Source organism: Hetaerina americana, unplaced genomic scaffold (genome assembly GCF_022747635.1).
Source record: "Hetaerina americana unplaced genomic scaffold, ioHetAmer1.1.p SCAF_23, whole genome shotgun sequence".
NCBI classification, from domain to species: Eukaryota; Metazoa; Arthropoda; class Insecta; order Odonata; family Calopterygidae; genus Hetaerina; species Hetaerina americana.
The window spans coordinates 5,192,623-5,453,347 of record NW_027286797.1 but is presented as its reverse complement, the minus strand read 5'-3'; the positions used below and the strand labels follow the sequence as shown (position 1 = coordinate 5,453,347).

At 40.0% G+C, this 260,725-nt stretch overlaps 3 protein-coding genes across 9 annotated transcripts in view; 1 reads left to right on the top strand and 2 right to left on the bottom strand.

Annotated features, from left to right (window-relative positions):
• Positions 1-47,023, bottom strand: part of Hr78 (Hormone-receptor-like in 78) — a 65,131-nt gene extending 18,108 nt beyond the window's left edge. Inside the window, exons 1-8 of one of the 4 annotated variants that reach the window (XM_071586570.1) lie at positions 46,965-47,023; positions 41,203-41,244; positions 29,308-29,576; positions 28,476-28,679; positions 22,039-22,284; positions 12,735-12,913; positions 9,824-10,050; positions 2,088-2,256 (exon numbers count right to left, since the gene is read on the bottom strand). In XM_071586570.1, coding sequence (XP_071442671.1) covers positions 2,088-2,256; positions 9,824-10,050; positions 12,735-12,913; positions 22,039-22,284; positions 28,476-28,679; positions 29,308-29,542 — 1,260 coding nt within the window. In that variant the 5' untranslated portion in view covers positions 29,543-29,576; positions 41,203-41,244; positions 46,965-47,023. The remainder of the gene's footprint in view (positions 1-2,087; positions 2,257-9,823; positions 10,051-12,734; positions 12,914-22,038; positions 22,285-28,475; positions 28,680-29,307; positions 29,577-41,202; positions 41,245-46,964) is intronic. The other 3 variants (XM_071586571.1, XM_071586572.1, XM_071586573.1) reach the window with 3 other exon arrangements.
• A 13,709-nt stretch (positions 47,024-60,732) lies between these two features.
• LOC139689383 (serine/threonine/tyrosine-interacting-like protein 1) lies at positions 60,733-90,138 on the bottom strand. Its single transcript, XM_071586468.1, has 3 exons — positions 89,946-90,138; positions 62,929-63,516; positions 60,733-61,465 (listed from the first exon to the last, which is right to left on the bottom strand). The coding sequence occupies exons 1-3, from the start codon at positions 90,004-90,006 to the stop codon at positions 60,903-60,905; spliced, it is 1,212 nt and encodes a 403-aa protein (XP_071442569.1). The 5' UTR covers positions 90,007-90,138; the 3' UTR covers positions 60,733-60,902.
• On the top strand, positions 89,799-238,050 carry LOC139689382 (protein gustavus-like). 4 transcript variants are annotated; one of them, XM_071586466.1, is made up of 8 exons: positions 89,799-89,878; positions 199,376-199,515; positions 217,757-217,997; positions 226,181-226,374; positions 227,832-228,017; positions 231,123-231,267; positions 231,713-231,871; positions 236,577-238,050. In XM_071586466.1, exons 2-8 carry the CDS (start codon positions 199,420-199,422, stop codon positions 236,771-236,773), a joined length of 1,218 nt encoding a protein of 405 aa, XP_071442567.1. In that variant the 5' UTR covers positions 89,799-89,878; positions 199,376-199,419; the 3' UTR covers positions 236,774-238,050. The 4 variants fall into 4 exon arrangements, with proteins under 4 accessions (XP_071442567.1, XP_071442565.1, XP_071442564.1 ...); XM_071586464.1 differs by lacking the exon at positions 89,799-89,878 and adding an exon at positions 105,063-105,238; XM_071586463.1 differs by lacking the exon at positions 89,799-89,878 and adding an exon at positions 129,737-129,911.
• The last annotated feature ends 22,675 nt before the right edge of the window (positions 238,051-260,725 follow it).

Sequence of the window (260,725 nt, the reverse complement as noted above, 5' to 3'; positions counted from 1 at the left end):
AATGCACTGGGAGAACCCCAAAGTCATGTTTGTTTGGATCATGACAACACAATGTTGCATTGTTGCCAACCATAGTCATGCTAGTTGGGTAACTGAATGAAGGAAACAAGTGACATTGTTTTCGCTGTTGTCAATATATTTGAAGATAGCAAAAATAATAAATACTGCACCAACTGATCATAATACTTGGATTTCCTCTTTTTGTGCAATCAAAGAAACAAAAAGAATACAAAAAATGGTACATAGGAAAATTTCTGATAAGGATGCTTGCATTCCGATAGGTTCTTTGAGCCTACACTGCGCCCCAAAATCTGAATGTTAAAATCCCACCCAACCCCCTACACCCACTAACACAGTCCCATCCAAGGTTTTGAGAATCAAAGGCTCTTATAATTGTTGAAATATTGGCAACCAAAACTTCCCATTTTTTATCAGAAATGAAACGGGTTTAGAAGCAAATGACTAAATTTCTCGCAAACAAATGAAATGTACAAGATTGAAATGCTAGGGTCCTTCAAGATAGTAAAGAAAGTAATTTTCTGCACTCTTTATCAGGAGAGATATTGGAACAAATTTTTTTACAGCTTAAGTTAGTCATGAGATACTTTTCTGTGGAATGCCCATTCCAATTTGAACACATCATAGGGCTGTCAAGCTTTTGTATCCCTGCTTTGTATTTGGATCACAGCAAGTTTTTGAACCAGTTAGTAACAGCCATTTTCAGTGAGTCGTCATTTTCAAGGTGTCAGCCTAAAAACTCTTTCAGCATTGGACAAAGGTGGTGACCACCAGTTGCCAAGCCTGAGCTGTATGGTGCATGCTCAAAAATCTCCCAATTAAACTGCTGAAGCAAGTCTTGCGTCAATGCGGAGGAGTGCGGACATGCATTGCCATGAAGAAGGAAGACCCTGGTGGACAGTAGGGCATGCTGCTTGTTTCTTAAGGCATAGCAGAGCCGGTGAAGCACCTCAGGTAGCTTGCTGCATTTACGGTCTAACTTCTTGGCAAGTAGTCGATCAATAGGACACAACTTCTTCGGTGGCAAAAAATCTCGCTCCTATATCTAGCAGTGCTACTAGAAGTTCTACTAAAGTAGTGCACAGACAAAAATTCTCTGCTTCCTGAATGGCGTAGTGGAAATTTATACAATAAGACCACTTGACTCCAAGAAAAGATTTTATAAGAAAATATAGCCACCCAAAATTCAAAGTGCCTAACCACATTCACAACAAAAGCCAAATGACTCACAAAATTTTTCAGATTCACTCAAGGTTAGGGACATATTCTTCCCTTCATTTTGCACATTTTGTTATTTGAAATCATACAAATAATGACACTATTACCTTATGACTCCCTGATATCGCTGTAAATAATAGAATGAAATGAAAAATTGAAACACAACAAACTGCATTTACTTTTCCAATTGGTGCATCAAAAAGAAGTATTAAAATTGTTACATACGTACAACATAATAAAAAAGACAAATTAATCAGGAATAAATACATTCAAGCTTATAGGCTTAAATGATTAACATAGAGCTCCAATGCAATGATTGAATTTTCTTTACAATTTTGCCTTGAATCCTATCAACACTGTTTTATTTCTCATTTTCCTTGAAAAATTGTAACATTGTAATTACATGGACTTGAGGCATGTTTCAGAAATGATCTTCTCCAAGCCAGTCAATTTATTTGGAGTTATTTCTAAGAAAATATAAATAAATATTATCATTGTTTAGAGGAATGGGAATTTCAAATTTCAGGGTAAACATCCCCTCCTACAGAGAGACTGATATTGTGGAATTAAAGCGTTCCAGATCAGATTCTCAGCTACACGAGAAATAAATTCTGCCTTGTTAATAAATCTGATAGTGTTTTACATAAGACTGTGCTTTGCCAATTATGTTATTAGAAAAACAAAATTCAATAAAATAATATCAATGCACAAAAGCAAAAATTTCAAACGTTATTTCCAGCAGTAGGTAAGAGCTTGATCTCAATTTGTGTTTAACTGTATCTCAGATTTGAAGTGGAACATCAGAACCCCAAGCTTTAATGGAAGCATAAAATTAAGCATGGTATCTGTACCTGCTTCACCCTCAAAGCCGAAATCTTCTCCTGGGCAACCGATGCTTGGAGATGATTAATAATAGCCGACAATATGCATGTAAGTGAAAGAACTTGTGAACACTGGGCCATTCCAAGTGCAAAAAGTTCAGCCCAACAACTCCTTACGAGTCCAACTTGGGTCTCAGGGCTGTAAAAGAAACAGCAAAATTAGTGACCATCATAGATGCAATTTATTAAAACTACACTGCATATAGAAATCACTAAATGTAAAATGAACGTGTATAGTGGAATAAATGTGCCTAAAAATATCCAAAATTACGTGCTGACACCAGTAACATTAAGGCGAAACTGGTGATGTATTGCACAGACAAAGGAACACAATATGAAATACGACTTTCTATTTTCTCCAAAGATTTGACTTGTATGCGAATGGATCAAATAATTATTTCATAAAAAAGGAAAACAAAACAAATGGAAATGTCCTGCAAAATCATATCAAGTGTCCTGCAAAATCATACATGCTTTGCATTATATTTCCATCACTCTTCACTGATTAAGCGTCCACAATTCTCGGTAAGGCAATGTACACTTTGTTTTTGGCTTACTTAAAAATGTGCTCCTTTACTGAGAGAGTCAGATTTCCAAATTGAGGAATAAAATTGCAGTATCCTAATTAGGCAGAAAAGCATTATATTATGCATATGGTGAGAACTATGGCTTGGTTTCACTTTCGTATCTAACATTTATTCCATCATATTCTGCTAAGCCACTCAAGATATTTTTGACAAAGTTCAACAGTTGAAATTGCTCATATAATTTCATACAACTAGGTAGTTTTAAGATGATGGGTAGGAGAATTGCTTTAAGGCATATAACTTATTATATGCAGCTACTCATATGATATAATCAAGGTAAAAATATATTTTTAAAATAACTATTATTGCAGCCTATAATATGCAGCATATCCCTTCCAGCCCATCAACAAAGAATCACATGTGGCGTGCAGAGTAAAGCATCCAGTATATTCTACTTGATTGCATTTATATTCCTACCATAATCATGCAGAGATATGAATACCATTACTATCTTTCTTAGATAATCCACATTAAATGAGTGAATTATACCGAAATCCAATAGTTGGAACTCACAAGTAGTACATACAAGTTGTGGGTAAAAATTGCAACTACATTTCCCAAGCACTTTCCCAAACAGGACAAGAGCCACTAGCGGCTGGCGCTTCTCATTTACATCAGCATTTGTGATCAATAAGACTGTAAGACTTTTTTACTCAGCACCCTTCATGATATCGTCACCCTCTGAAGAACAGTGTTTTTGCTAATATCAAATTAAAATATAACCATGTCTTGTCAGCACGGAAAACATATTTAGGGTGAAAGCCTTCAAGAAATTAATTAAATTTTGACACCTTCCCCCAGAGTTGCATTCTCAACATTAAAACTTTTACTTTCACACAAACAGCCTTGCGTACAAGAGAGTACCTATTTTTAAACCTATGCCACCAACGGTTGGATGCTGGTAAATCTTCAACTCCCCATCTTGTAGCGATGTACAATACTTTTCCCCTTATGATGATGTACACACGGATATTTTAAGATTTGTCACTTAGAAACCACTCTTTCAGTAATTCTTCATGCTTGGAATTCTTGACATATTTTCTCTTTTTAGACAAATGTCCGCCCTGGTTTGTATGTTTCAGAATGGAATCGGAATTTTTACTATTGTATTTTATGTAGAGGCCTGCAACCTTTGATGTTCCACCAGATCAATACTGATTCCATCATGAGGATCAACTTGCTCCAAAATTTTTATTTTGGTCTCAATTGAAAATGGTCTTTTTCCACTTCATCTTTCCATTGCCAAGGGGCATACAATTTATGTTCCCGAGTAATTGAAGGAAAACTGAAAAAATGGGGATTTGAGCTACCTTGCCATTCGACTAGTGCCAGCAGTTGCCCAAGTTGCTGGAAGAAAATATAATTATCATTGATTCAGAGTGGTTCTGATGTGATGATGCAAATTTCAATATTTTTTATTATAGATTATCATTTAGTTTATAATTATTATAATTTTTTATATATTTATTCACATAGAGCCCTGCACTCCACTGCTAGTGTGAGTGGCACGGGGAGATTACACACCAGACTACTGACCCAAAATACTTTTCCCTCCTTGTGAGTTTGGACAACGTTAAATTCTGATCCTCTATCGCTCGTGGGGAAATTTAAAATTTTTCAAACAATCTCTTCTACACTTAATCCCTCCAATTTTATTTACATGATTTCTCATACCGTAGTACAATGGGGCTAATAACCCATTTTCACCGAGGAAAGGTCATAAGTGAGGGTTACGCTGAAGTATTTAATCTAGTCTCCAATTTCTATTTTGGTATTCCTCATCCAGGACAGCATGCCGTCTGTGGAACTCTCTCCCAGATGACATAAAAAACTCTTCATCAACAACAACATTTAGAAGAGCACTTCACAAGTTCATTTTCCTCAGGTACTTAACTTAACCAGTATACCCTCCGTCATTCCACTCAGCTGTTATACAGATCACTGTGTCTACTTTGTTTTTTACCCTGCTTTTTGTTTTGTCATCTCAAGCGGTAGGAGTTTGCATCATTATTTTTAGAAACATCACGCTTCTCATTACTCCGCATGTGTTGTCAATGTATTTAATTTCTCCAATTCAATTTCAGTAACTTAATAATATGTATACTCTGTAAAAATGATTGTTACAATGTACATGTATCTTTCCTCTAATTAATAGGGTTTTCGCAGGTTTTTCACACCCCCCTTCTCTTCGTGGGTGTTTTTCCTGCGTGGGTTTTTACTAGTTGAGCAATGCCACGCTCTCCCTAGCTTTTCCCACAAACCTCATTCTTTGCTTAGACTTTCCTCATTTTATTGTACTCTATCTTCACTGTCATTTAATTTGAGTATTTGAAGGAGTATTCTTAATTTATATATGTATATGTATGTATGTATGGGTGTGTATGTGCGTACTTATGTATGTATTTATGCATGTGTATGAATGCATGTATGTATGTTTTATGTGTGTATATGTATGTGTGTGTGGATATGTATGTATATGTGTATGTATGTGTATGCATATAGGTATACATGTGTGTGTATGTGTATGTGTGTGTATGTGTATGTATGTGTATGTGTCTGTCTATATATATGTATATACTTTTTTCTTTTCGATGTGCAAATTTGGATTAATGAATTTATGTCTATCTCTATGTGTTTATGTTTAGATTTGAATGTAACTGTAAGTTTAAATGGCTAATATAATATGTATATGACGATGGGTTAAATGGAAGAAGGGACCATTTGGTCTCAATTTCGCCCAAATAAAGACCACTATCTATCTATCTATCCAGGAGGCATTCAGGAAAGAATTGCTATTAATACCAAAATTTATCACTGGGCACTTTTTAAGTATAATTCTCACTGCAAATTGCTGCACCAATGATACATAGCATTTAGGTCATCTACTAAGGCTACTTAATTCTCAGGATAATGGACATCTCGGTAAACCAATGCGTCTTCAACAAATAAACGCACCTAACCACAACCACTGAGTTGATGTGATCAACGTAAAGAAGGAATAGAAGAGGTCAAATAACACTTCCCCACGGAACATTTCCTTGTTGTGTCAAGGCAGTGAAAATGATCCCAGCTGTTAGTCATCAGTTCTTGCATTTTTCACGCTTCAATGCGTTTGAGTCAACATAATTTTCATCTCTCTTAATTTCAACTATGTATGATATATAGCGAGAAAACTGAAAATGAAATCTTGTAAATATGGGGTGCAAATATATTCGAAATATAGGAAATTGAGTGGGATGTGATGAAAATGTTGTGAATTGGGGGAAATTTTGAATTTCTATAATGCAAACATGGGGTTTCACTGTATTTACATAATTTTGTCACATATTTATCCATCTTTCTACTTAGGATTAAGCATTAGAATATGACTAAAAAGAGGGCTCCTCCAAGGATTATTATATTACTATAATTGATGAATGTCATCACTACAATTACCACGGCAGTAATTGGGTATTTTGAGTTACTACAAGAGCTAAGATCATTTCACACCCGACCAGAATTTCATTGCAGGATAACTAAAAGGTCCATGACTGAGTCAGGACACAGCCTCACGAACTGCGAGGCAGCCAGCAAACATGCAATCCACTTGAGTAATGGGATCAACTTTCAAGCATCTTCATTGTGACAAGAAGAACATGATGCCAGACTCATAATACAACCATGTCCATAGAAGAACCAAAAGATAAAACCAATGCTGAATCCATATGATATGCCCAAAATTTATTTGCATTCTCAGGGATGCAGCTCTGAAATAACCCAATCCAAACATTAAATTTGAGTCATTTCATTCAAAAATTCTGGGCCAAGTTTAGATGTTCATCCAGAGTCTCCTCAGGCAACCATGAAAATACCAGCATGGAATGTTCTACATTGTGAGAAATACATTACCATTTGAATTTCCACCACACTAGTTCTTTTCTCCAAGATATTCCATTGATTAGATCAGTGGATTCGAACACATTTTAACTGAAATGCAATCTGTCATGGTTTAAAACCCCCATATATGTGACATTATTATTCGAATGCTCACGACTATGAGTTGCCTGAAATGTAATCAAAACTGTACACTCTCATTAACCCAAGTGCCCTGCATTCTGCATGATTTTATGCAAAAATTGCCAGGCTATTTTTTAAAAAATGCAGATTTCATGAAATATCTGTAAAAAATATTATTTATAATAATTTGGGAAAAGTTAATAAAACTTATATAATGAGGTACACAAGACAATAATGAAGCATAAATAAAGATTTTTTTAATTGTTATTTACACCCATAGCCATCAAGAAAATAGTTACCCGGAGTAATGCCAGTATTTTTTAAAAATATCATCAGCGTCGCCCACACCGACTTTGGCACTTAAATGGCAGTTAACCTACCACCGATTAGTCATGGAATAGGATGTACATCCACATTGGATTTGAACAGGCAATACGTACTGAACTAAGCACAATGAACTATTGAGATGCTAACTATTTCTCATTTCAACTTCCACTCACTTTTACAGGTTTTGACCAAAAACCATGTTCCTCGATACCTTCCCTAACAGTTTTACTTGAAAGTAAAACAATTGCACTGCATGAAAGTAAAAGTGACTTATGGATCATTATTTCAAGACAGAGGTAATTAACAGAAAGAATCCATAATGAACATTTTAAAATACCGCATTTTTCCACCAAATGAATGATTATTACAATGTGCACGAAGCCCATTGGGCCCTTTCAGGTAAAAGACTCTAAAAGGTCTTGGGGTCAGATTGAAGGACGGTCTGATGCATAAAGATGGCTCATTGAGCTGAAAAGGATATCAAGAAATCTTTTGATTCGTGAAAAAGTGCAATACTTTTACTTCATTCCAATCAATGTTCTACATACTTTTCCAGCATATTGCATGAATAGCAAAAACTAAATTAGACCAAATTTGTTCATATACATTTGGCTATATACATTTATTATTTGTAATGGTTAACACTAGGCTCCTTAGTGATTTATTTCTCTATGTCGTCTATAGGACAACCAATCCAGCATACGCTTACATGCAAGAAATCAGTCCATCCGTACAAATGAAATACATCCCTATACATTACGGTACCTTTGCTTCTTTTAACAAAGGAAAGAATAGGCACTAAATGATCTATTCAAAAGCAATTAGAACATATTCCAAACTTGAAACTATAAAGATAAAAGTTTTATTCCCAATGTTATGATATTATGGTGAAGACCCTGTAGTTTTCCATTCCTGATTACAACTCAATTAATGCAAGCTAATCTCTGTCATGATTTCATTAGAATTAAGTCGGATGAACTCCAAAATCTATTGGCCTGTCTTCGTCCGTTATATTTAAGACAAGCTTTTCAAACAAGATAAAAACATAAGAATCTAGAACAATTCTTCCAGGGTTCTTTTCTATAAATTCCTTGATTACTCCCAATATTCCGGACCAAAATAAAATTCCAAACACCCTCAATGGTATCAGACTTGATTACATGGAAATTCATCTTGAATGAAAGAATAATACTTGGTATTTTCCACACTTTTTTATTTGGTACTACTAGTTTCAATGCATAGGCATCATCCTCGGGTAGTTGAGAATGATGCCTATGAGCAGAAACTAGTAATACCAAATAAAATGTGCATGGAAAATACAGAGTATTCTTCTTTCATTAAAAAATCCCCAGTTCTCCGGATGGATTGCAGCTCTAGGAGTCTCTTGGGTCAGCCATAATTTAGTCTACTACACTGCAGTTATTTGTCACTAACACTTGCAATACTCAAATTAGGAACTGAGGTTATTTCATTTGTTTTTTCTTATTCTGGGTTCCAGTCAAAACAATGGTAACTTGTGCCAGGTACTAGGCTGATGAAACAATCATGAAATATGAAGAAAGCAGTGGGATCACATTTAAGTACTAAAGAAGAGAGTATGAATTCACTCAAATGTGAACCAACATTCTAAGTCATGTCTCTGGCACAGGGTCCAATTTGTAAAAGCATTACCAAAAATTAAAAAAAAATGTTCTCACATTTGGTTAAGGTGGACCTATATGCCATTGCAACTTGGATGAAAATAATTATGTGTTCCATTTAGCAATATCTGAAATATCTCCACAAAACAATGCAGGAAAAGAGCCAATCCGATAGTCACTACGACTGTATGCAGCTTCTTCAAAATTTACTTCTTTTAGAACAGAAATAACAAATTTCAAAACACAGAAAAGAATGTCCTCGATGTCATGGACATAACAGACATTAGATATCACCAGATGCCTCACAATTATCCTCTCCCACAGAATAATTTCCTTCACATCAACACCAGGCTCTTCATAAGCAATAAAATCGATATCAACTTACAATTCCATTAAATTTCTGGTTAGTGTAATTAATCTTGGGAAACAGTTTCTCAGGAGTGATTATTCCTCATGAAAGTATTCTTTGTACTTCAGATTTAAAATTTGGTCCATTTCATGGTTTGCTGGTTGAGTGAACCACAACCTCACCTCAAAATTCACAGCCGGCATGGTAAAAATATCAGAGGGGTCAGAGGGTTTGTCATCAGCACTCTAAAAATAAGGAAGATGATTATACGAGTGCGCTTATCTTTTTCCTCACCGTCAGTTGGTCTTCATTGGACTGAGAATGCAACTTAAGAATACGTCTCAACGTGGGGTACATTCTACCTAAGCCTTTCTGCTCTCCTGAGTTGATGACCTCTGACCTATTTACCTTGAGCAGAGAATGAACTTCTGGAGAGCCCTCATTCATTAGAAGAGTTTCTGTAACTCATACAGAACACTTGGCTTACTCCAGAGGGTAATCACAGCGAGCAGTAATGAGGAGCATTGATTTTTGGTTTGTGAAGCAGTGAACAAAAACATACAAGGGAACATTTTGAGTAACACAGAAATCGAAAGTAAAAACATATAATCATGCCTTCAAATATTCCTGATGCAATACCATGCACAAAATATTTATGTCGAAAATCAACCACTTCCATTCAGCGAAGATTTCGGCCTAATTTTTAAAATCATCTGCATTGATGACAGGCAGTTCCGTAGAGATATCTGCCAGATTTCTGAATGGAACTCTCAGATACTTATCCAGTCCTCAAAATATATTATTTACCTGAGAAGCTGAAAAGCTGGGATGCTCCGTGCCCAATGAACTGATAGAAACAGTAATCGTGAAGCACTCTCACAAATGTAGTGCACATTGAGGTAGGCTGGCATGGGGCTGGGTGTCTGAAGATTAAAGCTAACGTGCTGATCCATCAGGATTGGTCCTTCCAACTCAAAAATTGTCTCATTGTCATAGTCCACGCCTATACCTAATGATTCACCTCCATTGAGGTTCTGAAAGAGAGGGAAAAAATCTGTAGAGAGCTTAAATAATATAATCTTTAATTTAGCAATATCAGAAATTCATGGATGAATACTCCACAGCAAAACAAACCTTAACAATCGAAATCAGCTCCAATGAAAGGTCAAAGGTTGATTATCCTGAATCCCAGGATTATTTTTCCATTACTAACACATTTATTAATTAGCAAGGAAAAATGCTGCATACAAATTTGATTCCTTACGTTAACAAAACAGTTCACCAACTTCATGGCCCAAGAGGGCTCAATGAAGTTAAAGCCATGGAGAAGGAGGTTAGAGGTAAAATATAACACCCGAGTTATCTAAGCAACACTAACGCTGCCCACTGCAAAACATTACTTCTACCCACCATCAGTCACTCCCTTCCCAAGGTGCTCACTTCATGGTAATTCCACCCTTATATTCAATTCTATCTCAAAACATGTTTCAATTTGTATCAACATGTGTTGTAGAGAGTATTTCGAAGGGGTCAAGTCTTACTATTTCAGTAAAACCTCATCATTTAACAATTCAGGGACTGAAAAATTGGGCTCTGAAATTTCCAGATTCAAAGCAAAAGAACTTTTAAAAATGTTTCTAGTGCTGTTCATGGTACAAAGTGATTTCAACAGGCATTTACTTTCTAAAACTATTTTTTCTACCAATATTTTCCTGTCATCATGGGGTAAATTTAAGAAGAGCATAAATCAGCACCCTGCATCCACTCTCAGTTTTCTCACCCAGGGAGGACTTTTTGATAAATAATAGCTAATGCCAAGTCTTTTTATTCCCACTAAGACAAAAATTTATCCTGATTAGAACAACTATTACTTCATAGTCTACCATTTAAGGTATGTTTTGGATGGACACCCTTAACAACCCTACATGTCTTAGCATTGCCTTACAAGAAACACCCGATGCCTCACATTTCATTTACTTGTTCTTCAATTTGGAATACTTTTAGCTCCCTTAATTTAGTTCAATATCCTATCATTTTCCTACTCCTCTACACCTTGCCTATCCTTATTTCCTCTATCACAGTCTTCAACATTCCACTGCAAATGAGAATTGTCTGCACCCATCTTTCCTGCCTGCTTTTCATTTCTCTCAACGATTCCCTCCTCCCCCACCACACCCAGCACTTCCTCATTAGTTTTCCCCCGGCACTTCCTCATTTGTTTTCCCATTTGCCCACTTCACCTTCCCCAAACTTTTCCCACATCCACATTTCAAAAGCCTCCCATCAATGCCTATCATCCTGCTTCAATGATCATGTTTCTGCGCCAATCATAACCACGCTCCATATCTAAATTTTAACAAGCCTTTTCTTAACATCCCTATTCAACATCCTGACATCAGTTCTCTCCGCATTGTGAAAGCTTCTACACCCCATGCAATGTGTCTCTTCTACTTCGACCATTTTGATGAAAACACTTCAAGATACATAAACTCTTCCACCTGCTTTAGTTTTTACCCTCCTATTGTTAACATTTAACTTAGCCTTTTTCTTTCTGGAAAACCTCATAACCTTTCCATATAATAATAAACACGATTTTCCATAAAATTTTAAGTAAATCTTTTGATTATACATTAATTAATAGTTTTTAATGAATACAAGTCCCAGTTTCTATTAAGATTTCGATTGCTAATTTAGCAGATGTTTACTGTTAATTCAATGATGGATTTAACTGTTTTGAATTCTGATATTGTAAATATAGACCTTTTCTAAGAAATTATACCATCACTTAAAAACTGTGACACAACTGAAAAGACCAGAAAGACACTGGAAAATAATTGAGTATAAGAGAGGTGCTTGAACAATAATAATAAAACTGCTTTTGAATGAGCCGAGGGCTCATAACACACTTGTTTACAGAATCAAATTAACGCATAGGCTATGCTGATTATTGTAAGACATTGAAAACATTAGAATTACATGAGAACATGGAAAGAGGATGACATTAAGCTAGGCAAAGCTATGACATTAATTATTTTATTCATGCATTTATGCCATTACATGTGCCCTCAAAGATGAAATCGAATAATGTTTTCGGATTAAATGCAAGTTGGCAATGGTAAACTGCAGGGGTGGGCTTACATCTGGGGCTGCCCTCTATCAGGGCAGGACTATTCATACATTTAATTGCATCACCATGCAGGCAGTCCAACTCTCAAAGACCCAAGACTGCATAAATATCTCAATTTAAAAAAAACATGATAACAAAGGGTACATGAAATTATTTCAGATGTTGCTGAATAAGAATTTTGTTAGTTCATTATTCACCTTTCAAGAAAATGCCAATATGATGCTCAACTTCCAAAGAGTACAACCAATCAAGCCACTAAATACGTCAGAACTGTTCTTCTGACTGGACTACACTCGTGAGAAAATACCATGCAAACTGATGCTATACATTACAACACCAACAAATGTCATAGGGAACATATGAAAAGTTCTATCACAGCCAAACTTACTATGACATGCATTAGCCTTTATCATTAAAAATTGTTACAATTTATATGAAAAATACTAGAATTTATTAAGAAGGCATATGCAAATTATTCTATTACCATTAAATTTAGATTTCATGATAGATATTTGTTCATGTTGCTACAGCTTATAAAATGCAGGTAGAAAGCTTGCAAAAATAAACAAGATAACCTCTTGGGAAACTTACAACATCACCAACTACCTTAGCCATTGTATCCAAGGCACGAGAGATGAGGCTCTTATCACGAGCTAAGGTGAGAGCATCGCTGAGCTCTCCATTGGTGGGAAAACTGTCAGTGGATCCCTCTTCCTCAATACTTCCCTGGCTGGGGGAGGCATGTCGCTGTATCCCTGAATCCCCACCACCTGAAAACACACCAAAATCCATTCATTTCTCATGCAACTCATTTCTGATGAAAGAGATCAAACGACATTCTATATGTTTCGGCTATGGCATGGTGAGCCTTATCTGCATATGTGGTCAGTCAGCCAAGTTAGGCTAGGCTGCCAACCCAAGGGTCATGTGCTCGAGTCCTCCCTTGGTTGAGGGTGTTGCGAACTTGGGTGGTTCGGCCCTTGATGGTAAGCCAGGAGTTGCTCCTCCAAATCCAAGGCCAAATGGCCTAACAGACACATCCAGAGAGCAAAAGTAAATAATATTGTCAAAAATACCCTTTTCAGAATGGATATCTTGTTACTCTGTGAAAATATTCTGACAATGTTGAAGTGTCGGCTAACATTATCAGAGGTACATGACAGTAAACTGATCTTAACAAGAATATTATGTTTTCATTATTCTTCAGTTGACAGATATCAATGAAATTCAATTTAGCACTGGGCCACAAGGTGATACATCTTCTCCTTATTAACACCCAAGTAATCCACCCGCACATTAGTGTGATACGTGAGAGTAGAGCTCACCTTGTCCTATGGCCTGTATGATATGTGAAATTTACACATTCAAGGTATGCGGACTAGTTCCTATCCTTGTGTTGCCTGCGATTCCCCAGAAAAATGTACTTATTACAGTAGAATGCTTGTATAAGTCATTGAATATTTAACAATAATGTCTTGATTAAGATTTGCTAGAGGTTTCGTGGCTAGTAAATTGCTTGTGTGGCCACTTTCACTATTTCATAACAGTTGGAAAACAATCGAAACACAGTAAACCCTCAGAATTCAGAAAATGTCTACCTGCATGATGAGTGCTTTATCACAGTATTGCAAGAGGCGGCAATCCTGTACATTGCTGAAAAATACATTTTGCATGCAAGTTTCTGCGAATGCGGTTGAAAATAAATATAAAATTTCCACAATGAATTAATAATTGATATGTTAATCATTTTAAATTATAACTACATATTGCTCCATAGAAAATAAATTATACGCTCATCAAAATGCCACACTTCACAGATTCAACAACTATTTTATATAACAGGGTAATTCTTTCGAAGTAATTCGTGACTGGCCCCATACACATACTCAATGATTATGGGATCTCCCATCAGAAACACTACAGCTGCTTTTGACTATAGCCCCTAAAAAGCTGAGCAGTAAAGGAACACTTAACTTTGAGTATCAGACAAAGAATTTTCTTCAGTAACTGGATGTATAGGTTCCTGCTGGGAGATCAATACCACAAGGGCACACTATCTCATCAAAAAAAAAAGGCTAGGACCAATTAATCTATCACATTTAATTACCATTCAACTATTTCATTGGATTTATATTTAGAGAAAATGGCCAGGCAGGAAAATTATAAGGCATTGAAGGATGGAAGATATGAAGAAGCCATTCACTGTTGGCACATGCATAAACAAATACTTAGTGTAGGCATGGGTGCCAATGACATACACGACTCAACATAATAACTAGTCATTTACTATCATGAAGAATACTTCACTCCAAGTAATGAACAGTTATGACAGTTTGAGAGAAGGGATGATTAAAAGTAATATAATAAGTGCTGGAAGCATCTTGGGACTATTTAGGGAAATCCTGCAAGCACCGATAAATAGCACATGATGTTAGTTAGATCAGGTCTATAAGAAAGATAAAATAATGGACCCATTCTTAAGAGTTTTATGAGAAAATATGGAAGCTTCACGAAGTGTATCCAAGGTTCCTGGACAAATAATTGGAAATGATAAGGTGTTTATACTTACTGTACCTACATTAACCATGGGTAAAACTAGAAGATTGTTACCATGGGGTAACAGTGACCTCAAAAGTCTAAGATGGGTAACATATGATTTTGCTGAACCTTAGCATAATTTGACATAGACATGGTTTACTGGAGTTATCAAAATGAATTTGTTCAATAATCGTTTTGTTCTCTAAGTTAAGAAATTCCAAATCAATGTTCTGAGAATTCTAAAGAAAAAAATAACAGTTGTTTTGATTTTAGGCAATCTCCTAAGATTGAATAATTATGCAGCAGGGTACAGAAGATTTGGCACTTTGCCTCACCACTAAACAATGCTTTCACTATTTCAGCAGACAGAACAAGGAGTAATAATTGTTTGCAAATGATTATGTATGCGAAAGTTTTCTTATGAACCTTAAGTGCGAGAGATATGTGAAAATTACAAATCATTCATTTCCATTAAAAAATTATTCAAATTAAATTAAAAACAGCAAACAAATACTAAAACAGAATCATATATTTTTCAACAGCAGATTAACTATGCTTATTATGTTCTTCCATAGAAGCCTGTGGCCTTCACTAAAATCTCACAGAATTCAACTGCAACTAACCAACTCATGTAGCGAGATAAAAAAGTATCAACTTTATTATTCTTCAATATTTCAGCAATATTAACAAATTGCACATGTAGATGTACATTTTAACTTTTGATGGTATCATTAAAATAGAATAGAGAACTCCATCAGCCATGTACTGCATGATTGCAACTGAAAATTACAAAAGAAATCCAGCAGTTATTCAGCAGTTAGCTCTCATTTATTTATGCAAACATTAATTCATTCATTGTCTTAAGACGTGACAATAGATCTGATAAAAGGGATAATAATAGGAACTGTATGATTGGATCTGGCGGATATTTATAGATACTGACGAGCATGTAACCAAAACCGGACCCAGATAAAATTTTTCATTGAACCTTGGAGTTTTAATTTCAAATTCTAAGTGCAACAGCTTCAGAATAGCCTCATTTAGTGCAAGGCAAAACCAAACACTAAAAGAACAAAATGTTAAAGAATAAATTTATTCAAAATTACAATAAGCATTCATATTTAAAAGTTACATTTTATTTTTAATTATTTTATTCAGTATTTTATTTTTTTATTTATCTTTGCTGCCTTTTGGCCAACACCAAAAGGCAGCAAAACCAGTATGGCACATGGTAGAACTACGGTAAAATAAACAGGGCATGTCCTCATTTTTGACACACAGCGAAGTGAAATTGCCTCCTACCTCACTGCTTTTGAAGCATTTGTGCATTCTCCCCATTTAAGTCGTATTTTTTGACATTTTCACGTGCAGAGTCAACTATAAATGAATTCATATAGAGCAACTCTGAGCTACATTCAAGTCGACAGGGAATGAAACGGATAAAGTTGATTGCAGAAATGATATGCATCGATGGCCTTCTTTTTGTGCTATGGAAAATGAAGGGAGCAATAATTTGGTTGCATACCTTAAGCCCCCAAGCGCAATGACCTCAGCTGCCAGTCGCCTCCCCTAAATACTACTACTACTACCACCTTAAGCCCCTTTCCTCCAATTTGAGATTATAAGTCATTTGGAGGTAAAATTGTGCTAGAAATTTCTTTGAGAGTCCAGAAAAGAAATTACCAACTAAGAACACATAAATAATCCTTGACTGGGCGAAGTCGGGGTGACAACCAATATTAGGATAGATTCCCGTAGCCAATCATCATTATGTCATTCTAAGTGTACATTATCTGAACACTCCTCTGTGGTGAGTACCATTATCAGTCTCCATTTCCTGAAATTAGCACACGGCAGAAAACCTCTAGGAGCTTCTCATGAATATTTTAAATTACTGACAGCTAGCTGAAGAGGTTATGTCAATTTTAACTGATACAAGATGGCAACATTCCATCCAGAGCAGAGAGTATAGCAGAAGACTAGAGAGAGGGGACTAATCATTTGCAGAAATGGGGAATAATATTGAACTTCACACACGAAACACTATAACATTTATGAACAACGGATTGTCCTTTTTAATTGAAAGTAAAAAATTTCTTCATAACATAGTGTGCATGCAACATTGGCCTCCATAGGGCTTTTCCCTTCATCTCTGGTTTCCCCAAATGATTAGTATTCAATATGGAGTGGAATCTCAGTTTACAGAGAACTCAATTCCTAAAAATGACTTGCTATATCAACTTCTCAATACCATCAATGGTGATTTCAACAAAGTTATTAGCTGATTCCTATAACTCTCAAGATAGAAGTCATTAGAGGGGCTTTTTTTCGTAATAGGTACAACGACATCAACCAAGAAAAAATAATAGGATTAGTCTGATGCTGCATGATTTTTCATTATAATATGTAAAAAAAATTCAGGTGCCGATCTTGGTAATTACACTGGGTTTTTTTATCATGAAAATGTTATATCATTAGTGAGGATTAAGGTTATAGTCAAGGTTAAGCATCACATCTTGGAACAAGATGTGATGTGAAGACTTTGAAATGTATAACCTTTTCTTTCATAGCCTTATACTTGCATATTCAGAGCACAACTACTTCCTATTGAATTTACTTACTTACTTACTTACTTAATTTATTTATTTACTTACTTATGCACCAATAATAAAAACAAAACATTTTAATTAATATACTAAAATAAGGATAGAACTTATGGACCCCAACTAGAAAATTAGAAATATATACTTGTAGTGGTTCATCCACTCAGATCTTGCCCATTGCTGGATATTAAATCAATGCTACAATTTTGCTCCAAACATACATACTTCATCTAGAGCATGAGGGAAACCCAGGTCAGTGAAATGCCAACCCTTTCAGTCTCTCAATTAATTTGGAAGCATTTAGGTGGCTGTCACCGAAGGGTTTTGAAGTTACTTCATCCCTATGTTGTTGGTGAATATGACCTCCACCTACAATACCTGAAGAAATTCAAAGACAAAATCATTCAATCGTAAAAAATTCGCCTCTTTCAATGACAAAATTTGCCGATTCTGCCCACACCATTTACCATACCTCCAAGAGGCTCACTTCCTCTTGGAGGAACCATCTCTTATACCTACCTTATCCATTTGAACCCAATAGCATATATTCACCAGTTAGATCATCATCATATGATTGGCATAGGTCTGGCTATAAATTTTTCCCTCCTCAAGGGCCGAGCCTTGCATTAACTCCCTTAGAGCAGCCTTTTCTAAGTCACAATAAATGCCAAGGGTATTTAGATAAAATGTAGCTGAAATCGTATTCAAGAAAATATTGTGATGCCATTTTTGAAATATGAGCTCGCAGTTTTCTTATATTATCAAAAATGCTAGACTAGCTCTTTGTCAAATTCACTTGAACTATAAACCTAAATCCTGCAATATTATAATCATAAACAATATATTTAGTAAAAAAATATTTTTATTTAAATTTTCTATTCCTATTACTATTGTTACAATAAATTTTAACTCAAAGCAAATATGGACCCAAAAACAAGGGAATTATATGCATTTTGCGAGCCTCTGCATAATGTAGCCGCCAGGGAGAATCTTACCAGATGACCTCTTCATGACAGGGTGTCCAGTCTTTTGCCAGACAGATCTAGTGACAAACTACACTACAAACATAACAATTTTTCTTTCTGGCCTGGAAGTTTCAGCAATCCAGCTTTGTATCCTCCTGCCCACTGAGATTTGCCCCCCTCTTATTCCCAAGCCACTACAGACTCCGGAGCCTTGATAATACTGCGTATGAACTGAAGTCTCAACATAATTTTCATGGGATTATTCCCCTTGCACATGACAAATAAACTGAGCACCAAAAGAGAAATTGCGCAAATACAACCTCCTCCTAAAGTTTTATGCTATGCCTTTCATCCAAATATGAAAACACCATTGAGTCGATCACTACCACGGAGCTATCATAAAAATCAATTATTTGTGGCCTTACTATGTCTTTATTTCTACCATGCCTTTTTCTTTCTATGTTTATAGGGGTTACTGTTATGGAAAGCAGTAGAACAGTATTTCTTTGATAACTTTTTCCCTTGCCTTAAAAAAAATAAAATCCACCACTTATATAATATTTTATTTCCTCTACAATGAATTTTTCTTTCAGTTTGCTGCAAGTATTCCTTATACTTTGTCACAGTTCCGGGTAAATTTTCCCATAACTCATGTGTTAAAGAAAAACCAGTAAAAAAATTGTCCCTTCCCACATGGAACCCTTTCTGGAAATAACTATTGATTATTTTGACCAATTTGAAATGCGATCAACATTACACACCAAAAGCATAAATAAAAATTTACTGCAAATTTTAGTTTCAATGTTAAGATGCTGAAGCCATTTCATACGTGGGCCCTTTAATAAGTCATTAGAAAATTCAAGATATTGCACTCATAGTATCGGGAGAAGTTTGCTTTTAATAAGCCTCATCTCTCACTGGACTGCTGTTGAAGTTTCAGCTATAGCCATGATGTGGCTACATTTTCTTTGTCCCATGAAGCAACTAACTTTTGTTATTTACAAAAAAGGAAACATTGAAAACACCGAAAGAGTTCAAAGCAGAGTTGGTTGAAGTTGGTTGGCACATCTGCTCCTGTGTTTGTGACTGTTTGCAATTGAGTATATGGCTTTAAACGTGGATGTAAATCCACAAAAGACGAATATTGTTTAGGACATCCAGTAAGAGTGACTTCCTTCTAAATGATTGTGGCAAAATTCATGGTATGATTTTGAATAATAGATGAATCAAAGTTCGTAAAATAGTGGATGCCACAGGAAAATCACAAGGTATAGATTTGTCAATTTTGCATGAAAAGTTGGGTTGGACACAAATCCCAGCAAGATGAGAGCCATTAATGCTCTCAGTTGAGAATAACTGCAATCATGCAGACATTTCAGAGGCTGGTTTGATGATTTTCCATTGCAGTCCTGATGAGTTTCCGTTCCAATACATAACTGTGGACAAACATGGATACAATAATATTCTACAGAGAAAAGAATTATAAATCATTGGGTTTTTATTGGCAATCAGGCTCTGAAGAAGGTGAACACAGTGAAATCAGCTGAGAAGGTGATGGCCATGGTTTTTTGGGAAACCCGTGGAATCACCTACATCAATTAATTTTGCAAAGGACAAACGATTAATGGAGAGTATTATACGTCATCATTACATCGGTTGAGCAAAGAAATCAAGAACTATACGCCATCATTTGGCATTAAAAAAATTCTCTTCCATCAAGAAAATACCCAGGTGCACATCCGTGCAGTTTTAAATGGGAAAAGCAAGGAATTAAGAGTACCAATTATTACAGCATCCATTTTTCAAAAGATTTGTCTCTCTATGGCTTCTTTTATTTACCAACTTGAAAAAAATAGCTCAGCAGACAACGATTCACATCAAACAAGGTCATCATCAACACAGATACCAATTTTGAAGACCTTTCAAAATCAGACTTTTGGAATGGCTTAAAAAGGTAGGAGCAATGCTGGGAAAAAAGCACGAAGCTGAGAGGAGATTCTGTTGAAATAAAAAATGAAAACTAATTTGTTTTTCTATTATTTCCTAAGGATTCATTGAATGACCCACAATTATTTCATGTTGGCAGCTGACCAATCAAAATGAAGATGTGTTTGGCAAACGGAGGTTATATGCAAAATAATGAAGAGCAGAAAGGCGATGCCTTCATGAGGAGCAGCACAAACAGTCTTCATCGCTTGTAATTTCTCAGGGACCATTTCAAAACCAAAAATAGGCGAGCAAGTCGAGGAATGGCAACAAATATCATCATTTAGACTTCATTCTGATTGCACTAACACGCACACAAGTTTCACGCTTTTGGTCGGGGACTACTGCTAAATTTGAACCATGTGATATTTTGAATAGATCACAATCAGAGAATAATAAGGTTTCACTGAAATAAAATTATAAATAAAAAATGACAACTGAAGAGTCAGATCTAAAGGGATCATAGGAAGATATCTCAGCATTAATATCATTGCGAATGGAGGTTATTGACACTTCACAATTGACACAGAGTGGAGAAAAATTGAAAGAGAAACTTACACAAAGACAAGGTAAAAGAGCAAAATGCATTATGCAATTTACATTAGAATTTAAAAAAGTCACTACTGCTAATGATTTATACACTTATTTCAACCGAACACAAATATTACTTTAGCATAATTTGATCCCAGACCCTGGGGAAAGACTGAAGGCAGACCAAGAGAATTTCCACTTAGAATGAACACACAAACAAATAGTCTTCCAAGAGAAACTTGGAAAGAGGAAACAATTCCATTCCTTACTTTGATAAGTTAGCATCATTACAAAAAGATTTCCATAAGAGATTAAAATTCATACAGGAATCGTAATAGCAATGGGAATGGCTAGCTCAAGGCAATTTCTGAGGTCTTGAATAAAAAAAAGTCGATATAAATGTCAAAACTGAAAAATACAGTCAAAACTATAAAAAGACAAATAGAAGGATGCACAATAAAAGAAAATACAAAATACGCATAATATAAAAATGGCCATTCATTGGAAAAGGGGGTTGAGTTCATACGTAAATTTAAAATCATTGAAATCATGGAGACAATTTTTTCCCGTGCATTCCCACGTAAATAGCAATGAGCATATTGGTTATGGGTCAAACAGACCATGTGTTAAGTGGAAGTGATATTGAAATGTAATGAAATAATTGACTTTGCAATTCCACACACTTTATTTAAAAAAACGACCCAGGTTTCGACGTTGAACGTCATCTTCAGGTTACGCCTGAGACAACAAAGTAGAAGTGAGTTATAGTATCTACTGAATTTCAACACATTATGATATCCCATAATACATTCCAACAACCACAGAAACCTAAATTATAAAGAATTTGAAAAATATTTTATACTCGATCTTCATATGGATATCTATTAATATTGGCCTGCATACCATTCAATAGCAATAGGTTCTAATTTTAAAACAAAACAAGTCCCAATTACTGGGTATTCCCTCTCGATGGCCATTTTCACTAGTTTACTCCATAGCAAAATTTTCAACTTGCTAATTTACAGAGGTTCATTGTTAACCCCACCAGATTAGAATTCAAACTAATACTCAAGAGTCTAACAAAATGATGGAGACATGGCCACCTTGTCCAGCAGCACACTAAGTGCCCATTTTCATGATGTTCCCACTCGAGAAATATTTAAGTCAGCAAGCCAATAGATAAATACTCATCGAGTGGCTAGGTGAAAAATCAGAACTCTGCATCCAAGGTGGGTATCAGTGAAGGGTTAAAATTAAAAAATGAACACATACACCCAGATTTACCCAGAGCAGCATGTCCCATGAGTCCAAGATCTGCCAAAGTGAATGATGAAGGCCAGCCTTGAGAATGTGCTTCCACGCCCAGGTCCTTCCGGATGAAGATCTTGTTCCCTTGAGAGGGCGAATACACCGCTGCCGGACTGCCACTGCCATGGGTATTGCCACCCGTTGCCATCGAATAGTCCCTTTTTTCAGTGATTGGCTTCCGTTCATGTTGGACGGCTAGAACATGGGGAGCTTTGAATGTTTCTCGTGTCTGTTTCACATTCAGTCTCAGAGCACTAGGTACTAGTGTACATGGCTAAATAACCTGTATTCTACAACTCCTATAACAATTGTAGGCATTACTTATAGCATGATTGGTGTCATTTAATGGACATGGGCATCAATTTATACCATAATATCCTCCCATCAAAATACCAATGCACTAAAGCCATGAAGTTGAAATTACTGAACATGGTCCCCATTTTTTCTAAGCCATATTTAATAAAAGAACGATGATAAAAATACATAAAAGATAAGCTAATGAAAATATTTATATTTTTAAACATAAATCTGTAAAAACTGCACACCAATCGGCACACCCCAATCTAGAATATAGTATTAGAGAGTCATTCATGATAAGGAACCATACCAAAAAGAACAGAAAATTGTAACATTAAGACATCCTCCTGGTTGTGTCCGGCTGCTCAGCAGTCGGGAAAACCACAGGTCCATGGTCCACAACCTGATCCAGGAAACCTTTTAATACTTCAAGTCCACATCCTCGTACCTACTGACTAACTATTTGTTTGTCCCTTATGTCTGTCACCTATTTCCTTCTTCATGCCTACATTCTTTTGAATTATTTTCCCCACTTTTCAAGCTTTTGCATGGAGTACATATGCAATATAGGTGTGCGTGTCTGTGTATGTGTGCTTGTAGCAGTAGTGGTTTTTGTGGGAGGCGACCGACAGCTGAGGTCATTTGCGCCATTGGGGATGGACAGGAAAGGATGAAGGGTGGAGAGAAACCCTAAGTCACCATCAGCCTCCTCTTAATGAAAAAGGTGCCAAGGGGTCCACAGCTTAACGTCCCATCCGACGGACGGCGTATTCACAGAAAGTGCCCTCCACAAAGCACCTCAAGTAGGGATTTGGATACCACTCAAAATTACTGCCACCTCTGGGTTTTGAACCCGGGCCCTCTGAGTAGGAAGCCAGTACGTTAGCCACCGCACCATTCTGATCCCCCGTGTGTGTGCTTGTGCAAGGCCCCCGAACCCCACTCCAAGATGGTTGAGGAGTGGATAGCCAGACACTGAGTGTGTTTCATGTAACTTTTCTAAAGTGTTCCTCCTACATGTTTTGTCCTCAAGTTATAATTGGTATCACCTACCTTCCATAAGCTGTTTTTAAATGTACTTACATGTACGTGTGTGTATGCACCCATTTACAAGTGTATGCATGTGTGCGTATGTATCCCTTTATAAATGTATGTATGCTTGTATGCATGCATAAACACACGAATGCACACATTTAAAATACTTCAACATTAAGGGTAATACACACTAAACCTTCTGGGTCCACTACATAGATGGTATACTTTTAAACTGGAATCATAGACCTTTTTTTTATTAGGTAATCTACCGGTTAAGGTAGGTTTTTGGATGGACATAATTACTAATTAAATAATTTGTGACCCCTAGCAAAACACAACATCCTACTCTACATCAGACCCCTCTTCAACTCCCAGTACTTTCTTCCTCCCTTCATCCCGCCCAACATCCCGATCCTGTTCCTTCCCTTTCCTCGTTTGCCTAACATTCTCCCCTCCATCACACTCTTCAACATCCCGCTCCCGGTCAAAGCCCCCCTCATCCACTTTTCCTGCCTCCATAGGATTTCTCCCAACAAACCCCTCTCTTCACCCACCCTACCAAGTACTTCCTCATTTGGTTTCTTCTCTGTCCATTTCCCCTTCTCCATTCTTCTCCACACCCACATTTCAAAAGCCTCCAGTCTACGTCTATCCTCCTGCTTCAATGACCACGTTTCCGCGCCGTACATAGCTACGCTCCATATCAAAGTTTTTAAGAGTCTTTTCTTAATATCCTTACCCAACGTCCATCTCATCAACTCCCTCCTCCTTGTGAAAGCCTCTTTGCCTAGCGCAATTCTTCTCCTTACGCCCCTACTACTTTGACCGTGTTGGTCCAAAACACTTCCTAGATACGTCAACTGTTCTACCTGATCTAGCTTTGGCTCTCCTCTTTTAATGTTTAGCTTAGCCTTTTTCTATCTAGAAAATCGCATAACCTTTGTTTTATTAATTTTGATTCTCATCCCATACCTGTCGCACTAAATTTCCAATTTACTCAGCAATGCTTGCAACCCCTTGGCTGACTGAAAAACTAAAGCTTGGTCATCAGCGAACTTAACTGATTTCACTCATTCCCCGCCCACTTTCATTCCTACCTCCAGTTCATCCCATGCCTCTTTAATCATTTCCTCTACATACAGGTTGAACAGCAACGGTGATAATGGGCAACCCTGCCTTACACCTCTTCCTAACACTGCCATACCGGACTTCCCGTTCCCCACTCGCACCTGAGCAGTCTGAGACATTTACAGGTTGCGGATTAGCCTCCTTTCCCTCCAATCTATTCCTATTTTCTGCAATATGCTCATTAATTTTTCCCAATTCACTCTATCAAACGCTTTTTTGAAATCTACGATACCGGCAAATACCTCCTGGTTTTATTCTACATTCCTCTCGATTAATAATCTCATTACTGCAATGGCATCACGCTTACCTCTCCCCTTCCTAAACCCAAACTGATCATCCCCTAAGTAATCATTTGCTCTACTCATATAGCTCATATAGCCTCTTCCTCCCACGTTTTCCTAGACATTTCAATAGTTCCGCGGGAATGTTATCCACCCCCACGGCCTTATTTAGTTTCATCTCCCTTAATGCCCTTTCTATCTCATTGTCTAGTATGCCTGGACCTAAGCTACCTCCCACTACATCATGTTCCTTTTCTATGTCCAACTTTGTTGGTCTCAGTTCTTTACTATACAGTTCTACTATATATTCCTTCCATCTCTCTTGGATCTTTCCTTTGTCAACTTTTATCTTACCCGCCTTATCTCCAACTGTTAGCATAGATCTCCCTTTCTTACTTCTCCCCCTTCCTCTACAAACTTTCTATATCCTCACACTGCATCTTCCACCATACTTCTTTTGCTTTATTTGTCACCTGTCTCAATTCATTATTTAGCTCTTTATACTTCATTTTGCCTAACTCTGTGTTTACTTTCTTCCATGTTCCTCCCTCATACATCTTTGCAATCATCTCATCCATGATCCACAGTTTCCTGGCCCTTTTTCCGTTAACGGTTCCTATAATGTCTTTTACGGCTTGCGATATCCCTTTCTTGATGGATTCCCATTTTTCTTTGATAGTACATAGTACTCTTTACTCTTTACCGTCCTTCATGGTTTGCTCTACAGCCTGCTGTTCCTCCTTCCTTGTCAATCCATTTCACGCTTCTGCATTCCATTTCCTAAACCGCCACCCCTGCCTTATCTTTTTGAAACAGACGCTACATTTCATAACAACTAAATTGTGGTCAAGAGTCCGCATCCGCTCCCGGGTAGCTGTGCGAATTTATCACACTCTTCCTAAACCTGCACCTAACCAGGATATAATCTAGATGATACCTTTCTGAGTCACCTGGCATTTTCCATGGATACCTGCATCTTTTGTGGTGTCTAAACCAAGTGCTGGTGATGACTAGACCCTGTCTCCTGGAGAACTCAACTGCTTTCTCCCCGCAGTCATTCCACGTGCCTTATCCATAGTCCCCCACCTCATCACCATCTCTTCCTTAGCCTACCGTCGTATTCCAATCCTCCATCACTATCAAATGCTTCCCTGCAGGAACACAAGCGATTATGTCCTTCAATTAATTGATTGTACATCCTCTCGACCTCTTCCTCTGCATGGTATGTATACCTGAATAATAACCAAGTTCGTCGGTTCTGCTTTTATCTCTACTAGTAATATTCTATCCGTTACCTGTTCTAAGTTGACTATGCTTCTTCCTACCTCTTCATTTAATACTATTGCAACCCCTCGTTGGCTCTCGTCCCCGCCACTGTATATTATTCTATAATTATCACTCCAGTAATCCCCGCTATCCTTCCATCTCACCTTGCATAGACCTAAACTATCTATTTTTCCCCTTTCCATCTCTCGCTTAATATTCTCCAATTTCCCTACCCTCATCATTGTCCTAACATTCCACATTCTTATTCTAACTAATTTGGTCTTCTTCTCCTGCATCTTTTGCCCTGCTGCTTCTGGTTTTCCCATGCAAGGGTTTCGTGGGATGACGACCGTGGAAGCCTTGCCTCCCCCACTGTCAGGCATGACACACGGCCGATTGGGCCAAGCCCCGTGGTTGCCAGGACTCAAAATCTCTGTATTGTCCATCATTTAAATCTTGGGAATGATAATTGAGGTGGTTTCCCGTTGCCTTCCTCAATAGTGTTTTTAACGTGACACCATCACTTACCGGCCGCCTCACTGGGGTCATGCCATTGCAGCCGCCTCACTGAGGAACAGACACTGAGTGGACTACCTTTCATCTGGCTCCTAATCTTCAACCTATCTGGCATGGGTGACCCTACCAGGAGCAATTATCATTACTCCCGCCAGCACAGCTCTAGGGATTATTGGAACGCACAAGCCCTTCCACCACGTCAAGGTTGTAGTCCGGGGAGGGAGACCCTTTTATAATTATTTTAATTATAAGAGTTAGAATATACTTATGTGTTTTACATAATACTTCCTCACATTACACGAAGCCACTAGCACTTAATTAGCCACTAGTTAATAATTATTTTTCCATAAAATGAAACATAAGTTCAGTAGGCATTTGTTTACCAGAATGGAAGAGAAATAATCCAGAAAATGGAAATCCCTGCCATACCATTCTCAAAGAAAAAATGAAAGAATTATGCATAGCATTATGCTTTCACGGTTCTTTGTTGTCTCCCTCCCAGAAAAATAAATTCTTTCAAACAAAACCTAAATCACTATTAGGCCGCACAGTGCAGGTGTTACCTGGCTGGCACCCATTTTACTTGATGGATCCTTGCAGATACTAACATTTATCAAACATCTACCACACAATATTTTATGAAACAAACCCTGCTAGATTGGGGTTTATCAAGGGTGAACTTAGGAGCTTAAAATTTCATAAACCAGCTTTCAAGCCTAATTAAGTGTTCATGCAAGGTAACAACTGTTGGATAACTGTATGGTGGGCTTGGTGGCATCATTTTTTAATGGCCTTCTCTCATACCATACTATATGCCATCTATGAGCTGTTCTGATGCATGAAGCATACACAACATGAATAAGTACATGTCACACAGAGTAACAAAACTATAAATGAGAGAGTGGATCTTGTGTTGATAAATAATTCACTATCAAAGTTGAAAATAAATCAATTCTATTCCTTGCACAATGTTTGCTCATAACTGTTATAATTGAATGAGACTTTATAAGCAAACATGCCATTCTAAACAAAAACTTGCTTTTATAACTCAATTACAGAAATTATATTATTTTCTAGGCTATCAAGGAACAGAACCTCATCAACCAAGCAATACAACATGAGTTAAATGAGCTTCAAATACTTCTGTACAAATTTTTAAGTGAAATTAGCTAATATGTTACATAGTCACCCAAAGTAGTTATATAGTAGTCATAACTTTCATACCATTAAGAGAGAGATCTCAGCAGAGCCAGTGAAAAAGACACACAAGTCAGGGCAGAGCACACCAATTGCCTAACTCTCAACCGGGGCATGGGATACAATCAGGCTAACATTGAAATAGCATGAGATATAGGATACTAAGAAAATGCCGCTCTAAGTTAAATTTTGCATGGTATTTTATGCACACCACACAGTTCCTAAACCCTCTTACCTTAACACCTCATCTAACATGTTTTTATGCTTAAAAAATAGGTATGATGCTACTGGTATGAGACGAAAAGTCTCGAGGTAACGAGTCACAGAAATCAAAAATCATGCTGGTAAACTAAAGCACCAAGGGTTTATCAGATGCTGAAGAGTACTAAGTTAATCTTCTTCCAATCCCACTTCCCCACTGAAAATTTATATGATGCAATGTGCAACATACTGGAATCTCAAAGAAAAGGAGTAAATCTATGAGTATAATACACTTAATCCCTCCAATAATTTTCCAAGAATCAAAATGATATGAAGTTTAAATTTACTGCTAACAAAATTTCATTCCCTGCATTGAAAATTATTTTGATGATCGGCATTATAGGTGCAACAATTAATAAACGCCAAATTATTTCACTGTTATGTAAAAATAGAACAGATAAAATTATAAACACAAATCACCCAATGAACTTTTGAGATCCTTACAATCACTTCGCATGCCCATGGCAAGGCACTTCTTGAGGCGACAGTACTGACAACGGTTCCGATGGTGTTTTGTCACTTCACAGTTTTTGCTGCCACGGCACTGATATCCTAACTTTTTCCTAATGGACCTTTTAAAGAACCCCTTGCACCCTTCACAGCTGACAGCCCCATAATGCCTCCCTGAAACAAATGGACAGAATTTTAGAACGAAATGAAGAAAACTGAGAAGCAAACAACTACAGTTTTATGATGAATGAAAATGCAATATGGCCAGTGACAGAAACAAAAAACCCAATTAATCTCATCCTAAGTCACACAAGGGTCAGCAAATAATAGAACTTTTAAGATAATGATTTGAATCAATATATCATAGGCCTTATAAAACAGCATATCCAAACAGTGCATAACCTTACATAAGTTTAAGTGACATTCTCAACAGGAAAATGTTTCAAAGACACCTTATTCAACCATTGACACTACGAAAACAAACAAAATAATGAAATTTCATACTTTTACAAAAAGGTATAGTGATAGTGTTTGGGTGATATAGCAAAATAATAACCAAACATATGCAAAATAAAGAAGGGGATCCTGAAAACAATCCCACTGCTTCTCTCACTAGGCCAAAATATAATTCCGCTAGACAAAAACGAACAGAAGAAGTTCTCATTTAACAGTGAACCTAATAATAAAATTTAAAACTTAAGCCAATTATGTGCCAATGAGGAACACACTGAAAACATTTGAAATAGTTTAAAATATAAATAGGCAGTAACCACTCGAAAATAAATTAAAAATATCTCCTCACCAGATGCTCTGTCACCACAAACTACACACAATTCCACAGCCAAACAAATGGACCGAACTTTATCTGGCACATTGATACACGTTTTTACATCCAATTCATTACTGGGATGGGAACTTGGGATGGACCCATGCTGCATTTGCTGAGGACTTTCATCACCACTCTCCATCTTAAGGGTGTGTGGCAAGTCACCACTAACCCTGCTCTCAAAGTCCATGAAGTCTTCCATCCCATCCATCAGGTATGAGGCTCAACCCTTGCACTCGTCCGCTCTGGAACCACATGCAACACAATTTAACCATTACCACCACTACAGCAGGGGAAATATGTAACAGACCTAAAACAACACGAACCATTTGAAAATTTCCATAAAAAGCAAACCAATTAAAGTTTTAAATCAGTTTTCCCAAGAGTCTTAGCTTGCAGATTTCTTTACATTAAGGAACCCTACGAGGGTAAATGGCCCCCAGAAAATGAAAGAAAATTTCAAGCCAAAGTGATATGTTAAAATCAATATTCAGGAGGAGAAACAGGAATCTTCAGGAATTCTCCATTTCCTAAACCAATTCAAACATTCATTTCATTTTCACTTCTCAGCTCCATGGTAGTACCTGTATCTAAGGCTAATGGTCACTGGCACAACTCAGTGGGATCGCTTTTGCCCCTTTTGCTATTACTGCTATTTAGCCTCCTTTCATTTTATTTATTTAGGATACATTGCTGTTAGGCGATAAGCCGGGTGGCAATGACATGATATAACAAGAGCTATAAACTAATGCAGTAGTCAGTCTTAAAACATATCATAGTGTCATTTAGTCATATAGTAGACTTACAAAATAAAAAAAATAAGAAAAAACAATATATTGTGATACAGCCATACACCTTCTGCCGTATTGCATTGAACAATCCCATCATGTATACCTTTTACATTCACGCCTAAATGATTTAATGCTTTTGGGTAAGGTCTTAAAGAGTTCATCAGGCAGCTGGTTCCACTCTTTGATTCCCATATTTAGGAACGAAAACTTGGTGTGTGTTTGTCATTTTGGTCACATTCACACATGATCCTCTGCTCCTGAGACGATATCACTCGTCTTAAGACTTGAAACATACATAACTACATCATTATCTCTTCATCTGAAAATATTTTCCATGCTCTCATTAATACATTAGGTAGCTCAACCCTCATCCAATCTTACTTCAATTTCTCTATAGCATACATCTCCTCTACCTTTTATATTTTCTTATTTTTGCTTTATTTTCATTAAATTTTATCTTCTACTATTCAAACTTGATTCAGCATGGCTGAAATTCTTCACACTTCTGACCTTCGCCAAGACTGGGCCAACTGAAAAATCCTGACATATTTTACTGTTCTCCAACCTTTCATCATCCCCTTGTCTTACTTGCTTATAATCATGCCCAGGCATGCATTTCCTCGCAATGGATGCCATGAATTGTTGGAGGTGGACTGTGCCCCATCACCTCCACTTTTCAAACCATTCAACTATGATCTTGCCTTATCACATCAAAGCTTTCTGTTCCAGAGTCCTTAAGTATCCTTTCTCTCCTCAAATGACTCGATGCCCAGTCCATCTTAAATATTTTTAACCTTTTTGCAAAACTTTTATACATAAAATCTGCAAAATAATTAATAACAATCAAATGATTTACATTCACCAAGGAAATATTTGTTACATCCAGTTCTCTCCTCAATAACTCAACATGGCCAGTAGGACAAGACGGGCACATTCAGCTTCCGTCCACGCTTTAGTTTCATTATCTTGTGCTCATCATTGACTCCATCACTAATTCTTTCATAAAATGACAGTAATTGTTAACGTGTTGAAAAATATGATTGTTTAATATCAAATAACACAACTTAGCAACCACCAAATAGGGAATCACAGACAATGTATTCTCCGCGGAACCAGCAAATGAAGGAGGGCAATGAGCATACATCTCCAAATGTTTGATGCAATTCTATTTTCTAAACATGCAAAAATTTCAGATGAGCATATTATGTTTCAACAAATGCCTAAAGACATTTCTATTCTGGGAATTCAAAAACAATCAGTGGATCTGAATTAATTGCACCACAACAAAACATTACACACTCATTCGCTTCCCTGAATGTGTATCCTATGAGGCAAAGAAACCTTTGCATTGACAATGAAAATAAATTAGTAAATTGTTACACATGAAACTAAGGCTGCATTACAATTGGTAAAAAGACAATTTTCACTTTTTTCGTATAAAATGGGAATGCCACACACTGAGTAAATTGTGGTACACAAATTGGATGACATCCATTTGTAAAGAAAATATTTTACTATATGCCAAAATTATCTTCTGATAATACTGATAATTACTATGGGCATATATTTTGCATGAAACTATATAAAACATGAATAAAAAATATACCCCCCCGGGTATACATAAATTGTTTAACCTTTCATAAATTTCAAGTCACATTGCTCAGCTACACATACAATTCAAGTTATACACCAAAAAATGAGAGGCCATTACACTAACAGCACTATGCTCACACAATGTGGCCAAATAGATCCATCTAACCAATCTAAAAGAATATTACTGTAGCTCCCATGGATATAATGATAACTGGCACAATAGAGAGCTTGCGGATGTTCACGACATTTTACGATTAGCAGGATAATCATGGTATGGAAGATATAATGAGAGTGTGGGAATGGGAAAAGCCAGTGCTGGCGAAGGCCTAATGCGTTAATAATGCTGGTGTACCATGGGTTTCCGTGGATGGCATAATTTTCTGCAAGAACACTCCCTCAGAACAGATCCATCGCGATTAATTTCATAGCAAGAACACAGAAGCCATTCCCATTTTCAAAAGAAAATGAGTGTGTTACAAATTTCAATTATCACATTCTTCAAGGCTACTGGAAGCACTGTCAAATGCCAAAGGAGGGATTCTCTGCATTACCGAGTATCCCCAATGACCACGCCGGGGATGAGCTGTGAGGGGGGAGGGGGGAAAACGGCTAAAAACCGTCCAAGTCCACACTCAACCTGGGAACATACGACATTAATCATAAATTTACACGTTAAATGACTATCGCTGCGGTAATAAAACGCACCAACGGGCTTCACTGAACAAATATGAATACACTCACCTCGTAGACTTAAGAGAGAATGTCATCACAGCCAAAGGAATATAGCTTAGGACAAATAAAACGCCTTAGGATTAATTTCAAAACGCTCACAGTCGAAGTTCACGTTCTCCGCGAAGGACGGTCGCAGGTGTATAGGTTTCATCGAGAGACCACAGAAAGGTAGTCAAACAGACACGGACGGGGTCTCGCCGATAACGAGCGATAGCGAGGTGAGTTATACCAACATTCTAACCGGGATAAGAACAATCGGGAAACGAAACATGACCGCCCTCGACGCGCCTTTGAGCAAATACTAAGAGAGCAGTTACACACGATGTCACCTACCAGGGAAACAGTTCTTCGGCATGGAAATGTAATTGCTCTTAGAATAACAGCTGAGGTAATATCATACTGACTATGACAGAAGTAAAATAATCCCGAGATTCGACCGCATTTCAAATTCAGAAAGGACCGGCCGAAAAACGTATTATATGGAGTTCCGGTTGAACTGATATCAGCCATCCCTAAAAATTGCACCGTTCACGATATACTTCATCCCACGACGGAAAGTAAATTGAACTAGTCGCCACCGGAACTTACGTGTAATTGAGTTACTTGGCTTCTCAAGGTTATTCCGCACGAATCCAGCGGTGACCTGCTGGATAAGGCACCCGGGAATGCCCTTGTCCTTCCCTACCAAAAAGCCAATCTTCGAATGCTCATCTAAATTCGCATTGTTTCTCTGTCGAGTGTCGTATGTCAAGGTGTAACCTCGAGATTGCCGGACACGAGGTCTTTGCTAATCGGGAGTACACTCGCGAATGTCATACGCCGTAGAGTGAGACACAGTGAGCACCAAACAGTGTAGCCTGAAAAACTCCAGCATCGGACAGATTTAAGAGCGATAAAAATTATAAACGGACAAAGGTAAAAGTAAAAAGACAAAATGTAATGGGCAGGTAAAATAATAAGAAAATATTTTTATAGAAAAAGACACGGCTGAACGAGCAGGCTTTTTTCAAGCCTATATGTAATTGATACAAGGCGCTATCACTAACCTTTCGCTCAGAGATAAGGTCCATGTTATCAATCAACGCTTGCAACTCCTTGAGCTATTTATTGCCCTTCACGTTCCCAATGGAAATGCACTGTCACTACGGTTCATGCCTTAACCTTTACGAAATTATACATCAGAGCAGTAATTTTTACTCATTTACTTAAACCATACCAATTCTAAAATAATTAGCAACGTCATTTATTCGTTGATAATATTGTCAGCTGCTGTCATGGCGCTATGATCTACGATGATAAAGGTAATGACACGAAATGTGTGCCTGATTCTAGCGATCTCAACATATTAAGTGCCACAAATGAAGTCTCCAATGGAATCTGAAAATAGTATGCATGTATCTATGCTCGAGAAAATCGATCCACTTATCCTTACACCAATAGACCCAAGTGGGATAAAGAGAAGTGATAGCGAACCAAGTAAAATAGGGGAGTCATATTAGCTAGCATTGGACCTCATCTAAGGACAGCACGTTATAAACGTGTGCAGGCGGCAGCAACCAAGAAACTCGATTCATCGCACGAATAGTGGAGAAATATTCGAATGAAAAATGAAAGGAGTATTAACCATGGGCTAATACTCCTTTCAATTTTTTCACCACCTTGAATACGCGTCAAGAATTTGGTACCCCGCGAGGGACCTAATTTTGGCATTAAAATAAGCAGCTCGTTTCGCGAAACATCTCTATTAAAACGAAAAGCGCAGCATTATTAATTAGAAAAAGAAGACTGATAGAAGTTTAAAGCACCAATATTTCATACACGACTCAAACTATTTATATTAACATTTGCATTAAGTTTGACCCTATTACCCCGGTAGACGAAACGAAGACATGTTCATGGAAATGGACTGTCGCATGCGCACAACTCGTTTCTGCAACAGTGGGAAACCAGCTGTCATTTCCGCGAAAATTAAATGAAACTCAAATCTCATTGTCTCATTAACACAATGGCTAACACCCCCTGCCACAAGTCCCCGTGGCAGCTTGAAGTGGACGTGGATGGACATGATTGACGGAACAGAACAGATTGACAGTTGGTCACTAATAGAAAACTCAAATGTCTGAATAATCTTTTTCAACTTTTCAAATAAAATAGGTAGGTAGAAGGATAGCAAACAAAAGAGACATTGATTTACATTAGTAAAGTAAAAGCTGATACAAAAACTTGGTTATTGTTCAGGTCTACAGTGCACCAAGCAATCATAGGGAAGAAGAAGTAGACACGGTACACAATCAGCATAGGACAAAACCGGGACTGTTCCTGGAGGAAAACATTTGATAGTGATGGGGGATGGAATGCAGCAGTGTACAAAGAAAGAGTTGATAGTGAGGTGGAAGACTACTGTTCAGCAGCGAAGATTGATGAAGGGAGAGGAAGCATTTGAAATCTGCAGGTGACAGGGTTCAACCGTAATGAACTCTTGGTTTAAACACCAAAATAGACTTAGGTGTAAAGAATTGATCTGTGAATTTCACATGCCATCGGGCTTGGTGACCTCAACCATCACCTGTTATACTCTATTAAGGCACCATTTTATATCGTCTATGGTGTGTGTGCGTGTATATGTACATATATATATATATATATATATATATATATATATATATATATATATATATATATACACATATATACATATATATACATATATATACATATATATATATAATTATATATGTATATATATACATATATATACATATATATATACATATATATATATATACATATATATAGATATATATATACACATATATACATATACATACATTTTATATATACATATATATATATACATATATATATACATACATATATAAACCATAAACACAGTAATCAACCTGAGGGTCGGTTTGGTAGGTGATGGTAGAGTTCACCCAGTACTTAGCCCGACGGCGTGTGAAATTCACACATCAGGGTAGGGGGGCCAGTTCCTTTCCCTGTGCCGGCTATGGTTTCCCAGGAAGATCTGATGTACATACTACCTTGATCAAAAATTTCCCGGAATTTATTCAGAAAATTAAAAATACAAGTTTATTCATCTAAATCTATATTGTCCCCTTCAAAGTAATCCCCATCGACTGCAACACACTTATGCCAGCGCTTGATCCAATCCTCGAAACATTTTTTATATTCGGTTTTCGGTATGTCCATCAGTGCTTCCTGCGATTTTTCCATTACTTCCTCTCGGCTGCTAAAACGCGTTCCCTGTAATGGTTTTTTAACTCGATTGAACAGAAAGAAGTCACAGGGAGCCAAATCAGGTGAATTCGGTGGCTGTTGGATGGTATTTGTTGCATTTTTCGTCAAAAAATTACGAATAATGATAGCACTGTGCGACGGTGCGTTATCATGGTGCAAAATCCACGAGTTTTCTGCCCACATTTCTGGTCTCTTTTGGCGAATTGCTTCACGCAAACGTCTCATAACGCCCAAATAATACTCTTTGTTTACTGTCTGGCAAAAATTCATGATGCACTACACCGTTGTAATCCATGAAAACCGTCAGCATTGCCTTCTTTTTTGACTGAAAACGACGTGGTTTTTTTGGTCTCGGCTCATTTGGTGAACGCCATTCACTTGCCTGATGTCTGGATTGCGTGTCGTACTCATAAACCCACGTCTCGTCTCCAGTAATGATCCTTTTGATGAATGTGGGATCGGATTCAGCCTCGCAAATCATGTCTTTTGCGACGTCAACACGGTCTCTTTTTTGCATGAAATTGAGGTCTTTTGGCACCAACTTTGCTGCTACACGACGGAAACCCAAATCATTAACCACAATGTCTTGGGCGGATCCATAGGCAATGTTCAAGTCCTCCGCTATTTCTCTGATGGTTAATTTGCGGTTATTGACCAACATTTCTTTTACTTTACCAATTTTTTCACCGACTTTCGATGTCGATGGTCTGCCACTGCGTTCATCATCTTCGATTGACTCACGACCACTTCTGAACCGCTCGTGCCACTGGTAAACGACCGTTTTTTTTAGAGAATCGTTGCCGAAACACTTTTCCAACATTTCCAACGTCCGTGCGCCACTAAATCCGTTTTTTACGCAAAATTTAATACAAGTTCGTTGTTGCAAATTTAAATCCATTTCTGCAATTGTAAAAAATCGCCAACACACACAGAGATAGATGTACTCTTGGCCACGAAACTTTTGCAAATGTCAAGTTATTACACTAAGATTTAAAGGGAATATCAACAACAGATGTACCAATTTAACAAAAAAAACAGAACTCAAATCGGAACGATGGGAGCGCCACACGGTGGTTATTCCGGGAACTTTTTGATCAAGGTAGTATATATGTGTGTGGGTGAGTGGGTGTGTGTGTGTTTTTATCTTGCACAAAAGTCTCACGGATGTGAATACTAATTCCAAACGAAGTTGTGAGAAGGCATTCGGCAACAAAAATATCAAAAAACATAAAGAAGGGCACTCACAGGCATTCAGACATTTTTGGTGGCAAGACCACCTGCCTCTGCAGAAAGAAGGAACTGCGCCCCGGACTACAGCCATCTCTTATTTTCCTTTAACATAATTTTCCTAATCCACCTTCTCACTTTGTGGATATTTAACTCAAACTGAAGAGCAAATACAATCAATTAATCTTATTATTCTTTTTACGTCTGACATTTAGACAAGCAATGCCTAACTCCCAACAGAGACCTCAACAACCAACTTCCCAAGAAACTTCACTCTGCTAAATGCCCTCAGTGATTTTGTGGTAATAAGGTTATTAGGTGCTTCAACAACTGAATTACATTTTATTTCCCTGAAACTCTTCTGGGTGCTATTGTCAATTGTTTCTTAAGCTTTGTTCCAATTGATTATTCATAATTTATATCATGCATCTAGAATATTTTAATTATTTTCTTTCATCTATTTCGGCACACACATTTGGCGTAGTAAGCACTAATGCCTCTCGTGGCCCCTCAACAAGCCACCCGCAGTATACGTAGGGACAAACTGAATTATGCAAGCGTCGAGAACAGCGACTGATTACTGTGTACATGCGCTACCTTGTCGCTGCCCTCGGCCCTAACAGTCCCACGCCCAATTTCAACTTTATTACACATCAATTGTACTTTGAAAAGCGTCGTATAACCATTACAATGTAACCAGAGCCTCTCGTTTCACCTCGTGGTGAAACGAAAGGCTCTGGTTAACCAAGTGAAACTTCTAATCCTCTTTCCCGCCGCATCGTCAACCGAAGGGCATCCTCATCGCAGCGTCTGGTCCCCATACATGCCCTCGGCCACAACATTACCATTGATAATTGTTTTTCCGTTTCTATCCTACATGTTCAACCCCGCGTCGCATCTAGTACTCAGTTCAAAGACGCTGAATTATTAATTATCTGGTCGTTAAAGTCATTCTACCCACCTAGACTCAAATCATTTTCTTTTAACTGCACAGCCTCCACTTCCCTAAGCATCGGCCTAATCCATTGTTAGATAATCATTCCTTCCTCATAACCAAATTAAATCCAGCTCCAGCCATTGCATTGCATCCTACCGCCTCATTTTCCCTCGCCTAACCCCCACTATGCCATTCCCGGCACCATCCACAATAGAAATGCACACTTTCAATCCATTCTTCTTCAGCTGAGAAGGGGCCACCTCCAGGAAATGAAATGCCCATTGAGTTTCAAGAAAATCTTTAGAGTACTTTCAGTGACTGTCTATGTGAACTGATTTACGCAGTATTTGGAGTAATTCACTCACTATTAGTGCATGCATGCATGTACACAACTGTGTGTATCTGTGTATAGTTAGATGTATTCACAGATGGAAACATATACAGGTATAGATATGGGGGAAAGGGATAGAAAAACAAATAAGACGGGAAATTAGGCCAGTGCAGAAAGTTAATCGGTGTGTACTCGGGGCAAAAAAGCTTCCTTGACGGGAGCTTGAATCTCAGACCTTCGACTTACCACAATGATGTACTAATTAAGGTATCCACAAGTGAGTTTTGGGGGGGGGGGGGGTGCGCAGGGTTAATGCAACCAACTGCCATGAATCTTTGGCCAGGAGATAGCGTTTGGGAGCCATTACAACCACCAAGAGAAAAATAAATACATGAGGATGGATACCAGAGGAAAGGATAGCAGGGAAAGTAATCACATAATGCCATAGAGGATAGGAACGTTTCGTGGCACGCACACAACTAGAAAAAGGAAATGAGCCACATTTCCGAATACACATTCAAACACTAGCATCCACCAAACAGCGAACGTGCATTCATTCACATGGACATAGATATATCAGAGAAAGGGATGGGAACATACATTAAAGACCAAGACAGTTAGAGCATCAGCTCAAAGCAAGTCGAAGATCTGTGGTAAGAGTCGCGGTCAAGGACACTTTGTGCAGAAGAAAAATTATTCCCAAGGAAATCAATTCACAAGTGGCAAACATTTGCATTTACATCACCAAGACACTAAAAATAGCTTGGTCTCCCGATGATTCCACCCATTTGCACACTTAGGAATCAGAAATAAATTTTACAAAAGAGAGCAACGCAACATCAATAAATTTCAAATTTCAATTTCAAACCATAAAACTATGTAAGAATTTATTGCTGAAAAATTCTTGCACCCTATAGCCCAAAATATTGGGTTTTTGAAAACCCAGAGAAATATTTGATGCCCAAAGACCAAAGCAAAATCAAGTAATTGCCTGAAATAAGAGAGCATTTGCTGGCCACATCTTTTTCATGTGACTGACATTTTCCATCAAATAATTATTTAGCTCTTCACTATCATTGGCTACCAATACTCTGGGATCATCAGTTGAGCGAGTCTCATCTGCCCACACAACAATGAGACAAGGACATCAATCTAAAATAGTGGGCTACTTGGTAAACTTGTAAAATACACAGTAGAGTTAGGTCTTTACCATTTGGAAAAATATTTTATGACCTGAAAACTTTTCTTAACCAAGCCCTTTCCACCACAATAATATTCCAAAATATTCAACACTATAGTAATCCATTCAAGAGAACATTTTGTTGAAATTGAGATGCAGAAATAAAGCTAGATTCTTGTGCACACCATACAGCCTTGAATTCACCATTCCAAACCCCCACAGAAAAACAGGTGATATAAATTTTAGCTGTTAATTTCAACAATGAATCTAACAGAGCTCATTATGCATGGAATTAGCTTTATACCAGGGCTTCACTTAAAATCTACCAAAAACAAGCTGATTTTAGCATTAGTGAATGAAACATATGAAGTTGAGAAAACAAAGACATTTAATGTTATGCTGATTTTTTTGGATTCTACTTAGCAGCAGAGCATTTCAGAATGATCGATGAGTTAAATACTACTTGAGAAAGCATAGAACTGGAATTTCTTTCTGGGTGTTCTCAATTTTTAATAATATTACAGAGATATTAAAATACTAAAAGAAATAGCATTTTGATTTGATGCACAAAACCTTATTTATTAGGGATAAGCTGGAAAATAATTTATCAAAATCCTCAGTATGAGCACAATTCTTGGTCAGAACTTTCTCCATTGTGTTTCTATTACTGAAGACAGAATAAGATAAGCTAATGCATACTGTTACTAATAAAAAGTCGAGTCACATGACAAATATAAAGAAGAGCCCATTAAAAGCCATTAAGAGAGAGATAAACGGGTGTTGGACAGCATAATAAATTTTAGAGCATTCCAGGGAAAGTGTTCAGTAAAGTAGTGAGGGCACCAAGCCGAATTCTTCAGCCAAATACTTGAGGAATGATTGAACAGACAGTCGAGTGCATTTGTCAATGTATACAAGTCACATGGCATATAAAATTTAGGAAAAGTGAGCATAATTTTGAGAGAATGTGGGGTGAATAATTAGTAATTACTCACTAAAAAAGCAATCCATGAAAATGGCAAGGCTTGAGTAAAAAAATGAATTGGACCTTGAATGACTAAACTGAATTTAAAGCAGTGTGTGAATGATGATTTGACATTCACCATGGCCACCCCACATTTTATGGGTAAATCTGTGAGAGATGGGAATAATTTGAGTATAACACTGGCACACAAGGAATAATCCTAGTGCCGCATTATTGACATGCAAGGCCACAGGGAGACGTTAGGGACATTAAATGCAGGGCCAATTAATATATGGAATCATTTTTCCCCAAGGCAAATCAAGGCCATGACAGAAGTAAACATAATTTACAAAAAATCAATCACTAATACGAGGCCCCGTCAAATGAAAACCGCTACAACCGCACACCAACAAGGACATAACCCCAAAACTGCATGCGCCTGTGAGTTGTCACCATGCAGTTCTACCACAGCGATGGCAGCATCGATACGTAAAAAGCTAGCTTCTAGCAGACTGTGTTTTATGGCAGGGGTTCGGTTTTCGGATGCTTTCACTCATTAAATGACCAAGACAACTAAACCATTAAAGTAAGGAATATTTAAGAAGGCAGTGTGCCGAATTATTTTGAAAAGTCTTTAAGGGAGAATTCACAGCAAGAATTAAAAATGATATAATTCATTCTCGCGAAAAAAGAGGGGATAAAGCAAATTGGCCATTCACATGCACACACAATCTTCATTTACTTCAACTATTATATAAGCCAGCATTGATATAACCTGATTGACTGGATCTCTAAAGTTAGGCAATGCAATTACAACCAATTCATTCAGCTGGAAATGTCATAAAATTCACTAACCTCCATGCCATCTTAGAAGGAAGCAGGAAATTACAGCCATTGCTATAAAAAAAATAAACCATTATTAGTTTGCTTTGTAATATGTCTATTTCCATTGGATCAAGTGCCCCCAAGTACAAATGACCACCAAATTATACGCAAAAAATAACACAACCAAATAGTCTGATGGAAAATAGGGTTAATGAGTTTGTAAAAAGAGACACTCTTGGTTGTTTAAAAGTTACCACAATAGAGGTTACTTCTGTCTGTATATTTTAATTTATGGCTACACACACCACTTAATGGTATTAACCCCCAAGATGGAACTCTAATCCAAGTTCAAAATATTCTCCAAGTATTCAAGAGATATTTTAACTGGAGTAGTAGTAGTAGTAGTTTTGAGGGGAGGCGACCGACAGCTGAGGTCATTTGCGCCATAGGGAAAGGAAAGGATTAAGGGTGGAGAGAAACCCGGCGTCGGCATTAGCCTACTCTTTACGAAAGGCGCCAAGGGGTCCGCAGCTTAACGTCCCATCCAACGGACGGCGTACTCACTCAAAGTGCCCTCCACAAAGCCTCCACCTCAAGTAGGGATCGAGATACCTCTGAAAAATATTCAACACCGTCGGGATTTCAACCCGGGCCCTCAGGGTGGGAAGCCAGTACGGTAGCCCCCGCACCATCTCGATCCCCCATTTTATTTGGAAAAATGGTTGATAGACGAAGTAAATCATATCTATAGGCGGAGGAAGTCTATGTATTACAGCTCTCCCATCCAGTGCAGTCATCTTTTGATATTTATCCAAATACTTGAGCATTATTTTAGTAAATATTGGCTACAGTTGGTTCTAAGGTGGTGTTTCAATACAATAAGCTGCTTGGCTTTCAGGATTTTCCTCACTGCTACATCAATCAGAGAGCACACAAGATAGAGGAAAACCAAGGAGTTGGCACACCTAGTACATACTTGGGCCAGCTTCCTGAGCATGCATGACACAAATATTTCCTAATCTAATAATCCCTTGGGCCACATGTTTATGTTCTTAACCTCCTGGGCTACTCTGTTAATTGAAATTCAACTTATTTAATAACATCCAACGTCAAACCACACCACTAAAACTTTCAATGGTTTTCACTAGTGTCACAGTAATATATAGCTCAATAAATGTCATACAAATGCAGAGTGCAACTCATTAATTAAGAGCTATTATAAAAATGTATCAATTTCAAATCATGGTCACATTACATAACTTCGGACAGGGTACTCATGCAGACTAGAAAATAAGCAACTTGATGCACATAAATGACAGCACACGTTTAACAAAGAGTAAACAACAATTATATTTTACAAGCACCAAAAACTATTATCAGATTATGAATTTCCTTCCCCTTGCATCTTAATTTTTAAAAACAAATTTGGAGAGAGCATAATACATCATCACAAGAAAATTAATCACAAGACATTTAAATGTGCTCCAACAACAGAACTAGATCATGGAAGGCCAATCAATGTACTGTATATATTCATGAAAATATTTTATACTTGCATCACTAAACAGACTATTTAACTTTTTAAGGAGATATTAAAATTAAATCAAAAGTTCCGCATGAGAACATTGTGATGCATTTGCCACAAGGCTGCAGGCACTTCTTTGATGGCAAGAAATGAAGTGATGGAGAAGCCCAAAAAACATGTGATCAGTTCAACACATATAGAGTAAATGAATACAACCAAAAATTAGAGAGCTATGACAGCCAGAAGGGCTACAGACAATGAAAATTTAATTCTTTTACACAATGAAGATTGAGGGAATTGTTAACATTATACAGGGAAGGTATGGGTATTTTTAAATGAAATTATGTAAGCATTTCTTTGGGCAATTTAAGGCATTCCTCCACTGGTTATCTTTAAACATGAAAAATGAAGTGAAGGAATGGATTTGATTTTAAGAATTCATCAAGTATAATTCACCTAAGTAATATTTTGTCAAAGATGCATGTGTATATTATTAGTTGCATTGTGTCTTATATAAAAATTACTTCATTTCTTTTATTTTCTTAAGGCTATTTATTGATAACAGTGGGTCACGGTAGCCCAGTGGGTGGAGCACTGGGCTACTGACAAAAGGGTCTGAGTGAAGGGAGAGAGATAGGCTTCCTCAGCTTCACCCAAACTGAGAGATTTTTCAGGCACCAGATTCTCCCAGTAAACCATTGGAGGCACAGGGAAACGAATTGACACCCCGACCCTGTGTGAATTTGACATGCCATTGGATACCTTCACCAACCAAACTGACCTTCAGGAACATTAACTGTAGTTGGTTTATTGATAAAAGCTATTATTAGAGGTATTCAATCATTTAAGATAGATTTTCAATGGACACAAGACCATAAATTTTTAGAATGATACATTTTCCTGCTTCTCCAAACAAAACAATCCTGAAACTCCACACTACAATTAGCCCTTAGTCCATCCAGCAGGCATTCTACCTTCCTTCATTATATCCAACATGCCTATCCTATCCCTGCCCCTTCCTCCCTGGCTTAACATTCTAACCTATAGAGTCTTCAACATTATATTGCCAATCAAATTGCTTAGAATCCAAATTTCCTGCCTCCACATGCTTTCTCCCAACAATCTCCCCTTCCCCCCTCCCTTACCCAGCACTTCCTTCTTCGTTTGCCTCTCTGTCCATTTCACCTTTTCTATCCTTCTCTACATCCAAATTCAAAAGCCTCTAATCTATGCCTAACATCCTGCTTAAGTGACCATGTTCCTGCACCAAAAGCGCATCATTTTTAAGTTTTAAAAAGCCAACTTCTTCACCTACTTAGTCAACATATATGTCATCAATTCCCTCCTCATGAAAGCTTCTTTGCCTAATGCAATACTTCATCTTATGTCCTAACCACTTTGATCATTCCAGTCTGAAACACAAACCAGATAAGCAAACTGTTCCAGCTCATGAACTCCTATTTCACTACTTAACTTAGCTTTCCTCTTTTTCAAAAACCACAATCTTTTCTCTAATTCACATTGATTCTCATCTAATACCTATCACACTGGCATTGCAATGCACTCAGCAATGCTAGCAACCAATTGGCTGACTAAACTAAAGCATGGTCATCCACAAACCTGATGTCATGAGTTGTCAACAAACTTTCATTCCTCTCTCCAGTTCTTCCCACGCCACTTTTACCATTTCCTCACAAACAATATGTTGAAAAGCAAAGGTGATGATGGAACCGTCTTACTCCTCTTCCTAACTCTGCCCATTCAGATCCCTCAGACATCCCTTGTTGCTGAGCAGTCAATGAAATTGAAATGTTGCGGACAGGGCACCTATCCACCAATCTACTCCTATTTTCTGCAATACATTTATTAAATCACCCAAATTACTCAATCAAATGCTTCCTCAAAGTCTACCAAAGACACAAATACATAATGATTATTCAATAGCCGTATTTAAGTTATGGCTGCACTGTACCATTCAGCGATGTATACATTACATGGACCTGATTGCTGCAATAGTTCTCCTCACAATTTAACTCACACTATCTATGCATATGAGATTTTATTCTCACTCTTTTCACACACTAAATTGGATTACCTTGGCTGCTCTCATCATTAGGAATTACAGGAATAGCATAAAATGTTATGGCATCTCATCCTCAAGGGATGTGAATCCCTTTACTGAAATTATTTCCCAGATGAATTTATTTTCCCAGCCTAACACCCCCATTAATTATCTTCGGCTACTTATCAATAACTCTGTTCACCTTTAGCCGGTAGTTAACTCTGCCTGATTTAAGGAATGATGGCAAATGGGGTCCACCCATTAATTCCAAATCGGAAGCAGAATTCCACTCATGTCTACACCATTACAGGAAATCACTTCTGCCTCAGTTTCAGATGGTACTACAACTGCAACTATCATGTGTTGAAGAGTATTGCCAAAACCCCAAAATATTTAGATTCATGTATAACTACTTGCAGGCCATTTCACTATGGTGGTGTTCGTCTTCAAATAGCTAAATGGACAGACACTTGTAGTGATTGAATAACCTTGCTAAAATTGCAAGGCAACTGACAATCTGCACCAGACCCTGGTAGTTGGCCGATTCAAAAGTAATGCACTATAGAGGAAATGGTAGATCGAGAATAGGAGTCAGCACCAACCTAATCACAACATAGTCTCCTGAAATACCATTACCCCTGCAATGGATGTTTATACTATTCACGTTAACGCAAAATCGCTTTTCAGGCATAGATTTCAGTTAGGTCATGACCAATCGGCTAAACAAAACTTATACAAGCATTCACAGCATTAAAGATTTTTCAAAAACTGATCAAAACGCATGCCATTTCCATCATACACACAAAATTAAGACCAACAGGATACATCCACAAACCAATGCCGCAAAATTCATTTTCACTAAATCATCCAAATCAGAGCACTGTGCCACGGAGTACTTATTACCTTTGAACTGTCTCATGAACTGTGTGGTTTCATGAACAAAGCGTGGGAAATGTGGCGAATCAAAATTCTTCCCAATAAGAACTTCACCAAAAACCCACATATATAAATGGACACGCTATTAATCTAGAACCGAAAACATGAGCGTTTTTGGCGATATAAAACTAAGAAAATGATGTCACGCCAACCACAATTTGGCTTCGTCTAATGATGGCGATAATAATAATTTTTGAAGGATTTATATAAAAAATCGGACGCATCAAATCCCTTATTTACAGAAGGGGAGATTGTGAGGTACCCCAGCGAACCAAATTCACAGTGCCTCGAGGGATGCGGTGCCTCGGGGCTCCCAAAACTACGGATTTCTCGTGTTTGTTTTGACGTATTTCGACGAAAATCTTTGGCGAATTAGAGGCAGATTTGAAAGAAGAGGATACCTTTCATATTTATTCAATGTAATTTGTGCTTCACCGTCTAAAATGGATTCCTATTCCGTTACTCAATGAACTGAATTACATGCTTCCTGAAATTTTAAACAATGAGAATTTTACCACGAGGGCCAAAAGCTACCTGGAAATTTGCGGCTTTGCCAAGTATAAAAAACAAAAACGTTATGCATTATACGATGAATAAACACTTTCTACCCACGCTCCTTTTTGTTTTGTTTGGAATGTGATTAGCAGAGGATGTTAAGGGAGTTCATGAACTTCATTTAAAGAAGAGGACATTGATTACTCCATCATTCTCAAAACTGCTAATGACACAAGTACATCAAAGTTGGACAAATTAGCCAAATAATCAAAGGGAAGTTGCATGGTAAACCGCAAGATTCAAACTTCAACTTCTAAAATATTTAAGGGAAGGATTACAAAAAACAAGGCTATATTACTTTCTGTAAAAATTAAAATTATTTTTCATGGGAAATAAATTTCCCAATTCATAAAATATGCAAAGGAAGGTGACTTGTTTACACGTCAATTCAATCACTATGGTGTAAGATAGCAGGCATGTTATAAACACGAAGTTCCCAACAAAGCTCAGAAATGTAATGACTTTCCCGCTATGATTACATCACTTGACATAAAATCATAACAAATAAACCTAAAGGTAACAGATGCTTGAACAGAGAAAGGGCGAACTTATAGTGTCAAGATATGCATGGCTGCCCACACTCATCACTGTTTTCATGAATTATTCCTCAATTATGCGAACAGTAACTGACTACGTATTATGTTCTGTGCATTATTAATACCTTCTATAAAATTTTAAATAGTTTTATTTACCATCCACGCTCACATTACGTACCTGTTTTCCCAAGTAGTGTTAAGTTAAGGTTGAGGGTTCATGACCTAGCCAGCCGTGACGTCAAACTTACAAGGAAAATACCCACAATGCATATAGGTATTTTGCCTTGAATATTTACGAGCGCAAGGGATTCCGATACCTTTTAAATGATGATGAAGTGGTGCACGTAAAATCACTGCAGTATTTGAAGCTGAATGCTCCTGTTTTGAGATGTAAAAATGTGATTTATAAGGCTAGAGTCATCCTTTCTTTTCAGAAGCAAAATACTTGATTCACCTGTTGTTCCATTTCATCAATTTGAGGACTTATTATTAAATGAAATTACATGGATGTTTTCCATGCTGAAATTCTATGTAGATAATATGGGCTAGACTGTGTTAACTATTTCTACCTCAGATTATGTGAGATTTATTTTCGTTCATATTTTCGCTCTTCGTCAATATTATACAATAAATATGCAATGCGGTTCTCATAATGCACCGTCACATAACGAATACCTATTCAAAATTTATGGACAAATTGTGTTTAGGTGAAATGTAAAGTAGCAATGGCTCTAAAACCTGAAGCCAAAGAATGCAACGAGTTGTCATTGATTCTTTGCCGAATGAACTAGTTGTCCACAGTTGTTTCTGTTCTCTATTTTTTATCGTTTTTAATGCAATTAAGTGACTTGGCACCATTAATTCCTTTTGATTTGCCGTCAAGTGTAAGCATCATGTATTTGCACTAATTCTGAACTTATATTAATTGAAATCTAGCCTCGATATCCCTGAATTTTAGCTTTATTTTGAGTAATTGGCCCATAATAAACTTATCCCTTGGCTTTTGAATGATTCTCGTCAATCATCAGTTATTCCTGTATAAACTGAAATGCTATGGTATATTAGGCACACCCTACAAATGAATTGAATCTTACCTAAGTGAACGGCATCAGTATGTTGAGCTCTCAAGAAATGGCTCCAAATTTGTTTCTCCTGGTAGAGAAGTAACACGGGGTGTTCCCCAGGGTTCTGTACTTGGTCCTATTTTATTTTTAATTTATATCAATTATCTCTCAGATAAGGTTAAGTTCATTAAGGGGATAGACTCAATACTGTATGCTGATGATACAAATATCATTGTGTCCGCCTCCTCAGTAGACAGTTTGACAGAAAAAGCAGCTGAAGTAGCTCAGATTTTTAATGAATGTTGTCTTCATAACTTCCTAAAGCCCAATATAAACAAGTCCAGCCTGATTTATTTTACTAATAAAAACAAAGTTTCCACTGCAATCTCAGTAGATGTAGAAAGTGTGAGCATTCCCCAAAATTCCAATACCCAATTCCTGGGAGTAATCCTGCATAGAAACATGTCTTGGGAGGAACACATTTTCAAATTACGTAGAAAGTTAAGTTCACTATGCTTCCTCATTAGAAATATTAGATATTCTGTAAATTTAGAGGTCCTTCTATCAATTTACTACAGTGAACTTTATTCTCGTGTTACTTTTAGTATCCTCTTCTGGGGTTCCTCTCCCCATGTGGGCATAATCTTCAAAATCCAAACAAGGATTATACATATTCTGAGCAATGCTCCTGGCAATGCACCATGTAAACCTCTCTTCAAAAGACTTGGTTTATTACCAGTACCTTGCATATATATATATATATATATATATATATATATATATATATATATATATATATATATATATATATATATATATATATATATATATAATATGTATATATATATATATATATGTATATATATTTAATGTCATCTTACATGCAAAGGGTAATATTTCTCAGTCCTAGTCCAACCACAATTATCATAGTCACTATACAAGGACCTGCAATGACCTGCACCAACCATTAGTCAGAACACACAATACTGCTGATGGGCCCAAAGGAATGGGCTTAAGGTTATTCAATAAACTTCCCCATGAAATCAAATATGAAACAAAAGTACCTGTTTTCAAGAAAAAGCTGTTTAACCTTTTAAAAAATAATATGTTCTATTCTGTAAATGAATACCTGGAATTGTCGCTATGCATCAATTCTGGTTAACCAATTAATATGTAATTATACTAGTGTATTGGTATATGCATATACATACACATATATATATATATATATAATGTATCCCTTCTAAAATTGTGAAATTTATATCTGACATGTCCTACATTTGTATATGTATGAATATGCAACAAATCTCCGGCAAATAAATGTATTATTATTATTAGCAGCCCTTTGACCTGATTCTCAAAATAATCTCTAAAAATTATCTCTGCTATAACGATGATAGTTGCTTACTCATCACAAAATAGGTCCACCATAGTATTTTTTTAGAGAGGCAATCAAGCAATGAACTAATTAATCAATTGTTTTCCAAGTCAGTAACTTTGTTTTACCAGTAAACAACTACTTTTAAATATTCATGATACCTTTGATGACGGCTTAAAGATTTTTTAATACTTTATTTGCCTCTTGAATGAGACCGAATCAAACCATTCAAAATTAGCTGTGAAGGTCGTTTTTTTGCGCGTATCAACTTAGACAAATGTGAAATTTTTATTTAAGTTGAATCAAAGATTAAATTTCTGGTAGAACTTGGAAGATGTTGAAAATTAATTATTAGCCCCATCATACTACGTCATGAGAGATTATGTAAATAAAATTGAAGATATTAATTATAGAGCATATAGAGTTAAAATAATATTTTTCACAATAGCGACAAAAGACCGGGATAATGTTGTCCGATCGCGCTAGGGGGGACAAGTATTGTGTATAAAAAATACTCGAGTTATAATCACCCCCTGTACATACAGGGAGCACATCCCAGGGAGCGCCCAAGAGCCCATTAAGATAGCAGTACAATGTTAATAAATTTTGTTTATTTTTCAACCGAAATTTATTTTATGAAAGTTACTGTCCTCATAATTTTAGCTTTTTATGCTAATTAGCCTAGGGCTTGCAGGGCACCATGACTGTATATGTAATACACCCGTTGCACCTTTAGATTTGTAATTACCTTTTCTGAGCCAATCAAGAGCTTTTTGCAAATTGAGTAGAATAAAGTATTTATGAATAAATATTTCTTTAAATGTATTGGTCTATAAGTTTATTTAAAACTTATATGCATAGTCAGTAAATCCGTTGGAGGTTTCTTCTGGTTCTTTCTTCTAGGTTATCAAGCTGAAAGTTACTCACTCCTACACAAAATAATTCAGGCAAAATTCACTTAGCCTATCTATTAGCCTGCTATACTGGGTTATGTGAGCAGTTAAATGAAAACCAAACATCCGCTACAACAACCAGTTGGTGCACCAAGGACATAAGCCAAAAATAGCATGCACCCGTGAGTTTTCACAATGCAGTTCTTTTACTACAGGGATGGCAGTGCCGATATGTAAAAAGCTAGTATCTAGCTTTTAGGGGACTGTTCCTCGTTGAGGAGGCTGCAGAGGCATCTGACCCCAGAGGGGTGGGCATTGAGCGATGGTGTCAAGTTAAAAACACTCTTGGGGAGGGTAACAGAAAACCACCTCAATTATTAATCCCTAAGTTTTTTATGATGGACCTTATAGAGAAAATGAGTCCTGGCAGCTATGGGACTCAGCCATGTGCCATCCCCAGCAGCGGGGGAGGTAAGGCTTCTGCAATAGTCATCTTACAAAACCCTTGCAAAGCAAAATCAATAGGAGCAACACAAGTTGCAGAAGAAGGAATAAGTTAGAATAGGAATTTGGACTGTTCAGACAATTTTGAGGACAGAAAATTAAAGGTAGGGGACGAAGGCGGAGACGAGAGCCAGTGAGGGGTTACCATGATATTGAATGAAAAGGTTAGAAAAAGCATAGTCAACACAAGCAGGCAACGGATGAAATAATACTAGGAGAGGTAGAGCCAAAAAACTTGGTCATTGTTCAGGTAAATATGCCATCAAACAATCATAGGGAGGAAGGAGTCAACAGGGTATGCAATCAGTTAGAGGACATAATCGCATGTATGCCTGCAGGGAAACATTTGATATTGACTGGGGATTGGAAGGTGGCAAAGGAAGAGATGGTGATGAGGCTGGTCATCAAGGTTGAGGTACAAAGAATGACCTGGGGGAGAAAACAATTGAATTCTGCAGGCAACAGGGGATAATCATTACCAGAACTTGGTTTAGACACTACTAAAGACATAGGTATACATTGAAAATACCAGGTGACTCAGGAAGGTGTCATTTAGATTAAATTATGGTTAGGTAAAGCTTAAGGAAGAGCATGATCAATTTGCAGTTTCCCAGGAGCGAATGAGGAATCTGATCACAATTTAGAAGTCATGAAGTGTACCACCAGATTCTAAAAGATAAGACAGGGGAGGCAGGTTAGGAAATGGTATGTAGAAGTAATAACTGCATTGACCCAGGAAGGCGGATCAGTAGACTGTAAGGAAAATTATGAGCATGTGAAAGGAGCTATCATTGTGTAAAAATGAGAATATATGAAAAAAAAGGGATACTGAAAGCTGTAAAAGGAATTATTGAAAATGTTAATATGAAAAGGACAAGGAAATCATGGAATACATATGAGATGACTTGAAAGATATATGAGTGGTAGAAATGGAAGAATGTAAATGCAGAGTTAGGTAAAAGGAAGTTCAAAGATTAAAATAATTAATTGAGAAGGGTAAGAAACAGAGAAAAAGAAGTCTCATAGAAGATTTACAACAAGGATATGGAACGTTTGCAAAGGATGGGTGAAATTGATGCACTATTTAAAAAGGAGCTCTATATCAGGTGGTAAGAAGGGAAAATCTGTGTTAACAATTAGAGATAATTTGGATAAAATACTAATAGGAAAGATCCCAAAGAGAGATGGAAAAAATATATAGAATAACTGTATTTTGAAAAGCTTAGACCATCATGGTTAGGCATAGAAAAATAGTATAACGTAAATTAAGATAGGTTAGGCCAAGGTTTACTCAATGGTGAGTTAGAAAGGTCATTAAGGGAGTTGAATTCAAATAAGGCCATGGAGGTAGACAACATTCCTGCAGAACTACGTAAAGGTTTAGGAAAATATGGGAGGAAGCATCTATATGGACTAATTCGAAGCATCTATGAGGAAGAAATCTGCCTAGATGACTTCGTGAGATCAGTGTTGGTTCCTATTCCAAAAAGGTAAAGGCTACATTATGTGTGGATTACCGAACAATAAGTTTGATTTCACATGCAGATAAAGTGGTTTTCAGGATCACCAACAAAAGAATGGAGAGCAGGGCAAATGATTATTAGGGGATGAGCAGTTTGGGCTGAGGAAGAGGAGAGGCACGTGCGATGACGTTGTAGCAATGAGATCACTAGCAGAGAGGAATAAAGAATACAATCTGGATGCATTTGCCTTATTCATAAATTTCTAAAAGGTATTTGATGGAGTGAATTGGGAAGAACTAATGGATATGTTGCAGGAAATAGGAATAGATTGGAGGGATAGGAGACTAATCCACATCCTGCATCTCTCTCAGACTGCTCATGTGTGAGTGTGGCCTGGAAAGTCCCGATGGGCAATGTTAGGAAGAGGAGTATGGCTTGGTTGCCCCTTATCACTCATGCTGCTCAACATATATATGGATATATATATATATATATATATATATATATATATATATATATATATATATATATATATATATATATATATATATATATATATATATATATATATATATACATACATACATACATACGAGGGTCATCCGGAAAGTAGTACCCGTTCGTGAAATAAAGACACAAAAGTAAATATTAACAAACATAAAAAATTTTATTTGAAAGAGGATACTTTAAACTACTTCTCAACATAATCTCCAAGCAAATTAAGGCATTTGTCATAACGTGTGACAAGTTTCTGTATTCCTGCTGCATAGTCCTTCGCCGCCAGCTCATTGAGATACGCGAGGGACCCATCTTGCACAAATTTTTGCATAATGCAGATGGTGTTTAACAATTTCATGAACAATTGTTCGAGAAACATTGGGAAAATGCTCACAGATGTCATCAATTGTGACGCGCCGATCGTTCCTCACGAATTCGTCAACTGAGCTCACCAGTTGGTCTGTAATGACAGACGGTCTCCCCGAACGCTCATCGTCGTGTGTGTTCCCCCTCCCCATGTTGAAGTTGCGACACCACCGCCGAACAGACGACTCGTCCATTACATTGTCTCCATACACCTCCTTTAATTGGCGATGAATATCACATGGGCGAACCTTTCTTGCATTGAGGAATTTAATCACTGCCCTCACTTCACAACTGGCGGCGTTCTCAATTTTTTTAAACATTGTAAACAATCACAGAAACAACACAGGCAATGCTAGCGTCACGCAACTTGGCTCAGAGAAGGCAGACAAGCCACTGAAGCTATCTGACCTCGTCCAGCGGCTACTCGCGTCGTCAGCACTTCATGCGGCACGAACGGGTACTACTTTCCGGATGACCCTCGTGTGTGTATATATATATATACACATATTAACCATAACACAGTAATCAACCCGAAGGTCGGTTTGGTAGGTGATGGTAGAGTTCACCCAGTACTAAGCCCGATGGCATGTGAAATTCACACATCAAGGTAGGGGGGCCAGTTCCTTTCCCTGTGCCGGTTTTGGTTTTCCAGGAAGATCTGGTACCCGAAAAATCACTTAGCTTGGGTATATGCACACATATATAATATTATATATGTGTATATATATAATAATATATATATATATATATATATATATATATATATATATATATATATATATATATATATATATATATATATACACATACATACATACACACACACACACACACACACATATATATGTATATTTTTTTTTGGCAGAGTGATTTGAACAAGGCAAAGCAGTTTATAAATTAAATTGGAAAAATATTTTGAAATGTATGCTTGAAAATTTAGAAACATTTTAGAAACTGCAATAACTCAAATTAAATTTGGCTTTTTAACATTTAATTTCACTCATTAAAGTAATTAGATATATGAATGTTCACAGCTTGCCTAGATTCTGTAATGTGAACTAAGACAATGCATATATTCATATCTAGTGTACAATTTTAAATGTACACAGTAGCAACTATCAGAAAACTTTTTCCTCCTTAAAAATAATGTTTCATAGGCAGTCTTATTTCAGTTTTGATAACCATTGAAATATAATTTTAATGGCACAAAGGCATTCAAAGTCCCCTTTTTTCTATCATTAAATATAGGTAGGTACTTACTTATTACTTGGATACAGCATGAGGGTGATTCCAAAATGAGTGATCATAAATTTTTTATTCGCATAATTTTTGTGCAAATATTAAAGACTATGTGATATTTTTAGCTTATTGTGTAACGTGTGTGTTACAAGTTTTGTTGATGTGACTCAAGTACCTATTGGATCAGCAGCAACAGTGCAAGCTGAAGTTTAATTTGCTATGCCAAATTATGATAGTAAAAAACTCCTGTCACAAATGTGTTTCTTTACATTCAGGAGCAGAATAAAGTTACATATGCCTAAGTCTGGGCTACAGGGAGGATGAAGAACACACTTGCATTGCAAGATATCCAGCAAAAACCTTTGTGATATGTGCCTGTACGCATTGTACAGCCACATATTGTGATTACATGAGCCATAGTGCAGCATCCAACCTGTTGCTTTGAAATGTGGTATTTTGTTATTAATTTACATTTGGAGAATTTTCAGTTTATCCCTCAGGTATAGTCTATTTACAGTTATAAGTGCTGGTACAACATACTGATTGAGCATTTCCTGAGTACCAAAGAAGACCTGATCAAAACTTTAACAGCCAAAGTCATCACTATAGCTATTTTTAGGTGTTAATGATGTCAGAAATTTCCAAACAGAGGTTTTTTGTATTCTCTCAGGATTAAAGTGATGTACCCATGCTCCATCTGCAGTGTTAGCCTTCAAAATAAACTCCTAACTCCCTAACATCAATTTCTACTGTGAACAAACCAGAATACAAATGTCCTATTGTTCTTGTCTATGCAGTTTCAGAACTGAGTCCACCTTCTTTTGAAATTGATTAAATCCACTCTTTAAACATTAAAATATCTTGCTTTGCTTTTAGGAAGAACAGTCTCCCAATAAGCTTTCTGTGGCATTATACAGGCCTTAGCTATCAATTTTTTCAGGAAAATCAAAATTTTCATTCAACATCGTGTTATCTCCATTGTCACCATGGGCAAAAGTGAACATGTTTTAGCTAGCAAAAGGTACCACTGATGCAGTACTTGAGTCAAATCAATGGAAATTGTAGCATAAATGTATTATACATTGAGTTAATAATACAACAATATATTAAATTTTTACACAATAAATTATGTGAATAAAAGTAATTATATTCACAAAATAAAACAGCCCTATTTATTTTATTACCCTGGTGCCTCCTCAATCATGCTTTCTAAGCCATATCATTCCAGGAATCCATTGAGATATCAATGATTGTTAATAAAATTATTTTATTTTTCAGAAAAAATTTATTTTATAAAGAGTTACTGTCCACATAATGTCAGCTTTAATGCTAATAAGAATGCAAACAAAATTTAACATCTCATAAAAATAATAACAACTGATAGGTCAGTTTTTGCCACTAATAACTTCATAATATTTTATTTATAACAAAGCAGTGAATTAGGTCATACTCTCTGTGTAGGTATACTTATGCTAATAAAGTGTGTTCCTAAAGCTGTAATTTATTTCTTTAAAATTGCACATGAGCTAAATAAGTAGTAGTTACACTGGTATATATCTACCAAATATGCTATATTAAATTCTTAACAAAAGAGCTCTATGGATAGTTCTTCATCAATGAAACTATCATTTTTCATTTGAATTCCAATACCGGGACTGGAGCAAAGTCATGCCAAAAGAATCGTCGACAAATTTAGGTATGCATAAAATAAATTCACTCTATGGTCTTAGAGAATTCTGTTTTGGAAAAATAAGTAAACCCCTGAATACTGATATACTACTTCTGAATTCCCTTAGTTTATCTTTTCAGGAAAGCTTGAACAGTTTTAACTGAAGCCCTCTGTATGTGAAGTACCCTGTCATTCCAATTATCATTCTTGCTTGTAAATCCTGATAACTGTATTTAGCCATAAGCAGCCTCGTAAATTGAAAAAGAAGCTAAAAGGGTCTACTTCCTCACAGTATGGAAAATTAGGTAGGTACTGTATAATAATTTTCAACAGTGATTCCACTTATTATGAACTAAGAGTCATTACCAATACATATAAAAGTGATAAAACTATCCTACTGTTATAAAAAGTTATTTTAATTACTGATTTTATCAGTAAATAACTTTGTTGGTATTGATTGGTCATAAAAATTTTTTATAAGAATTAGAGAAGAAAAATACATATGGTTTTTTGGTGTTTATGTAACAATTAATTATTTAAATATAAATGTCACTACTAATTTCGTTGATAATCTATTACATACTCCCACGGCTCAAAGGAACAGAAGGAAGATTATCCAGATATTTAATGGCATAAGTGTTTGCAGAGTGAAGCAGTTGAATGCCACGTTTCTGCTAGGAATGCTTCTTCACTTGACCCATATAAATAAAAGTTGTCATTTTCAAAAGGAGATATTAATGCAGATTGGGTCATTTAAATATTTTTAAATACATTTTTGCACATAAGTACATAGTACATAAGTTTTTACATTAATTGGAATTCAAATTACCGGGATATGCATGCATACTGCTGTTTGGAGTCTGAGTCTATTAGGTTCCATTTAGAGGCTTCTTCATTATCATCATTGTATTTAATGTTTATTGATTTCATGAATGGTAGACCTAAAAGTGAATAAATACCCTGACTACCTTTTATAAATTTTTCCACTAATGATCAGTTAACAGTCATGGAAATGCTTATCTGTTAACTCATGGCACAAAAAAATATTAAAAAATAGGATAATTACATCAAGTTATTGGCATATTTGCAAGGAGCAAATAAGCTCCCTCCCTCTTAAACCCTATTTGGTTGTATAAGGTCATTTCATTATACAAATGTTAATTTAATTATCTCTCATACTAATGTGACATGCTGTAATCAACTCTTTCTGTCAAATTGTCACTTCACCTAAGTCATTGTATATAAGGCAGTATGTTATGAACTAGAATGTCACCCAGTTCAATAAAACCTATACCCTTATAAACTCAGTACAATAAAGATCTCCACAAAACAAACTCTTCTCTCTGTTCCGGTCCCATAGCAATTAAATATGCTCAAAAAACCTCCCTGCATTGAACCTCCTTCCCGACAAAACTTCTTAAGCACAAAGTCAAAACTAGGACCATCATATGAAATTCATATGCTTTCGATGAAACATTAATAGGAGTAAACTAAAAAAAAAATTCTTTCACTAAACTGCAGCAAGGTGATATCTTCACTGCCACAACACTGAGAGGAGTGAATTCTGCATCTTTCCTCTTGCAACACATTACCAAGTTTTTGGTTTTTAAAATGGAAATCGATTCCACTAATCTCTGCATGAGTTAGGAGAGCAGACTCTTCAGTCAAATAGAAGAACTATCTCTGGAGACATAATTGGTTATGTCATTTGGATGCAGCTGAATGAGTGAACTTTACTCTCACTAATCATTCTTTCAGGTGCTCCAAATGCATAGTGTCAGTCATGCATGAACTATCATAGTTCATCTACATCTTGTATTCTGCTGAGATTGAATGGGTAGTATGTCTGGCAACAGTAGTGAGTCAAATTTGATTATCAGTCAGGTTTAAGCCCTGGCTCGGATAGTTTTTCTTTTTTATTTTGTCTTTGCTATGGTAAATATTACTGTAGTATGTTAAAAGTAATGACTTCATCAAATGTTACTTTTTATAGCAAATAAAATGTCTACCATCATATTTATTTTTGTATGGGGAAGATATTGATTAAAGACCAGCTGATTATGTATGCACTGTATGGGGCAGAATAGTTGGGTGGTGGCAAGCAAAGTCACTTGGTGGCTTATATGAGCCATCTCACAGGATTTTACAATGGTTACCTCATTGGATTTTGAACCACCTTGGTAAACTTTAGAAAACTATCTAATGAATCGATGTATCATAAAATTTCTTCCTTGAAGGTAAGATGAGTGTCAAATTTTAATTAATATTGATATCAATTACTTTGCTCATTTTAAGTATTGAAATTCCATGTTTTGAGCTGCCATTGCCTTAGAAATGGTTAAAATGCCATATCTTGTGGTAGGTTCCATTGATGGCAACCCTGCAGTTATGAATTCTGCCATAGAAGAATTTGCCGTTGTATCTTCATACAATGAATGTCCTATTTTTTGTTCTGGTGATGTTATAATATAGAGGTTGAAAACTGAAATAAAGGTAACCAGGTAGTTCTTAGTCAGAGGAATAGCTTTCCAAGCATCATGCATGACTACAATGCAAAAGTTTGTAGGATTGTATCATACTTATGTCATGGGTGCCCAGCCCAATCAATGCATTAGTTGACTCTAAGTTAAATGAACTATATAGATGTGACTTCACCCAGGAAGAAGGTGGTATTATTCCTCCAATGCTTTTAACATTAAGTTTCCTGCATTTTCAAAATGAATTTGATGCATTTTGATGACAATTTTTTAAACAGGGGATTTTATCATTGAACATTTCAAAATATGTGGGTTACCCTCTTCTCTCTACACATTCCAGTCTACATGAAAACTATTTAAGTATCCATCATGCTCATGGCCATGTGATCATTTTAAATATTTTTCCCTCATTATGAATCAAAAAATTAATAAACTGCATACAATATTCCATTATAGTTACGGGAGCAATTAATAATGTATTAGTTTTATGTACATATACTTTACAAGGTGGGTAATTATTGGTGTTTCAAAGGTGCCTTACTTTCATTAAGCAGTTCTTCCCTATTCCTATTTGATGAGTCATAAATAAACATGACTTAACTTTATCTGCAATTTCCTACAAACAGCACCTTAACATTAGGGGTGCCTTAACTGAATATTATTTCCCTTTTATGGTGTTTTCTTCCATTTTTTAGCATCAAAAAGTCTTAATTTGGTGTTTAACTTGTCATAACAAACTGCCCTCTATCACTATTTTGTGGCTATGAATCCATCTTGGGACATGGTTTTGTTTTCAACAGTTTGGCATTGCCTACCTAAATATGCAGTGCCTACAGTAAGTAATGCAAAAGAGGAAAATATTAAATTTGAATATTACTGTGATGATCACCAGGTATACATGTATCATTAATGAATTTTTCCTCATTTGAGATTTAATATGCATTAATGACTGTGAAAATACCTACTTCACATGCATATGGCTTTGACCTTAAAATCTAGTTATTAAGGACATTGGTACCTATTCAGATAGCACATAATGCTTACCACAACAGTAATATATCTGTTTTATATGACGATGTGTGAGTCACTTTCTGAATACATATGTATTACAGTCACATTCTTCCTGTAAACACTCAAAATTCGTGGCTCAATTGTTTGCTTGTACACACATATTACAACTGTATTAGATTATGCAAATGTATATCATAATTACCCTGGATTTGCAATAATTATCAAACCACACCTTTTTAAAAGTACAATTACATACTTTAAATCATATATACTTCTCATCAATGTCAGGATTCTCGAGATTGAAGATATGGAGCAGCTTAGCTGCACAAGATAACCTTCACATGATCTCCTGTGGTTTGGGGAGATTTCTTTTTGCATATGACTGACAATTCACTCAATTATTATAAACTCATCTAGCGGATGTATCTTTCTGAAGTTAGAATAAATACAAATATGGAGATGTGGTAGGAACTTTGGCATTAAAACAACTTCAATAATTACAGATTTAAGGTTTCAACAACCAGACTTTGTTGGATAATCATGACAACCATCACTTCAATAAAAGCTGGTGTAGTGCTCAAAAGGTAGTTAAAAGGTTAGATAAATTGAGATTAACGGTTATTAGGCTTTCATTATTTAAAGCAAACAAATTAGATTTACGACCCATTTTCTAGCATTCTCAGGGATATCTAAGCATCCAAGGGGCTTATTTGTCACTTGCAGTTAATGTAAAAGAGATTGAAAGATTATTTAAGGGAAAATCGCGTTTGATGGTGGGTTATTACAAAATGTATTACATGAAAATTCACATTATATGCAAAGTATGCATCAAAAATACATTATGTGTGGTAACACCTGTAGTGATTGTATATATATTCATAATGGTATTTTACTGTTTGCCAATTTTTCCATTAACCATCTTGCATGGACTCTGCAATATGCTGTCAAATGGAATTTGTGTAAACAACTATACACACCTGTATATTTGATTATTTTCTTTTCATGGTAGTATTTCTCACAAAAAAGCATTTGAATTCTCAGAAAAATATGCAATTTTCTGGAAAATCTTAATCCCATCCAGTCAAAGCTAGGAAGAATACTAAATGTTAGCACTTTTTAGTTAAAAAATTAATATAATTATAAATATGATGAAAGAAGGCAGTGTTGAAATTTTCCTCTGGTATAAAATGTATTCTATTTCTTCAATTTGGAAATACTCTGTACTCTAAGACCCTATAGAATGAAATAATTTCCTACATCAATATTTTCTCTTTTACTAGTGTGTTTTAGAGCAGTGACTATTTTGAGCCTTAGACATACTAAACTTTCAAAAAATTTGATCACAGTTTTTCTCTAATGCAAAAATATATGAATCTATATTAGCTTGCATTTAATTTCATTGGTTAATGAAATCATGTGATTTATATTCCAATAATTATAATTTCACCTGTAATGATTGATTTTATTTTGATTAGAGCTATACTAGAAATGCTTCAATGGTTAACTTCATTCTTTTTGGTCATTAACTGAGCCATTGCTTTGTTCATTATGATATTAATAGCCAAGGTCCTCAATATTAGTTACACCTCGACCAAAAATATTTCCCTCAAGATGAGCAAGACTTTTAAGTAACGTCTCACTTAATTGCACCGCTGGGCGACATCTCCTGACATAATAATAAGCATCTTCTAGTGTACATGCACGATCTTTCATCAAGAATGCCATTACCAATGCAGCACTCCTGTTAACACCTTGTTCACCAGATATCAAAACTCGACCATGAACCACATCTTCACCACTACCTTTCAACGCATCTTGCACAAAAGCAGCCAAAGTTGGTAACTGAGAACCAAGGTCAACAATATTGAAGTCGGTCCTCTTCTCTTGCTGCTGATTTTGATGCTTAGATGTCTTCACCAACTTTCCATCACTTTTTTTCAAACCCTTCTGGCCAGATATCTCATTTGAAATCTCAATGGTATTACTGCTGTCACTTTTAGTATCCTCTGTAACATCTGGAGGCAATGGAACAACTAAATAGTTCAAATTTGGAGAGAGAGGAGCTGGAACTGCAGTACTGCTGTCTGCTACACACACAATGTGTGTCACCTGAAGACCTAAATTTAAAAAATGTTGTCAGAAATTTTAAAGGAATAATTCAAATGAGAAAAATTCAAAGATACTGAAATATGAAAAATGGTCTAATTATTGATGATAATATCATATAAAATATGGAATTAGTTCTTCTAAATGATTCCGTTATTATTAAATGAATCTTGTCTTTCATAGTATGATATGTGGTGCTCAAAGGTTCCATTCATCTTTTATTTAACTCAATTTATGTATTGTGACTTAACATCCCTTGTTAGCATATTTCATATTAATCAGAAAGTAAATGAAGTAATGGAATATAAATCATGCAGTAAGTGCCAATGGTGCCATGTAAGTCCTGTGTAGGGAAGCATTATTGACTGGTGGTTTGTAAGTCATATGGTATAGAGTCACAGGCAATAACTCTGATAGAGGTGATGTATGCACCTAATTATTTAAATAAACTTAATACCCTTCACATAAAAGCTGTGAGCTCCAATTAATTTATGATCCATGAAATAAAAAACAACACCTTAAAAAAATGCATTTAGAGTACAAATAAATACATAGAAATACTCATAGAATTAACAAAATCCAGTGTCTTAAAGTTATGGATTTCCTTACCGATTTTAGATATTGTATGTTTATTTTCTGACTCTTGAATGATACCTTTAAAAAATAATCATTTCGCAAATGTAAAATAATAATGTGTAAAAATAGAGTTTTACAGTAAAGTAATAATATTTGAGTGTTTATCTAGAGCTAGAAGTTTAAATTTGCAAACGTATACATCTTTGATTAGGGGTTTCAACGATCAACCCCAGTGTTGATCTGGCTAACTAGTTTGGTATTTGTGGACCTTGTTCTGTTCTCATTGTTATTACTGTGCTTTGCACCACTGAATGAATTGCAAACTGATCAAATCACTTATCAAATATATTTTTACATATTGCAGAGCATGCTACTCTGTCAAGTGAATAAGGAGGTTCTCTGTGGGAAGGTAAGAGGAGGGTTGGTTTAGGATTAGGAGGTGGAAGGGAATACTCGGGAGCTGGAATGATTGGACAATCCAGAATTGAACTCACTAAAGAGGGGATTTGTAAATCACTGTATTCATTCCATTCTTAAAGTGTACAATATCTTTAATGATATTATTCTAAAACCTTTGAAAATATCTAAATTCACCAATACAATATTTAATTGCGAGCATATTAGACCCTGATTGCATTGTGAAATCTGAAGGGTAATTTTGATGGCCTGAAATAAATTTCTATTTTTCAAACTGAATTATCTGCTTTCATTAGAGTACTTGCCATCTGAGATTAAGGGTTAGTCAGGTAAGTTTACCATCAAATCAAAGGTCAGTTTGAATCCCACTTGGTGCACAGAAGCAGATATTTTGATTGAGATTTAATTGGCTTTAACAAATGTGAAGTGACCAGATCCCATGAAGTGCAGCATAATCATTTATATGTCTAATGCTACTAACCTACTAAAACTGCTGGATCAGCTGCCTGTTCCCTCCTCCCCAAAAAGAGTTGCCCATCCAGCACAATAGATGGAAACCATGACATTGCAAGACGAGATCCCACCAGAGGGATATGTGATCCTTCAGGCGGTGTAATGACAAGGTAAGGACAGGATTTAGTGAGAGCCTGTAGGCCACCATCCAAGAACAATGGTTCGACATGTAGCTCACGAAGGATTTTGGCAATACGCCCTACCGAGGAGTCCTCCACATTGATACCACTCCCATCTGCATCATAAAGAACCACATGGCAATAGCGAGTGAGTTTATCCTTATCTTCCTTAGCTTCATTCATTGCTTTGAAATGTGCCATTCGCCCATGCCATTGTGCAGTGACCACATGGCTCATCTCATATGCCTCCTCTTCCTCCCTTGCATCAACAATGAGGAGGTAGTCAGGGTTCCGGATATATGGAGCATAGAAGCCATCATAAAATATATTGTGGAAGTGAAAGGGGAAGAGCTTCCCTTGGGATGCCACTGCTGCTTCTTCTTCAATTAGAGGCAGGGGTCTTTGAGTTAGCCCTTCACTTTCTGCCTGAGCTGCAGCTGTAAGAGAAAAAAATTTTGATAGATTCCCACGGAAACCTTGATTCAATAAACATATTGAATAATTATTCAATATATCCCTCTATATTCTATGTACTATCAGTTTTATGAATTTCATGACCATTGACAAATTGAATCCTTGCTCATTAGACAAATTGAAACCTTGCTCACCATATCAAACGACAATCAACGTACACAAAATTCATCGCTATTTGACCCTGGAAAATACCTTTGACATGAACTATAAATTAATCAATGCAATGTAATCAATCAAGCAGCTAAATTTAGACAGTGAACTAAGACACTCCTAGTGTGGTTGAATATTTTTTATGCAATTATAATAATGTATATATTCATCAAAGCAATGTTAAAATTATCCAAAGGTAGCCGATATGCATTTAGTGAGGTGTAGAGAATGTAGCACCAAATTTTTAAAAAACTTGACACTGAGCTCCCAAAATTATTCTACCAAGCATATGGCTTTAGTTGTAAGGCATGAGCACTAAACTTTACTGACTATTTCTACAGAGACTGTACTAGCCTTCAGGTGACAACGTGTTAACATTTTATACCCACACTGTTGTGATAGAGTACTTGCTTCGTAGAGATACTTGCTGTGCCAGTGATAGACTGCATCAATAGTCTTTCTCCCTGGTAATGTACAAATGTACTTTACAATTAGGAGAATATTTCATAGATTTCCTTTGATATCATTTCTGATAAAAATTAAGATAAGGTTTCCTTGATGAGACTATGTACATTGATGTTGCATACTTTGTTTGTGAGGAGAAAACATTGCTCTAACAGCCTTTTTATGGAGGATTTAAGTTTACTGCACAATTGGGGCATTGCTTCAGATGTCTAATTCATAGGTAATGTGGCTGTGAAATAAAGAATAGTATATGGTCATGTTTTTTTAAATTACTCATATACATTTCAACTTATATATAAAGTAAATGTATTTATCATAATATTTATTAAATTTTTGTAGCACTCTTCATCTTTATTATCATACTGTTGCTACTTTTCTATTAGCCAATCTGTTCACCATTTGAATATCCAGGTTGGTGCATATGTTTCATTCTTTTTTCTGCTTCTTTCATCATATATAAGAAACTATTAGTATTTCTACTATGTAAAATCTTGTCTCAATTAATTATTTATTGCCATTTATTATAATATTATATATTTAGTGTATTCATATATATTCAAGTCTATTTGAGTCATAAATATGATTATAATCCATTATATAACTGTACTGTTAATCTATCCAGGAGAAATTACTGTTGGTAGAGACAAAATGAAAGACTCCTCCAATTATAAATATTGTTGCGCACATGAGCAGTACAGAAAATCAAGGCAGCTTTTCATATGAGAGCTACCCATTATAATGGCTTTGGTATTTGGTTGGCTGATAGTAAAATTATTTGCTATTACCTTTCAAAATCAGATTTAATTTTAACTGCAGTTTTTTACAATTTCATTGACCTTACAGTGGGCAAAAATTTGCAGATCATCTGTGTTAAACATTTATTCACAGTACTTAGAAATTTCTTGCAGAATAGAAGCTCAGGAACCCTACAGGATAACACTAACTACAAGATCATGAAATATTTTCTGTTAGGTAGGTCTTTTACCAGCTGGTTTGCATCCAGTAAAATGTTTTACAACCCTAGAGGAAAATTTTAGAGAATTCAATTTTTCCAAAATCAAAGCATGAGTTACAAGACCAAATGAATCTTTTAGGTTGAGGAGGGTTAGGGAAGGGATCATTCATTTGTTAGCTGCAAATCTTACATCATCTGTAGCCGAGGGGAGAGCAGTCTGCATGCTAGATCTCTTTTTTCATTCTGAGTGATATAGGGATGTGAAGGTGAATGTATTCAGTAGTATGACAATAAACTATTTTTTCAAGACATTTCAAGAAGTAACATACCAAATATTCAATTGTTCCCGGTTCAACTTTGTGGAAATTCATGTTCATTAAATGAAGAATACAATGTATCTTTCCACGGTCCTTTATTCACGTACAACTAGTTTAAACGCTCAAGCGTCATCATCAGGTACAAATTAATCAAGTCGCAGTCCATTTATATACCATTCATGAGGGAGAGGAGGGGTTGGTGAGAGAGGGGGGAGAAGGAGGGGAAAGAAAGTGGGGTTGCAATTGGCGCTGATGGGGAGGAGGGAGATAGGTGTTAAGCGTCAGGAAAGGTGATTGGCTGGTTTCCAGTGAGGTGGGGGGTTTGTCGGATCTATCTTTGACAAAAAGGGGGACTTCCTTCTTACGTGAATAAAGGACAGTGGAAAGATACATTGTATTCTTCATTTAATCAAGTAACATACCATTGATATTGACCAGAGGTGAGGTTATTATTATTGATATTCTGCCTGGAAAGTTAGATTTTGGATGAACTCAAACTACATAATAGTACAGCAATACATTTCTTTGCCTTTTCTAACAAAACACAACCTGTTTTCTGACAGGGCAATAAACCATTATTCAATTCCGCATACTCCATTCCTCCCTTAATTCCATGCAGCATTCCTATCCTATTCCCACCCCTTCCTTGCTGCCTAACAATCTTCAGTCTTTCAACATCCCATCACCAATCAAAGCAATCTGTATTTTTCTTTCCTGCCTCCTTTGTATTTCTCCCAATGATCCCCTCCCTCTCCCAACATGCCTTGCACTACCTCATTCATTTTTCCTTTCTGTTCACTTCACCTTCTCCATCCTTTCAACACCTATATTTCAAAAGCCTCAAATATACACCTATCATCCTGTTTCAATGGTCATATTTCCGCGCCATGCAAAACTATGCTCCATATGACATTTTTGACTACCCTTTTTTAACAACCAAGTTTTTAAACTCATAATTGAACATTTAATCTAGCTTTTCCATTATACAGAAACTGAATGTCCCTTGTTTGACATACATTTATTCTCATCCCATCCCTATCACACTGAGTTTCCAATGGACTTAGCAGAGTTAGCAACCCGTTCCTAACACTGCCAAACACTTCCTGCTCCTGCCTAGAGCTACTTCATTGTTTGCTTTTTGATACATTTCTGATGTTTTTTGTTGGGTGTACTAGACTAAGTTTCCCATAAGATAGAAAACCAAGGCCATTATTTCAATTACTACTGGTAAAATCGGAAGTTGAGGTTTCTTTTTATAGCCAAGAAACTTGTGGGAGTGCTGGAAATTATATTAGCGCGGGCGGTGATAGGAAATACTAATAAATCACATTTAAAGCATTTGAATAAACAGCAGATTTATTCTAAGTGCTGTGGATAACAGACCAAGGCCAATGCGGTAAGATTTATGCCATGGGCGCAACGTGCACAAGAGGGATGAACGCTTGGTTGGGGTTGAGACGTGACTGGTTCCGTGTGGGTCAAGATGCCTCCTGGTGGGTCGTGCCTAGGGTGACACCTCGTGACACACCCCTGAATCACACAAACAAATGAACCACCACATCATCCCCCTTGGCAGATGCAGAGCATACTCTTGCAAAGAGAGAGAAATTGTAATTGGCACTTCACAAAGTGATCGTAAAACACACACAAAAAAAGAAACAAAAATTATTTAACAAATGCCAGGTACATAATACCACACAAAAAAAGAAATACTGTCATACAATAACACAGTAGCAAATACAAAGGAAAATCAGATAACATATAGGAGAGGAAAAAAAAATTGAAACGTCCCTAAGTCACAAAGTCAGCTAAATGCTTGGGAAAATGCACTCTTCTAGGTTGTCTAGGTTTTGGTAATATGGGAGGCTGCTGAGGAACGGTAGGATTGATCGCCATAGGTATGGGAGCAGCAGGGCAATGTGGCACTAACTATGGAGTTCCATCAAACTGGGCACAAGAAACATCATCATTAACAACATATGCTGGTTTGACACGGTCAATCGCCACAGATACCTCTCTACCCTGGATTTTCAGTTTAAATGTCTTGGTACCACGCTGGATCACTGGAAATGGCCAATGATGGATGGAGCCTATCATTTCTCAAAAATACATGGGAAACAGTTTCCAGATCTTTAAACATGAAAATGTTGCGTGCTCCGTGTCGAGAGACTGTCTGTGGCTGGAGTTGGTGAAGGCCCTGCCACAGGGTGGTGACATAATCTGCAGTAGCAGTAATGGCACTGGTGGGAGGGGAAAAGAATTCTCCTGGAAGCCGACGTTTTTGGCCATAAATGACCTCTACAGGCGTTGCCTGAATATCTCCTTTAAATGTGGACCTCAGACCCATGAGAACCACCGGCAGGACATCGGTCCATTGGTTACCACCACGACATCCGTTGCCATGGTGGTAATCAAAGGACCGATGTCCTGCCTGTGGGTCATGCCTAGGGTGACACCTCACGGCACACCCCTGAATTACACAAACAAATGAACCGCCACAAAACTCATATACAATCCTCTCAAATTTAAGGTGAACTGACAAAGATCATTATAGGTCAGATCAATAATGCTAATGTAATGAGATCAATAGATGCTAGATCCAGATATTTAAAACTACTCAAGGTTGAGGAAAGTGAAAAGTCTTTGTTTAATTAACTAAAGGAAATATTAGCATTAACTCAAGTATCTTGCTGCTTTACAAGACCCAGGTTCCTTAGTTTCCACCAGATGTAAAATGGTCTGGAGAGAGGAAAAAGTACTTTTGAATAGTATGCACCTTGAACTATTTTGATTTACTGTTCAAACGAGCTTGTTAGAGTCCCGTATCTATTATAGCTGACTGGACATCTTTGTTTAATGTATACAAATACATGGAAAGTTCCATTTCTGTCTATCATTTTTCATTTTATTTTGGTCAACCAGAGGGTTGGCAGGGCAATTGTAATATCAATATCACCCCAATGTATCCAGATCTAAAACATAAAATGGAAGACAGCTCAGAGAATTGTATAGGGATGGCAAGAAAGGAGTATTAACAGATTTTAGAGAAAACCATGGGTTAGGAATGGGAGCTGGGTCCAACAGAGGATAAATGGATATCATTAAAGGGATATTGAAAGCTGCAAATGAAACTATAGGAAAAGTAAATAGATAAAGGACAAGGAAACCATGAATTATGGATGAGATGATTAGTAGGATAGGCTAGAGAAGGAAACAGATGAATGTAAATACACAGTTTCATTGAAGGAAGTTTAAAGAGTTACATAATAATTTGAGGCAGGAAGCTAACAGAATGAAAGAAGCATGGTTGAAGACAATGTGAGGATTTGAAAAGTTAACAAATGAAGGGTTAATTTTGTTGGGTATAGAGAAAGGGGAAAGCAATGTTAGGATATAATAAAGGAAAATCTTCAACAAGCTATCAAAGGTGGGGAATACATGGAAGTAATGTGGTCACTATTGGTTATTTAAGTAGGAGTAGATTGGGGGGATAGGAGACTTATTCACAACCTACATGTCTCATACTGCTCAGGTGTGAGGGGTGAATTGAGAGTAGGAATGGCTGTCTTAGGAAGAGTAAGGCATTATTTCCATCATCACCAATGCTGTTCACCGCAAATGTGGAGGAAGTGGTTAAATAGGTATTGTGAGAACTGAAGATAGGAATGAAACCGGTGGGGAATTCATAAAATTAGTTAGGTTTGCCAATGACCAAGTTCTAATTTGTCAGCCAGCAAAGGGATTTCAAGCATTCCTAAGGGCATTTGAAAATCAAAGCAATAGGTATGAGATAAGAATAAAAGTAAAAAAATCAAAGGTTATGTGGTTTTCAAGAAAGAGAAAGGCTAAGTTAAGATGGAATTCATGCACTAGATCTGGTGGAAGTTCTCTGTATCATCCAGGACCAAAGGGTGAAAGTAGTGAAGACATAAGATGGAGAATGGCATCAGGCAAAAAAGCTTTCCCAAGGGGAAGGAATTGATGCCAGGGATGTTGAGGAAGATATAAGGCAAAGCCTCAAAACATATGGAGCATGGTTATACATGGCAGGGAAACATGGTAATTGAAGCAGGATGATAGGCATAGTTTGGAGGCTTTTGAAATGTGGGTGTGGAGAAAGATGGAGAAGGTGAAGTGGACGGAAAGGAAACAAATGAGTAAGTTTTAGGAGTGGTGGGTGAAAAGAGAGAAATATTGTTGCCTCCTAACGAGTTCTTCCTTGCTGGGAGAAATCAATAGGAGGCAAGAAAAATGGATTGAGAGGATCTTGCTTGGCAGAGGGATATTGAAGACTGTGATAGAGGGAATAATGTTTGACAAACGAGAAAGGGGTAGAACTAGGATGGGGATGTTGAATGGGATGAAGGGAGGAAGGAAGGAAACAAAAATGAACTAGGACTTACTGCAGCATCCAATTTTAATTTTTTTATTAGGAGAGAAAAATAAATGCTGTTTCACAAATCGTTAGCGTCTGTGTCCATCCAAAACCTTCTTAACTGGTAGATTACCAACAAAAAAGGTAATAATAATCTAAAAATTCATTGAGATGTTCATGAAGGGATATGCAGTTAACATGCATAGTTTTAGTTCACTCATTGCAGATGAAAAATAGAAAATTCCTTTCCACTAGTGGTGCCCATGCACATGGCAGTGGAGAGAAACTTAGGGAAGCAACACGGCAAATCATACTCTCTTAATGCAAATATTTTTCGCAAGAATTGAATGATTACTTAATTTTTCATCAGACACAGTTGGAGTAAAAATTATCTATGTCCATTTCACAGTTGAAAATACCTGAACCTGGTGTAAAAATGCCTTGAGAGATATCAGAGTGCAGGGAATGCTGAAATAAATGATGAGAAAATGCTGGAAAAATGATAGTTGGGGAGGAATAAAATATATATTTTAGGCAACATCTAAGTTGGCAGAAAATATAAATATTTAAATAAGGCAAAAATGGGATGAGAGTTAATGCTAAAACTTACTGCTACTTTCACACCATTCTAAGGAATTAAAAAAAATAGAATAGATCCAGTAGGCACCTCATTCAACATGTAAACCAGTGAATGAACAAACAAATTGAAAGCTAATTTTCCAAACTACTCTACTCATGGCTCACAAAATATGTTGTTAGTTTTGGATGAGAAACTTGTACCCTTGGGTCAGCCACGAGCAATTATTTTTCATAAATTTTACATTTTGTGATAATTTGTTCGTTTTATTGAAAATACATTACTTTTACTCATATCTTTAGTTTTTAAATAAAGCCATCTGCAGTGTGGAATTGAAATCCGTTTTGCTAGAGATAGTTTTATTAAATGTATTTTTCTTCTCTATTTCCAGTCTAATTAATAAAATTTGCTCAAAGTACAACGAATTTCAGTCTGAAAACCTGAAACTGAGTATTTTTTGTCCCTACAAGTACAACAGCACTTACTGCATTTTTCATGGTGATAATTTACACAACAACAAAAATTAGTTCGACACGTTCTATTAGAAAACCAACCAAGTAAATACATTCCTAGTACGTAGTGTGACGATCTACCACAATAAAATCAAAATTACAACCTTACTTTTGATTCATTCGTAGCCGTTTACTAGTCCTCAATCGTATTTTATCACGCATCGTCTTTTTTTAGATAAGTAATTTTTGGGATACGCAGAAAGCTGTTACACAACTCGTCAATTTATTTTCATTGTCACGACAACAACTAATGTGGAACACGTCATAATGTGGGTTAACCATTCCACTGGTGGTAGGGCGCCAGTGCTATAGCTATGAAGACGAGGCGAGAGCGATGCCCGGTACGGAACCCTCCTGAGGTGTCTGCTCCTTGGTCACCTCGCCCGGCATGAAGACTATCTTATCGGAGCGGCAGACTGTTCGTCTGCCCGACCAGATGCCATCCCCTCCTCCCCACACACTACTTCTCCTTCCCCCCGCGCTCCCTCGCGTTCATCGCCCGCGACGATGCATCGCCGGGCTCTCGCCCGGCGGCAAAGCGGCGGTGGGCCCATCATCACCTTAAACGTGCCGCGGCTCGAGGAGTGCCACTCACCTCACCCTCTCACTGATTACGCACCAACCCCCCCATCCCCCGCCTCTAACCCACTCGCTCCTGCCTTCTCGAGAAAAGTGAGTCAAGGAAACGAGATTGCCCCCTTTGCTGGACCTCTGAAATACTTTTTGCTTCTAAATGAAGCCGAGGAGCCCCATCCCTGCAGATAGCCTTGGTTGCTGGTGGTACTCAAAAGTTGAACATTCTTACGAGATCGGATACACCAAAGGAGACGTGAAAAAAATGATATGTGAGTATTTTGACGCGGATGCACGTGAACGTATAGCGTTGTGTGGAGCCGAAACCTGATCTTTGTGGAGAGGAAATTGAAATAGACTGAAGGCTTTTAAGATTTAGGCATGGAGAGTGAGGAAAAAATATTATATGTATGTAGAGAGGAAGGCAAATGTGAAGAGTCGGAAATGATAAAGGAAGAGAAGATGTGATTGGGAGATATTCAAATAAGGCAGGAAAAGCTATGGGGGATAAATAAAGAAACAAAAGGATGCTGAAATCCGTGATGAAAAGGAGTATGCTAGGTAGGTGCAGGAGTGGAAGGAAGAGAACGGACATTTTAAATAGAATGAAAGAAGACAGAGAGTAAATATCAATTAAGATTCACATAGTCAGGGCTAAATTAACCTGCTTTCGGTGAACGGTGCTGCCGAAGTGCTGAGCTCTTTAGAATACCACTTCGTGGTCCAATTGTTTTCCGGCCGATCTGCTTTCTAAAGTTTATCAATGATGATTGCAATTTTAAAACCGGCACGTTCCCTCATGGACGCCAATATATTTTTTAATTTCGTTTCGAAATTGAAAATGAAAATGGAGTTTCACTGTAGAATGTTTCCATTCATCTCATAATTCAACTGTACTTCACCAGGATTACTTCACAGCATACGACAGTACAGCTAAACTCAAACTATTACATGCAAAGTTATTCAAAAACAACACTTCCATTTTAATGAAGCAGGTTATCTTGCGTGTGCATAGTACGTGTTTATGTTGTTCCACAACACCCATACCTCCAGACCAAAAAAAAAACCCGTTCAACCAAATGCTAAAAAAGAGCCAGAGGTGGTCTGAGCAGCGCTCGCTTTTGGCACTTGCCGAGGATAAAAATGTACGAGCAAATATACATTTTATCTTATCCTATCCTGGGCGACTGGTAGAATATTATTAGTCTGAGTAAAAGCTGAAGAAAAGAAACAAGGAACATGCATTGAGCAATAGGATTCTGCAAAAGACAGGGTTTTATCAACACAAACACATGATTTAAAAACGACTCAAGGCCCAGGTGAAAATGGAAAATGCCCGCGAATTCAGAATAATATCAGTTGGGCTCATGTAGTGAACCGTGGTGGTTTCATGTCAAATTTTGGTTTTAGTAAAATGTATTCCGATTCAAGAGGATAAAGCGAGGGAGGCGGTTGAGGAAATTGAATGCAGAAGCAATAACCGGGGCGAAATGAAAGGGGTTCCAGAGGGCTGTAGAGAAAATTCTGTGTGAGGGCAGGGAGACGGGTACAATAGAAAAAAATGGGAGCATACCAAAGAAGAAAAGAAAAGTAAACATGAGAGAATAATAAAGAATAATGTGAACACATAATTAGGAAGGAATTAGGGATGAAGCTAAACGAGTCGGGATTCAGTCAGCCTGAGCAACATTAAAATAGGATGGAGAACGAACTCAAAATAGGCAATGAGAATTGTAATATTGCTGTATTGTTACTGCTATTTGTGATCGTTTCGTTAATTAATAGATATCACATTTGCGGGAAAGAATTATTTCATCACTCTGGTCGAACAAATCAATCATCGAAATATTTCGTGAGTGGTTTCATAGGGTGGAATGAACCTCAAAGAGAAAAACAGAGCGAAGCTGATTAAATCGGGATCCAACCAGTCTGCCAGCGCAAATTATTTGCGTAAATTATCGTGACCACGTAGTGGGAGAGAATCAGACACACACAGAGTTTTTATGTATTCGTCAAGGATTAAGCCATCCAAATGAGAATCGAGGGGACATTATATTTACGTGACAAGTCGTATTCCCGGCCTCGGTGGCGGCGGGGTAACGTCCTCGCCTACCAACCCAGAGGTCGTGGGTTCGATTCCCATCTAGGTGGATATCCCTCCATCTAGGGCTTGGTTGTATGTGATTGTCGTCAAATGTCTGTAATGTAGGGTTAGGTGGAAGAAGGGACTATTAGTCCCAACCTCGCCCAATTAAGTCGATAATAAAAAAATAAATATTCCCCACTCTTCTGCCAGTGCTGGTTTACACAGAATGTAAGGGCTAGGTAACTTTTATTCTTTCCCCGTCAAATTGTTTGCCTTAAATTAGCACGTATACAGACCACCAGTCTGTGATTCACTCGCTGTGTTTTTAGAGTAAACGCGAAAGACCAAAACTTTATAAATAAACAAAAGCCCTGCTCGAACTCTTGGCTCTTGTCTTGAGGCTCACTGCTCTCCGTTTGGGGCAAATTTGGGGGTCTTGGGTCCACCATGAGTCAGTCCACTCTCTCTTCCCACCCGGAAGCTTCCCTTCATTTCTGCTGCTCTCACTAGTCCCATGAGAGTAAAGGGATTCTTCCACTCTACGTATTTCTTCGACGATTCATTTCCTTTATTGCCCGATCGTGCTCCAACCAGTTTAAATGAAAGCTTTTGGTAATTTCCTTTTTATCGGATGTGACCCCAGACGGTTTTTATTTATAATTAAATTAGAAGCAGGAATAAGTTAATGGCCGAGGTTCAAAATACCCCAATCCTAAATTTTCGCCGTCGAGCGATGGTATTTAGATGGTAGAAAGTCTTAAGAACTTAGCTTGAAATGACACTCATGAGAAGTAACTTGTGCCCTTTCATATTTATTCATGCACTTCTTCGGCGTGCATTTGACAAATAATTGTTGATAGGGCACGACCTGATCCGTGGTTCAACTGCAATTCGTATCTCTTATTCGAAGGCATTGCTATGCGATTAGTGATTATCATACATGTTAATGTGATGGAACAAATATGGCAAGTAATATCACTTGTTTCTCAAATATCTTATGTTAAAGGAATAGTTCATGAAAAATACATGAAATGTGGATATCTTCTTGGGAAAAGAGTAAATAGTAGGGCATTAGAAGTTTGCATTCAGGCAACACCATTCCCAACTTGGACAATGGCTTCCGTTTGCTGAAGCTTGGCGGCCTACTCTTCATTGAAGAACGGTATCTATAGCGATGCAAATGAGAGATAAAGTGCTCCCAATAATGGAAATATTGACCGAGGAAAATCCAAAACGTTATATTTTCAAGTACGATTTATGAAAAATATTTTAAATGGAGGCAACACTAAGAGATTCCATGACGAGTGGCGCGCCGCATAGTTTACAGCGGAGACGGTAACATTTAAAGGAGGAACTGGAACTCATCTTGAATCGTGGGGAGTGTCCATCAATCATCTGACACCCTAGGGAAGAATCCCTCAATCTACCCACTCAAAAGAAATACTAGGATCCCATGTTTCGCGGCATGAATGATCTTCAATAAAAATTCCCGCAGAAAAACTACAAACTCTTCTCTTAGCGTGCTCTGCACTGATGGAAGTTTTCAGCATAGTGTCACCAATGTACTCGGTCATTTTGGCTCCCAATTTTCTGCTTCGAAATACTAACAGAATACTGCCGGAACTCAGTGATTCACCGGCGCGTGCCATAGAGGTCTAGCTGTGCGCCTCCAGAAACATGTATCTAGATGGAACAGGGGCACGGTTTCATGCACCGTCGAAGACCTGTGGAAGCCGAAATATTGAGTGAAATTCCTCCATCGTGAGACGAAATTACCTTTACATTGGTTGTGCTTCCGGAATTCCTCAGTTTATTTCGCTTTAGAGGAACAGAGTACAATGAGGATGTGTTTGCTTGCGTCATATATTTCGAAAAAGCATTCGATCGAATGCTTCATTAAATTGGGTAGAATTAATGGTTGTACTTGTATTGTAGAAAGTAGGAGTAGATTGGAAGGGATAGGAGAGTTATCCGCACCTTAATCGATCAATTATAAATCACGCTTTGATAGGAGTCTTCTAACACAAGTCAGGCAAATATCACACTGTGCACATTAATGAATGGACTCATGTCATCGATAGCATTCTAATCGCAATTGCCGTAAATATCCTACTGTATATGCACCACGCAGTGTGAGTTTTCTGAAATCTGTGTGCAGATGTATACTAGCTCCTGATTCTTATAGTGCACACACGCCACGTGAGTGTTGCGGATCTGCATATCTTGAGGAAACTCTTCCCGCAAGTCGGCGGCCCAGCACCTACCTACCTCTTTTGAGAGCGCACGGGGACTACACTCTCTTCTCCCGTCCATTATGTATTCTTACTCTCATGGTGAAGCCGTAATTAAATGGTCATCGTTAAAAGAGTCTCTCTTTGTGTAGTAGTATTACAATCACCTATGCGAAATGTTTGGGTGCCATGCTGAGTCATATTTTTTGTAAATTTTAGTGATCTTGTTTTGCAGTTTATGTGCTACTATAACTAGATGTCTGCGGAGTCGAAGGTCACTGGTTCGATTCTCGTGACCGGCGAAAATTTATTCAGTTTAGAAAAAATGGTTTTTCGCAACGAGGCAACGAGAAAAATATCCCTAAACCCATGGAGAAAGGCAGCAGTTTCACCATTAGGCACTTAGGCGAGTGAGGCGGCGCAGGCCGCGTTGGTCGGTTAGGCATTCGCTGCGGCAGCTGCGGGCGAGAGTGAACGGTATCGGCCGCAGTACTGCGATGTGGTAGGCGCCGGGAAACCACCATATTATTCTCCCTAGAATATGCTATCTTGCATTCAAATATGGCATGATGCCTTTCCTCCCGGTAAAATGTCCCGGAGTTGGAGATGACCCAGAAGGTGGAGATGGATTGGCTGGGAGTAGACATTCAGGAAATATCGAGAAGCAAGAGAAGCAATTCTCAGCTTGAGAACAGTGGCTGCCAAATTGAGGCACGTGAATAAGCCATTATATCGTGTGTGGCATTCGTGGACTTGGAGAAGGCCTTCGACGACGTCGAATGGAACAAGATGTTCAAGATACTTGAGGCGATTGGATTGGACTACAACGACAGAAGAATTATCCATATCCCCTACAAGAATGAGGTTACAACGATGCAAACGAAAAATGGGAGAAAAATAGAAGCTAAATTAAGCAAAGGAGTAAGACAAGGATGCAACCTCTCGCCAGCAATTTTCAACGTAAAAAAGAAACAAGAATTGGGTATCAAAGGAGTCAAGGTGAATGGAGAAGAAATCAACATGCTCCGGTCTGCAGATGACATCGCAGTAGTGGCGGAAACGCGAGAGGAAACGCGGAAGGGCGGAAGTGGCGGGAACGCGGGGGTTCTGAGGTTTCCGAGAAAGAGAAAAGCTGAATTAAGTATAACAATAGGATGTCATTTACCATAGCAGGTGAAGCAGTTTACGTTTCTTGAAAATTTCTTGGATGAAGACGGTCAATGTTGTAGGGACGAACATAGATGGAAGAGTTGCGTTAGACAAAGAAGCGCTCACAATAAAGCGAGGCAGGGACTTAAAGTAAGAAAATTTATAATAGTATAGTGAACATTTTGTAATGTAGCGTGGTTTCATACGGTTCAGAAACTTTAGTTGTTCAGAAACTCTTGTTGCTGAAGCAAGATGACACGCATAGATTTTGAGGACATGGAAGTTTGAATAATAGATGTGGAGAGGAAGGCAAAGCAGAAACGGGCGGATACGAAATCACACTTAGGAGTACGAGGTAGTTCTAGTTGTCGGGAGAAATCCATAGAAGGCAGGAAAGCTAGATTTGTTGTATTTAAATCGGCATTGAAATGCTGAACACAACGATAGGGGGGGGGGCAAGTCAAGCAAACTGAGGGCGGGGAAATGATGGGGATGTTAGTCGGAATCAAGGGTAATCGATCGCATGCGGAAGTGAGGAAGAGTTCTCTGTAGTGGGTGCGTCATGTGTCGCCGTGTCAGGCGAGGCCAAATAAGTGAATAGTTTGTGTCCATCCCAAATCTACTCCTAACAATAGACTTTTTAATTTATAAATTTTTACAAATCATATGAAATAATTAAATTCATGGAACCGAGACGTAATTTCCTTTTCAAATTCTTTTGATACCAATGAGCACTAGCGAACAAAATATTTTCATAAAAATAACAATTTACTATGTTTATCAGTGGAAACTTTAAAATCAGTGACTGGTCCATATTTGAAATGGCTATTAATTTCTCTACGACGACATTTATTCTTTGATGCAGCTTTCTTTCTTTTCTCTTTTCACTTCACGTATGCATCCTTCAGGGCTTGATACGACTTGTGCTTTACCATCACATCAAATGCACGCATTCATTCATTTGTGTTTTATCGGCTAATTTATCTGATCATTGAGAATACTTGGGCTTATTAGATTAATTTGTTATGGAAAAAAAACCCAAGGGCTGGAATAAATTCAGGCATACCTTTGCATACCTTTGCAGGCATACCTTTGGATAAATTCTGCTCATACCTTTGCTCATGTTGGAGTACATGTCTGAAATTATCTTTTTTCCTTCTCTTCGTGTGGTCAAGATGGCATTTTTTTAAATTAAAAATTGGAATAATATGCATTATATAGCTTTTGCATATTTGAATACGTTTGAGCTACCTTAATAAAAATGATAATTTTGTCTACATTGGTACATCACTATGTAATCTAAATAATTCATATTTTTCAGATTAATTAGATACTAAAAATTAAAATGGCTTTCTGAAACTAAAGGGAGATAGCCTCTACTACTATGATAGCATACTACCATATATTGCAATTGTAATTTCAATACACAAGGAAAGAGAAAATTTGAAGTATTCACGATTTCTTCCATTTTTTAACTTAAATGAATGGGAAATGACCATTGAAACGACTTCAAGAGACTTCATACAAGTGCTATCAGATATTACGTTGGAGAGTTCTGGCTGATGATATGACGAGAAGGTGGACATAATTAGGAATACGGTAAACCAGGCATTATCTTTATTACCCACGCTATCCAACAAAGTTAAATAGCGTTGTTTAACTATTTATTGGTAGGGGGTGGTTTAAACCTGCCAAAAATTAACAAATAAATTTATAACACCTACTTAAAATATTCAGAGTAAGACCGTATTTATTCATATAATAGGTTTGAATTGAAATGTCAATGTATTTTTTACACTGTTTGGAGTATGGAAATGAAAATGTAAAAAAATATAATGAATACGTACATATCACAAATATCATAAATGGAATACCGTAGAAGCACATAGTTTTTTGGAGATTGCCATTTATTCTATGGCATGTGTTATTGCTGATTAATTGTATTTGTTTTTTGACACAGTGAGATAAAATCAGAAGGTCGATAATATTCAATCTTTTTGTACCACCTTCATCTTCTTGCAGATTTTTTTGTCAGCCCAAATCAATTAACCGATCAAAAGGAAAAAAACACTTAAATTATAAAATGTAATGATAAGCTATCGATATTTTACGAAATCTTTTGCCATTTAGCAATGGTTTGGGAGGAAAAGGTTTTTTTACTATGTAACCAAATTCTTGTAAGAAATATGACTTCCACTGTCACCTCCCCGATAATTCAGGAGTACGTATTTTTCAATGAAAAGTAAATTTAATACCACTGCTTGTAAGAATTAAAATCGTTAAATAAATAATTCAAAAATTTAAGACAAGTGAAAATGTGAATACATATGATACTGCTGCTCAGTCATTTACACGGATTGCTTATTTGCTAGTTTATTTAGTGATTTAATACCATTGGGATGAATTAATTCCATATCGTATTCCCTCAGCAGAGTATAAATATATTTAGGGGTGCATTAGAAAAAATTCATTAGCTCTTCTGCATTCAATTTATCTTTTATTTAACTTATCTTTCGTTAACGGGACAAATTTTCCTCTTATTAATCCGCGTAATTCCTTATTGCATATATGCTGTCATGCATTGCCAAAATGTTGTCCCTTTCATAGTTAAGTGATGTAAATAATACTACAGAGCGAATTTATTTTGCTCAATTTTACACTTTATTTTTTAATTTTTATTGAAATTTCTTCATATTTCTGTTTCAAATTCGTTTTCTACATGAGTAAAATGTAAGTAAACTTTGCTTTAGCCGACTTCAAATGTTGTCAGCTTCCCGCTATTTCTTTTGACGATTTCATGAAAATTCGAGCATCGTGCACAGGAGCCGAGTTCCCCACGATTTGTTTCCCACAATTTGTTCCCCATAAGTTTCCCAAAATGCAACATCGTTAGACGTGCATTGTAGCTCGAGCCGAAGGGTCCATGACCTTAACCAATGTGCTACGAAGGGATATTGCGCTCTTCGTAAAGATGGCGGAAGCGCGCCAAAAAATAACCCCATAGTCCCGATGCCTGCGGGTCCATTGACCTTACTGGCAACCCGCAGGACCTCCGTGCACTAATTTATGAATTTCACGAACCTTTGGATTTGGTGCTTGATGAGATCCACGCGATTCCGAGTGGATCTCATCAAGCACCAAACGATTCGGATTGATCGCGGTGATTTTAATGAAAACATTAATGGTCCGCGGTATGTTAACATTGCAGTTTCAGATTAAATAAGTAGTGGGATGGATTGAAAAGATATTTGGGATATTGCATTCTTTCCGTTTCTTTTTGAATAAGCAGAAACAGTAAAATGTAAATACGTCAAATTCAATAGTAGTTTAATGCGATCAAACTCAGGAAGGTAAAATTTTACGTAAAATTGATTTGTCCAAAATAATGAATGAATTTTACAATCATTTTCCAGATTTGTACATTTTATTCTGAACGATCACACCGTGTATGACTCTATTTGGTTTATAATAATGATTTATTCAGCATTCTTTGCATTTTAGCATAATTATAAAAGTGAAGTATTTAGAATAATTTGGTTATTCTGGTGGGAAGGCTGTGTTAGAACTTGTGAAGAAACAGAACCATTGGGAGTGAATGAATTACGGCGAATCGTCATTTTGGCACCAAACATTCGTGGAAAGAGAGTCGCGTCCACACTATCAGACATTTTATAGTTTAATTTGTCACAGTGGGTAAATTTTCTTTCCACATATATGTATTCTTTTCCCACCGTTTATTTTCTAGTTTTTATTTTGTTTCCCTGAATTTTCCAAATAGTTCTTGGGAGCATGATCAGCATTCAGCCACGTGACCATTATGCTTTGAGCTCTGAAAGTTGAAGTAGGAGGTGTGATTAGTTCCGTGTGTTGCATGACCTTTCCACATATCTCCTTTCTCAAGACTCCTTCTCCAGCCTTCGAGCTTTTTCCCGACCATGCCGCTTCCCCTCTCTTCCCTTCCCTCCCCGCCCGCATTCTCTCCGCTTGACCCGACTGGGGCCGTCGTGCTAATAGGGCTTGCCCTGGATTAGCCTTTGATGTCCAGTTAAACATTTCAATGGTTTCAGGGAAAATCTCCAAGAGACGCCCAATCCGGGAAATGGCTCTTCGTGTAAGAAATCACGCATTGATGAGAGTTTACCAAGAAAGAGTGACTGACTCTTATAGTTTGAAAACTGTTACCAAGCGTTGTTTAACTTTTGGATGGGAAAGAGAAGGAATGGCAAAAGGGGCCGCCCCGTGTTATTCCTCACTCTATCCGTCCGCCGTTCCTCGAGGCACGAGCGTCTGCTCGGTCAAGAGTCCCGCTTCGTATGACTTTAAAAATACTCCCGCTTTGGAATGCCTCAGTGGAAAGCAGTGACATCATTCACTTTCTTCAAAGGAAATACTTTCTATTGCGTGTTTGCCGCCGGCGTTTTTGACACATTCGTTCAAACTCATCGACAATTCTAAGAATAGAAGGGAAACAAAAGTAGGCTGGCTTTGAGGGGGGAGGGGCGGCGGGGAGGGGGACTCCCTTCGTGGTGACCGGAAGCTCGTCTCTTATGGTCGAGAGCAGAAATCGTGCTCGATCAAACCATCACCGATCTCTCCGCGGGGTATTCATTGTAAGGCTATTTAACCTTTGGATTTGCGAGGCCTTCCATTCCTCGGCCCTGCTTCCACCCTCCTCACCCACCCCCCCCCCCTCCTCGTTAAGCCTCCTATTAACTAAAAAGCACAGAGCGTGACTGCTGACCATTAACCGCTGGGTTCGAACCCTAGTGATTCTGGACACCCTTAACTAAAGCCAAGCTGGAGATATTTGCTAGTTGCAATTTCTAAGCGGCAAGAGGGGGCAAAGAGGGAAATGAGCCCTACCCAAAAAATGAGCTGCAGAACACTTTTAAAGATTAGTAACAGGTGAGCACCAACATCACACAAACGAGCCTTTGGACCAAAGACACGTTTTCGGTTATGATAATTCATGAACTGAAATCGATAAAAATTGAAGAGTTTGCCATCCCCACAGTACCAAGACTCCATATCAACCTACCTGTAACGTTTTCTCTGGTAGGCCAGCTATGCAGAAATCAATTAGAACAAACATTGCGGGCATGTTTGCCTTTTGAACTGTTTTCAAAAGTCAAGGAAAAGGCAACATAGAAAATCAGATGGGAAGTACACGAAGAAATAAAGAGTCCGACGGTCGAAAGGAGTCTCCGCTAGAAGACTGAAGGAACTTCGCACAGATAAACATCGCACCTTCCTTAAAAACCTTTTCGTAACTCGATTGAAGACGGTTCTGTGCCTCGCGACTGGAAGCTGCCTCACATACGTAAACTCCCTCTGCGAAGGCAAAGATCCGGAGGATCCTCGTAGCTATGGCCTAGTTCGATCAACATCGATATCCTGCAATGTCTTGAAGCCTAGCCTTGTAAGAGGTATGCTCTTTCCCAAGAGCCGAGAAGCGTCATAGTCCAGTGGGTTACTGACGAGGGGCCCGGGTTCGATTCCGGTTGACGCTTGTGACCACTCTGAGCTTTCTCAAACTTAAAGTGAAGGAAGGGAATACATGCCAGTTGTGTGTTTTTTAGTTCCAGGTCTTTCTGTGAAACCACAGGTGGCCTTCCCCCTTCCTAATTTGTGTGAATTTCACACGCCATCGGGCTCTGTCGCCATTGGGTGAGCTTTATCAAACCGACGTCAGGGCTGATTTCTGTGGTTTTTTCGACAGTAGGAGTATACTGTACTTTGACGAAGCCAGCACGAGTTCAGGAAAAAAGTCACGCGAAACAAAATTGGGTATTTATATTCATGATGTGCAGTAATCGAGGTAAGGGAAACATGAGCTGACGTAGAGCGCCCTCCGCACGCAATTTGCGGAGTGCCGTGTACATTAATCGGTAAATGAATATCAAATCAAAAAAATCACACCGCGAAAATTTTGATCAGTAAAAACATAAAAATTTGAGATGAAATACTAAAGCAAAAGAGAAGAGTAATCATTGTAATAAATATGTGTACATAGTAGGTGGAAATAATAAACATTGGAAAAAGAACGACATCAGTAATTCTTCCCGTTTGATAAGAAATAAATAACATGAGTATTTGCTTTGGAATAAAAGAAATTAAACCTATGCACAGAAAACAACAAAGGAGGTTCAGTTTTTGGGGTACAAGAGGAAAGAATATTTAGTAAACCCTCTTCCTATGCTCGAAAAGAGCAACAGGTGGGCGAGTGCAAGCGGCATAACATCCAACGAGCATATATGGACAGAGGCTAATTATAACTATGTGTGCCATTATTTGCGGTTCAAAAATCGATTCCCTGGAGGCGCATTTGCCTGGGACCACACGTTGCATGGCATGCCACATACGGAGCTTAATACCGTGCAGTGCGCCTCAGACTTGATGCGAGACGAATTTGTCGTCAATAGTTGCAAAATGTATCGTGTTTGCTGCTTTCCCTTCAACGCCCAGATTTCAGCTCACTCTTACTTGATGCCTGTCGCCATTGGAATTTGAAACAAAATTTTCCCTTCAAAATTTATGCACAATTTCCATTTTTCTCCCGCCTCTGCGAAACATTTTAGTCCGGACATTAGGGCTACGATCTCCGATCTAGCGCATGCTGGTTCTCCCCATCTTCCTTCCTCTCTTTGACCACATGGGCCGGGTCCCACAGGCTACCACTCGGTCCGACTTCGTTACGTAAACGAAGCTCTACTGCAATGTATCATCTGCTGTAAATAACGGGAAATAATATCGCTTCCAAGGCATGCAGAAGGCAAACGGACCTTCTGACCTACTCCTGTTGGACGAGAAAGAGCCACTTCTGCCCAGTGAGAGGAAAGGGAAATTGTAATAATTTTTACATAAGTTGACCATTACGTGGAATCATGGGAAGAGGATGCTCGGGACATGTTCCACGTTTGCCTAAGTGCCGTAAAGGGCATTCAATCTGGACAGATGATGTTCCAACGACTTTTTATAATTTGTTTTTTCAATAATATACAATAGAACATTTAAATACAAAAGACATTTGGGAGGTAATTTTCATCATGTTCAACACAAGTACAAATGGAACAAAGTTCTGCAATAGGAAAGCTTCTAGTTCTGCTAAGCTAGTATGTTCTGGCTTGACAGCAGGTGCCACATCAACGAAATAAAATATGTAACAAAATGTCGCGAGTGATACAACTATATTCTTTCTAAACTTTTGTTCCAAAGACCAGTTCTTCCCATGCAACCACCAGTCTTTTATTTTACTTTTCACAGCATTTATAGCCTTAAATCTTAAGTTATTTTATTAAATATTAGAGGCACAGTTACTCCCAATTTTCTTTCACCTTGATATTTTTTCTTATATGCTTCATATTGTCCCATAATAGAAATTCCTTTTTCTGTACTTCAATACTTTGGTTAACCGGTATTCGCGCAAATTAATATTTTTTGTTGAGAGCCAAGAAAATATTTACAACTATTTTTCAAGTTATTTTTTTTTTGTTCATCATGCGAAGCACCCATGATTTGCTGGAATCTTTTAGCAATTGAATCCTAAATTTTCCCTCTTCCATTTGTTCAATGCGATCCATTTTAAAGATATTTCTGCTCAATATACATGTATGTATGTATGTACCCGGAAAAAATAATTTATTCCATGATAACGGCGTGAGACTGGAAAAAGCTATGTCTTTCTTTAGTCGATGTCACTATCCGCGCGATCTGTCACTCTTGGCCTCAACATTTAAACAGGATTATCATCAATTTAAAGACTTTCCACAATGCACTATTACAGAATATTTTTCAAAATTTGAATTCCTCACCCATTATTGCCAAAAAAATCAAAAGTTTTTGACTGATGAGTGCTACAAAATGTGGCATGACCTCAGTCGGGTTCTTCAGAAAACCGATTTACTGTTCGGAGCATTTCTGAGTGAGATATCATTCTCGATCACATGGGAGCATCACTGACAGCACCATCAATGGTGCTGTCAGTAATTTTCTACCGAATCTACACTCGATTCGTGGCTCATCTCTTCAAATCTCTCAGTTTTCACGCAACTGCCTACTCCCCTTCCAGGTATTTCGCCGATTTGGTATATTCCTCTATAGTTCACCCTTATTGTTTTTCCTCCACTTTCCTCCTCTTCCGTGCTCACACGATCATTATCGGCACCCAATCAATATTCTCGGTGATTATTCCCGAGAGGCATTTCAGTGAAAGGAGTTTGCAGATGCCTCTCTTCCTCAATTATTGGGAAAACTCCTGAAAATCGTTCGATTCCCTCTTTATCTTCCTAACATGTACAATTACCTTCGAGAGTGAATGGGAGGGGGTAGGGGAGGGGTGGATGTCCGCTCCTCTGCACACCTCGAGGGCGTCCCGCATTTTCGAGGCTAGACCGCGGGCCGCTGGCAGTTGACAGGTGAGTGGCGATTTGACGAAGGTGTGGGCGAGCGCGCTTGGGGTTGCCACATTCATCACCCAAGTGGGCTATGCAACGCCGGCAGAAACATAAGCGACCCACACGGTAATCCCCACGCCCTCGCTTGATTACTCCTGGAGATGCCACAGCGTGGTAAAACTGGTTGACAAATATCATATATTTTATTTGGGAGGCAAAGTCTGCGTTAGATTCCAATCATAATAATAGAATTCCACAAATTTTCGACTGAAACTATCTCTCAAATTGAATGCAACTTATAAATTAAATAAAATACTTTAAAGCGCTTACAATTAAAGTTACCCTGCTCACTTAAATGTATTTTAATCCATAAAGGTGAAAGATTGCAAGGGAAATGAACCATTTCAGGTTAGTAAATTATCTTGAGTGCCTGAATGTTTAGTACGTCACCTTCATGCCCCTATCGGCTTCCATGCTAGGTTTTTCATCAGAGATTCGTGACGTAACTTTGTCCGCGTGACACGTTCATTCATTACACCTTTTCACGTATCGGGTAACTTTCTTCGGCATATTATAAAAGCAAACAATAGATATTACTTACTGCTACTGTTATTACTAATTTTAATGAGCTCAAAGGCCTCAGGCAAAATCCGAGGCTGGTGTTTGTCGAGAATGGTTGTGAGTGACAGCACGATGAGGGGCGAGGATTAATGCGGAGACAATGAGGGGAATGACAATACGAAATGGGCGCTTTGGATGAGCGCTCCATCATCCCTCTCCTCGCCCGCACACCCCACCCCCACTCTCACTGATACTTCCTGGTGCGCACGTGACAACACTTGATGGGCATAAGTGACTGAATGGCTTCTGTGAATTGAAAAACAACCACTAAACGGTACTTAATTTCTCGTTAATCAGCTCTATCTGAATTGCTCTCCACTATTATCATTCTTGTTCATAACCTAAATCCGGTTTGCATTCGCAACATGGGCATGTCATCGGCTTCAAGGATGCTTTACCGCTTTGAGTCCTGGTTCCAACGACTCCTTTATCGACAATTAATTTTTCGGTCATCATTCCCAACCATTGAATTATTATTACAAAGACTAATGATTAAAAACGAATGCATCAAATTCACCTATAATTAATATGATGAGTATATCCTTAGGTATCAATTCAACAGACTGCCCCTACTGTGGACCAAAAACGATGGTCAATCGACCTAGGTTTCGACTTGCAGAGACGATGACTTTGTAAGCCGAGGCCTGGCTCGTGAGTGTCGGATTGTATGTGGAGGAACGGAGTGCTTTCTTTTCCGAAATGACCCTTTTTGTCCCCGCCTTCCTCACTCCCCCACCCCCTCCTTCCTCCTCAAACAGACACAAAGATGATGTGCCCCATGTTGAATCTTGTCATGCACCTGAAGATGGTTCGACGAACTGAAACGCGTTGTACGTATCAAATAAATCTGCGGAAAAGTGCAAAATTGTTTCTCATCATGACAAACTTCCACTACATCTCGCCTGAATCTGTTGAATATATTTTATCAGGATGTTAAACGAAGATTTATAACGGGGAGAAAACAATGATATCCACGAAAAAATAATCCTCTCGACTTCCTTCAAAAGGGCCACATGGCCCCTACCGACAGACGACCCGTGTTTGCCCTGATGAGTTCGATGAGCCACCTCAAACTGCGTGCGTACGCACGGCCCTGTTCTGCATTTGCCAAGGCAAATGTTGGCCGCTCCCGTCTCGGGTGATCTTTTATTCGGACTGCGCCGGAAAAAGTTTTGGCAGGGCTCTCCACTTTGCCGAGCGACTGATTGCCCCGCGTTGGCGGGAGGATGAGGGTGAGACGCAGAGCGATTCCCCTTCACCCTGCCTCGAAGGCCTTCGCTGACTCCTCCGCCCTCCTTGGCCGATGGTCCACGGCCACACCCCGCGACGGCGTCAACCCGACCGTAGTGCTGGGCACCCGCAGTCGGGCTTCAGAGTCCAACGCTCTTATAAGTGATACGGTTATCCGCGCTGACGGTTTATTTACATGCGTTCCCGAGTTAGCCGAAATGGATCACAGACGAAAATACTCCACGGACCATCGCCTCTTTTCTAACTCTTTCGATTCTCCAGTGGGAGGCTCCCTCGCACTAGGCCTTCGCGTGATGATATGCTATGAATCCGAGGTGTTCGTTTTTTTTAAACGGTCACCGCTCATCGCCAACACGCACGCACCAGCAGTTAATGGTGTAGGCTGCATCTCTCGGGTTGTAACTGATTTATATTTTAAGTTGCGATGCACCTTGCCCAGCGAGCTCTGCCACATGACCTTGAATCTTAATAACTTAAGCGAATTATTTTTGGAAAATAATAGTGCCAATTTTCGGAGAATGTGTGAAATGGGAACAACAGTTGATTCAATATTAATATCACCAAGTGTCTCAAACGAGTGCAGGCCTTTTCATTATAATAATATTATTTACTCATTTGTTCCATTTGCAAGAAAATTGACCGCAAGTCACAGTAAATTTCGGCAATATAATGCTAAAATTCTTATATATATGTATATGTATAAACATATATATATATATATATATATATATATATATATATATATATATATATATATATATATATATATATATATATATATATATATATAAACATTCAGTGAATTAATTGTATGCATTTTCAGTAGCTCTTTCGTGATAGCTGAAAACATAACTGTTCCATTATTCAGCAAATTCAAATTGCAATAAATCAAATTAAACACCTTTCGAGGAATGTGAGTCAGCTAATTATCATAAAATTACGAATGTTTTCAGAGGGCTCGTTCATTGGCTTCTGGCCATGAGAAATGGAATCGCACTTGTATGAGACTCATTCAAAATCATTATCACATACAAAATGGTCCTTGATTTTTTGAATTATTCTACAGAGAACATCGACTCTAGAGGATAAACATTAAATTGTCACCCTATTGCTTTTCTAGGTTATTACTCATACTTAACGGGTTTAGTTACATTTATTTCAATGCGAATTCATAAAACAACGTTGACATGATAACATACGATCCTACTATAAAGTTGCTAACAAATTAATGATAGACGCAAGCACCACTACTGATTGTGCTACCTACTACAATTACTCTCCACTATCTTGGCGCCTTCTTGAAATTACTGGAAGAGCTCATAAAACTTATATGCATTCATTTGTTACGGCTCATCGATTTTCTCAAGTTATTTACTCAAAAGGTTTCTGTAAAGATAAAATTTCATTTCAGCCCTCAATAAATTCATAGATTACTAAAAATAGGAGGAACAAGATTATTATTTTAAATTGTGCAATGATTATGATACTTCAGCCACTATCCGTTAGAATTACGCGTGTTGGAGTAATGCACAGAAAGTAGTACGTGTTGTCAGCTATTATTATTTCAACAATTTCTCATATTGAAAATAATTAAATAAAGTGAACCCCTTTTTGCGTGAGTTTAATGCATATATTTATAGCAAACAGTACAGCCGGGTTTCTCACTCGGGAACCTTGCTTTTAATTTATACATGAGAATCAACAGATACCAGTGAACACCTCTCCAATTTGGGTCTTTCAACATTCCATGCGAATGAAACTTATTCTAAGATTTTCCAGTAGCAATATTTTGAATATTAATGTTTTTATATTTATATACTATATATATACTTTTTTTTATATTTTTATATATACTTTGAATATTAATGTTTTTATATTTACCCAAAAATGGGCGTCATTATAAAATTTCATCATGTCGACTAAAGTGAATTGAAATGGCAACAGCAATAAAACATTCGCCGCTCATTGACTATTGGGAAGAGAAACACATGGGTAAAATTTTAAGTGATGAAACGGTAACAATTTCCTTTAGAATCAAGATCCCCAGAGAGATCCAGGGAGTGATTTTTGCGCCTCATATAAATCGAGATACACTCGGTAGAGAAGAAATATTGAGTGGTCCACTCAAGCTGGCCCTACGTCACGATCGTCGGAATCTGAATAAATGCCAAATACTGCCAATACTCCCGACACTAGAAAATATCAAAGAATCCCTCACCCACACGGTTACGCTAGGTACTAGAACACATGCCCGCCGGCGGGAGGAGGAGGAGTTAGGAGTTGCATTAAAAAAAAGAGTATCGAATTTCTGCTGCCGTCAAAACAATCGCGGCTCAGCGAGGAGGAGGGCGGCGGAGCGATTCCGCCGAGACTCGGCTTCGGTCGCCCCGAGCCCATTCCGCCTGTCTGCGGGTCAGGTGGCGAGGCAGGAGCACGGCCGGGAAGGAGCCCTCGCGGCCACCGAGGAAGGCGCGCGCGGGGAGAGGGAGGCGAAGCGAGCGGAGCGCGAGACGAGGACACGCACCGGCGCCATGAAGCACGCGAGGCGGGAGTCGCACGCGAAGAGCGCGCGCGCAGCTAGGAGCCTCAAGGGAAGGAGCCAGGCGGCCGAGAGAGGCAGGAGGGCCCGACGGGGATCTCCCCACCGCCCACCGCCATGGAAATCCACAAGTGAGTCACCTCCATTTGCCTCACGGCCCGCCCCCACGCCCCGCTCCCTCTCCGCCGCCCCGCTTACCTATTTGGTAGCTGGACAGTCTCCCGAGGGCCGAATCGTTCTTGCTCCCCGCGCAGCCCATGTCGTCTCGCCGCCGCCACGCCTCGCCGCCACGTCCACAACGTCCGTGCGGGAGCCCCACCTATGGCATCTTGCGAGACGGGCCCATGGCCGAGGGCCCGCCCTCGGTTCCGCTGCCCCCGGCACCCGCCCCTCTCCGGCCCCGGACGACCCCTCCCGGCCCTACCCACCCCCTCCACGAGCCCGCTCGGCCCCCCTTGCAGACAGGCGAGCGGAGAACGCCGTCCCTCGGGTCCGCGGGATCCTCGCCTCGCGTCGCCCGCACGCGTGCCGCCCGGTGCTGCTCGGTGGCGCGCCCCCTCAAGTGCACGCGGAGGAGTCTGGGGCGGGCGGGTGGAGACACGGCTCCGTCCCGCCGCCCCTCCCGCATCCCCGCCCCCCCCTCCGACGGCACCCGGGGGCGCCCTTCCCCTCCCGCCCTACTACGTGTGCGCGCTGCCCTCTTCGATTTTCCCCTCGCCTGCTGCTCCTCGCTCCCGCGGCCCGGCATTCATTCCCCTCGGCTCCCCTCTGAACCATCTTGCCGCCCCTCTCTACCCTCCGCCGCCCCCCGGACCCGCCCCTCCATCCTCCCCCTCCCCGATCGCCGCCACCTGGAGTACTCCCATACCACCGTAATTCAACTCGTCATCGTGGCACGAGCCCACGCCACGGCAGTGCACCCCTTTACCTCCCCCCACTCATTTCTCAACATCCCGCGTGCACCACAACCCCGAATGCGAGCGCGCACCCTTTGGAGTCGTCTCCCCCGTGGCTTTTTGCTCATTTGTGGTCCGTGGCCGATTGAGTGATTTGCATTTCTGAAATCGTCTTGAATGGACCCTCCGCCATCTTGATAAAGCCGCCGTGAATGAGTATCTCTCGGTATGAAGCCCCTGGTCACACTGATGGAATGAATGCACTGATTACCGGAAATGTGTATCCAAAGAAAATATTAGGCGCGTGAGGATCTTTTTGTTGCGCAGAAAGACATCACGTTTGCGACTTCAAATCAGTGGCACGAGGCATATGATATTCAATCATTTTTTTAACAATGGAAGGGCATGGTTTAGCACCAGCGGTTTCATTTAAACTGAGAATAATAATTTATGACAGCTAATTTCGGGGATATTTTGAGCAGTCAAATCCACCTTTAACCTTCCGAGAGCAAACAATAGTTGGTATTCCAATTCAAACCCAGAATATTTATTAACAGGCGATTGTTTTAAATCATACCATGATTGGAAAAATATGTTGACATCGATGAAATCCGGGTATAATTGTTGGAGCATTGTTTTGCATCAAGACTTATCCAAATATTCAGATTTTATTTTTTTCAGGACCCCGCATTCGTTTTACCGATGACATCTCCGAATCCCATTTAAACCGATCTTGCTCCTGTATCGATGCGTATCTGCTATCGCTATATTTTGTGTCGAACGGCAAAGTGCCCTTCTTCAACGCGGATATTCGACCTGCAAATTTGACAACTACTTCTTACCATATTGACCAGTCAACGATACGAAATACTCGCAGCGCGAATTCATCGCCGTGGTCCCATTGTGTGTTGGAAATTGGAAAAGAGAAATACCCAAGTACGTCCGATTTACCGAGGGAACACCATCATTCTTGATTACGAGCGTTTTCATTCGACCAATACGTACACCACAGCTGCAAATGGACACCGTGCGTATGCTGGATTTCTCTACGCCTCTTGACGGTTTTATACTTTTGGAACCATATTGTCATCCAATCTTTTACTTTTTAAAAGGAATACCGGCCAACATTTTGGGTGGAACAGAGAAACGCGCGCAGGGATTCCCCGTTTAATATGCATTAGGCTGCGGAAATGCTAAGATGGCGTTCGGAGGCTATGTTTAGGTCGTGAGATCTCGAGGCACTCGTCATGCCTTATTTGGGTTGAGAAAGAGCTCGACCCCTTCCCCGAGACTCCAGCTGCCATCGGAGTATTTCAAGGATAAAGCTGTTAAGGAGTGCGCGTCGGTCTTCTTTACAGGAATCCGAAATTATCACTTGCAAAAAAATGCAACATAGTTGCAAATAATCGACCTCGGGCTCACGACCCATAGACTCACTCGAAGCATCAGCAGACGCAGGCCCAACCACCCCAGAGCCTCCACGCGACCGAAAATGAAACATGCGCCCATCCCAGCCAAACGCCCCCTTCCTCCCCGCGCAGCGTCACCACTCTATCCATTCCCACTGCCCCCTCCCCCTCCACACCCCCGTTCTCTCGCGCCTGCTCCCCCACGGCCCAAACCACCCCTTACCCTCCGCCCGGCCCCCCAGCCATTTCCCGTATTACTTCCCCTCCTGTCGCAAAACACGGCCAACAATCCAATCCGAGCTCTTTGCGATCGCGTCCGCGACCCTCAATCTCCATCTCCCGCAAAGCCGCCCTCTCCCCACGCCGCCCCGAAACTCATCGCTGGCTCCACCATCCCTGCTCCGCCCCCCTGCCCCCTCGCCCCCGCGAAATTCATCTCCGAAATCCACCCACGAATAACTCCCCCTCACCATTCGGTCCCCCCCTCGTTCCCCCCTCGCCTCCACCGCCCTCCTCTCTCTCTCTCTTATCTCGCCACCCACCCGCTAGCTCCCTTCCCAGAATCCCTCTCGCCGCTCCGTCGATCTATATTTACATTTTAAGTGGCGCTCGTGGACATCCGCCTATTCGGTCCACTTTCACCCCATTCCCGAGGAGGCTGAGGGAGAGCGATTGAGAGGAGCCCACGCCCGCCCGCTTTATCAATTGATTGCTTTTTTGGTCTGCCGTCGAACTGCTTAGCGCTCGAGATTTACGGGGAGGAGCATGGCGGGCGGACTGACGGGAGTCTTTCTACTCGAACCGAGGGCGGTGCATGGGGCCCAGCGTTGAACTATTCACGTGGAGTAGTAATGATGATGATGTCAATTATTATCATCGTCATTTAATGCTGTAGATTTAATCTAGGATCATCAGAGAATATATGTAATCTTTTACTTCGTTAAATAAAATGCCGTAATCAGGTGTAAACTAGATGTTATGTGTGCATTTCAAGTCATAGACATAGGCATAAAACCATTTCCCGAATTCAGTCCATTCGGTTTGATTGTGTACTCGGTACTTAACGATATAAAGGAGATGACAGAGTAAATACGTCATTATTTAAACGGTGGTCTTTGCATCGGGAATAGATGAATTAGTTCGAGACGGTCATTTTAAATATTATTTGCATCTTCCAATATCCACCTTTGGAGAATAAAATTTTTTCTGCATGAGTAAGACAAATTCTCTCCGTGTGAATTCTTGTCTCTATCAAGTGATGAACGGGCTATGTACAATTTTTAATGGAGGATAATTGTTTAATTGCACATAAATCATTAACCCACCTTGACTTTCCATCTACGCGCCAATGATATTTCCGACACAAGAGTTTGGGTTTTGATGCATATTTCCTTAGCATTCTATGTTTTCTGACGGTATCAAATTCTTGGTAGTAATCTGTTACGTGAATTAATATCGGTACATTTCGTGAAAGCATTTTTTTAGGTAATCTACCAGTTAAGGTAGCTTTGTGGATGGACACAACTACCAAAAAAACATTTTACTACTCCTAACAAAACAAAAAATCCATCATCCTACTCTACATCAGACCCCTCTTCATCTCTGAGTACTTTCTTCCTCCCTTCATCCCGTCCAACATCCCTATCCTGTTCCTTCCCTTTCCTCTTTTGCCCAACAATCTCCCCTCTATCACAGTCTTCAACATCCCACTGCCGGCCAACACCCCCTTCATCCACTTTTCCTCCCACCATAAGATTTCTCCTAACAAACCCCTGTCCTCGCCCACCATAACAACTACTTCCTCCGTGAGTATCTATATATATATATATATATATATATATATATATATATATATATATATATACACACACACACACACACACACATACGGTAGGGTGATCTGAAAAGTTTCAGACCTAACAAAGATGCAAGACATTTTTTCTGAAATTTTTGAGGTCGGAAACATTTCAGACCATCCTCGTATGTATATATCATTATTAGGTAATCTACCGGTTAATGTAGGTTTTTGGATGGACATAATTACTAATTAAATAATTTGTGACCACTAGCAAAACACAACATCCTACTTTACATCAGGTCCCTCTTCATCTCTGAGAACCTTCTTCCTCCCTTCATCCCGTCAACATCCCTATCCTGTTCCTTCCCTTTCCTCGTTTGCCTAATATTCTCCCCATAATGGTGATAATGGGCAACCCTGCCTTACACCTCTTCCTAACACTGCCCAACCGGATTCCCCGTTCCCCACGCGCACCTGAGCAGTCTGAGATGTACAGGTTGTGGATTAGCCTCTTTTCCCTGCAATCTATTCCTATTTTCTGCAATATACTCATTATTTTTTCCCAATTCACTCTATCAAACGTTTTTTCGAAATCTACGGTACAGGCAAATACCTCCTGGTTGTGTTCTATATTCCCCCGATTAATAATCTCATTACTGCAATGGCGTCACGCGTACCTCTCCCCTTCCTAAACCCGAACTGATCATCCCCTAAGTAATCATTTGCCCTCCTCTCTATCCTTTTGTTTATGATCCTAAGAACAACTTTAGCTGCGTGATCACGCAAACCTCTTTCTTGGTCTCGCAGAGAAGAAATTCCTGTCAAAACAACCACTGAAACCACTATTGTGGCTCAGATACATAGATGATATCCTCCTCCTCTAGCCACATGGTACCGATTCCCTGAAAGCTTTCATTTCCGACCTCAATGCTTCGTCCTCTGTCTCCTTCAGTTCTACAGTTTCCTCCTCCCAAATCACCTTCCTGGATGTAAATGTAACATTAAGAAACCAAACATTTCACACCTCTGTACATATTAAACCCACAAACAAACAGCAATACTTACACTACAATAGTTGCCACCCATATCACACAAAACGCTCTATTCCTTATTCCCTGCCCATAAGAGGACACAGAATTTGCAATGACCCTGATTCCCTTGATAATTTCCTTTCAAGTCTACTCTGTTTCCTCCTCAAACGAGGTTATCCCGAATCCCTCCTGAACAAAAGAATCCGAAAACATGCCTACACTCCCAAACCTTCCTCCGCCGCGGAACCCCATCCTCTTTCAATTTGCACCACATGCTTCCCGGGCTTAGAATCTCTACTATCAATCCTAAAAGACCTCTACCCTATCCTAAAAAATCATAATGCCACCGCGAACCTTTTTCCCAAATGTCCCTCTGTTACTTTCAAACGCCCCGCCGACCTATCCGATCTCCTCAAATCAACCAATCCACTCCTTAAATCCCCAACCCGTCCCAAAACCACTCCCACGCCATGCAATAAACCCAGATGCAAAACATGCCCTATTTTCAAAACCACAATCCCATCCCTCTCCCACCCGCTTTTTAACTCTCTCCCACCAATTCCCTCCTCTACTTGCACATCTAGCAATGAAGTGTACCTTCTGAAGTGCCAACTTTGCCCTGCCTATTATATTGGGCAGTGCACCACACCCCTCAATATCAGAATCAACAACCACCGAGCCTCATGCAAAAACTCTTCCCTAATTGATATGCTCCCTATCCCCAAACACGCCTCCGAACACAACACTCCCTTTGATAAATGCTATAGTGTATCCATCATAGCATCCCTCCCACCCTCTGATCCTCCATTGAAACTCAAGACATTAGAGCAATCCTTCATCAGCCTCTTGGAGTCCTGGAATTGGCCAGGAATCAATAATAGGCATTAATTACCCTGCTCCAAATATATTTTCATCCCCCTTCCACCCCCATCACCTTCTACATTTTCCCCACCCTTCTAACGCTGCCCCTCCAAACCCGTCCCTTAGGAATTCTCTTCCCCTTCCATCCATCGCTCCAGCCTTCGTATTCCCTTCAATTCTGTCCCTCTCTTCCTTGATAAAGGTGTCACGAACACCGAAAATTCGAAAAATAGTTAGTCTCTTTTTTGTGTGTTTCTGTGTTTTTGTCTGTGTCCACTAGTGCTAAGTGTTCTACTTTATGTGTATATATATATTTGTATATATATATATACGCAGCTAAAGTTGTTCTCAGGATCATAAACAAAAGGATAGAGAGTAGGGCAAATGATTACTTAGGGAATGATTAGTTTGGGTTTAGGAAGGGGAGAGGTACGCGTGATGCCATTGCAGTAATGAGATTATTAATCGAGAGGAATATAGAACACAACCAGGAGGTATTTGCCTGTTTCGTAGATTTCGAAAAAGCGTTTGATAGAATGAACCGGGAAAAACTAATGAGTATATTGCAGAAAATAGGAATAGATTGGAGGGAAAGGAGGCTAATCCGCAACCTGTACATGTCTAAGACTGCTCAGGTGCGGGTGGGAAGCGGGGAGTCGGGATGGGCAGTGTTAGGAAGGGGTGTAAGGCAGGGTTGCCCATTATCACCGTTGCTGTTCAACCTGTATGCAGATGAAATGATCAAAGAGGCATGGGAAGAACTCGAGGTAGGAATGAAAGTGGGCGGGGAATTCGTAAAATCAGTTAGGTTTGCTGATGACCAAGCTTTAGTTTGTCAGTCAGCCAAGGGGCTGCAAGCATTGCTTAGTGAATTGGAAATTCAGTGCGACATGTATGGGATAAGAATCAATATTAATAAAACAAAGGTTATGCGATTTTCTAGAATGAAAAAGGCCAAGCTTAACATTAAAATAGGAGGGCAAAAACTAGAGCAGGTAGAACAATTTACGTATCTCGGTAGTGTTTTGGACCAACACGGTCAAAGTACAGGACCTACGTCCCTGTAGTAGGGACGTAAGGAGAAGAATTGCGCTAGGCAAAGAGGCTTTCACAAGGAGGAGGGAGTTGATTACGGGGACGTTGAGTAAGGATATTAAGAAAAGACTCGTAAAAACTTTGATATGGAGCTTAGCTATGTACAGTGCGGAAACGTGGTCATTGAAGAAGGAGGATAGACGTAGACTGGAGGCTTTCGAAATGTGGGTGTGGAGAAGAATGGAGAAGGTGAAATGGACAGAGAAGAAAACAAATGAGGAAGTACTTGGTATGGTGGGCGAAGAGAGGAGTTTGTTGGGAGCAATCCTATGGAGGCAGGAAAAGTGGATGAAGGGGGTGTTGACCGGCAGTGGAATGTTGAAGACTGTAATTGAGGGGAGAATGTTAAGCAAACCAGGAAAGGGAAGGAACAGGATAGGGACGTGGGACGGGATGAACGGAGGAAGAAAGTACTCAGAGATGATGAGGGACCTGATATAGAGTAGGATGATGGATTTTGTGTTTTGTTAGGAGTAATAAAATATTTGTTTGGTAGTTGTGTCCATCCAAAAACCTACCTTAACCGGTAGATTACCTTAAAAAAAAAAAAAAAAATATATATATATATATATATATATATATATATATATATATATATATAGGGAATATATATTTGTATATATATAAATAAATAAATATATGGTCTGACTTGAAGAAGGCTTCAGAGAAGGCTGAAAGCTTACAGTCTTTGAAATGTGAAGTGTTCTTTTACGTGCTATCTATTTTATTTTTGTGTTCTACTGTCCCCTCCAAATGAATGTTCTATTGCTCTCGCGAGTGCTTCGACATCATCTACACATGTGGGTGGAGCGAACGCTCCATCGCGCCGTATCACTAAGTCGAAAAACAAACTTCACGCGGAGGCGCGCCTTCCCCTCAGGCTGCACGGTGGAAACGCGACCGACTGCCTTGGAAGGGCAGACCCCCCTCCACATTTCCTGACCGGGTGTTACCGCGCTGCCATGGATAGTCGCGTCATAATAAAATCATACACATTACTTTCATAATTGATCGTGTACTACAGGGCTAGGGAAGGCAGCAGCATAGAGAGTAACATGCTTACAAATGAACCATATAAATTGAAAAATCCAGTTATGGTACTCACGAAAAATAAAAGCTGGAAAACGTAACATATAGCGAGAGAAGCAGGCTGGCTGTGAGCCAGATTATAGTCCATTGTCCCCCCTTCCGTTTCCGTGTTTTGTGAGTTTTTTTTAGAGGTAATGCGAAGCAACAGCACTGCTGTTTCGCCCGAGAAAACCTTGAGTTTTCATCACTTTGGGATTGTTAATGCTTTGGCATGTGCTTGACTCGAGCGCAGCTTGACGATACTTGACTCGGACGCAGACTAAAATGGAGATGGCAGGTGTCGTGCTCTAGATCTAGTTTCATGTATTTAAATTCAAGTGTTTTAAAGCTTTATTATTATTTAAAATATTAACGTGCGCCCTATAAATTTACAATTGAGATAGATATTTACAATTGCTTAGGTGATCGATCGGTGGGAGTTGACATTTTACTTCCTTTAACTGGGTGTGAAGGATTGCAAAGTGGCACGTGTCGTTTTGTAATGAATCAACCTTGAACGTACTTCAAGGATTGGTTATGTTTTACCTGCCAATTAAAGTTAGTCGCCCGTCATATGAATAAATTTGTGACAGGATAATCATTTTTCCCACACTGTCTTCCCCGACACGCGTATTGTATACGAACACGAGTACATCGTAACTTTAGTAAGAAATGTCATAAATGTGCATTTATCGAAAATAAATTTTATTTTCAATAAGTGAGAAACAGTAATAGGAGCTTACCCGAGTGGACCGGGTTGATGTACATGAACATGATAAAACATGCCAATGATTACTCTATAATTTACTAAAACGTAATGTATTTCATATGATTTTGCAGTACTTATTTCTTGCAGGGTGATACATTTCTGCACATCCGCTTTCGAATGTGAGGTATTACCTCCAACTAATGCGTATTCCTCCTTCTCGTAAGTTGTTCGTCCAATTGTGGGCAGGCAGGTGGACGTGAGCGAGCGAACGGGAGTCTGGCTGCGGGCGTGGCAGCACGCGAATGGGCGAGAGCGATTGCCGTGGGGACGGGAGGGGATGAGTGGAGCGATGGGTGGCGTGGACCGCTCACACGATGAAGGGCTCCTATGAGGACCGCTGGAACGTTTCCTCTTCCTCTTTGTGACCGACTCCGACGACCCTTGATGACTGGACCTTACAGCCGTAGTTATGAGGGCTGAATGGAGTTTTCAAGCAGCGAGCCACATCCTTGGGCCTCGTGATGACATCGGCGCCGTTTACTGCCAAGTCTAAATTGTCGGCGAAAAAGGCGGACGACACGGCAATCATTGACGATGGGACGGGAACAATTAGGGGGAAAGTGGGCGTCTAAATCTTGTCACCTACCGGATGCTACCCGATTCTGACGGAGAAAGGTGTCAAATGTTCCCAAATTGATCGACAATGAAGTTCCAGGTCAACAAGGTGTATGGCTACGATGTTTTGATCTTCGTGATTGTTGCAGCTGATGCTGTATAAAGTTATTGGGAGACGCATGTACAGAGTGAATCCTTTGCCGAAACGAAATCCGTCTCCAAACCACAAGAGAATATAGTGTAACGTTTACGTCCGCACAGCGACAATGTATGCAGCATTGTTTAAATTGGAGAAGAATGCTTTGCCTCCTGCATAGGAAGGTAAAATCGTCCGTCTTCGTGACTGCTAACAAATTTGGGACTAATTTCAAGGATTTCGTTGCTAAACAAACTGGTATTTGTAGGGGCGGTGGAACTTTCTATTTCAACGGGTTTGTGCACGCACAAATCATTGTCTAACACGCAGTTAAGAGGATTGTGTGGGCAAAAAAGTATTGTTAATAATACCGCATTGTCAACTCACAAATTCGCTTACAAAACTTTCTACTCTAATTTACCTCCTTTTCCTTTGCTGAACTCATTTGGATGAGCAAAAATTGAGCACCAAGTTATTTCCACATCACTAAGCAGCAGTCTATTTAGATAACTACGCTTATAAATTAACTATTTAATTAAGAAGGGTATCTGTATAACTGCGAGAGTGTTAATTGACCGAAGGAGCCAGCATTTTACCAGTTATGTAATACATTACACCAAGTAAACATCGCATAAATTAGGTTAATAACAGATGTCAACTGTTCCGGATCGCTTTTTTGCAGCCGCTCCCATCCTGCTTGCCCAAAACAATGTTCAATATAAGCTGATTGATTTATTTAGTGGACCCAAATTCATGTGGTGGCTACGAATGCCTCGCTCTTGGCAGTAGTAGTAGTAGTAGTAGTAGTTTTGAGGGGAGGCGACCGACAGCTAAGGTCATTTGCGCCATAGGGGAAGGACAGGAAAGGATGAAGGGTGGAGAGAAACCCGGCGTCGGCATTAGCCTACTCTTTACGAAAGGCGCCAAGGGGTCCGCGGCTTAACGTCCCATCCGACGGACGGCGTACTCACTCAAAGTGCCCTCCACAAAGCACCTCAAGTAGGGATCGAGATACCTCTGAAAAATATTCAACACCGCCGGGATTTGAACCCGCGCCCTCAGGGTGGGAAGCCAGTACGTTAGCCCCCGCACCATTTGGCCCTCGGAAAGTTAACCTAGGAGATTTTACATCTTATTTTACTGAATATTCCATATGTCGGTAAGTTACTTCAGTGGAATTAGAATCTATTGCATTTTGATTAGATACATATTTTAAGTGGTCGGTAGAAGTTTTTAAGAAAAAATTGGAGACATTTTTTGTAAGGGGGGTTGTCCTGTGCGTGTCTGGTAGTTGGCTCAGGCAGCGGCCTTCTGCTAAGGCGGAGATCCCAGAATATATATTTCAATTTTTTTTACCATCAATATCTAACACATTTTATAACATATCATTATTTGTATTATAATCGCCTCCTCGACAATGAATATGTAATGTGCTGTAGCCAACAATGGGTTTCGTAAAAGAGAGGCGTTCGCTTCGCTTTGGTTAGGCTACATTTGGAACAAGTGGCAAGAATTTGTGATACAAAGCAGAAAATATGAGCTGGCCACATTTAGAATAAGTGACGAATACGTATTTAGTGACCATTTATCCATTGGAGAAGATGTTAAATACGATTCTCGTATATTAAGTTCGGAGAAAATCCTTTAGAATATGTTATAAAATGTCTACGAGAAAGGAGTAAGCGCGATTGGCGTGCTGGATATACGTCAGGTTGGAAGGCCTCTGAATAACAAAAAGAGCAAGCGAGACGATACTAAGACTTTTAGAAAGTCGAAGACCACTCGAGTTAGCTTCGGACACCGAGGGGAGTTTTATGGCCCCACCATTACATTGCCACATTCGACCACCAGAAGGAAATCAAAGGGGTGGATCCGACCATCGTTAGATTCAAGCACTCGTTCCCCGCTGCCACCACCTTAACAACCACAGACGTAATCACTCCTTCATATTCTATTGAAAACGGCATATTGAAAGCTGCCCTCGAAATCAACGATTGTTGCAATATGAATGTAGTTAGGCATGCATAGGTGTAAGTGGACGGTTGTTTATGTTTATGCTCGAATGTATTATTGTATTTTTGTGTACGTGGATTTTTACACATGAAAGCCTGGTACCGGGGTATTTGTAGACGTGCATATTATACAGCTATCAACCCGAAGGTCGTTTAATGGCTGATGGTAGAGCTTCACCAAGCCCTGGCCCCGACAGCGTGCGAAATTCATGCAACAGAGTAGAGGGTCCAGTTCCCTTCCCTGAAACACACCCGGAAAAAACTCCTGGAATGTGAATCACGTCCCCTTTGTGTGTGCGAGTGTATACAAACAATATGCCTACAAATATCCTCGAAATAGAACGCTCTTCAGCGACGACACAAGCACATAAAAACTTTGATTAAACCATTTAAACACAGAAACACAGAAAAGGGACCATTAAATATTTAGTTTTGACGTTTCGATGGCACGAGTGTCATCATCAAAATTAGATTTGATTCCCGGGCAAGCCTCCCTAGGCACCATCAACTCCACCCAAGCTGAGTGATTTTTCGGGTACCAGGTCTTCCTGGGAAACCATGACCGGCACAGGGAAAGGAACTGGCCCCCCTACCCTGATGTGTGAATTTCACACGCCGTCGGGCTTAGTACTGGGTGAACTCTACCATCACCTATCAAACCGACCTTCGGGTGGATTACTGTGTTTATGGTTTATATATATATAATATATATATAAATATATATATATATATTCGTATATATATATATATATTCGTATATATATATATATATATATATATATATATATATATATATATATATATATATGCTTTCGTAGACTTAACACGGAAGTGCCGAATAGTACAATACACAGTAACACACAATATAGAAACACAAAAAAAGAAGAACACTCACACGTTATTTCTTGATATTTCGACGGAAACAATCCGTCTTCATCTAAAGATATATAAGTAATCATTTAATTAGTAATCATTAGTAATCATCGTGATTACTTCTATATCTTCAGATGAAGACGGATTGTTTCCGTTGAAATATCAAGAAATAACGTGTGAGTGTTCTTCTTTTTTTGTGTTTCTATATTGTGTGTTACTGTGTATTGTACTATATATATATATATATATATATATATATATATATAAATATATATATATATATATATATATATATATATATATATATACACATATATATATTTAGGATAACATATATATATATATATATATATATATATATATATATATATATATACACATATATATATTTAGGATAACATATATATTTACATTATATATATATATACATATACATACATTATTGTAACTTTATGCATTAAGAGCTAGGCACCTTAATTATCCTCCTACACGCCCTTGCGAGGTACTGAGGGTACATAAATATCAGGTAGAACGAGGAAACCACACAATCACAGAAAAAACGCAATAATGGTATATTGGAACGAGACAACGACTACTAAAAGTTACCCTGAATCCATGGTGGAAGGCAGCAGTTTCACTATTAGGCACTGGTGGCGCAGACCGAAGGGGTCAGCCCGGCATCAGCTGCCAAAGCTGCGGACGAGAGGGAAGTAAACGGTATCGGCCGCAGAACTACGATGTAGCAGGCAACGGGAAAGCACCACATTATTCTCCCTAAAATATGCAGCCTTGCATTCATTGATAGTAGAATGGGGATTGCTGTTAAACCAACCCTAGGGTTAGGCAACACTGATGATGATGAAATGTCTGGTGAGTCATGATCAATAGGAGGCGCGTTTCACACACTAGATTATGGGACTAGAATTTTTGTACAGTTTCAAAATTTAAGTAACTGTGCTAATTCTAATGCATTAATCTGGAGTTGTTGCCTTTTAATATCTGACGTAATTACAGATTTTGGTAAAAATATTTCCCCTCGAAAGTAGATTTGGAAACCTATAAATACATAATCATCATCGAGGGGAAATTGAGTAGTTTGAGGCGTGATGTGGTGGAATTCGAACATAAAGAAAATATAGTAACAATTTTCCACAAGATAGGTTTAATAGCACGACCCGGTTTTGATATATTACATCATCTTCGGGTCAATGATCATCTGAAGATGATACAATCCATTGTCACCGGGTCGTGCTATTAAACGCATCTAGTGGAAAATTGTTACTATTTTTTCTTTTGTACAAAGAGAAAAGTTTTGACCCGCATAAGAATTCAGCTCTTTCTTTCGCTATCTATCTGCATCTCAACCAGATTATTGCCTTCCATTCCCCTTTTCTCCACCCTACTTCCCCCCTCCCCATTTCTCCTCCATATGGTTTCAGAGGATGTCATATATATGATGAAACCGATAATGGTACAAGAACTTTCGGTTTAATCCAAAGTTTTTTTCATTTCTCAAGACGCTATTTCACTACCTGAGCCTGATCTGTAGAAAAATATTATTATTTTCATGAATTTTTCTAAATATTTCATAAAACACTATTTACAAGTGGAAAGTTTTAGGTGATATAATTCCTCACACTTAAAATTGACTGGTAACGATATGCTTGCCAGGTGGCTAAATGCCGCGCTGGGTGAGATACAATTCGCGACAAATCGGAATCATGTGCTTATTTCTTTCAAAAATTTCCAATAACACGTTACAAACACGAAGAATCATTTCAGTTGTTGATGATGGATAAAAGGATACGTCAGTTGGTCACGATAAATAAAACAAAAAATCAACGTCATTGCGGGACAGGGACTAATGCGTACAAGTTTTGAAGCATCTTTTAGCAAGTGTCAATAGATAAAGTAGGTGTAATGTCATACCCTCTTTGTAAAAAGTAAAAACATCTCAGGATGAATGTTACTCTCAGGTGTTGGCAGAAATATTTTTTTCTCGTTCTATTTTTTTATAGTATATAATTTACTAAAATGGCTAAAAATGAGGGTCATCACTTCAGTGTTTCAAGGTGTTCCATGGGGAAAAGTGCCACGGAAAGAGCGAGCTAAGAATTAGAAATAGTGATTTGATTATTTTATTTTCCTGCTTCGTCAAGGGTCTTTTTCGAAGAGTTAAATGATGGTAGATATCAAGTTGATTTAATTTCAGTATGGTAATATAATAATAATTTACAAGTATTCACGAACACCTTCCCTCGGCGTATCTTTAGAACGGGTTCATGTATTTCTAACTCGTATGCGGAACCATCCATCCTATAGACTACCGTCTGGAATTAAATATTTTCCACAAATTATCGCTTTTTAGGAATTAATTAACAATTAGCACAGTATATCGTGTTAATAAATAAAATATCTTTACATATTGTTGAAGGATGCTACCAAGCAACAGAATATCAAGGTTTGAAAACAAGTTAATGATGGCGCCAATTAATATTTAAAACACGGAGGAATATTAATGATATTTGTGTGAAGATTGTGATATTAAATTATGCCCATGGCCATGCCCGCTCAGGTGCAAGGGGCTTCAGCAAATTAACATCGGGTTAGTTAGGTGTTTGGAAGCCGATAACGCAGCATTCACGAAATAGTAGTATTCGTGCGTAAGATCCACCCAATCCAAGTTTCGCTGGAAATGTGTCAGTGGATGCCACTGTTCTCTAGCGGTCAAAAGGCGAACTACGACGGTTGTCACGTGACTCCCCTTTGCTGAGGGCTACAGGAAAGCTATTTCCCGTTCCAGTATTGCAGGGTTAGGAGGGCGTTCATACTTTCTTCGTATACGCTGCGCTATTCATAGCAGGAACTGTGTGTTATTTAAGAAGTGAATTTTTCGGGGTTTATTGCCGTTTTTGGATTACTTTACAAATCTTCGTGGATGAAGAACTCTCATCAGCAATGGAGTACCATCCTGGATATACTAACAAGGTCAGGAAATTAGAATTTGCATAGAACATTGACAATAATAATAATACGGCGGTGTTGTTGTCAACATTTTAATAACTAAAATATGAATGTGAGTTCACTCAAAATTTGACGAGACCGGCGACCTGTTTTCTGTGAAATGTTAATTCCATATCTGAGTTGAAGATGAAAGGGTCTTGTGTACTTTAAGCGATAGTAAACATTAGCAAGAGTGGGTTCTTTCATAGGCGTCGTTAAAACGTCACGCGGGTGTCATTTTTTAGTGTGCAGGTGAAACGGTTTATATATATGTATATGGTAATTAGCTCGTCTGTTCCAAAATCTATTTGTTATTGAAATTCCGATGTGTGTATGATCATATTGTTAGTTTTTGCGAGCTATCTAGTATCGTGTTCCTAACTGCTCCTATTCCTTTCAGTAGGAATTTTGTCATTTATTTGTTATTTTTATTTTTTTTAGTACCCCGCCAGCCAGCGGTGTGTGTGTGGCAGGGGATGAATGTCGACCAAAATATTTATTATTTTTGATCCATACCAATTTTGACTCCATTTTTTTACCCCTAATGCGATCTGTTAATATTATTCTGATACTTTATCTATTGTGACTAAATTACATCTTCAATTTATCTGTTTTACACATCATATCTCTAACTTTATTGACTTGATCTCGTCTACCGTAGTACGATGGGAGTAATAATAAATTTTCAACAACATTGCTAAGGAAACATCCTTCCAATTTATTTAAGAGATTTTATCTGTAATTCAACCTTTGCTGCGCGAGTGATTCCGATCCTACCTCCTCTAATGTTATGGATACGCCAATAAGTTTATCATAACAACGCTTTACAAATCTACTTCATCCATGCTGCTCGCGATAATTCGGCAATCAATTCAACTTCGTGTTTGTAATTAGAACCGCAGAAGTGATGCACTCCAAGAGTATTTATTTTAGGTATTTGTTTCAAATGTTCCATTTTTTGCCTCCAAGAGATTTGCACAATAAAGCGTACTATCAATGATTGTAGTTGACGATGTCACGAAAGTCATTTCACGGATTTGTTATTGTTACGTTGAGTTCGGTATCTTACCCATCGGAGAATTTGATTTTACTTGCTTAGTGGCTCGAAACTTGTAATTGAACTCATTTTGTGGCATTATATGCGGGTCTTTTGATTTTGGTTCGCCAATTAGAGTGAATCATTTCTTCTCATAGCTCTCTTGACTCTCGCGCGTATATCCCACTTCATTAAGCGAGATCATATCTGTAAAAGTAGAGAGATTAAATGTAGAGCAAATAACGACATATGTAAATACCCCGCGATCCTTCAGACAGATGGGTGGCAGGGGGTGCAAGCACCAGGCGGGAAAGACATGGGAGAGGAAGGGAAAAATATTCAGTAAAAACTATGAAATAGCATGCTGGAGGATGCCTTAGTTCAAAATAAGGGTTGATTCTCCCAGCAAAGCAGCTATTTGATATTCAAAAACAAGTTGAAAATTTAATGACTATGTAGACAATAAACCTAAGCCATTCATACGACAGGCCTCCACCACAACATGACAGTCCATGTTGAATTGAAAGGTAAGAAGGGGAAATTCTACTATTACATGAACATGTAGCTCATTCTACTATTACATGAACATGTAGTCTCCGCGCCTAATGTCACCGGGAGTGAACATGACTCACCACTGTAGGCAGCAGACTATAGTATACGCTACTTTACACTGTACAGGGAACCAGCCCAACAAACGTAGGATCGGTAAAGTCCTTGGGCGTGAAGATAGCTAAGCATTGTCCGGGGTAAAGCACATTCGTGAAATTTGCGGAATAGCTAATAAAAAATAAGGATTCATGAAAGGGATACTTGGGAATTGTAATGAAAGAGTTATCGAGCTTTGTTATTTCACGCTAGTGAGACCCCATCTTAAGTATGCTGCAGGTGAATGGAATTCTCATTAGGTAGGCTCAATTATGGAACTAGATCGAGTGAAACGTAGGGCGGCTAGATTTGGAACAAGGTGTTACGAACAAGGGAGCAGTACCACGACACCATCGGAAGAATTGGAATGTGAGCCACTAGTTGACCGTAGGCTTAAATACAGATTTAATTTGCATCGTAAATTTGAGGCAGATTACTTATCTGAGGATGTTAACGACATATTACGGGCCGCTACTTCTTATGGGAGATTAGATAACCAGCGTAAATTCAGAGATATTGATGGTAGAACGAATAGATTTTAAATGTCGTTTTTCCTCGTACTATTAGAGATCAAAATAGATAAGGCAGCAATCGCATACGAGATAATTAGAATTGGTTGTTTGTATATTTAATCGATATCCGGCATGCTCTTTCCAATGTGTTGTTTTTTTCATAGACCCATCTTTTTAACAGTTGTGTAGCATAATTCAAATATACATATCCTGTAATTAATTATTGTTGCATGTAAGTACTTTCTTTCTTGCGATTTGCATTTTTCGTGTGCATTATCAGCTTAATATCTGTGTAGAGGTGACATGCATGCATGGCTGGTGACATTACACCCCCCGCCATACGCCCTTGCGGTGTCTTGCAGGGTATTGTGGGTTGGGATGGTGCGGTGGCTATCTTACTGGCTTCCCACCCGAGAGGGCCCGGGTTCAAATCCTGGAGACCGCAAATATTCTTCAGTGGTATCCCGATTCCTACTTGAGGTGCTTTGTGGAGAGCACTTTGGGCGAGTACGACGTCCGTCGGATGGGACGTTACACTGCGGACCCCTTGGCGCCTTTCGTAAAGAGTAGGCTAATGCCGACGCCGGGTTTCTCTCCACCCTTCATCCTTTCCTGTCCTTCCCCTATGGCGCAAATGACCTTAGCTGTCGGTCGCCTCCCCTCAAAACTACTTCAAAAGCCTCCAGTCTACGTCTATCCTCCTGCTTCAATGACCACGTTTCCGCGCCGTACATAGCTACGCTCCAAATCAAAGTTTTGACGAGTCTTTTCTTAACATCATTACTCAAAGTCAAAATGGTTAAAGGAGTCATTTTTTCCACGAATCACAAGGTATCTGAATCGCTTTATCCGAACGCGGTAGGGGTAAAAATATAAGGGTCAAAATTAATCAGGTGTGTATTCACCCTCTGCCACACACTAGCGGCGACTTGCAGGGTACTAAATAATCCTAAAAAATTTTTGCTGAGTAGTTTTTTTGCATTTTTCTATTTTGTTTTCTGATAATCCGTGTTCTGATAAGGCTGCAGGATGCTAATTTAGCCTTGTAGAAATGTAATTGGCGAGTTAATATCTCCTTCGTTTCTTGCAGGTGTCATTCATTACACGAGTGTAGGCTGAAAAGTAATGCACCGATGCTTGTAGAGCGCGAATCAAATGACCTTCAGAAGTGCGCCAGGTGGCACGTGGAAGTTACATTCCCCTAAATGCACACGCGCTCGTTTGAGGTCGTTGCGTTCATCCAGTGTGTTTCGAGAAGCGGAAGTATGGAGACGTGTTCTAGTGTATGTCAACGCGAGTTATACAGCGTGCTGTTATCGAATTTTTAACTGCTGATAAAGTGACTCTTACTGACATACATCGTCGTTTAAAGGCTGTTTATGGTGACGATGCTGTTGATAGGTCTACTGTAAATCAATGGGTAGTAAAATGTCGTGGTCGCGAGCCTGGAAAAGCCATAATTGTTGATGAAACACGCAGCGTACGCCCGATCACTGCCACAGACGATAAACATCGAAAACTCGTCGAAGATTTGATTCCAAATGAGCGGCGAATTATTGCGGCGACCCAAATACATGTGCTATCAGCTAGCATACACATGCACCTACGAATAAACCTAATGTCTACGCAGCGTTTAGTCTAGTCCTAACTTGTAAATCGAATGTCTTTAATATTTCTATAATCAATTTCGTTTCTTACTATTATGATTTCTGATTGCTCGGGGAAAGAATGAGTATTTGTATCTATCTGTACTGGAATCTATCTCCCTTATTTTATCTTTGTGGTCTGATCTACCTCAGTAGTGTGGGGCCATTATAATTCCTCTGGTGTCATCGTTAAACTCGTTTGTCCTGAACCCTTTTAGAGATCTAAGTCTCGCTTGTTCTCTTCAAATCTCAAGCGGCTCCCTGACTAATTCCCTTAAAAGGACTCTCACACTCGTGTCCTTATTGTCACAACTTTTGACGAATCTGGTGGATTTTCTCTGGAGTTCATCGAAATTTTTTGCCAAGCTTTCTTTTCAGTATCCCAAATGCAGGTACCTGCGGCGTATTCCACATGTGGTCTAGCTAGAGAGAAAAAACACCTCTCTTTCATTTCCTCATTACGATACCCCACCGCCCGTTTAATGATGTCAAGTTTCTTGAAAGCGGATCCGTATATTGTCCTAATATGTGCTCCCCATGAAAGGTGTGGTGTTAGAACTATCCTCAAATATTTAAATTTATCTGCTGTAGTCAGTACTGAACCCTCTATGTCATATTTTACGTCCTACTCTTCACTTCCTTTGTTCCTAAATTTCAAAACTGCGCATTTGCCTATGCTAAGTACTAATCGCCTTTCCTTGCACAAATCCGATATTGTGTCTATTTCTCTACAGAGTAGCTCGTAATCTGATGGGCCACTTATTTCCTTGTTTGATACCGTGTCGTCAGCAAATAAACTGAGATTGCTACTAACGTGTGAGGTTAAGCCATTAATATATATTAAGAATAGAAGCGGCCCTATTACACTTCCTTCAACTCCGTTGAGCACACTCCATCGATGACTACTAGTTATTTGCGATATGACAAGAAGTCTCCATTCCAGTTTATTATTTTGTCATTGATACCATAGTATTTATATTTGTGTAACAATTAATTCCGCGGGACTATATGGAAAGCTTTCTTGAACTCCAGAAATACTGCATCAACTTTTGTGTTGTTTTCTCCCGATCTAAGTATATCGGGAATAAAAATGCCCAATTGTGTTTCGCAAGATCTGCTTTCCCTAATTGCGTGCTGTTTGTGGCTTAGTATCTTCCTACTATTGAGAAATTTCATGACGTCACTGAAAGTAATGCTTTCTAATATTTGACCAGAGATCGATGCTAAAGGAATGGGTCGGTAATTGGCTGAGTTGTCTCTTTCGTCGCATTTATAAATGGGTCCCAATGCAACAATTTCAGAGTGCAAAAATCATTCACCTTGACCGGGATTTCAATCGGGATCCTCAGTTTCTTGGCTTTATAACTGGGGATTAGATGGTCCAGCTTCCAGACGCGATGTACTTAGCTTTCTTCTATCGACTTGAGAAAGACACTCTCTAAACACGGGGCAATGTCTTCAGCTAATTCCTTCAATAATCTAGCCGGTATTTCTTCCGGCCCTGGCGCTTTGTTGGCTTTGATACTGCGGAGCTGAGGTTCTATTCCTTTCTCGGTCAGTGTGATGTCGCTCACGTGTTCCACGGGTGGGTGTGGAGGCTCGTTTGGTGCGTTTGTAACTTTGTTGTAGACGATTTGTGTTTGTAATCTGAACAGCAGAATTGATGCATAACGAGTATTTATTTCAGCTTTTTATAGAAATCTTGCAGTCTTCCCTAGGAAAAATTTCATCGATAAAGCGTCCTATTCATGATGATACGGAGTGAGGCAACACAAGATCCTTTTTTAAAAGCGTTTTGTGCTCGAGAAAAGGAGTTTGTGCCCCTGTGCCGGCTATGGTTTCGCAGAATATTGTAGTACCCTAATAATGACATAGCTTGGCCGGACCTGAGGGTGCTCGTAGAAGCTTGTTTGGGGAAACCGGGCCCTCCCGTGGGTAGTCCAACGCTCAACCCATGGACTACCGCGATCCTCTCTGTGATAATATTGAATAATGATAGACCATGTCACACAAGTCATTTGGTGGAATTCTTATTTTTACATTTAGTTCGGTATGTTACCTATAAGAGAATATGATTTTTACCTATTTCATAACTCCAAATTTGTAATTTACCTCATATTGTGGCATCATATGCGGGCCTCGTGATTCTGGTTGGTAAATTATGGTGAACCATGACTCCTCACAGCTCTCCAATGGCTCTCGCGCGTATAGTTTACATACTGATTTTTTTATATCCTATTTTGTTTTCTGGTCATCCGTGTTCTGATAAGGTAGCGTAATGCTAATTTAATCTCGTGCAAATGAATTTGACGGTTGAATATCTCGTTCGTTCATGCAGATACCATTCAATATAACAAACCATGGGTATTGTTTGGTAACTACATGCTTGCCAGACGACTCATAGTCGCTCCTTGGCTCGGCCCCCTTCTCATTGTTGTTCCTCATCCCAAATCGGTTTTGGGTAATATGATAAGTATAGGTATCGCATAACTCGGTGGCACTTGCGCAAGGTCACTTTTTGGTGGGAGGGTCCATTGTCTAAAAACTTGCTCAACGGCGGGGGAGAAAGGCATTCGCCGCATGCTTCCAAAGTACTTGCGATTGCTTTCCTTCATTGCCTGCTTGAAACATTTCCTTCAATGTAGTACCGCGCAGTTCAAAGTGGTTACTAACTAAGAAGAGTTATTTCATGGCAGTGAAAATATAACTGATGAAATGAACTTCCAATTTGATAAATGATTATGCAACCTGAATGTATTTTCCTCAAATTATAGTATAGAATAAGACTTCGTCATTGGGCAACATTGTAAAAGACGTGATTGGTTCGAGTTATTATTTATAGCATCTTTACTTGAGCTACTTGCATTGTTTTATTCTATTTGATGTATTGTTTTTTTTAAATGGGAGTATGAAAATGTATGATATTGCTTATAATGTATATGATCATCGCAATGAGTTCCACAAGGTTTTAAAAATCGTCACTCATCGATTTGTAACTACATCCATATTTTTGTATCAACTCAATTTCTGTGCCTCTAAGGAGAATTTATATGAACACGCTCCATGTGTGGTTTTGTTTGTCTCCAACTACATACATACGTAAATCTTAGTAGTGATCAATAGATAATTATGGCAAAGACGGGAGGAAGATTAATTAACAAAAGAAAAGGGAATGGCCAGGCAGCAACCGTATGCGTTCCCAGACATAGTGCGTTTCGAAACTTGCTAATGATAAAAATCAATACTCTTGGTGCCATATTATTTTGTATAAAGTAATGATTTTTATGCATGTACAGCAATGCCTCGCCTATTGTGGTAGCAATGATAATCAACAGAAGTGCAACAATGAAAAGAAATATGACAGCATATGCATTTTCGCGCGAACGCATAAAATGTGACCAATCCCAAACGTTCCCTCGAGCAAGGAGCATCGTGATTGCCGAGCGCCTTCGTGGGTACTTCGGCAGCTTCCAGGCGCTCTTTCCTCTTCTCCATTCCATCAACCATCCAAGAGTACTTTCCTCTCCATGGCGTCATGCATCGCACATTCGCCTGCCACCATGCTCTACGTCACCTGTACAAAATGATGCTAATTTCGTACTAAAAACCTTCGATTTTCCACGGAAATGGTCATCCACTAAAACGCAAAGGAAAATAATATTTTTCCTTTGGCTCCTTCGTAAAGCATTGAGAGAATTCCATCAGTAAGTTACATTAATCGTGAGTGAATCACTCTATTTTCATTTTTTAATTATTGATAGAAGGAAAACAGTCAGTTACACACATAAGGAAGACAAAATTCAATCTTTAACCTGGACGTGTTACATTCGCAGGAGTTGACTCGTTCAGACGTCTTTTAGAATGTGTAAATTGGGAAACATGGCACTTGAAGAAATGAAAAACACCAGAAAAGTGGTTCTTGCCCAGTTCGTAGGACAAATGCGACTATGTAAAAGGTTCCGAAATTCCTCGTGGCACGCACACTGTAAAGTAGATATCATTATATGGAGTTATGTAGCACTTCTCCATCTTGGGAATGTAGTCCAATAATTTTTAAAATGTCATTGAATATAACATAATTATTGAGCGATATATTCTACTCATTCATTTCTTCCGTTTATTATCTTACGTTACTGATATTTCCTTGGAATGACATTCATCATATTCGTTAAGTGAGTCCTAAGCGAACGCACTGGCTTCCCACCGAGAGTACCCGGGTTCGAATCCCGGAGGCGGCAGATATTTTTCAGTGTTAACCCTAGTTAAGGTGTGAGGGCACTTTGAGTGAGTACGCCGTCCGTAGGGCGTTGAACCGCGGACCCCTTGGCGCCTTTCGTTAAGAGTAGGCTAATGCCGACACCGGGTTTCTCTCCGCCCTTCATCCATTCCTGTCAAACCATAATGGTGCAAATGGCCATTGCTGTCGGTCGCTTACCGAGACAAATACTACTTCTGTGTAAGGAAACTGTTTTCAATAAGCTCGGCAAGCTCTTATCTATGCATTAGGGTGACTATTCTACTGCCAAAAAATTCCCCGAGGGAATACCTATATTTGGCTAAGTATTTTTCATTTGGTAGTTAATTTTTGGTGCTCCATCAATCAGTAACTATTGCCAGAGTCAAAGTTAATGAGGAATGGTTGGTATTCTCACAGTCACCTGGATTTCCTAGTTAATGAAACGAACATTCTGATAAAATAGTAATGCTCGTTTACACTAAAATGATACCCGTAAAAAAGATGCTGCCCGTGGTGAGGTCTCTGTATTTTCTGTTGCGTTAAAAAGTTACCGTTATCATGGATTGACGGGAAGCCTCGAAAACACTCACACTTGGATGCAAGCCATTAATGAATAAGTATACAGCTGAAAAAATATGCCTTTAAGTGAAAAAATCACAAAAATTCAGGAAAAAGAGAATGAAGAGAAGTAAATTCTTGTATTCAGAGAGAATGTCCTGACCCTTATTTTCATTTAAAGCATAAATCATCGCGGCAAGTGTGTGTAATCCAAAAGCAGTGTCTTCCAATGCTGGGTTAAGTAGGACAAGGGCTGCGAAGATAAAGAGAGATAACACCCGAGGTTGTTGCGGTGCCTCCAGGGTGATCGATAATGCTGGACGATCGTCTTGCTGACGTTGAAGTCAGCATCTTCATGTCTGAAGGATCTTAGGAGTTGAAGTAATCCGTTCAAATGCGAAGATGTTGAATGACACACCACCTGTGAAAACATCACTCGGCCAAATGCATCAATGTGGAAGCAACGTGGCCACTTCGATTTCATTAGTATATCACAGCGATAGTCTTTATGACGAGAAAAGACATACCGTGGCTCAAGTACGAGGGGTGTCGAGAAAGTAACTTATGTTTCGGCCTAGCGTGGCGGTGGGTACGGCTAGAGCCACCATCTTGGTGTCTAAACGTCCCTACACTCAGTCCACGCATTCTGCTATGGTGGTGTGCAGACTGTGGTTCTTCTACTTTGCTCACTGCTAACTGTTAAAATTTGCACTGCAAAAGAAAATCCAGCGAGTTGTCAGCGAGAGCTGCCCAGAACGTAACTAACGTTTTAAAATAAAATATGAACCTGGTGACTAGACAATGCTGTCAAATTGTGTACATTTGAAGGGCGCATTTTAAAACTAGTTTTCTACGTCATCGCTGGACAATTCCTTCACTGAAGAAATCTGCCGCCTTACATTTTAACCACTTGTTGATACCAGCATACAATTCTGCGTCACTGTCAAAGCGCCGTGTTGCCAGGCACCTCTTCATCGCTGGAAAAGGGAAAATCGGCGATTTTCCCGAATTATTTGGTTGATTTTCAGTGTCAGTTCATCCGTCGCAAGGCTGGGCCAACCACTGCGGTCCGCGTAAAAATTAATCCGGCCATTTGTCAACCGAAAGCACCATTTCGTGTCTCCGCCTTCCATCGTTTTTCCGTCTCCGCACACTTCACAAAGTTGCCTATGAGTTTCAATCGGCTTGTGCTTCTTTGTGAGTAAAAATCTAATCACAGATCTCACTTTACAATTCGTGAGATTTCAAATTCAGCTCCCACTTAGACAGTTCGCAGTGAGCAAAAGTCGAGAAGAGGAGCCACAGTCCGCAGACTACCAGAGCAGAATGCGTGGACTGAGTGTAGGGGCTTTTAGGCACCAAGGTGGTGGCTCTGGCCCTACCCACCGCCACTCCTGGCCGAACATACAGGTTGTATGCTTCGGCCTGTAAGTTACTTTCTGGTCAGCCTTCGTAAGTAGTTTCTTTCAGATGCATTCCAAATGGCTTGAGGGAACTTGCCAGTATCAAATATAGATTTTTCCAGAGCATCTCCCAAATTACCTGGCACGACCTCTCTTTTTCTCAGAAGAGCGAAATTCCCTGAGATTTCTAGGTTGGACGATGCGTCCTCTATATTTTATATGCTATTGCTAGTGGGTTAGACTGGACTTAAGACAATGAATTTTAATAAAAAGTAAAAGGTTTATATTTTTCTTCGTCCAAAGTCATCTCCCAGATCCATGAAGACGATAAATTCCGTCAATTGTTGTCCACTCTTTTCTCAAGAATAACCTCTAGAGCTATAGTAACTTCGCTTGTTCCATTGCTTTATCTTGATAGAAAGTTTTCTACGCCTTGGAAATATTTTACCTTAATTTCTCCTCATTTTCTACTGCGATATTGCGATGAAATATTTATATTGACAACATTATACAAGTGTCCCATCTACGGCCTGCTCTGAAAAAGTTTTAATCCGTGAAATTATGGAGAAGACACATCGGGTCAAATTTTGTGCTAGTCGTTGATGATAAAGTTCCTGCTCTCGGCATTGTCAATGTATTGTTTTCACGGCGTAATTTTGGGAGAGGCAGGTGTGATATTGCACAAGAAGAGTGGAAATAAATGAATGGGAAAACGTAACGAATGCCAGTGAAGTGCCAGTTTTTCATGAAAGCAACGGAATTACGTGGATGAGAAATAGTGGGAGGAGGATTTGACAGTGTTTTAAAAATTATTTACGCATAGTTCAGCTAAAAATGGAGAGAGGGTTGCTAAGGACAGTGCCTAAACTTTGTTTGAATAGCTGGTAATTGACTTGGAAATAATTTTGATGGATGTAAAGGTTTGTTTTGTATCTATTGTGTGGGTACTTAAATTTTTTTATTTTAGTCGGGCTGAAGTAGGGTAAACGCCAAGCGTCGAAAGAGTGCATCTTGCTTGGGGGCAGGTCGAAGAGTTTCTCGCGGAAACTGTCGGTCGCGTTGGGATTGGTTTTACGGATTGCAAGGTGACAATAATTTCGAGAGAAGAGGTTTTGACATATTGTGTCAGAGTTTGAACTTGAGAGGTGATTGGGTCATAACGCGATTCGAGGGTTCCGTTACCTAGCGAGACTATTTTGTTTCCGATGTTTTTTCGAATTTGCGTGAATGGACCGAAGTTGGGAAGATCTTCTTTGGCTTTGAGTACATAATCCGGCTTTCTTAAGATCACGATGGAGTTGCATAGTTCAGCATGGAAAAAAGACTTCGCGAGATTTCAAATTCAGCCTTTAACCTGAACGTGGTACATTCGTGGGAATTCAAAAACGACTTTTATCAGGTGAGAATCGGGAAATTATGTTAACATGTAAAAATGTCTTTTGAATAATTATATCAGGGGGCCCAACAAATAGGTACCATCTCACATTTCTCTTTTGTATAGTTCATAATTTTTATGACCAATGAAATGTAGCAAAATTCCTCACTCATTGAAAATAGGCAATGTTCTATCATCAAAATGGCCAATGATTGAAGAGAATACAGAATATGAGAAAGAACTTAGTTGTGCTCGTTTTTTATCTTTCAGTATTGGACTACCTCCATGGATGCACTGCAAAATTGAACAATTCAAATGCTTACAAAAGTTTAATTTGGCGATCACTCTTTTTGTGATGAAATGTTGTGTGACTGAAATGTGTCTCACTCTGAAATGTGACGTAATAAGATTACAAACAGGATCTATCTTTCTGTCTCATGGATTTGGAAAAGGTCTTTGATGGAGGGAATTGGATACAATTATTAAATATAGTGTAGATAATAAGAAAAGATTGGAGGGATATGAGACTTATCTGCAACGTGTACATGTTCAGGCTGCAGGCAAGTCATACTGCTCAGGTGCAAATGGAGCTAGGGAGTCGGAAATGGCAGTGTTAGGGAGAGGGGTAATACAGGGGTGCCCATAATCACCAATGACTTTCAAATATATTGGGTGGAATTGGGTGAATAGTCGTAGGAAGAACTGATCTAAGGAATGAAAGTCGTCGGGCAATTCCATAGACGTGAGCTGGTGTTACAGTTTACCTATCTCAGAAGTCTTCTGACTGAAAATGTATTAAATTGGAGGGGCATGAGAAGTAGAATTTCATCAGGCAAAGAAGCTTTCTCAAGGAGTATAGAATTGATGACGGGGACTTGAGATAAGATTCGTCATAACTTTGGCATGGAGAGTAGCTATTTACGCCCCGGAAACAAGGTCAATGAAGCAGGATGATAGGCGTATATTGGAGGCTTTTCAAATGTAGGTGTGGGCAAGGATAGAGGAGGTAAAGTGGGCACCAAGGAAAGCAAACTATGAATTGCTGGGCGATTTGGGAGGGGGGGCGGGGTGGACATTTTTGGGAGAAATCCAAAGGAGGCAGGAAAGATGGATGGAGAGCATTTGGAATAGTAAAGGGATGCTGGAGACTATAATAGAGTAGAGAATGTTAGGCAAGAGTGGTCGGAATAGGATAATTGGACGGAATGAAGGAAGGATGGAGGTATCCGAAATTGAAGAGGGCTTATTGTGGTGTTGGATGCCAGGTTGTGTTTCGTTATGAAGGTCAAGGGAATCGTTTCCGTACCGTTTGTTTGTATTGGGTTGTGTGTGTCCCTCCGAAACTTACCTTAAATGGTAGATCATCAACTCTAATTATTATTTAATAGACTTCATTTACATATCCAACCATCATCATGTACCAGATTAGTATAAAAAGTATCGGGAAATAAATTTATTTCAGATATTGCTACAATGCCTCGAAATTCTTCAAAGTACATCCCTCATGCGTTGACACTCTTTATACAGCGGCTAATGCACGACGAGGAGGCTCCCTGGTAGGTGGTTTATGTGTGTCAAAGAAGCTTACATGCGTACCCTTAAGGGTACGCATGTCAGTTTCTTCGACGGCGCTTAGAGTCCCATGGTGGTGTGCTTAGAGGAAGCATTTCACTGTTTGGAATTGGAAATAGTCTGCTGGTGCCAAATCGGGACTAGAAGGGGGTTGGGGAATCGTCGCGATGCCTAGTTTCGTCAGGTAGTCGGTTACTTTGGAACAGGTGTGTTTGGGTGCATCCTCGTGATGCAATTTCCTATTTCCGTCGATGGCTGACCACACCCGGTCGATCCCTCTCTTCTGTCTTTTTGGTGCAAATTCGTAGTGTACAATGAGCATGGCTTCCACGATGGATTTGCTCATTGCAGTCTTTTTAAGACGAGGTTATGCCCCAGTGTGCCTGTCTGGTCTTGCCGCTTTGATTCCGGGTCGTATTCGATTATCCAACTTTCGCCTCCCGTGATTACGTTGTCCAAAACGTTGGGGTCTTCAACGCGTTGCAGAAGGCCTTCGCAAGCAGACACTCGACGCTGCTCTTGGTCGCCCGTCAAGACCTTCGAGACGAGTTTAGCGCAGATCTTTCGCATCGCGAAATTCTCAATAATAATTATGCTCACCGTCATCTCATCAATGCCAATACGATGTGCGATCATGCTCACACTTAACTGACGGTCTGAATTCAGCACTCCACGCACACGTTGTACGTTATCGTCTGTTCTTGCCTTCGACGGCCGTTGAAGCACGGGGCTCGTCCTGCACACCCTCTCGGCCGTCTCTGAAGAGCTTGTTCCACCAAAAAACTGCAGTTTGAGAAATGCTTGGAACGCTTGGAGAACCATGTCCGACGACTCCGTGCCCAATATCCTCAGTCCAAAAATGTAATGGCGAACCGCTGCTGAAGCGATCGATGCATTTGGCGCTTGCACGGAATCACTCGACAGGTGTCCTCTAAAAGCAAGATCTCGCCTGAATGAACGCTCGCAGGCGATTGGCGCGTGTTAATGGTCAGACTCTCCACCACCGATCCTGCGCGGAGCGAGCGCATTGCAACGGACAGTCTAGTCAGGAAGAAATTATTCCCGATACATCATATACAGACTTTGTATTGCATTACCTGGGCAAGGTGTATTGCGTTCCAGTGAAGTTTGTCACCTGTATGCACATGTACCCAGACAGATCCTGATCAGTGATGGTGCAGTGTGGAAGACAAAAAATGGCATAGGGGAAAAGGTTCAGGATTAAAATTGGGAATTTTGTTTTGTTTTAAATGTAGCCAAATTGAAAAGTTGCTGTTTGGCAGGGCATGATCAATTTGTAAATGAATTTGGTAAACTTCCAAATCACATGATGTGGGTTTTTTAAAAAAAATGGGAACATGGAGGCTCTTATCATTTTATATTTGGCTATTTGTTGGAGACACCATGAGCTTTTTCTTTGGCAAAGGGGACTTAATCAGTGATTCTTGGGATAATATTTCATTTGAGAGAAATTTTAGAAATCCATATCTGTACTGGATTGTTTACGATTTGTGAGTGCTGTTTTCATTTCTGTCGAGATAAGTTGGCGTAAACGCCATTATAAATGTTGAATGGATATCGAATGTTGACCAAATGGGAGTAGGATTTCTCAGACCTTTTACTGACGGCCTATGGTGGTGGATTGGGGGAAGACGAGGAGTGGGGTGAGGGAAGGGTGCGCATTGAAATGGAAAATGGTGATTCCGCAGGGGCAGGATTGCTTATTTGAGAGCCCTCCATCGCTACCCGTAGGGGCAGCTACATGGTGGTGGTTTTCCCGCTGTGTGAGCGGTGTAGCCATTGTGGTAGGAATGTGGTGCACTGGAAGATAGTGAGGAGCACAATGTATAGATGGAAATATCAAAGAAATGGAAAGAAAAAAATAGGGAATTGCAATAACCTCTTATAGGTTCACAATGCCTGAACACTTTAGAAATCAATCATTTTATTCATGATACATCGCATACCTTGCTAAAAATTTACATCATGTACCTAGAAATATATTGAAAATATGTAGGAGGTATAAATTCACCATTCATCGATAAGTGATCTTATTTTTAACTGTCACCAGCAAACAATTTTCGGAAAAACTTTTCGGCATGTAAATGCATATATTGCAGTGAATAAAATTGTACCACAGTCCAACTATCTTTTCTTCCGCTTTTCCTCGGATGAATACATTTGCACGCACAAATAATGTCTCTTCCAATCCAAACCCTGTTGTCTGCAGCTTTCATTTCTGTGACTCCACTATTGAAACCGTTCAGCAACCAATGGTGAATAAGTATTTTTGCTAGCATGGGTCGTACTTCTGCCTAAGCTTGGATGGTTGAAAGTTTATACGAGGTCTGTTCAAAAAGTATCGCGAATTTTGAATTTCCGCGGGTTACGGATATTTGATTTGCGATTTTTTTGGCGTTCTGTTGGTACTCATGTCTCTCGCCCATGCCGAAAAGTTTGGCCATGTTGAATGTTGCGTTAATTGTTGACAGCTGTCTTGCTTGGACGTGTTTTGGCTTGTTTTCGATTTTTTCCTCTGCCAAAAAATGGATCATATAATCTGTATCAATGTTTGTGTGAAAAACGAAATTAAGTGCGCGGATGAATTCCGAATGTTGACTGTGACATATAGAGAAGCTACCTCGGACCCAAGCAACGTGTATCGGTGGTACAAAATGTTTTCAGAGGGCCGAGAAGATGTGAACGACGAAGAGTGTGCCAGACGCCTGAGCACGTCAACAACGGACGAAAACATTGATGAAGTGAAGAAAATAGTATTGGCCAAACGTCGAATCACCGTGAGAGAAGTTGCTGAGGGCCTAAGCATATCGATTGGCTCGTGCCATTGGATTTTCACCAATGATTTGGGCCTGACACGGGTTGCCACGAAATTCGTACCAAAATTGCTCAGTTTCGACCAAAAACCGCAATGCATTAACATTGCTAATGAGGTGTTGGACTCTGTCCGCGACGACCCAAATTTCCTCCAGAGGGTCATAACTGGTGACAAATCATGGGTTTATGGTTATGACGTGGAAAATAAAGCTCAAAGATCCCAACGGAAGCTGCAGCACGAGCCAAGACCGAAAAATGCTTGTCAAATAGGAACATGATTACGTAGACTGGACTGCGATGGGGAAGGTTAAAAATAGAGCAGGGCGTGATGACTCGCGAAGGGAAAATAACGTAACAATAGAATCTATTCCTGGAAAATCTCTGCGATTGGCGGCCGGGGGTCTTTGGTGGCGATTTCAATGCGTCCGAATGGCACGTGATAATGGGTGGTCAACTGAATAAAGGGGCCGTCGGAGAAGGCTGCATTGCGAGTGGCCAAAGGCAATTAAGGGAGAAACAAAGAGAGAGAGAGAAAGAAAGAGCTGCGGAGCCGTCTCCATGGCAATGACGACGCAATTCCGACACTGAAGATCGCGGGGGAAAGTGAAAGTTGGGGTCGGGGTTTGATCCGGGGGGGTAACTGTAAGAGGGTGACAATGGCTGCTAGCTCTAACTTTAAACTACATAAAGATTCACCAACGGAAATGCAATCTTAGGGGGCAACGACATTGGCGTGGATGATTTTCAAGAAAAAACCTTAATGGGTTGGTTGGTCGGTGAAAGATGTTTGGCGATGCTAGACTTTTAAGCTCTATATCATTTGAAATTTACGCCGTGTTCCTCGAGTGCAACGTTTGGGGCGTTGGTTGTCATTGTCGGGCATGTGTTTTGTCGCAAGGATGCGTGGCATTCGTATTGAAATACAGACGGGATTTTTGAAGGATAGGGCATTATCTTAAGCAGAGGTAGGCAAGTTTTTCAATTTGCATTTCCTCTTGAAAGTAATTCATGGGTAGTATTCTTTGAAAATAAAAGGTATGCCATGTGTGAAAGACGGATATAAAGGGAATGGTTTCCTTGGAAAATGCAGAAAGGCTGGTGGTGATAGGAATTCGTTTTTTATTTCTTTCCATTCGATTCGAGGGTTCAAGGATTCGATGTATCAAATTGGTGTTGTGACTTAGGGTGATGGCTGTTGTTCACGTTCTATGGAAAAGATATGTTTATCAAGTGTGATCGAAAGGAAACAGTTTGCGTGGAAATGGAAGGCAGAATTTTGTTTTCTGCGGTGAAAGTAATCTGTTGGGGTGTAAAGTGGGAATTTGATTGTTTCCTACGTTCTTGGGTAGCAGCTGTCTACCCAAGCACGTAGGAAATGTTGAAAGGGTTCCTTTTTATTGAAATTTGACATTAACTTCCCGTTTTCTCGTGCATTGAGAACGAATGTACGTTAAAGGATGTTGATGCCCTGAAATCGTGTTTATTGTAATTAAGGCCGCATGAAAGAGCGGGACAATGCGACTCTGGGGATTCGTTTCACTATCCGTAACCGAATTAAGTGCAGGGAAATATAATAGTAACAGACTAATAACTGCCGTTGGTAGTAGAAGTAGCTTATTCTTCCGAGGTTCGAAAGAATCTCAAAAACATGTAACCGCTGTCTCAATAACTATAATGGGAAATAATGGCAAAGATATCTCCTTCTCAATAGGCAAACCTCACATTAATGAGAGGTGAAACATGCTTACGCCTTCAAAGATGTTTTGGAAAAATCTGTTTTCGAAATTAAAGATTAATATAATCACTTACCACGCATTATCACAAACTCAAGAGAACCGCGAATGAATTTCTATTTCGGCAGATCTTAAGATTGAATTTTGGCGGGGAACCGGGATCTGCTGCCCAACATAGTTTGAGGCGCATCCGTGGGTAGCATGTCCGTCTAACGTGTAATAAATAGCACAAACGACAGCCAGCTTACTCCGAAGAGTTTTCCAATGCACGCCAAGGAAAGTATTCCAATCAAACTGGTCGAGAGCTATGCCGAAGTCTAGGCTAGAGCACACTCCACGCAGGCCATGCGGCTGGCCAACTTTGTCTTTCCCAAGCACGGCATTTTATGCAAGGAGGGCAAATGGAGGGGCTGCTAATTTCATTTGCGTGCACGTGAAATAACTGGCGTCGTCCCACGGCTATTGACGTTAAATGAAAGGCAACGGTTCCGTCGACACTCCTCCGTGGACGACGCGACCGAGGATCGAGTCCGGCCGAGCAGCGCATCACAGCAGGTTGACGACGGGCCAAGGCAGAGTGATTCCGTCAACCTAGTCATCCGCTGCGATTTCGTGGCCGCCTCCCTCCTCCCCACTTGCGCCCCTGCGCACTTAGCCACGGGGCGGCCCTTGAGCCTTTCATTCCCTCCCCCCCTCCTCTCTCTCACCTCACATCTCCGAAAACCCCGGCGAGGTTAAATTCCGTCCGGAGTGGCTGCAGGAGCTAGCTGCACGAGAATCATATTCGTGGAGGATCCCTCGTCCTTCACTCTATGCAAACCCATTCGTGGGAAAGTGTTGGGGGGAAATGCCCGAATTTCCGCCTTCCACTGCTCGAAAAGCGAGTCATTTCCCGTCACTCTCCGTTCATGTCATGGGTGGAAGTAAATGCCTGGTTGTGTGTGACGAAAGGTGTCTTAGGAATGATCAATTGATAAGGATAAAGTCGATAGAAAAATAGTATTAAAAAGGCCGTTGATTTAATCTCAATATTATCTGAAAGTGTTTCAAAATAAGGTCGGAGCCAACGCCGAAGCGAAGTGCATTGTATTCTGAGACTAGCCGGAAATACCTAGATTCCACGAGAAGGACGTAATAGGGCAATACGATGCTGACAAGAGTTTCGCCGAAGTTGCATTCGGCGTCTTCAGGTCGAAGATGAGGGACTCCGATTTTTGCCACCCTTATATAGGTGGTCCCGTCTGGTGGCTGCTCGCTGATTGGTCCGTTTCCGGAGAACTCTTTTCCACGCGTTGTGGAGATGGTAGCCGTCATCTCTGTTAATGTTATCCGGGTGACAGAGATGACCCAGAGTAACAGAGATGACGGCTACCATCTCCACAACGCGTGGAAAAGAGTTCTCCGGAAACGGACCAATCAGCGAGCAGCCACTAGACGGGGCCACCTATATAAGGGTGGCAAAAATCCCGAGTCCCTCATCGGTGTGGAAGATGTGCAGGAATCTGCGTGTACCCCAAAGAGCAGAGCCATTAATCATAGAGAGAGACAGCGTGGCTCGATCTCCCAAGGAAAAGGCGGAAATGCTCGCTGACTACCTAGCCAGCAGCTTTTCACCCAATCCTGGGAACTCCGCCTCTAGCGAAATAGAGAAGCAAATACAGGCGTCAGAGAGAGCTGAAGACGCCGATCGAGAAGACGCCTCTGAAATACCTAGATTCGACGAGAAGGACGTAATAGGGGCAATACGTCGCCTCCGCGTGAGCAAGGCCCCTGGAAGTGACAACATTCCAAATGTTGTCATCCGGGAACTTCCGAAGGCGGCGGTTAGGTACCTGACAGCGATCTTCAATGGCTGTGTCAGGATTTCCTACTTTCCGACCACTTGGAGAAGAGCGAAAATCGTCTGTCCGCCGAAGTCACAAAAATTGGAGGTGGATGCCGGAGAATTCCGGCCTATCTCCTTGCTCGACGGCTTCGGCAAGATATTCGAGCGACTGCTGCAAAGGCCGCTGACTGACTTCGTCCGGGAGAATGACTTCCTTCCGGAGGAACAGTTTGGCTTCCGTGCGCAGTATTCCACAGTCCATCAGCTGGTGAGAACGACAGATTTCATCACCGACAGCTTCAACAAGAATATGGTGGTAGCCGGAGCCTTTTTCGACGTCAGTAAGGCGTTCGACCGCATCTGGCATCCGGCTCTCCTGTTGAAGATGAGGCGACTCCATTTCCCACCTCGGGCAATCAGGATGGTTCACTCCTAATTGAGAGACAGGACATTCACAGTACATTGGCTAGGGGCGGACTCGGGGGTGCGTCGGATCTCCGCCGGCGTGCCTCAAGGCTCCGTCCTTGGACCACTGCTCTATAATATCTATTCCCACGATATTCCAACTCGTGGAGGGAATCTTGAAATCCTGTCTCTTTATGCTGACGATACGGCACTCCTATGCCGTTCCTGGCGGAAGGTGACCGCGGTGCTAAGGCTGCAGAACGCAGTGGCAGAGCTCCTTGAATGGTACTGCCGATGGCGTTTTGTGGTTAACGCACGAAAGACGAAGGCAATCATCTTCCAACTTGGAAATGGTGGGCCGCCAGGAGTGAACATATCGGTGAACGGAGTCGTCCTACCGTGGGAATCTGAAGTTACTTACCTTGGAGTGCTGATGGACCGGAAACTCCTTTGGAACGTCCAAGCGCTTCGGGTCCGTGCGAAGGCATGCGCGGCGCTTAATCGACTACGGCCGATTATTCGCTCGCCTGTCCTGAGTATGACCACGAAGTATATCAAGCGTGCGTGCTGCCAGTCATCACCTACGCTGCAACGGTATGGTCAGGAGTGTCGCGAACGAGTCTCGCTCAAATCCAAGTGGTGAAGACCTCTGCTCTTCGTGACATATTGGGACGCGGTCGTTACGCCCGCGTCTTCGAAATGCACGAGGACGGAAAGCTGGAACCCCTAGACGTCCTTCTGCCTAGAATATCGGGAAAATTCTTTGAGAAAGCGGCAGAAGCAGAAGCTAACCTTATTCGTAGGGTCGGCGAAATTAAGGTAAGGCCATGGGACCGCTTAAAGCGGCCCATAGCCTCCCTAAATACGGTGGTCAGCCTTCCTGTGAAGAAGAAGCCAAGGCTCCTTTAAGCGGGAAGGAAAAACAAACGCCTGACGACGCAGTTGAATTCCCCTCGCCTTAGTAGCCTTGACGGCTGGAAAGGCGCAGAGCAAGGACCACACAAAAGCCTTGCAGTCAAGTATGCTGGAGTCCCTCATCTTCGACCTGAAGGAGCCGAATGCAACTTCGGCGAAACTGTCGATTATGCCGAATCCTTCAAACCACCGCCGCGAAAACCTGCGCAGCCATGTACAATCTGGGTGTATTTGCCTGTTTCGTAGATTTCGAAAATGCGTTTGATAGAGAGCATTGCGAAAAAACTAATGAAAATATTGCATAAAATGGGAATAGAATGTAGGGAAAGGAGGCAAATCCGCAATCTTTACAGGTCTCAGACTGCTCAGGTGCGAGTGGAGAACGGCGAGTCCGGATGGGCAGTGTCAGGAAGAGGTGTCCATTAGCACCGGTGCTGTTCAAGGCATCTTTGGAAGAAATGATGAAAGAGGTATGGGAACAACTGGAGATAGGAATAAAAGTTGGTGGGGAACTCGTAAAATCAGTTGGGTTAAAGACCAAACTTCAGTTTGTCAATCAGCCAAGCAGTTGCCAGTATTGCTGCATTTTTTTGTAGATTTAGTGTGATAGATATGGGATGAGAAAAATATTAATAAAACAAAGGTTATGCGATTTTCCATAAAGAAAAGGATAAGGTTAAAATTAAAATAAGAGGGCAGAAACTAGAGCAGGTGGAAAGGTTGACTTATCTTGGAAGTGTTAAAACCAGAATGGTCAAAGTAGTAGGGGCGTAAGAAGAAGAATTGCTCTACGCAAAGAGGTGATAGAGTGGAGGATGTTAGGCGAACGAGGAAAGGGCAGAAATAGAATAGGGATGTGTGACGGAATGAACAACATAGAACTAGGCCTGCAAACTACTGCAAAAGGAAGTTCTGGTTGAGAGATTTTGGTCGGTCTCTTTCGTGGTATTTCTTTTCCCACAAACCATCGCAACAAAAAATTTTGCTTTCATTCCGGGACGAGTGGTGTTAATTTATTACGGCTATAGGACTTTTTATTTTCTTTTATTAATGTTTGAGATCGTAAAGCCAATTTCTTGGATTTCTGATGTATTATGATTAGGTACAGATTTAGTATAAGAATGGATGATTCGAACAGGTTCCCGGGAGCGGATGTGGACTCCGATCACAATTTAGTTGTTATGAACTGTAGCATCCCTTTTAAGAAGATAAGTTAGGAAAGTGGGTTAGGAAATGGAATTTCGCAGCAATTAACTCAATTGGCAAGGAAAGAACATTAGCAGTCTTTAGAGAAAATCATGAATTAGGGGAAATAGATGAGTACTCTCGCGGAAAAATGGAAATATATCAAAAAAGGGATATCGAAAGCTACAAAAGAAACTGAACAAAAGAACTGTTAAAGGTAAAAGCACAAGTAAAGTTTGGATCGCGCATGAGATGAGCAGAATGATATATGAGAGAAGGAAATACAAGAATGTAAACACAGAGTTTGGCAATAGGAAGTACAAAGAGTTAAATAATCAATGGAGACGAATGTCAAATGAAACAAAAGTAGCCTGGTGGAAGACTTAGGGCGAGGATTTGGAAAATGAACCGAGAAAGGGTGACATTGCGCGCTATACAAGAATGCTGGGGCAACTCTTCAATGCCAGAACAATCTAGGTACATCGTGTGAGGACTACAGAACAATAATTTTGATTTCCCACTCGGCTAAAAAGGTTCTCAGGATAATCCACAAAAGGATGGAGAGCAAGGCAAATGATTACTTAGGGGATGATCAGTTTGGGTTTAGGAAAGGGGGAGGCACGCGAATTTCCATTGTAGTAATGAGATCATTATCGAGAGGAATGCGTTAAAAATCAGGTCATATTAGCCTGTTTTATAGATTTCAAAAAGGCGTTTGATAGAGTGAATTAGGGAAAACTAATGAGTGTATTGCCGAAAATAGGAATAGATTGGAGGAACAGGAGGTTAATCTACAACCTGTACATGTCTCAGACTGCTCAATTGCGAGTCAGGAACGGAGAGTCCAGATGGCAGAGTTTGGAAAAAGTTTAAGGCAGTGTTGTCCATTACCACCGTATGCTGTTCACCGTATGTGTGGAGAACATGATTAAAGAGGCATGGATAAGAACAGGATTTAGGAATGAAATTTGGCGGGAATGCGTAAAATCAGTTGGCTATGCTGATGACCAAGCTCTAATTTGTTAGTCAGCCAAAGTGTTTCAAGCTTTGTTGAGTGAATTGGAAACTCAGTGCGATAGATATCGGATGAGAATCAATATTAATAAAATAAAGGTTATGCGATTTTCCGGAAAGAAAAAGGCTAAGCTAAGCATTTAAATAGGAGGGCAAAAATTAGAGAATATGGAACAGTTTACGTATCTCGGAAATGATTTGGACCAAAATGGTCAAAGTAGTTGGGACGTAAAGAGGAGAATTGCATTAGGTAAAGAGGCTTTCAGAAGTAGGAGGTGCGATAACATGGTCGCTGAAGCAGGGTGATAGAAGTGGATTGGAGGCTTTTAAAAGGTGGGTGTGGAGAAGGATGGAGAATGTGAAATGGACCGCAAGGAAAACAAATGAGGATGTTCTAGGTATGTTGGTCAAGGACAGGGGATTGCTGGGAGAAATCATAAGGAGACAGAAAAAATGGGTGCAGAGCGTATTGATTGGCAATGGGGCGTTGAAGACGGTGATAGAGCGGAGGAGGTGAGGCAAACGAAGAGGGACAGAAATAGGAGAGGGATGTTGGGCGGAATGAATGAAGGAAGGAAGTAATCGGAGATGAAGAGGAGCTTGCTGTTTAGTAGGATGTTGGGTTGTGTTTTGTTTGGAGAGACAAGACATTTATTTGATAGTTGTCTATCTAAAACCTGCCTTAACCAGTGATTTACCTATTAAAATTCTGAGCTGTGCGACTGAGGGTTATGCAGTGAGGAATACCACATATCGTAATGGTTGAATCACTATTTCAATCGGATTATCTCACGTACTACTCGGTTACCAGAAAAAAAACGTAATAACATTATCGAGGCTTAAGAAGCAAAGTTAAATAATGAAAGGCAAGTATATAGAATCCAGGAGGTGGAACAGTTAACATGTTTCAGCAATATAATGAAGTTAAATGGGGACGATAAAAAGAACATCAGAATGGAAAGTACGTGAAGGAAAGAGTAGCGCATTAAGGAAGGTAATCGATGCCAGGTGCGATATTTTAATGTAGAGTGTAGCGCTATTTTGCTAAAGAGTATTGATGACCTATGCGTTAGCTGTGTGCGGTATTTATGTTACACTTTTTTAAAGTTACAAAACATATTCGACTAATTATCGCTTTCTAGGAAGTAATTAACAATTAGCACAGTATATCGTGTTAATAAATAAAATATCTTTACATATTGTTGAAGGATGCTACCAAGCAACAGAATATCAAGGTTTGAAAACAAGTTAATGATGGCGCCAATTAATATTTAAAACACGGAGGAATATTAATGATATTTGTGTGAAGATTGTGATATTAAATTATGCCCATGGCCATGCCCGCTCAGGTGCAAGGGGCTTCAGCAAATTAACATCGGGTTAGTTAGGTGTTTGGAAGCCGATAACGCAGCATTCACGAAATAGTAGTATTCGTGCGTAAGATCCACCCAATCCAAGTTTCGCTGGAAATGTGTCAGTGGATGCCACTGTTCTCTAGCGGTCAAAAGGCGAACTACGACGGTTGTCACGTGACTCCCCTTTGCTGAGGGCTACAGGAAAGCTATTTCCCGTTCCAGTATTGCAGGGTTAGGAGGGCGTTCATACTTTCTTCGTATACGCTGCGCTATTCATAGCAGGAACTGTGTGTTATTTAAGAAGTGAATTTTTCGGGGTTTATTGCAGTTTTTGGATTACCTTACAAATCTTCGTGGATGAAGAACTGTCATCAGCATTGGAGTACCTCCCTGGATATGCTAAGAAGGTGAGGAAAATTGAATTTTCATAGAACATTCACGAGAATATTACGGCGTTGTGTTTTTTTGAAAATTTTAATAACTAAAATATGAGTGGGAGTTCACCCAAATTATGACGAAACCGGCGACCTGTTTTCTGTGAAATGCTAATTCCATATCTATGTTGAAGATGAAAGGGTCTTGTGTACTTCAAGCGATTGTAAACATTAGCATGAGTGGGTTCTTTCATAGGCGTCGTTAAAACGTCACGCGAGTGTCATTTTTTAGTGTGCGGGCGAAACGGTTTATATATATATATATATATATATATATATATATATATATATATATATATATATATATATATATATATATATATAATACCGTAAAACATATATGTATATGGTAATTCGCTCTTCTTTACCAACATTTTTCTGTTGTTGAAATTCCGATGTGTGAATGATCAAATTGTTAGGTGATTAGAGTTATTATTTACTCTTTTATTTCTATTGTACATTTCCCTGTCATTAGGTGTATTATATTGTCATCTGAGCCGCAGAAGTGAAGCATTCCAGGTGCAATTATTTTAGACATTCGTTAGAAATCTTGCATTCCCTGCTTAGAAGAGATTTGCACATTAAAGCAGACTATTAATTATAAGAGAAAAAGATAATCATTTTATAGATCGCATTAGTTGGCTCATGGTTGAGTTTACCCAGTACTAAGCCCGACGGCGTGTTAAGTTCACATTTCAGAGTAGGGTGCCAGTTTGTGCCCCTGTGCCGGCTATGGTTTCGCAGAATATTGTAGTACCCTAATAATGACATAGCTTGGCCGGACCTGAGGGTGCTCGTAGAAGCTTGTTTGGGGAAACCGGGCCCTCCCGTGGGTAGTCCAACGCTCAACCCATGGACTACCGCGATCCTCTCTGTGATAATATTGAATAATGATAGACCATGTCACACAAGTCATTTGGTGGAATTCTTATTTTTACATTTAGTTCGGTATGTTACCTATAAGAGAATATGATTTTTACCTATTTCATAACTCCAAATTTGTAATTTACCTCATATTGTGGCATCATATGCGGGCCTCGTGATTCTGGTTGGTAAATTATGGTGAACCATGACTCCTCACAGCTCTCCAATGGCTCTCGCGCGTATAGTTTACATACTGATTTTTTTATATCCTATTTTGTTTTCTGGTCATCCGTGTTCTGATAAGGTAGCGTAATGCTAATTTAATCTCGTGCAAATGAATTTGACGGTTGAATATCTCGTTCGTTCATGCAGATACCATTCAATATAACAAACCATGGGTATTGTTTGGTAACTACATGCTTGCCAGACGACTCATAGTCGCTCCTTGGCTCGGCCCCCTTCTCATTGTTGTTCCTCATCCCAAATCGGTTTTGGGTAATATGATAAGTATAGGTATCGCATAACTCGGTGGCACTTGCGCAAGGTCACTTTTTGGTGGGAGGGTCCATTGTCTAAAAACTTGCTCAACGGCGGGGGAGAAAGGCATTCGCCGCATGCTTCCAAAGTACTTGCGATTGCTTTCCTTCATTGCCTGCTTGAAACATTTCCTTCAATGTAGTACCGCGCAGTTCAAAGTGGTTACTAACTAAGAAGAGTTATTTCATGGCAGTGAAAATATAACTGATGAAATGAACTTCCAATTTGATAAATGATTATGCAACCTGAATGTATTTTCCTCAAATTATAGTATAGAATAAGACTTCGTCATTGGGCAACATTGTAAAAGACGTGATTGGTTCGAGTTATTATTTATAGCATCTTTACTTGAGCTACTTGCATTGTTTTATTCTATTTGATGTATTGTTTTTTTTAAATGGGAGTATGAAAATGTATGATATTGCTTATAATGTATATGATCATCGCAATGAGTTCCACAAGGTTTTAAAAATCGTCACTCATCGATTTGTAACTACATCCATATTTTTGTATCAACTCAATTTCTGTGCCTCTAAGGAGAATTTATATGAACACGCTCCATGTGTGGTTTTGTTTGTCTCCAACTACATACATACGTAAATCTTAGTAGTGATCAATAGATAATTATGGCAAAGACGGGAGGAAGATTAATTAACAAAAGAAAAGGGAATGGCCAGGCAGCAACCGTATGCGTTCCCAGACATAGTGCGTTTCGAAACTTGCTAATGATAAAAATCAATACTCTTGGTGCCATATTATTTTGTATAAAGTAATGATTTTTATGCATGTACAGCAATGCCTCGCCTATTGTGGTAGCAATGATAATCAACAGAAGTGCAACAATGAAAAGAAATATGACAGCATATGCATTTTCGCGCGAACGCATAAAATGTGACCAATCCCAAACGTTCCCTCGAGCAAGGAGCATCGTGATTGCCGAGCGCCTTCGTGGGTACTTTGGCAGCTTCCAGGCGCTCTTTCCTCTTCTCCATTCCATCAACCATCCAAGAGTACTTTCCTCTCCATGGCGTCATGCATCGCACATTCGCCTGCCACCATGCTCTACGTCACCTGTACAAAATGATGCTAATTTCGTACTAAAAACCTTCGATTTTCCACGGAAATGGTCATCCACTAAAACGCAAAGGAAAATAATATTTTTCCTTTGGCTCCTTCGTAAAGCATTGAGAGAATTCCATCAGTAAGTTACATTAATCGTGAGTGAATCACTCTATTTTCATTTTTTAATTATTGATAGAAGGAAAACAGTCAGTTACACACATAAGGAAGACAAAATTCAATCTTTAACCTGGACGTGTTACATTCGCAGGAGTTGACTCGTTCAGACGTCTTTTAGAATGTGTAAATTGGGAAACATGGCACTTGAAGAAATGAAAAACACCAGAAAAGTGGTTCTTGCCCAGTTCGTAGGACAAATGCGACTATGTAAAAGGTTCCGAAATTCCTCGTGGCACGCACACTGTAAAGTAGATATCATTATATGGAGTTATGTAGCACTTCTCCATCTTGGGAATGTAGTCCAATAATTTTTAAAATGTCATTGAATATAACATAATTATTGAGCGATATATTCTACTCATTCATTTCTTCCGTTTATTATCTTACGTTACTGATATTTCCTTGGAATGACATTCATCATATTCGTTAAGTGAGTCCTAAGCGAACGCACTGGCTTCCCACCGAGAGTACCCGGGTTCGAATCCCGGAGGCGGCAGATATTTTTCAGTGTTAACCCTAGTTAAGGTGTGAGGGCACTTTGAGTGAGTACGCCGTCCGTAGGGCGTTGAACCGCGGACCCCTTGGCGCCTTTCGTTAAGAGTAGGCTAATGCCGACACCGGGTTTCTCTCCGCCCTTCATCCATTCCTGTCAAACCATAATGGTGCAAATGGCCATTGCTGTCGGTCGCTTACCGAGACAAATACTACTTCTGTGTAAGGAAACTGTTTTCAATAAGCTCGGCAAGCTCTTATCTATGCATTAGGGTGACTATTCTACTGCCAAAAAATTCCCCGAGGGAATACCTATATTTGGCTAAGTATTTTTCATTTGGTAGTTAATTTTTGGTGCTCCATCAATCAGTAACTATTGCCAGAGTCAAAGTTAATGAGGAATGGTTGGTATTCTCACAGTCACCTGGATTTCCTAGTTAATGAAACGAACATTCTGATAAAATAGTAATGCTCGTTTACACTAAAATGATACCCGTAAAAAAGATGCTGCCCGTGGTGAGGTCTCTGTATTTTCTGTTGCGTTAAAAAGTTACCGTTATCATGGATTGACGGGAAGCCTCGAAAACACTCACACTTGGATGCAAGCCATTAATGAATAAGTATACAGCTGAAAAAATATGCCTTTAAGTGAAAAAATCACAAAAATTCAGGAAAAAGAGAATGAAGAGAAGTAAATTCTTGTATTCAGAGAGAATGTCCTGACCCTTATTTTCATTTAAAGCATAAATCATCGCGGCAAGTGTGTGTAATCCAAAAGCAGTGTCTTCCAATGCTGGGTTAAGTAGGACAAGGGCTGCGAAGATAAAGAGAGATAACACCCGAGGTTGTTGCGGTGCCTCCAGGGTGATCGATAATGCTGGACGATCGTCTTGCTGACGTTGAAGTCAGCATCTTCATGTCTGAAGGATCTTAGGAGTTGAAGTAATCCGTTCAAATGCGAAGATGTTGAATGACACACCACCTGTGAAAACATCACTCGGCCAAATGCATCAATGTGGAAGCAACGTGGCCACTTCGATTTCATTAGTATATCACAGCGATAGTCTTTATGACGAGAAAAGACATACCGTGGCTCAAGTACGAGGGGTGTCGAGAAAGTAACTTATGTTTCGGCCTAGCGTGGCGGTGGGTACGGCTAGAGCCACCATCTTGGTGTCTAAACGTCCCTACACTCAGTCCACGCATTCTGCTATGGTGGTGTGCAGACTGTGGTTCTTCTACTTTGCTCACTGCTAACTGTTAAAATTTGCACTGCAAAAGAAAATCCAGCGAGTTGTCAGCGAGAGCTGCCCAGAACGTAACTAACGTTTTAAAATAAAATATGAACCTGGTGACTAGACAATGCTGTCAAATTGTGTACATTTGAAGGGCGCATTTTAAAACTAGTTTTCTACGTCATCGCTGGACAATTCCTTCACTGAAGAAATCTGCCGCCTTACATTTTAACCACTTGTTGATACCAGCATACAATTCTGCGTCACTGTCAAAGCGCCGTGTTGCCAGGCACCTCTTCATCGCTGGAAAAGGGAAAATCGGCGATTTTCCCGAATTATTTGGTTGATTTTCAGTGTCAGTTCATCCGTCGCAAGGCTGGGCCAACCACTGCGGTCCGCGTAAAAATTAATCCGGCCATTTGTCAACCGAAAGCACCATTTCGTGTCTCCGCCTTCCATCGTTTTTCCGTCTCCGCACACTTCACAAAGTTGCCTATGAGTTTCAATCGGCTTGTGCTTCTTTGTGAGTAAAAATCTAATCACAGATCTCACTTTACAATTCGTGAGATTTCAAATTCAGCTCCCACTTAGACAGTTCGCAGTGAGCAAAAGTCGAGAAGAGGAGCCACAGTCCGCAGACTACCAGAGCAGAATGCGTGGACTGAGTGTAGGGGCTTTTAGGCACCAAGGTGGTGGCTCTGGCCCTACCCACCGCCACTCCTGGCCGAACATACAGGTTGTATGCTTCGGCCTGTAAGTTACTTTCTGGTCAGCCTTCGTAAGTAGTTTCTTTCAGATGCATTCCAAATGGCTTGAGGGAACTTGCCAGTATCAAATATAGATTTTTCCAGAGCATCTCCCAAATTACCTGGCACGACCTCTCTTTTTCTCAGAAGAGCGAAATTCCCTGAGATTTCTAGGTTGGACGATGCGTCCTCTATATTTTATATGCTATTGCTAGTGGGTTAGACTGGACTTAAGACAATGAATTTTAATAAAAAGTAAAAGGTTTATATTTTTCTTCGTCCAAAGTCATCTCCCAGATCCATGAAGACGATAAATTCCGTCAATTGTTGTCCACTCTTTTCTCAAGAATAACCTCTAGAGCTATAGTAACTTCGCTTGTTCCATTGCTTTATCTTGATAGAAAGTTTTCTACGCCTTGGAAATATTTTACCTTAATTTCTCCTCATTTTCTACTGCGATATTGCGATGAAATATTTATATTGACAACATTATACAAGTGTCCCATCTACGGCCTGCTCTGAAAAAGTTTTAATCCGTGAAATTATGGAGAAGACACATCGGGTCAAATTTTGTGCTAGTCGTTGATGATAAAGTTCCTGCTCTCGGCATTGTCAATGTATTGTTTTCACGGCGTAATTTTGGGAGAGGCAGGTGTGATATTGCACAAGAAGAGTGGAAATAAATGAATGGGAAAACGTAACGAATGCCAGTGAAGTGCCAGTTTTTCATGAAAGCAACGGAATTACGTGGATGAGAAATAGTGGGAGGAGGATTTGACAGTGTTTTAAAAATTATTTACGCATAGTTCAGCTAAAAATGGAGAGAGGGTTGCTAAGGACAGTGCCTAAACTTTGTTTGAATAGCTGGTAATTGACTTGGAAATAATTTTGATGGATGTAAAGGTTTGTTTTGTATCTATTGTGTGGGTACTTAAATTTTTTTATTTTAGTCGGGCTGAAGTAGGGTAAACGCCAAGCGTCGAAAGAGTGCATCTTGCTTGGGGGCAGGTCGAAGAGTTTCTCGCGGAAACTGTCGGTCGCGTTGGGATTGGTTTTACGGATTGCAAGGTGACAATAATTTCGAGAGAAGAGGTTTTGACATATTGTGTCAGAGTTTGAACTTGAGAGGTGATTGGGTCATAACGCGATTCGAGGGTTCCGTTACCTAGCGAGACTATTTTGTTTCCGATGTTTTTTCGAATTTGCGTGAATGGACCGAAGTTGGGAAGATCTTCTTTGGCTTTGAGTACATAATCCGGCTTTCTTAAGATCACGATGGAGTTGCATAGTTCAGCATGGAAAAAAGACTTCGCGAGATTTCAAATTCAGCCTTTAACCTGAACGTGGTACATTCGTGGGAATTCAAAAACGACTTTTATCAGGTGAGAATCGGGAAATTATGTTAACATGTAAAAATGTCTTTTGAATAATTATATCAGGGGGCCCAACAAATAGGTACCATCTCACATTTCTCTTTTGTATAGTTCATAATTTTTATGACCAATGAAATGTAGCAAAATTCCTCACTCATTGAAAATAGGCAATGTTCTATCATCAAAATGGCCAATGATTGAAGAGAATACAGAATATGAGAAAGAACTTAGTTGTGCTCGTTTTTTATCTTTCAGTATTGGACTACCTCCATGGATGCACTGCAAAATTGAACAATTCAAATGCTTACAAAAGTTTAATTTGGCGATCACTCTTTTTGTGATGAAATGTTGTGTGACTGAAATGTGTCTCACTCTGAAATGTGACGTAATAAGATTACAAACAGGATCTATCTTTCTGTCTCATGGATTTGGAAAAGGTCTTTGATGGAGGGAATTGGATACAATTATTAAATATAGTGTAGATAATAAGAAAAGATTGGAGGGATATGAGACTTATCTGCAACGTGTACATGTTCAGGCTGCAGGCAAGTCATACTGCTCAGGTGCAAATGGAGCTAGGGAGTCGGAAATGGCAGTGTTAGGGAGAGGGGTAATACAGGGGTGCCCATAATCACCAATGACTTTCAAATATATTGGGTGGAATTGGGTGAATAGTCGTAGGAAGAACTGATCTAAGGAATGAAAGTCGTCGGGCAATTCCATAGACGTGAGCTGGTGTTACAGTTTACCTATCTCAGAAGTCTTCTGACTGAAAATGTATTAAATTGGAGGGGCATGAGAAGTAGAATTTCATCAGGCAAAGAAGCTTTCTCAAGGAGTATAGAATTGATGACGGGGACTTGAGATAAGATTCGTCATAACTTTGGCATGGAGAGTAGCTATTTACGCCCCGGAAACAAGGTCAATGAAGCAGGATGATAGGCGTATATTGGAGGCTTTTCAAATGTAGGTGTGGGCAAGGATAGAGGAGGTAAAGTGGGCACCAAGGAAAGCAAACTATGAATTGCTGGGCGATTTGGGAGGGGGGGCGGGGTGGACATTTTTGGGAGAAATCCAAAGGAGGCAGGAAAGATGGATGGAGAGCATTTGGAATAGTAAAGGGATGCTGGAGACTATAATAGAGTAGAGAATGTTAGGCAAGAGTGGTCGGAATAGGATAATTGGACGGAATGAAGGAAGGATGGAGGTATCCGAAATTGAAGAGGGCTTATTGTGGTGTTGGATGCCAGGTTGTGTTTCGTTATGAAGGTCAAGGGAATCGTTTCCGTACCGTTTGTTTGTATTGGGTTGTGTGTGTCCCTCCGAAACTTACCTTAAATGGTAGATCATCAACTCTAATTATTATTTAATAGACTTCATTTACATATCCAACCATCATCATGTACCAGATTAGTATAAAAAGTATCGGGAAATAAATTTATTTCAGATATTGCTACAATGCCTCGAAATTCTTCAAAGTACATCCCTCATGCGTTGACACTCTTTATACAGCGGCTAATGCACGACGAGGAGGCTCCCTGGTAGGTGGTTTATGTGTGTCAAAGAAGCTTACATGCGTACCCTTAAGGGTACGCATGTCAGTTTCTTCGACGGCGCTTAGAGTCCCATGGTGGTGTGCTTAGAGGAAGCATTTCACTGTTTGGAATTGGAAATAGTCTGCTGGTGCCAAATCGGGACTAGAAGGGGGTTGGGGAATCGTCGCGATGCCTAGTTTCGTCAGGTAGTCGGTTACTTTGGAACAGGTGTGTTTGGGTGCATCCTCGTGATGCAATTTCCTATTTCCGTCGATGGCTGACCACACCCGGTCGATCCCTCTCTTCTGTCTTTTTGGTGCAAATTCGTAGTGTACAATGAGCATGGCTTCCACGATGGATTTGCTCATTGCAGTCTTTTTAAGACGAGGTTATGCCCCAGTGTGCCTGTCTGGTCTTGCCGCTTTGATTCCGGGTCGTATTCGATTATCCAACTTTCGCCTCCCGTGATTACGTTGTCCAAAACGTTGGGGTCTTCAACGCGTTGCAGAAGGCCTTCGCAAGCAGACACTCGACGCTGCTCTTGGTCGCCCGTCAAGACCTTCGAGACGAGTTTAGCGCAGATCTTTCGCATCGCGAAATTCTCAATAATAATTATGCTCACCGTCATCTCATCAATGCCAATACGATGTGCGATCATGCTCACACTTAACTGACGGTCTGAATTCAGCACTCCACGCACACGTTGTACGTTATCGTCTGTTCTTGCCTTCGACGGCCGTTGAAGCACGGGGCTCGTCCTGCACACCCTCTCGGCCGTCTCTGAAGAGCTTGTTCCACCAAAAAACTGCAGTTTGAGAAATGCTTGGAACGCTTGGAGAACCATGTCCGACGACTCCGTGCCCAATATCCTCAGTCCAAAAATGTAATGGCGAACCGCTGCTGAAGCGATCGATGCATTTGGCGCTTGCACGGAATCACTCGACAGGTGTCCTCTAAAAGCAAGATCTCGCCTGAATGAACGCTCGCAGGCGATTGGCGCGTGTTAATGGTCAGACTCTCCACCACCGATCCTGCGCGGAGCGAGCGCATTGCAACGGACAGTCTAGTCAGGAAGAAATTATTCCCGATACATCATATACAGACTTTGTATTGCATTACCTGGGCAAGGTGTATTGCGTTCCAGTGAAGTTTGTCACCTGTATGCACATGTACCCAGACAGATCCTGATCAGTGATGGTGCAGTGTGGAAGACAAAAAATGGCATAGGGGAAAAGGTTCAGGATTAAAATTGGGAATTTTGTTTTGTTTTAAATGTAGCCAAATTGAAAAGTTGCTGTTTGGCAGGGCATGATCAATTTGTAAATGAATTTGGTAAACTTCCAAATCACATGATGTGGGTTTTTTAAAAAAAATGGGAACATGGAGGCTCTTATCATTTTATATTTGGCTATTTGTTGGAGACACCATGAGCTTTTTCTTTGGCAAAGGGGACTTAATCAGTGATTCTTGGGATAATATTTCATTTGAGAGAAATTTTAGAAATCCATATCTGTACTGGATTGTTTACGATTTGTGAGTGCTGTTTTCATTTCTGTCGAGATAAGTTGGCGTAAACGCCATTATAAATGTTGAATGGATATCGAATGTTGACCAAATGGGAGTAGGATTTCTCAGACCTTTTACTGACGGCCTATGGTGGTGGATTGGGGGAAGACGAGGAGTGGGGTGAGGGAAGGGTGCGCATTGAAATGGAAAATGGTGATTCCGCAGGGGCAGGATTGCTTATTTGAGAGCCCTCCATCGCTACCCGTAGGGGCAGCTACATGGTGGTGGTTTTCCCGCTGTGTGAGCGGTGTAGCCATTGTGGTAGGAATGTGGTGCACTGGAAGATAGTGAGGAGCACAATGTATAGATGGAAATATCAAAGAAATGGAAAGAAAAAAATAGGGAATTGCAATAACCTCTTATAGGTTCACAATGCCTGAACACTTTAGAAATCAATCATTTTATTCATGATACATCGCATACCTTGCTAAAAATTTACATCATGTACCTAGAAATATATTGAAAATATGTAGGAGGTATAAATTCACCATTCATCGATAAGTGATCTTATTTTTAACTGTCACCAGCAAACAATTTTCGGAAAAACTTTTCGGCATGTAAATGCATATATTGCAGTGAATAAAATTGTACCACAGTCCAACTATCTTTTCTTCCGCTTTTCCTCGGATGAATACATTTGCACGCACAAATAATGTCTCTTCCAATCCAAACCCTGTTGTCTGCAGCTTTCATTTCTGTGACTCCACTATTGAAACCGTTCAGCAACCAATGGTGAATAAGTATTTTTGCTAGCATGGGTCGTACTTCTGCCTAAGCTTGGATGGTTGAAAGTTTATACGAGGTCTGTTCAAAAAGTATCGCGAATTTTGAATTTCCGCGGGTTACGGATATTTGATTTGCGATTTTTTTGGCGTTCTGTTGGTACTCATGTCTCTCGCCCATGCCGAAAAGTTTGGCCATGTTGAATGTTGCGTTAATTGTTGACAGCTGTCTTGCTTGGACGTGTTTTGGCTTGTTTTCGATTTTTTCCTCTGCCAAAAAATGGATCATATAATCTGTATCAATGTTTGTGTGAAAAACGAAATTAAGTGCGCGGATGAATTCCGAATGTTGACTGTGACATATAGAGAAGCTACCTCGGACCCAAGCAACGTGTATCGGTGGTACAAAATGTTTTCAGAGGGCCGAGAAGATGTGAACGACGAAGAGTGTGCCAGACGCCTGAGCACGTCAACAACGGACGAAAACATTGATGAAGTGAAGAAAATAGTATTGGCCAAACGTCGAATCACCGTGAGAGAAGTTGCTGAGGGCCTAAGCATATCGATTGGCTCGTGCCATTGGATTTTCACCAATGATTTGGGCCTGACACGGGTTGCCACGAAATTCGTACCAAAATTGCTCAGTTTCGACCAAAAACCGCAATGCATTAACATTGCTAATGAGGTGTTGGACTCTGTCCGCGACGACCCAAATTTCCTCCAGAGGGTCATAACTGGTGACAAATCATGGGTTTATGGTTATGACGTGGAAAATAAAGCTCAAAGATCCCAACGGAAGCTGCAGCACGAGCCAAGACCGAAAAATGCTTGTCAAATAGGAACATGATTACGTAGACTGGACTGCGATGGGGAAGGTTAAAAATAGAGCAGGGCGTGATGACTCGCGAAGGGAAAATAACGTAACAATAGAATCTATTCCTGGAAAATCTCTGCGATTGGCGGCCGGGGGTCTTTGGTGGCGATTTCAATGCGTCCGAATGGCACGTGATAATGGGTGGTCAACTGAATAAAGGGGCCGTCGGAGAAGGCTGCATTGCGAGTGGCCAAAGGCAATTAAGGGAGAAACAAAGAGAGAGAGAGAAAGAAAGAGCTGCGGAGCCGTCTCCATGGCAATGACGACGCAATTCCGACACTGAAGATCGCGGGGGAAAGTGAAAGTTGGGGTCGGGGTTTGATCCGGGGGGGTAACTGTAAGAGGGTGACAATGGCTGCTAGCTCTAACTTTAAACTACATAAAGATTCACCAACGGAAATGCAATCTTAGGGGGCAACGACATTGGCGTGGATGATTTTCAAGAAAAAACCTTAATGGGTTGGTTGGTCGGTGAAAGATGTTTGGCGATGCTAGACTTTTAAGCTCTATATCATTTGAAATTTACGCCGTGTTCCTCGAGTGCAACGTTTGGGGCGTTGGTTGTCATTGTCGGGCATGTGTTTTGTCGCAAGGATGCGTGGCATTCGTATTGAAATACAGACGGGATTTTTGAAGGATAGGGCATTATCTTAAGCAGAGGTAGGCAAGTTTTTCAATTTGCATTTCCTCTTGAAAGTAATTCATGGGTAGTATTCTTTGAAAATAAAAGGTATGCCATGTGTGAAAGACGGATATAAAGGGAATGGTTTCCTTGGAAAATGCAGAAAGGCTGGTGGTGATAGGAATTCGTTTTTTATTTCTTTCCATTCGATTCGAGGGTTCAAGGATTCGATGTATCAAATTGGTGTTGTGACTTAGGGTGATGGCTGTTGTTCACGTTCTATGGAAAAGATATGTTTATCAAGTGTGATCGAAAGGAAACAGTTTGCGTGGAAATGGAAGGCAGAATTTTGTTTTCTGCGGTGAAAGTAATCTGTTGGGGTGTAAAGTGGGAATTTGATTGTTTCCTACGTTCTTGGGTAGCAGCTGTCTACCCAAGCACGTAGGAAATGTTGAAAGGGTTCCTTTTTATTGAAATTTGACATTAACTTCCCGTTTTCTCGTGCATTGAGAACGAATGTACGTTAAAGGATGTTGATGCCCTGAAATCGTGTTTATTGTAATTAAGGCCGCATGAAAGAGCGGGACAATGCGACTCTGGGGATTCGTTTCACTATCCGTAACCGAATTAAGTGCAGGGAAATATAATAGTAACAGACTAATAACTGCCGTTGGTAGTAGAAGTAGCTTATTCTTCCGAGGTTCGAAAGAATCTCAAAAACATGTAACCGCTGTCTCAATAACTATAATGGGAAATAATGGCAAAGATATCTCCTTCTCAATAGGCAAACCTCACATTAATGAGAGGTGAAACATGCTTACGCCTTCAAAGATGTTTTGGAAAAATCTGTTTTCGAAATTAAAGATTAATATAATCACTTACCACGCATTATCACAAACTCAAGAGAACCGCGAATGAATTTCTATTTCGGCAGATCTTAAGATTGAATTTTGGCGGGGAACCGGGATCTGCTGCCCAACATAGTTTGAGGCGCATCCGTGGGTAGCATGTCCGTCTAACGTGTAATAAATAGCACAAACGACAGCCAGCTTACTCCGAAGAGTTTTCCAATGCACGCCAAGGAAAGTATTCCAATCAAACTGGTCGAGAGCTATGCCGAAGTCTAGGCTAGAGCACACTCCACGCAGGCCATGCGGCTGGCCAACTTTGTCTTTCCCAAGCACGGCATTTTATGCAAGGAGGGCAAATGGAGGGGCTGCTAATTTCATTTGCGTGCACGTGAAATAACTGGCGTCGTCCCACGGCTATTGACGTTAAATGAAAGGCAACGGTTCCGTCGACACTCCTCCGTGGACGACGCGACCGAGGATCGAGTCCGGCCGAGCAGCGCATCACAGCAGGTTGACGACGGGCCAAGGCAGAGTGATTCCGTCAACCTAGTCATCCGCTGCGATTTCGTGGCCGCCTCCCTCCTCCCCACTTGCGCCCCTGCGCACTTAGCCACGGGGCGGCCCTTGAGCCTTTCATTCCCTCCCCCCCTCCTCTCTCTCACCTCACATCTCCGAAAACCCCGGCGAGGTTAAATTCCGTCCGGAGTGGCTGCAGGAGCTAGCTGCACGAGAATCATATTCGTGGAGGATCCCTCGTCCTTCACTCTATGCAAACCCATTCGTGGGAAAGTGTTGGGGGGAAATGCCCGAATTTCCGCCTTCCACTGCTCGAAAAGCGAGTCATTTCCCGTCACTCTCCGTTCATGTCATGGGTGGAAGTAAATGCCTGGTTGTGTGTGACGAAAGGTGTCTTAGGAATGATCAATTGATAAGGATAAAGTCGATAGAAAAATAGTATTAAAAAGGCCGTTGATTTAATCTCAATATTATCTGAAAGTGTTTCAAAATAAGGTCGGAGCCAACGCCGAAGCGAAGTGCATTGTATTCTGAGACTAGCCGGAAATACCTAGATTCCACGAGAAGGACGTAATAGGGCAATACGATGCTGACAAGAGTTTCGCCGAAGTTGCATTCGGCGTCTTCAGGTCGAAGATGAGGGACTCCGATTTTTGCCACCCTTATATAGGTGGTCCCGTCTGGTGGCTGCTCGCTGATTGGTCCGTTTCCGGAGAACTCTTTTCCACGCGTTGTGGAGATGGTAGCCGTCATCTCTGTTAATGTTATCCGGGTGACAGAGATGACCCAGAGTAACAGAGATGACGGCTACCATCTCCACAACGCGTGGAAAAGAGTTCTCCGGAAACGGACCAATCAGCGAGCAGCCACTAGACGGGGCCACCTATATAAGGGTGGCAAAAATCCCGAGTCCCTCATCGGTGTGGAAGATGTGCAGGAATCTGCGTGTACCCCAAAGAGCAGAGCCATTAATCATAGAGAGAGACAGCGTGGCTCGATCTCCCAAGGAAAAGGCGGAAATGCTCGCTGACTACCTAGCCAGCAGCTTTTCACCCAATCCTGGGAACTCCGCCTCTAGCGAAATAGAGAAGCAAATACAGGCGTCAGAGAGAGCTGAAGACGCCGATCGAGAAGACGCCTCTGAAATACCTAGATTCGACGAGAAGGACGTAATAGGGGCAATACGTCGCCTCCGCGTGAGCAAGGCCCCTGGAAGTGACAACATTCCAAATGTTGTCATCCGGGAACTTCCGAAGGCGGCGGTTAGGTACCTGACAGCGATCTTCAATGGCTGTGTCAGGATTTCCTACTTTCCGACCACTTGGAGAAGAGCGAAAATCGTCTGTCCGCCGAAGTCACAAAAATTGGAGGTGGATGCCGGAGAATTCCGGCCTATCTCCTTGCTCGACGGCTTCGGCAAGATATTCGAGCGACTGCTGCAAAGGCCGCTGACTGACTTCGTCCGGGAGAATGACTTCCTTCCGGAGGAACAGTTTGGCTTCCGTGCGCAGTATTCCACAGTCCATCAGCTGGTGAGAACGACAGATTTCATCACCGACAGCTTCAACAAGAATACTACCTTGATCAAAAATTTCCCGGAATTTATTCAGAAAATTAAAAATACAAGTTTATTCATCTAAATCTATATTGTCCCCTTCAAAGTAATCCCCATCGACTGCAACACACTTATGCCAGCGCTTGATCCAATCCTCGAAACATTTTTTATATTCGGTTTTCGGTATGTCCATCAGTGCTTCCTGCGATATTTCCATTACTTCCTCTCGGCTGCTAAAACGCGTTCCCCGTAATGGTTTTTTAACTCGATTGAACAGAAAGAAGTCACAGGGAGCCAAATCAGGTGAATTCGGTGGCTGTTGGATGGTATTTGTTGCATTTTTCGTCAAAAAATTACGAATAATGATAGCACTGTGCGACGGTGCGTTATCATGGTGCAAAATCCACGAGTTTTCTGCCCACATTTCTGGTCTCTTTCGGCGAATTGCTTCACGCAAACGTCTCATAACGCCCAAATAATACTCTTTGTTTACTGTCTGGCCTTCTGGCAAAAATTCATGATGCACTACACCGTTGTAATCCATGAAAACCGTCAGCATTGCCTTCTTTTTTGACTGAAAACGACGTGGTTTTTTTGGTCTCGGCTCATTTGGTGAACGCCATTCACTTGCCTGATGTCTGGATTGCGTGTCGTACTCATAAACCCACGTCTCGTCTCCAGTAATGATCCTTTTGATGAATGTGGGATCGGATTCAGCCTCGCAAATCATGTCTTTTGCGACGTCAACACGGTCTCTTTTTTGCATGAAATTGAGGTCTTTTGGCACCAACTTTGCTGCTACACGACGGAAACCCAAATCATTAACCACAATGTCTTGGGCGGATCCATAGGCAATGTTCAAGTCCTCCGCTATTTCTCTGATGGTTAATTTGCGGTTATTGACCAACATTTCTTTTACTTTATCAATTTTTTCACCGACTTTCGATGTCGATGGTCTGCCACTGCGTTCATCATCTTCGATTGACTCACGACCACTTCTGAACCGCTCGTGGCACTGGTAAACGACCGTTTTTTTTAGAGAATCGTTGCCGAAACACTTTTCCAACATTTCCAACGTCCGTGCGCCACTAAATCCGTTTTTTACGCAAAATTTAATACAAGTTCGTTGTTGCAAATTTAAATCCATTTCTGCAATTGTAAAAAATCGCCAACACACACAGAGATAGATGTACTCTTGGCTACGTAACTTTTGCAAATGTCAAGTTATGACACTAAGATTTAAAGGGAATATCAACAACAGATGTACCAATTTAACAAAAAAAACAGAACTCAAATCGGAACGATGGGAGCGCCACACGGTGGTTATTCCGGGAACTTTTTGATCAAGGTAGTATGGTGGTAGCCGGAGCCTTTTTCGACGTCAGTAAGGCGTTCGACCGCATCTGGCATCCGGCTCTCCTGTTGAAGATGAGGCGACTCCATTTCCCACCTCGGGCAATCAGGATGGTTCACTCCTAATTGAGAGACAGGACATTCACAGTACATTGGCTAGGGGCGGACTCGGGGGTGCGTCGGATCTCCGCCGGCGTGCCTCAAGGCTCCGTCCTTGGACCACTGCTCTATAATATCTATTCCCACGATATTCCAACTCGTGGAGGGAATCTTGAAATCCTGTCTCTTTATGCTGACGATACGGCACTCCTATGCCGTTCCTGGCGGAAGGTGACCGCGGTGCTAAGGCTGCAGAACGCAGTGGCAGAGCTCCTTGAATGGTACTGCCGATGGCGTTTTGTGGTTAACGCACGAAAGACGAAGGCAATCATCTTCCAACTTGGAAATGGTGGGCCGCCAGGAGTGAACATATCGGTGAACGGAGTCGTCCTACCGTGGGAATCTGAAGTTACTTACCTTGGAGTGCTGATGGACCGGAAACTCCTTTGGAACGTCCAAGCGCTTCGGGTCCGTGCGAAGGCATGCGCGGCGCTTAATCGACTACGGCCGATTATTCGCTCGCCTGTCCTGAGTATGACCACGAAGTATATCAAGCGTGCGTGCTGCCAGTCATCACCTACGCTGCAACGGTATGGTCAGGAGTGTCGCGAACGAGTCTCGCTCAAATCCAAGTGGTGAAGACCTCTGCTCTTCGTGACATATTGGGACGCGGTCGTTACGCCCGCGTCTTCGAAATGCACGAGGACGGAAAGCTGGAACCCCTAGACGTCCTTCTGCCTAGAATATCGGGAAAATTCTTTGAGAAAGCGGCAGAAGCAGAAGCTAACCTTATTCGTAGGGTCGGCGAAATTAAGGTAAGGCCATGGGACCGCTTAAAGCGGCCCATAGCCTCCCTAAATACGGTGGTCAGCCTTCCTGTGAAGAAGAAGCCAAGGCTCCTTTAAGCGGGAAGGAAAAACAAACGCCTGACGACGCAGTTGAATTCCCCTCGCCTTAGTAGCCTTGACGGCTGGAAAGGCGCAGAGCAAGGACCACACAAAAGCCTTGCAGTCAAGTATGCTGGAGTCCCTCATCTTCGACCTGAAGGAGCCGAATGCAACTTCGGCGAAACTGTCGATTATGCCGAATCCTTCAAACCACCGCCGCGAAAACCTGCGCAGCCATGTACAATCTGGGTGTATTTGCCTGTTTCGTAGATTTCGAAAATGCGTTTGATAGAGAGCATTGCGAAAAAACTAATGAAAATATTGCATAAAATGGGAATAGAATGTAGGGAAAGGAGGCAAATCCGCAATCTTTACAGGTCTCAGACTGCTCAGGTGCGAGTGGAGAACGGCGAGTCCGGATGGGCAGTGTCAGGAAGAGGTGTCCATTAGCACCGGTGCTGTTCAAGGCATCTTTGGAAGAAATGATGAAAGAGGTATGGGAACAACTGGAGATAGGAATAAAAGTTGGTGGGGAACTCGTAAAATCAGTTGGGTTAAAGACCAAACTTCAGTTTGTCAATCAGCCAAGCAGTTGCCAGTATTGCTGCATTTTTTTGTAGATTTAGTGTGATAGATATGGGATGAGAAAAATATTAATAAAACAAAGGTTATGCGATTTTCCATAAAGAAAAGGATAAGGTTAAAATTAAAATAAGAGGGCAGAAACTAGATCAGGTGGAAAGGTTGACTTATCTTGGAAGTGTTAAAACCAGAATGGTCAAAGTAGTAGGGGCGTAAGAAGAAGAAATGCTCTACGCAAAGAGGCTTTCACATGGAGGAGGGAATTGATGGCAGCTGGCGTTGGGTAAGGATGTTCAGAAAAGGCCCGTAAGAACTTTGATGTGGAGTGTAGTTTTGTGCGGCTCGGAAGTATGGTCACTGAAGCAGGATAGCAGGCGTAGATTGGTGGTTTTTTTTAATGTGGGTGTGGAGAAGGATGGAGAAGGTGAAGTGGACAGAAAGGAAAACAAAGGAGGAGGTTCCAGGTATGTTGGGCGAGGAGAGGGGATTGTTGGGATAAATCAAAAGGAGAGAGAGAAAATGGATGAAGGGCGTATTGATTGGCAATGGGACGTTGAAGACGGTGATAGAGTGGAGGATGTTAGGCGAACGAGGAAAGGGCAGAAATAGAATAGGGATGTGTGACGGAATGAAGGGAGGAAGGATGTAATCGGAGATGAAGAGGGGCTTGCTGTAAATTAGGATGATGTTGGATTGTATTTTGTTTGGAGAGGCAAGATATATATGTGGCAGTTGTGCCCATGCAAAACCCACCTTAACCAATGGATTACGTATGAAAATACTTTGATCTGAGATTTTTTATTGTTTGTAATGCAATCCCCTTTGAGTAGTTTTTGAATTTTCGTGTAAGTGCCGGAATAGAAAAGATCTTGTTTTTGTATGTATACGCCCTTGTTTATGAATCCAGTGGAGGTGCCTTTATTGGCCTTCTTAATGTAAATGTTGAGATCAGTCACTGTAGTCGGGGGTGGTGTGCCTGAACACAAGCATAGTTCTATCGGGACCGATGAGTGGATTAGGTTTGTGTGATTAACAGAAAGAGATTGAGGCGAAGTCATATCGCGAGTATTCTGGCTCCCTTCGCCATTTTCAGTCGGCGGGAGAGCATGCCGTTACCAATCAATACTCGAGGCTGGCCAAGCGTTTTCCATTGAGAGAACAGGTACAAAGTCAAATGCAAGTTTCAAACCTCAAAATGTTTACACAGAAATGACGATCCGATTTGATTATGGAACATTTACAGAAATCCGTAAGCAATGTAATAATAAGTTGTCAAACGGTTAACACTGGCTTTACTCCTAATATTTATTTACGAGTTATGATATTTAGCAAGAATACTATTATAACAAACGATAAAATATTGCTGAATTCATATTTGGGCAAAATGTCCAGTCCACGTTTTTCGGCATATGTTTGATTTTTATGGAAAAAGAAGTTCGTTCGGAATGATTTTATAATGTGAGAGGATTAATTTTCAAGTTAAATAAATAAGTCGATAGCGTCAAATATAAAATTAAAGGGAAAGTATACAAATCATGTCACTCCGAAAATGTTCATTCAGAATAATGTGTGGAATTTGCGCCGCCATGGTAATGAGGGTTGCGGAACCTGGCGACTTGGGAGCTCCGGTATTAGGCGGCCAAACTGTCATGAAATTAGCGGGACCCATGGAGTAACGGGTTGTAAATGATGTGCCAAAAATATGCCATAAAAATAATCAGAGATGATGACGGCGTTTCGCCATTTATATTCCACCGCTTTTTCACCTTGAAGACGGCGGAGAATGGAGCTTGGCCTCTCGCTGTGATGAACGACGAGTGTAGGCAACCAGAAACAATGAAAATGCATTTTTAGAGCGAGGGAGGTGAATGTAGTGCGCATTAAATGATGCAAAAGTTTCATAGAGAGTAATTCGCAATGTTGTTTTGCCGATTTTTGTGGCGATGTCGTTTTTATTCGTTTGGAAAATTGGCTTGAGAGTGAAAAGAGACTGTCTGACTTAAGTAACAGATTTTGGATACTTTTATCGATACGTTGTGCAAACATATCTGCTCAGCTCACCGAAAATTGAAATTGCAGAATTGAATTTAAACTTATCTTTCCTTTGACATGAAAGTGACAGCTAGCCAGGTCGAGCACTCCAGATTCTCTCGTTTATTTGCGTACAGTACGAAATGGAAACTGCCCCACTTATACGAAGATTTCTTTTCCCAGTACTCTGTGTCACAAATTATTACCTTCGTAATCTTGGACTCTGAAAAAATATAGTGAAATGTATGCGATATCCCGTTGGAAATCGGAACGAAAATGGCCGGGTGATGACGAACTATGGGAGACATATTCCAGAGGAAGAAATTGACGACAGTTTTGACACGGGAATAGCGCTGATATCACATACTGCTGTCTCCAGTATAATAAAGCAGGAGCTAAAAAAATATCGAGGTCCAACTCCTGCTTTTAAGATTGATGATCGAAATAAATTCCAAAGAGTGAAGCGATAGGGTGAGCAGGACATATGTATACCATTCATCTCTTATTCGCAGTTGCAGTTCTTATCGGTTCCTTCAATTCCACGAATCGACTAGCATGGTGTAAGCTCCCCATGTACTCGTAGGCCCCATGCCCACATAGCGTCTTCTCAAACATCCATAATTGTAGTGCATGCAAGGGTTTTGAACACGAAACCGTGTGAACTCAACGTGAATATTCTTGTGAACGAGGGGATCGAGATGGTGCGAGGGCTAACGTACTGGCTTCCCACCCAGTGGGCGCGGGTTCAAATCCCGGCAGTGTTGAATATTTTTCAGAGGTATCTCGATCCTTGATCTACTTGAGGTGCTTTGTGGAGGGCATTTTGGGTGAGTACGCCGTCCGTCGGATGAGAAGTTAAACTGCGGACCCTTTGGCGCCTTTCGTAAAGAGTAGGCTAATGCCGACGCCGGGTTTCTCTCCGCTCTCCCTCCTTTCCTATCCATTTTCCAAATGGTCAGGCGCGAATGATCTCAGTTGTCGGTCGCCTCCCCTAAAAACTACTACTCTTGTGAACGAACAAATGCCGGGTTAGTGAGCTGCTCTGGTAGATTCTAAGGTAGGAGAACCCCGGTAATCTGGGTGATAAGAGAATGCAGATTCTGGAGCTGAGACTGTAGATGCCATTGCGTCGGTTCATCCTTTTCACACACCCCTTCCTTTGTCGGTGTTTCGTTTCCCTGAAGTGGGTTTTTTCGTTAAGGATATCATTTCACAATGCTTATACTTTTTCCTCAAATGCATTTATCTTTTCACACTGTAAACAGGTTCATTTTCCCCTAATGTAGCATTTATTTAATTATGCATTACTATTTTTATCTTATTTCTTATTTTCCTGTAATAACTTTACAAATTGTCAACACTCTTTATTTTAATTATTGTTGACGTATTTACGCATGTAAATGACGAGGGGTTAGGTGGAACAATGGACTATCTTGTCTCAATCTCGCCCAATGAAGAAGCATTTTTATCATGATAAAATTGAGATGATATTTCGTGTTTGTCCCAAGAGAAATTGGAAAGTCGTGGACGTGCTAGGGGGGTAACGGGTTACGAAGTCCCCTTTGTCAGTGACGCGCGAACATTAGGTAGTATGACTTGATCAAAGCTTTATTAAGATTATGCAATAGTAGTCTACCGAAAAAATTAATATGAACTTACCTGTATGTAGAGGTGAAGGAAAAGCTGCAAATAACCTTCTGGTGAACGTAAATACAAGTGTTTAAAAAGACACATCGCCTCGAAAAAACCTGACGTTCAGGGCACGGGATAAACATGAAAAGTGCCAACTAGAAAATAACAGTGGAGGGTGGACGCATTTTGCCAGACACAGCAGTTATGAAATCCCGTTGGAGCGAGTTCACTGAGACCAGCAACAGCATATCAAGACGGATATCAATGTCAACCAGGTTTGCCTTGCAGATCCAGCTTCTCTTTGTGATGACAGTAACAAAAATGCCATTTACTCAAAATAACATTTTCTTCTGTTGACCTTGGTCCTAGCGCCGAGCTTTCGAATGCTTGTCGCTCCGTTATTGATTGAGGATCGATATATGTGCCACTTCAACATTTATTATTAGTTTAAAACCTTACGCTTTCTTATGATTGATCACCGCTCATCAAACTGAGCCAAACAACTCCGTCTGGGGGTATTGGGCAATGAAAACGGTGATCGCATCCCAATGTAAAAATATTATCCATTTCATATTGTAGAGCTTTTCCATAAATAATTGTTTGGTGGACTCCGTGCCATGATTAATGGCGCACCTGACCTCCGACTTATGCCCAATCGTGTCCGAGCTCTCCTGAGATTGTCGTGTGCGCATGGAATATTCGAGCAAATATAACGAGAAATCATGAAGAGAAGGGAGAATCTTGTTTATCTCTATTGACGTTGGTATTGCATACAGTTTTAGAATACACTGCCCTAAGAAAGGTAGATGTTTTATGTTTGAAGTGTGCCCCGCTCTAGGACAAAACTGTAACTAGACCAGTTAGTGTTATTTTATTAGGAAGTGAAGCCATGAAGGAAGGAAATAAATATATTTCCCAGAAAATGGAATGCAGTGAGTAAATTTTGAAATCGAGATAAGAGTGCTGCCAACTGGTTATCACCAGTTTTTCTAGGCCTGTTTTTATTTTTTCTTGCCGAGGAGTGTTGATGGCATGCACATGATTCGCGTGTGTCAATGAGTTTTGCCGGTTAATGCGAGTTATTCAAGTAAACATGTACGTGTTTTTGTCTGTAATCATGAAGCATTTTGACTCTCGCATGAGACTTAGCAAATGGCATCAATAAAAGTCTTATATGTTTCCATCGGAAGAGTGAAGTGAAATTAATCGCAATAAACCGCATGGCAGTAGAGGTCCGAGTAAAACGTCATTTATACACCAACAGCTACGAAACCGGATTCGAATTCCAAAATCCTGAGAACTTTTTTAAATTATTGATCGCCATCGCACCATCAAATCGACCATATGAAAACAAAGTGATTCAATCGTTGAGTATATCTTACAAGCGAATGTCGTGTGCGAAACCTTTACCCCCGGCTTAGCGACCAACCGTGTTAGCCGGAGGGAGAAGACATTCCTCTTGCGTCACTTTCTCGTGAATTGCTCGCGAACTGTTGCGGGGAGTGAAAGCCATCCCAGTATGTCAAACAACTACGAGCGGCGGCACAATAGGAAGACTGGTGGTAGGATGGGCGCAGGAACGAGAGTAAATAGTCGAAAATAAACTACAGCGGGAGTATTATGTCATGCCCTAATTACGGGAGGGTGCTCGGTGATGGAGATTGAGAAAGTGTGTTTAAAAAAACATCGTCGGTCGGTGAGGAATGTCGCTAGTCACGAAGCATGTGTGCGCGCTTGGGTCTACTGAAATTCGGGAAAGTTGAAGAATGGGAATGTTCGTTCTGACCTTAAAGAAGATCTTTGGCGTAAAATTCTCCACACTTATGTATTCGTAGGCCTCGTGTACACGGCAGCACCAACATTCAGCTTGGTCTGCCGAATTTTCGGATGCCGTAATGCGCTACCTCATCAGGGATATGATGGAGCAAGGAAGAAGGCATTGGTGGGCACGAATAAAATATTTTTCGTTGACACTTAAATACTTATACGCAAATGCTCAAAGAGCTTTCGCAGAAAATTGTTAATGCACATAAGCATTCCAATATTCACGAAGAATTTCAATCGCAAGAAAATGCTCCGAAGCGGAAGAAGCCAGTACAATCTGCTGAGATCAAAACGAGAATATTTTTGCGCTCATCTCTTCGCCAGGTAATTCACTGCTCGTGTTATTTTTGCGCCGTTTGATGTGTCAACTTCAGCTGAGTAGAAATAAGATATTTGAACTGACCCAAGTTTCTTGACAAACGTCCAACAATAATATGCAGCTATTAATCAAATATCACCCAAATGAAGACTTTCGCAACCCTTAAGAGAAAATGACGTAACACCAGCCCCGTTTGGATCCGGGCGACCGCAGCATCGCCTCGGACCGATTAGCCGAACGCTTAAATGAATGCCGCCGCGGTCATCCGCCTACGTGTGCCCGCCAGGGCAGCCAGCTTAGGCTGACCACGATTTCCGGTGTCCCCAAAGAAGTTCTGCGATCGAAAGTCCTCGTGACCTCGTTGCGCGAGAGTAAGATCACTCTGAATTAAATACTTAACAACTTTCCTGTTCAAAAAAGCATGAACGAAAGTAACCGTTTAAGCCCTGGGGCACAAAATGAAATTGCCTCACCCCGGTTTCTTCTTGTAACCTGTTCCGAGCGGATATTTCCCTATTTGAAAGCAGGTGATATAAGCGGAAGTTTTTTGACATCATGAGCCACAGTGAAATCACTTTAGCATATCGTAATAGAGGAAAAGTATAGATGGAAGGCCAGAGGTTGATGGATTGGATTGAAAGGGTGTACGTATTTCTGGGTGGAAATGGGAGAAAGGGTGATGGCGTTTGTTTAGTTATTTGTATTTTTATTTATTGATGATTCGGTGTATCAGATCGATGTGGTAACCTTGGGTGATGGCCAGGTTCTCCATATGTTGCTGTTCTTTGGAAATGGCTTGTTTATCTAATGGAATCGGGAGGAGACGGTATGCGTCTTAGGAAGTATAAGGCGGGATAAAGTCGTAAATGTATCGTTTTCTAAGCCTAAAAAGTACATATTTTTGGGGTTCCTCTTCTTATTTAAAAGTATGGGAAGTTTTCATGTTTAAAAACAACCCAGAAATGAGTAACATAACTCCGAAGTACAAGAACAAACTTCATGTTTTAATAGCTACGAACGTCCTCAAAATTCCCTAAATGAGAGACCACGGGATAATATCTGCTAATTTTTCCACAAGGGTTATCAGACATACGATAACTAAAGAATGACAATTTCAATTATTGAAAAAACAAGACTCTTTAATGGATTTTAACGCTTGTTGCAGAGTTCAAAATGCTCGTTTGCAGTTCAGCTCGAGCAAACCCATTGTCGCGTGATGTTCATAGTCATATGTACGTACAATGATTTGCCAATTTACATACAATGCTAATGGTTTTGTGGAACTATATTTTCTGTTATCTCTATTAGTACATAATTCAATATTCAGCCTGTAGTTCAAATAAGAAATTCTGAAATCCTAATTTTAAAAAAATGTTGCTTTCATTGAATTATCGTAGCTGTCGAATGTATCGTATCGGTGCTGAGAGGGGTGTGCAAAAGATCGACAACGAGGGAGAATCGTAATGTATCGGACGGAAAGAATTTTTTGGACTTCTGATTCTAAAATTAAATGTTTCTAATTTAGCTGAGTTTGAAGCAAGCCTTACGTAGAGAAAACAATTTCTGTCGCAGCAGTTCACTGCCGCGTTGAAAAATATTATTTTTTTCCTCAAATTCATCGCCTTAACCGAAAAATAGTGAGTGTTTACACACCTGAATATTGAAATTAAATTTGGTTCTCGACTGAAATCGTTGAGAGCGAAATTTTCCACTAAAATCTTCTCAATTTAAGGAAAATATTGGGTAAATAAAATTGAACTCAAGCCAAGAGTCGTGGCGTAAAAAAGGAACGGCCATCTCGTCACCATGTTTTATTCAATCGATAGCAGCAGCTCAGTTTAACTGTCCATTGTATTAGTAGGAGTATTTAGGAGAGGCGACCGACAGCTCAGGTCATATGCGCCATGGGGGTTGGACAGGAAAGGATGAAGGGTGGAGAGAAACCTAGCGTCGGCATTAGTCTACTCTTTACGAAAGGCGCCAAGGGGTCCGCAGCGTAACGTCCCATCCGACGGACGGCGTACTCACTCAAAGTGCCCTCCATAAAGCACCTCAAGTAAGGATCGAGATACCTGTGATAAATATTGAACACCGCCGGGATTTGAACCCGGGCCCTCTGGGTGGGAAGCCAGTACGGTAGCCACCGCACAATTCCGATCCCCTCCATTGTATTATCAATCGCTCTTATACTAACGAGGATTTTAGGCTAAGGGAAAAAGAGGATATCGAGTGTCAGGCCAGCGGGTTTTATTGCGAACTGTAACCGACTAAATTTTAATCAAGAGTCGGGCGACTGATATATCTAAAGCAGGTATTTTATTGTTTCTAAGTTGGAATCTAAGGTGTGGAGTCGAGTCGTTGAAACTCGACAAATAATAATAATACACTTCGCGTGAGGCCTTTTGAAGTGATTGCACAAGGGAGCACAGGCGCCCCCAATTCACGTAATCCGTCTGCCAAAAGGAAGAAAGGAAATGTGTCACGGAAGATTCCCTGCGGAGTGGTCATGATTGCCTGCTTATTGGCCTCATTCGTTACGTAAACCCATGGCATGAAGAGAAAGGGAAGTGTGATGACATCAATTTAGGCTTTTTTACACTCTGCCGAACGTATCACTTCGTACTCACGAGTGTTCACGTACGGAAAAGTGGATTTCGGTCGCTTATCGGGCAGTGGAAGGCGGAAATTCGGGCATTTCCCCCCAACACTTTCCCACGAATGGGTTTGCATAGAGTGAAGGACGAGGGATCCTCCACGAATATGATTCTCGTGCAGCTAGCTCCTGCAGCCACTCCGGACGGAATTTAACCTCGCCGGGGTTTTCGGAGATGTGAGGTGAGAGAGAGGAGGGGGGGAGGGAATGAAAGGCTCAAGGGCCGCCCCGTGGCTAAGTGCGCAGGGGCGCAAGTGGGGAGGAGGGAGGCGGCCACGAAATCGCAGCGGATGACTAGGTTGACGGAATCACTCTGCCTTGGCCCGTCGTCAACCTGCTGTGATGCGCTGCTCGGCCGGACTCGATCCTCGGTCGCGTCGTCCACGGAGGAGTGTCGACGGAACCGTTGCCTTTCATTTAACGTCAATAGCCGTGGGACGACGCCAGTTATTTCACGTGCACGCAAATGAAATTAGCAGCCCCTCCATTTGCCCTCCTTGCATAAAATGCCGTGCTTGGGAAAGACAAAGTTGGCCAGCCGCATGGCCTGCGTGGAGTGTGCTCTAGCCTAGACTTCGGCATAGCTCTCGACCAGTTTGATTGGAATACTTTCCTTGGCGTGCATTGGAAAACTCTTCGGAGTAAGCTGGCTGTCGTTTGTGCTATTTATTACACGTTAGACGGACATGCTACCCACGGATGCGCCTCAAACTATGTTGGGCAGCAGATCCCGGTTCCCCGCCAAAATTCAATCTTAAGATCTGCCGAAATAGAAATTCATTCGCGGTTCTCTTGAGTTTGTGATAATGCGTGGTAAGTGATTATATTAATCTTTAATTTCGAAAACAGATTTTTCCAAAACATCTTTGAAGGCGTAAGCATGTTTCACCTCTCATTAATGTGAGGTTTGCCTATTGAGAAGGAGATATCTTTGCCATTATTTCCCATTGCAGTTATTGAGACACCTTGCCGAACATCTAATCAAATCCATCCACTCCACATCTCTCGCATACTAAATACCTTCAAATATCAGCCCGAGACCATTTCTATCACTCATAGGAACTCAGCTTCTTCTGCAAAACTGTCAATGATTGAAATACAGAACGAAGCCCCATTGTCTCCCCGTCTTCCAACCGCCCTCAAGGTGTTCCCCCACCCCACTTCCCGCCCTTACTTTTCCTCTGCCGCCTGACTAATTCGCGATATGCACTAGTCATTCCATAGTCATTCCTCGCCCGATCAGATGTATTTATCCCATGTCCTTGCCATCGAAACGGCGGTGCATTCTTCCTCTCTTTGGCTCTCGTGTTTTCTTTGGTCCTAAAATACCTCAAGCTTTTCAATACCTACAATGACCTTCCTTTGCACCACACCCTTAGCGTCAGTGAACGTTTTTTATCTCGTGTACACTGCATTTGCTACCAACGTTTAGCCGGTCCTGCCGTCATCCATCGTAGTACGGCTTTGCGTAGGAATGCTTCCGTGTTTTACTGCCGCTGAAAGGGGTGAAATCCTCCCGACTCCTCTCCCATTCCGCGTCAACCCTTTCACCGACCATCCCCGCCGTCCCCACCTCCCTCCTTGTTGCTCCGCGCTAGACTTGGTCGACGTGGATTTCCCCCGTGCTTTTGCCATTCCGGGACGTCGCCCTCCCTCGGTCCATCTGCTCCACCCGAACCTCTCATCCCCTGACCCGCCCTTCCCGGTCCCTGCTCTCCGGGCCGCCTCATCCCCCGGCCGCCCTCGTCCTCCGACCCCGCTCCAACTCCGGGGCACGGCACACCCCTCCTCATGATAATTACGTATTCCCGTTCACGGTCGCCTCAATCTAAGGTCGACTTCAGTCGCACACATTTGGCGTCCCACATTCCAGTGCTCTTCATTACCTACGCCCGCATGACCTCGTATCTCCTCTGCCCTCGGTGAAGTCCGGAATCTCTTCTGATAACTTCTCCAAAGATTAGCCGTCGCTTACTTCGTTACCCCATTTTTCTCCCGTGAATATGTCATGGCTCTCCATCAACACACAATCTGCGGTGGAATTGAGAGCGTTTGATTCTCAAGTGCCGACGACCGAAATTCAAATTGTTAACGGCGCTTGCGAATCCCTCCGAGAGCACGGTTCCTTCTTTCTATCTGTCCTAACAGCAGCGTGCATTCATTTCGGTTTTTTCTTTCGTCCACTGCTCGAAAAAGTTTAATAATGCCATTTTGCAGAATATAAACGTCGTCAACGCCGCTGACGTAAGTACGGGTGGATTATATTTTCGGGAAGATTATAACTTCTATTTTACTCAGTTTTCCTAAACGATGTTTTCCTTAGTTTCCTATGTTTTGCCTAAACGATGATTTTACATGATTTTCTCGATTCGATTTCCATGCCATATTATTTAACTTGTTATGATGTTTATTTAATATTTACTTGGTCTTCGAAAATAACTTTCGTATTTAATGTTTTTTGAGCGGTCGAAGGCCATATTTCACTAAGCATTATGAAGACTATGTGAATATTGAATGAAAGTGTCTTTTCATATACGGACTGATATGTATTAATTATAAGTATTATAGTAATTTTATGCTGACAACCGTCGTTTGCAGACCTTGTAAATTATTATAAATGTGTAGATGTTGAGACATGGTAGTCGGACACCTGGGGTAGAGCGTTGGACTTATGACCGGAGGGCCCGGTTTCGAATACACACACACACATACAAACACACACACACACACATATACATATATATATATATATATATATATATATGTGTGTGTGTGTGTTTGTGTGTTTGTGTATGTGTATGTGTGTATATATATACTATACTATATTCTTCTGGCTATGCGTGCCACGAAATGCACTGCTCTTATCCTGTATGATGTTGTATGATTCCTTTACTACTATCCCTTCCTCTGTGTGTCTTGTCTATTTCTCCTTTGGTGGGTGAAACAGCTCCCTAACGCCATCTCTTGGCCAAAAAATCGGGGCACCAGGTAGCATAAAGCATCGCAGGTCTCAGTGTATGTATGTATATCGCAGATCTCAATGTAAATGTACATATGTGTATAATTATATATATATATATATGTATATTTGTTTTGACAACTTTGTTGATATGTACTCGGCTTAGTGATTGAGTAATTTCAATTTATCTAGGACTCACCTTAAATTGCGGATTGTTTAAAGGAATCATTCGAATTAAAGTTTAATATTATCGAATGTTCCGAAAGGCAACGTTCTACCCAGCGCATTAAACTTTTAATGTCTTTCCGCGACCCTCTGTGAGGAACAAAATTTGAGCTCATGTGGTAATGTTTAGCCTCTACAATAGGTAATGTAATGCACTATTCATTTTAACCCGCCTGGACAACCAAAAGCGGCAGAGAATTTCACCGAAATCCATCCTTTTTGGGTACATGAGGTCATTCTATTGAGACTGCACGTACCAGATTTAATCATTCCGTTTTTACTGACTTCCTTGAGAAAGAATGTCACCTAGTGAGCCAAACTAGAAAGCCTAAGAGAAACCGACATTTTGTGAAATAGATATCTGAATGCTCATTCTAATAAAGTTCTTGCTTAAAATGGACGTATGAACCAGCGCTCCTTTTATATTCGACTATATCTGCCTAATGTTGTATTTGTTCAGCCTAGAATGCAATCTTGTTAAGTAATCTTTATCTGCGGGAAAATTATGAATTCGCGTGAGCTGCTAGCATGAGTCCTTAAAGGCCTGACCCCATTTACATTGTTTGGAGCGTTTAGTTTTAAAATGAGACGGGTCATAAAAGCGATAAGTCGCAATCCTCAGCTCTTTGCTCGGGAGAGTTTCCTGCGATTGCGGTACGGAATGCTCAATCGCATTCATCCGAGCGGCAATGTATTCTCATCAGAGAGAATTAAAATCGTCATAGAAATTGGGGTCGGCGTGAGGAGTTGGTTCGGGAATGGAGTTCGTCGGAGAAATTTTTCGTTTGGAGGATTAGAGATTCGAAAAGATCCTTCTACATACTGGGTCATATTCGCGTAGAAGTGGGGTAACCTGGGTTTCATTTGAGCCACGTAAAAAATTTAATGCGTTATACCGGTGTTCATTGTTTCAAAAAGGTTTTAGCTTTTAATTTAATGAAATTTCGTTTTTCATTCATGTGTCTCCGATGACTGATCCATCGAATGGGCCTTGAAGAAAATGTTCCTCCCTTTCGAGAATTGTCTGGGCGAAAGAAGCCTTTCGCCCAGACAACGCTCAGAGTTCGAATCGAAGAAAGTAATTTTTATCATCCAATAGGTAGGTCAAAGCGGCTTGTTATTTTATATCGCGCTTTCTTTTTGTAACCTTGGAAATACTGCTATAGCGTTACTTTGCCAGTACTCTCATTTTTAATCTTAGGTTTTATTGCGGCGTTACTCGTTTGCAAAATTGTGATGATGAGCGGCGAAGTAGCGGGAAACAATACATAAATGCAAAGTAAGCAGTATTTTCCAAACGCGACTATGCTTTCCTCAATCATGTTAGAAAGCATTTCTTCCTGACTTTCAGGTCGCAAAGGCAGTAGTGAGAAGATAAACCGTTCTTCGGGTCACGACCTGCTATTAAATGTATGCATTCTAACTCTATCTACAGGATCGATGAAGGGACGAATTCTCTTGAAGCTTACCAGGATGTAAAGTAGTTATTTCGAGTGTGGAAAATCATTTCAGCACTGCGGTTGGGCCAAATAAACTAGCTCAACTCTGAAAAATCTATGATATTGAGAGCGAAGACCCCCCAGGGTTAGACGAGGCTCCTAGTGAACTCATAGTTTCGGCTGGAAAAATTTATTTAAATGAAATAAATAACTTTGCAACTCCACACACTTTTGAGTGTGTGTGGAATGACAAAGTTACTTATTTCATTTCAATGTGTTGTGTAAATTCCATAAAGTTGCACCGGAGACAGCAAATGGAATATTTGAGTTGTTGAAACCTATTGCGCATGAAATATTGCACATTTGTGTCAGCGTTCCCGAAAATTATAGAACTCGTATTGAATCAGTTTTCTTAGTGATTAATTATGTTAGTTTTTAGTAGATTGCCCAACGTTTTCCTGGATCAATGGAGCTTTGGAACGTAAAGATTTCGACTCTGCCCTTTAGAGCGTCGACATATTTTGGTTACTTAGCGCCGCTTGTCGGGGTTTCTCCGCTCATGGATCCAGCTTTCGAGTTGCGGGTGCGGGGAAATTCAAAATTTGCAATGATGGGGACACTTCTCATTCGCCAGTAATTTTCAGCTGTGCCAAGACCCAATGGCTATTAGAGAACTTCCTCGCGGTCGGTTATTCTCCTCCACCTACTGCCCGCTGTTGTCTCGACGTGTTGGTACGTATGTTTTTTGGGATCGGGAATTAATGGATATCCCCTCTCCCGTGTGCATAGCGAGCCATCTTCTTTGGATTCCTGTTTGTGGCCGACCTATGCGAGACATTTGAGGTTGGGCAGTGCATTCGAAAGGGATTCCTATGGGGGGACCTTTCCGTATTTCATATTTTTCGTGTTCCGCGCTTCCGTAGAGAATTCCTCAAGTACGAGGGTCATCCGGAAAGTAGTACCCGTTCGTGCCGCATGAAGTGCTGACGACGCGAGTAGCCGCTGGACGAGGTCAGATAGCTTCAGTGGCTTGTCTGCCTTCTCTGAGCCAAGTTGCGTGACGCTAGCATTGCCTGTGTTGTTTCTGTGATTGTTTACAATGTTTAAAAAAATTGAGAACGCCGCCAGTTGTGAAGTGAGGGCAGTGATTAAATTCCTCAATGCAAGAAACGTTCGCCCATGTGATATTCATCGCCAATTAAAGGAGGTGTATGGAGACAATGTAATGGACGAGTCGTCTGTTCGGCGGTGGTGTCGCAACTTCAACATGGGGAGGGGGAACACACACGACGATGAGCGTTCGGGGAGACCGTCTGTCATTACAGACCAACTGGTGAGCTCAGTTGACGAATTCGTGAGGAACGATCGGCGCGTCACAATTGATTACATCTGTGAGCATTTTCCCAATGTTTCTCGAACAATTGTTCATGAAATTGTTAAACACCATCTGCATTATGCAAAAATTTGTGCAAGATGGGTCCCTCGCGTATCTCAATGAGCTGGCGGCGAAGGACTATGCAGCAGGAATACAGAAACTTGTCACACGTTATGACAAATGCCTTAATTTGCTTGGAGATTATGTTGAGAAGTAGTTTAAAGTATCCTCTTTCAAATAAAATTTTTTATGTTTGTTAATATTTACTTTTGTCTTTTTATTTCACGAACGGGTACTACTTTCCGGATGACCCTCGTATCTTGTGGATTTGTGTGTATGTGTGTATATATAAAAAAAAATATATATATATATATATATATATATATGTGTGTGTGTGTATATTTATATCTATATTTATATTGGGTCGCGGCAGTCCAGGGAGTAGAACGTTTGACTACTTACCGGAGGGTCCCGGGTTCGATTCCCGGGCTAGGCACTCTGGGCACCTGCAGCTCCACCCAAGCTATGTAATTTTTCGGGTACCAGGTCTTCCTGGGAAACCATAACCGGCACAGGGCATTTAAGGTTTAATTAACTAGAGCGTAGATTGCGTGGATCCCTTTTTATTTTTCCCCGTTGCTTACGGAATGAAAAGTTGAAAAACCAGATTCGACTGGTAGGTGAACTAAACGTCAAACCATGCTACTCATCAATTATTGCTTGAATAATAAAAGGGGGTAGTTGGATTACAATTAAACTTTCCGATTCTTTGACTAGGACTTTGGGTATTACTACGGGTCGATAATTACAAATGTTGCTTCTGCCTCCGCTGTTGCAGTAAGCGATAGCATACGCAAGGTTTAAAAGCGTCTTAGAAAAACACTCGAACTGCAAGCTGTATTAATAAAATGAATAGTGGGTAAAGCGACTGACTGCGTCCTTTAAGGAGAAGGAGGGAAGTTCTTCAGAGGCGGTGCTCTTTGTTGTCTGCATTGGCAATAGCTTCTTGTGCATCCCATGAGTAGTTACTGACATTTTCCCTAATGCTTTGGTATATTCGCAGATAAAGCAACGAAATGTATTTAATTTAATCAAAAAAGTCGTTTCCCCGGCAGGAGACGGGGTGCTGGGAACCTGGGTGCTGTATCTGGGACCGTCATCTATTCTAATGTACATATATTTATTTATTTATTTTATTTATTTATCGACTTAATTGGGCGAGGTTGGGACTAATAGTCCCTTCTTCCACCTAACCCTACATTACAGACATTTGACGACAATCACATACAACCAAGCCCTAGATGGCGGGAAATCCACATAGGTGGGAATCGAACCCACGACCTCTGGGTTGGTAGGCAAGGACGTTACCCCGCCGCCACCGAGGCCGGCGAGAGAGAGCGTATATCAGAGAGAGCGTATATCTATGTGGCCATGTGACTCGTAATCCACCGAACCGATTCCATCCATATTTAGACACCGTATTATCGTCTATACAAGGGCGGACACAGGATGTAAATTTTGTGTAAATCACGTAGAATTGACTCAAGAAATTATTTTGTATATTCAATGAAAATATATAGCGTGATATTCAATTGTTGTGATATTAATAACTTCGATCAATGAATCTCTAGGGGAATAAATTTTGTTTTTGCGGGCGATTTTCCCCCAAATTCACCGGTTATCTCCATAGGAACGAGAGTAGAATGTAATTAACAAATGCTTAACATCTGCCCACATTTAAAATTATTTCAAAACTTTGTCTTCTGTCGCTGGCACTGCCTGTTTAGCAAATTTGTACCTGATGATGCCGCATGTCGGTGAAACGCGTTGTACCATATACTAAAATCTGTGGAAAAGTAAAAGTCTTTCTTTTTAGTATGGATATTAAATACTTCCACGAAGTGAAGCCTGAAACAATAGAATATATTCAAAACTTAAAATTTACGAACTTGGCGTGGGACGTACTCTTTTCCCCGAAGGGTGGGCATGAAGAATGCGGCGTTAATCTGGAATCTGGGCCCATTCCACATTAGGTGCAATACTTATTGCTACTTTCTCTTTGAACGAGCAATACCTCGACTGTCCCCAGCGTTTCGAAACATGTCTACGCAAACTCCTCCCTTCTCGTCCGCCGGAAATATCCCTATATTTCTAGGGGAACAGACCGTGGTTTGCGAGCACGTGGAATATAGTGAATGCAGTCCGAACCACCCATCGGTGAAGGCATTGATTTCCTTTCCTTAGTCAGTCGCTTTCAAGGCAGTGGTGGCCAAGAGCTGAGGCACGCCTCTAACCCGTAGGTGCTGCTGCCCGTGGCCTTGCATCGGGCAGCCGGAGGAGGCGGCCGGCCGGCCGGTCTCCAAGGGCCGGAGGTTGGCTCTTTTTTCTCAGGTTGAGGCTGCGGAGGAGGAGGAGGGGGGGACGGGAGTGCCGTGGAACAAGGGTGGTTGGAGCCGTCCCGCTGGGAGGAAGTTTCGAAGGTTGGATCTGGTAAAGGACGCGAGGTTCTACTCTCCTCAAGCTCCCGCTACGAGGGCAATGTTGCCAAGTATAGCGATCAAAATTACATCTGTAGCCCCCTTAGATGGCACCGTATTATGATAAAGCATTTTTTAGGGAATCAAAGGTTTGAAGAATGGTTGTGTTTGTAGGGATTTGTGTTCTATATCCACCACCGTGTGATTTGAGCGACGAAATATGATGTCAATGACCACAGTCAAGGTTGTGAAGCGGTGAGGAAGGAAGGAAGGCGTGCTTTGAGAGTGGTTCCATAAAAGAGGTCCTCTTGTAGTTCAGGGCTTGGATTTTCTTTCCATGCTGAAGGCGTTGCGTTTAGGACCAAGCCTTTCGGCCCTCACTTGACGCCCGAATGATGTCGAACGCCTCCTCATCCAAGCAGATGCAAAACCCACGTAGTTTGAATATTTAGTGAACCGAGTTTCATAGTCGTGTTGTCAATCCATAGTGAATTTTTATCGTTTTGTGTGACCGGGCATAACCTGAATTTTATGGACATTATGATGGTATTTTTTACATACGGGGATGTATTGAATAAAATAAGCTTTAAAATCGAAGAACCCGTAATGAAACTGATCTTGTTGATATACCTCGCCTCAAAATGGCGTCTTTTGAAAGATAGTTACATTTATTTTTCCTAGGGGATACAACGTTATATTTTATGAAACGTGATGCCTTGAGGTGTATGCTAAGAAATATCGTCACCTCTTACGAATGAAAATGGATCTGACTGTTGTATTAATCACGCGAGGAGGAAATAGTATTTTGATTTATCCTAGAACTTCTCTATTCATAAATTTGAAGTATCGTGCATCAGGAGTGTCCACCAAACCGAGGATAAAAATTCCCGCACGATTCTCGGTTTTCACGGAAATAATATATTTCCGCGCATTTTAACGGAACCGTTATTCCGTTGAGCGCGCCGTTTATTCCGCACGGTCCTCCGCAATAATTGTGAGGATCATCAACGTCAGTTTTTATGAGCAAAATCTGGTCTGCCGCTCAAGGTAGGTTTTTGATGCGCCCAGGCAATCAATCCCCGCTGAAAAGGACACTCGGCCTTACATCTACTACTGTATTTTAAAAATGAGCCATTTTTTACTCCCCAGTTGCTTCACATCTCCCGTATTTCGTCCAACCAGCATTGAAATTTTCTTCTCCCAGCTCCACTTGCCCAGCATTCCTTATATCAGTCTTTAATATTCCAATGTCTCATCTCAATGCACTTCTCTTGCCTTCTTCCGACAACTTTCCTGCTTCGTCTAGCATGTCGAGGGTTTATCGTGGGGCCTCCTTCCCGTCCACTTTATTTTTCATCGTACAATATGTACTAATCAAAGGTGATTTTGAACGATCCCTAGTAACTATTATATTACTGTTGAACAAACGAAGCGGGTATTCTACACTTGAGCGTTTACTGCGAACGGAAAATGTGTTCGCCATTCCAGCACCCTTTGTCATAGTCCAAATTGCTTTTCATTTGCAATTGAATTACAATTGTTGAAGTACGTTGCGCAAGACCTTGGCGATCAAGTTACTAGACGGTTCTTTTAAGTTTCTTGCTAAAGGTAATGAGTGCATTTCCCTGTGACTTGTGAGGCCGACCTACGATTAGTGGAGGTCAAAACAAATCGCTTTTTGGAGTTAGCCAATTTTGAAATTAACGCGCCTTATGCATTATTCTCGATAGACCAGATAATTTCCGAGCGTTTCCCGCTTCTCCATTTTTGTCGTTACCCTCGCCGACTCTCCGCTCTTCCCGTTTTCCCCATCTGGTGGACGCCCTGAATAAAAGGAACATTTTCATTTAGCGGTGACAAATCTCACTCCAGCCATTCACCTGTAAATTTACTCGTAATTGCCAAAAATTCTCTTTTAGATATTCTTTCCTAAGGTGAATTTGGCTTTCTTTATGCATTGATAGTATATATTGACGTAGTTGCTTCCACTCTAGAACAGGCGGTACGTGTTCATCATGTATTGGTAATATATTCGATTTAACTGTTAAGATGGCTAGCTGCTGGCGAAAATTCCGTAGGTAAGAATTTTTAGAGTCGAAGTTGAGGTAAGGTCACTTTCGTGGCTTCGTTTCGTAAGGCAATTCATAAATGCCCCGCTAATGGTGAATCCTGGGTGTCTCCCTTTAATGCGATGGTCACAGTTGGTACGAGTGTGGTTTGAAAAGTCGATGCACAAATGTAAACAATGATAGTATTTAATTTTCGGTAGCAACCATTTATATTTTAAAGAATAACCTTTTTATCTACATCTATTTATTAGGCCGCCGAAAGGGCGTGCGGCGGGGGGTGTTAGGGCACCAACCGTTATTAAGGAAAAAAAACCGCAAACAAAAGCCACACATTTATTTAATCCACAAAGCATGGTATACATCCATTCAAAAACCCTTGCAACCCTCAACATGCAAACGCACAAACTATCAACTAACTTACACTTGCACTTTCAAATAGACCCGATATCATTGCAATGTTGAATTTTGTTCTGACTTGTAGATTAAATGTTTTTAATATTTATGAAGTGACTTCGGTTTCTTACTATTATGATTTCTGATTGTTCGGGGAAAGAATGAGTATTTGTATCTATCTATACTGGAATCTATCTCCCTTATTTTATCTTTGTGGTCTGATCTACCTCAGTAGTGTGGGGCCATTATAATTCCTTTAGTGTCATCGTTTAAGTCGCTTGTTCTGAACCTTTCTAAAAGTTTAAGTCTCGCTTGTTCTCTCCGCGCTTCAAGTGGCTCCCAGCCTAAATCCCCTAAGAGACCTGTCACACTTGTGTTCTTATCATAACAATTTTTAACGAATCCAGCGGATTTTCTCTGGACTTCATCTAATTCCTTTATGCCATAATTGCCATTCCAAAGGAGGTCTAACTAGAGCAAAATAAAACCTCTCATTAAATTTCTCGCTACATTTCCCCACAACCCGTTTTATGAAGCCGAGTTTCTTTAAAGCTGATCCGCATATTGCCCTGATGTGTGCTCCCCATATGAATGACCTGGCGTTAGAACTACCCCCAAACACTTATCTTGAGTTTTTTGAGTCGTAGTTAGCACTGAACCCTCTATTTAGTAATTTATGCCCTGTTCGCCACTTCCTTTGTTACAAAATTTCAAAACAGTGCATTTGTGCAAAACTGCAATTTAGGCGTGAACATTTCGTGTAACTCTACTCCAGTCGGTTAATACCCTCCAAATAAGGATGTTCTTCCCGCCCTGCAAAAATTTGCTTCCGCGATCCTCTTGGAGTTAGCAATCCGAGGGAGCCAAATCTTGAATGGCGATGGACAAGGAGCTGGAATGTCATTGCCACCAATTTTATGGCCACCATTGCAAAGGAGGTACGTGTCTTATTGTCGTGATGGAAAAATGCATTCATTTAGGACAATTGTGGATGTTTTTTCTTGCACCTCCGTTTTCTGGCGTTTTAATAATGTAGCAAAGTATCCACCTTTGATAGTTTTGCCATTATCTAAATAGTTAATGAATTTCCTTGCATGGGAAACCCATGAAGGAGTCGCCATAACCTTCCCAACCTAATGAACGGTATTCTCGTTCCTTGATGAAACCTCCCCACTGGTTGCCCATAGCTTGTTTTTTGGTTTCAGACATGTGGTGATGTATCAATGTTTCATCCACGGTGACGAAACAATGCCATAAATCTTGCATTATTCTACTTTTACCTTGTTGGTCCTAAACATGTCCGAGAAACTTAAACGTTTCTACCTGCTCTAGTTTTTGCCCTCCTATATTAATGTTTAGCTTAACCTTTTTCTTTCTGGAAAATCGCATTACCCTTGTCTAATTAATATTGATTCTCATCCCATATCTATCGAACTGAATTTCCGATTCACTGAGCAATGCTGCAACCCCTTGGCTGACTGACAAACTAAAGCTTGGTCATCAGGAAACTAACTAATTTGACGAATTCCCGCCAAATTTCATTCCTACCTCCAGTTCTTCCCAAGCCTCTTTAATCATTTCCTCCGCATATACGTTGGACAGCAGCGGTGTTAATGGGCAACCCTGCCTTTCACCTCTCCCTAACACTGCCCATCCGGACTCCCCGTTCCCCATTCGCACCTATGTAGTCTGAGACATGTACAGGTTGCGAATTAGCCTCCTTTCCTCCAATCTATTCCTATTTTCTGCAATATACTCATTACTTCTTCCCAATTCACTCTATCAAACGCCTTTTTGAAATCTACAAAACAGGAAAATACGTCCTGGTTGTATTCTATCATCCTCTCAATTAGCTATCTTATTACTGCAATGGCATCGTGCATACCTCTCCCCTTCCTAAACCAAAACTGATCATCCCTGAAGTAACCATGGGGGTAAATGTACGGGTTAGGAGTCAATGGGAGTTAGGGGGAAGGGATTAGAGGTTCTGTTTTTCTGTTATTGCTAGGGAGGCTTCCAGGAGAGGTGATACGTTCTCAAACAGAATGTCATTGAGTAAAGGATGTACCTGAGGATGACGCCGTAGCGTCGAAACTAGTCGCACCTGAAATAAAGTGGTGGATTGGAACAAAGTTTTTCTTTTTCATTTATTAAAATGAACTTCCTCAAAGTTGAGGCTGAAACTATTGAGTAACCCTTGTAGTATTTCCGCAGGACTATTGTGTACCCCCACGGCCTTATTTGATTTCATCTCCCTTACTACCCTTTCTATCTCATCGTTGAATGTGCCTGAACCTAAGCAATCTTCCTCTACGTCATAGTCCTTTTCTATGTCTAACCTCTTTCGCCTAAGTTCTTTACCAAACAGTTCTACTATATATTCCCACCATCTCTCTTGAATCATTTCTGTGTCAACTATTATATTACCCGACTTATCTATACTGTTGCACTCGGAGGTGAAACGAGTCGAGGCAGAGTTGAAGGTCACAATTAAATTAAGAATATGTAGTATTGTGCCGCGTATAGACCGCGGAAGGCTCGTTTGGAGCCGAATTGGGGTTTATACCAGAGATTGCTGGGATTCAGGGGATCGAGATGGTGCGGGGGCTAACGTACTGGCTTCCCACCCTGAGGGCGCGGGTTCAAATCCCGGCGGTGTTGAATATTTTTCAGAGGTATCTCGATCCCTACTTGAGGTGCTTTGTGGAGGGCACTTTGAGTGAGTACGCCGTCCGTCGGATGGGACGTTAAGCCGCGGACCCCTTGGCGCCTTTCGTAAAGAGTAGGCTAATACCGACGCCGGGTTTCTCTCCACCCTTCATCCTTTCCTGTCCTTCCCCTATGGCGCAAATGACCTTAGCTGTCGGTCGCCTCCCCTCAAAACTACTTCAAAAGCCTCCAGTCTACGTCTATCCTCCTGCTTCAATGACCACGTTTCCGCGCCGTACATAGCTACGCTCCAAATCAAAGTTTTGACGAGTCTTTTCTTAACATCATTACTCAAAGTCCCTGTCATCAACTCCCTCCTCCTAGTGAAAGCCTCTTTGCCTAGCGCAATTCTTCTCCTTATGTCCCTACTACTTCGACCGTGTTGGTCCAAAACACTACCGAGATACCTAAACTGTTCTACCTGCTATAGTTTTTGCCCTCCTATTTTAATGTTAAGGTTAGCCTTTTTCTTTCTAGAAAATCGCATAACCTTTGTTTTATTAATATTGATTCTCATCCCATACCTGTCGCACTGAATTTCCAATTCACTTAGCAATGCTTGCAGCCCCTTGGCTGACTGACAAACTAAAGCTAGGTCATCAGCAAACCTAACTGATTTTACGAATTCCCCGCTTACCTTCATTCCTACCTCCAGTTCTTCCCATGCCTTTTTAATCATTTCCTATGCATTCAGGTTGAACAGCAACGGTGATAATGGGCAACCCTGCCTTACACCTCTTCCTAACACTGCCCAACCGGACTCCCCGTTCCCCACTCGTACCTGAGCAGTCTGAGACATGTACAGGTTGCGGATTAGCCTCCTTTCCCACCAATCTATTCCTATTTTCTGCAATATACTCATTAGTTTTTCCCAATTCACCCTATCAAACGCTTTTTCGAAATCTACGAAACAGGCAAATACCTCCTGGTTGTGTTCTATATTCCTCTCGATTAATAATCTCATTACTGCAATGGCATCACGCGTACCTCTCCCCTTCCTAAACCCAAACTGATCATCCCCTAAGTAATCATTTGCCCTACTCTCTATCCTTTTGTTTATGATCCTGAGAACAACTTTAGCTGCGTGGGATATCAAACTTATCGTCCTGTAGTCCTCACATGACGTAGCCTTTACCTTTTTCGGAATATGAACTAAAACTTATCTCACGAAGTCTTCCGGCAAGATTCCCTCCTCATAAATACTACGGATCAGCCCATATAGCCTCTTCCTCCCACATTTTCCTAAGCATTTTAAAAGTTCCACGGGAATGTTATCTACCCCCACGGCCTTATTTAGTTTCATCTCCCTTAATGCCCTTTCTATCTCATTGTCTAGTATGCCTAGACCTAAGCCATCTTCCTCTACGTCATGTTCCTTTTCTATGTCTAACTTTTTTGGTCTAAGTTCTTTACTATACAGTTCTTCTATATACTATATTCCTTCCATCTCTCTTGGATCTTCCCTGCGTCAACTATTACCTTACCCGCCTTATCTCTAACTGATATCGTTGATATCCCTTTCTTACCTCCCGATAACGATTTAACTTTGCTGTACAGCGCACCGATTTCACTCTTCCTCTGCAGACTTTCCATATCCTCGCACTGCGTCTTCCACCACGCTTCTTTTGCTTTATTTGTTGCCCGCCTCAATTTATTGTTCAATTCTTTGTACTTCGTTTTGCATAATTCTGTATTTACATTCTTCCATTTTCGCCGCTCATCCATCTTTGTAATCATCTCATCCGTGAACAATGGTTCCCTAGTCCTTTTAGTGTTAACGGATCAAATAGTAACTTTTGCGGCTTTAGACAACCCTTTCTTGATACTTTCCCATTAACCTTCGATAGTACTTAGCTCTTTACCATCCTTCATGATTTCCTCTACCGCCTGTTTGTATTCCTTCCTTTTCAAACCATTTAATGCTTCTACATTCCATTTTCTGACTCGCCGCCCCTGCCTTATCTTTTTGAAACGGACGCTACATTTCATTACCACTAAATTGTGGTCAGAGTCCGCATCCGCTCCCGGGAAGCTGTGGGAATTTATCACACTGTTCCTAAACCTGTGTCTAACCAGGATATAATCTAGCTGATACCTTTCTGAGTCACCTGGCATTTTCCATGTATACCTGCGTCTTTTGTGGTGTCTAAACCAAGTGTTGGTGATGACTAGCCCCTGTCTCCTGCAGAACTCAACTGCTTTCTCCCCGCGGTCATTCCTCGTGCCTAAACCGTAGTCCCCGACCTCATCACCATCTCTTCCTTCGTCTACCGTCGCATTCCAATCCCCCATCACTATCAAATGTTTCCCTGCAGGAACACACGCGATTATGTCCTCTAACTGATCGTATATCCTATCGACCTCTTCTTCCTTATGGCTGCTCAGTGTTATATACATTACCTGCTCTATGTTGACTACGCTTCTCCCTACCTCTTCATTTAATACTATGGCAACCCCTCGTTGGCTCTCGTCCCCGCCGCTGTATATTATTCTATAGTTATCACTCCAGTAATCCCCGCTAACTTTCCATCTCACCTCGCATAGACCTAAAATATCTATATTTCCCCTTCCCATCTCTCGCTTAACATTCTCTAATTTCCCTGTCCTCATCATTGTCCTAATATTCCACGTTCCTATTCTAACTAATTTGGTCTTCTTCTCCTGCGTCTTCTGTCCTGCTGCTGCCGGTTTTCCCTTGCAAGGGTTTCGTGGGATGACGACCGAGGAAGCCTTGCCTCCCCCGCTGCCGGGCCAAGCCCCATAGTTGCCAAGACTCAAAATCTCTGTAAAGTCCATCATGTTAATCTTGGGAATAATAATTGAGGTGGTTTCCGATTGCCTTCCTCAATAGTGTTTTTAACGTGACACCATCACTTATTGGCCGCCCCACTGGGGTCAGATGCCATCGCAGCCGCCTCACTGATTAACAGACGCTGCGTGGACTACCTTTCGTCCGGCTCCTAACCTTCGACCTATCTGGCATGGGTGACCCTACCAGGAGCAATAATTATTACTCCCGCCAGTACAGCTCTAGGGATCGGATATTTAACATATTTTTGTCAATACAAACGCAGACATAGTAGTTGGAAAGGAAAGTTGGCTCTCGGGAGATATAGCAAACAATGAGGTTTTTCCTAGCGGTTTCACAATTTATAGAAGGGATTGGGTGGGGAAGTTTTCATTGCAGTAAATTCACACCTTAGTAGCCAACGATACGAATGCGACGTAAATGACGTAGAAAGCGTTTGGTGCAACATTAAGGACTACAACGGCAGAAGCCTATTCGTGTGTTCATTTTATTGACCCCCATATTCTAACACAGATGTTCTACACAAGCTCGACGACCAAATATCCACTCTCAGCAGCAGACATAGCAACAGTATTATTATAATCACTGGTGACACAAATCTACCGTCAATTGAATGGGACAACTACTGCGTAGGAAAATCTGCCAAATATCGAGATTCATGCCAAGAACTCCTTCATATATTCACGAAACACTCCTTAGAACAAATTGTTAAATCACCAACACGTGGCCAAAGCATACTAGATATCTTTGCGACTTCTTTGCCCGAAATCATTACTAACATTGAAATAATAGACGGAATCAGTGACCATAAGGCTACTTTTGTGGAGTTATAAACTAAGTTCATCAAAATAAACGAAGAAAAGCGTAAAATATACCTATACAATAAGGCAAATTTAACGGACTACAAGAATATTGAAAAATAAATTTACCAGAATACACGAAAAAACACTGACAACCTATACAGAGAGCACTTGGAAATATTTCTTAAATATTTTACGCGAAGGAATGAAGACGTACATCCCGTCCAAACGCAAATGCGGCAGTAAGGAACCTAGATGGTAAAACGGGGAGTTCAGATCGGCATTAAGAAGTCTAAGAAAGCTACCGTCAAATTTCAAAAAGAGTTTAAAAAGTGACGACATAGTTTATGTGAATACATCCAAACAGCAACTAAAAGAATGTCGTAGTAAGACGAAAAGTATTATGCGCACAGCATTACACTCTTTTAAATCTAAAATGCTTAGCGAATATCTTGAGGAAAATCCAAAGTCATTCTGGTCCTATGTTAGGGAAATACAGGGTAGACGTCCAACTGTTCATTCTTTGAAGACGGAAATTAGAGAAATCATTACAGATAGCGTGAAAAAGGCTAATATTTTAAACCATTCTTTGCAGAGCGTGTACAATAAAAACACAAACGCTCCAAACGATCCTCCACACCCACCCGGGGAACACATGAGCGATATTACACTGACCAAGCAGGGAATAGTACATCTGCTCCGGAGTATCAAAGCACACAAGGCACCTGGCCCGGAAGAAATACCTGCTAGAATATTAAAGGAATTAGCTGAAGACATTGCCCCGTTTTTACCTGTTGTTTTTCTAAAATCGATAGAAGAAGGCTCAGTGTCTCGCGACTGGAAGCTAGCCCATATAACTCCCATCTATAAAGGCGGCGATAGGGATAAACCAACCAATTACCGACCCATTTCCTCAACATCGATATCTTGTAAAATATTGGAACACATTATTGTCACTTACACCATGAGATTTCATGATAGTAGGAAAATACTAATCCACAACCAGCACGGATTTAGGAAAAGCAGATATTGCGAAACACAACTTGGTCTCTTCATTCACGATATACTTAGATCGGGAGAAAACAACACACAAGTCGATGCAGTATTCCTGGATTTCAAAAAAGCCTTCGACAAAGTCCCACACAATAAACTGGTACATAAACTTAAATACTATGGAATCAATGAGAAAATAAATAATTGGATTAAAGACTTCTTGTCGAATGGTAGGTCAAAACAAATGGTAGTCACAGATGGCTTGTGCTCAACGGATAGAGATGTAACTTTGAGCGTCCCCTAGGAAAGTTTAATAGGGCCTCTTCTGTTCTTAATATACATTAATGACTTAAGCACACACGTTGGTAGCCATCTGAGGTTAATTGCTGACGACACGGTGGTATACAGGAAAATAAGGTGCTACCAGATCGCGAGCTACTCTCTAGAGACGTACACAATATCTCGGAATGGTGAAATAACTGGGGATTAACACCTAATATAGATAAATGCGCAGATTTAAAATTTTGGAACAAAGGAAGCGACGAACAGGATGTATGCTACAAAATAGAGGGTTCAGTGCTAACTACGACCAATTAAGATAAGTGTTTGGGGGTAGTTCTAACGCCAGGTCATTCATATGGGGAGCAGATATCAGGACAATATGTAACCTATAAATGCATCCAGGACCGCGAAAATCGGCGTGAAGCTAAAATAGGCTTTAATGCATCACATATCTCCGTGTCTTGGGAAATCGTAATTAAACGAAAAAAATTGTACGATGACATCGTCAATAGATGTATTATCCGAGTCTCTCCAGTTTTATTAATTTACTGTGCTGGTATTTTTACTTCGGATTATCTTCGTGGCTCCTCCGTGCTGTCTGATCGTCATGTGTCGATGTTATATCGACAACTGCAAGCGCAATTCCATCGGCAATGTCGATGAAAGTAATTTTTCCGAATTCTCCCGAGAATATATATCGTATTTTCCCGAGAAAGCGGCGTTTCGCTTGAAGGCCGAGCCTCCTGATCAGGCCTCCGCTACTCAGAATCGTAGTAGGTCCGTAACTAAGCTGTGTGATAGACATCATGTCCGGACAACGTCCCGTTTGGCCCAGGGAGACTAACCCTGGTGTTGGCTCCCGTTGGGGCTCCCTCCTCCCGCGTGTCCACCGCTTCGCCGGCAGCTCCCACTGCCCTCCCTCTTCTCATCGCTTGCACTCCCCCCCATTGATAATTTCCCCCCCTCTTCTTTCAGTCACAGCCCTCCCTTCCGGGCGCCCAGCACTCCCCGCGCCCTCTCCCGCGCCTCGATCTCGCCCTCCTCGGACCATTGCCTCTTCCACTTTGGCGCACCCGCGCCCCACCCGATCCCTGCTCCCTCTGACGTGGAGCGCCCTTGCTCCCGCTCTATTCTGCCGGCCCATCTCATCCGGCCAGTTTGGCTCGAGATATTCGGTGGGTGCAGTAAAAAAAGTGTCTGCGACTGTGTCAACTTTTACAAAAAATATAGTGGTATTAATTCAAAATAGAGATCGTTTTATGTAATTGTCATAATCTGTCCTAAGAATCTTGATTTTTCTTTTGAATCCGAAATCGCCGCCGGAATTGTCCTAGCTACGTACAGTTTCTTTTCAAATGGCAACCACCAAAATCGTTTTGGACGAATGTGCTCCTCGATGAATGTCTATCTGCTTAAAGCTGAAATGAAGCTGGAATCGTCCAGTATTTTCCGACAGTATCTTTCCCCGGATTTACTTTTTCCGGAGGACTGTGAGTTACAACGCACGCACTTGCATAACTTCTGTAATTGACGTGTAGAGAAAGCGGCAATCGGATCCGCTCGGGTAAAGCGAGATTGAGCAAGTGGGAGGCTGTTAATGAATATGCTCGTTTTCAATTGTGCGGTAGGAGGAATTGTCATAGAATTTATTATGAATTACATGCTTTCATAGAATTTATGTAGGGGATAACGGCGGCTGATACTGACGGGGATAACGGCGGCTGACGGCTGATACTATGACTAATCACTAAGCGTCTCATTTAATTAGTCATCGGGAAGGCCAGTTGACTCTTTAAAGGGAGAAATCGATAACTATGTGCCCAGGTTCGATTCTGGGTCAAACCTCTGGGCACCCTCAGCTCCACCCAATCTGTTTCATTTTTCGGGCGGTAGACCCTTTCGGGAAGTCATTGAAGGCTCGGGGAGAGAACCGCCCACCCCTACCCTGCTAATGTGTGAATTTCACACGCCGTTGGGTTTAGAACCCGGTGAGCTCTACCCTCAACAATCAAACTAGCCTTCGGATCGATCGCTGTGGATTTTTGTTGCAGCCTGTTTCATAGCCAGGAAGGTCACGTATCCTCACTGGCAGTTAACGTCACTAGCGAGACGAGAGTTTTCATCATTTCCATATTCACAGGATTTTTGCAAACATCATGGGGTTGGTAATTTCATTAGCCGTCTCACTTAGCGCTGTGGGGAGCGAACCCCGCAGCGTGTGCCTTTCGAGTTAGCCAACATGAAGGCAAAATCTACCCAGCTGCTTACTAATGTTGTTGTCATTTATACTTGAAACCCAAGTAAGTACAAGTACAATGCAATTATTTCTGCGACCCTACCCCGAGACACTGGAGTGGACTGTAAATATAGTTTTTCCGTTCCGGGTTAGCCCTTTGCACAAAAGTTTCCAATTGATATCGACATTATCCACGCAATTTATTTTGGAAATTTGTTTATATGTAATCTTGTCGCCTTGCCCTTTGAGTTTGAAAATTTCGGCGAAATTTACCATAAAATCACCAATGGAAGAAGGGTTTATCAAGCACCGAAGTGCGCTCTTTACAAACATCTTTATTTTTTCAGCTAAATAAAAAAGGAATAGTCTCTAAAAATTTCTTTTTTTATCTTTTCGACGTTCAAAAGTCAGTAGTAAAGTTTGATTTGTAGGCCACCCGCCCGGAAACCACCTTACTGCCGACTCTTATGACCCAAATTTTAAATTGTCTGTCATTAAATGTAAAAAACGTTTTAAATTAAATATTCTTCTGTAGGTCTTATTGATCTTTCTGCGCCACAGCACTTGGGTTTGGAAATTATGTAGAAATTTTCCGAGTAATTTTGGACCTCTCCGTTCAATATGTCATCAGTAAATCATGTAAGTTGAGATGTTATCAGAAGAGGATAGCTTCACAGACGCTATTGTCGATGTGGATTCAGAAAGTAAAGTCAAATTGCACCCAACAAAGCATGACTCCTCGGCGTTATTACTTGAACTCCACCGTTAATTTACCTTTTGACTCCCTGTTCGTGCTCCCACTAAGTCTAGCATTTTAACTGCGTGTGAATGTGATGATGACGGGGGGATTTTTCGGACTGTTCCGATGCCTAGAACATTGTTGCATGTTCAAGCTAGGCCACTTCGGGCCGTGCGGATGATTGGGAGGTACCCGCGTGAACCAGATTCCGAAGACACGCATCTGCGACTCGAGGATATTAAGACGGTGAACGATCCTCCATGGATCCCGCGTGACCCGACGAGTCTGGCTGGCGGGTTAATCCTTGGGACCACGGTACACGAGTGGAATGTTGTGGTTTTCATACGAAGAAGAATTTCATGTCGTGAATTGGTTAGGACCAGGTAATCAGTAACGGAGTCAATACCGCAAACGCCGTTTTCGGCATTTTTTACGTAAATAATTTTCATCACCTGAAAATGTTATATTGCAAAATAAGTCGGATGACATTTTTTATGATACCCTGTTCCTGAAAAACTGGAGCCTTGGAAACGTTTACAATGTGGCGGGAGTTAATTATTTTAAAAATCTTCAATGCCGATCGGTTTGGATGTACCCCAGCCTCAGCATCGCGAAACTAGGCATTGGAAAAATGGCATTGCTTCTCGCCAAGTACTGCGTATGCATGCTTGGCATTAGCGGCTTAGAGGGCGGCGAATGAATATGCAGGAACGGACAGTTGCATATGTTCGTGCTTGTACAAATGTTTGCTCAATGACCAAATCCGGGCCTTTAAAGCGTTTACGTAATTAGAACTCCTTGGCTGCTCCTCTCCCCTCCGCTAGAGCTCTCGCAACTCCTGCACTCTCTGTCAGCGGAACACCTCCATCGGCCCATCGGCTCCATCGGCCCCCCCCCCACAAAGCCCCATGCCTACTTTTGCCCTGTTTTACTGGCTTTCTCCGCCCTCTTCAATTATATTCGCACCTCTGCCACTCTTTGTGAAACTATGGGGTGGAGATTCAGACGATCAGCATTTAATTTTGTCGGCACAGGATAAGGTTCATAAATATTGGACCGCGCTGCGATTTCCTTTTTTCTGAAATGTCCGACGTTTTTAAAGGCGTAGTGTGTGACCGAGTGGCAACACTTGTCTCCTTGATATCCCATGATTATGTCGCGTGAAAATTACCTAAAACTTTTCCAAAGTTCTCGAGAATCACCTTTTAATTTGATTGCTAATTCTTCCGAAGAAAATGTTTTCGTGTCAATAAATATCGCCCGCTCATGCAAAATTTGGCAAAATGTTGCATGTCCATGCTATCCCTTATTTTCCCAGCTTGACCTGTGTTTGAGATGAAAATGAAATAATAGTGTCGAGCCACCCTTTTTGGAGGGTCAATCTCATCGGTTGTCGAGCCTCATTTTATTTCTTCTTGCCTTAGACAGATGCAAGGGAAAATAACCTAAAATCGTAAAATGAATTGATTTTTTGTCATCAGCTTTACGAGTAATTGGCATAGAAGCATGGATGACTAGCATAAATGTTAAACCAGTTAGGAGTGAACGAAAGTTAAAACGCCAGAAAATAGTTTTCTCCTTGAAAAATACCTTCCGTAGAAAACTTGCAGTCCGGCCCTGAGTACTCGAGGGCAGATGGCAAGGATCATGCAGAAGGTGCTTTGAGAGAGCGAGATTTCGTTTTTCGCCAGAATCGGTCTTAAAAACCCGGGAGTGTTTAATCAATCCTGAAAATCCTGAAAAAAAGAGTGATATGCTATTATTATTACAACCAAGTTCTTTTAACTGCTTATTGCCCTCCGTTCCTTTATCGGGATGTGAAAAACGTAACGATTGATTTGATTGAAATATCAGTTTTTTGATTCCTTTCCGTTAGTACCAAACCAGGCGCGCTCGTGTGGACTGAGCAACGGAGCTAAAATCCGACACTTGATTCGAATGGGTGGCTTGTGTGCTTGGCTTCCCGATTACGAACTAATCAAAGAATCAATCATGGTCGCTCTCTTTTTATCTCCCTGGGAGTGCGCTGGCGTGCGATCCGAAGCTCATGGACTAATTTCATTTTCATGGGTCATTTGTGGGCTAAAATAACGTATAGGGTGAGGAGAGTTAGCTTTGGCAAATCGAGAATTTTGAAGATCATCTTGAAGCAAGGGTTCATTCGGGCAGCCGAAGTGAAATATAGCCCCTGCCTTTAATCGTCTGCTAATTGGAGCGAGTCCAGCGTGGTACCCGTCCATAATGCCAATAAAAATTAAATTACGAGTATTAATCGAGTCAGTGTGATCAGCTTTTTGAGTATTTTGTTCAAGCGAACGACTTGCGCATTCATTTCCACTTGTACGGCGATGTAATGATAAGACATGCATAATTTGAACCGGCACTTCTGAGATTGGAATTGACTTCATCTTCCCGAAGTCACCGTGGCACGGAGCGGTATAGTCATGAGTTTCCCGATGTTGAAATGAAGGATGTAACTTTGTAATTCCACGCGCACTTTGTTTAAAACACGGCCTAGGTTTCGACGTTGGACGTCATTGTCGGGCCGTTCCTACTTACATGCACACAATCAGGTAGCATCTAGGTTTCTCGAGTAGATGTTGGTTCCATTCATGAAAACCCTTTAGTGAGGAAGGGAGCTATTCTCTCTTGGGCGTGGGTCGACTTCCGTAATGTTGACGGATGTTGCAGAACACAAGATATATATTCCGGCGAACATATTTTCTAATTGCCCATTCTCTCTTTCTCTTGGCTGCGATTTAGTGGGGGAGGGTTGCTATAAATGTACTCCAAGCTCCCCATTCCACGGAAAAGTTGGAAGAACCTACCTAACGGTTTCAAGGGATTAGTATTTAGTAAAAATTCACCATCCTCTAAAATTCATTGATTCCGTTACAAAGCCACGTGCTGGTTCTTAGAGCCCAGTGATTTAGCCGATGAAGCTGTCGAGGTATACACTTATAGTACACCGCGAGTTTTTAATTAGTCTAAGGTGCACTACCGCGTGTTGAACCGCTGGCCGTAACCTCGTGGGCTGTAGCGGAGTGAGCACGTGTCGTGTCACGCATTAATTAGCCACGGCATGTTGTTCCTTTAAACGCTGGACAATCGCACATGTTGATAGAGGCCGCATCGGCAGGTCGGCGGACTGAAGCACTCGGCCGCAGATCGAGGGGCCGTGGTTTAGCTCTCGCCCGAAGATAACGATCGCTGTGGAACCTCTCGCAGGTGGTCGCGCACCGGCGGTTGACTTTACTGAAGATCCTCTCTGGGGATTCCCCGCAATTTCTTTGATTTCGTAATGGGCCAATAAAACTAAGGCGTCCTGGCAATGCAGCGGACATTCCCCGTCAACAATCCATCTCTTCTGCTATCGCCCATGGAGGAAGCCTCATTCAATAATACGGGGGGCATTGAAATTGTTTCGCTCTCCCTGGTATTTTTTCTGCCGAGTTTGCTCGCTGGTTGCGCGGTAATATTGACGACACTCCGCACAGCTGCAAAATGTCTCGCTGTGAAGTTCACTGGCGTATTATTCTCCGCTGCGGCGAAGGTTTGCCGCAGGTATTTCCCTCCCCTCCCTCCCAGATGGAAGCCCGTGTCTCCGAGGTAGATCGGCAAATATACTGAATTTAACCAACCATTGCCGCAATTACGGGTACCGTTTTTTCGGTCAATTTTTTGTTATAAGGCTCTAAACCGAAAAAAATCAATTTTTGTGCGCAAAAAAGATACCGCCCCAACCATCGAAGCCCTCTAACGTCAAAAATCAGGCATGTTGGTGCTTGCTTCCCACTCTCGTTAGCTCTGAAGGAAAATTGTTGTTTTTCGGTCTCTCTACTCTTAATGTTTGAAAGCATGAGTGCTAAGTGAAAATGTCACGATTTATGCATCTTCCCATGTGAAAGAATACTTTGACAAGTACTTCAGAGTAAGGTTTTTGTTCTCTTTGAGATGAGCCCAGAACTAAGAGTGAAACTTGAATGAAAGCCGTTGGTCGCTTCACGGAGAAATAAGCCACTTGAGCGTGTGCTACGTATGGGAAGGTCATTTCATTACTGGCGCAACCATATATATATATATATATATATATATATATATATATATATATATATATATATGTTTGTATTTTTATATATGTATATATATATATATATGTATGTATGTATTTTTATATATGTATATATATTTATGTGTGTATATGTATATATATATATATATGTATGTATATATATATATATTTCGTTATACATCTACCGTTGCATGTTTTAAGCATTGACAACTTAGTGCCAACGGTAAATATTGACTTTTGATGCTCCTGCTTTAAAGGCAAACCATAATTATGTGGTGATTGTCTAAAGGTAGAGAGTGAAAGAAGGAGCTCGAAAAATTGTGTAAAACCCGGGGAATAAATGAGGACAGTACAATGAAACGCCATTGAATTATGATCACGATCGCACCGACGCGTGACATATGAGCCATGATCCTATTCCAGCTTCAAAGGGAGATAGAAAATTTGGTGAAGTTCAAATTGAGGGTCCTACAATGAAGAGCCATCTAGTCTCCATGAATTTGACTGCCTGGCGGTTAAGTCTTCATATTCATCAAAGCCGAAATCGGCGGACAATGAAATGAGAAAGAAGGAGTAGTTACAATGACATAAGCCAGAATCGGGCATCTAATCTTTTTTGAATTCGATGATGTTTCATTTTGTCCCACTAACGACTTTCCTTAAATCTAAATCAAAGACGGAGCATATTATAAGGCATTAGTGCAAACTAAATGAGTTATCACTTTTCAGTCTCTTCACAGAGAAATTGTTATAACCGCATTTCTGTCAATGATGATATATGCTCAAACTATTCTCTTAGCAAATGAAGGAATTTCATGCTCAAATTAATCTGTTAAAAATTTAACCTGACCCTTTTCTGAGGATTGCGTGAAGTGCCAGTAAATGCTCATCGTCCTGCCCACGTGCGCAAAATGGCTCCCTAAAATATTCGCGGGGATAAGTCGGGAAATGAGGCGGGCCCTACTCCATTAGCTCATGGTTTACGAAACAGCAGCTACTCGAGAGAAAGCCGTTGTGGGCATTCGAGGTACATGCGTGCCCATACGGTTTTCGACCATGAGAGTAGCTAGAAAATCGCCGAATGTATGCGTATTGGCCAGATGAGTTAAGCATCCATTAGTGTTTTCTATTTTCTCCATGATTGTAACACACAAGTGAAAGAACTCCCTATCATACGTTGATTCTGCAGAATATTAATTTTCTTTGTTTACGCGTAAAAGGTTCGTGTCTGGCCACCAAGGCATTCAACTTCTGAATAGGTCACCGATAAGTAAGGCGTTTGAAACTAGTGGCACAGGTTTCAGAGGAGCCTGTAGTGGCCCCATTTATTTCGGGTTATCAGAAAATGCGACTCACTTGCGGATAATCAACCCTCTTATGACTGTGTTGTCTTGTTGGACTGCATTTTGGCCATTATCGAAATAAAATGTCATTAAGCGACAAGTTCTGAACTAAATGTAAGCCATATTGCTTCCATAATCATGAGAGAGACGCTACCAATTTTCCATATGCCAATTTTGATTGGCATATGTCAATGTATAGTGTCGGAATAATTCTAAGGTGTGCACATCGATTCACGATAATCTACATTTCTTCGCTCACTTGAATTACGGTTCATGATATACTTAGCATTGCATCTACTCTACCCAGTCCTTTTTCCCATCCAGACCTCTCTTTAAAAATATTGTCTCAATTAACTGAAAGTTAAATCCGCGTTTAAAGATTTCACAAGTTTGTACAAGCTCATTTTTTCACAGTCAAGATTAATAATCGAGAAACAGACACAAAAGACGGAAAGATCATAAATATAATACTTTCTCCGCTCCCTCAAAGTCATTTGAATCTTTTGGAAGAGTATATTAAAACTCAGTGTGTGCAGAGGAATCGAAGAGGAAAAATGCAATGAACAGAAGACAAAAAAGAACCACTAGACGGATTGTTTATATGTTGGATTTTTAGACAGTTCCCAATAGATTTTCGGACAATTGCTGGCCAATAATTAAAAATACGGTAAAAGTCTCGCGAAGAAATTCGGAGGGAAATTTCTTGAACGAGATAAGAAAGGGATGCAAAATGGAAAAACTCGTGGGCCGAAGAAAACTAGCATAATGAGGGGGGAAATGGTATTACTGCTGAATCCCTCGAAGTGGATGAATGAATATGATCCCTAAACGGTCATCGCCAAAGTATAAAGCGGTACTTCCACTCAAGATATAATAAGTGTTTAAATTAAGCCCAATTGAAAGTTGAAGGTTAACAGTTAGTTTTGAACCTGGGTGCATAAATTTAAAAATGTTTCTTTGGTTTCACTCCGTCCGGCCACCTCTCCTCCCCCTCAGCCCCCTTCCCCCTTTCCCCTTCCCCTCCTCACCCTTCCCCCTTTCCCTTTCCCCTCCTCCCTCACCTCCCCCCCCACACCTTCCCCCCCACACCTTCCCCCCCACACCTTCCCCCCCACACCTTCCCCCCCCACACCTTCCCCCCTCCTCCTCCACCCTCCCCTCCTCCTCCACCCTCCCCTCCTCATCCCCCCTCCCCTCCTCCTCCCCCCCTCCTCCCCCCTCCCCTCCCCCCCTCCCCCCCTCCTCCTTCTCTTTCCCCTCAAGGATCCGACGGACATTTTCATCACCATTCTTTTGTATTTCTCTACGCATTTTCTTGAGGCGACCTATGCCAATCAAGTGATGGTTTCACAATTAAAAGAACAAGAAGAAACAGTAATTCACGCGGGAAAGTCGCGAATAGAATATCTCATTCCCAATTTTTTCAGTCTTGCCTGAATTTAATTCTTAAGAATCTGATGTTTGGAAATTTACTGCGGTTACCTCTGATACTCTCTGAGAATTCTTTCCTATGCTTCGATACGTGTTATCCACCGAAGTGGAGCTTCACGGAGTAATTTTAGTAAAAGTATTCCCTCCTAAGGAATTCACTGTGTGATTTTATTTAATGTGCACAAAATTCACCGAGCACAGTAGCGCCGCGAATCAGTAGACGTGAAGTTTTTGTCCTACATATTGAGTGGATTTTCCGCGATAATCCTGCTTCCATTCTTTACAATCCATGTTCCTCCCGAGTCTCACCCGTGACACCGGTAGCATATCTGAAAGTGAGACTTGACTCACTCCCACGCAACCTAGTCTGCGGAATGCCCAAATTATTTCATTCCCTGTCCCTAAAATATCCTCCTTTGGATCTCTTCTCCGCACTTAACTCTTCCGCCTCCTTCCAGAAACACCGGCGTCGTAGCTGATGTTTCAAATTTTGGGTTTCTATCTAATTAAAACCATAGATGATTTGCTCTTACTCTCTCCAGTTTATTGTTATTTTAAAATGTAATCTTTATATAATGGCAGCTAATGTATGATATATTTGTGCTATTTTCGTGATATTTGTACAATAGCTAATGTTTTTAACGGCGCCGTCATGGCTTTAGTCCATCGCACCGCCAAGTCCATTCATTCCAGCGGCTAAGTCCTTACACGTGCACTCCATCCCTACCCAATCCCAGAGGAGGGAATCGAGCCCGCAATCATCGTGCCATGTGAACTTCAGCCAGATTATCTAACCTATTGCAGTCTGAATTTCGGTAATTGGTTTCACGTATGAAATACCACGCTACCTATCCATCAGCTCCAAGAAAACGTTGCGGCCACGATGTCACTGAAATTCCTGATTGCTAGGTAGAAAGGTGAATTTGAATGAGTCTTATCTAAGTGACGGCTCCCAAAGATACCGCGCAGTCCTCTTCGGTAGGAAAGATTTGGAAGCGGTGGTTCTCATGGAATCCACCGCACAGCACGCCACTCCCGCGAAAGGGAAAACCCGTCGCCTGCCCGCCGACGACCCTCCTCCTTCGTTCGCCCTTCCACTCTTGTGGCTCTTTCTTAACCCATTTCCATGCAAATCCACTTGTTGAATTCGTTTGCCACTCCTCGCTCCATTTGTGCAAGGTTTGCCGAAAACCGGCGCGGAAAGACCCGGAAGGGAATGAATGTGGTCTTTTTGCCACTTTTCCCTCACGATCCACAGGTCTCCTCTGAAAGAGGGCGAAAACTCTCGTTGAGAGTGGCCCGCACCCGCGAGGAATCGGTGCTCCGTGAGAAGGTGACACAACATCGCGAGCCCGACCCCTCCACCGCCCCACCACCTCTTCGCCTTCCTCGGCGCCTTCTGGCCTGCTCCGCTCGATCGCAGACGGGCAGGAGAGCGATCCTAGGCTGGGGCCGTGCCAAGGTTTGAACCTCGTCCCGAGCGACATCCACGCGCCCTTGAAGGATCCTTCGAAGGAGTCGGCAGTCTTTCAAAGGGTGTCCGACGGAGCGAACGAAGGTGTCGGGGAGGGCAAGTGGAGAATCATGGGAGCACGTTGGGACGAGGCATATCTATGGTAAAAAGTCGTCCGCATCATCAGAGCGTGCTCCATCCAAGGAGTATCGAATCCTGCCAAATTTTGCATTATCGTGAGTGGTTTAATGAGGCAGGGAAATTCAAGGAGGGAATGTAATTGAGAAAAGGTCCAGGAAATACCCACGAGAGCCCGTCATTCAAATAGATTTCGAATACATGGGGAGTTGTATGGAGTTGAAAATTGATGAAATATTTGTTGCAAATAACGTGGCGAAATTTGGAATGAAGTGAGCATTAAAGTGCTAGCAAAAATGTGTACGTGAAGAAAAATAAATTCAAATTTTAGGCTAATCTGACAGTAATTAGAATTAAAATATTAAAAGAATGAGGCATTAAAATCGTTGCATAGAAATGAGTTTATCATTGAAATAAGTCCATTTGGTTGCGATACTAAATAAATAGCTTAATAATTAGTATTATTCACTATTCGTTATAGAAAAATCTAATTTGAAATTTAATGAAAAGTGACTTTCAAAGGAACAAATTGAACATTTAAAAAACCCTCTTATCAAATAGCGCTGAACATAATCGCCTTCAATTGGGCAATTCGCTAGCTTAAAGGTATATTTAAAATACTGATGCAAACCCAGATTGAATATTTTTAATTGCAATTTATTCAGAGCAGGTTCAACGAGCTAAGGATCGTTTAGGCACAGTAAGAGTAAGTACCAAGTACGAACAGCGGAACTATGATGTAAAGGCGCTCTAAAATAATGAAATCGAAACACTTCTCGACACTATTAAAAAAATGTACCAAAAGTCACACGCCACTTCTTACTTCGACCGCCGAAATCCCTCTTTCGCTACTGCAGGATTGAAAATGGCCGTTTTTTCACGAATAGTGCAGATTGAGGATGAACATGGCCGTGGTGTGGATTGGAGGAGGCAGGAAGTCCTGGGAAGGAAGGCATGGTTTCAGGGCCCAAACTTAATGACAAATTGCCTCCAAACTACTGGAATGGTGTACCAGTCGGTAGTGCCGTTCGAAGGGCAAAAAAGCGCTCGCTTGACGCCATAAATGGCACTCCCCAGGACCGTGAGCCCCCGGCACGTGGGGTCCTTGGTTCGGGGATCGGCGGCACACGAGGGAGCCGGCCGGGCCTCTTGGCTCCGTGCGCGGCCATCGGACTGGGCCTATTTCCGACTTGTTTTTCACCGAGGTTGCGAAGTTGCTTGTTTGTATTAAGGGAGCAGAGGTTGATAGGATAATATATAAACGGCACCGGGATGGTTACCTCAATTTAGTTCGTTTCCAACGGGCGGCAGCCAGTTGCGCAAAAGCCAGCATTTCCGGCATTCCAGGTTGAGGTGCTTCGTCGTGGAAGGGCTTCCACTGGACCTGTCTTGCCCCCTCCCCCTTTGCTCTCTCCCCTTTGCTCTCCCCTCTTCCCAACCTTCCCCCCCCGCGACGCCCTCAAAAGAGAGCAGCCCCACGCGCTGGACCTGTCCGGGCGATTCTTTTGGCTGAGGGCCTCTCATTTGGTCTCAATTTCGCCCAAATAAAGACCACTTTCTATCTATCTATCTATCTTGTAACTCTTCCCTTCGATTTCGGTAATTAATTATTATTTTCCCGCGGTTGCGTGCGCCGGATCGAAATGGGTGGGAGTGAACTGTGTCTCTTACGTAAGGGATTACGAGAGGGCGTAGAAGAAAGTGGGATCCGCGGAGGTGGGCTCACGTGCGAGGGGTGTGGGGAGGAGGTCAGTGAGGGGGAGGGGGGCATCGGGCGACGGCGCGCGCGTGGCCCGATCGAAGAAAACGGACCCCCCCCTTTCCCTTTCTCCCTGACGACGCTCCAAATGGCACAACAAAAACATTCCAATCCCTCGTGCCACGTGGTGAGGATGTCGCGGCTACCTTCGCGGCGGCACCCTCGCAAAGATCTATCCGATCATTTCCCGGAATGATCTCGAAGGATGCGAAGGTAAATCAAATCGGCAGGTGATAATTTGTGTAAATGAGCCGTAGCGAGGAATGGTGGAATAGTAATTTTCCACGGCTCTATTCCGTGAGACGCATTTCCCTGCCCATCGGGTGGACTGCCAAGTGCCAGCCAGATGATGATGCGCGAGCAGAGAGACGCGTCGATCGGAATAGAGAGCGGTGGAAAATTACCAATTGATTATTTCACAGGATGCGAAGGTTTGAACCTTCGAACTCTGGCCTCTACGTGTTCTGTGCAATAGATGCGCGAACCGGCGCAATCTGTCGGCCACGACGCGGACTACAGCACCGCCAGTTGCCCGAGACCTGATGGGCCTGGTCTGTGCTTGGCGAATCGTCGAGCTGTGCGCATGGTGCCAGTTACGTTAGTTCCCGTTGTCCCTGCTTTTACTGGTTTTTCGAAAATGGAACTAGACGAAATCACGGAGCAACGAATCAACATCAAGTTTTTTGGTGAAGTGCGGTAAAAGTTATCAAGAAATTACTGAAATGTCGACAGCCGTTTACGGTGATAATGCTCTGAAGAAAACATCCCGTTTCCAAGTGGATGAAGCATTTTAAAGATGGCCGACAAGACGCCACGGATAATGCAAGACCGGGACGACCTTCAAACACCCGTGTTGACGACAACATTGATCGTGTGGGGTCCCTTGTCCTTACCAAAAACTGTCCGAATGATAGCTGATGAACTGAATTTAAGAAAATCTACAGTGCTCACCATTTTAACCGAATATAATGGATGGATCCTTCATGTTCACCTGAACATTTAGCATTGATTGCTTGCCAGTTTCTGCCAAAAATTCAATCAGCATCCTTGATCATCCTCCTTATTTGCCAGATCTTGCCCCCTGCGACTTTTTCCCATTGCCATTACGAGCAGCCCCTGTTAAATTCCATATACTTCCTTCCTCCCTTCATTTCATCTAACATCCCTGTCCTATCCCCCTGTTCCATCCCATCCTCCTGGTCCATCCTATCCCTGTCCCCTTCCTCTCTTGCCTAACATTCTCTTCCCTATCAGTCTTCAACATTCAATTGCCAATCTAAACGATCTTCATCCATCTTGCTTGCCCATTTGGATCAATCCCAACATTTCCCACTTCTTCTCCACCGTGCCCAGCTATTCCTCGTGTTTGTTTTCCTGAGTGTCCGATTCGCCTTCCCCATCCTATTCCACACCTACATTTCAAAAGCCTCCGATCTACTTTTATCATCCTCCTTCAGTGACCATGTTTCCGCGCCGTGCATAACCACGCTCCAAATAAAAGTTTTAAAGAACCTTTCCTGAGTATCCTCACTCAACGTACCTGTCGTCAATTCCCTCCTCATCGTGAAAGCTTCATTGCCTGACGCAATTCTTCGTCTTTTACTACATCCTATAAAATACATCGTTTTCATTTTTAAAACAATTGAATCAACTGGGAACGAACTGTTTACATAGGCGTATTTCTGATTCAGTGAAAATTTATCTTTGGATTATTGGTTAAGGAGGTAACTGTATGTTTGATAGGCCTATTCTGACGAGCTTCTTAATGACGTGCTCTGAAGTTTATGATAAATGCTAGCGATAAAAAATGTAAAAATCCTTGTGACAACCAGCAAATGCTTTTTTTATTTCGAAACCGCAGAGAATTTGCATTTAAATGATTTTTGTCCAATTTTATTGGCGTTTATTTGAGTTTTTATATGTCTAGGAGCCTAGATTGAGGGCAATTGTTCGAGCCTATGTACTTTAAATGACTCGGGTAGAAACTCATGGGTAAAAATATTATCCGAGCTCCATCCCTGCTGTGGCTTCACCATTGTATGAGGAGAATGCTGAGATTCGGCACAGACGTAAAAATTGGCCTCTGACCACGGCGTCTTCATGTGGAAAAGAAAATGTTTCCATGTTTGTGTTAGCAACAGAGATTTCTCGATCGCCAATACTTCTTGAGCCCCTCGAAGGCTGACGTGATGCACACATCTCCGTGAGCCCTTGCTAGTAAACCTCTTGTGGTAATCGACATTCGGTTATGTAATGTGACCTTTAGATAAGCTCTAGGAGTAGTTTATATTAAAGGTATTATTCCTCTTTCGTATACATACGTCTTATGCGTTTTTTATTAATATCAATCTCCATTTTCTTGTTAGCAGATGCATGCGAAAAAAGTACTTAGTCGGAGAAAATCAAGTTTTCCCTGTGGCACGTACGATTCAATTCTTATCACTTTACATCACCTTAACACCGGGTTTGTAATATTTTTTTAACTGATGGTTAAACGGAACCTCCGGTTAAGACCAAAACTCAGTTTTATGACCGCTAGTTAAGCACAAAGCAGACCTTTAAACAGCTCAATAACTGACTGATAATTTAATAATAATGGAAACATAATTGGAAGGTTCAAATTAATGATTATTTTCTAGTGAAGAGCAAGGCATTGACGAAACGTGTAGCAGCAGAAGTTGAGCAATGTATAATATGATCTTCTATGTTTCCAATGAAGCTATGAAATAAGTAGTTGGTGGGTATTAAATATTTTTATTAAATGAAGTAATAGAGTTAATGTATAAAGAAATAAAACGAATGGAATGCTAACAATGGGTGGTGCCCTACTAATCCTCGCGGTACCATCTTGCGGCGGCTTGCGCGGTATGAGTTGATTGATGTAGCTTCAGTCCAAAGGTTTAAATCCTTTTTCTGGCGACTACGTAAGTGATTTGTCGTGAAACAGACGTATGCCGAGTCGCGCGTCATATGTGAATTGACCTTAGGCACCAGAGGGTCTTGAAAAAAAGACTTAGTACTCCTTATCGCCTCTGCAAAGTGGCACTGAGCCTTCTTCTGCTCTTCGTTCAAAGTTATTCCTTCACTCAATACTTCGCTTAATAAGTTATTCCTTCAAGCATGAATCACGCGGCGGAATGTTTCGTACCGCCGGAACCAGGTCGAAGAAGCCGAGGGACCCTAGGTCCTCCGTAAGATTCATCCTATCGAAAGTCCTATCCATCCTGGGGAAGAGAGGAATTCGTCCGCGGCCATGTGAAGGCTTTTTTTATTAAATAGGACTTACATTGGCATGGGCTTCTTGCAGTAAAATTATTATAATTGGCAATACTCCCATGAAGTAGAGTTATTTGAGTAAGTAATTCTTTTCCTTTGAAGCGTCCACTTATTCGCTTCCGCGTGGTCGTAATGGTCGGAGTAACCGCAGTGCAAGTAGGCTCGCTAATTGAGTATGATCACGTCGAAAAGTCATTTGTTATAATGCATCATCAACACTTGGGAGGTGCACTGGTTAGCTCTCGAGTGAGAGGTTATGTCGCGTCGTCCTTCCTGCCGGTCAGGCAGCCAGGCTAACGCACGTCATTTCTACGTTGGTTTTTCCTCTCTCTCCTCGACAAATCTTCTCACTCTTTATTTCAAATATTTTCTGCATTAATAAATGTAATATTAGCTCCCAATGAAACTTGAAAGCACAGACATAATGGTTGCATTCCCGTATTTATGTCCAAATGCGATTGATTTCGTGATCGTAACTTTAAGAGACAGCGTGCGGTAGTCGAATTTAAAATATATTATAGATATAATTGGGTCGCGGTGGTCCAGGGGTAGAGCGTTGGACTACTGACGCCCTGGACGTTGGACTACTGAAGGGCCCGGGTTCAATTCCTGAACCCTTTTCAGTAAACATCGGTTAAATAAACCTAAATAATCTGGGCACTTCAACCCAAGCTATTTGATTTTTTGGGTACGATTTTTTTTCGATTTCAAGTGTTTATTTATCCAAGTAGGTGTACACACATTTAACAAGTAACAATTGTAACAATAACATTTTATAAAATTTAACAGTGCACCTACTAGGAAGCCCTGTTTTAGGCAACAAGCCTCTTCAGGGCTCCAAATCTTCCAGGGGAAACATAATCGGCAAAGGGAAATGAACTGCTCCTTTGCTGATAGTGCCCCATACCCTGGTGTGCGAATTGCAAACGCCAACGGGCTTAATACTGGGTGAACTCTACCATCACCTACCAAACCGACTTTCGAGTTTATTACTGCATTTATGGTGTGTGTGTGTATATATATATACCATATTATCATTATACTTATATTATTATTATTATATTTTACCATATTATTATATTAAAAATATGATAATATATTATGATATATGTACGTATAAATTATAATAAATATAATAATAAAGACACATATTATAGAAATTATTATAATATATTATTAAATGTATATGATAACCCTCAGCAGAAAATTAATTGGACTAATGTATTCCTTGTTGCCCAAGTGTAAAATGAGGATTTGGTTCTTTCGAGTGACACGTGCGTTCATTTCATATGAAACGAACACTCAGTCCACCCCAGATCGGACAATCTGGTCCTACGATGCGAGGAGATGGTTTTCCTGTGAAAAGGTACGGGAATTGCGCATGGCCTCTATTGAATATTTTATCATTTTGTCGTCCCTGAAGATAGTTCACCGGGAAGACGAATCCGCCGCATCGTCGTTGTCATTTTACTTAAATGGACTCATACGAGCACCAGTTGCCTGGCAGTTCTGCTTGCCTACCCTTCTCGAGTTCTGTGGCGTGTCCAAGCTGTTTAATTACTCTTGCAGAAATTGTATCAAGGGAAAAAATACACACATTCTGGCAATAGAATCAGGAATTTAGGGACTTTTCCGAGATTTTTTTAATATTTAAGAAATATCGCAGGTATATTTACTTCCTTGAAAAAAAACGTTCTGGCAGCCACCAAATAATATTCAACAAAATTAGTAAAGACTTGAAAAGGAAACTCAGTTCCTTCATTTAAGTATTCGGTTTTCCAAATAACTTGAGTGCGCTCTATACCCAAGGTTTGAAGATTCCCAATTCTAATGACATTTGCCAAGAGTGAGCACCTTCTCCGAACATAATGAGCTGAGAGGGAATTTTATTTACCTCTGTGTCTCATCTCTCTGCATTGTTGCCACCGTTTATTTAATTGTGCCAGGAGGTGTAAGTGACGTGTTAAACATTTGACCGCGATCTGTCTGCAGATAATCATTCATAACAGCTACGAGAAAATAATACCTTGATATTTCTAGCCCAGCGCGAGTGCTACAAATTAGAAACCCTCTAATCTTGTGCCCGTTCGTATGGTTCGCGAGCTGTTGCGACTGAAGTGACAAAGAATAGTAGTGAGTGGGACGCGTCATCTTAGGACAAGAGTGCCTTTAAGAGTATGTGAATGACTAGATCAAGGGTGAAACAAGGGAGGTGGTAAGGTGTTCAGAACGACCACGCGGAAGCGTGGAAGACCCACTTCAACCATCCTCGACTATATTTTTGCATATCCATGGAAAACGTTAATTTTTGCAGTAAATATCAATGCAATCGCCCTACATATTGAGATATTTAGAGTATCCATTATTGAAAAGTTTTCAATGGCGATAATCTAATTGTGTTGCCAGTGCAATTGAGGAAAGCATGCGGTATTGTAATTATGTAACAGTGTCATATATTACCGTTTGGGTGGTGATCACGTAAGTGCCAGCGACCACTGGCTGCTCTCTTTCTACTCCTCTGAATACTTAAAAATCCATTGATCTGAAATATCTCCGACTCCAGTATGCCGGCTTAATGAGCGTGCACAATAGCCTCAAGTCTGCCCCAAAACACTAATGTAGAAACTAAACTTTATATATGATATATTAATAAAACAAAGGTTTAGCGATTTTCTAGAAAGAAAAAGGCTAAGCTAAACATTAAAATAGGAGGACAAAAACTAGAGCAGGTAGAACAATTTACGTATCTCGGAAGTGTGTAGGACCAACAAGGTCAAAGTACGAGGGTCATCCGGAAAGTAGTACCCGTTCGTGCCGCATGAAGTGCTGACGACGCGAGTAGCCGCTGGACGAGGTCAGATGGCTTCAGTGGCTTGTCTGCCTTCTCTGAGCCAAGTTGCGTGACGCTAGCATTGCCTGTGTTGTTTCTGTGATTGTTTACAATGTTTAAAAAAATTGAGAACGCCGCCAGTTGTGAAGTGAGGGCAGTGATTAAATTCCTCAATGCAAGAAACGTTCGCCCATGTGATATTCATCGCCAATTAAAGGAGGTGTATGGAGACAATGTAATGGACGAGTCGTCTGTTCGGCGGTGGTGTCGCAACTTCAACATGGGGAGGGGGAACACACACGACGATGAGCGTTCGGAGAGACCGTCTGTCATTACAGACCAACTGGTGAGCTCAGTTGACGAATTCGTGAGGAACGATCGGCGCGTCACAATTGATGACATCTGTGAGCATTTTCCCAATATTTCTCGAACAATTGTTCATGAAATTGTTAAACACCATCTGCATTATGCAAAAATTTGTGCAAGATGGGTCCCTCGCATATCTCAATGAGCTGGCGGCGAAGGACTATGCAGCAGGAATACAGAAACTTGTCACACGTTATGACAAATGCCTTAATTTGCTTGGAGATTATGTTGAGAAGTAGTTTAAAGTATCCTCTTTCAAATAAAATTTTTTATGTTTGTTAATATTTACTTTTGTGTCTTTATTTCACGAACGGGTACTACTTTCCGGATGACCCTCGTAGTAGGGACGTAAGGAGAAGAATTGCGCTAGGCAAAGAGGCTTTCCCAAGGAGGAGGGAGTTGATTACGGGGACGTTGAGTAAGGATATTAAGAAAAGACTCGTAAAAACTTTGATATGGAGCTTAGCTATGTACAGTGCGGAAACGTGGTCATTGAAGAAGGAGGATAGACGTAGACTGGAGGCTTTCGAAATGTGGGTGTGGAGAAGAATGGAGAAGGTGAAATGGACAGAGAAGAAAACAAATGAGGAAGTACTTGGTATGGTGGGCGAAGAGAGGAGTTTGTTGGGAGCAATCCTATGGAGGCAGGAAAAGTGGATGAAGGGGGTGTTGACCGGCAGTGGAATGTTGAAGACTGTAATTGAGGGGAGAATGTTAAGCAAACCAGGAAAGGGAAGGAACAGGATAGGGACGTGGGACGGGATGAAGGGAGGAAGAAAGTACTCAGAGATGAAGAGGGGTCTGATGTAGAGTAGGATACTGGATGTTGGGAGTCACAAAATATTTATTTAGTAGCTGTGTCCATCCAAAAACCTACCTTAACCGGTAGATTACCTTTTAATAACAATAATGCTATGTACGGCCTATCTCGAATTCTTATTTAGGCTACAATTTAGGTACAATCTGTACTGTAAAAACTTTATTTCTCTGTACGTGTGTACTGTACAATCCAGGATACCCGCATTGACATTAATACACAAAAAGTCAATTGAGAAGCTGCAAAATCATGACCCATCCCAAACAAATATCATTTGTTTTTTTGAGAGTGTGAAGGGATATCGATGTCACCATAATTAGTATTTTGAAACTAATAGTTTTGAATTTAATCAAAATATGGGTATACGGGCTTATAGAAAAATCTTTAAAAATGCCGACTGCTCTCAGAACTTCGTACGGTTGAAGATTTTAACCTGACCCTCGTATTGGTGAAAGTGCACTTATTTGTCTGATGTGTTTTCAGCAATAACGTGTGTGAAATCCGTTTGGCCTGCCGGGTATTAGTCTGTCGTGGATTGTTGAAACGACGTGATTCGCATTCCGTTGACCGTGGGAAATCATTAGATTAGAACGTCGCCACTGTCGGCAGTAACGCGTATGTGCACCAAGTGCTAGTATCATCATTTCTGTCTGGAATCGTGTGACTCTGAAGAACGTCCGCGGCTTGAATCGATGCGGAAGATTGAATGATGACGGAGGAATACGACACACGTTCCGCATAACGAGCTCGGCGAACGTCCACGACGCGAAGTCAGGTAGTCGCGACAAGGCGAGTTAGTGGTGGTGTTGAGGTCTCTTCTCCCTTTCCTCCCGACAGCGCGACGGAAATACTTCCCCGTGCCATGACGGCGCCTCTCACGGGAGCCGTCCCACGGGTGACGGAGACCATCGTCAGCGCTCGCCTCTCTCTTGCTTGGCGAGCGACCGGGGCGTGCGCCCGTGGCCCTCGCGTTTACCCTCCGAGGACCTCACCATAGTGTTCGCCAATGATTTATTACTTCGGCGGCACGGCCGCTGTAGACGCCGATTGCCTTGGTTGGGCATCGGCATGTATTTAATAAAATGGTTAGAATCGTGGGTCGCGGTAGTGCAGGGGGTAGAGCGTTGGACTACTGACCAGAGAGTCCCGGGTTCGATTCCCGGGAAAGGCACCTGGTTCGATTCCTGGGTACCTGCAGCTCCACCCAAGCTAAGTGATTTTTCGGGTACCAGATCTTCCCGGGAAACCATAACCGGCACAGGGATAGGAACTGGCCCCCCCTACCCTGATTTGTGAATTTCACACGCCGTCGGGCTTAGTACTGGGTGAACTCTGCCATCACCTACCAAACCGACCTTCGGGTTGATTACTGTGCTTATGGATTTTTTAGGATTATGGTCAGAATCATCAAAGAATGATGGACGTGTTCAGATTATTAAAAACGTTTTCACGGTTAACGAAGATAAAATTTAATCCTTTTTTGATTTGGTTACAATCCGAATCAAAGGTCAAAATATCCCTTGTTTCGTTATTCGTAGTTAGGAATAAGGATCTCTATTTTTTTATTTTGACCGCAGTTCAAATTTCAGGTCGATATCATTATTGTTTATGAGATTTTTAAAAGGAAAAAAAACTACCGGATTGATTTGCGCGTTGCAATATTAATCAAATGGGAAACAGAAAGAAATTATTCTCTTGATTCGGATTAGTAATAATGATTCTTTTCCAAATAGTGAAGATTCTTACTAAAATTTCAAACTTCTAGATACTCTAAAGGCGTCTGGTATATAATGAATCACGTATCCGTACCGGTACAATTAACGAACTAGATAGGTTAGCTATGACTGCTTTTAATTATATCTTTTTAGTGGTGATAGTTTTATGGGAGGCGACCGACAGCCGAGGACATTTGCACCAATAGGGATGGATGGGAAAGGAAGGGTGGAGAGAAACCCGGCGTCGGCATGAGCCTATTCTGGTCTGAAGGCGCCAGGGAGTCCGCAGTTTAACGTCCCATCCGACGGACGTCGTACTCACTCAAAGTGCTCTCCACAAAGCCTCCACCTCAAAGTAGGGATCGGGGATACCATGGAAAATATCTGCCAAAATGTCATTTTTATGTCATGTAACAATGAGAGGTCGGATTGATGGAATATTATTTAAATAATTCTGGTAATCAGCATCCTTTTTTAAAAAATCACCGTGACCTTCCTTTAGCATCAAATTTCACTCTCGGCAATTCATCCGTGAAATCAACCTATCTATTCGTGCATGAAAAATGACAGTAATTTATTCACATAAAACTGAAATTGTGTTCAGAATCAGTGCTAGTAAAGAAGTAATTACCTGTACCAGTAGCTTAGAATGAACAAAATATGTTTCTAAAAATATTTAGTCTAAAAATTAATGAAAAATATTGTGACGACAAAACCTCTCTTTTTTTCAAATGTACGAATTATTTGCAAAGTGAACTATTCTCGTGAGCAAAAATCAGAAGATCCACTTTGGTAGAATGAAGTCAGCTTCTCTTAACTGTGGTGTTATGGTCTTTGAATAGAGAACACCCTTAGTGGTGCTTGCGGCCAAGGGAGAAATGATCTTCCTGGCGAGTCTACTTAGCCCAGGAAACTAATCCTGCCTACTATTTCAGAACCGTAGGACTTCGTCATCATCTGTGACCTCAGTTGTAGAAGAGGTTGAAACACACACCAAATATTCACTTTCAACTGCGCATTCTCGATAACGGCCGTATTCTGAATATTTTCGGGACAATTTAATTAGCGAATCATGCTTAGACAATCCGAGGCGCTGTAAAGGGGTGGCTTTGGAAGTATCAGTGGAAGGTCTGCTAATGAACTAATGAACTAACACGCTAATGAACTCTGTCAGCGTGTTTGTTAAAAGACTTTACTTAAAAGAGAATATTGTTTGTTTACTGAAGTCGATGCTCTCAAGCAAATACTGACCCAGGCAAGTTTTCGGGGCCCCTAGGGCCAATGTTAGCTGCAGTTAGCATTTGACCAATGATAGGACGCGGACGGTCCAACCGCCGACAGACGCATTCGCCGCCTCTTACTGGAATTGGAGGGGTCTCCTGTGTGTTCGCTTTCTTTTTGGAAATTTTATACCTAGCTCGAATCTGCAAATTTCTCGACTTCCACGTTTCTATGTGTTATTTCGGGCCATCTAGTGAACTCAATTACTGAATGAATTTCGGCCTTTGCTGCATTTATTCCTAACGGCGGAAAAATTCACGGCCTCATATGCAGTAATATCTTCAGTGAAGCCATCGTGCACAAATTCATCAAAATATATCAGTTTTGTCGTAATAATTTTTGAGGCAGCGTTATTTGTCTATTTATCGAATTATTCCTAACAAACTAGGAGGCCCATGATAAGGCAGATCCCCGGTCTAATTTCTCGTAAAACAAAATCGCTTATATTGATAAATGCAACGATGTTCCCAATCGCTGCTTAGTCTTTCCCAGCCTTCAATCTCTCTGAATTTTTTTCTTTACCGTCTCAATCCAAAAAACATCACCTCCTGGTCTCCAACGCCGATGCTCGTTTTGAGAGTGACTGTTGGTGTTCCTCTTCCAATGACTTCGTATGGGGGATAGTTTCAATGCACCGTCCGTCGAATAGTACGTCACTCTGTTCAGGCATCATTAAACGCCTCAACGTGAGCTTTCACCTCTAGTCATAACGTTGCCTTCTCGTCCTGCTAACCCATAAATTGAAAAGTCACGTTATTCCAGTACCTGTAATTAATGCAAGGTGAAGCTTAAAATTGTTATCAGTATTTACCCAGCCGCGATAGTGAGCCGTTAAGACGATGTGCCTGATCACCTGAGTAGATTGATTATTTCAATTTTGGCCTGAAAATCCCTCAGTGACAAAGATGTAACGCGTGTACTTCGTCAGCCAATGTGCCCATGAGATACAAATGTCAAAATTAGCTCCATGATTCAATCGATCATTCCCAAGTAAATGTCTCGCGGCTTCTAATAGAAAGCCCGGACGTGGGATTGGGACGTTTGCCCCCTCCTGGTTCCTTACATTTCAGCTGACATGGAGATTTTTTCTAGGATCCCTGTATTTGACAAACACTGTGTTCTCCTAGTATCACGAGCAGACTCACGGAGAGGTAAAGGTGTCGTGTGCTAGGGACGAGGAAATTATGGAAACTCGAACTCCAGGAGGGTCTCATTTCGCCGATTGTGTTGTGTGTTTTCTCCCATCCCGCAACCCATGTCCTATCCACGCGCTCCCCTCCCCGCGCTGTCGCCCTTCGGGTGGATTCCCTGTCTGTTCTAACCATATTCTCTCCTCTTCCGCAGAAACAGTCGATGAGGATAACGACACAGCATTGGCCACTCAGCTCATGCCAACGCAGACGCCTACCGAGCCTCGGAAATGGAGTGGCTTACGTTGTCTGCTCACAGCGAAGTCGCCGACCGGTGACTTCACCGAAGACCCAGTGAGTACTCGGCACACTCCCTCGGGCGCGCAACGACCCCCCCAGCGACGCCTTCCTCCTGTAAACATCCCCTGGCTGTGCCATTTTCCTTAAGGCAAGGCCACGGTGAACCACCTCAATTATTTCACATTTAACCGATGATCAGAATGCCTCATGGCAACTGCGGGACGGCCCAATGTGCCCAGTATGTCTTGCCCGGTAAACGGAGAGGCAAGACATCAGTGGCCGTCGTCTCGTGAAATCCTTGCGAAGCGTGAGCGACAGTAGCAGAGCATAAGGCGCAGAAGAAGACCGGCCAGGTAGAACAGGGACTTGGAATGTTTAGACGATGCTGAGAACGGAGTAATTAGAACATTTTAAGCGGTAGATGTAAAGAGAGATATGTTAGGGCTGGGAGATGTGAAATGTCGATCCACATGCCACCACGTAATCACAGGGTTGAAGAAGAGGACAGGGTATGTTAATCAATCAATCAGAGGAAACAATTGCGGGTGTTTTTGGAATGTAACATTTGATAGTAATGGAGAATCGGAACACAATGATAGACGAAGGGAGAGATGGATGGAACCACGTTTAAGGAACAAGACATTGCCTCCAGGAGAAAGCCATATAATTGTGTAGTATACAGGGTTTAATCATAACTGATACTAGTTTAAAATATACAGTAGGCGCAGGTATATACGTACATGGAAAACACCTCGATGTTCGGAAATATTTTGACTATATTTTGGTTTGGCACATATTTAGGAACAGCATAATTAATTCGCTCAGTTTATCAGAAACGGATGCGGTTTCATTTCATAAGTTAGTTCTAATAAAATGTAGCGTCCGATTCCAAAAGATAAAACAGGGAAAACGGTCGAGGAAATGGATTGTAAAAAGATAACCAGGATAATATGGGAGTGGTACCAGGAGACTGTTGGGAAAATGATGGGTGACGGCATGGAGTTGCCCTAAACCTTTACATGTCTCAGACCTTCCAGGTGCGAGTGGCGAATGTGGAGTACGAAAGGACTGTGCTAGGAAGAGGAGCAAGGTAGGCGTGTCCGTTGTCACTCGTGCTTTTCGACGTGTATATGAAGGAAATGGTTAAAGAGGCAGAGCAAGAACTGAGGACAGGAATGAGAGTTGGTGGGCAATTCACAAAATCAATTATGGCAGAGCTTCAGGTAACCAGTCAGCCGAGGGGTCGCAAGCATTGCATTGGAAAGTCAGTAGACTTACTGTCCCAGCAATATAGGCCGGCGCGGAGGAAACCCCGGAAGGCTTGGATCTTCAATAGCATCACACCGAGGAAGTCTTTGCAAGGAATTTTCTATTTTTCTCTTGGCCCCTCCCAACGCAACCTGGGAACCCATAGCTGTAGATATTGGGTCTTCTGGGAAAATATAGTGATGTATGATTATTTAAAGACTCGAAACTGGAAAAAATCTGTTGACAAGGAGGTTACCATAAAATCCTCGACTCCTTGGGGCGAGCGGAGACGTCCCTCATGCAGATGAAGCTTTGCCTTCGAGTGAACAATACTGAAATTGGGATTCAAACGGAGGATGGTGTAGGGAAAAGGATTTGCAATTGCGGGCTCTTCCGTGGCCGACGGTGAGTTATGAATATATGATACTGGCTCAGGCTTGCCGCTTTTACCGTTGGGCTTTAAAAGCAAAACCCGACGAGTCTTGTAAAATAGTTTTTAAATCAAATGTTTTGTTTGATGTGCATGTAAACCGCCACGAAATTATATTTTACCGCTGCCTAAATTAAAAATGTCTACGTGTGTATCATCCTCCGTGACCAATCAGACTGAAGGGAAATGCTCTGCGAAAAGCCAAATTTTGTTAGAAATATGTGCAAAAGTTTTTTTAATCCTTAAGTTTGATCAGTGTAATGGCAAAACGAGGAAGGCTGATGTAGAGATCATTACGGAAGTACACTAAAGCATGCATATACTTGTTTTGGTGAATTAGCCTTCAATTTCATTCCAAGTGTTCCTTTACTTAAAATTGTCGCTGTATAGAGCTTAAGAAATATCGTAGCATAAAGCTCCGGCTTGAGGCTCTTTTCAGCTCAATTAGCGACTCGTCTGAAAGCATAGGATAAGGATTTTGCTTGCCTTTCCGTTCACCTTTTGTTTTAAATCCCTTCTGATTCATGCTCACCCTTCACAGTAGCACTGGAAAATCCTCGTGCTTAGTCCAGGCCCAATTAACCTCTTCTTGTTCCTCAATTAAGTCGATAAATAAAATAAAGGAATAAAAGTGAAGGGGCGCCTTCGTGGGAAGCGTTTTTCATCATCAGAAGCAGGCTAGGTAGGCGAACTGAACACGTTTCAAATTGCAATGGCTGCCGCTGACACAATACTGGAGTCAAATCAGGGAAACTTTTTCCGCGAATAGATTGTACATTAAGCAAACAATGTAACGTAAAATTAAATTTTCCACAACAAATAATGTGAATGAAAAGTTTATGATTATTTTACTGAACAGCCTTGGTATATTTTAGAATATATATTTAAAGAAAGTTACTGAGCGATGGCATCCAAATACACTTCATTGTTTGGTTATTTGTTTCGGTATCAGAATTTCACTGTAATGTTGTGGCTAAACCTCTTTTCCCAAAAACAGTTGCTGGGTTATATAATTTAAATGTATATATGTGAGTCCCTTAGTTCGGCAAGGAAAATGAAAAATCAACCTTTAAAACATTGAACAGTCGTCTTCGGAGCCTAAAGCGACACGTACATGCTTCACGTCAATCATTTTGTGAATTTGCGGTGTCACCTTTATCTACATCTACATAATACCCCGCGAGCCGCCGCAAGGGCGTGTGGCGGGGGGTGTTAGGTCACCAATCGTAAAAAGGAACAATACCAAATGCAAAACAACAACATGGAAAATTACACCCACAGCAGCACACACACGCATGCGAAAATCCCTTCATCCAACACTCATGCAAACACATACCACAAACCAACAAAAACCTGCACCCCAGGATGCAGATTCGGTGCGACGGAAATCGGGTTGATTAATGGAGCCTGCAGCGTCCTATTCCCAGGCAGGTATCCAGGGCCCATAAGTCTAATTTTTTCGGAGGCTAAACATAAACCTTTAAGGTGTGCTGTCACGATTTTTTCGGAACGTCCTCAATGGCGTATGTGCACCTCGACTATGTTTCTCTCCATTCTTTAGGGTTAGTGTGACCTGGTAATTCCATTTCTCAGCAATCCTCTGTGGGAACCATTCCATGATTCACGACCGAGTATTTTGATCTTATCTTGTACCAAAAATGGGAAAAATCTCTCGTGAAGATTCCATCACATTTTAAACTCAATATTGTAAAATATTCGAGCACAGTGTGATAAAAGTATCGAATTTAGGAATAAGTGAATAGAAGGAATGTTTTGTCCATATGTCAACCCAAGTTTCATGTACCTCAATCAAGGTGACTGGCTAGCAACCGGAATGCGTAAATCGGGCAGTTTCGGGAATGCCGAGAATTTTCTCCTTGCGTTCCATAAAATTTGTGCTGAGCAGGCATTTCGTCAATGAAATTGTTGACTACCGACTATTTAAACCTGCACTAAAACACCCATGGAAAAATACAGGAACATACGCGTATGCGATTTCACTTGTCTTAGTGTCGAGTCTTTACCGATTTTGTCATTTGTATGAAAACAATTACGTCATTTTGACACCTGTTTCTCCTCGGATGACGTACTTTTTCGCTGTATATTCCATAAATATTTTGGCGAGCGAATGGTCCCAGGTTGAGCGGATTTCCGTGGATGGAGTTATCTCCTGACGTCCGACGTCGGATTTAAAAAGTTTGGTATTCCATCGAATGGACTGTTTGCGTGATCAGTGGATGGCATTGCCAGCGTATTATTAGGCCGCGCGTTCCTTCGGTGGTGTAAGTGGGAATGCCCCCTTGTTGAAAAAAGATCAAACTTCATAAGACTTTGGAGTGTTCCTCGAACTTTTCTACAGCTAACTTTTTAAGCAGAATGCCCGGATAAACCAGCACAACTGCCTCTTTTGCTAGAGAGTTGATCGTTTGATCATTGCATATCATTAACCAGGGTTCGCCAAACAAATTGTGAAGGCTTGCATTTAGTATAATTTGAAAAAAAATATATATTGGCTTCGAAATGTAACTTTGCGTAACAGAAGGCGTTTGAGAGAGTGAGGTATGTAAATCGGCCGCGTACAATGTCCTCTTAATTAAAAATGTTCAGCTGTTTCTTGTTTACCCCACGCCCGACTCAGCTTTTACCCCTAGCTTATCCACGAACAGTTTCCATTGTACATATTTATTTTCTGCGCAATTTAAATTATGCATTTGATTGTTTTTATTTAACCAAAAATGGCACAGGAAAATTTCAACACATTCCAGATTTCCAGGCTTCGAATGAAAATTTTTGTCGTCTTCTTCTCCAATTGATAGATATTAGCAGAAATATAAGAAACTTCTTTATAAAAAACTGTTTAAAACGTTTCCAATCCAAATTTTAAAATAGAAATAAATATTATATAAGTATTATCTGCGAGCCTTTCATTTAGAACAGCTAGGATATCCCAAACAAAATGCAAGTCACAATAAATATTGAGGTTTTTGTTGTGGAGGAATGTTCAAGAAGAGAAAATAAAACTTTCAATATTTTCCCTGATTCTACTCTAACTCTATTTTTGAAACTACATATTATATGAATAATGAAAATTGTAAGGTCTCTTTAGTCAGAAGTCGAAATCGCCGTAACAATTTCGGGGTAGTATTCCTTAGGTGAGGCAATCGATAGCAGAGGTAATTTTCGCCAGAAGGGATAGGTGAGTAATTCGGTAGGCGTAGGATATCCAGGCGATGGTGGAAGGGTGGAGAGAAGCTCGATGCTGGCATTAGCCCACTCTTGACGAAAGGCGCCAAGGGGTCCAGAGCTTAACGTCCCATCCGATGGACGGTATACTTAAAGTTCTATCCACAAAGTACTCTGAGTAGGGATCGGGACCCCACCGAAATGTCTGGCCACCACCGGGATTGTAACCCAGGCCCTGGGGGTGGGAAGCCAATAACTTAGCCACAGCCCCGATACCCTAACAATGTCGGCCTCCTGATTGTGTTCGATGTTCCTCTCAATTAGTGATCTCATTACTGCTATTGGATCACCCGTTCCTCTCCCCATCCTGAACCTAAAGTGATCATTCCCCCTAAAGTACCCATTTTCCCTTATATTCAGTCATTATATTTATGAGCTGAAATACTACTTTAGCTGCGTGCAACATTATACATCGTTCTGTAATCCTCGCACATGACTGTCTTTCCCTTTTTTGGAATAGGAACTAACATCGGTTTGACGAAGTCTTCCGGCCGTATTCCTCCCTCGTAAATGCCACCAATTAGCCTATAAAAACTCTTCTCTCCGCGTTTTCCTAAACCCTTAGTAGTTCCGCGGGAATGTTGTCTAGCTCCACGGCTTTATTTTATTCAAGTCCCTCAATGACTTTTCTATCTTGCCTTCTAGTGCATCCCTGTGCCTAAGCTATCCCCATATCCGTCGTTTACTCAGTCTAAATTTCCTGGCCTGTTATCTTTACTGCAAATGGAAATCCTCTGCGTATTCTTTCAGTCTCTGTTGAATCTCTCCTTGTTCAATTATTAATTTTCCCGGCATATCTTTAATTGTTTGCTTGAATTGTACCTTCATACTTCCTGACAGTGTTTCAACTTCCTGACAGCGCACCAAAATCAACCTTTCTTTGCAAACTTTCAATATCCTCGCTCTGCGTCTTCCATCACCCTTTCTTCGCCTCATTAGATTCTGGCGTCAGTTTATTAGTCAATTATTTGTACTACCTTATTCCTAATTAATTATTTGTTGATATTTTCTTTGTGATTTTCTCATTTACTCTTCGTATAGTTTCCCGTGCAGCTTTCGACATCCATTTCGTGGTATTTTCCCAGTTTTTCTATTCAACCCGTGTCCCTGCCCTCACTTATAATTCCCACTGCAGCTTGTGCGCAATCCTTTCTCATCATCCCGGTTAATCCTTCTACACTCCATTCCCTCGGCCGTACTACCTAGTTTTACCTCTTCCATCTGACGCTTCTTTCGCCCTATTAGTCTGTCGCGTCCGTTTAGTATTCAACTCATTTTACTTTTTCTACCTGATTTTTTGTTTTCCTTTCCATTTTCTTCTTGCGTCTAACTTCGTAATCATTTCAACTTTATTCCATAGTTTTCTTGTCGTTTTCTTTTCTCTGAAGTCCAGGCATTTACCACGTACCATGTCTGTTGTGGTGTTTGAGCCCAGTGTTCTTCATGATTAATCCCCGTCTCGTGCCGAAATCTATATCTATCTCCCAGCGTCCAGTTAAGTTGTTCCTGGAACGCACTACCCCAAATCCGCCTCCCCCTTCGCCCACCCTCGTGCTCTAATGCTCCCTTACGATTTTGTATTTCCTTTCAGATAGCACCCCTAGTTATTTCTTCTATTTTACTTATTTTTCGAGTAAAATTTATCCACATGTACTACCTATTTTTATTTGGAAATGTTACATACCATAGAATAAGAGACGTAAACACACATCAGCAAGAAAACTATTGGAAAATATTATCAAATGTTGGACTAGAATGTTTTCATTGCGTATCGGAGAGGTGATACAGTGCTCGAATGATAAATGTTTTTGGGGATAAAAGAAAAGGAATAATTCAGTAAGGTTGAGGAGGGTGGCGGAAGAAAAGCGATGGGAAGTGAAAGGAAATAATTGGAGAAACAACAGTTAAAAACTATCGCTTTAGGGCTCAAGAATTTCTAATTTCCGCGAAGGAGGCCTAGAAGAAATAAGGGGTTTTCTATAGGCTCAGATATGATCACAGAAATTTGGTTCACCCTCTGCAAGACCCTTAGGTGCGCTAAGACCCTTACCTGAGGAAGCATGTTTCAGTGGCATGGAATTTAAGCTGAAGTTAGAAGGGGAATATTTAAGGGAGATAGGCATAGCACTGGATTCACATGCGTTGAGGTTAGGTTATCAATAATTGCGCCATTCTGAGACCATATTGAAAGTATCCCGAAGAGTGTAATAGTTCGCATGGCTATGTATTTGTTTAAATATCTTGAATTTCTCATTCGTAGCATTTATGAGAAAGGAATCTGGCCGGAGGACTTGATGAGATCAGTGTTGGTCCCTATTCCAAAAAATGTCGCGACTGTATCATGTGAGGACTACAGAACAATAAGTTTGATGTCACACTCAGCTTAAGAGGTTCTCAGGATCATCAAAAAGAGGATGGAGGGCAGGGCAATAAAGAGGATCATCAGTTTAGGTTCAGGAAGGGGAGAGGCACGCGCGATGCCATTGCAGTAATGAGATCACTAATGAAGAGGAATAAAGAATACAATCAGGACGTATTTGCCTGTTTCGTAGATTTCGAAAGTGCGTTCGATAGAGTGTATTGGGAAAAAACTAATGAAAACATTGCAGATAATGGGAATGGATTGGAGGGAAAGGAGGCAAATCCGCAATCTGTGCATGTCTCAGACTGCTTAGGTGCGAGTGGGGAACGGAGAGTCCGGGTGGTTGGTGTTAGGGAGAGGAGAAATGCAGAGTTGTCCATTATCACCTGTTCTGTTCAACGCACATGTGGAGGAAATGATTAGGGCTAAAGTTAACATTCAAGAAAGAGAAGGGCTAAGGTTAACATTAAAGTAGGAGGGCAAAAACTAGAGCAGGTGGAACTGTTTGCGTATCTCAGAAGTGTTTTGGACCAAAATGATCAAAGTAGTATTTATTTATTTATTTAACGACTTTTTTTAAGTAAGTAAAGTAGTAAGGGCGTAACAAGAAGAATTTCTCTAGGCAAAGAAGTGGGCAGGAAGGAAAAGAAATGAGGAAGTGCTGGGTATGATGGGGTAGGAGAGGGCATTGTTGGGAGAAATCATAAGAAGGCGGAAAAAATGGACGCAGAGCGTATTGATTCGCAATGGAATGTTTAAGACAGTGAAAGAAGGGAGGATGTTAGGAAAACAAAGAAGGGGCAGAAATAGGATCGGAAAATTGGATGGAATGAAGGGAGGAAGAAAGTACTCAAAGATGAAGAGGGGCCTTTTGTCGAGAAGGATGTTGGTTTTGTTTTGTTAGGAGAGAAAAGATATTTATTTGGTACTTGTGTCCATCCGAAACATACCTTAACCGGTAGATAACCTATAAAAATCACGCATTTGTCGGCATAAAGCAGAATGTTTGCTGAGGAGGAAAGAAATAGGGAGGCTTGAGAGGATGGCAAAGGTATGGTCCAAGGACGCTCCGAGATAAATAGATTTGAACACGGTCAAAACAGTTTTCTGTGATAGTAGTGTCACTGGCGAGGGAACGTTGGGATACACCTCAACAACGTGCGAATTCGTATATCTACTATCTATGCTGCAAAAAGTGGAATAGACATCAATAAAAAACAAGTGAATTTAGGTTTTCGGAACGAGAGATTCGATAATTACTGTTGCGCGAACCATACGCAGTAATTTTTTGCGTAAGAAATCACAGTATATCTCACTTTTTTTAATTCGAATCCGGAATATCACATCCCTCGAGCGGAGTAGATTAGTCGCATAACCCCCTCGCTATTCATTGATCCTCTTCTGTCGTTCACTCGACCAACCGCGCGTCAATTCTGTCGACTCCCGCCCCTCGAAATCGTTCCGGACCCAACGGAACTACTGGTGGGGCGTGAAGTGTCGGACGAGGCGGGGGAGGCCGGAAACGAGGGCGGCCCCCTTCCACTCTGCCCCTGTCAAAGGGGCGGGGGGGGGCAGGAGTCGAGGGTTGCGGGAGGCGACGAGTGCGTCGCAGTGCACTCGTGGTGGCCGCCCGGTCTCCCTCGCTCGGCGGATCCACGCTGGGAACGAGCGGATCTTCGCGCCCGGCCCCACCCCTCACGAAACCTCTCGTCGGATGGCGGCGGGTGGCTGGCTGGCGTTGCCATGGTGACGCCTGCCCCTCCTCATCGATTACGAGTGGTAGGCAGTAAGGTGCCCGGCCGCCGTGGGTGCTGCAGCCGTGGCCTGGCCGCCTTCCTCTACGCCCGCCTCCATTCCACGAGCGTTGCTGCTCGTGTTCTGGAGGGCAAAATCACGGGGATTCGTGATCCACGGGCACTGTCGATCGTCTACGTTTAAGAAGCCCAAAATGTTTGGGAGAGTCAATGATGACTTCAATTAAACCGCTTTCGTACCACGTTCGAACGTCCGGAAAGCTAATGGAACATTCGGTATGTAATTCTTAATTATATCCTTTTCTTGGGAGTGCTGCTTAAATGAAAATTATCTTTTGCAGTGTTAGCCTTATGTTTTTTCATGGACCTGGTTCGTTCATGGTTGGTGGAATGTTGTGTTCAGACCTCGGGGATGGCCAGAGGATACTACGACTTAAAAGGAATTGACCGTGGCCATTTCAAATTTTTTTTATTTTATGGTCGAGGTTATTGGCGGAAAGTGCTAGTTTTGCAACTTTGGAGAAGAGGGAATGGGTATGAGCTGTGATTTTTTTCTTTTTTTTTGCCATTTTGTGGAACGTTTATTAGGGACAGGGGATTTATCATTGAATTGGGGTATGAAAGTGAATTTTGAACGACTCGGAAGGACCACATGTTCGTGATTTGTGAATGCGGTTAACGATATCCGTTGAGATAAGACGACGTGAAAGCCATGTTGTATGTCAACCTCGCGGGGATGACCAGTTCATGTCTCCTCCGAAATGGCCATGGTTTACTCCGTGCACGTGATAGGAGGGACAAATCTGGAGGGTGAACAGCCAGCTCCGTCCCTTAATCCCCCCAGTGCCGTGTGTTTGAGCTCTACTCCTCAGTTAGGCGTGAACGTTTTTAAATATGTCGGTAAAATACCGTGTGTCTTTGGGGAATATTGTTTCTTCAAGTTAGTGGAAACGTCGATTAAGATAAACTACTCAAGAAATCCCTCACCCTGTTTAATAGAACTTGTCTTACATCGCGTAGTCATTATCGTCATGAAGAAACCTCAGTTCTTGACGAGGTTAATCAACTGTAGAGTGGTTTGATCTAAATGACCTCAATTAAAGTTAGGGTTCTCTGTAGCAATAATGGTCAAGTAATGAAGGGCAATCTTTAAAACAGGGCGTGGGAGTTCTTTGATCTGTTATTTAATGCCCGTTAAAAGTCTTATAGTTGCTGATACATTCTTTATTAATGTCGTAAAAGTCATAAAATGTATATCATCAAACCAAAACAAATTCCATTCATCTCTGTTCCCTCGAGAGCCTCACATTTAGTCACGGCGCTCGCAGTTCCGATGATTTTGTCGTAAGTCCGGCGCGATACTTGCATATTGGTGCTAACCTTGCCACTAATGAAACCCTTAGCAGTTGAAGATGCAACTTGGCCTGTGTTGTTCTATGCTGAGTTTCTCTGAAATTTAAATATTTTTAATGGTTCTTTTACTAAAATTTGTTCAGAAACGATGGTGCAAAATGGTCATTCGTAAGCACTTCATCCAGATCCACCATTTGTGCCGAATACAGTGTGTCACCTGTAACGGTTTCCGGAATCTCCGCCTTTGCTTAGAGAGAGTCGCCATTAGGACGTGTGGCCGTGAATGCCAAGTCGCTAGTCATTAGAAATGGTTACAATTGACGATTTTTGGTCTTGCGATAGTTTTATTGTTGGGAAGATCTGACTGTCGTCCGCAGTGTCAGTTGCTGTCGTGATCACGAATTGCGTCAAATGGGAAACTATTATACCTTCTATCGATCGGTGGTCAGTTTCCATTCGTCTATCGCCGCGGCCTCGCCCACTAAAGTGTACTGATTTAGAAACTAATTGTGTGGCGGACGGGTGAAACCCGAAATATTTTTAACGTCTGTAAATGCCCGATGCATCATGGCGCAAGGGTGATTCGAACAACATTCAAAATGCTTGGAGCGTACGGCTGATTGTTACAGTGGTAGAATTTGTTTTCCTATGGATTATCCTCAATATCATGACACGTACTAATGGCAAGGGCTTGTCGCTGCAACCATTCTCCTCTGCTAATCTTTTCATTGAGACCTCTGTGATCACTGCACCTCTTCACGTTCTTCAGACCTTCAGAATGCACTTTTCAGGGTCTTCCTCTGCCTCTCTTTTCCAAAACTTTTCCTCACAAAAATATTTGTGAAGAACTTATCGTGTCTCAACAGGTGGTTTCTGGTTTTATTTTTCTTCTTCCCATCTCTTTCATGACTGTCCGTTTCTCATTCTCGCCTTCTAAAACTTGAAAGTTTGATTTTCTCTCAGTTCAGCCCACTTTGGTGATCCACCTCTCCATTGCCTCAACTGCCTAGCTCTGACATCCATCGGATCGCACCGACTAAATGAAGGACTTAGCTCTCCTTGTCCCAATCCCCATGTGGCCAATCGCCTGCTACCTGAGATACTTCATTGTTCTTTTACAGATTTCTGTAATACGCCTGTTGCTTTCAGGGCAAATACTTCCCAAGTAACAGTGGTTTGCGTGCTTAATTTGAGAGGTTTCTGGCATTTGATTTTCAATGGTTTTCTGGCTATTCTTGCTTGTTACTTGAAGCTTTCTCTTCTTGGCATTGATCTTTAATTTTTAATTGGTGCTGTGGTAATCCACGGGTAGAGTGTTAGACTACTGACCTGATGGCCTGGGTTCGTTTCTTGGGCACCCTCAGCTTCTACTGAGCTGTGTGATTTTTTGGGTACGAGATCTTCCCAGGAAACCATTGGCGGCACAGGGAAAGGATATGCTCCCTACATGATGTGCGCATTTCACACACCGTCGCGCTCGGTTCTGCTCACCAATTTGACTCAGACATCGGCGTGCTAGTCCCGTTGCTTTGTTGCTATATATCCTCATCAGTTTTATAAAGTTATCCCATGGGTACCCAAAGAAAATAATCAATGACTCAGTCATCCTGTCCATTACCTTTTACCGTATTATAGCTCTGATTGGTCCTCTCAATCTGGTGCACAATGAAGGATTTTGTATGCAGATGGAGGGGTTTCGACCTGCGGAGCTTAGTTAGGTCCTGTGGCAAACATTAGAAGCGGGTGGCAGTTAAAAAGAAAGAAGTTCCTGCATCAAGTATTTTAGTGGAATCAGAATAACATATTACCAAGGCCAGGAAGAATCATCATCTTCTTTCTCTCAATAGGGAAGCATGGGCTTCGGTAAAGTAAAAATTATTAAGGCAGTCTGGTGATTCATTTTATACATGAAAACCCAATTATAGTTCAATGGGTGAGTCCGGTCCATCTGAAGGAAAGGGATGGGAGTGATGCTAACTTCCTTAGCCCGGAGTCTATACACTGGCTGCGTGGAAATGGGGACTACAGCTGTTCCTTTACATTAGGCCGCCAGTTTTGTGCCTCTCTAAGTAGTGCCCCGCTAGTCACTAGTTACAATTCTGCTTTGATCGTGTGAATGACGTGTTGTAATGTACGTTTAATTATTGATGTTTTCCACATGGTCTTAACCATCGGTTGATCCAAAATCAAAGTGCATCAATCCACTGATTAACCAGTGTGTTACCTGTCAAGCTTCTGCTTAAGCGCGATTCTGCCTACTTGCTCTAGGTACTATGCTCTCCAACATTAATTCTCATCGCGGAACGCAGTTTAATTGACATTGCCTGGACCGATGGTATTTCGTCTGAAATCCGTTTATGTTATGATATATAATATCCCTCTTTGTAGGTAGAGTAGTTCTTTTGGTATCGATTTTCCCCTTCGGCCTTCACCCAGTTTAGTCATGTTCATGGGAAATGCACTGCCCTGGTACTAAAAGGTTTGCCGCACTTTTCTCAGTGAAAAACTTGAGTGAAATGGCAAAATAAAATTTTAAAATTGAAATATAACCCGTATAGTATTTGCTGCTGATCTCTCGTCCCTGATTGGAGAATCCAAATATCCTTCCCACTTGCGGAAATCATTGCCTGTGTAAAAATCTGTGCACCATTGAACTGAAGTGCCATGTGGCTCTGCCAGCTTTTGCTACGTCAGTGTGGACTGCTGAGTTTGTTCCTTTCAATGCTTCCTGCCCTCTCCTTGCAATGAAACAATGAAACTGCAATATGTTGTGAACTTTCATTGCATATTTTAGTCGGGCTCTAAAATATGTTCCTGCCATGTTTTCTGTTTCTCAAACATTTTTTACCCTCAACATTTGTTCGAGCTGTGCCGAGCATCCTTTTTTAAGCCCTTTCATTTAACCTTGTGCACCTAACCCAGGATCTGCCTCTCCACTCTCTCCTGTGCCGCTGTTGCTTGCATCCATGGCAGTGCACTGCCATCCTCTTCCTCCCTTTACTCGCACTATTGTTCCTTCCTGATGACACCAAACCTCGTACCATCCCCTCCCCTCCCTCTTTGCCTCGAGCTTGAAAAGGACTCGATTTGTTTTGTAATGGAGAAGGGGATGTGCTTGTGTGTACATATTCACAAACACTCTCACAGATATGTACATACTTGTCTTATTACTGTATGAATATGAAATTTAAATGTTTGTTTGGGGACACATTACGCCAAGGAGGTATTGGGTTATTGTTTTGTCATAAATAATGTAAAAATATACCAAGTAACTTAGGCTAGGTCTGAATTGGATACAAGTATATGTATGTACTTCTATAATTTTCTGGATTTTTTTAGATAGTAATAATAATAATATCCTTATTCTTCTGTTGGTCAAGTGCATGACAAAGAGCATGGTCATCAGGGTGAGGAAGGGAATAAAATAGCAATAATATATAAAAACATTACTAGTCAGAACACAAAATTGCACAAAAAACTTCTAATTACATTTTGTCAGCTAAGAATTCATCAATACTATAGTAACTCTTTAGGAGTAATTACTTCTTAACTGTAATTTTAAAGGTAGTCTCAGTGGACTTATATTTTATGTTCATTGGCAGTTTATTATAAATAAGTGAGGCTCCATGATGTGGGAATTTCTTTGATATAGTGAGGGGTTGATTTTTTAGGTGCACGTTCTCCCTTCCACACATCAAGTGATCATGCACGGTGGAATTTGGTAAAAGAGCAAATATTGAATCTTTATTACAATTAAAGAGTAATGAAGGATGTAAATGTATGACAGTGTCATTAAATTCAGTTCCTTAAATAGTGTTCCACTCGCATAGCTACACATTCTTCTACCTCACTTGATGTTTTCATATCTAATTTTGATGGTAATGAAGTAACTACAAGGACAATCCCCTCACATCTTTCTGACCATTACCCCATTGTTGCTACTTTTCTAATGAATGCTAGCATTCCTTTGGAGGTTTATCCCACTCGATCTTTCAATAGCCCTAACATTCATCATTTTTTGAATCTCTTGTGGCTTGAGGAGTGGCCAAGTCTCCTAAGTGTAAACCTTGGATAAGTAATGAAATACGTTTCATGGCTCAACAACTTAAACAGCTGGCCATTTCTAGTAAAACTAATTGCGAACTAAAGACTGAATATGCAAAAAGGAAAAAGCATTACCATCAAATGCTACAGTGAGCTAAATGTTGTTATAATGACGGTAGGATCATTAATTCTAATAATAAATCTAGAGAAATCTGGAAAATTGTTAATACCTCCAGAAACAAACCCAGGAAGCAGTCTCAAATCCAGATTAAGGATTCATCAGGAGTTATTATATCAGACTTTTCCAAACTTGCCTGTAACTTTGCTGATCACTTTCAACCTTCTATTGCTAAGCAGAGCAACTCTCCTAATTTAGAAGCCATTGCTGCTACCCACTCAAAGTCCCTATTTCTCTATCCCCTCACAAAATCTGAACTAAAAAATATAGTGAAGAATCTGGGCACAAAACGAAGCTCTTGTTTTGATGGAATTCCCAGTTACATTATTAAGCAATCTATCGAATTCATCATGCAGCCTCTTCATTGTCTCTTGAATGAATCTTTCCAACTAGGAGTATTTCCATCTCCTCTGAAGTTGTCAAAAGTCTTTCCACTTTATAAAAACAAGGGCGATAGACATGACATTAACTCTTGCCGTCCAATTTCTCTGCTGAACCAATTCAGCAAAATATTTGAGAAGGCATTCTATATTAGGTTAATATCTTACCTAGAGGTTTCCAATCTCCTTTCACCATCTCAGCATGGTTTTAGGGAGCATAAATCTACTTCTTCTGCCAACTATCAGTTAATAACCCAGACTTTAAACGCTCTAGATAAAAAAATGGAAGTCGCTGCAATGTTTTTTTGATTTCTCAAAAGCTTTTGATTGTGTTGACCACCAATTACTTCTCAAGAAACTCCAAAGGATGGGTATTCGTGGCATACCTTATGCTTGGATTAAATCCTACCTATTTAATAGAATACAACGTGGTCGTTTCTAAAAATGGTACATCTTTTGTTTCCCCAAGTAAGGTCCTTAATCAAGGTGTTCCTCAAGGCTCTGTTCTTGGGCCTGTCTTGTTTATTTCTTATATAAATGACCTTGTTGATAGTTTTCTACATATTAACGGTGCTACCCCCTTGTTATATCCTGATGACACCAACATTATTCTTGTATCGCCTACTTTTGATGAATTGATAGTTAAGTGTGAACAGGTTAACCACACCTTACTCTCTTGGTGTCGTAATAATTTCCTAGATTTGAATATAGAGAAGTCTCACCTAATATATTTTGCAAATAAAAATAAAGCAAGCAAAGTACTTTCTATTGAAGTTGATGGGAAGGTGAACCCACAGGTACAAATTACCAAATTTTTGGGTTTCCACATCAATTCTCAAATTTCTATGGATGAACACATAAGTACTTTAACCAGTAAGTTAAGCTCGGCCTGCTTTTTAATAAGGTCCATTAGATCTACACTTTCAGTGGCTGTTCTCTGTGCACTATACTATGGTGAATTTTATTCTCACATAGCCTATAGTATCCTCTACTGGGGTTCATCATCTAAGGCCTTGACTATTTTCAGGATCCAAAAAAGAAGAGCCATTCGGCTAATGAGTTTTGCAAAACACAATGCCCCTTGCTGTCCCCTGTTTAAAAAATTGGATGTATTGCCAGTGCCATGTATTTATATTTTTCATGTAGTAGTACATACAAAAAGAAATCTATCTGAGTATGTGAAAAGTTGTGATATCCACAAATATTCTACAAGGCAGAATGAGCCGCTGCACGTTTTATATGTGCGTACAAAAAATGCAGGTGCTGGCCCAAATTTTATGGGCCTTCAACTTTATAATAAACTCCCAGCTGAGATTAAGGCCCATAAAAGTGTGGCGACATTTAAAGTTAATCTACTTAGGTTCTTGAAATTGAAAATGTTTTATTCAATTGCTGAATTTCTTGATAATGCCTGATATGTCTTGTATCCACAAATGAATTTTGTCACTTTCCCCTGACGTGTCTTATATCAAGTGTAACATTTGTAGCTACTTGGTCTCTGGACAAATAAAATGTATTATTATTATTATAGTGGCCTTCCTGGAGTCCTCATGCGAGCATTCAGCATTGCTTTTACAGGCCTTTTTTGCATGTAAAATGCCTTCATTACTGCACTAGAGCTCCCCCAGTAGACAACTTTCTAGGTTAAGGAGGAATGAATTTTGGCATTGTATTCCAGTTTCAAAGTCTCAAGTGAGGTAGATTGGACAAGTTTCATGATCATGTGTGTCCCAATGGCCATTTCATTGATTTTCATCAGCATTAGAATACCAGTCAAAGTACTTAAAGATAATCCCATAAATTTTGTGGAACTGGACTGGTGGATAGATTGATGTGAATATGCTCGGAGAAGAGGACTTGAAATAGGTGGATTCATTTTATTATGAAATTGTGGAAAACATGTTTTATTCTCATTCAATAGCAAGTTGTTTGACCTAAACCAGTTTGACATGTTTGTTAGAGTATGACGAGCAGAGGTGTTAACAGCCATTCAATTCTCTCTGATGCTTAATGTAGACATGTCATCAGCATATAATATTACTTCACTATTGGGTAAATGAATGTGAAGATTATTTATGAATATAATAAATATAAGTGGACCGAGTACCGAGCCTTGAGGTACTCTACAATTCGTTTCAACTAGGCTGGATATAAAAGTACTGGCACCAGACTTATGTTTGAGATTAATCTGAGCCATTTTTTCATAATTTCAGAGGTAAGATCCGACCCACAATAAAGCATTGCCTTAAATTCCAATACTGATTGATTTGGAGTAGAGTATGTTGTGGTATATGGTATCAAATGCTTAAGGTTATCAAAAAAATACCAATTATTTCTTTTTTATTATAAAGTCCCCAGATGATTTTATTAATTATTTGAAAGGCTGCAGTAATGGTAGACTTTCCCTTGCTATTAAGCCATATTAGGAAGAATGCAGAAGATTTTGTAAAAGTTGATAATAGCCTTTCAGATGTTAGATCCTCTTTTTTCCTTCTGTTGTTATATAATCTGCATTGAGTGTAGTTTACTGGGATATATCTTTCCTTTCTCTCCAAATTCAGGTATTTTTTCATATTGTTCTCCCACTCTTTAATTTCTCTATCGGTCTTTGCTTGGAAAGAATATGTTTGAATGCATTTGCAATATATTCTATCCTATAATAAATTTGTCAGCAATATGTTCCTTCTCAAGAATGCAGGATGTGTTAAATTGAGCCTTTAAGGCTATGTGAAACCTCCAATTCACCACATTCAACAAATGAAAGTTATATCTTGCTCATATTCCCTATGAGCAAAATAAGCAACTTACCAAAAATTGATTTTATGGTCGAAGCATAATAAGGAGAAAAGACCCTAGCAGTTCTAGTTCTATTATATTGTGTGAGATAAATTTCTTGATGATTATAGCCTTGTAGAAATTTATCCTGTAAGTTGCTCTCAGTATGAGAATATCAATTTTTGGCGGTCCGAATAGTTCTTCTATGTACATTTGTCATGCTCATTACTTAGTTTCATATAAAAAACTGCAGTAATTAACCTGACGGTTTTGGTTTAATAGCTGGAAGTAGAGCTTCAACCTAGTACCAAGCCCAATGGCATATGAAATTACTCATAGAACTAGTTAGCTCCTTTCCCTGTCCTATGATTTCCCATGTAGTCGTGGTTCCCAAATGATCACTCAGCTTGGGTGGAGCTGAGGATGCACAGAAGCGTGCCCGAGGATTAGTCTCTTATATAATTTAAAATATTTTTGAGAATTTTCATTAGTGATGAAACTTTTACATAATTTCTTAATTTCTTCCAGGAGTTATCTCCATTGCTAAACCCACCAATTCCTGGGGGTTCTGGAACTGGGAGCAGCAGCTTTGACAGCAGTGACAGCTGGTATCAGGAATATCCATCTCCCTGGGAGTTGCTCAGCTTGGTTCAACAGGCTGCTAGTAAAAGCCTCTTGCAAGGAACACTAGACAAAGGTGTGAGTCCATTACCCTCACATAGTGGCGCTGCTTGCAGCGGGGGAATGAACATGGGGCAAAACACATCAGGTGAGAGTAAAAAATAAACAGATTTTTAAATATTCAATTGTTTCTGGCTCAACCTTGTGGAAATTCATGTTAATGAAATTAAGAATACAAAGTAACTTTCCACTGTTCTTTATTAGCGTACAACCGGTTTCAACGCTCAAGCGTCAAGGTACCTGATGATGACGCTTGAGCGTTGAAACCGGTTGTACGCTAATAAAGGACAGTGGAAAGTTACTTTGTATTCTTAATTTCATAAACAGATTTTTTGTTGTCTGCAAAATAGTTGTGAAGCTTGTTTATTTTAAATTGTAGTGCTCAACAAAAAATATTGTACTGCCTTTTGTGGAAGGAATAATGAAACTGATGAATGACGAATTGTAGTGTGGAAAAGTAGCCTGTAGCAATAGAGTCAGTCATGATGTATCCCTGGCAGAATAGAGATGTCATGACAGCATAAGATGCTTAACATACCCATTATTCATCGATGGAGATTTAGGGCATTGCCACCAAGACCTTATCTGATTCAGTAAAACCAGATAAGTTATGTCAGTGATCTCAAGTGAGAGTTCTCTATTAAATTAGAGAAATGAGAGGAAAATAACTAAATGGTCTGGCTAGTCATAAAGTTCATGAATTTGATATCCATCGAGAGGCAGTGGGTATGAACTAAGTGGACTCGTTCTCTAGAATATTATCTATAACTCTAAAACCAATGTGGGAAGCATTGAGAAAAAGGTTAAAAGTGTTTCTTCAAAGATTAAAAATAATGCACCCATTTAGTCAGTTTGAATAACTGCTTTGTTAGTTTGTCAATTTATAATTTGTGTTTGCTGCTAAAGGTAGTTTGAGATAGCGTACTTTTTTTTCTATGATGGAGATGAGTTGCCACTTTTGGGTAAACTTATTATCATTGAATGAAGTTACCTGTGCATAGGACTGCACATCAGGTTGGGGGGATCCAGATATCTTAGGACAAACCCATTGGACTCTGAATGAAATTGAAATAATTTCTTTGAAACAAATCCATATCTCGAAGTTAGAATTTCCAAATTCTGCAGCTCAGTGACTGAACAACCACATGTAGTGCGACAAGAAATGAAATGCCAGGAGGTAAAAAAAGGTGAACATTTATTTATTCAAAGTTACAAATAACAAGCTGTAACATTGATATATTGATCTATTTAACTACATTAAATAACTTTTTCAATTAGGGATAACATCACCAAGGGGCAACAAAGCAGTCAGTAGGAAACCTGTGTTTTTTGGATTCATAGGTGCTTGCATATATTAGGTTCCTTGGGGGCATGGCTTATATTGGCAACAAAACAGGAGATACCTCCATTTTTAATGCATGGTTGAGAGCATCAATGAAGAAAGATTGTTTGTGCATTTTAGGTGTTAAGGGTATTTAAGATCTTCAGGCATTAAGTCATAATCAGTTTGCAAATTTTTGGAATTGGTTTGTAAAAATATCTTCAGTTGTTTGGGAGCATTTTTCCCAGTGTGTTTTTGAATAGAAATGAAAACCTTCAAAAGATTTGTGTTGATGAAATTGAATAGTTCATGGTCAGGTTTCCTTTAAAAATTTATTTTATAGCTTAAAGATTCTTTAGTCTATCTCCCTTTCTAATTTTATATTTTAATGCTTGCATTTTTGCCAGTCAAATTATTAGAATGGCAGGGCATCCAATGTTTTCCATATCTTCTTGTGATTCACTTATTCGCTGGGTAGTTTGTAAATAAAGTTTGTTTTTCCTAAGTTTTATGTATTTTTCATTCATGTTCAGTACATTTCTCTATCTCTTCATGTACGTGGCTGAATAAATACTTTTTATGAACTTAAGGTTTGATGCAGGTTTGGTTCAAATTTTATGGAACACTTTGATGCAATATAGCCTTGTACAATGGGCATAATTAGTTATATAATCTTTCTTTTAAAGTGAAAAGATTTTCCTATTTAAATGAATGTAAAACACGATAGTGCATGCCATGCTATGTACTAGGTTTATTCAAAGACATTTAATTTTTAGGATTGTGAATTATCTTCATTTTTGCTTGGAATCATGGAATGAACCCCCCTTGAATGCAAATTTAATTTGTAGAAAACAGGAAAGAATCAAAATAATTAGTTTATTAATTATGATACATTCCTAATTATTTTTTACTGGAAAACTATTTAGAGACATGTATCTTTGCAAATACTTCAGAATTTTGTTCACAAAAAACTTTTTAAAAATCTGACTTGTCATAATGAAAAACCTGTTGCGGCAGGTAACCCTCAGAATCAGTGAGCTTTTTTAGTCAATAATGAAGAGTTCTGACTTTGAGGAGGAGCGTCACTGTGTCCCACAATGCCATGAATGCTTATTCCTCTCTTGAACTTTTGAAACCACCCACTGCTTCCCTCAAATACTTCTTCTTTGTGTGTTGATTTTCTCGTTAATACTATCATCTTTCAATTACTTTTCGTCTATTCGTATGAGAAGCAAGCTTTCACTATCATTGAGATTATGTAACCATTTTATTGTTTATTCTTGTCCTTCGCATTGAATCATCCATCTCCTTAATTTTGTCTTTGTTCTTGAGGATGGTGCAAATCGTCAATGTTGACTGATTGTCTGTGCGTGCTGTCCCAGCAAGGCTCGCACATCATTCTACTTTTACAAAGATTTTAATTTTCATTTCTATGGTTATTTTTATTCCTTACGTGTCTGTTTTCTTGCACCTTTTTCTTCAGGGACATTTTTAAATATATGCACAAAATATTATTAAATGTTGCACAAAAATATTGCCGATGCCAAATATCCGAACACAGGTTTGGAAAAATGTGTAATCATTAGGCGCACTAAGATGCTAGCGGAACAAGTGCTAAACCCAAACTGAGGCAGCAGACACCCAATCAATCCCCTCTCCTCGTCACTTGTTATGCCAGCCAAGAGAGTCATTTTTAAAAGAATGCAGACTGCTAGCTATTCAAGGTGCTCATTAGGTGGGGTTCCATTGTATTACCATGGAATTTATATTGTAGCCTAGTTCTATATTTTAATGATTTCATACTTCTCATAGTCAATTTTAATGATTTTATGCTTCACTTCACATAGTCAATTTAGGTCCATTATAACCAGGGTCATCATTTAATGAAATTATTAGGTTGTAACTAAGTAGCCTAAGTTAATCTGATTTTCAATCTTTTCACTTGTTTATTGCCTTTTATTTCTAATGGTTTTAATTAAATTAAAAAACCTTTGGATGATGGGTGAGAGTGAGACGATTATTGAAACTTGATTCCCAAAATATCATGATGAGACATCATGATATTTTGGAGAAGTAACTGGATGATGGAGAAGAAAATTTGCTGGATGCTCACTGGCTGTTGCTAGAGTTAATTATAATTATTAAAATGAAAGCCAATAAAGTATGGTGGTACATAAGTAAGTAAGGGTTTTAGAAACTTTTGTGGGACATTCTGAATGAAAGAGGTTGATGAATATTTCTAGGGGTGGTTGAATCGAAGTGGTGTTGGTTGAAGAAGAGAAGGTGGTTGGAATTGTATAATTTCGTCATTATTATATATATATATATATGAACAGAGTGTTCACATACTATTGGATTTTTATTTTTTTATTGCTGTTATTGATTTATATTGTAGATATATTGATATTGATGCTATTAATAATATGGTTCCTAGATTGAATATTGTTTTTGATATTTTTTGTTTAACTTTGTGGAATTCCTTCATGATGAGGGTAAAATAGAAACTTAACACTTCCACAATAAAGATTTAATATTTCAAGACCATGGCTTTGATGCTGCGCAGTGTTGAAACCATGGTTGTGAAATTTTAAATTTTTATCGTGGAAGTGTTAAGTTTCTTTTTTACCCTAACCTTTGAGAAGATTTCCTTAAAACAGATGGATCATCTTGGTTGAGATTGTGGCAAAGCCTTCGGACAACATCTCTAAATGTTGATGGTCATGAAAAATATGTGTCAGACATTAGTGGAGCATAGTGTCCATCTAGGGGATGACAGCCATTAACTGCATTATTGCCTTTTGAAATCTGATGTATTTCATCTTTTATGATTAATACTGAATTACCCAATCTTTGAATAAATTATTCTCTTGCAATAGCAAATTCCCAATAAATCAATGAATGCTGCCGTAACGTATGGTGTACCACTAGCAATAATTCCCTAATGAATTCTTCATTGTGCAGGTTGTGGCAACTGAGTACTTTATTCACCCATACAATTACAAGTATTGCTTTATTTCTACCATTAATCCTGAGAATGCATGTTCTTACATGTGACAAACTACAGTTATGGAGCAGCAGAAGAGGTTTTAGTAGGTATTGAGAAAGTATTTTTTCATCAAAATGAGAAAAAAATAAGGTAATTACAAGTGGCTACAATTCAATTGTTGGAGAAGGAAAAAAGAAACTTGAAAATTCTGTGAAATCAGAACAAAGGAAGAGAGAGCCTGATAGAATTCATCTTATCGTATAAGTTAGCACTGGCTAACATCTGCTTCATTACCACAGACAAATATAATGCATGTGGAAAATTCTCAGTGCAAAATACAATGCATAAATTAAAAAAGGTTCCATGCATGAAGTGAGTAATGGGAGAGAAGGAAGTAACAACTGACCAAATGAAAATAGTGCACGGAGAGGGGGCTGGTTTAAATCATTCTTCTGTAGACAGTGGACTAACAATGGTGATGTTTCTTTCATTTTCAAGTCTAAAAAATTCTATAATGGAAAACCATAGCTGTCATTCCACAGCATTCATTTTAGACATGACCTGGGCATTGGCATTGAATGTCATCATCTGGTACTGCCTCTTGCAGACACCAGTCTTTATATATGTTGCACTGAGGAATGGAGGAGGGGTGGTTGGAAGGGGGTTGAGGGGGAGGATTTAGGCATTGTTTGTTGGAGGGTCAGTGAATGACTGCAGAATGAAGGAAGGGCAGGAAGCTACAGGAGCAGTTTTGTCAAATGGTGAAGAAATGTGGGGGAGGAGGTTGGCTGTGCATTGATGATAACAACGAGATCCGGAACAAAATGCAGCGATTAAAGGGGGAGAGTGGGGGAGGAAGTAGTGATTGTCTCATGTGGAGTGTGAGATGCACAATACTTCTTTCTCGGTGTTCTTCTTGGAGCAGAGACGGTTCAAAATTTTCAATTGTTCTAAAGCATCCAGCCTCTACCCTTTGCATTCCACGTGTAAAATTTCAATTTTAGTCACTTTTTTGTTGTATCCTAATAAATTTTTAGCAAAATGCAATGTAGACTTGCCGTTTCTCATGCAGGCTTGGTGCTCCTTCACTTGCACTTGAAATGTTCGGCCTGTTTGGCCAACATACGCTGTGTCATCTACATCTACATAATACCCCGCAAGCCGCCGCAAGGGCGTGTGGCGGGGGGTGTTAGGTAACCAACCGTAAAAAAGAAAAATACCACATGCAAAAAAACAAAACGGAAAATTACACCCACAGCAGCGCACACACTCATGCAAAAATCCCTTCATCCAATACTCATGCAAACACATATACCGAAAACAACTAAAAAACTGCACCCCATGATGCAGCACGAAAGCAATCCTACAACACGGAAGCAAGGACACAACAAGCAAGAAATTGAAACATCACTACCACATGAAAATGCACCACGAAACACTCTACCCCCAAAGAGTCTCTAAATGGCAGGGAATGCGACCCAACGTTGCAGGTAGCAGGAATTTGCCCCCGCGGGGAGGGACGAGGGATTGAAAGGGAAACTTAAAAACAGATGAACAGAACATGAATGAGGTCATTCGGAAAGAATGGGTTATTATAGCAAAACACATAAGGTTAGTGGAAGAGCATGCATTTAAATGCAACTAATTATTTTTTAGACGCTGAGGGTGGCAAGTGGAATTTTTGCTATCATTAACCCTGCAGTTGCTATCCCGTATTGTCCGTGGGAAGAAGGAGTCCTTGAGTCGGCTAGTTCTGGCATCTATTTCCCGAATTTTATATGCATGATCCAAGCGACTAATGTATGTAGGAGTTCGAATAATTTGCGAGACCTCGGTGGTGAAACATGCGGATCTAAATTTATTTAATAATTTCAATCTTGCATTGAATCATCTCTCAGCCAATGATTCCCACCCCAAATCCATGAGCATTTCGGTGACGCTTTGCGTTTTATCGTAGGAATTTTTTACAAAACGGGCTGCCCGGCGTTGAACCTTCTCAATTTCCCGAATGAGACCTTTTTCACTCGGATCCCACACGCTGCATGCGTATTCTAAATGAGGCCTTACAAGAGCGTGGTAACAACGTTCCTTGACCTTTGAGTCACTTTTGCCGACAATGCGTCTAATGAATCCCAATTTTTTTATATGCTTGACCGCAGACTTTATGTATGTGAGTCCCCCAAGTTAAGTCTTTTGTGAATGTGACACCTAGGTATTTTACCGTATCAACTACTGCTAGGTCACCTCCAGCTAATTTGTAAGAAAATCCCGTTGATCTTTTAAAGAAATTTACCACTGAACATTTATTATAATTTAGAGTCAATCCCCAGTTAGAACACCATTTAGTAATGCAATCTAAATCCTGCGCTAGAATAAAACGATCCTCATCCCCAGATATCTCCCGATAGATCACCGTGTCATCCGCGAACATCCTAATTTTACTTTTCACTTCGCGGTTTAAATCGTTAACAAAAATCAAGAAAAGCAACGGCCCGATCACACTTCCCTGAGGTACCCCCGACGTGACTCGAACGCTGTCGGAACTAGCGCCATCAAGGACCACCCTCTGTTCCCGCTCTGAAAGAAAATCTTTAACCCAACTTATGGCGCCCTTGTTTATACCCGCGACCTTTAATTTATGAATGAGTTTACCATGTGGGACCTTATCAAATGCCTTTTGAAAATCTAAGAAGATGGCATCCACTTGCCTACCTCTCTCACCAGATAAAAGTAAATCATGTGTAAATAATCCTAATTGGGTTTCGCAGGAGCGGGTTTTCCTGAATCCGTGTTGATTGTCACTTAAAAAGTTAATATTGTCTAGGTGTCTCATTATTGAACTGACAATTATGTGCTCTAAGATTTTGCAACAGATAGAAGTGAGAGATATAGGTCTGTAATTACTGGGATCCTCCCTGTCACCACTTTTAAAAATAGGCGTTATTTGCGCGGTTTTCCAAATCTTAGGTACTTTGCACTCTGTGAGGGATTTGTTAAATTTAAATTCAAGGTACGGGGCAATGTTTGGAGCTAAATGTTTTATCACCCTAGCTGGTATATTTTCGGGACCCGGGGATTTGTTGGGTTTAATCTAATTAGGGCAATTTTAGAATTCCTTGTTGGTCCATTGTTATTTTTTCCATGGGTGGAGTATGTATTGTTTCTTGGAGATATGCGGTGGCAACATCATTCGAGAAAACGCTTTGGAAGAATGAATTTAGGATGTTAGCTTTACCCTCGCTGTCTGTATGAATTATATTGCTACAATCCCTTAAGCAAGCCACGGTTTGTTTACTCCCATTTACTTCCCTAACATATGACCAGAAAGCTTTGTGGTCAGTGTCCAAGTGTGCTCGCAAAGTACTTTGCGTTTAAAGTCCAGTAAAGCGCTACGTAATTGTGTTTTGGTTTCAATTTTGGAGGATCTATATGTGTCCCATAATTGTTTATTCTCAGGGGATGATGTGTTCACGCCTGCCCTCTTTACCCTAGAGTGTAGCATTCTCTGCTTTCGAACTCACACTCACATGGTAACTCATAAACTTCACTTCCCCCCCTTCCATTTGGAAATTTGTCTTTTGATTGGGAAAGTAGGTTCCAGAGACTTAAGTTAGTTTAGTTAGCACTGGGTGAACTCTACCATCATCTACCAAACCGACCTTTGGGTTGAATACTTGGGTTAATGGTTTTTCTACCCAAACACCTATAATTAATACTATTGGTTATATTGATGTTGAAATTATGATTTAGCTAAATCTAATTTAAGTTTCATGTATTATTTGATCTTAATTCTGATTCATGATGAAATTTTGGTGAAGCTACTCTAATTATAAGATTAGATATTAAAAAAGAAAAATCTTTTGGTTAAAATAATTAAATGATTCATTTGAGTGGTTTCATTAGAAGAGCTAATATCCTTTCCTAATGGTTTTAACATCAAACTTAATTTTGTCTATATTAATAGCTCATGTCACAGCAGATAGCGTGAACAGGGAAAGTCCTCGGCTCTATAAACCAGTCATCCCTCGAGAACAGATTCACGACTACGAAAGGCCTCCAAGATTGGACTTCCTCCTGGACATGCCCCCAGCTTCAAGAGAAGGTCAACTGAAGCATGCCTGGAACAACGAAGATAGATCCTTGAACATATTTGTGAAGGTTAGTTAGAGTGCGCACGTATTTACATGAGAAGTAGCCGTGGCACATTACTTTTTATTGCTGGCATTGTTCAGAAGCACTTTTTAAAAATTTTAAGATAAAACCTTTTTCTTCTAATCTTTTAATTATGATGGCTGGTTAATAAAGGGTGAGCATGAATTTATTTGCCTAATTTATTGCGTAAAAGTTAAGGTCAATGGTGTATTGTTAGCTTCATGTGCAATATGTGTGTGGTATGGATTTCAATGATTGGCTCCAGTATTTTGTCACTGCCAACCTTTGCAATTTGAAATGTGTTCAGTTCATCTGTGACAATGATGGAGATAACACAAGATGAGCAATATTCTGAATTAAAATTTTGCTTTTGTATGAAAAAATCAGTAGCCCAGGCCTAAGTCATGCTGTAGGAGGCTTGTGGAGACTCTATCCTTCCTTGTGGCATAGCTAGAAGATTGTTCAAAATGTTGAAAGAAGAGAGACAACCAATTTCCCCAATTTCAAAAGGTGCACCTGGCATTCCAGTCATTACTTTTATGGAAATTGACATTAGTGCAGCTCCTGTCTCTTTGAGACAATATCATTTGACGGCACTATCGTTAATGTAGAAAATTTCATTGGGTGTCACCCACACATTGGAAACGGAAAAACGCTCATGGAATATATATGTGCATGGTGAGTTCCATGAAACCAATACAGCATCATGAATATCTGGAAAAATCAATGAGAAATGTCTTTCTCATCCTTTCTATAGTCTAGGCACAGCCCCATGTGGCTTTTTCCTGTTCCAATTTGTAAGAGCACCTTCATGGGAGCATTTGTGAACCTCAGAAGTAGGAGTGGGTGAACGGAACACATTTTGGCTTGCTATGGCTGCTACTGATGCATTGCTGGAGTCAAATCAATGAAAGATTTACGGCGTATACTTTTACATTACATTAACTCAACAATAGAGTATAAAATTAAATGTTTTCTAAATAAATTATGGGAGTAAGAAAATTTATGGCCACACTTAATTGGACAACCCTACCATATGCATTTCTCAATGTTTTTCTTATGCTCATAGCTCTGCCCCTATTTTTACCAGTTTTTTTAGTTCATTTACACTGATTCATGAATGTTGTTACTGAATAAATTGACTTCATAATGATGTTTTGGAAGTTAATCATCATCATGGACATCATTGTGCTTGGATAAATTATACCTCCTGCTGCTAATTGCAGATTTCCTGACTCAGATCAAGAGTGCATTTCCTTTACATTAACAAGCATTAATTTTTTACCAAGGACTTCTTGCAAATATTGAGACAAAATATTTGTGATAGTTTAATAGTTTTAGCTATTGAAAAGATTTAACATGATTAATTGTCTGTGCTAAATGGTTATTCTTCCTTTATTTATAATTGATTTTCAATTTTAGAGTTAGAGATCTGGGGGAATAATTTTCTTTGATTCTGTTAGGCGGATGATAAATTGACTATCCACCGCCATCCAGTGGCTCAGAGTACTGACTGCATTCGTGGGAAGGTGGGGCTCACCAAAGGCCTTCATGTGTGGGAGGTGTTTTGGTCCAACCGTCAACGAGGAACACATGCGGTGGTTGGAGTTGCAACACATGATGCCCCACTTCACTCTGTCGGCTATCACGTAATGTTTCTGTGCAATGTTGCAACCTATCATTATTTTGAATTGATTTTGATGTTGAAATTATTCAATGAAACAGATGGATCAGTCTTCATTTTGGTAAAGTTGTGGCCATTAGGCTCCTCTATTCAATGTAATTCAGATCAAAGCTGTTCTCTAAAAAAAAATGTAGTTAGGAATGTGATATGTTAATAAATACGGAAGTAGTTTGTTTTTACTAATAGAAAACCTATTCCCTGTGATCAAAGTACTTCAGTTTGCATTCATTTTACTTTTCATCAATGTGAAACAGTGTGGTCAAATATCTTAATGGAACTAGTTGTAGCCCTTGGACTGACTCTTGGAACTTTGTCTTTGTCAATATGGTTATTAGGTCATTTCTAATTTCTCCTAAAAAACTTGCTTAGCTTTCCTGCAATTGCTAAATATATATTCTTTTTGTTACCAGGAATTTTTGTATATTTTTCTTCAGGATAAAAAATATTAACTGACAAGCGAAAGTGTTCCTTTTAAAACAACATTGCTTTCATATGAGGTATCTCCCTGGAGTAGTGAGAGTGATATTTTTTCACTGCTGCTGGGATGCCTCCCTGGGTTAGTTGAGCTGGAGGATGAGTAGATGGATGTCTTCGGCCAACTTTTGGTCCTCATTAGTTAAATGCAAATCATTTGTGGGAGCATTGTTTGAAGAACTGAATTGGTGTTTTCCTTGTTTCACAGGATAAAACAAAGTTCAATTGAGTGATTTTTACAATGAAATTTTGCATTAAACTTGGAAAATTATATCCACAATCAGTTTAAATGGTTGAGATAGTTTATGGATGAGATGCCCTATCTCAGGCACAAATTTACCAGGGGCACAAAAACTCAATGAGCTGTCTTCACTGCATCCTCTTCAAACTAGAAAGGGGATGCATTGAAGATGAACAATAATGAATAACCCCTTTGTCATTAAGATCTGATGAATGGGTGACCTGGTTCAAATCTGTTGTGCACACAAGCAATTGGATATGAGACTGAGTGCTGATGAAGTGGCTTTACCAATATCTGTCAGCCATCAAGTTCTCACTGAAAATTTTTGAGAAAAGGTTGTGTGAGTCTGCCTCCAGGTCACCTCTTATGGATTCTCCATCATAGCAATACTCACTGCACTGCCGACCTGGTTAGCGGAGTATGATTTCTCTATGGTACCCATATTCAAATCACTCCACAAGAGACTCATTTTGGAACAATGAGAACTTGCAAGATACTGTGACAAGTACTCTCAAAAACCTTAGATAAATATACTTTACACTTTCAGGCTTCACTTCATTGAATTGATTGATGTCCATATTAACTGAGTGTGCAATTTTCCACAGATTTTATTTTACCATACATTAAATTTTACTGACTTGTGGAATGATAAGGTGCAAGTTGCACACACAGCTGTTGATTATATACCCTTGGGACAGAAGAAAGGGGGGGTAAGTTGAAGGTAGTAGTTCAGGTTTTTTGGGAAGTCAGTGGTCGTAATTTTTTTCGATCAAGGGAAGGAAAGGCAGTTGTGCCTTGGTTCTTTATATATATAACCATGAACACAGTAATCAACCCGAAGGTCAGTTTTGTAGGTGATGGTAGAGTTCACCCAGTACTAAGCCCAACGGCGTGTGAAATTCACACATCAGGGTAGGGGGGCCAGTTCCTTTCCCTGTGCCGGTTATGGTTTCCCAGGAAGGACTGGTACCCGAAAAATCACATAGCTTGGGTGGAGCTGCAGGTGCCCAGAGTGCCTTGCCCGGAAATCGAACACAGGACCCTCTGGTCAGTAGTCCAATGCTCTACCCCCTGGACTTCCGAGACCCTTTTATACATATATATATATATATATATATACATATATATATATATATATATAATATATATATATATATATTTATTTATTTATACACATATATATAATGGGCTGACACAATATAACACAAATAGAATAGAATAGCAGCATTTAAAAGGACTGCCAGTCTCTCTTGAAGAAGGCCTCTGAGAGGGCCGAAAGCTCAAACAATTTACCGTGTGAGTGTCCTTTTAAATGTTGCTATTCTATTCTATTTGTTTTATATTGTGTCAGCAGCCCATTATTGTGCCGCTCGTGTGAGTTTTTCCATACAATCGTTATATATATATATATATATATATATATTTGTCTTATATATATATATATATATATATATATATATATATATATATATATATATATATATATATATTGTCTTATATATATATATATATATATATATATATATATATATATATGAATGTGTGGGTAGCGGCAGTCCAGGGGGTTGAGCCTTGGACTACTGACCATAGGGTCCCAGGTTCAATGCCCGGGCAAGTCCCTGGGCACCTGCAGCTCCACCCAAGCCATGTGATTTTTTGTGTACCAGATCTTCCTAGGAAACTATAACCAATGGGAGAGAAACTGGCCCCCCTATCCTGATGTGTGAAGTTCATATGCCATCAGGCTTAGTTCTTGGTGAACTCTACCATCACCTACCAAACCGACCTTCAGGTTAATTACTGTGTTTATGGTTATTATGTGTATTTATGTATCTTACACTTTTATTTGTTAAAAAAGGTGTTTGATTAAGTTGATCATGAATTATAATGTAGTTAGGTTGGATCCTTTAGGGCATTGATGACTCATTGACGAATGTTTTATTTTTTCATAAAATGAGCAAAAATTGTTTGTTAATGTAAGTATTTCCTGGAGCTCAATTTCGGATGAAAATCAATTGGTGCAACATGTATGAACAAAACCTGAGAGGGTTATGCCAAGAAATGGCAATTTTATTTGTTGAACTGACATGAATGAACCAGTGGCAAATACCATTGCAGAAATACATGTTCAAAGCTTTAGAATGATTCTCTTTAACTTTTTACTTTAGTTGATGAATTTTGGTGCATGGAATACATCCCTATCTTCTGCATATCAAAGTTATCTCTGCTATTTTTGAAACATTTTCTTCCCTCAAAACCTTTGAGCCGGTTGCCGTGCACTAAATAAAGCATGACTGTATTTTCAAATTCCTATAGAGGGTTTAATTTGAAAGAGGGAATTCTACTTCTTTGTAGAGCTTAGTTGGCAGCAGTGAAGAATCATGGGGCTGGGACCTTGGCCGTAATAAGTTATACCATGACTCAAGGAACAATCCTGGAATTACATATCCAGCCTTATTAAAACCTGATGAGACATTTGTTGTGCCTGATAGATTCCAAGGTATGATATCCTTTCATTATCCAAAATGTGATGGTATTGTTTTTAAATCCTTTTATCTCACTGTGTGCTCTACTGAAGAATTGATCATCGAGCTTAAATATCTGCTACTCATTGATGTGATAGAATGAATTCAATGCAGATGTTACCTTTAAAAACCGTTCTGCCCTCATATAAATCAGCTGTTGACATATATAGTAACATGCTGGTAGTTCTTCTTTGTATACTTGAATCTCACTCTTCAAATCATTTGCCATAATATCTCATTAATTGCTTTATTATATGAATTTCATTTTTTTAATGCTCCATGACCCCAATCATTGAAATGTTGAAATACACTTCTTCACCACTTAGAGCATCATAAAGCAGGTGTTCTCTTCCACTTAGACGAGTACGTATATTTTAGTGACTGAATGTATTCTGTACAATAATGTTTAATTTTTTTCAGTGGTTCTGGATATGGACGAAGGCACGTTAGCTTTTGTGGTTGATGGCCAATACCTTGGCGTTGCTTTCCGTAATTTAAAAGGCCGAAAACTCTACCCTATAGTCAGTGCTGTTTGGGGGCACTGTGAAATCACAATGAAGTATATTGGTGGTCTTGATCGTGAGTTTTAATTCTCATTTTAACTAATCAGCATGCTTGAAGTATCCTTCTCTTAGATCTCAATTTTGTCATATTGTGCATGATCACTTTGTTTTTAACTTAATGTCCGAATTTCATGAAACTCCTTGTTTTGGCTTGAAAGTGTTGGGAATTCATGGTTGGCCGTGTACTATGGTAGGCATTCCTTTGCATACTCACACTCCTCTCCAGCCCTTCTTTGAACACTAGAATGGCTGACTTTGGAATTACCATCTAATTACAGGAGCTCATATAGACCGCTCCTTGAAACAATACACACGCAGTACTATTTAGGGGAGGTGACTGACTGCTGAGGTTATTTGCGCCATAGGGGATGGACGGGAAAGGATGAAGGGTGGAGAGAAACCCGGCATCGGCACTAGCCTACTCTTTACGAAAGGCACCAAGGGGTCCGCAGCTTAACGTCCCATCAGACGGACAGCACAATCACTCAAAGTGCCCTCCACAAAGCATCTCAAGTAGGGATCGAGATACCTCTGAAAAATATTCAACATCGCCGGGATTTGAACCCGAGCCCTCTGGGTGAGAAGCCAGTACGATAGCCACCGCACCAATCCCGATCCCCACAATACACATGTTTATTCCATTTATGTTTGTGTGTGTTTATGTTTCCTCTGATTATTTGTTCCTGGCAATTATGAGTTATGATTCGTATGTATGATTTTACTTTGTGTTTGCGTGGCAATTAGTACGTGTGCATGTGCTATGCTCATCCCTCATACCTGCACATCAGAGTAATAGGTGCTCATGTAAGGCCCTGTTGTTTTTTATGCACAATGAGCCTGGTTAGTTTGGTGGTTGATTTACCTATCCTTCTATTTTTCATTTTTACTAACTATGACTGTACCTGAGATTGACCATCAAATATGTTTAAATATGTAAGAGGCAGTTCCTGTTCTTCATTAATGATGTTTTTGTATTAGTGTAGTTTTTGGTATTTTCATTTCTCAATCATACAGGGCTGTTAGTTTTGTTCTTGTAATCTTTCATTTTGTGCCTCGGGAGACGTAGTGATGGATAGTTGGCCATAAGCAGCGCTGTCTCATTTCCTTGCATGATGTGGTTATGTGTGTGTGACATGAGCCACCTGCCATTCATGGCCGAAGCAGCTGTGGGAGGAGATGGGGACAAGGAGAGGGAGTCACGGAGGGATGACTGGTTGGTGAAACAGAAAGGTTTTCATAATTGTGAGGAATCTTTTGGTGGCCAGTATTATTGGAGGATTTACGTTTCCTTGATGAGGTGAATCATGAACATGAAGCAGTGGCTTGTCAGATGTTCCACTGCACTGCTTCCCATTCTGGCTCCGAGTTTCAACACTGTGGTGGAAACCACCCCCAGCCATGTGATGTCATGCCATTATTCTCCTTTCTCCCTCTCCTCACATCCCGTCCATTTCAAAATTTTCATAAACTATAGTTTTAACATTTCATATAAGACGCAACCTTGTCTAGAATCAGTTCCATAATGTTTTGGGCATGGAGCTGCCATCATCACATGTTTAAGATCAAGAAAACCTGAGATATTTCTGGGAAACTATTGACCTTGAAAGTTGAATAAACTTTATTTTGAGGCAAAACTGTTGGTTGAATGTTCTCATAATTTCCTCTTTTGATGTCGTGGGAGCAATTATTGATCTATGCTCATGTTAACCAGTTTTTATTCTATTGCTCATCAGAGTTCCATTGTTTTTTGATATTGTTAAACATGGGTTTGATTGGTGATTTAACTGTTGTTCTGTTCTAAATAATTTTCCCCAATTTATGTTATCTTTTTATTAATCTCTGTCATCTCATAGATGGTCAAGGGAAAGGTGGGTATGTTTGGGCATTTGAGGTTCCCACTCTCACTAGCGTAAAACATTCCTTTTGGGCTCATCCATCTGTCCATAGTGTAGGTGAATCAGAACCATTTAAGTAAGCAGTATACTCTGGGGATTACATCAATAAATGTATTTTTCCTTTGGTGTAATGTACAAGGGGGGTGTGGTAGTCCATGGTTAGAGCAGTGGACTACTGACCAGAGGGCCCACCATAAGGGTTCACCTTAAGCCTGTCGATGTCTTTGAGTGTCCCGAGTCTTGGCCAATTTCTATCTTGATTCTTTAGTTAATTATTGCCAGATCTGTTACATCATAGCTGGGGACTTCTTCCCCACCCATCTCTCTGCTTTCTTGGCACTGACTTGTATGTGGTCGTAGGCTTCCTTGTTTACAAAAAAAAGAAACTCTACCTGCAGTGCCTTATCATCAGGACTCGGGATTCATGGTGCTGGACACCTCAACTCCAGATGCTCTCCTTGTAATGCTGTTCTATGAAGGATGACCACCCTTCACATCCTCCTGGGTTCCACCCATATCTTTTCTTTTTGCTTATTTTCCCATTATTTCCATTGTAACTTGTACCCTTGTGCATCTTTTCATCCTCCATTCATGCTTGCCACAAATGTCACCAAATTGATTTTTTTGTTCTGTGATACACTTGAAGGCTTTGTGATCTGCACGATCAAAAGTGTCTTCTAATGATACAATTGATAAATATTTATTTCTTTTGCTACCAATCTTCGTTTCCTTTAATTCAAATTCTCATAATAATGAAATTAAGAATACAAAGTAACTTCCCACTGTCCTCTATTGGCGTACAACTGGTTTCAACGCTCAAGCGTCATCATCAGGTACTGATGATAAGGTACCTGATGATGACGCTTGAGCGTTGAAACCGGTTGTACGCCAATAGAGGACAGTGGAAAGTTACTTTGTATTCTTAATTTCATTAACATGAATTTCCACAAGGTTGAGCCAGGAACAATTGAATATTTCAAATTCTCATGTTTGATGCATAGCAAGAGCAGGTCAGTTATTGTACTTAAATTAGAAGCAGCTGATGGTGGATGTTACCTAGTGTGTAATTGTTAAGGTAGCAATAAATGCAATTGGTTTTTGTAGGCCAGGGTAAATAGTATGAGGGAAGGGATGTGATTGTTGATGAACACCTTTGTGGCCTTTTCTGGTATTTATTGGGAAGGGAATGTAGAGCCAAGCACCGATCTTAACTCCTCTGTTGCAAATTACCTTTTGGTAATAGACTCATTTAGGCCATGGGAAATTATTCCAGTGGAGAAGGGTTTCATTTTATAATCTCATGAGTCACACATTAGCATTTATTAGTTAAGATAATTATACTGAAATTGGTGTGTGTATATACGTATGTGATGATTGTTATTGCAGATGTATTGGTCACAAGCAGAAATATTGATACTAGAACAAAGGAACATAGTCATTGTTTTAAAAAACATGACACAACATCATGCTTTGCCAAATACTCATGTTATCACTGTCATTTCAGCAATTTTGGGCCTGTTATTTTACGGTTTTTTAACAAATGACAGAACTTATTGGAATAATTTAATATTGTGGATTCCTCAGCTAATTTTAAACTTTGAAATGCACTTGTTTTCTGTGCCTCGTCACTTCACCTCAGCATTGCCAATCCTCCTCCCCCCTGGTCTACAACCGTGTAACTACTACATGCTAGCTGACCTTAACTTTGTGTTGATTACACCAGCCCCTTTGGCCGACATGTCAGAGTCATAGTACCCAAAAACAACCTCAACCTCCCTCCCCTTCCCGCTTCTCTCCTTCCCCACCAATCAATACCAACATAGGCCACAATTATTCCCACAGCCACCTGCCTGTCCCCACCCTCATTCCTTTGTTTAGAATCCATGACTATCACCGAGTGGCATAGGAAACACTGTCCTCCATTTGAATTCCCTGTCACTTTGTTGCTTTAAAATGGTGTAATCTTGCATATGCATGCTTGCAATACCATGAGAAATGTAGGATGCTGGTATTGCATGTAATCATTTTCAATAACCCAAGTATGTAGCATATATTTACAATACTGTGACTATTTAAGCACCTAGCATTCTTTGCTCTGTGCTTGCATGCATTTTCTTAGCTAAATAGTATGTTTAAGCAAATTCAGATTTTCAGAAGTAGATACTATTTTGAAATGCAAAATTTTCAGAGATGCACCTGCTCCTTCCTTCCACGGCGACTCTTGTGGCAATCCTGTTGCCAGTGGATGAGTGTAAATGCATACTTGGCCACCAGACTCATGCTTGCCTAGTGAAATGTTGATTAAGGATGTGGTTCATTGTGTGTTAATGGATGGCATTTTCATTTAACAGATTTCATAGAAAAATATTTTCTTAAAATAAAGTTTAGCATCTAACATAAAATCCAGTAAGTCCATTCACAACAATTAATCATAGGGAATAAAGTTTTTGAAATATAGACATAGTAATGAAATAAAAAATACTTCATGGTTTTCCACGTTTCAAATTTAATAAATCTCCGCTGTATTCAATGCTGCTGTGTTATAATCGAGAGGTCTACCAGTGTCCATGAGTGGCAAACATCTCATTTAGACCTTTTATGCCATAATGTTCCAGCCATCATGATATTATGCTACACCAACCCCCTTACCTTCCCCTCCCATTTCCTCACTCAATATGCTACTATCCTGTTTTGAATTGATATTATATATGCGGATCTGTACGTAATTTGTGTTCATGCTAAAACTGAAAATTATTAAAACATGCCTTAATACTTCATATTCCACTCAACCATGATTAAATGATTAAAAAACTGTTTTTTTTTAAGCTGAGCCACTGCCCTTGATGGATTTCTGCCGCCGTGTTATTCGAAAGAAACTGGGAAAAGAGAATATTGAAGAAAAGACAGAGCAGTTGGTCCTGCCGCAAGCAATGAAAGAATACCTCCTTTATCGAAATAGGATGGTAGTCCAAGATGGAGGCACCCCAGCCTCCTCCCCACCTGCTAATGCTTCAATGGTTTAACACTGTGCTCCATCCCCATATTTGAAGCCTAGCTGTCAGTTCCCATGAATCAGTGGAAAGGGACTAGAAGTGGAAGGGACAATTGTCAAAGTATAAACTGCAAAACTGTTGCATTTCATGGGCCATATGTGTGTTTGTGTGTTTACTGGGAAGAATGTGTCCAAAGTAATGAGAATACTGTAAAACTATAGGGTGAGAAGTAATGCATGAAAATTGGGATCAAAAGGTATAGGTTTATTAACGATTCTGATTTATGAAATGCACATTGCCTTCAAAGAATCTCATTCCTCATTTGTGCAGTGTCTCTTGAATGCTTTAAAATCATTTGGATAACTATGGTTCAGTGCTCTTTGAAGTCTAGCAGTCTGTTCCCATGAACAAGTGGAAAGAGACTAGAAGTGGTGGGGGAGGGGGAGTACAAAGATGTAAACTACTAAGCTTTGTTGCATTTCATGGGCCAGATGTGTGTTCGTGTTTACTGGGAAAAATGTGTCCAAAACAGTAAGAATACTGCAAAAGTAAGTGTGGGACCCTAAGCATGAAAGATGGGATCAAAAGGTATAGAGTTATTAATGATCCTCATTAATGCAATGCACGTTTCCTTCAAAAAAGTATAATTTCTCATAAGTGCAGTGTTAATTGAATGCTTAAAAAGCATTTGGATAAGTATGGTGCAGTTCAGACAATGGTTAAAATATCTTGACAGAAGGTTGGGTGGCAGTAAGTTATTTTAAAATACAGAGCTGAATCAGTAAGGGTATGTATCATGTACAGCCCCAAACTTGGAAATGAAAATGGCTGTAACATGAATTTGGTTTATAAGTAAACACTTGCATAGCATTAACTGATATTTTCATATCTCTTTCCTCTGGCCTTTGTGTATTGTCATTGTCTTGGACCAGTTACATGTTGGTTTTTGGTCTTCAAATTCACTAGGCAGTGGGCAATTGACTGAGAGATTGGATGTGCCAAAATTTGCACCCAAAATGATTTCCGTTACAGAATTATAAACCTTGAAAAAAATAACTGGAAAACCTTTTTGCTGCCATAGTATTTCATCTAAACCTGGGCTTGAAAAAATATTCAATGGATTTTGTAGTGAATTTGTGTTGTTTCCACATTTTTTCAGGGCTTAGCAATACTTTAAGTTGCTCAACTGGAAGATGTTCCCTGATTTTAAAACGGGTTCATAGATGTGTAAAACAAAAGACTTTTTTTGTACAATTCATATGAGGTGAATGTAAAAATTTTAAGTGGAATGTAAAAAATCAAATTTTTCATTTGTTTCTATCTACATGTGTACAATTCCTTCATGAGTACCTATAATCTTTTTGACGTGAAAGTGGCAGGAGGTTCATTGCATGAGTATGTATAAGCATAAGTAAATGGACCTAATTTAAGGTGCTTGCTCATTCATTTATATGTGAGCATACATGACTGTGCACATGAGTGTGTGTTGGGGTGTACATTGGGGTGTCTCTTAATTTTTTTCACTCTTGAATTTTCAAATGAATGCCCTTTATATGTGTTCATGTGCACCTAAAACAATGTTCTGGTAAGCATTTTGAAGATAAAGGCGATTGCTAAGTGCAATGGAATCCCTCCTGGTGATTTGCATCAGGGTAGTCCTAATATGCTCCTATATATCATCTAGTTTGTGTACAGGAATTTTGCCATGGCTTATTCAGTATCATTAGAAACATGTATTCATGACATTCATTGGTGGTATTCCCCACCCGGCTGTCTACAGCGTAACGAAGTCAATACATGTCACCAGGGTGTAATCATGAGCCTGTTTAACTGAAACACTTGTAGCTCTAGCCGATATCATCCATCTGTGCATTGTATTTTTAGGTGCTGAAAAAACCTGTTTCACTTACGTTATTATGTTGTAACAATTGAATAATTTTTATAAAGATGTGTTTTTAGTGGGGAAAACAAGTCATCAAATATCTAGCTTTAACGTACCTTGAAAGCATCCAGTATTAGCTGTTTTGTTTTTTAGTATACATGACGTGAGCCTTTGGTTGATGCGAGTGCTAATTTTATGCTTCGGAATTCATTTTTTGAGGAACAGCAAGGATTCTTTCCAGGCCTATTTACAATTGTGCCAAGAAGTTGATGTACTCATATTTCTAGTGAGGGAACTTTCAAATAAACCTCAAGAGAATTACTAATCTTATGAAGAGGATCTTTTGAATAATTTAGATAATATTTGACATAGTACATGCAAATGCTAGTTATATCATAAAGGAATAAAGAGGCTGGCAGGAAAAATGGCTGAATCAAATTTGTAGATGCAAGGTAATATCCTTTTGAATGAAAAGGGCACAAATGGCACAGGCAAAAGGGGTGCGACGATTATATAAGATTGGGGACTAGGCATAGGTATATTATAGACGACCCGCATTGAAGGAAGGACGAGGCAAATAATTTCCATCAACCATGGAAGATATCTCGAAAGTGTTATCCAAGTGTAATTTGCAATCGGATCTTCCTCATTGGAGACTTTTGGTGCATTAGGATGGAATAATACCATATTATGTCTTTCCCACTGACCTTGTGTCCCGAATCCCAGAAATTCATAGCCAGGTGGCGCTGTCAGCTCATAGGAGGAAGAGGCACACCTTGGCCTTCACCAACCAACCCCCCCCCCCCCCCCAAACGCCCGGGAGATGGACGAGGAGGCGACCGTGACTCCTCCACCCCCCCTTGCCCGCCCCCAAGCCTAAGAGGTTTCCCCTCGCACCAGTGGTCGAGGCCACTCTTGCCCCCTTCCCCAGAGGTCTCCACGCCCCTCAAGTTCAAGGAGACAGCGGAACTTATCTCTCTATGCCACCCCCCTTCCCACCTCACTTTGTCGTAATCGCTGACGCCTGCGGGAGATCATGCGCCTTGGAAGGAGGAAGAATTGTGATATTGGTGACGTACACTGTGGCGTGCATGTATCGCGGAAGGTGAATTGGATTTGGACCAAGTTACCGTTTTTTAGCATGGTTTAAAAAAATAGTATTATGAGGCAGGATGAGGTTAATGGGAGCGCACTTCGGCAATGGCAGTTAATTTCGATTTGGAAGGAATAAAAAATGAATACCATTTGGTGTCAATAATTTTTGAAAAAATGGAAAGAAATTGAGCCGAAAATGGGGCATGGGTTTTAGCATTACAAAGGATGCATGAGGAATGCCTCCTCGTAAATGAGAAGATAGAGATATTGGTCAATTTGGTGGAAAATCGACTGATCAGGGTTGGTTAATGTCTGCGGCACCAAATGAAGACCAAAGTATGGGCCCCTGTAAGAACGAGAATTTCACAGATTTAATGAGAAAATAGCATATGTAAAGCAAGAAGGCGCGGGTGGGCGTGGCCATGTAGCTAATCAGCTAATCACTATGGAGGGTTGGAAATATTGTGATGAACAATGCAATGTTCCATCGAAATCTGGAATCGGATTTTATCGACTTTGAAAGCAATAGCCGGATATTGATGCAAGGGCTCAGACAAATCGGGAAGTATTTAACGGCGAATTAAGAGACGTTGAGAAATGTCGGAAATGTTCTGGTAATGTTAGGATATATGTTTTAGGGCTAAAAACGTTGCCAGTTAAAATTCTCTAGAATCGCCTAAGCAGTGCATTAGATATCTAAGGAAATTTTCGGGAATAATTTTGATAACTTGGGTTAATATTAGCCTCCCTCTCCATATGATAGCTCCGTGCGATCCCGGGTCGGGTCTTTTTTCAGCATAACGAAGGTGCAACTTTTCTAGTCAATAATCAGTTGAGAATAGGTATCGGGATACATCTTGAGAGTTAATACAGCGTATTCGAGCGATACATATTTCGTTCTTTCATTGAAACTCAAGTTTGAGGATTAATGGGAAATGGACGGTGAGAGATAGCCATTTATAAGGTGTGTACGGTCGTATTACTCCGTTCTGGACGAGGAACAGAGGGAAATTGCAAGAATATAGTATATACATGCCCACAAAAATTTTTGTTGATAATTGGATCTTGGGAAAGCTGTGAATACCAATTGTTTTTTGGGAAGGTATCTTCCGGGCGCATAATGTAAGGAATACATTTTACGGAACAGTATTTTGACCGCGTTAACCAGGGCTTGCGTATTGCGGCAGCAAGCTCCTCTGGCTGAATTGTTACATGTCGGTACTCAGTCAAGGAGAACAGAACATGGCGCTTCGATGGTAGCCCAATGGTAACTAATATATGTGGTATCGTAAAGTTTTAATTAGTAATGAAAAATAATCGGGATAAAAACTTAAGTTTTATCTCCTATTCTTTAGCGATTTCTTCATAGTCACAACTTCTCTGCATAGTCACAGTTCACAGTTGTACCTTCCTCCCAGCATTTCTTGACCTTTCGAAGGCCGTAATTGTATAACTCAGCAGATAGCTTCGAAATCCAGCGTTACATTTCTTAAATGGCATCATTTGTGTTGTCAAATCTCCGACCCCGCAATAGGTTTTTGAGTTCTGGGAATAAGGGTACTGTCTCCGGCTTAACTACGAGGAATTTCTCCATATTGCAAGGTAAAAAACTGCAATCCCGCAGTACACAGTTTATTAACTAACGGACGAACTTCATGATCAGGTGATGATGCTGCGCGGCAGTGCAGCCATGACAGTTCGTTAATAAATTGTGCGATTGCAGAGTTTAGGAGCACACGTGCTGACACCTTTGCAAGAGAGTCTTTGTGGATAGTTGCTCTTCGGTTTCATAAGAAATCCTACCTTGTTGTCACTGAGGCAGCATCGTCCGTGAGTGAGGGTCTTCCACTTCTTGGAACGTGTGTGAGGGACTAGTGGTCAAATGAAGGGCTCACACTTCCATATCCAGCCGTCATTTCAGCGTGGATTTGCCGGGCATTGCAACTTTTAAAACGAAGGAACCCAAAGGTTATCAGAGTGAAGTTATAAAGTTTTATGCATCTTTGGCCAGCAATTAACGAGTTATTTGTTGATAAGTATAAAATGTAATTTGTTCAGTGTAAAAGTTCTGTACGCATTTAATGCGTGTGTTATGTTTCACTAAGTCATCCCGTAACCCTGTTTTCATAGTTTGTGCTCACTGCCAAAAAATGTCCCCGGCAGTGTGTTGCAAACCCTCTGGACGACATTGACTTGCCAACAAGATGGAAGTGCTCGGATTGTTACTCAACCGATATGTTGTTTCGAAATAAATATCCATTTGGAGCAGCGAAATGTCAAAGTGCATCTTATCAGGATACACAGCTGCTTCGCATAATTTAAAAAATATCTAAAGTTACAGAGAAAGAGTATATGATTCGATAGACGAGTTAAATCAGCGGCTAGATGACAGTGAATAGACAGAAACGCAGGGAAAGCAACTGGTAGTGTTTCAGCAAATTGCATATTTCAAACGTGAAAATCTAATACTTAAGAAGAAAGTAAATGAGTTTTTAGATCATTCCGGTGAATTAGAATAAAAAATGCTGCAAAAATTGTCGAAATATATGGTGTACCAGCGTTCCGAAGTGAAATGTCATCTCAAATTGCGCGTAAAATTGGTGTTTAATTAGGTTTGAACGAGTTCCATAGATAATTTCTTCCATTCCAAGCCGAAGTCCAATGGTGAACCAGGAGGATTTCAATCAAGGCGAGCTTCTGAAGTCAGCAATTGAAGAATTTCTGCCAAATCGGAGAGTAAAGAGGATTTTTAGCCCCCACCATTTGACCTTTCCATCCACCCTATCTGCTGCTGCAGCCCTGGTTGCAAAGCAATCAAAACATCACGCATATCCAAATTCAAAAACTGCAGGAGATGCTGCGTCAGTAAATTTAACGGAGTCAACAGCTAATTGCATTAAAATGTAACCATTTCAAAGGATTAAGAGGCGAATGAATTTTACCCTTTGGAATTGTAGTGTTTTTATTACGCACATCGTTTGGTGACGAACTATCTAACACTGATGATAAAAGAGAATGGACAGCCAATTATTGAGTATGCATTGATTTGGCTACCTTCTCATTTAAATATATCATTATAACTTTTAATTATAATTCTAATGAGGAAATTTCAATTATTTATCAGAATATACGTAGCCAGAGAAGCAATTTTGTTTATCCTCTAGTTCGTTTAAAATAATTTAAGTTCAAACCATCTTTTGTGTTTTTCTCCTGTAGCTTTGATAAATTATTTTGAATCTCAATTCCACTAAATTAATGGATATAAATGCTTTGCAGAATGAAGCAATGTCCCTTGCGCTTAAGTCGTAATAATGCAATCCTATATATTAGCGAAATATTGCTTTCAAATACCTATCAGCTGATTGTGGTTTATTATCTTAAACATTATTAACCTGTCATTACTGAAGTCTATAGAAATTTCTGTTTGACCATCATTCATTTCTTAAATGAACTCGAATTTATCCTAAACTCTGTAAAGAATAATTTCATAATTGTTGGTAGTAAGAATGGTGAATATTAACTCTGGTTTCAAATACTTATTATCTAGTAAAATAATATTTCAAAATTTAAGATTACATTTTGACGTAAAAATACTTTGATAGAGATTGCGTTATTCATATAACAAATTTGTCATGGCAAGTTCCAGAAATATAGTTTGCTTTCGGCAATAACAGGTAAAATAAAACGAACAGATACTGGAGAGCTGATTATAAATTAAGAGCTGCCAACAATTCTAACATTTTGTCGGAAGAATTTAGTAAGTTCTTGTCAAAGTCAATGCTACAACACTGGGGAATATCGTAAACTTTAAATTATTAATTAAAATAATCGAGAGAGAAACTTTATTTTTTATTCTTGAGACTTCTCTACACGGGCACCATTCAAAGTTATACATTTCTCCAAGCGTTTTTTGACCTCTCAAAGGTCGTCATTGTTGGACTCAGCTGATTTGGTCGAAAAACATTGTTCCAACCTCTTGAATGATGTCATTTGTGTTGTCAAATCTCAGGCCTCGCAATTTTTTTGAGTTTTGGGGATAAGAAAAAGCTTGAGGAGAGATCGGGAGAATGGGATGGATGTGGCAAAATTTAAAAGCCACAACACCGTGTTTGCTTCGAGAGGAGTCGGTAATCGTGGAACCCAGCGTGATGTCATCTCTCACATTAGCAATTCTTCGTGAATAATTTTCCAAACACTACCGTAACTGAGATCAGTCTCATTCCTGATTATTTTGATGACTTCCCTTCCATCTAATAGGATCACTCTCTACTTGCGATTCTGAATTTGTAACAATCCTAATTCCCGGAACATATTACTCACTAATTTACACAATAGTCTCCCCCACCCCAGGTACCCTGACTCTCTATTAAATGAAAAAAAATCCTCGGAAACCTTCACGCACCCAAACCTTCCAAAGACATCAACTCGCACAACCTTGCCAGTTGCACAACATACTTCCCAGGAATTATGTCCCTCAAACATACAGGACCTCATCCCCATTTGACAAACCCCAGAACAAGAGCAAAAACATATTACCCAAATGTCTCTCTGTCACAGTTAAACTCCCTGATAATTTATCTGTCATATTTAAATCCAAAAGCCCTCACAAAAGCCTTCATCATCCACAAATCCACACCCATACCTTGAAATAGACCCAAATGTAAAACGTCCTATCTTCAGCCCCCCTCCCCTCCCCAATTCCCTCCCATCCCATGGTACTCCCTCATGCACATCCAGCAATATAATTTACCAAATAAACTGCAAACTCTATCCCTCCTTTTACATTAGGCAATGCACCACCCCCCTCAACATCTGCATACACAATCACCACACCTTGTGCAAACCTTCTTCTATATTAGCCTCTCTACCAGTGCCTAAACATGCCACCCTGCACAATGTTCCTTTCAATAATTATTTTAATGTGTCAATTATTGCCTCCCTTCACCCTCAAAAACACCATCACAACCTTCAAGGCGGCATGAATTTGATACCTGTAAGCTTGCTCAGACCCTCAAGGAAGTACCTTGCCCGCTGACCCCCACCTCTGCCGGTCACCCCCAAAAACCTCCCTCTCTTGTGCTGCCATCACCCACATCCTGAGTTTTCTTCCACGAATTGAAAAAGATGTTTTCTCCACCAAAATATCCAGAAAACAAAACCACATGATGTCCACATACAGTTATTGCACCTGAAGCTGATGTTATGGAAAAATGAGTATCTTTTTTGAAGGATATCACTACAGATGGAACTTGGCCAGACCATTCTTATTCTGGAAGAAAACAGGAAGGCTGTGTGGAGATCTCTGGCACCACCAATACCAAAATAGAATAGTGTTAGGAAAGTATGGGTACATCATTTTTCAATATTTAGAGAATTATGTATCTGCATGCTATACCAGCAACCACAACTATAAATGGCGCATACTCTAGGGATGTACCACAAATGCTCCAAGGCCATGTCAGTTGCAAAATGTCTCATTTCAAAGCAATCAGCTGGATAATTGCACCAAGATAATGCACAGCCCCATATCACAAATGTTGTTGTTGAATAATTTGCAAATACCAATGCGAATCAGTGTGCTCATCCCTATAGTCCAAACCTGGCCTGATATTCCTGTTCCCCAATGTAAATAAGGAAAGTTTATACTAATATGAAGAAGCACCTTCGTCGAAAGCACTTTTCCTCGTCGGTAGTGGTGGCTGCTGAGGTGATTTAAAGGACCTTTCAGAAAATGGCTGACAGCTTGTCTTCAAAGACTGGAGAAAAGGTGGCGTGAATGCATTGCATCCATTGGGATGTTTTACAAATTAAAAATTATCCCATCTCCACTCCCTTTCTCTATTATATGTACCTTTTCATACTGTACATTATTTTAATATGTTTTTACTTAGAAAGAGAAATAAACATTTACGAGCAGATGGCCACAAAGGAGAGAGGATCAAGCACAAAGAATGAATGAAATGGATATCTATGAAGTATCAGCCCTAGCCATCCCTCAAAAAAAAGAGAAAGGATAATATCTTCCTCTGCTAATCCAGTGATTAACATTGAGATTCGTACTTGAGTGGGTTTTTTTTTACTAACATGGGCGTTCATTTTGTGATTATCCTTTTTGTTATCTTGTCTTTCTATCTTGTTCAATAATCACATTAAAATTCCAAATTGTCCACTTTTAGATTTGAGGTTGAATTTAAAAAGATTATTATTTACTGTGAAAAATGACTGTATTGCATATTAAAATTACAGAATCATTATATCATTAATTAGCGATCAGTATGTTTTTCTGGTTTGCATTTTCAGTTTGGTGTTCTATTCTAAATCATACACATCAGTACTTTTGCAATACAAATGGATCAGCAGCGCTTTAGGGAAGTGAATTGGAGCATGTTTAATACATTTAAGCAATAATTCTAATATTAACTTCAGAAATGGAAATGTGTCCAAATAAATGTAACTTTCGACATGATACAAAATATTTATTGATTTTTTACTAACATAATATATAAAATATTCTGCTCTGTGGCTTTTAGATGCCACATAACACCACATATCACAGCCCATCAATACTTAGAAAGGTTTTGCATTGTAATTGCATAATACACAATGAATTATATCACATATATAGATAAACATACATGGTAATTGGGCTGACTTGGTTGTGTCTATGTGACGACAAATACAATTATTATTTGAAATATTGCAGGAACAACAAGAGGAGCTAATAGTAATTTTAGCCATTAGTATTAGCAATGACAGCACAGCTATTTCAAAAGAACAACAGTCCAATTTCTTTCATAAACATAGAGTATAACTTGAACTTTTTTCTATTAATATGATGTACAGGCTATTAGGCACACATAGTCTCGACTGAAAACTATTAGGTAAAAATCCAATAACAGCATAAAGCAAATGAAATTATTTCTGATGGGTTTTGGGTATCTAACTACTGTTACAATAAAAATCTTAGTCTGATAAAAGAAAACAATGGTATTATAAGCCAAGATTTTCTAATAATTAAATAGTCTGAATTTGGAAATGGATTTGATATTCCAAATGCCACCTCTGGCAACAAGAAAACAAAACTATGCTATCAACCTCATTGAATAATTTTCAAACTAAGGCAGTAGAAGAGTAGCACTAATACATCAGAAACTGGTAACTTATAAATCATGAGTTTAATAAGTTCTTCAGATTTATCAACCACTCTTGTGTGTACCAACTGTGAAAAAACCAAAGCCTTGCACCATAAGGTAACTTTGGATCAGAGCTCATCCAATATGAAGAGGCCCTAGGGCATGTGACATTTACAAGTTCAGGGTAGAGGTGGAGTTCACTTTCTCTCAGCCACCACCTGTTTCCCAGGGAAATCTGCTAACAAGAAACTCATAAGGCCTGGGGGAGCTGAGAGTGGCCGGAGGCAATTTGAGACCTCATACAAGGTCCCAGAATTGTTCCACTTTTTAAATATCTGTATTAGTATATTAGTGACCATCCTACTTAAGTGTTAGCTATGAAATTTGTTTGCACACACAATGATGGAATTGAAATGGTAGCTTCTCCCTGCATTGTATATGTCCACTTGGATTATTAAAAAACATGGTTAATTGAAAACTAAAAAATACCACCTTCAGTTGTAGTAAAAACTTTCAAAAATTTACTATTAACTTGGTGTACCTTCTGGGTTGCAGTAAGCTGACCTAGATTTAGGTGTAACAAAAATGATCACTTCCAACCACAACAATTACTGCTAATTTGTAAACACTTAAGCTCCTCAAATAAATATACTTAACGCTTTCAGGCTTCACTTAGTGAAATTTTTTCATGTCCGTATTATTAAATGAGTTCGTAATTTTCCGCAGACTTAACTTTTTACAATATTCCACAGACTGTCAGTGGAAAATTGCTAACTCATTTAATATGAACTTCTCAAATAAAACATTTTTAATAGCTTCAAGCAACACATTATGCAACAGATTGTGAAATGAAAATTATTTAAAAAAGTCATTCTTCAAATAAGTTCAATGAGAAAACATAAGAATGCTGATAATGATACTAGGACATCCATGAAAACAACAAAAATAAGAAATCAAAGTCATCATAAAATTTTAAATTTTCACTTTATTAGTGATATTTCATAACACCAATAAAGTGAGAATCATAAAAAATATACAAGTCACAATTATTCTGGTATAATATCAAGACGGAGATTGAGATGACAAAGGAAGAGGAAATTAGCAATCCATGATTGCTAGTAACAAGAAACAGTGGCATACACACAGGGAGGTTTTTGCTCTTTAACCTTTATTTCAGAGTTACAGACCTTTTCACTCTGCTCATTTATCCCTCCCCAATCTTCACATAACACAGGAAACTGATAAACCCTTCAGAAATATCTGCATAAGCCACTGACTAGATCTCAACCACTTATGGGGTGGGGTAACCTTATTTTTAATGAAAAACTCGATCTGCAATTGCCCAAGCGAAGGTTGCAAATTGATATGAAAATCCATAGTCCTTTAGTAAAATATATCAATGCAATTTCTTCTTCAAACTTTCCACATTAAGAAGTGAAAACATTCATCAACAGAGAAGTATGGATTTTCCATATTTAATATTAAAGAAAAACAGTATGAATTTGACAATTGATTGATGAAGGCACGACACCAGTATGAGCTATCATGTCCTATCAGCCAAAAGGAGAGAGAAAGTAGGTGGATGAGGAAGAAAAACTGGAAGCCTATCTATTGTGATACTTCACCTAGTTGTGAGCCTTTAAAGTAGAAATTCTGAACTTGGCGCTAAAATGCAATGGCTCTAGGTTCATTCACAGTAAATGGTCAAATTTGACAAACCCATGGGAGTACAAAGGGAAAGGGGTTCAAAGTAAGTGATTGGGAAGTATAGAAGTTTAATAAAGTCATATTCAGTGCACCTGTCACAGGTAGTCTTGTAGTAAAGTGTGTTGGGGAGGAGCGAAGATTGTACCCTGTGACCCATGAACAGAATGAAACACTTTCTTGCATTAAGGTACAGGTTGTTTCTTCTAAGGTACACTATTATGTACTACTCTTTTCTTTAAGTGTACATTAATGTTAGCAGCTTATTTTACAAACAGGGAATCAAAAGCAGACAGTGAACAGATTTTATCAAAACCCAATGTACATGGATTGGGTAATACTGATCAAGAGCCGGGTTGTTTCATGGCTAGGGTTTTCTCAAAAAATCAGTCTCTTCGAGCCAAAAATTTAGTTGATATCCATGGTAATTTAGGTTTTAAATTGATCATCTTTGGGTTGACTGGTTATTAAAATACTCACTGGGCCTAGCAGACCAATCCATCTTCTTTAATTCATTTAGAAAATAAGCTACAATACAGTTAAACTATATTTCTCCGACTGAAATTGAAACTTCAAAAATGTAATTGTTGTCACAGAGGAAATATTTGAAGAAGAACAATTAATGAAAATGTACACCCATACTAAATATGTAGAATGAAGCCCTTATTTTAATTAAAAATTTCCATGAATAACCCTTTTGAAAAGAATCACTTTGGAAAGTACCATTCAAAATTCCTGGGTTAGGTTCAATTGATCATTACTTGGCATATCTCTTAATAATGAGGCAGATTATAACCACATTTAGAGAACTTGAAAATATTTCACATACCCTTTGAATAAAATTAAGTTTAACTAGCAATTAGAATTCCTGTATCTTAAAGGGCTGAGTAACAGCAGAACAAAAATGTAAATGGAATGAAGACTTCATAATATGCCTGGAATAACTTTCAAAATTAAGGTACCCAAGAGACTTTAATAACTATGACTGAGAGCAAGGACATTAGGTCTTTGATTTCAGAGAAAAGAAAACCTCAATCTTGCCTCTCTTTCTTAGTTTTTTTACCTACCCTCTTTAACAGTAGCTAAGGACATCAAAGTTTACATTTAATAAATGAAAACTCTTATTTGAGTACAACATTGAAGTTGTTCTTTCAACTATTCATAACTATCACTCAGATGAGCAGCTCAGCTAATAAACATGATAATTAAGTTAAGCAAGTTATTAAAGATAGTTAAGCAAAGTCATCATTTGGAGTAAACGGAAATTGTTCAAGATATATATTTTTCTTCGTTATATTAATAAAAATAGTATGAAGCATGCTAATCTGCCTGTAAGATTCCCATATTATGCTTAGTGTATTCTGAATAATTATTTCAAGTTTTAGTCATTGAAAATTCACAGTATGTGTGGCCAATAGCCAAATAAAATCCAGAAAAGGCATCTTTAGCAGCAGCAATCTGCAGTCTAAGGTTTTGGTCACAACGGGACAAAGGAGTCCTCTGCAGACTTGTACTCCTTGGAGACCCGGGAGTCTGGCTGGCTCAAATGAAGGCATAATGGGAGCACATTTCCGTATGAGGCAGACAATATTCCATTTCAAGAAAAAGCTGGCTCAAGTCTAGAGTCTTTTCGGAATGGGGCAACTCATTCAACTATTCTTAGTATTTCATTCCATCAGCTGACTGACCAAACCGAGCAGAGAGATGTATGCTAGGGCTGGGAAGAAACAAGACCCATTTCGAGTCACGGCTCTTGAGTAAATATTTTGCCAGAGAGCAATACCATTATCATCTACTATCACAAAGAGTTTGCTGTTGAATATTTTGTTTACATTTGTTTAAATCATTCCAGTTGCTTTCAGGTGAAGATGATGGGCATTCCTAAAAGAAATGCCTACTGGCTAAATTCTTCTTCATTGGTACCACTCGGTAAAATCCTTATTATAATTAAGTGAGATCTAATAATATGCTAAGCACTGCATCGTACCAAATGTATTGTGTAACTTTTTCATTTTTTCCCTGCATAATTAAGCATGACTAAATCAGAGTTGACATATACTACTATGTACACACCTATGCATAAAAGCCTACACTTTATCTAAAGAATTCAGGATGAGCATTCAAACTAAGAATAATAATGAAGACAAGCATGGTGGGGGATGCTACCAAAGTTGTTTCATATGGGTAACCTGTATTTTGTGGCAGCTGAAAAGTAACAGATTTTAATTTGAAGGCATAATAAATTTTCTTACAACCATGGCAGCCTGTCCAAAGGGGAGGTTATTACTGAAACTGTTACTTTTTGGTGAATGAAAATGTTATGCTATGAATTTATTTTATGCGATACATTTTTATTATAGAACTGATACCAATTTAAACATTGATCAAATTATATTTCATGAGCTACAATAGCTATTTGAGGTGTGTGGGAATTCTAGCAATATGGCCAAGAATATGAAAAATATCAAATCTCACAGAAAGTATAACACTATTCACAAATTCGGTGGATTGAGCACCAAATTATTTAAGGTAAAATTATCCAAAATCAGGTGTTTCCTTATTAAAAAAACACAAAAATTGCCATTAACGGCTGATTGCAAACTCTGTATAACTAGGAACAATCACTTTACTTATATTTAATGTTTTAAAAAAAATTGGTCCTTAGTCATTAGACCTACACGATGGGAAAGTTCAACCATATTGCAATTAGCGTATTAAGTCATTTAAGGTAAAATTCCGCAGGGATCTTAATGAAAATGCATAGTTTGAAAAAAGTTACTTTTTAATGTCAACTAGTGGGGACTTCTATTGCATCTAATGACAGCATGTGATCACTGATATGCTTACATTTATATTCCATTTACGTACCTATCTTATGTAATATTGTAGCCAAGAGCATTAAGGCAAGGGCGGAAGGATAACCTGTTATTCGAAGTTCTTGCACATAAACATTCAGTGCATACGCAATACATTACTGGACCTCGCGGTTATAGTAAATGAGTACAAACCCCATGTGACCTTTGTCAACAAGTAGTAGTAGTAGTAGTATTTTTTAGGGGAGGCGACCGACTGCTGAGGTCATTTGCGCCATTGGGGATGGACAGGAAAGGGTGAAGGGAGGAGAGAAACCCGGCATCGGCATTAGCCTGCTCTGTACGAAAGGTGCCAAGGGGTCCGCAGCTTAACGTCCCATCCGACGGACGGCGTACTCACTCAAAGTGCCCTCCACAAAGCCTCCACCTCAAGTAGATATCGAGATACCTCTGAAAAATATTCAACACCACCGGGATTTGAACCCTCGCCCTCAGGGTGGGAAGCCAGCACGTTAGCCACCGCACCATCTCGATCCCCCCTTTGTCAACAAATATTGGTTAAATGCGAGTGAACTTGATACTCTTCATGTGCCTGGGTATGTCAGCGCTAGTGCTTTCAGCCGATCAGTACAAAAAAAAAATGGCAGTGTTTTGATTCTACTTTCTGAATGATTTTCCCAAATGAATTTTCAATGAAGAACAATCATTTGAACCCTGTGTTGCCTGCTTCAAAATGGATACTACTGTTTTTTATGTACTGTCTATTTATTGTTTGCCTAAGGGTGACTTTTGTGTTTTACTGACCAAACTAATGAAACTCTTGGAAATAATCTATGGGTCAATCCCTGACCCTTGCATAATGATTACAGGTGACTTCAATTGTAATTTTATGGATGAATCTAAAGCTAAAAAAGAATTCATGGATTTACTAACGTCATTTAACATCTATGCTACCAACAGAGAACCTAGACGAGTGAGTGCTAGTTCTCAAACTGTTTTAGACAACATATTAACGAATATCGACCTTGAACTTTTTAAAACAAATACCATTAATGTCCACCTATCATTACTAACTTCTTTCTAAAATTGCTGTGTCCACATCAAACGAAAGTAAAAAATACTACAAAAGGTATTTCTCTGATCAGAACATGATCGCCTTTTGTGACTGATTAAATTCTCAGGAGTAGCCCGATTTGCTTTCCTTGAAGTCCTTTGAATACAGCTTTGAATATTTCTATTCCACCTATCTACATTACTTTGAAATCTGTTTTCCCTTACCCCGCAGCATACAAAAAACAAAAGCTCATCTGTCAAATACAAAAGTCAGTGGGTCTCTGATGAAATTCGTTGGCTTTCAAAGAAAATGAAAAATACTGCTGTGTATTACTAAAGTAAATCAAATCCAGCTGACCGTCATGAATATTCAAGAAAACTCAATTCTCAAGAAAAGTTATTGCCAAACCTTACTGTGTGCTAATAAATTTTTCAACAACTATAGACTTACCAATGCAGACGATACATCTAGAGAGATCTGGAAAATTATTAACAAATCCAAGAGTTCACATAATTTACAACAAGATCTTCAAGTGCATAACTCCGCAAGAAATTCTATTACAGATTACTCTAAAATGGCCTCAATTCTGAACGATTTCCACCTATCCCATCAAAATCCCACAGTTTCAGTCAATTCAGCTAATTATTCTGATATTCCTAACACATGCAATTCATTATATCTATTCCCCTGTTCAGCAATGGAACTGACCAACATTATCAATAAATTTCCTAACAAATTTAATATATATTGTATTTCTTCTAAAATTGTGAAGTTTATATATCTGACGTGTTCTACATTTGTGTGTATATGAATATGCAACGAATTTCCAGACAAATAAAAGCATTATTATTACTCTTAAAAGAATTAATCCTTATAATATGAATTTCTCAAGTTCCTAAATATAAATATCTTTCACAAGTCCAGATGGGAATGTGATCAAGTTTTGTTAAAGGCTACAGAAAGTAAATCAAATATGATGTATTATGATTTTAACCAGTAAATGTTATGCAGATTATTTATTTTTCTCAGGATGAATCTTCTGGGATTCAGCATTACTTTGCGGCAAACAAACTGTGTGTCTTTCACAAAAAAATGGAGATGCTGAATAGGCCGGCAACTCAAAGGAATATTATACAAAGAATATCTATAAATACTTGCAAATACTGCCCCTAGAGGAAGATCAACAAATGACATGTTTACGAGGTGTAACTGTGATATTAAAACATATTCCCTCACTTGTGATGACAATAAAAGAGTGCAATGATTCCCAATTGTTTCATGCAATGTGGAAACAATCATCTGCATGACCAAAAGATCTATGGGAACATTAAGTAAAATATTAAAGAAGTATCTTCAGAAAAAGTTATCTAAAAGACTACCATTGACAACAAAATATTTAAGAAATAAACCAAAACATTTATAGAAAAATTCAATTTAAATCTGGACTTGATGTGCTGCCCTTTTGCAGGAGCTTATGCTCCAGATGCCCACTTCTCACACACAGCAAAACGGGATGGTGTTACAGCTCTGTAACTTTTATTATTCCCAATTTGAAATTGTTGAAACTGATAAAAATAATCTAGATTCACTGTTTATTTAATGGTAAATTTAAAACATTTATTTTGACAAAGTTATTTATCTGAGAAAGTTCATCCGCAGCGCACCACAGAGGCAAAAATGTACTTTCACAGCAGGTTAACATTTGAACTTACTAGGTATGTTCACAGCAGCAGAAGGGTTAAGTCAAAGGAGTCTGACAGTGTTTTAAATATAACATTCTCGGCGCAGGTCATAAAATGTGCCAGTGCTCAGGACTCTCTCATAAACCTGTTGAATTTTTGCATGGTGTCTTTTAAGAGATTCTCTGCTCAATACCAATTCTATTATATTAACATTGGTTTTTGCCATCTATTTTGCTTTCATTATTCCCTTCATTAAATTTGCATAGCCATCTCAATATCTCATCAGGGCCATGCTGGCCTCCCTCTTCTATTGTTTCCCTCACATCATCTTTCGACAGAATTTCTTGATTGTTTGTCTCGACTGGCACTATCAAACAAATTAATTTTCTTTTCTAAGGGTGGCCCAGGTTTTTTTAACCGGAACATTTCTACATTCCATGAATAGATTTTTATGAAATCTCATTAACATTCTGCTTTTCACAAGGATTGCTTCTTTGGCCAGCGCTATTTTGGATCTGTTGTCCCACTTGCATTTTAACCGCTGTTTTAGATCCAGTTCTGGTGCTTTACTACGCTTTAAGTCTTTTTGAGGGATTGATCAAATTCTGTTCGGGTTATACTGTCCCAATTTCATCTGGAACTTTTTTCCCACACGCCATTTATCTGCCCTTTAAACAAATCTTCCTACTTATGCTCACTTCACTTCATCTGTTATCTTCTTCCCCAATCTTCTTACTTAAAAATTTTAATGGTCCTTTCTGTCCTTAATTTGTTAATTTCTCTGTCTATTAAATTCTGTACTGTATACTTGTCTGTGCCTCCTCTCATACATTTTTTATTCTTCCAAAACATATATTTATATACTTTGTGATGAACCTTAGTCTTTATCAGAGTTTCTCCTTTTCGTTATTCTTCTTGATTTTACGCCCTTATTTTTTGTCCATTTTTCTACCCACCATTTTATTTCTTTAGTGTACATTTATATTCATTATCCAAGACCTAGGCAATTTTTTCTAAATGAAATTAAATTTGAAAATAATAATGAACTATAGTGATGGCCAATAAGTAACACCATTGCTTATGACATAGTCTACTACTAAACTTATAATGCTGCAGTGGACATTTCCTTTCCTGTGAGCACCAAAACTTTTTATTCAACAGAAGAATATGTGTAGCCACCCACAAAATAGGGTCTCTCCTTTAGATAGAACATTAAATCCAAGAAACATACTTTTGCCATAACTGAAAACATTTACCAGCATATTTCCCATCATTTTCCTCGCACTGAAATGAGAGGTTTGCTTTAGATTAATAAATGGATTATGTTACTACAGTGTTTAGTGACTTGTCATGAACCATGTACAAGCTTCTTTTTGTTGTTTTTCTTCATTGACCCATGGACTTAGGTGAGCTGTGGGCACAAAACTCCCCTGGTGGAGTGACTGTACCCCACTTCATATCTCCCACAGTATATTCACTTAATGTAATTGACCCTCACCTGGTAAGGGATTTCACATTAACGGTCATTTTTGATCTTTTAAAAACCTGGAAAAGATACATTTTAACTCCAAAATTTACGAGCTGTACCATCAACTTAGATATGATTTTTTTTCTCACAGCTCCCCTTCTAATCAATGATACCACCATTTGTGGCCCTTAAAAAATTTTCTATCTGAAAGAACAAACAAAGACATCTTTGCTCCATCCAGGAATGTATGATTATGAATTACTGTACTTCAAATTACCACTAGGTTGTTCAATTCTATAGCAAAAATTTTGCTTATGTCTTACGCATTAATCCATTTGGCCCATTTTAAAACTATGGAAATCACTCGTGAATCACAGCCGTAACCCTTCCCTAATACTAGCACTCGGACACTGATTGACATTTGCTACAAACGTTTCATTATAATCATTAGAGTTTAAGGTGAGCTACTACTTGAACTATGTAGAAAATGCCCCTCTATATGAAGCTTGTAACAAACCATTGTAAATTTGAAAGTTGGCAAGTTTGTTGTCAAAAGCAGTATTGCACATTACTTACACCATAAATCTTTCGGGTGTACCATTGGCATAGTTATCACTACAATATTCAATGATACAACTATAAGTTATCTTTAATGAATGATCATTTTTCCATGAACTCAGTTCCACAAAAAATATTTTAATAATATTTTATTATCACTGAATAAATATTTTGACTGCACATCATGAGCTACAGTTGAGCAAGGGATTCATTGCATTTCTGAGAATATTGATGTGTGTCCCATTTTTTACAGATGAGTCGCCTTTGTAATTTTTGTATATTGAAAATTATGACCATTTTCATATGATGTCATACTTCTCCCACATGTATATGCTTGTGTCCCTTCAAATTTCAATTAAACATGCACCGGGGCACTCTGGGAAGTGCCTCAAAATCCGGCACCGAAAGCTTTTCTTTCCCACATAAATTGCATAAGCAGAGTAAGGTTCATATGGTAATAAATGATAGTTTGATACATATTTTAGACACCCAAAATCTTAGGTTTTAATGCAATTTGTTTAAAAATAATCATACTTATATACCATATTTTCCCATTGATAACGTGCACATTATCTATAAAAAAATGTTAAGATCGAAAAAAAAATGATGATGCATTATGGAATGAAATTTGAAAAAATCCAAACGTTTACTACCTATGCACACAACAATTTGAAGAAGAGTCCCACAAAAATAAATTAGTCGAAGTATGCTTTTCTAATTGCATTCCATTTTATACAGATCCGCTACTGTTACAGCTATTTCATCTCGTGAGAAAAAGAAGAAATATATAATTTCTATACTTCATTTATTCTAATACGTAGCACTTCTTTATTCTAATGCATAGTACTTCACGTATATGTAGATGTATTATATAAAAGTATGTAATACTTTATATGATAGGATAGGTAGATCACTCGAATCCAAGAAATTTGTAACTTGAATCAAAATTAAATGAATTAAGTGAATTTATTATCTCTTCAGGCACATTATTTCTTCATAAGACACTCTTTTAATCCTTCTTGACTCTGTGTAGTCTTTCATACCAGACATCATCCACTTTTTATAACTAGAACGTAGCTTTCTTTTAAAAGATTCATTAATGGATAACTCCTGGCAGCCTCACGATTTCCTTTTTCTTTCGCAAAATTGATGACTTATAGCTTAAACATAGCCGTAGACGATTTTCTTCTCCATGGGTAATTTTCTTGAGAAAATTCTAGATTACACAAGCTTAACTCATTTCAGGTTTGAAACAATCACCATGTAGCCAGCACTTTCACAGAACTTGGAGGGTGTCTAGAACAGTGAGCGCCAATACTTACAGAGCAAAGTAAGCAAACAAAACAAGAAAATTCCATTGCATTCATTCTGATGTATATCACTTTCCGGAAGTTACTTTAAATTGCAAATAAAAGGGCACACAAGCCTACAACTTGTTTGGACTAACGGATCACAGCGAAAAGGCAAGAAGGAGGCATATTGTGTTAGCTTGTAAAGATTGTTTACTTTTTGATCCTTCTCTTGCTTGGAATTAATTTCAATCACCAGGCTTTAATCTTCTGTATACTTACGGTAGATATAGCCACAAGCAATTATGATTTCAATTATGCTTTGATTGTTACCAGCTATTAGTTATATTCAGATGCACGGCATCTATACAAATTTCTACAAATATCTATACAAATAACTATAAAGTTCTAGGTGTGCATTATCAATGGGAAAATACGGTAATTAAAACTGTCTTAATCACTGAAACTTTTGATTTGAAAATCAAACGTCACTTGGCTTAAAAAGTTCATTAGAGACTTGATGAAATCAGTTGTGCGCATCGTGTATCCTAGAATATCTCTGTCCTCCCTCTTATCCACTTGGAATTCATCATTCCATATAATCATTCATAGTTCATCCATAGGAGCTACAGCACCCCTCCACTTTCCCATGAGAAACACCTCTTTGTGGCTAAAATAAAAATTCAGGCCTTAAAGTGAAAGCAGTCAAAATTCTCACATTTTAAACATGTAGTTTCACAATCACCACAGGTCAAAATGATATCACATCAGGCGAGAGAGATGTAGCCTAAGGCTTACCAAGACCGAATTGAGCCACCAGCTCCAGTTCTGCTGATGGAGTTTGTCAAGAGGATGAGGATAGAACAGGGACAAACAACAAATCAAGCTGCAATGCTCCAGAGCGTTGACGATCAAATGAGTCAAAAAGCCATCGATGTATGATGTCAACCCAGCTGTGCCTCAAGGGCTTTAAGGGATAGGTTGGAGAAGAGTTGCAGTGGGGGGGGGGGGGGGGGAAGGTGGACATGTCTAGAGGTGGCAGCTGCAAAGCCATGCTCCTCCAATGAATTTGCAGAGAACATAAAACATACACCGAGCAGGAGAACTGAATTCAGGTAAAGCTACTTGAAAAACCATAGACAACAGAGGTGAAGCAGTAACAATTCAAGTGGAAAATCTTGAAATGGCATGATTCAAGCGTATTTGAGTTGAAAACAGTAAAATTTTCCAGTTTACTGTTGCAATACGATTAAAATTACAAGCAAAGGATGGCCTCTACCAAATTTAGATTTGGTTAAAATTTCAACGACTAGAAAATTTTATCATCATCAAAAATTTAACCATGGAATATAATATGGTGCAGCTGTAACACAAAAATTGATTTCCTTTTCATACTAACTTTTTGGTGGCAATGCTTCATGGAATGTGAAAGGTGAAAAAGACAAAGGTCAATGTCTGAAAATAAAAATAAAGCATGAGGGATTGAAGAGAATTAAACCAGCTTGGAACAGTGAGAAGAAATTAGTAAATAGTCTCGAAGCTACTTGTTTATAATTTTTGGGGAAACGCAAAACTTTCTTTAGGAGACCACGATATGTTTGTGGATTCTATCCACAATGGAGTTGTCATGGACTGCTGGAACTTGCTGGCAATGCTGATGGAAATTTAAAAAAGCACTGGGAACTACCAACTGTGTTTGATGGAAATTCAAAAAACAAAACAGGATGGATTGTTGGATGCTATGTTTATGTAAATTAGAAATTATTTACAAAATCAATGATGCTAAATTCTAGGCTTTAATATGTGATGGCACGACAGATATTTCAATAAAGACAGGAGATACTAGCATTCCACTATGAGAACAAATGCACTGAGCATGAGTGGTTCTGGGCCTTTCAAATCAATGGAACTGAGGGGTTTTAGAGTATAAGTATTTTAGAAGAGGTTACTACCAACATGGTAAAATAAAGTGAAATATTTATGAAATTTAATTAACTTTTCCACTGATGAATGTTCTAAGACCCATGATGCCTTCTTCCTCCTTGTGCATTGCGGGTCCATGCTGATCACAAACATAAAGCCAAGAGTTAGACATGAAGGGATGAAGATCAGGCACCTGCAGAAGTACTTCTATCTCTGTGTATCACCTGCTCACATGGCACACCTACTTTATTTGCACATTCATAATCATCGGAAACACATTTTAAATAAAAAGAATTTAATTAAGACAAGAACTGAGGAAAACTGGTTGCCACACACCTCGCTCAGGTGACGGGAGCACACAACATTCGACCTTTAGGCTGGTTGCTCAAGTTCCCCAAGGAGCACACTTCTTTCCCCGAGGCCCAGTTTTATAGTCTCATTAAGTTCAATCATTAGAAACGTGAATGTCAACTTAATGTGGAAATTACCAACCAATCTGATTTTATACAGAAATAAGACTATGTCAGTGAATGTGAGCATTGTAACCATAGTAACATCATCTGTCAGTTATTGAGCTGTTTGATGGATAGTTAAGAACTTAACTAGCTGTCATAAAACTGAGTTTTCACCTGAACCAGGGGTTAAAGTTAGCCATCAGTTTAATGAGACATGAAACCTGGCCTGAGAGATTAATGCATTAGTACCTTCTCCATCATATGTGCAATCATTGTAATAAATTAATTAAAATTTGTATTAAAAATATTCACACAAAATATATATTAGATTAGAATGGAATAATAACAACTGGCCCGGCTCTCCCTACAGTGAAACCCCCCAGCTGCCACTGCAATGCCATCCATGTCATTAGTGATGCAACATTTATTAAAACTCAATAACAGATGGATCCACTAAACCCCTAAATTCTTTGATTCATTGCTTGATATGCATTACGTCCAGTTCCTTTGGCTACCTGAACTTTCAAAGCAAATGCACCAGCACAAAGCCATTCAGTTCAATTTTTAATGTATGTGAACTTCCAAAGGGTTAGTCACAGCCAACACCTTTATAATGGCTTACCATAATTCTCTCTGGGAATGATGACAATATCAGTATGATTATTATTCAACTCTTCCTTGGTATTGAGAAAATGACACCCAAATGCATTGAGGGCTAACATTCTACACCGTGCATTAGGCATCAAATATGAAAATCTGACGCTTGCCATGACATAAGGTGGGGAAGAACTTTTCACTGCCTGAGAATAATAACCTCGCATAAGGAAAGTGAGCACAAGAGGGAGGGTAGCCAGGGGTGTCATTCCTCTGGTGCAGAACACGGAAAGCCAAAACAGTATATCCCCATGACGTGTCATGCACATAGA

Excerpts from the sequence above, each read along its gene's own strand:
- LOC139689383 (XM_071586468.1), bottom strand. The coding sequence starts at position 90,006 with ATGGGCTGCGCGGGGAGCAAGAACGATTCGGCCCTCGGGAGACTGTCC. Across the intron at positions 63,517-89,945 it reads ACTGTCCAGCTACCAAATAG|CTGCAGCTCAGGCAGAAAGT; the intron begins GTAAGCGGGGCG and ends TTTCTCTTACAG. Across the intron at positions 61,466-62,928 it reads TGATCCAGCAGTTTTAGTAG|GTCTTCAGGTGACACACATT; the intron begins GTTAGTAGCATT and ends TTTTAAATTTAG.
- LOC139689382 (XM_071586466.1), top strand. The coding sequence starts at position 199,420 with ATGCCAACGCAGACGCCTACCGAGCCTCGGAAATGGAGTGGCTTACGT. Across the intron at positions 199,516-217,756 it reads GTGACTTCACCGAAGACCCA|GAGTTATCTCCATTGCTAAA; the intron begins GTGAGTACTCGG and ends AATTTCTTCCAG. Across the intron at positions 231,268-231,712 it reads TGTGCCTGATAGATTCCAAG|TGGTTCTGGATATGGACGAA; the intron begins GTATGATATCCT and ends AATTTTTTTCAG.